Below are 288,358 nucleotides of genomic sequence, written 5' to 3' on the forward strand. Positions count from 1 at the left end.
GCGCCAATCAACAACAGAAAGAAACCTACACACTTAGCTCGATCTCCACCATACATCTTCAATACAGTGTGGATATAAATACGGAGGGATCAGTTTTAGTTTTCCCGGAATTGTTAATAAGCTCCTGTTGCAGATAACGTAATTATAGTCTTTAAGCTGGATTATTCAGAGAATTTGACATCACATGCACAAGAAATTGTAACACATTCGTCTAATTACCAAAAGGCCACTAATTACCTTTTAATTTATTACTTTACCGCACATATTGCAGTTTTCGAATTGTAGCCGGTGAGTTGCAAGGCGTATCCACATAGAATGAATTTACAGAATGACACCAGCTTCGAGATATGCGCCATCAAACTCGCCATAAGAATGCACTGCTTTACTGCTTACATTATTAAAAAAAACGCTCTTTTGTGCATTGATGCACGAGCGTGACTGGAACGCCCATGTATTTCGTCCCACACTTTGAGAAATAAAATCTTGAAACTGGTGTCATCCTAGAGATTCATTTCAAGTGGATACGTCTTGCAAGCTCACCGGCTACAATTCGTAAATTTCAATATAAATAATTAATGACCGATGAATTTCAATGAATAATTAATGAATATAATTAATTAATTAATTAACAAGTTATCTTCTTAATTAATAAATAATTAATTAATAAACAAGTTAACTTCTTAATTAAAAAATAATTAAGAAGTTAACTTGTGAATTTTATTTTATTAGTTAAATATGTGTTTCGATGTCAAGTGCTAGTAATTTTCAACTCTACGAGTCATCCAGCTCAACGGCAAAAATAATATTGTGAACTATCATAATTTCAACAAGGCTATTGTCTACGTTGCACTTCCAGCGTTACCAAATAGGCAGAGAATAGCTCCTTTCAATAGTCCTTACAAGCTGCTGTTAGCAATAAAGTGAGTGAGTGTGCCAAGGTCCGCCCATACACAGTGCTTCTTCTAGTGCTTATGATGCATGACAGTGCGTGCGTTAAGGGCTATTTGCTTGGCCCCCCGATGAGGCGCACAACGAATCGAGTAAGAGGCCCAGGCAAGCTCTGCGTAGCAAGCATACCTTAACGAGTCGAACGTCACACTGACAAATTCAGCGACTTCGATAAGGCATAGAATCAATTTCCCAGACGTTAAGAACAACGCACGATGTTCCTTAGATGGCAGCGGCTTAGTAAACATGGTTGTATTGCTCGTTATTTTGGCACTAGGAATATTGAACGCTTTAGTAAACTGTATCACGGCACGTAGGTAAAGGCGGCGACTTTGATAATCTCTGCAAAATTCATCGTCGATCATGTCTCTAGCAGCATGTATAGAGCACGTGCATTATGAATATTCATGACAGATACAAGTAGCAAGTGAAGAGTCCTCTTAAACGCAAAGATTCCTTCGCCTAAATAGTGAGCACATCCTTGCCCTTCAGTACAGGTGATTATGACTTAAGTGACTTTCAGCCAAACCTACATTGCTCTATTAACGCAGCGGATCATCAATGTACACGCAGGGGACAACAGTAAAATATTGCGCATTACGTTCACGGATGAACGTTAGGCAAAGCCACGGAAATAGGTTGCACTCTCATAGGGAGCCTACATGCAAGCGCTGTTTGTGCCAAGTATGGATCTGCGGACTTCTCTAGTAATCTCTTGATCGTTTGAACTGCACGTTCCACTGCTCCGTTGGACTGCGGATATAAACCTTGGGCTTGAAGTAACGTGTGCGAAGCCATAGGCTTGTGCGAAATCCTTGAATTCTGCAGACGCATATTGATAGCTGTTATCCGTCCCGAACGTTTCAGGTTTGCCATGCCTGGCGAAAAGAATTTTGAGCTGAACTCTAACAGCAGCAGAATTGGTTGATGATAACAACGTGACCTATGGAAAGCGCGAAAGCAGTCCACAACCGCAAGATAAAGCACCTTCTCTTCTTGTTTTTGCCAGGGCAAGGAAGGGAATCGAGATGGTACCATTGATTCTGCTGTTTTTACTCCCAACTTATTGCGCCCTAGTCAATTATTCAATACAGTAACCAACTCTTAACCACTACAGTAACCACCTAACAGATTCGTGAGCTTTAGCGCGACATATTACGACCCCTTGATGACCTGCATCCAATGCTGCCAACACTTACCTCTCATCTCAAGAGGAATGAGTAGGCGAGGTCAATACATAAGCACCCCTTCACATTCCTTAAGGTGTGCTCGGTGGGGCAAGAAGAACTCAGCCAACTCTTACTGTTTGCGAACCGCGACCAACCATTACGGCTGTAGAACAAAAGCTGCTGATAGGAGGCATCACCTTGTTGCGCCAACCGCACCTTGTCTAGACGCACTGAAGACAACTTCGCCGATGCAACCTGCCACAAAACTTGAAACTTCATCAGGCTACAACTGGCCCCGCAGCAGAATGATTTCCTTACAAGCTACCTGAGAAAGGGCATCAGCTGGGAGAATCTGCTTCCCCGTGTCATTGACGACAGTGAAGGAAAACCGCATAAGACTCATGCGGAACCTTTGAATTATGGGTGCATGGTAAGACGTCTATCGGAGTTTTCCAAGAAGCGTAACGAGCAGCCTGTGATCCGTCTCAAATTGGAAGTCTAGCCGTCTTACGTAACATTCCAGGCGTTCGGCCGCCCACATGAGAGCCAGGGCTTCTTTTTACATTTGCACGTATTTCTGCTCAGTAAAGCACGGGAGATAAAGGCAACAGCTCGCTTCTGCCCATCTGACTACACTTGGAGCAACACCGCCCGATGCCGAATGAAGATGCATCAGCTTTTAAGACCGTGGAAAGCGTGCGATCGAATTTTGCAACACATCTGGCTGATAACACCAGTTGTTTCAAAGAAGCTAACGCCCGTTCCTGTGGTTGGCCCCAATAGCACTCTTTGTCCTTCACGTCTGCGTGAGGTAATTGGTCGCAACTATGATCCACTTATTTCCGGTAGCAGATATTGGGAATTGGCACAATAAGTCAATCCCAATTTGTGCAAACGGCGTTCCTGGCACTGGGACGGGCTGGAATAGTCCGGCAGGTTTCGCAGGTGGCACTTTTCGTTGCTGGCATGTTCTGATGTAGTGCTTCACCTGTGCTGCGAGCCGTGGCCAGTAGTACTTCTCTTTGATCCGTGCTATTGTTCTTTTGTAGTCTAGGTTGCCTGAGTTGGCTTTATCGTGACAGGCTTGCAAGATTTCATTGCGGAGAATGTTAGGGACGACTAGTAGACATCTCTTCCTCATTGAAGAGAAGTTCTTCCTAAAAAGAACACTGTTGCTTATGCAGAATGATAAAAGGCCCCTTGAGAACACTCCAGGCATGTTTGTAGTGCGACCATCTAAGGAATCAATTATTGAAGCGTTCTCCTGGTCCTCTTGCTGTTGTGGTGAGATGGTGGCCACATCAGCAACTCCTAAAAAAACCTGCCGATTCATCATCATCTTCGCATGACGACTCGATCGGCGATCTGGAAAGGCAGTCAGCTACCTTCCCGATTTGAAGACCACTAATGTCGTACTCTTGGAGCCATAGGCTCCACTGTGCCAAACGTCCTGATGGATCTTTCATGTCGGTAAACCAACACAGAGAATGGTGGTCCTTTATGACTTGAAATGGGCAGCCGTATAGCTACGGGCGGAACTTGAAAACTGCCCATACCACAACCAAGCATTCCTTCTCTGTGGTGGAGTAGTTCGACTCGCGTAAGTAATGACTCTTTCAGCGCCATCTTGCCGCTGAACAAGAACGGCGCCTAGACCCACGTTGCTGGCATTAGTGTGGATTATTTTCGGCGCATACACGTCAAAGTTGGCAAGAACTGGCGGAGTTTGTAGACGGTGCAGCAACTTGTTAAATGTCGCCACCTTCTCCTCTCCCCACAGAAACATGACATCCTCTCTTCTTGGGCAGGTGAGCGGTGAAGCGATGCATAACGTGGCATCAAGGTAGGCTATCCCTGCAGAGTATAGCAGGTAAGAAGTAAAATAAAATTCCAATATATCTGCATGAGTAGAACGAAACGCAGTCCGACTGAATTTTCGCACCAAAAAAAAAAAACGCATTGTGTGGGTGTCCCGAGAGGTAGGAGGAGCCACATCAGACTACGTCTAAATTTAAAGCAAGAAAGCGCGCATAGGATATGCGACTTCCCGTTTCCGCTCCTGCGAACACCAAAGACTGGGAGACGAGGCAAATGTACGCTGTTTCTAAACATTCCAAGCAGAAAGGAAGGCTACAAATGTCGAGAAGTTTAAGAAGACGTGGATGGCTCCTGAAAGCATTGGTGGCGTCACAAGGCAAAGCGAAAAACATTGAGAGTGCTCGAAGACGTGACCCCTTCCTACCTCGCTCACCTTATATGGAAGCCGCACTGGGAAAAGGGCTCGCACTGCATTATATGGCATGAGTGCGAGGTAAAATCCAAATGTATTCGTTTGTATCTACCGTTCTTACTGTTTGTTTCTGCTACTGTTCTCATTTTCTTACTGTGTTTGTATTTTATTTTTTGATTTTTTGCAAACAAGGCACGCATGCTGTGCACAATGGCACGGGTTAGCCGCAGTGCTATCACATTCTTCCGCCTAGCAAAGTTAGCTGTTGAGTTCAACACGTTTCAGATATTCGTTCTATGCGGTGCTGCCGTTGCTCGCAGAAAGGGACTCATGCTGTTTCGAAAGAGCTAACCATGACGTTGCCTCTATAGCTACAGCTGTGAAAAAAATTTCCTATTTTATCGCCTGTGCATCGATGTCGCAAGCCATGTATGTAGGGGAATTTGGACGCAGGAGAAAGATGCAAGAATGTTCTTGCTCGCATCTGGCGTCACTCCTGCGTGATGCATGTTTCTTGCAACCTATTCTTATACCACGCCTATCCCAGCCGCGTGCAATCAGTGGTCACGAACGTTCCAAATGTCACGCATGCATGTTGTCATGCACCTCCCTTAGATTTAAAAAAGCTCTACCAACTATACTTTTACTGCACAAATCAGCTATGATCTACGTACTGGGTTATCTTTGTATCACCATGGCTCCTCGTAACACCATGGTACCTTGTAACATCAGGGCTGCTTGTAACATCACGGTGCATTACAAGCCTTGGAAACGCCAATAAAGATTGGGATCAATTTACCCGCTTGCAAGAACACAAAGAGACAATAATAGAAGTGGGAAACAATATTGCGCTTTGTATATGGTGTAACGAAGCAGGAGCATCAGCACCAATTCTTAAGGTTTTAATTACAGCAACTATTTTATTTTGTATATGATCGGTTTCTTTCACATCATTGATCTCTTTATGTTATTTGTTTATTCATATTGACACCCCGTGTCCTGTGCCCCACAGTGGGTTTGTGCCAATAAATCAATAAATCCGCAGCAGCACGTAAGGCAGGAGAGATTGGATGCGTTGGTGTACGTAGTTCAATCCAGTTCGAGGCAAGTTCGTACTTGCCTCGTGCAAAACGCTACCGATGCACCTGGCTGACTGGCGCTTCTTTTTCGTTACAATGGGAGTGTCTCGGGGCTTCTGCTTTTCCTTATATTTATTAACGATCTACCTTCAAACATTTACTCTAGCATACGAATGTTTGCCGACGATTGTGTTGTTTACCGAGCGATTAATTTCATTAACGATCATACCACCTTGCAACATGACCTTCACATTATTACCGATTGGTGTAACATATGGAAAGTGTCTCTTAACCCTTCCAAATGTAATATTATATCGTTCTCATGCAAGAGCACTAGTTCCATATTCACATACAGGTTAAATAACACGAATTTGTCACGTACCACTACCTACAAATATCTTGGTGTGAACCTCACTAGTAACCTTTCTTGGTCATCGCATATTACTACAATTGGCGCCACTGCATCTAAAACGCTTGGCTTTCTCAGGCGCAACTTGCAAAATTCAACTTCTGACGTGCGTAAATTAGCATACCTGACGTTTGTGCGCCCGCAATTAGAATTTTGCATACTATGGTCACCATACCAAGAATATTTAATAACCATGCTTGAACGCATACAGAACAGAGCTGCCCGATATATCACTCGGAGTTTTGATCGTAACTCCAGTATAACGCAGATTAAGCTCGATATTTCTTTACAGCCCCTAGACATCCGCCGCAAGGTTGCTTTGCTCTGTCTACTTCACAAATATGTTCATCCCGATAAGCCATGCATATTACCCCTCGGAATCCACGCCCGTACGTCCTCAAGACTACATAATCATCTTAGCTTCGAGCGCATTTTTGGTAAAACTGCTGCTTTTAATTTATCAGCTGTAGCTCGTGTCCATATCTCACTGGAATGGTCTTCCTGATGAAATCGTCTCAATAACCGATCGTAAAATATTCTGTGAACGTCTGTGCGCGCTTTTTGCTAAATCTCCTCCCTCTTATTATCTGTTATGCTTGGGCATTCTGTGCTTTGTTTTGTTTTTTAGTTCAGCCACTGTACAGTTGTGTTAGATTTATTTTTGAGTTGTTTCCATTGTACTCAACAGCTCATTGTTACATTGCCCCCTTACTCAATGCCCGATAGGGCCTGTAAGGTGTTTTCTAAATAAATAAATAAATAAATAAATAAATAAATAAATAAATAAATAAATAAATAAATAAATAAATAAATAAATAAATAAATAAATAAATAAATAAATGTGAACAACTGTGTAGCTTGGCTTGCTAGGTTATTTGAAGGGATACCTTGCAATGAAGCTGCGTAGCACCGCCATTTATGAGGCGCTGCTCATTCTGTACCTTTTTAATGTGATCACAAAGATTTTGGGCTGGTACGAAAACCTCGACAATATTTTATGATAACACAGATGGAGTCAGAGACTCCTGAGCATTGTAGGGTTCGTTGCTTCTAGAAAAGCCACGGCGATAGCAGATGGTCCCTACTTGTGTCACACTGTGTGAAAAATGGCTTCCGTCTTATCTTAGACATAAATAAAAATGTAATTTTTTGTGAAATCCCCAAGCGATAGTATCTAAAATGTATGCTGCCTTTCTGTTTGTGTCTTTTGTGGTCTCCAGAAAAGATGCAAGCAGAAACGCAGCTTTTATAAAGTAGGGACCAGAGAGATAGCCATTAAAAAGTGTTATCTCAAGTACCAACCAACTGTCCTAGCACTATGAAAAATTACCGTAACATAGACTAGATATTAGGGCCTGTGGATGCTCGTATTGCAAATTGATTCAGCAGATTCCTGAAAGAAAATGAAGGGATGGTTTAAGAAGGTGCCTATCGTCCTCCCATCTTCAATAAATACAAACAATAGAGAAATTTACAGGAAAATGGAGGCTTTAGCCAGATTAACAGTGATCAACAAAGAATGTCGTTGGGGCTCGAGCCACGTTTAAACAAGAAGCTTGTCGTTAGGGCAGCCACTGCGTTCCTCAGCAGTGTTTATAGAGTATACACGTAGCTCACTCTCCGCCCCTCTAAACGAGGGCGGAAGAGAATGAGTTGGGCCGGAGAGTAGGGTGATAGGGCGATGTTCTAAAATCAAAACAAATGGGGGTGTCAAAAACAGGCACCCCCGATTCTGAGAAGAACCAACAGCGGTACGCGTATACTGTTCCCTCCCGGTCACTCTACACCACCAACCAGCCCTCCCTTTCTCTATGCCTTTAACCCCCCTTACAGATACACACACGTACACGCACACGCACACGCACACGCACGCACGCACGCACGCACGCACGCACGCACGCACACACACACACACACACACACGCATATACGCACGCACGCACACATTTTTTTAACATGTTGACTTTCCTCACTTTCCTCTGTGCTCTATAGCTTAATGTCCATTTCCCCCTTTCAAGGTGAAAGACAGTGGTCTACGCCTACATAAATTCTGATTGTTTGATTTGTGATTGCTGATTGATAAATGAGTAGTTGCCCAGACGAAGACATGTCACCTTGTAAAAAAGTTGGCTCCAGCGACATTCTTTGTCCGATCACCTGTTAACTGCTTCAATACATGCAAAAGTTTTGATGACAAGTTGGATTTAATAGGTGCCGACCACGCGAATATCGAAATCCCTCTGAAACTATTGATAGCATGACTTTTTTCCGGCACTTTGTAATCCACTTGTTTGCATATATGTCGCCACATTTGTGACTAAAAGCAAAATAAGCTGAAACCCCAAAAAAGCACATCACAGGAAAGAAAAGAATGAATGAACTTGAGGTTAATATCGGGTCCCTAAAATTTTATCGCGGCGTTTACAACGCTTTATATTCGTAACGGTTGTGTTCCACTTACGAAACTATACGATCTGACATTTTTTTTAGTTCGTATTTATTCGAACTTTCCTATAATGTGATTTATTTTATTTTCTTTCTTTCTTTTTTTAAGTTCGAGAACTTTCTGGGCCTTCTTAGTTGTTGAGAAATAGACTTCTACTGCATCATGTCACACCTTAAAAAACAACTTTGTTGCCTCAAATTTGTAGGCTACGTGTGCTCGCTTAAGATAATTTAGCTGTTTTTCTACGGCGTTCATGTGTGTGTCGACAGTGCATAAAATTATTATTACCCCATTCAGAGAATGCAACATTTCAAAGGGTACATTTTCAAAATTGCGCTTCGGCAGGGAAGGGCGGTCCGCTCTTTTGTGCACAACAAATGACCCATGTTTTGTATTCATAACGCCTCTGTTATCCGCTATAGCCGCGCGTTTTTTTGGACGCTTGAAATATGCAAACGGAAGCATGCCCACATTGCTTCGAAGCCCGAATGGCGACCGTGTCGACAATGCAAAAAATAGGGCAGCAGTTTGCTGTAGCATCTTTTTAAAATTTATTTTAGCTTCAATATTTGGCGTTGGGACAGAAGAGAGAAAGAAAGAAGTAATTAAGGGCAGTGGGATTAACCAGATTAGCTACCAGACACGGGGGAGAGGTGATGAGAGATATAATGGACTGTTGTAGACGTAGGGTGTCTACAAGCGTCTTTTTAAGGCCATTGATAAAAAAAGGACGTAGTTTCGCCCGAAAGGCGAAGCATCGATTGCGATGGCAAATTAGTAGACATACCAAGCTGACATACGCAGACACACGAAATTAGTAGCATACGAAGTAAGGATAGTAGTTTTATCAGTCGCCTAAACTTGGAAATATTCGCTTAATAATTAAAATAACAAACATGGGGTCGGCGCGCACAGGCACACATGAACACATCACACTCGATTACCATGGACACTCGCTGTCGTTTTTTAACACGCCGGTGCGAGGAAGCTCAGCAGCAGCAGTGAGCGAAGTGACCTTCGTGCTGTCAATTGCTTCAACGCAAACTCAGCAAGGAGCCCACCGCAAGCCCAAAGGTATGAGCCGCTTGCGGGTCGCGTTAGAGATAAGGAGCGCGCGACTGCGCATCACCGCGCAAAGTACGCGTTTTGTGCAGAAGTAGAACGCCGCCACACCTCCCTCCTGCGCTGCCTCCCCGCTTCCTTCCCTGAGCGCGCAAGATTGAGCCGCAATCGTAGGTTCCCCAGGCGCGCAGTCGCAAAATTCACAGTTGCTGTCGGAGAACAACGCTGCCCGCCTCCCTCCCTTCCAACCCCCCACGGCCTTTCGCGCGACGAAGAGGCGCGTTTCCTGTCAGCTTCTCTCTCCTGCGCGCGCCAGATATAGCCGTGATTGTCGGCTCCCCTCGCATGCTTTCACTCGCACATAAAGAATACGTAGCATGGCGACGGTGTTACAGCCCTTGGACTTTATACGGAACATCACGGCGACAGCGATGTCGACGCCGACGCTGACGGCAAAAATGCGTGTAATGTGTCAATATAATTTCGCGATAAAAATAAACATGAGAGCACGCGTAGCTTTCTGGCTCGATGATGGACGACGCGAAGGGCCCAGAACTTTTGTCTCTGTAAAGCATCCACCGTCCAGTTGGCTAAGTGCGCTCCGAAGAGGCTTCCATTGGACGACAAAGCGGGTGCAATGGCGGTTGAGGTTCTCAATGTCCTCGTCTCTGTTAAGAGTGCTCGCACATACGTGACTCAGCCTTTTCAGTTGAAAGGATTATGAGCTTGTGAAACTACACCCTATCGTAGCTGGTGCAATAGTCAAGTGTCACACTGGGAGAGGTTTGCTGGCAATAGCGGCTGCAGTGATTGATCAAGCATGCACAAACGATGGTTACAATGCTCTGGTGTCTTCCGAAGAGGCAGTGGTATGGCGCAAACAATTCGCTAAGTGCCCTGCCTTCGCCTCTTTTTGATAATAGTATGATCATTCTTTAGGCGTTATCGTAGGCTGATCTAGCAGCTTTATCAGCAAGGTGGGTACCAAAAATGCCTTACTGAGAAGGTAGCCTTTGAAACATAGCATCATGCCCTTTACCAACGGTATGATGGTAGATTTTTATTATGTCTGAAATTATATCTTTATAATTTTTATGACACCATGCTACAGGCTTTCGAGGGTTGCTTTAGAATCACAGAACACTGCCCATTTTCATGGTGATTCTCCTTCAAGATCTTCAACAGCAGCCCGAAAAGTGGCAGTTTATGATTGTGGGGACACTGTTCCATGCGACGTTCGAGATTTACCTGTGTTCGGACGGCCCAAAACAACGGCCATGGCAGTTGAATTGGTAGACGTGACTGAGCCATCCATCTAAATGCCAATGCTGTCCGCATTCACTTAGTGTAACAGAGACAAGCCGCTTTAAGACTGTTGACGACATCAGCGCCCCCTTTGTAATTTCGGGTGTTTGTAGGCGTATTAGAGGCTTCTGCATAACACTACAAGGAAGATAGAGACTTGCAGCTGGTGCGAAGCTCTTTTGAAGGGATGGCTGGTGAATAAAAGTTGTTCTTGATAATGTAGCCTGAGGTCCGTCTACTGGCAAGCTACATAGGTGGCGGAAAGGCATCCTGGGCGAAGTGTCAAATGTACGCCATGTAAGTCGAGACTGAGTGTTCTCTGATAATGTTAATTCATGTAGCGGTTGAAATGCACAGAGACAGAAATAAACATGTCCGAAGATCTTGTCCTTGTACCATCTGAAGAGCACGAAGGTTCCTTTTTACGATGTTGGATTTAAAAGGCAGGTTTTACAGTAAGTGTACTAGAAATAGTGATCTGTATAGTTGAAGCATTCATCTCGCTGATATGTTCCACGTCTTCCCATCGAGAAATCTGAACGGATGTGTAAAAGAGCTTAGCCTCTTCATTAAGTGGACGTAGTGGGGGCTCCATCAAAAACCTCTGTCGTTGATGACTTTTGAAAATCGTTGAGCTTTTCTGTATGAAATGGATCGCCCGTTGATTGACACTAGGTACCATGCCATTGACATTCGAGTAAAAGCCACTAACACGTACTTTTCTGTAGAGATGGTCAGACTTTTAGGGGGGAGGAACGATGACGTCAGGGCTACTGCCCGTTGGAGCCTGCCACTGACCTAGGGAATCTCACCACAGATGCGCAGATACAGATGTCGTCAGCGAAGACAAAGAGGTTGACTGTCTTTGGTAGAGTTTTATTGCAAAGTTGAATAGAGTAGAGCTATGAACTTGCCCCTGTCGGACGCCACGGCAGAAGAGAGAAGTAAAGAGACTTAGTACTTATGTCCTGAAGCTATGGAGGAGAAGGAAGGCTCACACTCATTGACAGAAACATATGTTGTGATCTGGGAACCCAATGACGGCTGTGGTCACTCATGGTTTGATGCCGTCGAATGGACATCAAAGAGCTGTTACAACAGTACCGTAAATCTCAAAACTTAAGTAGTCCTCTCGTGCCCCATTAAGCACCACTCACTGCAATTTCTTTCTTAAGGCTTAAAATTATTTTTCTGGAATTCGGGCTCTTCGGGGGATGGCTATATAAGTGCAAAAGAACGACTCGACCTTCAATGTTGAACAGCTTTGTTCTTGTTCACTTTCTTCTTCTCACTCGTATTTGTAATGTAAGGCGCATATTGTTTTAATATTGTCAAGGCTCACTGGAGACAAGAGCAAAGAGAGGTATTTAATTCAGACAATTAGGACAAAGCGCTCAGTTCAGACTTCTTCTCTAGCACCTCGCTTGCACGCTCGAGGTCGTCGTCTTTGTCGTCAGCGTGGTTGGGCACAGATAGCGTCGCGGCAATATGGCGAAAGAAATCTGAGAAGGCCCCCAAATAAATTTCAGCATTTTATTCGTTCATTCTAAAGATTGTGCTAGCAAGCATCAGACTTAAAGAGGCACTTCGGGTAGTTTTGTCGTTAGCATGGAAACAGTACTTCTCCTACTGCACGAGTCGGATGTGTGCCGTGTTTCTGCATACAGGAGCAAGGTCTTCCAAAAGCAAGGCAGAGATTTGATCCATGTAGCTACCGCGGCTGTTGATAGCCTCCTATTAGCGAGGCATGTTGGTCGATAAGTTTCATATGACGGCGCTAAAAAGCCTCCAATGACTCTTGTCCCTTTATAAATGTAAAATCTTCCGGTGCATTTTTACACCAAGAATGTGCAATGCATACGAGATAGAACAGAAATCTTTCCTTACATCTGCATGTGCGTGCACGAAAAGCGGGTGGGGGGGGGGGGGGGGGGGTGGGGGGGGTTCGAGGCTAGAGGTGGCTAGATGCTGCAAATTTCAACAGCTTAGCTATAAAGATAACTTTAGTGGAATAGCAATTATTGGGGCATTCCAGGTGCCATCGGCGCCTCGAGAGGTATCGTTCTGTTATCTACGACATGCGCGCGGCCCACGCGTCGAGCTTTAGAAGGTCTCCAGAGATTCGCTGTGTGTTTGGCAGAAAAATCGATGACGTCAAGTGGACACGCCATCACCCTCCACTCAATCAGTTCGCCTGGAACCAGGGCAGCGATCTGGCTTCTGCTGCTGGCATGAGCGCTGTGTTCACGCACATTAGCGTTCTTGCTGAGCAGCTGTGTCCATGTCACACCATGGTGCATATACTGTTCTGAGCCGAGCAGCCACTAAACGCTAAGGGAAATATATCGCATTGGGCGTTGATAAACGCCAATGGTTTTCCGCCTGTTTTACCTCGTGGACCATTGATACGCTACGCCTGCAATGCCACTGTCGGCGTTGCTCATCGCACCAGCGTTGTAACACGCCTGGTTCCTGCCAGAGCACTGCTTCAGCTGTGCAGCGGAAGTGGTTTGACGTGCTGCGTCACTCCATGTAGCCTCCGCGCATTGTTATAAGACCGTATCAGGAGCTCAAGCGGAGCGCTAGACCTTGCTATAGTTTCCAATGCTTCACCTTCAGGCAAAACTTTTTTTTCCCTGTTACTTTGACGACTAGTTAAAGTACACCAGGACAGGAGAGTTACGTGTATTTAATTTACTTTAAAAAACTCTACACACGTCTATAGCACTAGTTAAAAAGAGTCGATAACTTTTCAAGCGCAGTAAGTTTCCAAGATCTGTCATTAACCGTATAACTGTTCGCTGGGACAGCATTTAGGAGGTTGAAGATAAACTTGTTTTGTCCACTCATCTGTTCTTTTCGCTGCGCCACCGATGACAGTAGCTGTTTGGTCGTAACCAGGTCCCTTCATCAATATCGTCTACAACATCATCATATACAACACCAGATAGGGAACAAAAATAAGTGAATAAATCAAATAACTTTTGCGACCACAGAAACTGCAGCATTCTCGATGCAGACAGTCCAAGTCCAAGATATCTGGCATGTGGGCCACTTCTACATATATATATAAAGGTTGACTAGTAAATGTCCGAATATGTGTGTCAGATGGGGTGTCCGAGGGGTGTTCTTGAAAAGATCAGCAAGATTACTGATTGGATATGCTGTGGATTTGTACCATAAAAAGCTTCGCGTGTAAAAGAATGAAAAGATATGTATGGACACCACAATCAGCAATAAAGTGTCCGCAGATAAGAAGTAATAGTGTTTCGTCACATATCGATCAGAAGTTTACACAGGATTACTGAATCCACGCTGGAATGACTCCAATCTGCTGAACGGTGTCAATAGGAAACGCCTGAGCACAAGGAATATAGAATCGAAATAAGACAGCTTATGGATCTATAATGATGTAGCACTGTTCAAACAATGTTTCTCTATTTTTGATACCGTGGTCTAATAATGCTCATGACACTCCTTGTGAATCATGTGTGCTTTTGGTGCCACCAACCTGCCCGTTGAAAGACGTGTTCAAATGAAGTAGGAAGTTTTACAAATGAGAACAAGTTGCTCCTCACGAGGGCGGCAGTATATTGTTATACCAGAGCTTGAAGGAACCGCTGTTGCTGCGCTACTGGCGATGCACATGAAGCGAAAATTGCATGTCCTAATACGTTCGTACTATTTTGGTCTACGAAGTTGTCGTGCTCTTATTTCACGGAACTGAAGGAGTTGAAGTTTCATTTTAAAATCGCTTATTAAGTAGGTGGTCTTTAGTCAAGCATGAATTTTGTCAAACTTGCCCAAATTTCAGTTCTTGTAGGTAGGTGGGCTGCTGTTTTATTCCCATTTTATGAAATTTTACACTTAACTGCCTTTGACTTTTACTAAATGTGAAGTGGGAACGAACATGTTGTCATTGCAAATGTAGTTTCTGGTTTTCTATTAGAAATGGGCGTCACTTCAATCGTATTTGACCAAAAACAGGTTAAAACTGGTAGGAAAAACGCAGCGACACGTCATCGTCAGGCGATGTCACACCGCACAAATATTTTATTGCGATAGCAATTATATGGACACTTCAACCGGGTTTCTGCCGTCGGCGTCGCCGTCGCCGTGAGGTTCAGTATAGATGAAATCTTCGCCGCGAGCCGTATGCCCAAGCGGAAGCGTGCGCGGACGCGCGCTATCATGGAGAGCGAACACACTCAATCTCCCACGCGCAAGCAAGGAAGCGGGAAGCCAGCGCCGGAGGGAGCGGGAGGGGGGGGGGGGGGGCGGCGGCGCTCTTCTACTCTGCCAACAACCGCGCTCGTCGCTCGCTCGCACCGTCGCTTATCTCCACACGGCTCTGACCTTTATGCGCCGTGCATTCGCCGCTCAGTTTCCGTTGCAGCGATAGACAGCACGTACCACCGCCCGTTGCTGCGGCGTATGCGCTTGCTGCCAGCGTTTTGACAGTCGTTGTCTGCAGTCATTCAGTGTGATCTATTCATGTTTGTTTGTGCGCGCTCACACCACGCTTGTTCAATCAGTTAGTAATAGTGCCTTCTCGTGGTCATCGAGTCTCTCTTCATGTCGGTCTACTTACGCCGCAGCACACCTGCCTACTTAATCAGCTCATGTTTACTACAATTCATATTCCTACCAAAGCCGCTCACCTATACTTCGTATGACATTGCTGTGTTGCTATCGCATTCATTGCTTCGCCCTTAGGGCGAAACTGTGACATTTTTTGTGAAACTGGGCTCGTATTCACTCATAATATAAAAGCATCTGTATTATTTTCTTTGACCAGGTTTTGTTCCTAACCTCTGAAAGAACGATAGCGTTCGCAATGTTCACCAAATAAAAGTTAATGTTGTTCGATTTCCTCTCCTCATCCCATTTTTTGTGGGCACTGACACACACATAGGATGAGAGCCAATGTTCGCACTGGTCATGCCAGTGCCATTGAAGATAGTATGGTCCGGCTGCCGGTGGACGGAACCGCATATGGTGGAGGACGGCGATATGGGCCTACACTTTGAAATATTATTGTCGATCGCCACTACAGAAAGCCGCATACTGCTCCCGTCAAACTGAATTTGCGTTTACTTGCAGCTATACTCTCAATGACTTCTACCTATCTAATATGGATTTACTGGAGTAAGTTGAAAAAAATCCAGCTGCCAATTTATGCAATCGGTAGTCAGACAAAGAATGAACAGCCAGAACATGCAAACGTAGTAGATAGTTTATTATGAAATTGCCAGTTTGGCTTCTTAGCAAACGATAAAGTGCATGTTGGTAGTGACCCATATGACACTGTATATCATTGCAATTCCATGACATGGTCCATATCATTGCTTGGGGGTTAATGCTCCGTCCCCAAGCGAAGTTGAGCATTAGTCTAACTCCACTGAAGTTTTTTTCATTAGCAGCGGTTCTACAGGCTCTGCTGAGGCATTTGCTTCCGAGCGACTGTGCTACAATGCAATGACTGGAACATGGGAATGCCAGAAAGCAATCGAAGTCAGTAAAGAGAATGGTTCCCGAAGCGGCAGTGAGATTCGCCGCGTAGAGGTAGGCGGAATGACGCATCCACTTTTGTTCACACAGCTTGGCGAAAAGCGGTGCTCTGTTTCTTATTATATGGACGATTGTCCTGGTTTTCTAGTGCTTTATGTTATAGTCACTGAGTGGTTAGATCTCATGGCATAGCTGTGACGTTGTGAAGTTACTAAAAGGATTCCGGGTCCCAGCAAAAAACATAGTAGAACTGGTTCTCACAGCAGTAATGGGGTTGAAGCGATATAGTTCAGGTGAAATGAACACTCCAAATATTTTAGGCATGTTTTGAGCTTCAGAATTGGTATAAAAAATTAGATGGAAAGATTTTCAGCCTACGTTTTCAGGTTAAGAAACACTGAAAAGTGAGTGACAATTTATAAATATTGCAAATAGGTCCTTGAGATTTTGAAACCGCAGAAGAACTATAAAAGAGGAAATAGACGAAGCTTTAGAAGACGCTTCTTATTTCGGTCGCGAGCCTAGGACAAATGCCAAAAAATGTGAAAAGTCTTCATGGACGAACCTAGGTGGGTTACCTGCCTACTTGCATCATTTCATGAAATAAAGGCGCTGCGCAACGTAAGTGCAATGAACTTTTAGATATTAAAATAAAGGCTTGGTGATAATTACATTTAATATGCGCGCGAGCTTCGCATTATTTCTTAATGAATGTACTTATCACAATGCATAAAAATTCGTTGCTTTCAGTTGCACATACGTGGTGAATGTTCCCGTAGCGCTGGGTAACACCTCCCGACTGGCATCAGGCGAACGGTACAGAAAGAAACATTCGAAATGTGCAAGGTCTGTTCGAGGCAGGACTGTCGCTATGCGGACCAAGCGTGTGGCTTCCTTGCGCAGTCGTTTATTTTTTTTTTTGGTGCCTTTGCAACGTGCAGTTACACCATCACCGGCCATTATAGGTTGCTTCGATTCTAAAACGTTTTACATCATCCTCAAACATTTCCTCACATCATCCTCCAACTGAAAACTGCGTACAATTATGCTCAATTTCATCTGTAGTAATCACACCAGCGCCTCTTATACGCTCCACGTGGATTAAAACTTTCGTTCCGGTTTTCGAGTCACGATTGCTATTTCATCAGTTGCTAGCTACAGTTACAGATCTTTGTTCAGTCTGTTCACGCTTTCGACACTTACGAGTGGAGAAATCAGCCGAACGTGTTAGTTCGTTCGTCAGTTCTAGTCCACGCAAGGCATGAGGTAATATGCGAGAAAAGGTATCACGGAATTCGACAAGCAAAACACTTCGGCTCCAGCTGAGCATTTTAACAACTGCGCAAATTGCGCTTTGCTCGCACAAGGGAGCACGTGATAATTGCTTTTGTAAACGATTCTCCCAGAATTAAAAAAATGCGTGGAATAAGCGAAATCGGCGGCTTTGTTCAAAGTGTGCTTCTGTACTTTTGTGAACAGAACCGTGTGTGGGGGATTGCCGCGAAGATACAACTGTTCCAGTGGAAAAATATACATTGAATTGGAAATATACATTGCAGGTTGGAAACGTCATCAGAAGATGAAGGAGAAAAGCACTCAGAAAGATTGTTTGAATAACTGGTGGGTATAATGGCGGGCTATGAAAATTTACGTCAAGCGTTCTGAGCTTGTCGAAGTGCGAAGATGAATGCTCATCGGTTTTGTTCGGAGTAACTTAGGTAAGAGAGTTCAACTAAGCGTGAAATGAAGCTTTCTTTACTGATTTTTGTACAAACATGTTGGTATTTTTCACTCATAATTATTCCGCAAAAGCTCTTCACCCTCACCTTCTCTTTTATCAGTTGTGGCCAAATGAATGCCCTGCTTTCTCTACATTCATGAATGAAGTCTAAAGACTTGCATACCGTGTTATTATTTCTAATAGTTTCCTGTGTTCTACCAATTGTTTTCTACTGATTTTGATTTTCAGATTCTGTTCTTGGTGTTTCATTCCTTAAGTCTTGGTTTAGGTATTTCCGCGTGTAGTTTTTATTTATTTTTCTCTATTTGATTGAAAAATTTGCTTTTCAGTAGCTTTTCAATTTCGTCGATTCCGAGCCAATTACATTGATTGGAATCTATTCATTATATCTAATTAGGTGCATATCTTCTTTTCTCGACTTTTTCAAATCAGATGAATAAATTATTGCTTTCAAGAGAACCGTCAAAATAATTGCAAACGTGGTGACTGGCTTTTCATTGATAGCCGTACACAGCCTCCCGAACGGTGGTGCATTGGTGATTTTTAAACAGCAAAGTCGGTAGACATACAAAGAAGGGTTACATTCAAGCTTGGCGAATTCTGCAACGCTGGACATAATTTGCGCAGTAATGAATGTTCATATCAAATAGTATTGGATGGATTGTTAAGACTACAAACTTTGCCATTTTTCGTGTTCCAGCTTGACCATTCGCATGTATTACACTCTTAAACAGCAATTCATAGATAGTCAAGATTGTCTACAATTACTTCTCAATAGGCAATTGTGCCAACAAAAGCTGCGTTGTACAATGAAATTTGAGTTCTTCAAACTGTTGTACACACTGCATCAGAAAACATTGAACTACAGCTTAACTATGGCGTTATTGCGTAGTTCTCATGCTGTAAGCTGTTAATGGCTCACTGCTTCATTTTGTGCGATATAATTTTGCCTTCGATGGCCCAGTGCGTTGTTTTATGATGTCCGAAGACAGTTCAATGAAATATAGATAAAATTCCAGCAGCCCTATTAGGAGCTCTCAGGTTTATCCACAAAAAAACTAAAAAAAAACATTCCAGCAAATTTTTATCGGTTTTAGTTTTGGAAAAATTTGAGCTGTGTTCTTCTACATCTATCCGCTGTAACGCAAGCGTGTAATTTAGCTCTGCCAATGTGTCCATTACTTAGCGTTGGCAGAAAGCATCGATTTCATTTTTTGATATAATGCTAAAGAGAGCGATAAATAACGTTAGAGCAGACAGAGAAAGAAAAAGAAGGGAACGCATGGAGCTAAACCAATTTTCATCTGGTTGGCACCTTACACTGTGGGAGCTATGGAGAAGAGGATAGGAAAGAAAAAAGAAAGGATAAAAAAAACAAGGGATAGGCGCACTCCCACGGGACAGCATTCACGTCAAAATCACAGGCTGTTGGAGAGCTCAGTCAGGTTCGATAACTGCAGCAGTACTCTTATGGCCCGCAGCGCGGATGACGATCGAGGCCGTGGTCCCAGTATTTTTTTTTTTCTTAGGTGAGCTCTCTCTTTTCCATTCGGCTTAAAGCAGCCCATGGCGTTTGTCTTTCATTGTCAAAAGAACGGCAGTAGATTAGGTAATGTTCTATGGTCTCGTCGCAATCCCAAATGCTGCACGAGGCACTTTCCATCATGTTGATACGGAAACAGCAGGTGTTCGTAAAAAATTGTCGCAGTTTCACCCGAAAGGCGAAGCATCAATTGCGATAGGAAATTAGTAGATAGTAGTTTAAGGATAGTAGAAGGATAGAAGGATTGGGATAGTAGTTTTATCAGCTGTATAAACTTGGACACGCAGCAGCACCAGCAACGCGCAGAACTGTTGTCGACGCCGTCTGCGTTTTCCCCGCGTTCGCACCGAACGCGCGCGGCGTTGGTGACTGTTGGGGGCGGCTCGGAGGTTTTCGACGAGATCAAAATGGTAGTAGTAGTAGTAAGTGGTTCGTGGGGAAAGGGAAAGGTTGACGCTATCTTCTGCAGCCCTTGAGGGAGCACGGCTCAGCGCCAACAGGGAGGGGTAAGTGGGAGAGAAAGGGGGATAGGATGGAGTCACCATGGCTGGGCGTAGCAAACCGGCAGGCTGTGGCGGCACGTATCGGCCGAGGTGGTAGGCCATAGAGTGCTGCAGAGACTGCAGGGGTGTTGTACCGGGCCTGTCAGGCCCGGGATGGGTTGGAAGGCCGTGAGGCCGTCCCGCTTGCAGAAATCATGTCTTAGAGGCGTGCGGAGAGCCCTGACGAGTCAAGGTACTCCACGACGCCTCGAAGTGCAGGAAGGTGGTGTCGGCCGGGGAAGAGAAGATCTTCCTCCTTGCCAGAGAGGAGGCCCAGGCGGCGGAACTCCGGCAGGAGTGGGCCCCGCTGCTGGAGGTACGCCGGGCAGGCCAGCAGGAGATGCTCGATGGTCTCCGGCTCCCCGCAGGAGGAACAGGCCGGGGACGTCGCTCGTCCTAGTCGGTGGCTGCGTGCTGCCGTCCAGCTGCAGCCGATGCGGAGCCGAAGAAGGAGCGAGGTCTCCCTGCGAGCCCCAGGCCTCGCTGGGGGAGTGGGCGTGGGGGGTCCAGAATGGGACACTCGTCGAGCAGCGTCAGAAATCTTACCCACCTTCTCGCCTCGCAACGTTTTAGGGGCGAAGCTCCTTATAGCGGCCCCCGTTCGTCCCCGTCGTCGTCGTAGTAGTAGTAGTGTGTAACCAGTCTGAGAAAAATGAGAAAAAAAAATCCGAAGTTGTGTCCGTAGCGCGGAATCGAACCAGGGACCCCTCGCTTCCGAGCGCGCGGCGTTAGCCCACTACGCCACGAACCGGACATGGACACACGCACCACGATGGCAATAAATACCCAACATTAACGAAAGGCCGCGTTTCTAGCGCGTTTCTAACGCGTTTGTGCTAGCGCGTTACGGCCCGTGTAAGAAGCTGGTGTAAGACGATGTGGTCTCTCCGCCTTACATTCAACGCGTTTCGCACGCGCTGCCCAAAGCGGTGGCAAGTCAAGTTCAAGTCGAGGAGCGTTTATGAATACGGGGGGTATACTCTCTCAGCAGTCATGTGATGGCGTCGGCAAACGCGGTGCACGTTCCGGCATGTGTAAATGGCTGCGTAAGACGCTGTGGCCGCTCCCCCTTACTAGAGAGTACTGCACGTTTCTAACGCGTTTGTGCTAGCGTCCCCTTAAGCGGGAGATCCGATGATTCCCTCCGGAGCTTCGCCCACTCATCATCATTCACCCCGTGGATATGCTGTGAATTTTTTTATTAAATACGCATTTAGTGCCGCAGCTAAACGTCGCCTCTCCTCCCTCCCTCCCGTCCCCCCACGGCCTTTCGCGCGATGGAAGAAGCCGCGTTTGCTCTCTATATATGGTGATTGTTAAGAAGGAAAGAGATTGTAAAGGTAATTCTGCAGCCCTTCAGGGAGCACGGCGCTGAACGCGCGTTTGCTCTCCGACGTGCGTTCGCTCCCCGTGAAAGCGTGCGTCGCTCGCGCCCTTTCCCTCGCAGATACAGCGTCCGGAGCGCGGCGACGATTTCATCGCCGTTAACGTCATACGCAACCTCACGGCGACAGCGACGACGACGGAAGAAATCCGCTTTGGAGTGTCCATATAACTGCTATCGCAAAAAAACAGTGCCCAGCCACAAGGCCCACAGTAAAGCTCCGTCGCATATAGGTTCACAAGAAAATAGTCGACGCGACAGTGAAGGGTCATTGGAGTGCAGTTGCGAGTTGTCACATTCCGGTGAGTTCTAATCTCCGACTCAGTTTCGACGATCAAGCATGCGAAGTTTCCACGCCGGATTAGGCCTTGAGAATGGCACAGACACACGCTGGAACTTTTTGTTGGCGGAGCGCGCTGCTTTGTCGGCGATTTCGTAGCCGATAACGATGCAATGACGTGCAAGCCATGTAAATTTGATTATGTACCTATTTTTACAGCGGATTGGTGAGATTCTCTTATTTGGAGGTACCAGCTGTCCATAAAGATAGTGAAGCATGATTAGAGTCTGGAGGACTACATTCGAGTCAGTGAATATGGTCCACTGGTTAGGACGGCTGCTGATATATGTAGTTAACAGCGCTCCTGATAGCCGCGAATTCCAATTCCGTTGATGTCATGGCACGCGATAACTTTAATTTGATCTACTCCGATCTTGATGAGATGACCACGGCGCGGACAAGCTGTTTACAGTAACTGAGCCATCTGTGCTGTACATTCATGCACATATTCAGATGTCTGACATAATTGCTGTAATGTGACTTGTTTGACAGCCACCAGCGGCAAGTCCACAATCTGTCGAATTAGAGGAACATCAACACTTATGGGGGAAGTGGGTAGTTGTCTGAGGCAGCAAACGGTAGTCGATCGCTGAGTAGCGGCCGTGAATCCTGACGTAATTGATGCACGTTGAGCAGCCACAATGATGTAAAATGTAGCGCGTCGTATATGCGTTGGCAGAGAAGCTAGACGGTAAGATTGAACGCGGGATCAGCGGTGCAGGTGAATTCTGAGTGTTTCAATGGCTGTGTGTGTGAACACCGCCTGGTTTTAGCCATTGTCAATCGTTAGGACTATGGAAGCTCATCGTGGAAAACCGAGACAAACCCAGAATATCCCATCATACAAGCGATGCAAGCATCGACACGCACCTTTCAGATATAAACCGGCCGTTCAGATATTTTTGTCGAACTTCGGGTCATTCGCTAGCGAACTTAAAGACGCAAAAGGCGTACAAAGTTGATATAAAAGGTGATATGGACGCGCTGTTTTCTATCGAGTAACTTCAAGCGGCTTTTGGTTCCTGCAAATGGTTGTCGGCTGCCAGTAACGACAGGGTAACGTATGCTTTCTTAGACCACCTCCGCCAGCAAGCACGCCAGTCATTCCTCAGTTTCTACGAGTCCTGGTGTATGGTACCGTTCCGCACGAGTGGAAATGTAGTCGCCTGATGAAGCCAGGGAAGTATCCGCTTGACCTGTTATCTTATCGACCTATCGCACATGCGAGCCGGGTCGGTGAGGTCGTGGAAAGGATGGGGCTTACACGGGTAGAATGATGCCTAGAACACCGCAGCATACGTCCTGATGACATGGCTGGTTTTAAATGTAGTCACTCATCAATCAATAACGGCATTGATCTGGCATCGCCTGTTCAGAAAACAAAACCGAAGAAGCCTCTCCTTGCGGCACTTGACGTAAAAGGCGCTTATGACAACTTTACTCATGACGCAATTCTTGATGTGCTAAAGGCCGCAGAATTTGGTCGCAGTGTTTTTCGATGGGAACGAAGCTACTTCAATAGACTTTCTTTCTTCGTTATCAGTGAAAATAACCCGAGCAACAAACATTATACTACTGGCGGTGTTTCACAGGGTGGGGTTTGCAGTACCGCTTTTTTCAATCTCGCCTTTGCAGGAATAGTACTATCACTGCCACAGACGGTTAGCGCCACAATTTACGTGCATAGTATCTACATTTGGGCATGAGGCTTGACACGTCTCCTACAGCGTGCAAGAAGGTGACATCTACTATCGACCAAAAGCGTTTACGGACCGAGGGATATGAAAAAAAGCTGAATATCTCCGCTGCCTCAAGACGCAGCCTGGTATATGACCATTTCCAGCCTCTCCTGGTGTATGCGAACAACGTTGTGATGTACGGTTTTACTGGCTACTTTTAAAGGCTGCTCGGATATTTAGCGTTTTCTGAGATCCCGTGATCCGTAAACTTTTTTGGTCGATAGAACATACATTGCAAGCCAAGGACAATATTTCTAAGCGCCTATGATTGGCTTTCTGATCACGTATAAGAAAACTTATCAATTTTTTAGTGTCAATGTAGATTGCGACCTGTACTGCAGCGCTTAGGTGAAAAGGACTTCACACGAAGAGAAAAATTATATACATTGTGAAATTTTGAGACTGTCAGTGACTGTCATGTTAGAGCTGTACGGAGCACTTTTGGGGGGCTTCCTCCGCTACAGACTCCCGTTGTTGTCAAACATATGCAACACTAACCTCTGTGGACTATACAAAGTGTACAATTCCAAGAAATCCTTAGACCAGTGTTGTGCATAGAACACATGTAAAAGTGTTCGAGATACAATGGGCGACATGATTTTTTAGAAACACCCTCTGGACACCGGTGTGTAGGTTTCGAAAGCGCCTGAGTCACTGCACCGTCATTATCCAATGGGACGCAATCAAAATCAGTATATCGAACCACGTCTAAGGCATCTGGTGAGAGCCTGAAAAGTGGTCAAATAGTACGCCTTTATAAAAACGCTGCGGTTGGAGAATTAACCTAAGAAAAAGTAAGCATCACAAGGAAATCGCAGTGCGGAAGCAATGACCCTTTAGAGCGTTAACGCAACGCCAAATAACGAACGAAATTCGAGGCAAGTCGCACTTATTATTCCATTGGCGCTTTATTTCCTTCTTTGATGTCCTAAATTTTTTAACCACATGGGGTAATAGAAACTGTTACAAAAATTTGCTGTAATTGCTTACAGTTATTTTATCTCAAAGTGTTGATAATACTATTAGCAGATGCTGCGTTACCGTTATCATAGCGGCTGTTACACAGTAGGAAATATAGCAACCCTTCGTACTAATGTTCAGTTATTGAATAAAAATATAATAATCATTACTAACAGAACTACATTATTGCTTAAAGTAGTCTAATGGAGGCTATTTGTCAGATAATCCCCATTTCAAAGTTTCCTCATTTTGTTGTTGCTATTCCAGAAAGTAATAAAAAGGAATCAGCACGTTATCACCCTTTCTCGACATACTTGTTACAGAATTAAATGCTGCACGTTATATTATTGTATTTCCGCAAACTTACACTACGCATTCCTGCAGTGCACATAAATCAAGTAACAAAGGACAACAGCTTACCGCTCAATGCAACGAACCAGCTACTCTTGCAAATGTTTTTAAGAAGGACCTTTTGAGAGCACAGTTTGGATCGATGAGCAGCTATGCATTTGAATTATTGAATAAAATCAATCTCCTAAATTTCTGTAGTGCAATGTTCGCAGATTTACAGGGTGTGTAAGCGAATACTTTCAAAAATTTTTAAAGGTTGCCCGTGGGAGATAGCACAATTCTAGTTCATGAGCGGGTCTACTTGAAGTCGCGGACATTACTTGCACAAAAAATGAAATGCATAATCGACTAATTAACAAAAAAATTATTAATTCAGCGTTTAGCCAATTACCTTATGGCCCATATTGCAATTTCCAAACTCTAACCGTGGAATTCGCAAGGCAGATCCCCTTAGAACAAATTCTCAGGATGACACTCGAGATATTATTTCTCAAACTTTGCGCAGAAGTTCACAGGTGTTCCAGTTACTTTCTTAACAAAACGTAGTTTTATGCATTGAAGCACAATGCATAAATGAATTTTTTCCCGCCGACGCCGATGGCGAAAACTCGCCTGGAGTGTCCATATAATTGCCATTGGAAAAAGGTACTGTGACGTTTCACTTCGGGAACGCGGGTGACGCGTAAGCGTATGGGTGCTATGGCGCACACGACCTTATCGGCCATCGGTGCGCCTAGACGTCTTCACTGTCCGCATCGCAGATCGTATTCCAGAGAAGGCTCGCGCGGCCGCGTCATACGCAGCAGCCGCCGGAGTAGAACACCCCCTTGTAAACATTCGCTTGCTTACTAAATTAACAGGCATGGTGTCAGCGTGCACAGGCAAACATGAACACATCACACTCGCTGAACGCGGACACTCGCTGTCAAAACGCTGGCATGGGGAATCGCGGCAGCTGCAGCGAACGAAGTGACCTGAGCGGCGAGAACACAGCGCACGTAAAGCTACGAACCGTCGGGCGCGTCTAGACTCTGCCCTCAAAGCATATCGCTTTCAAAATAAAGCACGCGCGACCGCGCGCAGTCGTACTATACAACGCCCCCCCTTCCTCCCCTCTCCCGGTGCCATGCGCGCGACGGGAGATTACGCGCTTCTTCCCCACTTTCCCCCTTGCGCACGCGAGATTAATCCGCCTTCGTCGGCTCACCGTCGCACTCTTTCACTCGCACACACAGCGCACGGCGCGCGAGGACGATATTATCACGAGGCGAACACGGGGCATCCGTATCGCAAACGAAACCTGTAGCAACTACCAGAGGAGGTGAACCCAGCGCGCCTCCACATTCCTTCCTCCTCCTCCTCCGCAACGGTTCGCCTCGTTTCTTCTTCCCCCCAATTCGCTCAACGTCACCAAGACTTTCCTCTATGTGGCGGTGCTTTGCCACGCGCTCAGCGCGCTCCTTCGTACTTTCCCCGGCGCGCGATTTTCTTCACCTCCACGCGCCTGCCTCCTCATCTTCCTTCGCTGCTTCGAACCGAGATTCGCCGATGTCGCTAGCTAGCCAGTTACGCTTACAGAAAATATTAGAATTTATATTGGATACCAAGAAATTACTGTTACATAAGTGAGATGGAACAAAATAATGATGGCTCACTCAGACAAACGCGGCAAAATCATGGATTGACGTTGTGTAGCTCGACAGTTCGCCGATCAGTGCAACCGTCGTTGGTCTAAAGAGCTTAAAATATCGTGGTTGGGCAAACGGCTAAATTACAGACATATATAGACAGGAGGTTGTCAAAGCAGTTTACATGCACAGATCAGGTTGTATGTGTGCTACAAAGCGATGGCGAACTGAAAATTGTGGATATTGGCGAAAAGCTGCTGTTTGTGATTCTTGTATACCTATCATGTACTCATATACACATGACTTCTTTTCAAATGTATTTAGAAGTAGGTGTCCTTTTTTTTTTCAATTTAACAGTGGAAGGCGACGCTCGTCCTCGTTTCCCGGGTCTATTCATGTGTTCGTGGCACTTTTTCACCTCTCCCTATTCTGAGAAAAATGGTCACCTGTCTGTTGAGCACATTTTAGTAATGAACAGATCCTACTAAACAGAGCAAGAGGGAACATTTATAATAAGCAATGTGTACATCCAATGGTGGAATATTCGTGAAGCGAAGCTCATGTGAAGCGGTTAATTACATGCTTGACAACTAACAGCGATATGTAAAATTTTAATTTATTTTGTAAAGGTCACAACTTTATTGCCAGGCAGTGTCTATGTTTATACATTACACCGCTCACAAGCTGTACTGAAATACATAAAACAAGTAACAAGGATGCACAATCTTAGATCATACATGACGCTGCGATGTCAGGAGGACAATAGCGATATATGATGCTTATGGGCGGAAGAATGGCGACTACAGGTGTATGCACCGAGAAGTGCGACAATTGTCTAGCTACACTTAGGAAGTCTGTTCGTCTTGTGTTCCAGTGGTAAATACCATTCTGGTGGATTCGCCAAAAATGAGCGTACACACAACGTCTTGTTCATCAAACTTTTTACTCAGACACCACAGAAACATCTCACTTTTGTCATTGCATGTTGTTTTATATTCTGTGAAGAGAATAAAAGAAGCAGAACTTAATGTTTGAATTTCAAGTGCAATGAAGTTAAAATTTAACAGAAGTCAGGGTGAAATGTCAGCTGCGTGACACGTTATGTTCAAACTTTGTGCATGAATAGCGCAAATGGTCCAAGAAGGAAGCGCTAACAGAAAGTAGCGGAAATTCTGGTTTTTAAGATCTCGCGAAAAGAGGACGTGAACAATGACTCACATTTGCTGACTTTCGACTGAACAACATTTTCAACCGAAATAGATTTCGTCGCCGGGATAGGCTACGGTTACAGTAGGTTCCACCCAGATGGCACAGGACTGAATTTTGTAGGATTTGAGGCAATCACATTGTGGAAATTACAAATTAATAATCACAAAGTAGCAGTGGTGGTGAAAATTACGTGAAATATGTGTAAAGGCCTAACCAATTCTTGAGAAACACGGATAGTTGTTGTAGTCCAAAGCCAAAAGTTGGTTGTAAAACAGGGAGCGCTTGTCACAATAGCAGATCACTGCTCTTCCGCCTTCGGTTTGTTGTGATTCAGCCCATTCTGGCTGCCTCAGTATTCGTTTTTCTTGTAGTCAAATTGAATGGTTCGGGTCGAAGCCAGTGCTTATTATGCCAGCCAGCATTGCCATCTCGGGCCTATAGAATTGCTCAAGGGGCTCTTTATTTGCTTACCGTAAACGTCATCCCTATCAAACGCTATGCAGCTCCGCTCAATCCACTGCACTAATTAGGGGTCAAGCCCGAATAATAGTGCTTGTCCAATAACTTTGTTCTTTCTTTTACACTGGAGAACAGTGCAGCGCAATACGTACCTTAGAGCAAGACAACTGAGGAGCAAGAGTCCTAAGCATCCAGGAGGGCTTGTTTTACTTCAGTTTTCAGTGTCATCAATACCTTTTGCTGCAACCTTTGTTAAGAAAATTGCGCATATCTTTGAAAGAACTCTGGCGAAACTCAATAGACTTCTGATTTCTTTCAAGAACGCGCTGACTTTCCTTGCGAATATTCCGGGCTTTGCAGACAACCGTGGTTGCTGAGTGCTGTCTTTGTCTTCCCAAAATAGCTCATACTTGTCACATTGCACATTGTCACATTGTCACATTGCAAAGTACGAGAGCGCATGCGTGCGCCAGTTTCATTGACGCCAAAGATGCAGGAATGAAATGGGCAAATTTGTAGCGTTTGATTCACAGCTTCACGAAAGCTTCGCTTCGCTTCACCTAGATTCCAAGATGGGCGTTGGATCTGCATGACAGTTGCCATGCGAAATCGAACAAATACCTAATCAGAAGGCATGGCATGCCACTAGACGGTGTACTATGTTTAAGCAGAGTGGTAAATACACAAGGACAATAATTTAACTGTCACACACAGCTTTACAGATTGCATGCGGCGTAGTGGTTAGCCTGTTGCGTAAAGTTTAACAATGGTGGTTCTCTTTTATGGATTACACAATGCTCGATCTGACAATATATTTTTGAGTAGGAAGGCACCGGACTGCCGCTTGTACTGATTTAATCCTTACTTGCGACTTCGCCTGCCACCTGAACTTTCAAGTCACGAAACCGCGTTATTGCGTCACATGTAGTGGTGGGTCGCTTTTAGGAATGCTTATTCATTACTCATCAAAATATATAACATAAATTTTTTGTCGTTTCGACCAGACAATAGGGCACATTATGGCCTCTGCTCATCTTGTGATACTCAACGATGTGCTTATCGAGCTATTCCTGGGACCAATCCTGGGACCTTTGCCTGAAGCACTGCTGCATGCACATGGAAGGACGCAGAAGCCATATTGAGCTTCTTGACGGCTACTGGACTTACGAACGCTTGTGGTTGTTGGCGAACAATTTTCTGTGAGTGCGTTAACAGCGATGGCCTTATTATTATTTTTCGCATCACTTTTTCATAGAAATGAAAATAAAAGAGATGTAGTCACCTATAATGGTGACTTCATCTGGACAGACCGGTCTGCGCATGTGACAAAACGTGACATGCGCAACTAATGTGGTTTACCAGATTCCTCTGTTTTGCAGCAGTAAATATGTTGGACAGATGGGCAAGTGCCTAAATAACCGCTTAAGAGAGCACTAAGAGAGTACAACAACGCTCATAACACTGTACTAGGCCACTTGGGCGTCCATTGCCGGGATTGCGGCCGCGTCGGCTGCGTGCCCCTCTTTGAACATACGGAAGTTTTAGCGAGACACATCTCACAGCTCACGCGGGAAATAATACAATCAGATTTCATCCGAAAACTGGCTAGTTTGTGCGTTAGAGCCCCCTCTATAGCACTGATACCTAGTGAAGTCATATTTCTGAACAGATAGTGATAGTAATGTGCGTATTTTTTACACGTGACCATCTACTTAGCACAAATGACTTGCTGTTAGAGCACCCTTTTTGTCCGCGTTTCATTTTCTGCCCATGCCCCCTCTTGTATATATGCACATAATGTGGAAACAGCAACAAATATTGTTGGAAGTTAGCGCAGTGTGTGCCGTCTCTCTCAGTCCCTGTCCTTCGCGCTGTACGTCATCTTTTTTTACTTTCGTCAGAGCTCTCACCATCTAATATAAAAAAGGAGCAATTCGCCGCCCCATCCATTCCCACGAGGCTATAACTTTTGTACGAGCCACCCCAAGTAACAGCAGAGGGCGTGGATGCCAAGATGAATTTGCCTACGCTGTAAGCTTCCGCAGCTACTTCGCCGTTATCGCTCTGCGTTTTCTGCATAACTTACTCTCGAGGTCGTGCCCTAACAGGTATAGCACGGCATTCAATTCGTTCCAACAAAATTGAAGCTTCAAAGCCCTCCGGAACACAAGTATTTCGTCACTGCAGCGGTTTTCCTGAAAGAATCATGCTACGTAAAAGGGATGTTCTGCCGCAGCAATTCTGCACCCTTGCCAGCTAATGAATTTCAAAGGCCCGTACAGCTGGTGCCATGAATGTTATAGGCACACAAGGTCTTTAATAGCATTGTGCTTTTTCTCTACCATTATACGTATTTTCTCAATGTCGGAATGGTTTGCGCCGAGGTCAAAGATTGTCGGAACAAAAAGATACATATAAAGATGCTTCATACAAACGATGTAAGTTACCGTCTCAGTATTTGACAATGACAGCCAATTTTGAGAGCTAAGCAGTGTTGAAAGCGCCAGTGTGTGGCTGTAGCCACAGATAAGAATACATTGCAGGGTTTCTTTGTTATTGTGTGCGGGGAATGAAAAGAATGAAAGAAGGTGTTTAGCCCGACCAAGCAGCGTTGATAAGATACAAAAATTCGGCAGCATGTTACACTCAGCATGGTAAAGCTAGTGTAACATGCATATGGCGCTGTAGGTCCACGTAATCAACACATGCGAGCACCTAATGCTCTACGTAAAGGTTATTTCGCTGTTTCTTTCGCTTTGTTTCTTAATTCATATTCAACCATTGCATCTTTTCTTGCCTACACGGGAGTGAGTCAATCCTGATGACGATATTTTTTGCATCATATTTTTTGCATCACTGGACAAGCCGCCTCCCTTTTTCGCATACGAGCTATTGCAACGAGACACTTAAGCCTTTCACCTTAAAAATTTGCCTCGCAATCTCTTCAACACTACATGTTCTTAGTCATATAGGCATGCAAGAAGCACACGGGTAACATACTACATAAAGCTGCTTCTTTTTATAGCGAAGCTGGATATGGTTAGGTTCTGGCGGATCGCGTCCACGGAGAAAACGACGCGTTGAACAACAAAGTGGGCCGATCCTGGTCATTGTGCAGAAATGGTCCAAACTCAATGGCACACACCCCTGTGGGCTCGGGGACCTGTAACGCGCCCTTCAACTACACTTGTCACACGTGGGACCCAAAGAAATAACAACAATGCGCCGGAGCTGTGAACGCTGTTGCCCAAACGCTAGTCTATGACGATGCGTATCGAAACGTCAGTGATAAAACGTAATAGCCTACCAACCAATCGCTGCGTCTCATTCTCTATTGACGTAGCCATTTCTCTAGCGACGTCATCAGTTGCCCCTTGGATTCGGTATGGGTACGACTCGTGTTGGTCGCTCCGAAGAGGAAGAGCGCGCCTTCAAGGTGCGTCGGCGCGCTCAACGGCGCGAATGGATGCGAAAGCGACGAGAAGCCGAACGCGCAGCGGCCCAATGTGCTGCGACCGATGGTGCAAGGTGGTGTGAATCTAGTCGCCTAAACTTGCTTTCACTCGCACGTACAGCATACGGCGCGCGGCCACGCAACGAAGTTATGTGCTGTGTCTTTTCAACCATTTAACATAAGTGCCACATTAAAACAATTAAAATATATTTAAACAAAATCAACAGCTTCGCTGGTCTTCCGTCTTCACATAGTGGAATGCCTTTGAATTTTTATCAGTACGCGAAATGAAAGAGAAGCAAGGCGTATATAGCTGCTCAATTTCAACAGCTAGTAGACAACCAAAGAAGAAACAATTTAGCCGTGGTGCGGGTTCCGTAAAGTTTGGCTCTGCTAATCCCGAGGGGGCCGGAACAAATCCCAGGCGCGGCTGTAGCATTTCGTTAGGGGCGAAATACAATAAGAACTGCGCACCGTGCATTGGGTGCAGGTTAAAGAACCCCAGGTGGTGAGAGTTAATCCACTACGGAGGGATTATCCAATCGACTACGGTTAATTAACTACGGCGTGCCTCATATGATATCGTGGTTTTGGCAAGTAAAACCAGAGAAGTGTTGGTTTTTAGGCTCCATAAAGTTCAGCTTTTATCAAGTCCAGGACTCCGTGAGAGTATTTGCTCATGAGTTTGTATCCATACTTTGTCTGCCATAGCATTATATTCAGTGCATAAATTCCAGAATGCGCTTTGCATCCGACGTCATTGTACCTAATAAAAAATATGCCGATACAACCGACCGGTATAAAATGGAAGAAACAAAGCCGAATCGTTCGTGAAGCGGTTAAATGAATGTCATGCAGCCGTTTATATTCTCCACAGCGTTTTGCACCATAGCGATTACCAGCCTGCCGAGGACGGGAAGACGTGGAGACCAGGTGACCCACGTAACCGCACATTACTGTGTTCGGGATTGGCCCCCTTTGCTATGACGCTCTATCCAGGGTCGGCACACCGATGCGGATTGGCCAATCCTGGAGATAGGGCAACAACAAACTGCACTTTACTCGGCGAAAGACGGACCAAGCAGGAGCACAAAACCCCGAACCCTAGGAAAGCAAGCATATAAAATTTGCTTTCTAAAAGAAATTTTGCTCTTGATGAAGTATATTTGTTGCAATGAGGATGTTTAGATATCAATTTTTTTCTTATTTAGTAATTATGTGGAAGACGAGGCCAGCAGCGAGGACACATGTAAGAGTAGTAAAGATGGGGGTGCTGTCGTACGTGTAAGCTATTCGGCATAGCAACAGCGTCTAGCCACCGACAGGAAGAACCGCAAGGCTTCGCAAAGGTTGGCTTTATTATCTACCTCTCAAACTTATAAACATGTTGTCGCATACTTTGATAATTAGCGGGAGTGAGTGAGTGAGTGAGTGAACTTTATTGGGTCCACAATAGACGCGAGTAAACTCGACGTCACCTGGCTTTTAGCGGGAGAAAATTTTCTGTACCTTGGACAATCTCGATCGTGAGGGACATGTAGCAGGAACGATACACCCTTCAAAAATACTGTAGCAGTCACACATTTTAGCTCGATGGTCGAGGTTCGTTTTGTGTCGTAATTTCTGAAACGGAGTCTATGCTTAAGAAACAGCCACTGTACCCAACTTAAAGCTCTACACGAGAAAGCCAGAACCGGCCCAGTGCGCAACTGGCACACTTCAATTTATTGTGTTTTCTTTCGGCATTGAAGCTTTTACTTAAGCTCTAACTCATTATACTTGATCAGTTTGCCCAGTTTTCTCAACTCTGTTTGGAGCTTATAGAATAACAAATTGAACAGTGGCATGCTTCAAATCCTCTTAGGATTATGCAAAATTTCACATAGGTAGAGAATGACAGCTAGACTTTCTCTCTCACGTGGACCAGATCCTCCTGGTCAGAAGAGCTAACAGGCTTGCGGAAGCCAGCGGAGCCCTGAAATAGGAGCCCCGACCATAGATAAGCCTCGCATGAGGCCAGCTGAATAATTTATTTTACAATAAAGTTTATTCACTCACTCACTCACTCACGTGGTTTCTCTTGTGAAATATCCACTCTGGTTTCGCTGAATTTTCTAACCAAGATTTCTGAAACACAAACTTTTAAGAATCGTATGGTGTAGCCTGCTCAAATCAATAGTTCCAATTCGCCGCACACGTTGTGAGTTTTGGGAGAGTCGAATTTGTTATTATCAGCTGGCTTGGCGTCCCGTGTATACATATGAGGAGTATTGACAAAAATGTGGCTTCTTTGAGGCTGTTATTCTATATTCTTAGTATTATTAATAAAACAGCTGTGTTGTAATCGGTAGTTTCAATATATGGTATTATGGTTAACTCTTCAAGGACCTGTACGGAAGGCGCATTCCGATTGATCGGTAGAATTATTATACAGTAAGTCTCCAAATTAAGCGATGACGTTAGAATTAAACAGGCTCTCAAAATAAGGCTTAGTTTAGCTGCAAATAGGCGATGGTTAGCTGCGGGACCAAATGCGTATTTATATAAAAACGTAGGGAGGTGAGAATGAAGACTTCAGGCGCTGCTCCACGAGTGCCCCATTCTGATTTCGTCGAAAACCTCCGAGCCGCCCCCAGAGGCACTCGCAACAGTCACCAACGCCGCGCGCGTTTGGTGGGAGCGCAGGCAAAACGCCGACGGCGTCGACAACAGTTCTGCGCGTTGCTGGTGCTATTGCATGTCCAAGTTTATACAGCTGATAAAACTACTATCCTTACTCCGTATAGCTCTCTACTAATTTTCTATCGCAATTGATGCTTCGCCTTTCGGGCGAAACTGCGACAATTTTTATTCGTCTTTTTCGCGTTCCAGGCAGGTGGTTAGCCTGAAGGAATACTTGCAGGAGCCATTTGAAGTACCATTAAATCAGTTGTATCTGTTTTAAGCTCATTAAATTTTTTGAGGATATGGCGCTGACTACACAATTCGGTGATTCTTAATATTCTATGTTTACGAAACAACCGTGATGTTTCTTCCACTAATATCAAGTTTTCAATAAATTTAACACACTGCTGTCTAGCTATAATAACGATTGCTGCATGAAATATTCTCGGCCGACATCTGTAAGGCTTACTGGAATGTGTAAGCCTCTTTCGAGTAAGGCTTACAATATGTTATAGCGCGAAATGAAAAGAGCAGTAGACAAGCTGAGAGGAAATATAGAAGCATCAGAGAAAAGTTTCTTTCGAAGAGCGGTGATTATGGGGGGAGGGGGGGGGGAGGGGGTTAGGCTGCGGTATCTGCTTGTTTTCATATAAAGCAGCTCGCAGAGTGGTCGGCATAGACATTTCCTGGGTTCATTTTATTCCCGTACATTTTTGATATCACCACTGACGACTGTTTAGTTTGAGAGTAGAATTTTTATTTATTTTTTTCATTTTGGAATATGGCCTCGCATGCATTCCTATATGGTCCGAGCTATATGCACGGCGGCGCACAAGCCTGCTCCTTCGCAGGCATCACCGATGTATTTTTATGTACTTTCTAATGCGCTCCACATTTCCCGCTAACCCTCAAAGTGGCGTCGCACAGCAGAATGCATGAGGCCACCTCATTTCCCGTGCGAGAAGAAATCACGATATGTTCGCTACATGTAAACGTCCTTTTCTCAATTTGCTTTATCTTGAGAAGAAACTCGCTGCGAGTAATTTAGAATGAAAGAAGTAATGCGTTCACCCCTCCGATATAAATGTACTGCTGCAGTGTATATATATAGATACTAGTAAACAACTTTACTTCGCTGCCGCTTAGGAAGTCGGTCTCCTCTTGAGTATTCTCTGCGGCCACCATGCGCCTAGACCCGCCGTGGTTGCTCAGTGGCTATGGTGTTGGGCTGCTGAGCACGAGGTCGCGGGATCGAATCCCGGCCACGGCGGCCGCATTTCGATGGGGGCGAAATGCGAAAACACTCGTGTACTTAGATTTATGTGCACGTTAAAGAACCCCAGGTGGTCCAAATTTCCGGAGTCCCCCACTACGGCGTGCCTCATAATCAGAACTGGTTTTGGCACGTAAAACCCCATAATTTAATTTTTTTCACCATGCGCCTAATGCGATAGCTATTAACTGGGTTCCTATTTTCAAGCCAAGTAAAGTTTCTATATATATATATATATATATATATATATATATATATACTTTGCAATATTCTCAATGTTCTATTTTGATAGTTATGCAAGGTGAAGCCGGTCTGGGCTGCAATACCGCAGTTAAAAGAGGGTTCTCCTATTTTGATTATTCAAGAATCCCGTTCCTGTTTCACTAAAGTAGTACCTCATAATTAAAATGTGGTGCATTTAAACATGAATCATGGATGGTACTACATCGGCTATGAAAAATTAGAACTGAAGCACCCATATGTATTGCGTTTTTCAAGTGAAGCTTTCTTTCATGGTATTCTTCGTATGATACCAAAAGCTTAAAATTGTGATTAACGGAAACGTACTTTTTCTGCTTTATATGTACAATTGCCGTCAATGACCTATCAATCATTTAGTAGAGCAACTGTCCCCCTCAGTGTTATCTGATGAAGCCTAATTCTCGTGTATGTCCAACGCTATTGGAGTGAAACGAAATGTTCCAAAATAAGTTCTCGAATTTTGCCCCGGGGTCTTTTCTTTGATTTATGATTACATCAAAACCTCAAGCCATAATTCCCAGTCATAAACCCTAGCCGTTAATCCTAAAGTCATACAAAACTTTAAATGCTTAATACTCATTTTAATTTTTGTTCTGTAGCTTAAGTTCCAAATGACTTTACATGCTAAAGCATTGGATTTCATGCAGTTTGTTCTTAATACCAATGGAAAGGCTCCTTTAACATACGTAAATACTTGCTCAAAGTTTTAGCCAGTGCACACTGCCAATAATGCGGTATGCTTCTACCATGCTGATGACGCTCTTGAGATACAATTACTAGCTAAAACACATTTCGCGTAAAGTAAACAGCTTTTTTCTCCTTTTGTAATGTGTAGTCTATTGCATGATAGCAAAGGCCAGTTGGCCTGTCTTAGCAGTAGGCTCCTTGACTCTACTTTTATGTGATATGTACGTCTTACAGCCACCTGTATCAAAGAGGATTACGCCCTTAATTGATGGCATCCCCTTTTTGAACCGGCTCACCGTCATTCTACTCAGATATATGTTAGAAGCCCTGTGTTCGTAGATTGAAAACTTTCAAAACAGTTTGGTCCTCTTTCCCAGATTGTCTTTACGTAGTTCCACATATCTCACCATATAAGCCTATCAAAAACTTCTTATGCTGCGATGTTGTGCACTGTTTTGATATTATACATTTACGATGTCCTTCCTAAATTTTTCATAAGAGAACTCGGTATTGAAAACGGTGGCGTGGCCGCGATTTGCGGCTTATCTCCGTCTCCTGCACTAAGACTTTCCTGATCTTTGCCACCACAACAAAGAACCGAGTCAAACTTGACTTCAAATGAAATTCTACGTTGCTCCCTCCCAGCCGTATTAGTAGTGTGCAGTACGAATCGTATGTTCATAATATAGGCCACAGCAGCTTCTTTAAAGTTCTCGGGGATAAAGGAGCTATAGTTGTGGTTTCAGCTACATCTGTAGGTACAGGATTGTTTATCTGGTGTATTGTGTATTCGATAAATGGATTAAATATGCTCTTAGAGAAACCACGTGTTCAACACACCCTGCTTTAATTTCAAAGCCTAAGGCTCATACTTTGACTGGTGGCGGATGTTTTGGGTGCGCCTATCTCGAAATAACAGATAAACTAACTGCGCCAAAAAAGATTTCTTTCCTTTACATGTGTGTAATCAGCATCCTTAACCAAACATTGTAATAATATCCCGTTTTCTGATAAACAAAAGCGTAGATCACTTCCTTTTTTAAGTTTTCAGCGCTTTTTAATGCAATTTGCCTTTGAAAGTGTTATCTATACTTGCAAAGAGAGAAATTGGGACCGTGTTGTTTCGTCGAGGCCAACATATTATCATAGAGAAATAGTAAATTACAGAAATAATCCTGCTGCACCGGCGCACATCGTAACTTTTCTTGTTTTTGTGTAAGACCTCGGGCCTAAGGCTCTTATCTATATTTGTTTGCACTTGGATTACGGAAGTACTGCTAACAGAACTTTCATGAACCACTATTTTATCGCAATTTGGGCTCCCATTGTTTAAGGGACGCGAACAATAGGAGCACATCATAACTTTATACAGTCCCCATTTCCAAAACATTTCTGGCTGTAATGATATGCTTTCAATGCATATATTGATATTCTTCGGTAACGACTACCTCGGACTACTTAAACTAGGTAATTCGAGTTAAAATAATAATTTTTTACTGACGAAGCTTTGTAGTAGTGATATATGTGTGCATTTCCGCAATAATCGCAAAAAACATTAGGCAGTAAAAAAAGGTCGCTACCAACCCAAAATTGATCGGCAATGATGTAATTGCAAAGTCAAAACCACAAAACCAGCAAGGGATCAAAGCGTGACCGTTTGCTAGAAACTTTCTGCCTAGCCCCTGCTTTCATATATATATTGCTTATAATGGTCACGTAGAATAGATTGCTGTTCGAGTTAACACTGTGCTGCAATAATGTTTCCCTTGCCACGGCAGCTAATTAACTCCAAAAGGCAGTACTCTCTCCTATACATTCCAGATGGTTATTTTTAAAACAATGTGGAGGACACATTCTCTAGAAAAAGTGCATTTTTTGTGTACCGGATGACTTGAAAGCTGCGTTGAAAGCGTGATCCCTCAATTTTAGTACTAAGTAATTGGACAGACAAGTAACGCGCAAATATTGATGTCCGTCGCTTCTGTGAAGCTTGTAAAGCAAGGAATATCATTTTGTCTGGAATAGCTCATTGTTACTAATGTGAAACAGTCTTTTCAGAAACACATGGTATACACAAAAATGCTCCTTACATGGGTGTGGTCTCTTCAGGTAACGTATTCTTTAGTGTTCCTGTAGTAGGTAGTGGCCGTCTTTCTATGTTTGAAAGCCACGGGCTCGCAATTCCAACTCGCCCAAACTACTACTATTTGTTGAGTAGTCCTCTGTGTGTTTCATCTTCGTCACGTTTTCTTTCCACCACTCGGAAAATGTTGCCAAGTTTATAACTGAACAGAAACTAAATAACTAAGCGCTAACAAAATGACCTTCATTGTTAGTTTCGTCTCCGCTGGAAGTTCTCGCAGCCTTTATTCTACAACACCGGCACGTGTGCGTTGAACCGCATACAGTTGTGGACTCTTGAATTAGAAGGAAAATTTATAGCGTCTAACGCAGATCATGTCCACACGTGTGCACCACGTCGTTCGTTTGCAATATCCAGGAGATGTTGCCATGCACATTAGGCTAATAGAGCCTATCATGACCTTCCATGGGCTTCTGCGAAAAGCGGTGCTTTCTTCCTCTGAACGTCTGTTCGGCCTAACGTCTCTGCCATTTGTGTTACTTACTGAGTCGTGATTTTTCCTTAATGAGGGAATGGTACGCGTTATAAATATTATCTAAAGGCTAGCTCTCTACAGGCTACCGAAAATATTATTGAAGTGCTTAAAGTCGACCCATGAGCCCACTTTAGTCAAAAGACGTTGTCTTGAATATTTGCTTGCATATTATTGCCATAAAAATAAAATAAAATGGCCTTATTGCAGAAGAGCAAGCAATGATCCTGCAATGCTATAAGTATAAGGCATCAAGGGTGCCACCTCTTTCGGTACACTGGGAATAGAAGCCGACACAATAAAATCGATTAGTGTGTCTTGTTATACAATATCCGTAAGCAATCAAATAGTTTTAAACATAGCTCTTTCGTGAATATATCGCATAGTTAATTCCTGTTTGGTGGTGTGCAAATGACTTCTGAGCCATTGTCACAGAAAACACTTAAATCGAAATATTCTTAGTAATTACGCTAATTTCTGAGGACTTTATGCTGCAACCCTTTAGAGCCAAAGAGGAGACGCGGCCCATCTATAGGAAAGGCTGGACAGTAAACAATAATGCAGAGAAGGTGAAGCAAACTCAGTTTGCACTTTCCCGACTCGAAGTCAGCGACGCGCATGCCCACGCGTAAGACGCGCCCGCATCCTTAGCGTGTCGTGTGCTTAATTCCACTCAACAGCACTGCTTGCACGCAGGAAATTTGTCCGGATAGTCGGTGTCTGAAACGAGCAAAGCTCCAGGGCAACGGGATGTCATACGTTATAACTGCTTTCCTTGGGTTTGGCTGATAGAACGCGGCATCAAAATGCGAGGCCGCGACTATTAAGGTCAGTACCAATTAGACCAAGTTTCCAAGTTGGCGTTGTCCATTTTCTTGTTATAGCTGCGCTGCTTCTTGCGAAAAAAACAACATTATTTTTGAGTATGAGCGGCTGTAATTTATATTCCGTCTTTGTACAGATCACTTTGTGAAGGCGGAAAGCAGGTGGCGCCATCAGTTGTGCAGTTTGTTGCTTTTTGACCACGAAGCAGACCTGATGACACTACCATTGCTACTAGTGTACGAAATAACGAGTAATTGTAGTGCCGTTCTACACCCCCCTATGTAAATATATGGGAAGCTGTATTTTCTTGCAACATGCGAATGTACAGCAATATGTTCATTTTTGTGGGCTTTCTGAGGCTTTTGCTTCGCCTATGTGGTGTTTGTTGGAACGATTATTTCGGTTATCATAGTACATATCTTCTGAAACTATAACACGAAGGCGGCTGTTTATATCGTGCGTGTCGGTATACGTAATTGTGATAGTTAATGACAGCTATAATAAAAATTCCAGCAGAAGCCATGAAGGCCGTGCGGGAGCAATAGCTCCCAATGACCCTCTAGGCGGCGCCAGGCCCGCGCCTCCCAATCGCCGGATTCCAAATAAAGTCATCTTACTCACTCACTCATCTGACGATAAATGTCGAGGTCAATGCGATTAGCATGGAAACAATGTAGTGACACACCGTATTTGCACCGCCGAAACGCGTCATGAACGAGGCGTGTCTTTAGCCGGACAAAACAATCTCCCTGTTCGACGTCCCGCTGCTGCTTGTGGCCGTGGCCAGCTTGGCCCATGTAGACGGAGCGGAATCTCGCAGATTACATGTGGCGCAAAGCAGATGAATGTGACGATGCCTATTGCTAATCGCATCAACGTCATGAACAACCACCTTCTCCTTCGACTCCCCCATCTGCTTGCGGATACAAGCAGAAGTGACCCAAATTGGCGTCAAAGAGGTTCTTTGAAGAGCGGCACGTACCGAGTGGGCCAAGTTTATGTCAAATAGGTTCATTCTATTAGCAATTTACCTTATGTTTGGTGGGTAATTGTTGACATGTTTTATAAATGATTATTATGAAAGGCGGCACATAGCCATAACACATAACCTGCAGTGACACAAGTTGACTTGAAAAAGGGGTTCATTGAAGAGCGGCACATATTCCGTGTGACATATCCAGCGACCAAAGTTGCTCCGATGGTTGGTTTGGAACCCGGCTCCCTCAGTACAGCGATTACCATTACCATTACTAATGGTACTCAGTACCATTAGACCATGGGATACCCAGTGACCCAAGTTGTCGGGAAAACGGTTAGACGCGGGCAAACGAGCAGACAGGCCGCAAACCGGATAAAGTTCCCAAAGAGTGTTAACCGCATTAAAGATTCGATAAAACGGCATGATACCACTAAATATTTGCTATTATGCTGCGAAAGAAAAAAAAGGAGGGCATTTTTTACAATTTTAATAAAGACCTTCAGGAATGTGGTACGTCCTAGACAGGTTCACCAGAGTCACGCGGTTAACAGTAGATTTTATCTACTGAAAATGTCTAGATTCTTTCAGTTTAAGGTAATGTTTGGTCAGGTACTCTCTACAGAACGATTATACTTATGTAATGGTCAGAGCTCCCAAAGTTCAAGAACTGTAGGGAAGACATCCTCACTCAGTGTAAGTGGTAATAAAGTTGAAAGTACAGAAAGGTATATGTGTTATACGTACGCTATACAGTAACTAAAAAACAGGCATCGAGCACAAATAAAACAATAAGGAAGTTATTGCAAAGTCATTAAACCAAGAGCAAGGAATATTACATTTTTACCGTAGGTATAGGACGTGTTAAAGTCAAGTGTTCACGATCAGGCAGACTCAAGAACCAAAAGTGCCAAATGAGTAAAAAAAAAACATACTCACAACAGTAAACTTGATGAGTTCATTAGTTCAGACTAATTCCAAAACGTGCAAATTTGCCTTTATGGGCAAAAGCTTTATTTATGCATTTTTGCCACGTGCACATATCCAGCAAATGTAGTTATTGACATGAAGGTATTTTCATATTATTCTTTGGGGGTTTAGAATTGTGCCCGAAAAGTGTGAAAATGGTCTCAAAACCGCTTGAAGCACGTTTCCAGCACAAGTACCACAATGAAGCGACCAGTCTCAGCATGCTGTGGTTAACTTGCGGAGAATATAAAAAAAAGCCCGCAGAACCCTTGTCGCGATCAATGTTGACTTTAACGCGATTAGCATTGAAACAGAGTATAGCGAAACACGGTATTGCCACCGCTAAAGCGCGTCATGAATAAGGCATGTATGCAGCCGCGCTCCTCTATCGCGTTTCTCACTGAACACGCTGCGCTATCTAGTGCCACCGCCACGGAGTTCGCCCGATACGGGTGTGTGAATAAATATTAAAAGTTGCAGTGGCTTAGCTCGGCTATGCCAGGATATACGTAGCGTTAGCAAAGGTTCAGCTGATTATTCTTAGCTTTCCTGGTTGTCTCCTACGCTCAACCGCTAATTGCCAGGCAACTACTTCGGGATCCGATGAGTCAAGCTTCTCCGTTCTTCGGCGCTGTTGAGCAGCATTTGCGCTCTCCTTCTCCGTGGCTATCTACACTGGCAAACGCCAGTCAGAAGCGCAGCGGCTCCAGCGCAGTGTCAGACGGCGACTCCACAGCGAGCGCGCGCCGGCGCCAGTGCGTCTACCACGGCTACGACGTCACTCCTCTGGAATGCGCAGACCGGCGGCGGTGAGTCGCGCGCGGCGGCGGCGGAGTGCGCGAGAGGTGCCGGCTCCGGTGGCTCCTGTGCGCAAGCCGTGTGACATCACTGATCCTTGCGCATGCGCAGCACGGCTCTTGATGTGCCGCGCGAAACGGGCTTTGCTAGGCCAGTGTAGCTAACGCTACAAAACAAGGTTGTGTGAATATATATGACGCGGTTCCACTTCGCCTAGCGCAAAAGAATTGTAAATGTTTTTCTTTGTAATTGAAGAGTGGCACTTACGTTACTAGACTAGCTTCAGTTGTAAAACTCTCCGCCCGTGCGCTAACCGTCGCTGTCGCCACTTCTTGGCCAGCCGCCAGATGGCGGTGCCGTTCATCGCGCTCCACTGCAGACGCCTCGCCGCAGCCTTGAGCTCGTGCGGACGGGAAGCTTGCGCGCGTTTCACGCTCGCTGGCGTTCTCCCTTAGTCCGAATTACTGATACCACGCGAAATCGGTATCCACCTAAAGCAATAAGATATATCGGGCTAGTTGGTTCATACTGAAAGAAGGGTAAACTGCACGATATGAAGAAACGCATACGACGAAGCGCAGAAGCTGCGTTTTTAAGTGTTGTGTGCTTCTTCCTGCCGCCTAAACCTTTCACGCAGTATGTATACTTTTCCCATACAGCAGCTTGGCACGTTTTCTCGCTGCTTTTACTTGCAGAACACTTTGGTCTGGGGCAGTTATATGCCAGCTAGCGAGACCAAATTTTTTATCCAGAAAAATAACAGCACAACTTTCCTGTGAACCAATGAATGCTATACAAAGCAAACGAAGTAAAAAACAACAACTGTATGCCTCTATATATAGGGACATAATCTAGGCAAATGATTTGGGCCTACGTGGACACCAACTCCACCTACAGCAGCTTGGCACGTTTCCTCGCTGCCTGTAGTTCAAGAATGGATCCTCGCCGCTGCTCCAGGAACCTTGCCGAAGAATGCATTTTTATGCAAGGTTCCTGCAAGGTATGCGTGTATGCCTGCGCGTGACTAAATAAAAATTAGCGTAGCTTGCACAAGTGGCGCAAGGGAAAAGAAACAGCGGATCTGATCGGCACCTAACCTGTCCTGGCGTTACGGGTTATGCTTTTCTGGAATTTATTTATTATTGATCGATTACCAATTACCTATTGATTGGCTATCGCAAGGTATTGACCACGTATTTGGACTAGACTAAGCACTACCAAGTCATCCCCACTATTATCCGGAATTTATTCTTTATTGATCGATTATCGATTAGCTATTGATTGGCTATCGTAAAGTGATGGGAAGGCGCAGCTGTGCGCAGTGACGTCATCGCTAGGCGAGTTTTTGCGAACACTACGCGGGGAAGCAGAGAGCTTAAACAGCTCCGCTGTTAAAAATTTAATAATGCGTGCACTCAGTTCCTGAAATCGCAAGGAAGGATCACCCAACACGACTCAGCATATTCTCTGACAGCTCTTCCAAGATTGCCCAGTACAGGTCACCAAACATCTCTCTTCGTTTGTGTTTTTTTCCCGGCAAGTTCGACAGATACGAGGGAATGTTCGGGAACACTTTCGGCACCGCACCCTCGGCAAGTTTCCGCTTGTCTCGTGGCGCCTCAACCGTGTCTATCCATTGAAAATATGCACAAACACTTTAAGATGTCCTGCTCATGATAGTGTAAATCACACACCACGGATTTCGCCAGAGAGTTCCCGGTCGCACGAGGAATCGCTCTGTTCAAGGCCGAGCGAAGTGTCGCATTGCTGGGAGCCCACAAGAAGTGGCGCGCCGAACTGTCGACATCGTTCGATAGCCGCTTGTTGCAGTGAGGAAGGCAGCTCGTCGGCATCGTCTGCTAATATCCTTAACAAACGCGGTGAAGGCTACAGTTTCGCGGATGACGTGCTTCCCGAAATCCGCCATCAACAACCAACCACAGAATACACCAACGCTGCACCGCGTGTTTCGTCCGGCCAGTTCGCGTAACCGGCTAGTGGGGAAGTGAAGCTGGGTGCGACGGCAGCGCCACGAACTTTTACAACGAAGTTGTAAACATGAAGTTTCAACATGAAGTTTTACAGCTAAAGCTAGTCTAGTAACGTTGAGCGGCACGTACCTATGGCCTATACCCAGTGACCCAAGTTGGTTTAAAAGAGGTTCATGGAAGAGCGACATGCACCAAGTTATATATAAATAATTTTTTTTCATAGCTGCCGCCGGAAAGCGAATGCAAAGATAAGCGCTTTTGTTGCGCTGGTCTTTGCGCGTGTCTTTTTTTTTTTTGTGCAATATTTTCTCTACAGCAATGCAACACCATCTAGCCCAACAAGTAATCCTTCTTTAAAATATTTCTTCTGGCTTTGAGCTGGATGGAGCACCCAGCGCGATGCGAGCGCGCGTGTTAATGTCAACCTACAGTCAGCCTCGGAGATCAGTTGTGTATTTCTCAAAATTTGTTTCCTGAATGAAACGTTATGCAGCATTCCCACTGTAACCCTGAGCTGTGGTTTAGCAGCAATGAGGAGTTACAAAACATCTTACCATCCTAACAACACTGATGTCAATCAGCTGCAGGATAAGTTGGGCTGTTTAGTTTGACAAGTGTTCGAACTGTTATCTGTAGATACATTGCGTGACTACTTCGTTTGTTGGTCGAGGTTTCTGCCCAGGAATAAAATTGTCTTGGTTTGTAAAAACAGCGTGCCATACAGTGGGAATAACTTGTCGAGTGGTCGAGCGACCGGCTGCTGATCGCGCGAGCGTCCGATGCAGAGGTAGATGGTGGTTTATAGATCTGTTTGTTCTACATAGCGCTTGGTACAAGCATGCGGCATGACCTTGTGAGGTCTTATTGTGGCGTCACTGGTGTTATTTTTTTTGTATGTTGGGGTCGCCTAACGTCAAACTATTCCAATGTTCTTTTTAACAGCGGAGCTCTTTAAGCCGAGCGTTAGTACGTAAGCTGCGAACAGAAAATGTGAGCCGATCCTGGCGGTAGCGTAGAGAGGCTCCAAGCGCAATGGCACATTCCCCCTGTGAACTAGCCAAGCTGAGCCTGGCTAAGTCTAGCTAAGCATGGTTGGGACTACGTAAGCTTAGGCAGTCATGACTTGGTGGTGCTTAGCGTAGCCCTAATCGTGGCCAATAGCTTGCGATAGCCAATCGATAGCTAATTGATAATTGATCAATTATCAATAAATTCCGGAAAATGCTGGGGATGACTTGGTAGTGCTTAGCCTAGCCCAAAAGCCAGGACTATCTAGGTGCCCATCAGCTGCACTGTCTCTTTAGCATTTCGCCTCCAGCGCAAGCTACGCTATTTTTTTTTCTAATATCCTAACGTCAGATTTACCGAAACACCGACGCAAACCCACCATGGTTATACTTAGTGGCTATGGTGTGGGGATGCTAAGCAGGAGGTCGCAGGATTGAATTCCGGCCACGGCGGCCGTATTTCGATGGGGGCGAAATGCGAAAACACCCATGTACTTAGATTTAGGTGCACGTTTAACAACCCCAGGTGGCCCAAATTTACTGGAGTAGCACACTACGGCGTACCTCATCATCAGATCATGGTATTGCCACGTAAAACCTCATTATTAAATTAAACACTGACGCAAGCATCAGGCAGTGCCCCAAAATGTTCTTTCAACTAGAGCACTGCACGGGCTCGGGCTTACCCGAAAGCCCGGGGCCGGGCCGGGCGGGTAGAGCAGTTTTTTCATAGGCTCGGGCCGAGCTCGGGCACGGCATGTGCTTTTGACCCGGGCCCGGGCCGGGCTCGGGTATTTTGACGCGGGCCCGGGCCGGGCTCGGCCTTTCTGGCGGTGTGCATGTAACCTGCAGCGAGTTATCCTCGCGCATCTCGACTCTGAAAATCCTGTTGCCCCGGCGCCGCTGGAAGCTAGCAGCGCTACTCCTGCGTACTTCCCTTTTCTTCTTCCGTCGTATATTGCGCTGTTTGAACAGAATGTAAAAGTCCAGAAAGACCGAAGTCACCTCAAACCAAAGGACGCCATTGTATTCCTTACCTAAATCAACGTAATTAATGCTTTCAGCGCGGTGCAAGCGCGTTCGCGACTTGCTGATTCTTCAAAGGCGAATTGGTAAAACTATGACTGGTTGGATAATTCGTCACGCGGCTGAAATATGGCACTGCGTCCATCCATGATTGCACGCATGTTCTCAACCGGCCGCCTCGGAGCAGCGCATTACGCTACACCATGGAGGAACAAGAAGCTTTCGTTCTCCATTTACTCCATCAAAGCGCTGCGCTCACGACCGGTCGTGGCTGCGCTTCGGCTATAGTGTACTAGAATACGGTTGAGTGGGGCGAGCGGTTGGGGCGGCGCATTCTTTGCAGTGAGGCGCCCGACGTGGAAAAATACTGTGGCGGCGCTGCGATAGAAGTGGATTGCGCCGCATCAAGGTCGGGCCGTTGGAAACTGCTGGCAATACTGCTCGGCAGGGTCAATCGTACGAATTCGCGCGCTGGTATTTGCGTCCAGACCGCTCAAATGGTGTTCATAGTTGCATATGGCATGTATTTATGCCTTAAGAATAAATTCCTTCAAATATCTTCTTTATTTTTTTAAATGCCGCTTGGTGATCTTTTTCGGTCACGGGCCGGGTTCGGGCCGATTTCGAGCCGGGCTCGGGCCGGGCTCGGGCCTAAGACAAAGGAGTGGCGGGCCGGGCCGTGCGGGTAACGTAGATTATTTTCGGGCCCGGGCCGGGCCCCGGTCTTGCCATAAAACGTTTGGTCGGGCTCGGGCGGGCTGCCCAACGTAAAAACGGGCCCGTGCAGTCCTCTAATTTGAACGTCCCAATAAAAAGCTCACCTCGTTTACATGCGGTCACTTTTGTTTGCTTTCAAAGCGAATAGCATTGCTTACATTGACAGGTCTTAAGTGCGAAGCACTTTAGGGGCCCGGGCTGTCGGCGTCTAATGTGATATCATGTCGTCGTGGTCACGCACAAAAACAAGATCAGCCGAAACCTCGCGTCTCGTTCATTTGGTATTTACCAAAATTGGAATGGAAGAATACGAATGTATGTCGAACATGAGTGATAGGTCATGATATCAATAACGTCACATGCTCGTCAGTTACGTCACGATTAACGATAATGAAATCACGTGTGGCACATACCCGCATGGATATGCGGGTATGGGCGAGGGATATGCGGGAATTAACAGAAACTCGTGAAAATCACTTCCGAAATGCCAGTCTGGTACCAGCGCAGCGAAACAGAGGGTGTCATCACCCTGCCAGCGCTCGATTCTTTCACACTTGTGCAAGAATAGCACAATAATAACATAAGGGAAACACCGGCGCATCACTGCTTCGCACTTTCCCAGGTTCCACGTCAGCTGGAGCTGCATTAGCGCTGGATTTGAACTACACAAACGCATAATTTGAATCCAGCTGTTTAATGTGGCTCCAATCCTGCTCAAATCCTGCGCTTGTGTAGTTCAAACCAACGGTGATTTAACATAAGGAAAACACCGGCGCATCACTGCTTCCCACTTCCCCAGGTTTCCGTTAGTGGATGTCCATTAGCGCTGGATTTGAACTACAGAAGCGCAGAATTTGAGCATGATTGGAGCTACATTAAGCGCAGGATTTGAGCAGGGCTTGAAGTACACAAGCGCAGGATTTTTTCTTATCTATTTGGCTGACAAGAGGCCAGGAGCACGCATAAGGGGACAGGGGTATACGGTGGGTCCGAGCCAGTGCATGTGAAAGACAACCGGATGGGGAGGGTGGGGCTGGAGTCTGTGATTGGCCTGCTTGCCCTTGAATAAATTGCGGTGGCTGGTCGAAAATAGCAGCGGCGTGCAACGGAAAGTTAAAATGCAGCTAAAGCCGATACTCAGCGAAGAAGAGTTGGCAGAGTGACGTGGCATACATCCAGAAAGGGCTCGATAACGTTATACTGGCATTCTATTTTTTGTTATATATACAAAATAAACCCATTATCTCCGGTGACTACAAGTAGATAGTGCCAGGGTGATCGGCATGCAGCCATATTTCATTCCTTTCGGAACAGGGCAGTGTTTGGCTATATCAAAAAATATTCAGTTTTATTCTGCCTATTAATACATCTTTAATGCGTAAACATCACTTTGACATGGTGAGTTGTGGCTTTGTGACGCCGTGTGACACACAGAAATGGTAGTGGCCCATAAAATGTCTGACCAATTATGAAGGGCTGATTGTAGTAATGGAATAGAAACAGTTTGGAATAGCTTAACGTTATAACACTCTGTTTTGTTTTTTTTTCGCAAAAGAAGAGGATGCAAACAATTTTGTTTCTTCCTCCCGTCCTGTACGTCGCAATCAACCGTTTTACAAAAATTGTGTCGTCACAAATAGCTGTGGGATTCTTTTTATGTGATCCCCTCTGAATATTACTGCTTTACAGGGCAAAAAGACAACGTCGATTCACGAGCCCTATATATATCATGCTGGTTGGTTGCCTAACTTCAGTGATCACTGTGTTATGCAACGATCACTGTGTTGTGCATACAGGAGGCTAACGTCGACATAGCATACTGATCGTAAATCTACTAGATTTGAAATGCGTGAGAATGATGCGGGTGGCTGACGCAAATATTTTATAACGATTGGTACTTAGATGTTTCCGGATGGAAGTGAGTGGGCCCTACACGAGTACTCTGATGCTTTAGTTTCCACGCCAAGTGATCAGACAGTGAGAATATTTTCCAATCCACGATGGAAATTCACAAACGCTGTTTCGCAGACGCTGGTGCTCATCTTCGAGTCAAAACAGATCCAGCCAGAATAGTTCACAACGCACACAGACATCGCTGCTGATGATGTGTGTCGCGCGTTTGCGCAGCCAAGAGAAATTTCGTTATGCTGTAGTTACTGCTACGTCGAAAGGCTACCCAGTGGTTCTTGGACAACGTTGTATGAACTGGCATCAGGTAAATTTCACGGAGAACGAGCTAAAAAATCTTCAAATTGTTCTGCAGCACGCGACGGCAACACATTCAAGCAGCACCGTACCGGCTCGCACAAGCCAGAGAGGAGGAAAGGCTCGTCGTGCGTACCCTTTCCTCTTCGTCCTATGAAAAAGGTTCGTACTAATGTCCAAAGACGGCGCAAAAGACGTTGATTGGTGAGTGGTACATACGCAGTGGCATGTACCTGGTGACCCAAGTTGGTATGCTAAAGAGCAGCACATACACAGTTGCGCATAAACAGTGGTCCAAATTGACATCGACGATCTTCGTGCAAGGGTTGCGCATACCTTGTTTCGCATACCCAGTGATCCAAGTTGGGGTGAAATAGGTTGAATAAACATCTGCACATAAGCAATGGCACATGCGCAGAAACACAATGTGGCCTGGAACAGGTTAAATAATGACAGCTACCTTCCCAAACTCATTTACTTGTGATCAAAGTTGACTCAACGAACAGCCTGATGCTGTAAACACTATACTATAGAGCGTACATACTATCCAATGACACACACACACATACACACACAAAGAGAGAGAGAGAGAGCAAACATTCAGTAAAATAAAGGGAACTGCAGGGCCCTTCCAAGGGCCCTGCGTCTGTCTGTCTGTCTGTCTGTCTGTCTGTCTGTCTGTCTGTCTGTCGGTCTGTCTGTCTGTCTGTCTGTCTGTCTGTCCGTCCGTCCGTCCGTCCGTCCGTCCGTCCGTCCGTCCGTCCGTCCGTCCGTCCGTCCGTCTGTCTGTCTGTCTGTCTGTCTGTCTGTCTGTCTGTCTGTCTGTCTGTCTGTCTGTCTGTCTGTCTGTCTGTCTGTCTGTCTGTCTGTCTGTCTGTCTGTCTGTCTGTCTGTCTGTCTGTCTGTCTGTCTGTCTGTCTGTCTGTCTGTCTGTCTGTCTGTCTGTCTGTCTGTCTGTCTGTCTGTCTGTCTGTCTGTCTGTCTGTCTGTCTGTCTGTCTGTCTGTCTGTCTGTCTGTCTGTCTGTCTGTCTGTCTGTCTGTCTGTCTGTCTGTCTGTCTGTCTGTCTGTCTGTCTGTCTGTCTGTCTGTCTGTCTGTCTGTCTGTCTGTCTGTCTGTCTGTCTGTCTGTCTGTCTGTCTGTCTGTCTGTCTGTCTGTCTGTCTGTCTGTCTGTCTGTCTGTCTGTCTGTCTGTCTGTCTGTCTGTCTGTCTGTCTGTCTGTCTGTCTGTCTGTCTGTCTGTCCGTCCGTCCGTCCGTCCGTCCGTCTGTCTGTCTGTCTGTCTGTCTGTCTGTCCGTCTGTCCGTCCGTCCGTCCGTCCGTCCGTCCGTCCGTCCGTCCGTCCGTCCGTCCGTCCGTCCGTCCGTCCGTCCGTCCGTCCGTCCGTCCGTCCGTCCGTCCGTCCGTCTGTCTGTCTGTCTGTCTGTCTGTCTGTCTGTCTGTCCGTCCGTCTGTCTGTCTGTCTGTCTGTCTGTCTGTCTGTCTGTCTGTCCGTCCGTCCGTCCGTCCGTCCGTCCGTCCGTCCGTCGCCGAGGGGCACATTGCAATGCGACATGACATTAAAGTGTCAGAACTTACGATGAAATGTATTGCATCGCGTTCTGCGTGCCATCGCGCGACCATTTCTAAGCGTACAAGAGGAGCAGGATAATGATGATGTTGTTTGCGGCAGGCAATTCAAGACTTGCAAAACATACAAGCCTTGATCGCTCGGTCTGTAGAACCCATCGCTTTACTTAACCTTCATTAACTGATTGTTATTATGTTCATGTCGATTGTCACAGTGTTAGATAAATTGAGGCCCAAATCGAGCCTAATTAATGTTACCCTTAAAATAGGCAGCCGAGTGTTTTACGACAGCCATAGAAAAACTATTATGTTGAGTGACTTTAGAACTCCATACTTCATGACAATTTGGTAATTTGTATTGGCAGACAGAGGTTCGACTTGGAACCGGGCCCGGGCACAAACGTAAGTACAGGCTTTCAAGAAAAAAAAAGAGGAGTTCGAGATTCCATGGAAACACAGAATTGTATAAATAATTGAAGAATGAAACTCGTTCGTTCAAATCAAGAGTCAGTATAAGCATTGGTAACAGAATAATTGATGCTCGAACTGATCCTGGGATCATGTGTTTCGATCAGTATTGTGGTAATCATTTTTAGGCCCAGACGTCGCTACAGTGAAAATAATTACCAGTGATTCGGGGTCAGCTAGCCTCAAACGAATGAGCTGCGCGGTCTTGCTCTGAGAGGATTACACCTTAAATCCTCGAATGACAGCGTCTACTTCTGATTTTTTATGTTATTTGATGCAATGAGAACACGATACTTTTCTTGCCTTTACAAGTACAGGTGCCCACAAAATAACTCGGAACGCCAGACCGGTGGCCGCTCGTCGGCGGAGCACATCTGCGGAAAAATACAGCCTTGGTCTGCGCGTGCGCGGCATCCCTAAGCAAACAAGCCTAGCTCGCTCCCTAGTGCATCTAGATAGGCGTTGCCTTGCGTCAAAAAACTTGTGGTTTGTCCCTCTTAGCGCTGCAACAACACATTCGGGGGGAGGGGGGGAGAGGGGAATGGAGGCTTGTAGGCGACAGCGTGCTCGAACGTTATGCAGCGTAATCTCTAAACGCACGCGTAATCCTTGTGGCATATTCTCGTCGGAATCTGCATACATTCTAAGAGACAGTCATGCTTTCTGGATAGCTTGCGTGGATGGAATCCATGAGCGTTTATAACTGAGTGGTGACCAGTGAGTTCACCATGCTGTACTTTTAATTATACCTAATGCGTTGCATATCTGAGTTAATTATTTCACCTAAAAAAACTATAAATTCATAGCTTATCTTTCATGTGCGTGAACGCCACGGCTCGCCTATAATAGCAGTGTAGTGCACTTTTCCACCGGATTATCGTGTTGCGCGATGCATTTTAGTCCTTAGGAAATTATATTGTAACTGCAACACGATGGCTCCTTTAACAATGATGACTGCGTGCAGCAATAAGAGATTGCAAAATGATATCACACGGCGTATTCCTACACGCCAATTTCATGCACAGGAAATAATTTTATGCATGCGGCACCATAATAAAGTTCTCTTCAACGCTTCGCAGGCACAATGAACATCGCATAGTGCGCCATAGGCGCCGACTACGGAGGGGTCTCCGGGGCACGAGCTCCCTCCGGAATTTTCCCCGGGGGGGGGGGGGGGGGGGCTGCCCCCCCCCGTAGATCCGTAGCCTACTTCGCCCCCCCCCCCCCTAAACTGTCATTACCGCGGTTCTGTTACCCAGATAATTTCAGGATTATCTCGCGTTGCCTCCACTTTTTCACTTGTGTTGTGGCTAAAAGCTTACGGAACCATTGTTGGTGCGGACGTGCACGGCTTTTAATTTATACTTTCGCTTAATTTCGGCAAATCCTGCCAATACGAGGACAAGCGCATGAGAGGCACCAGCGGCGGCTACCTCTTCCGTGTTTCCTCACTTTAACATTTTTTAAACATTTTCGCTGACAACACCACGCACAGACACAATATATTTAAATATATACAAAGGACAAAGCTTATTATATTTTTTAAAGAGAAGGAGGTAGCCAACTAAATGGATAGCCTATACCTAGAGAATGAATATGTTGATGTACGTTCACCTCACTTCAAATTACTTTGCGTGCTTTTTTGACCGTGAAAAAACCTGCAGACCTCAGTGACCCCTTCGGCAGAGTCTTCTATCAACGGCGCGTGAAAAGCACGTGAGTGATATGTGTCTCAATATTGATTCTCTTTCTGGTAGGCAATGCTAAGGACTGGCGACAAAATAAAATAAAGAAAGCTCTTCTAATTATTTACAACATCTACGCATTAGGGATAGAAACATCGCCTCTTGCATGCAGAGGCCATAAATACGAGTTGTTTCAGCAAACACTTTCAAAAAATTTTTAAAGGTTGCCTGTGGCAGATAGCACAATTGCAGTTCATGAGCTGGTCTACTCGAAGAGCTGGACATTACTTGCACAAAAAAATTGAAATGCATAATCGAGTATTTAAAAAAATCACCGATTAGGTTTTTTACATATTAACTTATGGCCCGCGTTGCAATTTACAAATCCTAGCCGTGGAATTCGCAAGGCAGATGCAATAGGAACTAATTCTCAGGATGGCACCAGTTTCGAGATATTAATTCCCGAACATTGCGGAGAAATGCATTGGCGTTCCAATTACTTTTGCGCTTACCCGCCGTGGTTGTTAAGTGGCTGTAGTGTTGAACTGCTAAGCATGAGGTCGCGGGATCAAATCACGGCCACGGCGGCTGCATTTCGATGGGGCGAAATGCTAGAACACCCGTATACTTAGATTTAGGTGCACGTTAAAGAACCCCAGGTGGTCTAAATTATTCCAGAGTCCTCCACTACGGCGTGCCTCATAATCAGATCGTGGTTTTGGCACCTAAAATCCTATAATTTGTTCTTTTCATACTTTTGTGCTTTGATGCATAAAGCGACGTTTTGTTGAGAAAGTGACTGGCACGCCAATGTATTTCTCAGCAAAGTTAGAGAAATAATATCTCGACACTGGTGTCAGCCTGAGATTTAGTTCAAAGTGGATCCGCGCTCCACGGCTAGAATTTGTTAATTGCAACATGAACCATACGGTAATTAGCTAAAAACTTAATTGTTTATTTTGGTAATTAGTCGATTATGCATTTCAATTTTTTGTGCAAGTAATGCCCGCCTATTCAAGTAGACGAGCTCATGAACTAGAATTGTACTATCTGCCACAGGCCACCTTTAAAAAATTTGGAAACTGTTCGCTGAAACACCTTCTAAATAGAATTCACTCAGTAACCGAAATGATGCCAAGCCGGATTCACTCAAAATCAGAGTAAATAGAAGTCTAGAAGTCATGCGCAGCAGCGCTCATACTCGGATTCAAAGTACTAAAAAAATAAAAAAGAGTGCAGTTTGGCCGGGAAGGCGAAGCAGTATTAGTGATAGCTAAGTAGAAGACAATTACACGAAAGAAGATTCTTACCGTGTAAGTCCGTGTAAGGATCGCACCCGTGTAAGGGCCGCACCCATAACTTGACAGACAATATTAAAAAAAAAGACATCCAACTGAGAAGCAATAGAGTTCCGTGCGCTGATACTGATCGGGCTCAACAGCGAATTGTCGCGCGCAGCGTACTTTCGCGCGTCGTTACTGGATGTCGAGAGGAGGCGATCGCGGAGGTTTACGGCGGATTTCATACTCGTAGTTGGAAAAATGAGGTCAAGTGGCCCGGTTCCATGAATGGCTCGTCAAAATCGCGACAGAAAAGTGTGGCCCTTACGCGAGTCTATACGTTAGTTATAGTGGCCGTATAAATTGTAGTAAACATTCACCTAAAATGAAAATAGTAAGCATAGTGGACATAGTGGACATAGTAAGCACGGACCATGTAAACCTGTAAATACCTCACTGGATGACCTCGAGCACTCGCTTTCACAACGCAAGCATTGTGAAGAACGCCGGCAGCGGAGGCTGAACGGTTCGTACAGCCGCGCGATTCACTGCAACTCTGAAAATTAGATTCATCATCATTATCTGGCTTTTTTTATGTCCACTACTGACGGTCTCTGTGAGTGATCTGCGATGACCTCTGTCTCTTAACTCTGCAACACTAGGGGCGCAGAAGGACAGCCCGGCAAGGAAGACAGCGCGCATGAAGTTAGCAGCCATCCCTGGTCGCCCTTTATCATTGCACCCACCAAATGATTACCAACAATTAGATATGGCACGCGGGCCCCATAAGCGTCAGCCGCGCACAGTCATTCACAGTTACGGCAGGGCTAGAGAAGAATACGCGTGCTCTCCTTCCCATTCGCGTTTGATTACGTGACCTACAACTAACCCGATTATTGAGCGCAGGGGAAATAATGCCCATCAAGCCGCCATCCTTTTCGGCTCAATTTTACCTGCTTTATCCCGCGCCCACAGGGTATGGGTCTCTCATGTATATGGCTTTTGGTTTTAATGCGGAACATCACGGCGACGACAACCGCGACAATTTGCCTGATATATCGATATAATTGCTTTCGTCATAAAGCTGGACGTAGAAAATTGTTAGCGGAGGGTATATATATATATATATATATATGGTATCCCAGCTATCACGCAGCACAATTTAAAAAAAGAGGAACGGCGTTACGCGAAGCAAATCTAGTGCGTATTGTTTCCAGTACAGTGTAGTAGCCGCCAGTAATTTTTTAGTTACTGAGATTTAATTAGCTAATTATAATTAATTATCTAACTCGAAATGTACTGTCCTAATTATCAAAGTGTCAATGAGAAAATTGTAGAGCAACATGAAAAACTCCCGATACAGCTTTCTGTTGCTCAATACGTGCTACATAAGTGTGTTTTTCCGAGTGTGAAAGGAGCCCGCGAATACACAGAGAATTGCCGCGCGACTGGTCGCTCGAGGCACTTAGCGCGTATTTGCGGGCTTCTTTCACGCTCGGGAAAACACTTCTATGTAGCGCGTACTGAGCAACAGAAAGCTGTATCGGGAGTTTTTCATGCTGCTCTACAATTTTCTCATTGACACTTTGGCAAGTAGGACAGTACTTCTCGAGTTAGATTATTAATTACAATTAGCTAATTAAATCTCAGTAGCGAAAAAAAAACTACTGGCGGCTACTACACTGCACTGGAAACAATACGCACTAGGTTTGCTTCGCGTAACGCCGTTCCTCTTTTTTTTTTTAATCGTGCGGCGTGACAGCTGCGACGCCCTGTATGTACATGTATACATATATGGTAGGTTTCGGAAAGCGGGTTGGGCCCCAGCCCCCCCACCCCTCCTCCCAGAAAAATGAAAACTTTCCGCCTATGTAGTGCGCTATTCATTTACGAAATCTGGCCGCTTCGCTGCAGTTTTAGTAAGGACTACTCTAACACTTTATCGCGTGTCTGCGTTGGTTGGCTCAAACATTCATTTTTTCGTTCAGTGTGGAGGGTTGAAGGGGGTGTTCAGCTGTGTGAGTAAAATGAGTATGAAAAAAAAAACATTCAGTGGGGTCCCATAGCGATTGCTAAGACGACTTCGACGGCGAAAGCTCTAGTGCATTGACGTCATTTCATTTTCGATTGTTGGTAATTATTTAAATACCTAATAATTGGTCGTAATCCGGTTTAATTGTTCTCTTACTTGCTCTTGCGGAGTCTTTAATTGATCCTTATTAGTATGTACTGCTCGTCGGAACTCTTAATTAGTCCTAATTTGGCGTGACCAGTCTAATCACGGGGTCTTCAATTGATGTTAAGTAGTCTCTATTACTGTTCGCAACCCTTAATTACTTGTAATTATTCGTAATTATTATTAGTTACTTAATAATTCAATTTAACACGCTTTAATAAAGGTGTATGATGTCCGTGCATTGTTCTTGTTAATTACCTTAATTACTTTTATTTAGTCTTTGAGACTCTTGAAGTACTCTGTAAATATTTAGCTACTTGGTGCTAACTTTACTTTTAGATGCTTTATTGAACGGCAGAGGTGTAGTATGCCGCTTTCTGATTTTTCCTGTCACAAGTGTTGTCGACGATGGTCACTATCCACGACTAATGAGCCAGTTAAGCATTTCGCTTGAAAAGGCGCCGATGCCCATTAACGCGCACGCACGAGCGCTTATGCTTCATCGCGTGCACATGCACGCACACACCGTTTTGGAGACCGCATCCGCACAGCCCCCTGTGACAACGCTAAAAGGCACCCAATGCTATTCTTTTGGAGCAAGGTAACACCTATTTAGGTGCACTGGGGAGCGAGGCGAGCTTGCTAGGGAGACCGTGCATGCGGAGACCCTGGCACTATTTTTAACCGGCGCGCTCCGCCGGCGAAAGGCCACCGGTCCGGCGTTCCGAGTTATTTTGTGGGCACCTGTACGTGCTGCTATACAATCGTTTTAAACAACGCAAGTTTCGAATAACGTACGATAGGATTTTTTTTTTGCTTTTCGCGTGATACATGACTTAAATACGCTTTCTTCTGCTTGAATATGTTGCCCAAATTACTATTTTCTGCCGACAAATTGTTCACGAAACCATGGTATTCTTCTGTGCCATTTTTATTGAACTGTTATGGCAAAGGAGAACGCCGCTCCTTTAGAGCGACGTCACCATTTAGGATAAACAAGATTGCGGGTTTATATGATACTTTGTGTGAGTGCGTGTGCACATGCGTGAGCGTGTGTGTGTGTTTCAGCGCGACTGGCACTGCGGTGTTGGTGGTTCGCGAGTAAAGCGTTTAACATCTTAGTCCGCAATACTGCCAGAAATTGGCAGTATTACCAACAGGAATAGAGGACCTGATCGGACTAGTGCAAGCTCTGATGGTGAGCCACATTGCGTACTCGGCACCATATTTAAACTTCAGCAATGCGGAAAGGAAGGTACTCGACCGGTTGATACGCAAGGCTTATAAGCAAGCGCTCGGACTCCCACCCGGAACGGCTAGTTGTCGCCTCGAGGAGACAAAGGTGTACAACAAAGCACGGGAAATCATATTGCCACGCGTTAGTAACGCTCGAGGACGAGGACGAAGAAGTGTTGTTGGCTGCTGCGGCCGAAATAGTAAACAGCGGTTCGCTCGGAACTGACTGCCTGCCTTTTCCTCTCGCGACAAACTGGTGAGGTGCTAGGTACACATACGCCCTATGCCTGCTGGTTCTGAACCAGAAGCTACCAACGCCAGTACCTCAGAGACTGCAGAAATCCATCGAAGCAGCCGTCGCCTCCAAGGTCTTCCACCGCAGTACAGTCCCCTGGCAAACTCTGCGAAGAAAATGGCAACAACAACCGCAAGTCAAACCGAGGAGATCCCAAATGCTGCTGTACCTTGCATTGTCAACGCGCCTCGCACGCCTAACCCATTCCACGGCGACGCCTTTGAGGACGTAGAGGACTGGTTAGACCATTTCGACCGGGTCGCCACCTTTAATGACTGGGATGCTCGCCGTAAGTTGAAGAACGTCTACTTTTCCCTTTTAGACGCGGCAAGGGTATGGTACGAGAACCACGAAGCTTCTTTTACCAGCTGGCAGGAGTTTTATCGCCTGCTTGGTGACGCCTTCAGTACCCCCGAAAGGAAAGAAAGAGCCGAACAGGCACTATCTTCCAGGTTCCAAATGCCGAACGAAACCGTCGCCATGGTCGTGGAAGACATGGCACGATTGTTCCGTCGGGCCGACCCACTAATGCCAGAAGACAAGAAGGTGCGCATGTTAATGCAAGGCGCGTAAAAGAACAGCTTTTCGCGGGCCTCGTACGCAATCCTCCTACAACGGTGTCTCAGTTCGTCCGTGAGGCAACTGTCATGGAGCGCATGCTTCGGCAGCGGCTATCGCAGTATGAACGCCAGACCACCATGACTGCGGCATGCTCGCTTGTACCTGCAAAGGATGACAGAGAGTCCCTTACCGAACAAATACGGCAGGTTGTTCGAGAAGAACTCCAGAAGTGTTATGGATCGGCACCTCCGAGTGCCGCGGCCCTTACGGACGTCATTCGCGAGGAAATCAGGCAGGTGGTTCATCCCTCGCCACCAACGCGAACCGAACCTCCCACGCTCTCGTACGCCGATGCTCTTCGGGTTTCTACGCCGTCGACGGCCCGTTTCCCGCATCCCCCTACAGAGCCTCCTCGACGCTTCCCAAGCCCAAGCCACCGCACGACTCTCCAATCAGACTTTCATCCTGGTCCGCGGAAGTCAACGGTATGGCACGCTCCCGACAACAGTCCGTTGTGTTATCACTGTGGGGAGGCTGGACACTTCTATCGCGACTGCCATTACCGACGGATTGGTTTGCGGGGATACCATCCGCACGCCCGTTGCTCGCGCTATGGCGAACGGCCCACACGAAATCGAGGAGTACTTGGAAAGCAACCGTCTTCCTCCTGTCCCTCAGCGAAGAGAGTCGCGGTCGCCGTCACCTCGTCGGCACACATCACCAAACCGCGCTCGACCCGCCTTTGATTCCACTGGAGTCACCGGCGGAAGCCCGCGCCGGGGAAACTGAAAACGACGACCTCTGGGGGTGAGGCCGCTGTCATGCGAACCGTCAAATATCCTCCGCCGACACCACCCCCTCACGACGTACCGCTGACGCCTTCCTTCGAAACCGCCAAAAGAGCTTCTGCTGCTATTACTGTTTCCGTCGACTGTTATCCGGTGACTGCACTCGTCGATACGGGAGCTGATTACTCGGTTATGTGTGCCTCACTGGCCAATCGGTTACGCAAAGTGCTGACAGCGTGGGACGGCCCACATCTGATCACGGCTGGAGGACACCTCGTGTCACCCATTGGACGATGCACCGCCAGACTTACAATTTATACTTCGACCTTCGTAGCGTCTTTCCTTGTGCTGCCCAAGTGTTCTCGACTGGTTATATTGGGCGTAGATTTTCTTCAGGAATATGGGGCGATCATTAATCTGCGTGACTTGTTCATGACTTTTTCGAACAATGTTTCTTCAGATTCTGATGTTAAGGATGAACATCATCGTGCGGCTTTATGCGTGGTCGATGACTGCGTAACGTTACCGCCACGAAGTAGCATCTTCGTTCTTGTTGAGTGCCGTCAAGACTACCTAGATATGGGCATCGCCGAAGGTAACCTCACCATTTTGCTGGATCGAGAAGTCGGCGTAGCACGAGGTCTCGTACAGCTCTAAAATAGGCAAACCACGATCCTAGTTAATAACTTCAGCGGCGAATACAAGCATTTTGCGAAGCATACCACCATTGCCTACTTTGAAACAGTGGACGAGTCCAACGCATGTGCTTCGGTAACGACAATCTCGATGCAGGAAAACAGCGATGTGGACTTGACCAGTCACATTAACGTCAATCCACAGCTGAAACAATCCCAACAGGAGAGGCTCCTCAGCCTACTATCATCATTTACTGACTGTTTTGCCACCACGTGGAAGGTCAAACAGACTCCTCTAACCAAGCACAGAATCATCACTGAACCGACCACCCAACGTATTCGCCAACAAGCTTACCGCGTGTCACAGAGAGAACAGGATGCTATTCGTCATCAAGTTAAGCAAATGCTGGATGATGATGTCACCTGTTGTACTATAGTTAAGAAGAAAGACGGTTCACTACGATTCTGTGTAGATTATCGCAAACTGAACAAGATCACAAAAAAGGACGTTTATCCACTTCCTCGGATTGACGACTCCTTGGATCGTCTGCGGGCATGCCCGTTACTTTTCTTCCATGGATCTACGTAGCGGGTACTGGCAGATTGAAGCTGACGAACGGGACCGGGAAAAAACGGCGTTTATAACAGCGCACGGCCTCTATGAATTTAAGGTCCTCCTTTTTGGACTGTGCTCCGCTCCGGCCACATTTCAACGCATGATGGACACAGTTTTATCTGACCTCAAGTGGCACTCGTGTTTAGTCTACTTAGACGATGTAGTTGTTTTTTCAACCACGTTTGAGCAACACATCGAGAGGCTTGAGGCTGTTCTTCAGGCCATCCGCACCGCCGGCCTGTCTCTGAAGCCCGAAAAATGTCACTTCGGATACGAGGAGCTTAAATTTCTGGGTCATATTGTCAGCAGCACGGGTATTCGCCCGACCCTGACAAAGCCACGGCAGTTGCTTTGTTCCCGATACCGAAGACAAAGCACGATGTACGCCGATTTCTTGGGCTTTGTGCGTATTACCGCCGTTTTGTGCCAAATTTTTCTGAGATTGCCGAACCTTTGCAACGACTCATCAAGAACAACGTGACATTTATTTGGGGCCCGGCTCAATCCGACGCTTTCCACGACCTTCAGCGACGTCTACAGACACCACCGATCCTTGGGCACTTTGACACAGAGGCCGACACAGAAGTGCATACTGATGCTAGCAACGTTGGTTTTGGAACCACACTCATACAATTTCAAGCTGGTGTTGAGCGCGTTATTGCCTATGCCAGCCGCCCGTTGTCTGCTGCTGAAAAAAAACTACTCAGCAACTGAAAAAGAATGTCTGGCGGTCCTGTGGGCTATCCAGAAGTTGCGGCCATACTTGTACGGACGCGCCTTCCGAGTCGTCAGCGATCACCACTCTCTCTGTTGACTGGCGAATCTCAAGGATCCTTCAGGGACGTCTCGCAAGATGGAGCCTTTGGCTACAGGAATTTGACATGATAATTGTCTATAAGTCTGGTCAGAAACACACCGACGCCGATCGTCTCTCCCGCGCCCCCGTCGAAACCGCACCAACAGATACTGACGAGGACTGCGGTTTTCTTTGTAGTCTTCCATCTCTAAACCTAGCTCAACAGCAACGCCAGGATTCAGAGCTGCAACCCCTGATTGCATACCTTGAACGACGCCGCCAACAACCCACGCGGCAGTTCGCCCGTCACGTGTCCTCTTTCTGCCTACGCAGCGACATCTTCTACAAGCGGAACTTTCATCCCACGGAAACCGTTTTTCTACTCGTTGTTCCCGCTTCTCTCCGCGACGACATTTTACGTGCATGCCACGACGAACCCACGTCCGGGCATCTTGGTTTCACGCGTACTCTGGCAAGGATCAAGAAGAAGTACTACTGGCGAAAGCTCACAAAAAGCGTGATGCAGTACGTCCGAACTTGTCGTGATTGCCAACGTCGCAAAGTTCCACCAATGAAACCAGTCGGTCTGCTTCAGCCTGTACGACCTCCTTGCTCACCTTTTGAACAGGTCGGGATGGATTTACTCAGCCCGTTTCCCAAGTCTTCAGCTGATAACCGCTGGATTGTTGTCGCCACCGACTACTTGACCAGATCTTGCGAAACTCAAGCCATTCATCGAGCTACTGCTTCAGATGTGGCCAACTTCTTCGTCAAAAATATCGTCCTGCGACATGGTGCTCCAGCTGTCGTCATCACAGACCGTGGTACGGCCTTCACCGAGCAGTTGGTCAGAGATATCCTGCAGCTGAGTGGTACAACGCACCGTACGGCAACTGCATATCACCCACAGAGCAGTGGATTAACTGAGCGTCTCAACAAAACGATTGCAGATATGCTTTCCATGTATGTCGCCACGGATCACAAGAATTGGGACGAACTGCTCCCGTATGTGACATTTGCGTATAACACTGCGCTTCAAGAAACCACCGGGTTTCCTCCTTTTCGTCTGGTCTACGGACGCGACGTCATCACTATGCTCGACGTGATGCTTCTACCAACTTCGTCTGATACAACCGCCCCAGATACAGACGCTTTTGTTCAGCGTGCCGAAGCAGTGCGGCAGCTTGCACGGCAACGAATTTTATCTCGGCAAAGTCAAGACGCTCGTCGATACAACATCCGCCACCGAGTAGTAACATACAAGCCAGGAGATCTCGTGCGGATTTGGACCCCTATACGTCTACGAGGCCGCTCGGAAAAATTATTGCGCCGTTACTTTGGGCCCTACATAGTTCTTCATCGCATAAATCAAGTCAACTACGAAGTTGTTCCAGCAGAATCATCGCACCAATCGCGTAGACCACGCTCCTCCGACATTGTTCACGTCTCCAGGATGAAGCCCTACCACTCGCGCTGACGCCAGTTCACAAACTTTGTGGTGCGGTGCCTGTCCTCACGTCCGTTGTCTTTTTCATTTCTTTTATTTTATCCCTGTGCTATTTAACCCGTCACCCACTTTCGTGGCTTAACTTTAATATATAGGCCCACCTGGTAAGCCAGTTGGAAAGGCTGCTGCGCACAATAGCGGCACGCTGCGTTTTGGAACGTCTTGGATATTTCGTACGGAAGACCAGCACACTGACAAAAATCCCAACACGAATACAAAAAAATATGCACGTCTGGCCGATTACCAGGAACATGCACCCAAATTTCCACATCGGACGGCGACAAGCCCGAGCGCAGACTGTATGGGAACCACTACAATGTCTTGTACGTAGACGCGGCCAGCACCGTAAGAAGCACCGCATTTGTCACCAGCGTAGTCGACAATCACGGGACCGAAATAAATGCGTCGTCGGTTTCCAGAGCGAGCGCTGCGGAGGCAGAGGAACTAGCGATAGCGTTAGCCATCACGACGAGACCGCACTGGGAGTGCGTCAATGTTATGACGGACTCTAAACGGCATGCAGAAATTTTTACAGGCCCAAAATTTCCAGGGCCACACATCGCATTCTGAGTGGAGTGCACCAGCTCCCACCATACATACAAATCGTGTGGACTCCGGGGCATGAGTCCTTACGCGGCAATCAGCAGGCACATGCCTACGCCCGAGCGCATGCGCACCGGCAGCCGCGAGAGGGCCGTTCCGAGCAGTTCGATCCCGAGCCTATACCATTAACCTAAACGCACATCCTACAGCCCTATCGCCTGTCACGAAGAACGCTACCGCCGCCTAATAATGCTCTGACGCGAGAAGAAGCTGTTATATGGCGAAAACTCCAAACACATAGTCTCACCACGCCATACACCCTGTGCTGTATTCCTATAAATTCCCACACTGTGATCAATACGCAACGCTTTACCACGTGATATGGGCTTGCGCAAGCACGCCACAGGTCGCAATCATAGCAGACCGCACCACACGGCAATGGGAGGCATCACTGTCCAGCTTCGACTCGACGGACCAGCTCAAACGAGCGAGAAGGGCAGCTAATTAAGGCCGCTGGACCCCTGGACTGAGGGGACCACCCACTGCAGAGCGGAGGAGCTACTTACGCTCGTGTGCTCATTTGCACAAAGTTTATTCTCTCTCTCGACATTAAATTCATGCAGAAAAAAAAAACTCACGTTACGTGAAACTGTGCACAAATACAGAATGCACAGCAAAAAAGAAAGCTACACTGGTAAAGAAATGTCAAAAACAATGATAAAACAGTGTCTAGTTTTTTAACTGAAAATTTATTTATGCACAAGGAAAAAAACAGACACTTTGATTTATAAAAAAAGTTTTTTTTTATTATGAGAAAGTCAAAAGTTTGTCGTAATTTCACCGAATCGGTTGCTATATACAGAAGGAGTAACACATTTGTGGTTATATTACTCTGCTCAAAATGAGATTTGTTCTCTTTACTATCTTCAAATAATAGTTGTGTCAGCTTCACAAGCAACATAAGTATAGTCAGATGGATCTCCTCTGCGCGCGTTAATTGGTCTTCATTTCGGAAAAAAATATACAGCTGCTCCCCGCGAGAGGGATTTCACAAAGTGCATGGCTATAAATACCGGTATAGTAGATGCTAGGATGTGTCGCATAGTGCCGGCTGCCTTATTTTAAGGTCGGCTGTCTACGCCTCTTATATGTAGCCTGCTTATCTGTGTACATGCAAGTACGATCTGTCACAACCGCATCCCACAATTTGATTTTCGTGTTCCATGAAAGCTACAGTCATGAGAGGAGTAAAGCTTACCATTAAACAACCACATAAAAATAAGCTCTATAAAATGACGAAAAAAGCCACCGACCGAAAATTTTACTGAAGTTACAGAAAACATGAGAAAAAAAAAACTGAGAACGCAGGAAAGGTATGTTAATAAAATTACCACACTCCCCGTTTTAAACCCAAGCTTTCTATGTCTCACTGATTCGTCCGGGAGCGCTGAAAACGCACTGCAGGAAAGCTAACAATTGTGTGCGCATCTGCGCACACAATCATAGAACACTACATTCGCAGTTGTACCGATAAGAACAATGGGAACTGCAATGCCACCCTACCAAGACGAACTGTGTATATCTGCATTGCATTACGTGCGTCACGCAATGCATTCGTGGCCGTTACCATGGGTAGGCCGCGGGTGCAGCGCACGACAGAAGAAGAGGCTGCCGTACGCGAACGTAAGCGCGATCGCTATCGTGCCCGTAAGGTCGATCCCGTGTATCGGCAACGGCATGCAGTCCGTGAAAGTGTGAGTGTGTGCGTCTAATCAACGGACTACATGATCAAAATAAAGGCTATGCGACTTAACGAAAATGAGTATTCATTCAACTTCAACATTCCAAAAATACAATCCTAAACAAGCAATTAAATCACATATGCATCGCATCTGGTCGCTCAGCATTACTTATGTTCGTTGCGTAGGTCGTTGCCTTCGGACTTTGATTCAGTTTGCATGGGCGAAAGCTTCGCGTTCAATCATCTTCATTTAGAAAACGGCTTTGCTTTTTCTTTCGCGAACTAGCTACGAGTGTATTCTGAGTTAATATTTATATCATAGCCATTTCGTCATGTATTGATACTAGGTTGAGCCATAAGAATGGGTTGGTAATGATCAAAACTATGAGTGATAGTCTATCGAACATGTGCACTTATGAACGCCATTGTATCTTCAGCACAGCATTGGGACCATTTGTGCCGATGAGCAAAATTAGCCCGGCTATGCGCACGTCCACGGCTACAGAACGAGACGAAGTAGAAGAAGGAAAGGCAGGAAATTTAACCAAGGTGGTGATCACCGTCCACATGGAGGAGAGAGAAGGGAGAAATATGAATGAGAAAAAGGAACGATAAGAAAAATAATCGCGGCAATCAGTGTGAGCACACTTGAAGAGTATTGTTCGCTTACAGTCAGAAGCATTCATACAATCCAGTCACTTTCAAGAAGCGCTATAGTGCTTTTGCGGCCTTCTGCATTCAAGAGTGCTTATGCGAAGGGTCCCAGAATATATTTTCTTCTGAGAGCGGTCTTTCATCCAAACTACTGAGTATTCGGCTATGCTGTTAGCAATATTTTAGGCGTAAACATTGCACCGCCAGTGGCTGAGCGGATGGACTTTTTGCGCACGCCCTTTGAAACGAAATGGTAGCCAGTTCCACCAAGTACGTTGTTTTTACATATATGATGCGTTTATGTCGGTCTTTACGATATATATTTCTTGTTAACAAATGGTCAAGCAAGTGAGAGAGAGAAAAAACCAAGCATAAAAACCCAGCAAGGTCCAATAGATGATAATCCGGTTTGTTGCTCTATACTAGGGGGTAAGCGAAAGGAGGAATAGGAAGAAGAAAAGCGGGAAAGAGTGAGCATTGCACACAATGATCAAATTTTACAAAAAATCATTTGACTTAAAATGCAATGCAAGTTGAGTCTGAGTTTTCCCCGTCTTTATGCCATCAGTAAGTCAGTGCTCTCTTACTGTCAATAATTGGCGCTATCAGGCAGACGCAAATAAAATCACGTTTACGGTAGGGGGGCTATGCTTAGTGGCACAGTACTGTTACAATAGATAACTTATTCAAAAGCAACAACAATACATTAACAAATATTTCTCATCGAAGCGTGATTAGCCTAAATGAAAGTCGACATCACACTTTATTTTTTTTTTTTGCTCACGCCCTAACGAACGAGTGGTAAGAGCTGTGATGAAACAGTTAAGTATCAAACGAATACTTCCGTAAGAGAATTTCTTTGTTGGCTTAGACGCTGTATTTTTGACATGAGTACTTTGCACTTTGGTCAGCTTACTCTGCTTATTGTCAAAGCGCATTTCAAATGTGCCTTTGCTATTTCGCCTGGACAGCGTCGGAAGCCACGGGAGGTCTGCATCGCAAAATGCAACATATTAAGAAAATTCGCGATGCGTTCTTTGCACGCATGCCATGGACGCTCTATATTGTAACGGACGCAGAAATTGTGTCGTGTTATAATAAAACTGCCTTATAAGCAGACAGTCTGAACACACTAGGTAAGCTTAGGAAGCACCTGGCCGCAAGAATTTTGGAGAGCTTGTGCATTGTAAGTCGCAACCAAGCAGAACCAATGGAGAAAAACTTATACTCCTGGTAAATCATAGTATGCACCGAGAACACTTTATATTACATAAGTGGGTCTCATGATTAAACTCGTAACATAAAACACTGCTATTTTCGAAAGTGTGTAGCAAAATGCCAAAAGCACGCTTGTACCCTACCGCAATGCTCAGTATGGTGGAGAAAATATCGTAGCATGTACACGTTACGTTTTCATAGGCCAAGTTTTCGGCGGCATCGACTGCTTCATAAACAAACTAATATTGGTCGGCACTCAACAAATTATTACGAAATGTGATATGCGTGGCTTCAGAACATCTGCAATCTCGACTACAATTTCTGCGTTACGCAACCTGTAAGTTGCCATGTAATTATGCATCGATGACTATGCGTTGTGAAAGACCTAAATGAGTGGACCTAACTTCATTCCTTAAATTAACAACGACTACTTCACAGTGCACGTATTTCGGTTTCCAGGCGAAGCGTTACCAGCCTCGTAAAGTAAGCTTCGCTGTGTTGCGTAACCTGGTGCGCGAAACCAAATTTTGGAGCGACAGATACTGTCCCAAAAGTAGATGAATGAGTGTGTACTTTGCATCCCCTTCTCATTATTTCCTTCTAGCAGTCTTCATTGAACGCGATAAACAACACGTTGTTATGGACATTGGATTCAGACAAGACGAAAAGAGAACCTCGTGCGGAATAAAACATGTACTTGAATATGGATCTGAATGTCTTGCACTTACTGGAAAAGGGACGTTAGCACTGAAAGCTTTCGGTTCAGTGACCAAGAAAATAAGTTTTTATTCATACATTCCTTCCATATAAATTGCCAAGGAAGAAGAATTGCATAATACACTACTTGGAAAACATTAACGTCTGAAGACCCAAGAAATATTTCAAATCTGATGTATTCACACAGCGGAGTACATGCAGGCGAGGAGAATGGTAAAGTGGGTGAGCAGCAATCTTCATCCGAAACAGGATGCAAAAGAATTCTTTCTTAGAGTTCTTTCTTGGTCGGGCGACATCCGGATAATAACCTGAAGAAATTTACATATTGATCCAGCAGGAACCTTGCCAGATTTCGAGAACGGCTCAAACGCTTCTGAAAAACAACAGCTGCCCACAGTGTACTGGCGCGCAACCTAGCCTCTTACTACTCATGACAGGAAATATTGCCTGTTTTTATTAGCCGCATGGTTACAAAAAAGAACAAGAAGGCTTTTAATTATTGCGACGTTTGTCCACATAGAAATTTCTCCAAGGGAAGTTACAGCAATACATTTATATTTTTGCATGAATATAGTGCAAATTTAATTGAACAGTAAGTGAAGTATGCGAAATAAAAATTGTCTATGCATAACATGTACGAACTTTCCGGGTCCTCAAGCCAAACGGGAGAGGCGAACGATCCCAGATAAATGTAATCTGCAAGGGCCTCAACCTCCCCCCCCCTCCTCTCTCTCTCTTCCATCTTCTTTCTGTACTGGTCCTGTTCCATTTTTATCAGAGTGTTGTTAATAAAGGATTTGCATTAGAAATATGGAACTTTCAGGCTCAGGATTGCATTCAACATTTCAATGTGTGCCTACTGGAACAAGTATAAAGTTTGGTTCTAGTATGACGCGAAAATTAAATTTGTTCATTGATTACATTCTCCTCACTTGAATATAGCGACCGCATGCTGTGCTTAGCAAATAATCCCACTCTTACTGAGTGTACATGCACGATAGCGTCCGTGCTATTGTATTAGCTGCAAGGAAACTCAACGTTCGAATTTGACAGAAAACACAAACACAGGCACACACACACGCAGGCACGCACGCACTAGACCACCCCCTCCATTAATTTATTTCGAGAAGCCGTATATTTCTTCTGGAATTTCATTCATGTCATTGCACCGAGGAATGCAGGGAGCGGGAAGCAGCTGAAAACAAGAATAACTTGCTACGTGAGAAATGAATTCACCGTAAAACAGCATTGGTGTAGATGCACGGTGAGTCGCAACACTGTCTAAAGGCAAAAAAAAAACCTTGTTCAGAATGATTTGCGACATTATGATTATATGTAGGCCACATTCGTTTGTGTATTTATGGTTCTCCAACTCGTTTGTACGCAAATACAGCAGTTTAAACGGCAACCAATGCTGGTGGAGCTGCTGTCAAGGAAATTCAATAGGGGGTGCGACTTCGTCAAGCTCTCCAGAACAGCTTTTTTGCAGCTCTCTTGTTGTGTCTTTGCGGAACAGATGAAAATAAATAATTTAGTTTCATTTGGTTTAACAGAAACCCAAGATCCTCTTTATTAATTTTAATAATAGCTTATCAACTAGTTGAGCTTCTTTGTCTTCAGCATTGGGCTTTAAAAATTTGCACTCAAGAAAAATTCTCGTGGAACCCGTCTCATGATGAATGTCCACGTTAATGCAATTAGCATTGAATTAGTGTATCGACACATGGCATTGCAGAATCCTTCACTTCCGTATACCCGACTTCTGCTACCGACATCCTCTTCACTTCACTGTAGGTAAATGCTCTTCGTTTAAGGCGCATGGTCTTGTCACATTCTGTTCGCTTCACTTCTTTTTTTCCACATTCGGCTGCTTTGGTGCCGACTTTTCCACTTCTTAGTCACTTCTTCAATTTTGTGTTGCCGACTTCTTCACGTCTTGCCTCTTGTTCTGCCTGTCTGTCTGGCAACATACTCAGGGGCACCTACCTATCCTAGACGATTGGCCAAGAATGTTCAGATACCTAATGTCACATGTCCTGTAGCACATACCTAATGGCTGAAGCTTTCTATTCGGGCGCATACCCAGCGACCCATGCCCAGTTTCCCAAGTTGGCGTGAAAGAGGTTCCACACGGACATGCCAAAAAGTGGGAGAACTTTCCAAAGAACGCTAATCACACTAAATATCGAAGGAAGCACAAATATACACTAGGGCAAACATCTACAGGACCTGTTTGGCATTCTGCGAGTGAGACTTCAGAACGAAAAATGCGTGCTGTATTTCTCTTTCTAATTTGAAACTATTACTCGTAGTGGCAGAGAGGTACACAAATTTCTAAAAACAATACAAGTGGTGCACTACTTCATGACAATCTTTTAACTAAAGTCTTGGAAAATCATGGGACCCACGTTTTGTCAAACTCTGACCTGTCAACTTGGTTTGAAAACAACAGACGCACCGTCGATATGCGCGTGCCTAATGTTTTGGAGTGCTGCCTGCTTCGTGGCTCTTTTTTTCTTCTCTAGGGATACGTTATAGTGCTGTCAGTATAACCTGTCTGTTTCCGTGTTTTAGAGGTCACAGAATACCCTTCGTCGTAATAGGACATGATATGTGCTAAAGATAAAGAAGAAATATCAAACTGCTAGTTGCACATCTGCAATATATCACACTTCTTGACAGGACGCTTTATATAACTAAGATAACCCAAGATGATTCGACAGACAATTTTATGAACAAATCATGTTTGGAACTGGTGCCAAGGCATATTGCTTCTCAAGCTGTTATCACAAACAATGCTTGCAGACATTGGAAAGTCCGCGTGGTTATAGTCGCATATGTCAAGACCTGCTTCAGACATGTTCATCCATATAATCGAACAAAGATATACCAATGCTATTCCATTACGGGCTTCGTCAGGGGTGTGACCGGCGCTCTGACCACGTTATCACAGCGACCAGCCAACCGCGAAAAGGGGATGATAAGAGAGGAATATAGCGGAGCGATAGAAATCCTTACAATGCAGGGGCCCTTGAATTAAACATTTAATTAAGGGCGGCAGCTATTCTTTTGTTCAATTTTACCCTTATGCTCGGCCTAAAGCATTGCCTAGCAGAGCGTCGGTTTTAGCGCACAAGGCACGCTGATTAGAAAGGTCCCAGCCAATTGGCGAGCGTACATCCTAAAAAGAAGGAGAGAAAGTCTTGCAGAAGAAGATGATGCAAATTCAGGCGATAGAACCAGAGGAAACATCATCGTCTGCACAACATTCAGCGCAGAACAATCACCGACACGGATAAATTCGCTTTGCGAATGCCCGAGCATAACAACCATACAAAATACATATCGTCGACACTTATCCACACTTGGAGAGTAGACGGCTTCTCCACAGGTCGACGCCAGACGAGTCCTTCAAGCCCTGTGATACTTCGTCCTAGAATCTGTACTCATTGGATGACTGTGAAAAGTCAAACGCCTTTTTTACCCTTACCTTACAATTCCTTATACTACATTTAGATCGAAGTGCCATCCTTTTAGTAATGAAAAAGTGCGTGATTATTCCTTTTTAGGTAGATCAGTAGGGTTAAATGGCACCTAACTCGAGAGGTTGGAAACAGTATTCGTCCGGCTACTCCATTTCACTTATGTGCAAAACGACATAAACATAAGAAGTTTCCTGGAAAAACGAATAAATAGTGATATTAAACGTCGCACTTTATACAGAAGATAAAGCAGTTAGAGCGCCGCACGTACGAAGCGCGGAAAGCAACCAAAAAATTACAATGGAGTCATTCTATTATCCCGGCCAAGGTGTAATTGTCACTTTGCTTCGTGCTATGACGAAACCAAGCTCCTCATAAACCAAATACAGCAAGTAGTAGGCGTTTTTATATATCTTGGGGCATGACACTGATTCGCATCGGCTACGCAACTTTGTTATCACGTTTCTACTGTCTCGTGCGAATGTGCTCGCAAAATCAGATAGAGCATGAATCTGTGCCTCTGAACCACTCTGACCTCAAAGGCAAGTGAGACCAGGACCGGTGCGTGGCGGCGTTCACTGGAGTCCTGGACTGTGGGCCCAACCTCTAACCCCCATAACCCTATTTTTCTCAGTAAAGTTATTCCTCCTCTCTCATCACTGCGAGAGCATGTCGGAGAATTTAATAACACATACGGGTATAAAAGCTCCCTTCATTCACTTCTACGACCATCGACCAGACGTGTTCTTTCGCTGCCGCCACAGTTTACAGTTTTTTTCAGTCTCAGTCTGCCTGCCTATCTCTCAGAGCCCTATTATACGTACTGTAAACAAAAACAAAATTTTACCTGTAATGCATTAGCAATGGTATGCAGGTCTATCTGGTCGCCTTCAGCAAGAAGAAACGTTTTTTTACGCACATAACATAATATATACCTGGCAGTAAAGGTGGTACCAGCCGTTCAAATTAAAGAAGTTTTCTATTTACGCAATATGAAGACACACTGTGCCTATTTATTTCTGTAAAGAATAGTTCACAACCTGCCATGAAATTTCTTTCAGTAACAAAAAAAACACACTTTTATCAATGTAGTCTCCGTAATTGTGAACCAGCAATGTGTGAACGTAAAAGACGGAAAGAAAGTGGACTGTATTCCCATTATTATTTCCAAGAGCGATTCCAAAGTGTAAATTTTCACTTCTCGAATGCAAGTTTTTCGAGTGATTCACGGGCAACCACCACGCACGGCCACCGAAAACATGCGTTGGAAACCCTTTGCTCACATCCCACCCCGCCCCTCTTTACCATTCCGCGCACAAAACTAATCTCACCGGCTCATGTCATGCATCTGTGTATGCTAGTCGCGACTAGTTTTATCTTGCGGACGAAATGGCGAGAAATCTAGTAGTGAAGTCACGTATCCAGCATATCTCGATGCCTTCGTTTCTCACAGCACGAGAAACTCCGCGTCCTTGGCGTGTGGTTCATAACAGCGCACTTATCTATGGCAACCCGGAAGGCCGGGTTAAAATATTGGAGGTGAGAGATGAGGTATGGAAGCAACGAAAATGACCTAGGTCCAATGTCTTTGTTTTTTCTGAGTTCAAGTTCCTAGTTTACAGACGTATATATATATATATATATATATATATATATATATATATATATATATAAAGTGACGTGCGCCGTGTTTTATTAATTGCCTGTTCAAGCAGGTGGCATCGATGACACCTCGAATGTCCTGTTGGGAATTTTAATGTAGCAGATGGTATTTGCTACAGTAAAGGCATTAATCTGATGGTCTTTTTTTCCCTTTCCTACTTTCATGAACCACGTGCTTCCTGTTTTACGATATTGCAGTTATGGGATAATACTTTGATAGTGGCTTGTATCTTGATCATCTGTTTTTCTTTGTTGCTTTTCCTATCTAGGGTTTTGCGAGAGGTTGCTCTATCTGCGGCTGAACTTTCCATATTTTGCCTGTAATAAAGAAGGTGGCCGATGTGAAAAGGGCGAAAAAGGAAAACAGTTATAGGATTATAACTATATTCGTATATAACGTATATAACGTATAACGTATATAACGAATACAAGGTTGTGAGCAGTTTGGCTTCGTACAGCACATCAACAAGAAGTCGTAAGAAAAAAGAAACAGGCGTTTTTTTTTCTTTTCTTTTTCTTAAAGAATGGGAAATAATAGGTCTTCGCGACATACAGGGTAAGTTGGTGCTTCGAGACTATAGTTTTAATCATTATAGATTTAAATGAAATATTTCTGCTAAAAAATTAATGCGCGTACTGCACTCCGCTCAGAACGCATGGAGTGGGATGTATTGGGGTTACACTTTCTTCTCCTTTTGTGTGCTTTCAGAAATTGCCCTGACTTCATAATACACAAAATTGACAGAAACACGTGGGATTGCCCGATATTGTTAAGTGCTTCCTGAATAAGTAAATAAATAAATAAATAAATAAATAAATAAATAAATAAATAAATAAATAAATAAGAATTATTTAGTAATTATTTATATAATTTATTAAATAATATTAATTACTTATTTATTTATTTAAAAGAAGTGCAGGCGCGCGTAGAAAAGTAAAAATATTTAATTTCGACGTTTCGGACGGGGTCCGGCCTTCAACAAGAGTTCGATTGCAAGCGCATAGAGCTCAATTTATACAATTTCTCTGTAACGAAGGAAAAAAAAAAACATGGTACCTGGTCTATGACCACAAGCACGTGTACATCTAGTGACATCATGCATACCAACATGTACATTGACTCATGTCAAACTCAAAGGAAAAAGGAGAGAGAGAGAGAGAAATAAACGTGACTACAAACTTGCGCGTGCATACAGCGGCGTAAAAAAAAAGGGAAGATAGGTCATTTGTAAGTAACCCACACGCGAACAGGTGCATTCAGTCGTGTCCAGAAGGGAGGAATGACAGCCAATGGAATGTAGGGGAGAGGGTCACATGGTAACAAAGGGTATGCGAGGGGCAGCAGCTGCCACGAGTGTGTTTCGCTTGTTTTTTTTTTTTTTAATTGAACTTGCTGCAACTTTTGTATTGACTACGCAGATGGTCAGTGGACCCCCGCCACTTAAGTGACCCCTGAACTTTGACCTCACCCGCCGTGGTTGCTCAGTGGCTATGATGTTGGGCTGCTGAGCACGAGGTCGTGGGATCGAATCCCGGCCACGGCGGCCGCATTTTGGTGGGGCCGAAATGCGAAAGCACCCGTGTACTTAGACTTAGGTGCACGTTAAAGAACCCCAGGTGGTCCAAATTTCCGGAGTCCCCCACTACGGCGTGAGGGACTCCGGAAACTCCTAAGGATGGCCTAGTGTGTTCACATGTTTGGAGAGGGAAAGCTGTGGTATAAATTTTACATGTGATTTGCGATTATTAAAGTGTAGCCTAAAAGAGGTTTTCGTTTGTCCGATGTATTGTGCGCGACAAATGGTGCAATCGAGGAGATATACAACGTTGCAAGTGTTGCAGTTGTAATCCCCTTGGAATGAAAATGAATACGCGGTGCGCTTGGCCACATTAGCGGTATCCACTATGGGGCAAAGCCTGCGTCGAGGTTTTCCGCATGGTGCGCAGCCATTGAAATTAGCGGAGTGAACTTTGGAGGCAGTAACTGGCATCAAATACTAACAATCACCGTTATCCTCCGGAAACATCATACCATACTATTAGAGAGCGAGAAAGTGCGCCGAATTGTTCGCGAACCTCCGCGGGTGGTGTACAGACGGGCCACCAAACTCATAGACGTTGTCACGTCCTGCATATATATCACGCCCTATATATATATATATATATATATATATATATATATCATAAGAAGCGAACAAACAAATACATCAAGGACAACATAGGGGAAATAACTTGTACTTACTAATTGAAGTGAAGACATGATAAATTACTAGAAATGAAAATGAATGAAAAAACAACTTGCCGCAGGTGGGGAAAGATCCCACGTCTTCCGCCGCTTTACTCCCCGCGCTCTCTTCGCTATCACCGTCTTTCATCCCCCGCAGCGCTCGGCGTTCGCTCTTTCGTCCTTCGCTGTGCTTGTTCGTTCGGTTACGCCGACGGACGCCAAGGCACGCCGATGCTCAACGCAGGAACGAGCGCCCAAGAGCTGCTCTCTAAAATGGCGTCGATGGAATGATCAAAGCAGTATGACGACGATGACACGTCAACAATTGTGTGATCACTCTGAAATGATGATGATGGTATAACGACGACAGCGTGACGTCGACGGCATGAGGGATGAGCACGAGTGTACGTCGACAATGGCATGACGCCAACTGTATCACGAAGACTGTATGAGGACGATGGCGTGACGACCATGCTACGACAACCCGATGACGAATCTGTTATGATAACGATGGAATGATAACGATCGCGTGACTACGACGGCACGACGTGGAACGCATGAGGACAGCGGCATGGTCACGATTGAATTACGACAGCATGTGACGATAGAATGACAGAGTAATGACGTAGATGGAACGAGGAAAGCGGTGTGACGAAAATGGGGGAATGTTTCTGACGTGTTGACGGTGGTAGGACGACAGCGTGATGACGATTGCATGACGAGAGTCTTATGACGAAACAATCACCACGATATCACGACAACGATATGAGAACGAATGCATGACTACAAGGGCGCGAGGACGATTGTAACACAACGCCTTTAAGGCGACAATCGCGTAACGGTGACACCCTGACGGCGATGGCCTGACGATAATCAGATGACGAAGCTGCACTGACGGCGACAGAATAACCACCATGGCATCACAATGACGGCATGACTACAGTAAACAATACAAGCCACTATGCCTTTTTGCTTGAATTTCTGTGCTTGTAATCCTACCTCCCATGAGTCCTACCAATTTGCCTACTGAAAACACAGGCAGCCATACAAGGAGTCCTTAGTTTTGTAGTACATTTGAATGTATACATCACCTATAAACGCTTTTAAAACGAAAGATAAGCAGTAATGTCAATTAGTTGCCCCTTATCTTCAAGCTACGTAAAACGGAGCCATATCGCAGTGGTTTAGTGATAATCTTGCCATCAGGTTCTGAATAAGTTGACAATTTCATTGCGCGCATTGTGCCACTAAGACGACGAATAACACCACTGGAGTACGTTTCTAATTCATCAAGAGAACATGACAGCAGAGGATGTAGCGTACACATGCTAAACCACAAGAGAATTTTACTTTTTTTAATCTGTTTTAATCTGTTTGGAGTGAAAACTGCGTGTTCGAGTTTCTTGGGCTGAAAACTGCGTTTTCACCCCAAGAAACTCGAGGAGATGATTACTTTGATAGTTTGCACAAATATCGCACATTCTGGATATAACTGTGGAATTCCCACAGAAAAAAAAAAAGGAAGAAGGAGGCTTTTCAGGCTGGTCGGTAAAAAGAACTGACCATGGAGGGCCCGTTATATTTCTAAGCCTCCTTCCAGTTTGAAGGGGGCAAAACCTTTCTCTTTGCATCGTTCAACTGCTCTTTCCTTGTAGTCAAATGGCACTAGAATGTAGAGTGTAATATTAAATCAGATTTAATGCATTCGTGGCGTGCTGATGCACGCTTACAATTTTCACTTAAAAAGCCAATATAGCTTAGGATGGAGCTGTTAGCTCAGCACCGGCATATTTCTACATGCTATTATAGTTTTTCATGCGTCGATGTGTGAATATGGCCGGAAATTTGTGTACCGAAAAGACGCGAGTAGATCATCACACAAATAAAAATAGTTCCCGTGCCGATATTGACGGCGAGAAAAATCAATAAGCGCATGGCTCGGATTTCAGCGCATACGATAAGATGGCGCCACGTGTCCCACTTGTGCGTTTAAGCGCCGCGTTCTTTTCGAGCAGCGTCACCTTTTATACACCCGCCCGCGTAGTCACTGCCTACTCTGTCTTTGTTTAACATTATAAAGCAGTTCCTCCAAGCCCTGTTGTTATTTGTGAACATCATTGATAGAGGACAAGGCTGTGTGGACACTGTGTACTTCTAAAATAAAAAAAAAGAAAAGAAGACATGATTAGAAAAAGAAAGCACGGGTTCCAGTCATAACTGCCAAAAATTGTGGTGGTGAATTAATAACCTCGTAAAGCTTTGTACCGCATGGTATGTTGCTAACAATTCAAACTTACAGAAAACCCTTTACTGGAAGGACCTGGAGTACACTGGAATATGCTGGTTTTCGCAGTAGGGAACTAAAGAAGTGCTCACTTTGAGTCGGCAAGAATGACAACATTCTGGGCAATATACCTCTTCAGTTTCCTAAGTGATGATGATAGTGATTGATTGAAACGGTGTGGTGACAAATGGCGACCTAGCCTACTTGAATTAATCAGATATGCTATACATGTTTTTTTTATTCTAGCATTTTCTATACACCTTTTTCTCTTCCTGAAAACTTCTATATCTCCCTTTGTTATTTTCGCTAGGGCTACCGAAGGGAGATATAGAAGTTTTCAGGAAGATAAAAAGGTTACAGAAAATGCTAGAATAAAAAAAAAACATGTATAGCATATCTGATTAACTCAAGTAGGCTAGGTCGCCATTTTTCACCACACCGTTTCAATCAATCACTATCATCATCACTTAGAAAACTGAACAGGTATTTTGCCCAGAATGTTGTCATTATTGCCGACTCAAAGTGAGCACTTCTTTAGTTCCCTACTGCGAAAACCAGCATATTCCAGTGTACTTAAAGAGCCTGCGAGAAGACGATACCCTAAGGCTCGTACAGGCCCTAAAGGTTCTTAAAGGTTTTTAAATGTTTTTCTCGCCGTCAATATCGGCACGGGAACTATTTTTATTTGTGTGATGATCTACTCGCGTCTTTTCGGTACACAAATTTCCGGCCATATTCACACATCGACGCATGAAACCTGCGAGAAGACGATACCCTAAGGCTCGTACAGGCCTTAGTGGTTAGTCGAATCACGTATGGCTTACCGTACCAAATCCTGAACAGGGACGAGGAAAGGCAGGCCAACACAATAATCCGAACCGCCTTCAAAGCTGCTCTGGGCCTGCCTAAATGTACTTCCACGGAGCGCATGTTAGCTTTGGGAGTGCACAATACTTTCGACGAAATGAGGCAGGCCACTCTGATGCGACAGAGGGAACGCCTCAGCTTCACAAAAACTGGTAGATCAATATTGGCTAGACTCAATATCCCAGCATACCCCATGTATCCCACCGAACAGGCTGTACCTCTCCATCCTTCGGTGAGATCCAAAATTACAGTAGCCCCAATTCCGAAGAATATGCATCCCGAGTACAACAAAGAAAGGCGCAAAGCACGCGCACAACACCTTCAATCAACGCACCATAGGTACAACACGTACTACACGGACGCAGCGGTGTATGTAGAGGCGAGCGGCCAGCACTATCAAAGGAGGTACGCACTGGCAGTCGTGAACGTGATCTGCCAGCAGCAAATAACCGCATCGGCCACGGCGGGATCCCCCACCTCGGCCGAAATATTAGCAGTGGCGATCGCACTCGCTCATGCGGAGCGTTCGCAAAGGGACTCGGTCGTTGCTACGGACTCGCAGGAGACGTGTCGCATGTTTCTTAAGGGGCACGTGACTGCGGCTAGCCTCGCGATAATCCCCAAATCCTTCAACCACCGTCATCGCCTACTCTGGTGCCCGGGCCACGCGGGGGTACAGGGGAACGAAAAGGCTAACGCGCTAGCTCGAGGGTTTACTAACCGAGCGACGGCGTCCTCTTCTAACCCCAACAACTAGCACTATCCCTCACAAAATCCTACCAATTTAAATGCCAAAGACATGCTTGCTCATCAGCGCGGAGTCCGCAGAAAATACCCGCCGCCTCACCCACAACTTAGCGGGGAAGAGGCCACCGATTGGCGTAAAATACAGACTGGGGTATTCCCCCATTTAAAATTCCTAAATGCCATGTATCCCAATCGTTATAGGGCCAACTGTCCTTGGTGCGGTGGCATACCTACCCTAATTCACGTAACTTGGGAGTGCGCTAAGCACCGTCATAGACCAAATACCAGTGACACAATGGAGCAGTGGGAGGCACAGCTCGCCCGCTCCGATGTGGCAAGACAAAAGTCTTTAATTAGCCAGGTCAGGCAGGCGGCAGAGGCCAGTGGGGCCCTGGACTGAGAGGCTCCGACCACCCCTCCTTAATATCTTTTCCATTACAATTAAGTTTTTATTAAAGTTTCTATATCTCCCTTGTAGCGCTACCTATGTCTGATAACTGATGCGCTCAGATCAATCTCTTCTCTGCTATTTCTCCACCAATACGCTAAGCGTCTCTTGCTTATCTTGAGTGCTGGCAGATTGATGCTTTTATCCACTTTAAATCCAAGCACTTCTGGAAGGCGTACGTTACCAATGAGTCTCACTGGGTGAATACCTTCCCATTCCATTAGGATGCGCTGTGTGGTGTCCGGAAATTTGGTGCAGCAGACACATGTCACATCTTGTTACGAATATTTGTTCGGGCGTCGTTTTTTTTTTAGGCAACCAGCTTGAGCTTCAAATATTAAGACACTTCCCTTTGTGTTATTGTACAAATTTTGCCTTCTAATTTATTTCAGTGCAGTAGTTATAGCGGCTCCTACTGTGGCCATCAATGGAACCAAGCTGTCTAGCCATACCGCCCAGCTAAAGCCGTGGGTAGAAATCTAAAATGCAGCAGCATAACTATCTGCATCGTTGTTCCCTGGCACGGGTAGTGAGCAATGGGGCAGTTCCTTATTGATATTGTGGTAGTGGGTATAATGGGCTTTTGTTCACACGCCAAGACAGCAGCTAGCGCACACAATGTGTGTATAGAGGCGAATAAAATGTCGATTGGAAATAATCTCGGCTTATCTAAGTGCTGCTGGACCTTCTGTTCTTGCATGCCGTCGGTATCCGGCAACATTGAAGAATGAGGACTGCGAATTGGCGCAGAATCGTGCAAATATCTCGATCTAGGCAAGGTATAGGAAGCGCGCTGCGTCATGTGCAAGACTACGCATTTCTTTTCCTTGGCGAGTCCATTCTGCTAAAGGGCGGGGCCTGCACCATACTTACTGATTATTCAGGGACAATGTCAGGCCACCGACACAGAAGCACGTGACATGTGGCGTTGAAGGTTCACTGTGGTCTCTCATTTCGTGAAACGAACTAGCCTACTACATTTTCTTTTGTAATCAAAGCTTTACTTGGCCACTGCACCGGGTTCGCGTTCTTTCGTACTGAGTAGGAAGCAGCAAACCGGATCGTACAGCAAAGAATTTACCTACAAAATAGTGTCAGTAAGCGCACCTGTGTTCTGCATAAAATCTGTACAATTAGTGGCGACTCACAGTAAGCTCTACAATTTCGATGCCCTAATGAGACAGTACATGATATTCGGCAGCTTCGTTGCTTTTCTCAAATTTCTTAATTTCTGGCATTCGCCATTTGTGGCAGCTGGGAATGCGCCACTGCATGCTCTCTGGCTGAAATAGCACGGAATTTTGACCAACAGTGCCAGTGATTACACCTCTGTTCAGCGTAATAAAAAATTAATCACGACATAAAACGTCTACATATACAACGTCGGCTCATAAGTTTACTAAAGCCCACCAACACATTTATGAGATTTCGCATGATATTCAACGGCATTTTTGTTTTCATTTCAAATGTTTGTTTTTTTATACTTGGGCTACTCAAATATGGACCTTTGACTATTCCTATTCCTCTCCCATTCTCTACTATGGCTATTGTAGTGTGACACAAGAGGTACGAAATTCTGAAATGTAATTTCGTACATGTCTTTCATCTTTGTGCACGCACCTCTTTTCTCTACTCTTCCCTCGACAAATATAAAACATCACCTTATTCCTAGTTTCATCTCTATGTCGACGTCCGACACTGCATCCGCCAGATGTGGTGTTTGCATTTCAGCATAGCTTGGCAACAGCGTAACGCATAAATGGGATGAAGCGTAACATTGAATGTAGATATAGTTTTGGATTAAACTCAACAAGAGAAGTAAACAAAGGTTTGACAAAATAGAATGACGCACTTAGCTGAAGCTTCAATTTACCTTGAGTCCAATATATGCGTTGAAACTGCCTAATTTTGTTTAGCCTTATCTACATTCTACGAGCATTAACAAAATTTTGCCAGCGCACTTCTTTCGCAATATTCAACAGGAAGAAACACGAACCTCGAGACCAGCCTGCCACATAGATGTCACTGCAGCATGAAGCCTCTAGCGCACCAATGAATTTGAAGTAAGATCGGACGTGTGATTCCACAGCATTTTTTTTTTTGCGCATTTGCCTCGCGAATCTGCTAATTTCAAAGGGAGCATGCTCAGCGCAAATCGAACGCACATGGAGCAGAGGAGTCATGCATTAGTGCACGTGCCACGTTCGTACCCTTGCAACGTACCACCTTGAGACGTGGGCTAATTTTGACAGCGCCGCGTCTCGTCCAATGCTGTGGTGTAACGCACGGGACGAAGCGGACGGCAAAAGAGCGGTGTTCGTTAGCGCTCAATCGAGGTTTGTTCGGTTATATATATCGGAGGTTGTGGGTTCGGCTAGCACCGGCGGCAAGTTATTGTTTTGTTCACTTTCATTTACATTTTTTTATATTTTCTTAATTGCCAGTTCAATCACAGCTAATTTCTCCGACGCTTTTCGTGGTTTCATGGTCGGTTGGCTTTATAGTCACGATTAACAAAAATCGAGCTCTTCCTCTCTATTCTTCGCTCTCGTCGCTCTCTCTCTCTCTTTATATATATATATATATATATATATATATATATATGGGCTGGCGGCAGCCGTCGCCTCCAAAGGAAGAAAGACTTCGCCCGCATATGCATATATATATATATATATATATATATTAAACGTACGAATTCGAGGCCGTTTCCTATTGCACAGTGCCGCTTGTTTTGACTGCGCAAACAAAGTCGCGGGGTATCGTTACCTAAAACTTCTCTTTAAAACGCCAAGTACAAATACCGAACCTATCGTCCATGCTGAAAATAATCTGTACTATTGATTTTCATTGCCAGTCATAGTTTCTTTGCCCCCTTATTTCTTTACGGTGAAAAGCACCATAAAAGAAGAGGAATTATTTATCGTAGTTTAAAGTGACATCGGAAGAACAAACTGTTTCATGCACCACTTACCTCTGTCATTGATGAATGCAGGTTGCAGCTATCTGAAAATGCTGACTGCGACACGTTGAAATGCAGCTCGCAGCCGACAGTTCTTCCACATTGACTTTTATACTCACCAAAAATATGAACAGATATAAATGTAAAGTACTTTATTTCATAATTCCCATCCAAATAATGCAGAGATAATTGATTTCGGCGAACAGTCAACGCAGCATTACCAAGTTATCCCATTGGGAAACAGGTGTGATGTTGCTTAGACAATAACTTTCTTCAGAACCTTCTAACACAGCATTCACTCGAGTGAGCAAAGGCAATGCAATATTGAATCTGTTCACTATACAAAATAACAATTTCATTGCTTCAACCAACAAACATTTATTCATGAAAGAAGCCGGCAATGTCTAAGACTATATAAACAGCGCATCGAAGCAGTAAGATGTAATTGCTGCTTTTATTAGTTCTATTTTCTTTTTCCTTACGCGAATAAATTTTTTTCCATACTTTTGCTCGCCAACATATATGCTGTTTCGTATTCGGATTATATGCTTTCAGTGAATGATATTGTTAAGCAACAAAGATAAATTCCAATGTGCCGCGTCTTATTGCATTAATCACATCTTTCTCTCCGATTGTACTTATGTAGTAAAAACGTGAATGACAGAAATTAATCATTAGTGGCATGGCTCGATGCAAGATACAACCACGAATGCGAATGACTATATAACTTTCTCATAACTTGACACTATTCAGATATGGTAGGTAATGGAACATTTACGCATGATGCATGAGCAAAATCACTAACGAATGATATATTTTCAGAGGCACATTTGTCAGTAGCGCAGCTTTGTGAGTTGCCTTAGCAGAATAGATCTCTTGCGTCATATTTCTAAATATAACAGTGAATTCACACGGACTACAATGAAACAATTATCAGATAAAACTATTTACACAAGTTGTATATGTACACCAGTCGCTTTTTACATGCTCTTGAGTTCATCAGAAACGTGCAAACCTCTCCTTTTATGCAGAAGAAAGACAAAAAAATAACAATCAACGAAAACCTTGTATCAATGAACAACTATACACATTTTACAAAAAAAAAACAATTCTGACGGTAAAATAAGAATCTGCTTTCGATTCGAAACGAAAAAGAAGAACGAAATATTCAATGGAATTATTGGGTTAAGCGTGCTTCCTTGGCCTTCCAAGATTATTCTCTTTCAGGTCGCAGTATTTCTGCAATTTTATTACATGGTATTGTCATATCAGAAGCACGCTCCTAAATGATAAGATTTCAAGATTTTCGATACCATGCTGAACACGAAATACATTCCGGCTGCATTATGGACTTCGGCTAAAGATTTTAATTTCCTACCAACTTGTAACAATATTAACTTGTCGCCATGGGCAATATTCAAAACTAAAGTAATACTTTTTCGCTAACATTAACCTTCGTTTTATATTTCAGTGAGCCAGTGTATGCTTCTTGCTTTTCCTTCGCAAACTATTAGCACTAAAGATGAGGTTTGACAGAAGAGCTTTAAATAAAATGAAAGAAATCAAATTATTTATTTTTAGTCGAGGTTGTCTTTTTAATAAAGATTGCATCAAAATAACGTGATAAAAAACAAAACAAAGTGCTAAGCTTTAGTGGTTGCAAGCCTGCAACTTGTCTGTAATTGCTGCTATTGTACCCATCAGCAGTGCTAGACAAAAGCAAAATACTGAGCACTAAGAATAAAAAAAACTTTTTAAAAGCTACAGTAAATGAATGCTCAGCCCAGTTCACTTTCTGTCACGAGAAAGATAAAGGTGTGCATTGTCGTGATTTCTCCAGCGCACAAACAAATTCGAATACTTTGTCGTCCGTTTGGGAGGAACAAGTCTATAAAACATGCATATGATGGCCAAAGAAATAAATGCGCTATGTATGTGTAGCACCTTTTCATAATTTTTTTCCTTATATCTCTCAGGCCACGGGTAGCAACCACTCATTGTCATTCGTAAATTCACTTTGACCTCAGTAGAAACCCACATTTCAGTGCGCCTTCATTGCCAGATGAAAAGCTGCAGGCGGTTGCGATATGAACGTGCTATGAATATTTCTCAAGATTTTTTGCAGCAGTGTGTACGAGCGCGTCCTTGCTCGAAAGAAATGCGTATTATTCCCAATAGGCGCAGCTCAAATTTATACTTTCAATCCTTTGAAACGACTTATGTTATCATGCGAAGAGCAATGTTGATTAGCCTGGCGAAAACTACAAATCGATCTCAAAACAGTTGCGTTGCTTTGGATAAAAACGACGGTCATGGGTGACATCATAATTTCCTACGCATATAGCCTGTTGCCTGAAGAGCCAATTATTAAGGCCTGCACAATGACAATAAAAGTAGTTTTTGTGCGTTACTGCTAAAAGGGGAATAAGCTGCTTGCAATTCGCAATCTTAGGTGACTAGCATTCTGTTTGTCTTGGTGTCGAAATTCAGCCTGCTGGTGACGCTACTCTGTGCAAATTTCAGCTAGTCTAATTTGCTGGCGTTAAAGAACCCCAGGTGATCAGAATCCGGAGTCTTCAATTACGGCGTACCTCATAATCAGAACTGGTTTTGGCACGCAAAACCCCTGAAAGAAGAACACGTAACCAAAGCAACATGCTACTGACTTTTCAACTGTCTAAAAAATACAGTTTATGTAGTACGAAATATTTTAACATTGAAACTTCGCGTAATTCACTTTCCTTGGGGTGCCTCACCGGTAAAATGATGTATAATATAAATTATTGTAGCGGTGAAGATGACAAGCATTTACTAGTATTTGCTTTGAGCACAAGTCCCGAATCCAAAATCACGACTGGAAAAAATATCTACGATTGGCTTTGAACTCTATTGCCAGTCATAATTTATCTGCCTCCTTAAGTCTATCACGCGAAAAGCATAAAATAGATGAGGAATGTTATAGCGACGACGTTTTAACCGATGCATAAATGATGACTCTCTGGCCCATAATATTTACTGACAAGAGTTCATTGAAATGGTCTCATTCAACTGTCCCCCAAAGATGATGAGTAGGCTTGGATGTGAACGTGAGTGATCTCACGTGGTAGTGTAGAAGTGAAAATGTTCCGGTGCCACGAAGGAGCATGCTGTATACAACGACTCAAATGGACAGGTAAACATTACCGCAAGAAGAGTGAATGCACTGTTGTATTCAATTATTCAACTAACAGTTAATATAAGGATGTCATCATCAACAAAACTGATAAGCCCTACTCTGTGCTGGTCCATTGTGCATCAGTCTGGATAGTAATTTACCTGTGAAACATACACAAACATGATTACGTGTCGGTACGGAAATGAAGACGAGAAGTCATTAGGCGCTGCATGTATAGCTTAGACGTCTAATCAATAAAGTTAAATAGTTTACATAACCAATGTCCATGACAAACTCCACCACAACGATGAAGTGCCTGAGCATCTGTGGGCAGGGAAACCTATGTTCATTGCCTTTCAATAGTCCTTCAATGCTGTGTATAGATTACGCGCTAATATGCGGAATATTGCACGCGGCAGCACAAACGCTTCGACCAAAACGCCAACAACGTCTCAGTGCGGCAACAGGCAATCAGTCTTCAGTCTGAAAGAACTCAGAATGAGGACTGTCGGGAAAGCAATGCATCTCGAGTGGTCAGTACTTGTCATTTGCTGCTGTAGGATATATTGTTTCTTTGAGTAAACGAGTGAATGAAGTACCAGACGCCCTATAAATTATTGAATGCCTCACAGAAGAAAGCCGTCAGGTAAATGATTATGGTTGACGTTACAGTGGTGACGTTACAAGCATGATGGAGCGCCCTATCAGCACTGTTGTTATTGTAAGTACGTCGTCTGTATGCATTAGGTTCGTTTGGTCGATTCTGTTTTCACTTACGCGGATACATAATGTTTAGCGTCGTCTGTATATACAATATTCACCCGCGTGTATTATCACACCACAAACGCTAAGTGAAAAAGACTAGTTGAGTACTAAATAAAAATTGAGTGAAGTGCTCTTGGGTTGTTCTTCACTTAGAGATCAATAAGAAATATTCTCAAGAACAATGCTTGATACACAGTACAACATAAGTGAACACTGTATAAGGACTACACGCATTCACCTTTTCGAATGCAATGCTACCATATAAGTCTCAAATAGCTGAACTGTCGTGTATCAATAAAAGCAAAAATCACTTATCATGAAATCATAAAAATATATTTGGCTGCTATCAGTCAATTAATCTATAGTCTCCTCCTATCGCGAGCTGTAATGCATCAACACCGAAGAAGAGTCAGAATTCATTGCTGCTAACTGCTTCCAAAAACACACAATAGAAGTATTTACCCCTCCCTTGTTCCGTTCCTAACTTTCTTATCGGTTGGTCGCACAGTTGTGCAGCAATGAATAAACACAAACGCGCGCATCTGTCTAGTTTATTATGGTGAAAGTTGAGTTGTCCTAGGTCGATTAGTCAAACAACGGCAAAAATATTTTTGGTCATGCGTAAGTACAACCATGTTTCTGATGTGTAAATTAATTCTTATTTACAAATATGCGTATAGACAGTTTTCATCATGATATTCTTTGCGATTATGACCGCAACAGCCATGCAACGAGGATGGCTATAGTCTCAAGCGATGGTCAATGTGTCAGCACCCGTTTGAGAGTGGGACGCCCTGTAGACAGCACATCGGCTGCACACAAGATAAACAAATACCATCATGGTCGGAAAAGAATGAATACGGCCGAACAAAGAGTGTAGCCTTCTTTTCCACCAGAGCGTGCGTTGGTGATGGCAGTCCTTTTCAGTCCAGCAGTCGTCCGTTTCCCGGGGGGACGCGGCCACCCGTTTCCCGGCGTACGGCTGCACTCTGGGAGCAGCAGCAGTAGGCACTGAGACCACGGCCAGCTAGATCATGTAATAGGGCCAGTAGAGTGCGTTGAAGAGAAAAAAGCCGATTGGGAAAGCGACCCGGCTCACTTGGTCGATCTGCTTGGCACGGTGTCTGTAAGCCAAGATCACGTGGGTGGACGTTGGGATGGACGGTGACGTGGATCGAGTTTTGTCGTTGTTTCCCTGGGGAATGAAGCAGACAAAGCCCCGATGAATTGGTTAGCGACCCGTTACACCACGTATTTCTATTAGCCACGCTTTGAGCAAGACGATCGGGACTTGCTCGAAAGTTGACTTCTATGGCTGAAAGCAGTAACTGAACTACAAGAAACAAATTAGTATAAGTGTAATCAAAGCTCAGATTACACGCATTCTCTTTTGATTATGACCGGTATACTACCCAAACTCCTACTGCCGAAATGTTAGCTTTGGAGCATCCTGCATTTGACGTAGGACGTGCCAGTGGCCTGTGTGAAAATAAAATGCCAACGACACTCACTTCATTTCGTTGCATGCTGCAGCCAGGCCGTTTTTGTGTGACGTTGCTCGTTATTAAATGCCAACTCAGCATCACTCGACAATACTTTTGTACTCGCGTGGTCTTCAGTGTTGGGCGCTTCAAAATTTGCCTCAAGACTTTCCGGATAAACGCGGCTCCTGAAGAATTAGTAGAAGAAATTCTTTGAATATGAATGTTATCTTCATAACATTTATGCCTAGAACAATAATGTTTCCTGTTGTTGATCTGATGAGGGGAGCTGAGATTAAAAAGTATGTGAGACTCCAAGAGAGCATCATTTTCCATTCTTTGTGCGAATATTGAGAATACCGTAGAAGAGCCTTGTGGAGGGTGAGCATTGTGTTAAGAGCTCACAATCATGAAGGAGCTTTTCACAAAATGTGGTTGATCCCTCTTATATAGGAATCGGTATAGAACACGAAAGTGAAACGTGTCTTCACAGAAGTAGTGTAATGTTTATTGCACATTGATATATAATGTCTATTGGTGTTTTGTGGCTAAAGCGCCCTTAGGCGTTGATGCACCCACGCTGACGCCTGGTGGCACGTCTCCTCCATCACGACTACCAACGTCGATGACCATGAGCAACCGTCGTGCATATGGAAGCTGCACTACGCTGCACACGCTAGCACAACGCGAAAGACGAAGCACGTAACTGACACACTAATACAACGCGCAAGACAAAGCACGTAACTGAATCGTCACCGAGTCAAATCAGCGCGTACAGCGCGTCGTAATTGCAGCCTCCGCGATCAACTTCAGAAACATTTTCAGAGCTAATTGCGGAGGCGACGCTCCGCTGTGCTGAGTACGGTGAACGCCACCTAAGTGGCGTTGGTAGTGCTTCTTGATGCCAGCGTCCCTTCGAATGCTGGCATCGAGGCGTCGTAGTGCTGAGACCACCGAAGCGTTCACTGTCGGTGCGCGTTAGTGTCATAATGCAGTACTTCTCTTTTCTGCTCGCAGGCGGCGGCACCGCCCCGAGCAAGAGCGCGGGTACACGGAGGAGTGTTAGATATATAAGGCGCGTCTGTGTAGCTCTCAGCAAATGCGTTTGTGGCGCAATGGGTTAAACGCTCGGCGATCTATCGTCGCGGACCGAGAGGTCGTGGGTTCGATTTCCAAATTTTGCATGTTTGTGGAACTTTTTCTTCTGGTTTCTTTCTTTGTATTATGTTCTATGACGTATTTCCGTGACGGAAATACGTCAGTGAAGTCTTGGTGGACCCCGGCATAAAACACTTTCGTGTTAAAAAAAAATGCTATATCATTCCAATAAAGAGTCACCCATGCTAAGAAGACTTCAGCTTCGAGTTTTAGGAAGCATTTGTCAATGTTTCATTGATGGGGTTAAACGTCCCAAAGTCACAAGGGATTAAAAAAGCAAAGGGCCCGCATTTATTTTGACCCCTTATTTTAGTTAACGTGTAGTTATTGTTCGGCACGCAGGCATTCTCGAATTTCGACTCCCTACGAATGCTGCGATCCCTGCTGAGAATCAGCGGTCAAATTCACAAAGGTGTTTGTTCAACAGTGCTCTTTCATCATTGGTTAGCCGGCTTCGCTAATGATATGACTTGCATCTGGATTGGCTGAAATTTCGTCTTACAAACAATTCAATCGTAAGAGCTTTTTGTGAATACGGGCACAGAACCATGTCATCCCGTGCTCAGTAAAAAGCACTATACCCACTGAGCGGGTGGGATACTGACTTTTTGGCTGTTCCTTTCAGATTTCTGAAAGGAACAGCCACAAGGCGTTATCAGTACTAGTTTTGTTAACACATTTTTCTAACAAAATGTGATCGTTAACTGCTAATGCTGCTCAGGAACATCGCTGATTAGAACACTGCAGTGAAGTTCAATTTTCTTTCGAGAACCAAAAACACTTATAGCTGAAGCTACAACCAAACACATTTTACCGCGATAATGCATTTCTTTGACAACGAGCTCCATGCGGCCTTGAATGATTCTTATTCCTCATTGGGAAAAAAAAACACATCTGAGGCTATTACGTGAGATCATGGTATGCAGTGAAAGAATACCGGCAGCAGCTCGTGACAAGGTAAAATAAGTATTTTTAGGCAATACTCCTTGGATAAGGAGACCTCCGGCATGCTAGGTTTTTATCACATCATTTTAGCACATTGCATCTATCAAGATCCACCACCAGTCACAATGAGCTGAGCATCGTTTAAACACTGTCAGTGTAAATCTGTCTGTGTGTCCCGGCATTCCGTAAAAATAACTCTTTGTCTGTCAATTTCGGGCAAGGTTATTTCACAGGACTTGATCCAATGCTGTCGCATTGAAGAGCTACTGACTTTGTCTCAAGTTATTAAGCTCATAAGCATTGGTTGTAGGTAGGTGCATCAACTCATTTTATGAGAGCGTTTAACACTGATCCAACACTGGTGTAAAAATGTCAGCAGAAATGCAAGGATGTGAGTAGAAGCTGTGAAAAGTTAGAGTCCAAATTCCTTGGCATACTGAATAAAGTATAACAATTAGCCTTGGCAGTGAGGTGGTCGTCAAGATTATCAAAAAAACGTCCCCATCTAGCCTGTCACATTCTGCGCAACATTTCTCACACGTAACGCAAGCAGGCGTTTAACTATTTACAATACCACCTATTTCGCGTTGAAACCTCGCTCCTGCCTCTATACCAGCAGCTTCCGGTTTCCTTACCACGACAAGAACGAGATCTTGGGAAGCCTCGACGTCCCCCATAGAAGCGGGCACGATGAGCTTTCTGCGAGCGAGGTAGGAGACGAAAGTGAACTCGAGCACCGCGGCGAACACGAACATGGTGCACGTGCCCATCCATACGTCAAGCGCCTTCACGTACGACACCGGCGCTAGGTTGGCCTGATGGTCAGAACTCTCAGATGAAATGGTGAGCAGCGTGGTGACACCCAGCGTGATGCGCGCCGGTATGGCGTCCACGTCGAGCCAGAAGGACACCCATGACACGACCACGATGAGCGTGGACGGCAGGTAAGACTGCACCAGGTGGTGACCGATGGAGCGCTTCAAGTCGAGCTCCGCGCGCAGGCAGCTGTACTCGCCTGCCAGTAAGAACAGAGCAAATTGAGGACTAGCAAGAACTGAGCGGCAAGCTAGTTGGCTTCACAGAAAAGCAGCGACGAAGACGGGACAAGATAGATAGATAGATAGATAGATAGATAGATAGATAGATTAGATAGATAGATAGATAGATAGATAGATAGATAGATAGATAGATAGATAGATAGATAGATAGATAGATAGATAGATAGATAGATAGATAGATAGATAGATAGATAGATAGATAGATAGATAGATAGATAGATAGATAGATAGATAGATAGATAGATAGATAGATAGATAGATAGATTCTGTGTGCTCCTTCCTGTCTTGCCCCGCCTTCTAGTGCTGCTTTTCTGGGAAGTGAGGACGACGCATGAGAACACTTTAATTTATGTTCTGATATGAAATCTAGGAAACTGCTACGGTCACCACACACGGAAAAACACACAACGCGGCATCTTCGAATTGTGAAATTTTAACTTTACGCGTTAACAGTGCTAACTAGGAGCTGTTAGAGCAGTGAGCCTGCAGATACCACGTTTGTAATGGTTAATAATCGGCACCCAGAGTAACTCGTTGTTTGAGTAGAATAAATACCACCAGACGGCTACAGCCACCAGACTTATTTAGCTGCTGCTCTAGTCACAGCTGAAGCGGCCACAGAGTGAACAAAACCTGCATATATCGAAACATATGAATAATAGGTTAAACATAAGATCAGTTTATTAACACTCGCATTCACTGCATCGTCATTGTATGTTTATGCGTGCCTCCCTTCAGCCGCACTACCACTCTGCAATGGTTTGAGATTGTCTATTTGACCATAGTTAGACGCCAGATATTAGACTTTTTTAATTAAAATACCTCTAATTGCTTTTTATAAGGTGCATCTTTTGTTCATAAATATAGCATTGCATTGCGGTTTACGTTAAAAACGTAAAGCGTGTATTATTCTTTAAAAAGTTAATGCTTTCAAATGGCACAGACAAATCCATCTTGGCTCTGGGGCACATTCTAGCCATGATAGCTCGACAAACGTTTATATTGCATGCTTAAGCACGCAACTTAGGCCTGAACAAACAAGGCAGCAAAGAGAAGAAAACTAATAAATATTTTGAGTTAAAGTAAAGGAAAGTATAAATAAACGCACGAAACTGCCTTAGACGTAGAGAACCAGGAAGAATGATGTAACCAGTAATCAAAAAATACCGAATGCTAGCTCACGCTAAGCAGAGCATTTGATATTTTATGTTATTTATGTTATTATGAGGGCCGCTGAAGCAAAGCGAGGATTTATCTTACTGTGTACACACAAATACACACTAGTGCTATGTGTTAGGCATGCTTTGAGGAGGCACTTGTCGGATCACGCCAGTGTTCGCTGATGTCGTTTCGCACCGGAAGTGACGTGTTAAACAAGAAAGCAGCAGAGCCTGTGAACGCAATTTTGGGTCAGCTGATCGTAGTGTAGTTTCTCAGAAAGAAAGGCCCAAAACCAACTGAAATTCACGCAAGGCTTCAAGATGAACATGGCGACGAGACGTCAAATTGCAAGCAGCAGCGCAATACCTGATTATAGCAAACGGTTTCGAGACGGCCTGATGTAAGTGGGAAACGATGCAAGTTGAGGCAGCTCGTCGGTAGTGAAACAATTGGTTTTTATTGAATGTGGCCTATTTAATGTTAATTTTCTCATCAGTATAGACTCTATCAACAAGAAGTACTACCTTGAGGCTCTCCAACGTGCCCCCAGGGCACTAAGCAAGAATCGGTTTAGCTCAACATGCGTTATTTTCACACAGGTCAATGCACGCCAAAATAACGTGCACTGCACTATGGGTTCCTTGCAGTACCTCGGTTGGAAGGTACTGCTGCATCCGCTATCATGCCTGTAATCGTTCAGAGGCATTACATTTTGTTTGGACCACTGAAAAAGTTTCGGAGATGGCAACACTTCTGCACTGATGATGCGGTTTTCCATTAATGGCTTTGACGCAAAAAAAAAGGAAAAAAACTTTTATGATGCTGCCACTTATTCGCGGCTAAATAGCTTGTACAAATGCGTTAGCTTCCGGAGGAATTACCTGGAGAAGTGACACCACTCCCACGCGTGTAAACATCACTGGCAATTTTAAAAAATAAGAAGCCCGGGTTTACCATCAGCACCGTGTAAATGAGCAAACATGACTAGTATTGAGTTCTTCTGGGTCACATTTCGCAAAGCGACTACACGCTCTTTTCGAGACAAAGATTCTCGAGACAAAGACAAGTCAAATTATTGACTTGTCGAAATTTATACAGATGTTCGTGTCGTTTGGTTTTAATGGGAAAGCATTATATGCCCCATTACGCGAAAATCCGTCGTTGTCGGCGTGACCGCAATATAGTACGAAAAATGGCCGACGGCGCAAAGAATAAAAACACGTCAAAAGATGCTCGGATTGAAGTGAAATTTATCAGGCAGGTCCCTGTAAACAGATTAAATTAATGACATTGAAAAGCAAATTTGGTACATCTTGGTCTGGGTGGGAATCAAGCCCGGGCCTCCGTTGTGCGAGAGAAGCACGCCTCCCCAATGCCACGGCGACTCCATGGTTCTGGCTCACAAAACGTGTGCCTAGTGTGTGCGTCATTGCGCACGTCACGTCGCAGCCCTATGGCTTACTAAAGGTGTGGCCTAGAGTATGCGTCATTGGGCACGGTACGGTGCAGCCAATGGGGAAGAAGTGGCGCCACGTCATGACTGTATAAAGTGAGCGCGTTCATGACGTTCCCAGGGATACAAACAGTATAATGCTTTCGTATTCCGACGCGTAAACAGTCTTAAGTGCCTGTGCGGAATTTTTATTCGCATGGCAATATCTGAGCATACCTACTCTAAGAGACTGTTCCTTATGTGGCGAACATGTCTTGTTAGTCTCATTAAAACGTTAATTTTCTCATTAAATTTTCTTTTTTCGCAGTCGAATAAAATATATCCGTACTGTTCATTGACGACCAGGTAGCCAGCGTCTTCCTTTTCTTTTTTTTTTTGTGCCCGTATTGCCTCAGTTGGAGCGCTGTGTTAGTTACATATATTTCCGTGTGCACCAGATGCGCAGATAATGCACGTGCTATAACGTTGACACACCGAAGGCTGCCACGTGTTCCGCTCAGTTACCTTTTTTCGCGAACATGACCTGCACAGCTCTTCCCCAGCGAGCCATAATACTGAGTCATCGAAAAAAGCAGCCCTTGAAACAACATAATTCCGTAATCGAGAAAAAGCTCACAAAGCCCTTTTATAGGCATCGAACAAAGCAGCCCTTGAAAACATAATTTTATTCAAGCCGTGCAAATAAAAATATGCGCTTTGCCGAATTGGGCGATGCTCTTCGGGTGCTTTTAGTTATAGGGGCAATAATCAGAAGACCAAGAATTTTTGGCATTAGGTGGAGAAGCTGCCTCGGAATACGAGGCTAAATAAGTGACGGAAAACAGGGTGGGTTCGCGTAGCAATGCGTGGTGTGTTGTCCTGAATGTGGATTGAAATGTTTAGTTCAGAAATATGCAGAACTAGCCCATACACATGTGCACAGATCTTTCTCAAAGAAGAGCAGAAAAATCTGCCTGTACTACCGCCTTAAAAAGAAACCAGAAAAAGTCGAAAGGTGCGCGTGTGGGAGGTTGAGCGGGGACCTGAAACAACTACTTCAAGGCCTTTTATTTATTTATTAAACTGTGCGTGGCCCTGCATGCTTGAAGATGTTTGAGTGTTCCTGTGCTATCTTTTATGCCTTCCTTCCTGGACTATGGTGTGTAGAAGCATGCCTCTGCTCATGTTGTTGATTTTATTGTATGTTTTTGTATCATTCTTAGGATTTCATTTTGATTGCTGTGCGGCGAGTAGTAGCCGGTGCCACCTAAAGGCGCCAACCTCTCCTATATTGTTATGGTATTTAGAAAAAAGTAGAACCTCCACCAGAAAGAGCGGCAATCAACAGCAGAGAGTTTTGACGTTAACACTAATGATTAAAGTCTGAGAAGGTTGTTTGAGCTTTCAGCTTCATATTCGCAAATATGCAACAACATTTGCAGGTTTTTCAAAGGCTTGTGATGCTCGCAGGTGAGTGAGTGAGTGAACTTTATTGGGTCCACAATAGACGCGAGTAAACTCGACGTCACCTGGTTAGGCCCACTCCGGGACCATCAGGTCAAACCTGATGGCCCTCTCGCGGGCCCTCTGGACTGCCAGGATTTGAGAGGTCTGATCCTGCGCCTTAATAAGCATCATCATTTCCTCTTGGGTGAAAGGGGGACCGGCAGATGCGCAGCCCCACAGGACATGCTCGAAGTCCGCATAACCACCACACAGGGGGCAGTCCGGGCTTGGGAACCGTTTGGGGTACATTGTGTGCAGTGCTGCAGGGCTTGGGTAAGTGCTGGTTTGTAGAAGTCTGAGAGTCACTGCCTGGGCCCTGCACAGTGAGGAGTGTGGTAGAGGCAGAAGTCTTCTTGATAGGTAATTGTGTTTGCATATCTCGTTGTACGAGCAGAGAGGCTCGGGTCACCCTAGAGAGGACGCATTACCCGGCGCACGGTCAGTCAAACCTCGTGCAGCCGAGTGTTCCTCCTCGTTGGGGTTGAGCGAGGGACCTTCAATGTTTCCAAGGTGCGCAGGGAACCAGGCCAATGAGTGATCTTTGAGGTCTTTGGCGTTTTGCATGATACGTAGGGCCTGGGGAGCCACCATTCCCATCTGAAAGGCCCTGATAGCGGTCTTGGAGTCTGAATAAATTGTGTCATGTATATCGTCCGTCAATGCAAGAGCGAGGCAACCTGTTCTGCAACGCTGGAACTAGAAGTGCGGATGGTAGCACAGCTGATGATTTTCGAATCACAGTTGATGACCACTGAGGAGAAGGCTTGTTCTTGAGCGTACGAAGCAGCGTCTACGAAGCATGTTCGATCCTTGTCCAAGCGGGCACTGGCGAGCAGAGCTTTACCCCTGGCTCGTCTTCGTCCTTCGTTGTAGGTCGGATGCATATTGCGTGGCATCCGGTGTATGGAAATCTTGGATCTTATGTCCTTGGGCAGCTTCACACCGTCGGGACCAACGACCGTGGGGTTACGTTCCAGCATGCCAAGTATGGCTCGGCCCGCTGGGGTGCCGGACAGTCTGACAAACTGAGAAAACTCTTGGGCTTCAACAATTTCTTCGAACGTGTTGTAGATGCCCAAGTTGAGGAGGTCTTCTGTGTGCGTTCGGACGGGAAGGCCAAGGGCAAGCTTGGCCTTCCCGTCCGCCGCCGAATAAGCGAGGTGACATAGCACAAATGCGTGGATAATCCGGATCAGATTGTCCTCCCTGATTCCGCGGTACCTGTTGGCGATTCTTCGGATCAGTCCGAGGGCGCTTTCGGTATTGGAACAAATGCGCTTGACAGCGGCTCCATTGGCGCCGTTAGACTCGATAAACATTCCTAGGATCCTGATAGTGTCCACCCGCGGAACTGGGGAGCCGTTACCAGTGAATAACGTAATGTGGCTCTCCGTTGCTGGCTTTCAGGACCTGTGAGAACCGCCTCTGGGCCTCTTCTTGTAGAGTAAGAGCTCGGATTTGGTGGGCGAGCACCTTAGCCCAGTGGGGATGAGATACCGCTCCGTCACATCGATGGCCTCTTGCAAAGCACTCTCGATCTGACCCTCACATCCGCTGGGGCACCAGAGGGTGATGTCGTCCGCGTAGATCGTGTGGTTAATGTTAGGGATCTTGTTCAAGGCCTTCGACAGTTGATCATGGAGATGTTGAACAGCGTCGGGGAGATCACCGCTACTTGAGGTGTTCCCTTTGGCGCAAGCTGAATTTCGTGGTTCAAAAACTCGTCAATCCTGAGTCTAGTGGACCTCGAGGAAAGGAAGGAGCGCACGAAATTGTACGCCCGCTTGCCGACGTCAAGCTCTGTCAGGCTCTTGAGAATAAATGATGCTCGCAGGTAAAATAATAATGCTCCAAGGCATGTATTTTCTCTTTTTTAATACGGAAAAGAAGAAATACACTTAGTCGCCTTAGAATGGTGATGGCTACACGTTTTGACATATTAGTGGTTGCATTATTAAAAATAACATTTGAAAAATAAGGAGGAATGTTTGTAAATATTCTTATTATGCTTTCAAACACAAAACTAATTACTATATCTTTATCCCGTGCGAAGGCCGGAAATGATTCGAAATGGAACGTTAAAATGCAAGCGTTGACACGAGTTGATTAGCAGGACACTCACCTATCTGAAAAGCGCCACTGCACTTCGTGAGGCTGATTTGTTGAAGCTCGAACTGTGCCATCTTGAGACCACTGTACATGGTGACGGCCTCAGCGTTTCCCCATTGGAGCTCAACCTCCTTTGTCGTCTTAGAAACTGAAAGATTTATGAGCGCACAATATATCACACAGATAAAAGAGCGACATAAATAATGCGAATATTACAGGCGTTTGCACTTCCACTTGAATATGTAAAAATCGTGAACTTTTGAAGAACATTTGTTTTTATGTATGTACGGTATTTTTGTGTGTACAAACTTTGAAATTGGAATCCCTCTATTATTTTCTCTATTCTTTAAATGTTTCACATCCTTTGCGGCACACCTCTGAATTGAGAGAAGAAAAGCATCCAGCACTGCTTAGAAAGACCAACGCCTCCGTGAGCCCATATATATATATATATATATATATATATATATATATATATATATATATATATATATATATATATATAACACACGGACATTTACCTCAAATTTTACAATTGCTCCACTTGTGTGAGCCACAAACAGATACAGAACACCTTTCGCTACCAGATTTTTGTTTTCTTCTTGCTCCTTGTCCATCTGACAAAGCGCGTAAATCTCCTCCAAGGTTGTCTCGCCTAAAGAACTTTCGTGTCAGTCCTTCGAACGCAGTTTCCATCTGGTGGCACTTCTCCCTTAACAACTGCGCGCAGATTGTCCTATTGCACATCGCTCCTTTCAACGTTTCTTTTTATTTGTTTCGTTTTTTTTTTTTTGTTTTTTTTGCTGCCTGTGGTTGTCGGTGCTGATATGTCGTAATTTACTGCGGGCTCTGGGCACACCGGCTCCGGACACAGAAGAGTTCTCGCATACAGGAAGTAAGCTGACTGAAAGTGAAACGAACAGCAAAAAGAAAAAGAAATCAGCTCGCGAAATAGGGCATGCGGAGCATGAAAACTTGTCTGATTTGGAAGTAGGAGCGAACGGAAGTAGAGGCAAATATGCAAATGTTCATTTACAGTAGCACACCTAAAGACAGGCAAAGCTCTTGCCGCGTACAAATGGTGCGAAGTCGAAGGAAATCTCTAATGACGGCGAGTTAGGAATGTAGTTGCCAGGGCACTCGATAGCCGGGAAGATTGATTCTCGCCGTAACGGGCGCAGCTTGGCAGCGAGGCTACAGTACGGAAGTTCAACTTCATTAACTCCATGGTGTAAAAGATAAGTACCCCAAGCGTTGATGAGAAAAAAGTGAAAACTGATACAGTCCGGGCCTCACAAGAATGGCGAAACGAGACGGCCATGAAGAAGATTGACAACCTGGGGCGCGATCGGATATCTTTGTTCGTTTCGCGTTCTGTTAAGTTGCTGCGACGTCACAAAGTGGCAGTATGCAAATTTTTTTTGAGAACGGGAGGGAGAGAGCAGCCGATCGGCAAGCGATAAACCGTTCCATAGCCGCAGCCGCCGTTTGAATCCAATCCAATTCACGAGACGTGTCATGCGAAGCCGGTCTCGTAGCGAGCGGATGATCGTTCGTACTTTACATCTCCTAGCAGAGGACGCGCTCGTAATCAAAATGTTTGACGGGAGCGTGCCATAATTTGACGTCACAAAAACGACGAAACGTCCGGGAGTTTGCCGCTTACCGATTGGCTGCTCTCTCCCTCCCGTTGTCACAAATTTTGAAACTGCCACTTTGTGACGTTGCAGCAACTGAACAGAACGCAAAACGAACAAAGATCTCCGATCACGCCCCGGCTTAGTTAGGCCTCTTCCCAACCTAAAGATTACGCTGTGGATGGTTGATATTTTTTATTTGATAGAAGCCTGGTAGGGAACACATTTGTGTATTGGCCATGTGAGATATCGATGGTAATAATTGCTATGCGAATGCTAAAAAACTTTTTGCATTGACATGATAGAATTCACTTCGAGATTCTTGCTGTGCATCGAAGTTCTGTCAAAATTTAAACGACTACAAAAATGTCCGGAACCCGTGATTTCTTTTTTGCAGAATACAGACTTCGCAGTCAGAAAATTTTCAGTGATAATGACTTTCGTGCTGCGCTACGATCTGTTTTTGCGCGAGATCTGTAGACATAAGCAAAATAGAAAATTCATTTGTTGCGAGAAACACCATTTACTATGGAGCCTGCGAATGCCGCTAAAAACGATGTCCTGCATTATCTGCACACGACACTACAACAAGACCAAATATTTAACATGTTTTAATGACCTTTAAGCGATTCGACGTTTACCAGGAACCCGGAAATGTAAGGAATATCCTTGTAAGACTAGGTTTTAATCCAAATACTTGCATCATGTAAAATTTATGCTGTAGCGTAGTTTAATATGCCTTTACCATATAGCAGTGGCAGTATTGCTAATCAGAGATGCTAGACAAGTGCTACTTATCGAAATTATAACACATCCTTTATTCTAATCTTCATACTACATTATAATGTTTACTAAAGTAAAAAGGTGCCTCATCTATCTATAAATGAAAAGAAAGAATGCGCAATTCAACCGAAGGGAAATACCATCCCAAAAGAGGCTCAGGTTGCACGTTTTAATCATCATTGTGAGAAAAAGCACACACACATATATTCACTGACTCTAAAACAAGGCACTATGAAGCAAAGAGTCGGTTCATTCCTGTCTTTGTGTGCCTTCGGTAAGCTTTTGCCGAACAAGAGAGAAAATGTTTCGTTTGGAAGTCATTTGGTGTCATCTGTAAGTCATTTAGCTTTGTTACACGTGTAGGAGTCACTGAAATATATTCCCTCTTTCCCCGGTATCATAGCGTTAAAGACAGGAAAATAACTTAAAATGTCGCTAATATCTCATTTGGTTATCTGCACGGCCAATCCGGCTATCCCCAAAGTAATAATGATTCCTTTGCTTTATGCCTGGATTTGCGGATGAAGGTCCGGTGGCAGGATAGAACCAAACATGATGTTGTTTTTATCAGGTGCGTTTATTTGTTTACCTCCGTACGTTGAATTATTTCTGGTGAAGCATTCTAAACCGGGATAGGTAGCTGCCGTGCCTGTCGTGAACATAAGTGTTGTCAAATGCTATTTAGGCGCCTAAAGAGAAAATATACATGGTGATGCTGAGTGATTCCCGCTTCGGTGATTTTAATGTCCACGCATGCAGTATATACAAAGCTAATGTAAACCACATATAAATATATAAAACGATGTAATTACCAGACGTTAGTATATTATGTTACGATAGTCAGTGTTCTTCAACTGCAATCGCATAATACGCTAAACAATATTCCTTCTATTTCTTTAATCTAATTTTTTTGTATATATCAGGGAACTTCCAAGTACATATTCTTATTTTGCTGTTAACAATGCCGCTGCCACGCCTTCGATACCATTTTCACTCTGAGATTCATGGTCCTTCAATTGTTCAACTCTCTTAAGCATGTCCTTCTATGTCATCGTGAATTTTCACATAACTTGGAATGCAGTTAGAATTAGGATTTTTTTCAAGCGATATGAGCGCTAAGGGCAATGACGAAGTGAAGGCTTACTATAAAAAAATACTACACGTTGTTCTCTGCTTTCGTGTGGCCTTCGCTTTGTTCTTGTCCCTCGAGCTGTTCAAACCTGAAAGGCAACAGTAAAATAGCTAATTTTTCACGTTAGTAGAACGATGTATCCGTGGTTAACAAAAAATAAACGGTGGAGCTTCACACACGCTTATTTCATTAGGTATATGTATAAACGGAAAACGCTATACTAAAAAAGCTCTAGAGAATCAGACTCCACATATTCCACATATTAACTTGGCTATCTTTGTATGGGCCTGTTATCTTTGCGTCACAAAGTAAGCAAGCGAGGACAGGCCTAAATTTTGGCATTGTGCTCCACGATAAGAGCATTGCGCCTCCATGGCCGAAGGTAAAGGCAATAGCTTGAAACATGGAATTCCAAGTTCTTTGTCAGTGCCAGGCGCGTCAGTTATCGATGCCGCCATTCATCATTCCCCCGAGGGAGATGTCCTGTCCTCCTAGCTGCAAAACGGTATCCGCAACAAAAGCTTTCAACACCATCCCATGCACTGCAATACCTTTTGTTACGACCTGCGCCCCTAAAGGACAGAGGCCAATGCTCGGCGCTTGCCGCTCGATACAGGTCCAAGGTCTACGCTGTTGTCGTGAGGCATATCAGCCGCCAGAGCTTCAACAAGAGCCACGCCCCGTCATTTTTTTCTTCCTACGCCATCCCTTTTCCTCTTTAGAATACTTACTCGTCTGACGCCCCTGCTATACAGGGCAGCCCATGGTGCAGGAAATTTGCACGAATCCAGGCGTTAGAAGACGAGGCACTTTGTACCGTGAAACAACTTTATTGCGACGGTCGAGTTTTACGGTTGGCGCACATTGTCCAGCGCTGGAGACTTAAGTACGTAATTTTGCTCCTAAGCTCGACGACGCTGCAACGCGTTTAGCGGCAACCTTTATAAGGCGGGGGAAAGAGGAAGGGCTGTGAAGAGTAAAAAGTGGCTGGTCACGCATTTTACGAGTCTTCGAAACCGTGAGTTAAAAGGATTGAGCGGTGACCTTTTGGTAGATGTCGCTCAGGGGATCCAGTGTGTAGGTGGAGATTTTGTACTTGGTGAGCCTGACTTTGAAAACTCACTTTCAAGGCGCTTGTGGCAGGAAAGCTTCACAACAACGACATAAGTGCGAGTTTTACGGTAATGCGTCGACAATAGAATAAGTAGTCGGTAATTGCGAGTTCTAATAAAACAAGGAGGATGAGAACTTACATCTAGCTCTCAGCGTTTCATATTTGTGGCAGTATGTGTGGGTTTAACTGCAGACCTTCCCGGGTTTCGTAAATAGTTATGACATTCATTCATTCATTGTTACAATCGAAAGGCTCGCGTAGCCTTCACCCTGATCAGTAACACTTTGCAGAAAATAATTGCGGTAAAACTACTTTTGGAATAAATGTAATTATTAAGATACTTCCTCTCATCATCAGCTGCGTAAAACTGGAGCAGTGAGTTGAAAAAGTAGCTGTCAAATACATCTGCAAATGACAGTAGTAGAGCAATAAATAGAATAGGGCAATCAAAATATGGGAAGTGGGCCAGCAGGTCTACTTAAACAAGATGATTTATTTATTTAGCTTAAATTTGCGTAGCTATCTATAATCTTCCCTGAAAAACAAATGTAACAAAAGAAATCTGTGCAGGTGTAAACGCAGATGTTCCTTTAAGGGGCTGTTCGCATACGATTAGTGATAACAAAATAAGCTCAAATTGACAAAAGTGCTTTACCATCACGTCATTTCCACATTAAGGTGCGTTAAGCATTATGTAGATTTGGAAATAATAGTTGATTGCTCATGACCAACTAAAGGGTATATTAGCTGCACGCAAACATTACTCTATAAGTAACTGTGCGCAAAGATTATTTTAAGAGGTTACAAGAGCACACTTTCTTTTAGGCTAATTTATTTTTTATTTATTATTTACTTCTTTACCTTAAATTTAAGGTAAATAAATAAATAAATGATTCTTGCCTCAAAGTAATTCCGTAATACAAATATTTCCCGTCAGTGATATAGAAAAAAAGAAGTCACCCGTAAATTTAACCCAAGGGTATGAATACATTGCATTCTATCTACATTCAACAAATAAAGCTGGATGCTACAACAAATATCTACAAGGATTGAGGTTCATGGAAAAAATGATCGGCGCTTGTCTCCTAGCGGATTTTTTGTAGGCGTCGTCTACTGTGTACCCCGCCAAAATTTGGGTGGCAAGAAATAGAAGTATTACACTTGCAATCTACCTACAAGTAATTCAGCTCTGTTCTCTTATTGCGGTCACTCTCAGAAACTTGAGCGTCATCCTTAAATTTGGGAAGATTCCATTGCTCCGGCTTCGAAAATATAACTCCTGAACATTATTTATATTTTGTTGAAGGTTTTCTATTATCCAGAGCATTTCTGTTTTTTTTTTTTCTTTTAAAGCTTCTCTATCAACTACGCACCCTCCTATATTTCTACAAACTATTGATTGATTTATATCTTCAAATAATATTCACATCTTATACCACTCCTAGTTTACCCGAGTTTAAGTCAATCCACGGTAGTGAGTGAAAGCTCTGGAATTATCATCAAACAAGAGAGACTTATTAGCATAAACTTCATGTTTTGCTGAAGCATCCCACCGGAAGTCCAGCTTTTGCGTCTTAAAACATAAAAGAAAGTGTGCTCGTGTAACCTCTTAAAATTATCTTAGCGCACAGTTATCTTTGCGCATAGAGTAATGTTTGCGTGCAGCTAATATACCATTTAGTTGATCATGAGCAAACAACTAATGTTTCCTAATCTACATATTGCTAAACGCAGCTTAATGTGGAAATGGCGTGTTGGTAAAGCACTTTTGTCAGTTTGTGCTTATTTTTTTATCACTAATTGTATGCGAACAGCGCCCTAACTGAACATCTGCGTTTACGCCTGCACAGCTTTCTTTTGTTACATTTGTTTTTCAGGGAAGATTATAGGTAGCTACGTTGTATTATCCTGCTCTCCAGCACGTCTGTTTCGCGTGATCTCATGAACACGATTACAATGGCTCGTTCGGTTGTTTCTGAGAGCACAAAATAATGATGATATTATTTCCAAGCGCGAAGTAACCAATGTCGCTCGTTACGTCTGGCTTATTGCGCTGGTTTCTTAAGAATAAATATTATAGCTGTAATATATATTTTTTTATCATCGAGACGCTAACCCTGGCGGTACAGATCACGACAGAAGCTTTTATATGTTCCAGTGAAAAGCCCTCAATTAGAGTGGCTGAGCGTTAACTGATTTTCTTGGTACAACTGCAGCTCGCTTCCGGTAATCTTTGACGACCAGCGCAAAATAGACACATCCTGGCATGGTCACGCTAATCACCGTCCGTCCTCATCCTGTCTTGTCGTTAAATCCACTTCCTAGCAAAAGCGTGCGAAGCTGAAAGCTTGCCCGCGCCTTCATTCGCACTGTGCCGAACAACATTAAAACAAAAGGGCCAAAACAAAACCTGAAGCCATGTACACAAGGGTGTGCCAATTTTCCGCGCAGTCAAACAGGCGATTGGTTCGCAGAAGAAGTATTGTTTCGGGAAAAAGAAGTAGCGAGCATTGTCAGGGCGCTAGCGTTATTAGTGGTGGTGGCGGTGAAGATCGATGCAGGCTCGTAGAATAGCGTGGTCGTTACTAGCCCAATACGTTCGAGGTCTGTGATTGTGGCCGCCGATATACAGCCTTATATTTCTTCCTCTCGCTTATTGCTTTCTCCTGGCCTTGACCAGCCGAAGTCACATTTCCGAGCTTTTCGCGCCTAACGGGACGCGCCCCCTAACAATGAGCAGTGAGCTAGGTAGAGATGAAATAAATGAATGTCGTACCACCATTTCAAGCATTGGACAATATCGGTAACAAGGATGCTTGAATGACACTACATGGCATTTCCGCTCGCGATTACGTATGTGGAAATCGACTTGCGCGGTGGGGGGGGGGGGGGGGAGCTACTTTTCGTTCTTTATAGTGGAGCTTCATACTGATCGGGATGCTCGTAGCTTCAAGTATTTCCTGTTTGAGTGTAAGGAAATGTGCTAGCTCCGTAATAATGGCGGGAATTTGAGCAAGGAGCCCATAACTTGATACGCAAACAGGATTTTTGAGCCTTTTCGTTTTGCTTATTTCGTCGCAGTCGGAGATTCCAGGAACAAATCTAAAAAAATGGAATGCTAGCTGTAATGAGATTTTCTGAAATGACGTTGGCCACGCAGTAATTAGGCCGGCGTGTACGCAATATTTAACTATGAATTTCAGAGATTACGCCCTTTCAGTAAGGGTGAACAGAGTAAAACGTCCCTCTCGATCGGGCAATTAAAAGCGGTTAATGAAGTCCCTAATAATGAGATGAAAATAGAATTACGTTGCCCCTGCTTCGACAACAAATTTGGCACTCTTGAAGCTAACGGAACAAAATGCAATGCCTGGTAGAGCAACTCCTAGTTTATTACACTCTACCATTCACAAAATAAAAATATTATACAAGTACATCTCTTTAGCTTCATCTGATGTTCGTTCCGCAGCACCTTATATAAAGCAGCTCAGGAGAATTAAACTCAGTCGAACCACACACTGTGTGAGTTATGTTCGTACAAGGTGCCAATTTACATAGGGGTACTGCCTAGCTAGGATAATCAGGTAAAGTTGAAAGCAAAACAACAACAACAAACATATGTCCGTATTATTGTAGTTACTCCACAGAAGCAGCTGAATGACTCTGTCTAGAGATAATAATGCAATGAAGCTCGCAACTCACACACGACATCTGCCATGGCACTGCTCCAGGCTACAATTTTGAAATTCAAAAGAAATGGGTGCTTTTGGGGCCATAAAGTGTTGTAAAACATATCAACAGTGCAAATTAAGCAGGACAGTGCACAATACGCGCTGTGTACGTAACGGCCGCCTCGTATGTCACGTCTCGCCCTGCTCATTGGTGTTAAAATATTTAGCAATGCCCATAATCAGCTCCGACAGTCTTCAGCAATAGACAGCGTTAGTAAAAAACGGTATTCTAGCCATTAGCAATTAGTCAATAAGTCTCGGGTGTAATGAATATTGTTTTCTTAAAGAATTTGCTTGACAGAATGCCTGAAGATTATTTTTATGCGTAAGAGGTGCGTGTCCAGGATATTGTGTTTCTTGAGTCTGCCAGTCAGATATTGTTTGGGGGCTAACGCAGCGATATACTAACCGTAAAGCAAAGAAATACGCATTTGAGACAACGAGGAATGCCCCTAATATAGGAGGGATTTCTTTTCATGGTTAAAGAGTTACGAAAGAAATGTGGTATAAGCTTACTAGAGTCTCGGAATTGGTGTTTCTCGTTGGCTTTGAAGTCTCGGCTACAAAAGGCTACTCAAGGCCATTTATTATGAGCTATACACACAAAACCATACACAAAACTGTCATATCTCTGACAGTGACGGCTTTCAAGCCGCGTTTTCCCGTACTCCCTCCACCTCTCACTGCTTCTGTCGCTTTCGCGGAAGGTGGCAGTTACCCTAGTCACGTTCGGGTGGAACCATCAAGGGCGGCTTAATCAAGAAAGACCTCGAAGCGTGAGGCCCGGCAACGGGACACGTGGCGAATGCAGAAATATATAGGAGGCTGGCCTAATCTCAAATATACTTACACGAGGCAAGCTCGATGCTGCAGACCTGTCGGTCCAGGGGGTACCGCTCCATGTTCATCATGCAGGAGAACGTCAGCTTTAGCCTAAGAATGAAAAAAAAGAGACCGTTATGATGACAGAACAAAGTTGAAATGTATTGACATAATTCATGGTCTGGAATAAACAAAGTTGAAATGTATTGACATATTTCATGGTCTAGAATTAAGGATTGTTTTCTTTTTATAAAACAACTTTTTAGCTGACAAAAAAGTACCTTTCTAAAAGTGAAGCTTTCTATCGAACAGGCTATATATAGAATGTCAGGAAGTCTAGACATACACACATAAAAATAATCATTTCAGTGTATTGTATAGTAGGAATATTATAGCGTAGGAAAATAAAGATACGTAACCTAATTAGCTAAGATCATGTCGTGTTCGCAAAATTGTGATACGTATACTCGTAGTAAACGATCAAACGCCGTGAAAATAAAAACAGCTGGGTGGGAGGAAGGGCGAAGGAGATGGGCGGGAGGGTTGCTTGGACGACGTTTTGCGCACTATGGCATCTTGCTTGTGATATTAAAGCACGTGGGGTTGCTTGTTAATCTCCACAACATGACATTAATGACGTGCCTCTCCTTAGTGCAGCTTTAAGGCAGTTTATCGAAAGGCCGTGGCCGTTTCTGAAAGCGATGCCTGCAAGAAGTAAAAAAAAAGAAAGCATCAAGCTGGCGTTACTTTGCTCCGCGTATAAAAAAACAAAGCACCGCCCACGCGGAAGTTCCTGTTTTCACAGGGATCAATATCAGGAGTAAGGTGCCTGGCACCGCAATTCGCGTAAATCCTTTGCAGAAGTGACATCTGTCTTATTATTATTATTATTTTGCTGCGTTCAAAGCGGGTACGTTATTTGAGAGGCCGTAAGGTATTTTCTAAAAGAAGACAGTGAAAGTTACGGTCACGAAAGCTGACACAGCAGAAGCGCCTAGTGCCGCACCCTCTGTTACCGCGCGGATTTTATGGAGCTATTTAAAGCATGCGTATCAATATAGCGAACAACTTGAGAATAATCATCCAAAACTAAGCTTTAAAAGAACTCTTTCTTGTTGTGCGCAGAAAGTGTATGCGGATCATAGAATGGCGGTCTGCTGCCCACGACGTTTAAGAGGGAGGATAGTAAACCGGCAGATAAATGAGATAATATTTCTTCATATGGTCAGCGGTTTGCACGATTTAAGATTCTGCCAGCGGAAGCACAGCTTCCATGCGTGCACTTTCGTCGTAAGCGACGACGGTTTTAGATTTGCTGATATTTATGGTGCCCATGACCCTTCTTTACAGCAATATATATTCATTGTGGTTGCACACCGCCGTAAACTATTTTTAATTGAGATACACTGCTACAGAGGTAAAATAGACATTCAACTAGAACACGAACATGGTCGAGAACACGTGTTGTAGTTCTTTGTCTACTTTATCTCTGACGCACTGTATCTCAATTATGCCAATCCAACTAGCCACAATGCAGCCCTTAAATGCTGCTGTCACGTGCAAACTTTATATACTCCATGGGAATTAGCAGATATGTGTACTAGTACAGGACACCGCGCTAGTCTATATACGAACTGTAAATTGTTTTTAAAAATGAAAACATAGACTGACAACCATTGAATACAATAAGTAGTAGTCAATTTACATTTTGTATGTCTCCCTTATTTCGTTTTTTTTGCACTATCGATTAGGTATCACGCACACGTCACAACTTTCATCGAGGAGAAAGACTTGCAAGATTTACCTAGCTCTGATACCGGTACTCTTCTGAGGAAAACGGGTGCACTAGAAACCCTGGATGGCGTTCACACCACCTGTAGCAAAATTTAACATTACCAAGATGCATTCTTTAAAGTGATGCGTTGTGCTGCCATGACGCGATCATGCGTTAACGGCATGAGTCCTATCGAAATTGTATGACATTTTTGTGGAATACGTACAACTTCCGTAAGAATTATAGGAAAGCATATGGAAATATTGGAATGGCATACGGTACGTTTCCGTAATGAGCCAAATATAGGTCAAGTAGGCAAATGCCAGATGGCCGAACTCGAGAACACGTCATATCGCCTGAAAGCAGAGTGTCATGCTTGTCATCTACCCTTGGGCTGCAAGTAGTGTGAATGCACTTCGCACTCTGACTGTACTTGTTTTCTTCGCAGGAACATCGATAAAAAGGCTCGCGACATCTTGGAACCCTTTGACATCGTTGAAAAGGTGGACATGTATGTGCTTTGTCATTGGTGCTCACAAAAAAAAAGAAAACGAGAGAAAAGGGCAATAACTATCCTTGCGTAAATATGTTGTGCAATATAGGCTTCACAATGAGCAAATAGTTTTTGTCCACATTGCTCTTTGTTTTCTTCGAATCAGTGTATGTGCAAAATCGTCATGTTCTCAAATTCACTATAGTAGGGGGTTTAGGAACTCTTCACAAATAGCTCAAGTTCACTGCTAATTCATGCGAACTATGAGTAGGTAGGATGCCTGGCTCGGCTGAGCGAAGTGCTTGGTTCAGATCCCAACCGCCGGACACCCACCGCTTTTTAATACAGGTACAAGCAGTCCTCCGACCCGGTGCCAGGCGTCCCAGGGGTGCGTTGCATGGGAGAGGTTCACACAGACCGCTTTGCTTGCTGTGCAAGAACCATGAGAAACAAAACACCACCCAAATCTAAAAAAGGAGTCTTGGTGTCCCATGATGCCATGCTGCCTTCAAAGCGTCTGGTACTTCCGTAGTTGCCGAGCATCTTGCCGGGAGCGTACGCCGGTACCTACCTGATTGTAGAACTTGTCTGCCTCCCACAGCAGCGGCAGATGCTTGACTATATCACCAAACCTATGAGGGGACAAGGGGCGCCCACGGACTTCCGCAAATCTTTATAGAGCCCCCTTTGGAGATGAGAACGTATTAAACAACGAAGCGCCAGGTTGTGGTACATCTCTACCCAATAAAACATAAAACGGTTGGTTTCCCACGGCAACAGGACTTCAACCTAGTACCTACCGCATACAAGGTTGACGCTCAACCATTTCACCAGCGCTGCGTTTCCTTTTCTCGGAACTTTGTGTAGCGTGTAAGAGCCATCCGTTACCCTACATTGGCTGTGATGTAAGTCCGAACATCCTCTTCCACATGAAGGAAAAGTGTAACAACTCGTTCAGCTTTATTTCTGGCCACAGAGACCGCCTTTGTTCAAGAAAACATTGAAGCGATTTTAGTAAAAATATTTAGTATTTTGAATAATTATTTAGTAATCGGTGTTTTGAGCTATACAGAATTGAAAACGTGCTCTAGCATATCGAAAGAAACGCTACTATGTGCATTGCGTGAACATTGCAGCGCATAACTCAAAGGTTACAGGTGTCAAATTGACTGTCCCAAAAATGATTCTTTGGGCAATGAGAGGTTAGTTTGCCATATTTAGGTATACCAGAAACAGGTTGTGGTTAACTTTACCTCAACATGTAGAGGATATCGCCTGTAGGGTATATCCTCAAGAGAACGTTGGGAACAGTGACGAACTGGAACTCCCCGTGCTTGGCATTGGGAAAGTAGACGTCAGGTTTCCACACTTTCTTGAGGAGGTTCGGGTCGTTTAAGTCTAGGGACCGAGTCAAGTTGGCGTTCTTCATCCGCAAGTCCGTCCACGTCTGACGCAGGTAGAGGTCTACGTCGTAGTCCTACAATGCAAACAAAGTAGGGAGTGGACAAAGGATTTCAAAAGGGTTTATAGGGTTTGAAAAAAATTGAAGTTTACCTTACTCCAGAAATCTAAGTTTACGCACTTCATCGCTTGAGAAGATCATTTTTTTCCCAAAGACCCTTGACATGAACGTGAATCCACCCTTCAGAGTCTGCTTAAGTTTTTTGGCTCCGCTCAATTCTCTTAATGGTTCTGAACATCTATTCAAGGTCATGATGCGTCCGACTACGATGACTTGAATTCTCTGCGATCTCCTTCCTCGCTGCCCCTCTTTATTATTCCTTTTCCCCACAGTTCGTCTCTGTTGAGTTATCCTGTGCAGTGAGAGGCCGTTGCTAGTGCTGCACCAAAATATCTTTTCCGAAAACAAGAATCATGATGAATGCATATGAGGAGAATTGTGAAATTGCAGATGCGAGTGGTCTGGGGAAGTGGCAAAAGTTTATAGTCTCCGAAAATAACAGCCTAAAATAGCAACAGAATTTTAGGCAAAAAGGGGAACAAGAAATCAAGTTTCTGCATAAGAATTCTCCAAGCGAAAGCTGGGATAACGACCCTGAAAATGCAGTGCGGTAGTTTTATTTTGTTTGCCTGTGCTTGGAAACTGTAACACTGTGCTTGTAGATGTTTTTAAACTGAATGGAATTGAATTTTTATTTGCTTTTCTTGTAAAGAAAGAGAGCCAAGCCTAAAGGCAGATTAACCTGACGAAGTCACAGCTCCCTTACAAAACAGCTGATCTATCATGACGTCCCATTATTTTACAGCAGATTCACTTCATTTCGTAATTGTACTTATGAGAATAAAGTTTATTACCATTTGGTTCGTATTTTTACTTCTATATCTTACAGAATAATCCTGCTACAAATATTTGCAGTCGACAGCGTGAAGCATAGCCTATTAATAATTTTTCTTCGAAATGACGAAAGAAAACAGTTGTTTGAGCTTTCATAATTCCTGGAAGTTTGTGTCTCTTAGCTAAGTGTACGTATTTTAATCCTTACTTGCATTCTAAACAAGGCAGAAGTTCACAGGAAGATGCAAGCTTGAAGTAAATAACAGCGGTAGAACAAGTGATGTCACTGAGAACAACGGTTAGACGAAGGGACATTATTTCTTATGATTAGGAATCCCTTTATCGAATCCTCGGCTTCAGTGACATTCATTGTTCGACCATTGTTGTTCATTGTCATTCTAGTTCTTCGAAGAGCTCGTTACATTGACGTTACGATAGAAACAAGTACTGTTGGCAACTTTAGACTAACTACCACTATCCAACATTAAGACAAGTGTGATCTGTTTTCCGTCATTTGCGTTTAGCATTTGGTTTAGTTTATGGGCTTTAACTGACTGCCCCACCTTAACGATTTCCGGCTTTTGAATGAAGGTAAGACATTTTAAAAATACATTTCAAGAAGTTAGGTGTGCGAAAAGAAAAAGACTTAGTTTGTTAAGTATGGGAAAATATCCTGTATGACAACAAAGCATGGTTAGCGAATAATTTTTCAGTTGTTCACTATATTAAAATTTTCGGTAAGCAAACTACACGTTTAACACAAGCAGCTGGCTGGCTAACAGGCTAGCGGAATTCACGTAAGGACGCTAGCATTCTGGCAAGGTTATAATAGCACACGATTATTGTATGGTAAACTTATGTTGCTGCAGAAATAAAAGGTTACTTCGGGTACGCCGCTTACCGCGCTGCGAACAGCCGATACATATTTGCTGTTTTCTCATTGTTACTGCAAAATTTTATGCGAATAGCATTCTCGGCATTGTGAGAGCAGTTTTTTTTTCCGCTATCTACCTATCTAGCTGTACAGCTATCCCACGATAGGTATGGGCTGATCTTGACGATAGTGCCGTTTAAAATTTTGGGCCTATCCCCAACGTAGCGTAGGCTGGAAATGTGGTTCGTTCGCTTTGGTATGTGCTCCTCCATGGGTGTGTGCCAATCTTCAATGATCCTCGTTGACGCCAATTTGGGTATGTGCCGCTGGGCATGTGTTACTGGGTATCTTCCACTGCGTATGCGCCTCTTTTCAATGAACCTATGACACCAACATTGGCCTGCTCGGACTCCGCGGCAGCGCCGCCAGAAGGCGCAGCATGTCCGGAGGGGAGCGCGAGAGGGGAATATGGAGCCTCATACATGATGCGTTTCTGTTATTCGCAAAACTGGATGGCCATTATGGATGAGTTCTCGACTGAGTATCTCGTTTATCTGCTAAATTAGTTTGTTTCAATATTTCTTCTTCATATTTAGGGATACTGAATGCTATGCTCTAGGGCGTTGAACCTAGCGAAGTCTTATTATTGCGGCTGCAATTATATGCATGGACACTCCAGGTAGCATTTCTGCCGTCGTTGTCGACGACGGTGTCGCAGTCGCCCGTGATGTTTCGTATAAAGTTCAAGCGGGATAACACCGTCGCCGCGCGACGAATGCCGCATGTGCGAGTGAAAGCTTGCGAGGGTCAGCCGACGATCGCGGCTCAATCTCGCGCGCGCCAGGGAGGAAAGCGGGGAGGAAGCGCGCCATCTTCCGTCGCACGCGAGGCACTAGGGGAAAGTGAGGAAGGAGGGGGGGTGCTCTACTCCGGCGGCTGCTGCGTATGGCACCTGCCGCGCGCGGCCGCGAGGTCCCTATCTTGAAAGCGATCTGCTACGGCGCGAGTCCGCCGAGTGCTGATAGCTTCGTGTGCGGTGTGTTTTCGCCAGTTAGTTCGCGTTGAAGCGAGAGGCAGCACGAAGGTCAATTCGCTCGCTGCTGCTGTCTAATAATTTGCTATCGCAATCAATGATCCACTTTCCGGGCGAAACTGCGACTTTTCTAAAGAATATTACGTTATTCTGTAAGTAATGCGCTGCTGGGCCTGTGTGTTTAATTTTCGTGCCCACTTCGTCAGCACGTGCTGAAGTATGTGTCGATGCGCGGCTATAAAAGAGAAATAACTAAGGTGCTATTGCCGCCCACGTGTGGAAGCGCAATATTGGGATACGAAACAGCTTTCATTATCAGACATGCTATTACCAAATTTTAAAAAGTTATGTTCAGTGTTTAGCTTCTGACCTAACCTAGCCCAACACGCCGTAACCTAACTTTACTTATCGAACGAAAAGGAGTGGGAAATAGGATAATTCCAATGAAAGTGAAGACCGAGACCTTGCGATATCTCTTCAGGCCTGTACCCACGTATGCATTAAAACGAAAGAATGCTATCAGAGCACTTCTCTGCGTATATACACTATGCAAAAGATGCGCAGTTGCCTTCCAGAACAGAGGAATGTTTTCGTTAAAGTCCAAATGATTTCAAGAGGTGATTCCTCTGAATCCAATAAAAGTAGGTTTATTACGATCGTGACTTTAAAAACCCATCTGACAAGCGGCCCAAATATATTGCCGTTTCATAAGGCTAAACGTGAGGATAAACGTGTCGCTTACGATTCTAGGTGTTGTAGAAAAAAAAACTATCTAATCAAAAAAGGAGGCACGTATTCTTCAATAAAGCGAAATCAATTGCTCTAACGTAACCATGTACAATCGGTAAAAAAATTTACTAATAGAAAGACCTTAGCAAGAAGTTGATAATGCAGGGACTTTGATACTTTGGCCCTTTGAAATATTTAATTTGGTCATATCGGCACTGCGGGCATTTCATATATGAAAGAAAAAAAGAAAACCTCATGTGCGTGATAGAGTTAGACTAATAGATAACGCGTGAAGAACGCTGCTTAATACACCGGATCTGGGCGAGATGTAGGGCGAATTTTTTTTATTTATTTTTTCTAAAATGCCATTTCTTTAGCACTTGTCCTGTTGCAACATCATCGCGCTAAAATATAACGACCCGATAGCATCACTGCAGTGCCGCAGCTTTTTAACCAGATGTACATCGACTAGGAACAATGAGAGATTGGCAAGAAGCACTATCAAAATATATTCGTTTTTGTTTGTCTGTATCGAAAAATGCCTATGGAATCATGGTATGAAACCTCATTATTGCTAAAGCGAGACAAATAATTACACGTTTCTTTACTTGAGGCAGTTCAGTGCTATGACTTCCAACCATACTGACCACTGAATATTTATGATAATCGGTAATCGTGGACAGTTTCAATTAAATGACAATGACGAAGTGAGGTTAAAACACCTTTACTTGGGGTTTAGGAACATTCTGGAACCAAAGTTCGTTGGCCAGTATGTCGTTACCTATAAAGGGAGGCCTGTAACATAGGCGACCTGTTTTATTGTGTTTAGCAAGCGATGTTATTGGCACCAGTAGAAATCTCCTGTTATCAACGAGTAGAAGTGGCTTAGCTATACGTTATCTTTTGTAGCAAGTGATATTCATATGAGGACATTACATATACTGTTTCTGGCAATTGTGAATATTCTTGAGCAGGTATAAAAGGCGGCGACCAGAGGTTTCGAGCTTCGTCAAAAGAATATATTTGTTTTTGTTCCAAGTTACCTACCGTAAGTAGTTAGGACTTTGAGGAAGACAAGGAATGCTGTCATGGCTGGCACTTCTTTCAGTGGCAGTAGCTCCTTGCCGAAGACATCTTCCTGTGGGTAACTGCTTGCAACAATGCTAGTCAAGTGCTACTTGTATGTTCTCGATTTTACTCAAATATGGCTATATCTTCTTGAATTTCTTGAATCAGCGCAGAATTTGCAACGCAATGACGTGATTGCCACTTGAAGTAGAGTTTGGTTTACCTTTTGTTAACATGGGCACAGCAATAAAGCTGCAGTCCGTATAGCGCGTTACAATCGTTGTGTTTCTAGAAAGAACATTCATTTCTCTTAGTTGCACAAGACTAAGACGCTTAGAGTCCGGTACTTACCATTGTTGCGGGGTTCACAGCTCCAAAACTCCTCAGATATATCTCGCACTTTACAACTGTAGGGACGTCTGTTGAAATAAACAAAACACGAAGAAACGGCGAATGAAAACAATGTCTCTAGAGACGGCACTACATTCACTTATGTAAATTGCTTTTCATACCCAAAAAGCACCCGAGGGAGACATCAAATAATGCATTACACATTTTTTTTCAAGTTCTCGCCTGCTGTTCACAAAGCGGTTGTTCTGTACTTTGAACTACTATAAAATTTTGTGAAGCTGCTCAGCTGCAAAGTTGTGTTCAGGTTATGAAAATTATTCAATAAAAATTATTTCGTATACAAGTGTACTTATCTGACGCTATTGAACACGATTAAAGAGCGGTTTAATGAAATGTATTTCGCCAGATCATAGCTCTGCGAATATTTGTGCATTACAGAGTACATTAGGATGATGGCTACGTAGATGGCTTGCTTGCACGTTACAAATATGCTACAAGACGATAATTTGTACTTTATCAGTCTACATATTAGAGGTCCTCTTTGTATATTTAAATTATTATATATTTATAGATTTCTACTATTGGGACCTACAATTTAAGCCGGACTGTTCCTTATGATCATTAATTGACTTTCATTTATTCTCACACAAGAGGCTTCCTTTCTGCCGATCTCTTATGGTGCGTTTTATTATCCACATATTGAATATTGTACAAAGATTCGCTATAGTCGTTACTGATTTTACCCTTGCGCGTGGCATATGATACACATAAAACAACCGCTTCAAGGCTAACAGAATAAAAAAATAAGGAACTTTCACACATTTACCAGGAATGTGTGTAATGGCTAGCAATCATAAGCATACCAACCAAAACTCTGAAATATATTTCAGTAATTTTTTATGCAAATTTTATGACGACAGCTCGCCACACAACAGGCAAAGCATTCCTAATTAAACAGACTATTTTGACAATTTTAACTGTTAAAATCAGCCCCAAAAATTCCAGAGTGTTTTTTGTCCTTTATCTACTCACTGTTGTTTTCAAATAGAAATATATTTTAGTTGTTCTGCGAGGCAAGCAATATTTGCTCTATCAAATATGTGGGCTACCAATTAGTCAATGGAAGGATTACATCATCAACTTTGATATAAATTTGCACTAGATTGAATTGCGACGAGTTCACTTCATTTTCTACAGCAATGTTGCATGTTTTTGAACTAGTTAAAATATTTTTGTATGTTTTCTGCAATTCAAATGTCCTTCTGTAAGGTCACAACAAACAGTCATAACTGCATGGCATATCGTACATGATACGCGGCAAATCTTGCTTCTAAAATTGTCGCTATACATTTCCCCCAAACATTTTAGGTTTGTTTGTACATACCTGGCCTAAACAAAACCTTTTTTTTCCCAGGAAAATAAACATTCGCGAAGTAAGGGGTTCAACAGGACAGCGCTTAAAACGCGTACGTAGCAAATGGATTGTGAAGATGCTAGGCGACGCACTGAACATGCAGGTACTAAGCTGCGCAATATTCAATATATATAACACTTATGTCATGGCTTTGCTTTTTCTTTCTTTTCAAACAGCTACGCAGTGAAATAAGAATTTATATCAGGCGTTGCGTCTCAGATAGGAAAAGCCTTACAATATACTGGACCAAATTGTGCATATTGTGGTTCGATTGGCAGGTCAAAAGAGAATGATATGCTAATGTAGATGGTAGACATGCGGGTAGACTGCTAACTCTTCAGCAGCCTACCCGAGAAATCTCAGTTTTATGTACTAAATTTCTGACCGTGGGCTTCAAGGACGTTTCGTACTAGCAGATCACACATCTATTTCAGGCACAGGAGAGCATCTGTGTAGCACGGAAGTGTTTCCACCGAAAAGCGCGCGTCCCTCGCGCGCTGTTCAATCGCACATGAAGCATACGGCGCGCGGCGACAATTTCGTCGCCGTTGGAAGTGCTACGGAACCTCACGGCGACGGCGACGGTGACGACAACGCCGACGGCAGAAATCCGCTTGGAGTGTCCAGATAATTACTATCGGAATAAAACGCAAAGCGTGAAACGAAATCCCTCATCGAAGGCAACCCGCTCAGACGCTATGACTACACAAGGCATCTCAGGTCCGACATCGCTTCTCGCGAATTCTTTAGTGCCACACTTCACCGGAATTTCGCGCCGTGTTTTCTGTTTGGCATGCCACAGCGCAAATGTATAATGAGTGAGCGTGACGCTCCGAAGACGCAGTCGGGAGATACTGAACGAGAGACACATTAGACAACCCAGAACGGTGAGCGAGTAGTAAAGGCAACTTGTGCCTTTCGAGGGCGATGGGTAGCCAGATTAACTTTACTTTAAGGGATCCAGGTATTAGTGACGCTTTCGCTGCTAACGTCTCTAGCACTGGTTAATTAAAAAATGCGTAGCAAATCTTTTACTTCTACATTTATGATTAAAATTAGTACTGGAGGCATTTCATGCTGGCGACTTGCCCTTATATAGGCACGACTGGTCTTGAACCCAGCGATAACTTTGTAACAGTAGTTACTCAGTGGACAATGGTCTACGGAAATAGATAAACAATTTACGTGTGTCAATCTGCGCCACAAGTCTCAGCGCATATATTTCTATGCAGCATATTTCTCTCTCTCTCTCTCTCTCTCTCTCTCTACACATATATATATATATATATATATATATACCGCGAAGTTGTGCTTCTGATTTTCTTCATATATATATATATATATATATATATATATATATACACTCATTTATCCTGCTCCTATTATATATTGTCCTCTCATGCGCCATGAGAGGACCAGGCTTATCGATCTTCTAAGGCAACAACGACATATTTAAAACGCGAAAAATAGCCGATGCCGTGAGGCATGTCCAGCTTTCGGCTATACGTTCATGGTGCAGGTGGCCGTCAGAGCACTAGGCTGAGTAACATGCCGTCAGCGATTTGTAATTCCACCGGATTACCATTCACCTCAACTTTCTTTGGTGTCACAAGGAAGCCTGCTTCAAGCCCGAAACCACTCTGTGCTATCTACGCTTTGTGAGAGAGTCGCAACAAAGCACGAGTTATTCACGTATTTTGTGCACACACGAACAACTCAGGTGTCAAACCATGATTACGTTCTTGGGAGCTATGTAATAAAATGAAAAGACACCATGATGTTTAGAATTATTTGGCTAGTTTAATAATAAATAACACTCACATGGCATGTTGCATCCGCTAAGTTTGTGTCGTAACGCTCCACATGCATTCCTCTTAAAATACCAGAACATCCTGATGTGTTGTTGAGCTTTTTTTTATCATCTAGACACATGCCACCGGCTAAGACGATAAGTATGTCACTATGGAAGAAATTTAAAAGAATTAGTCTCAATGAATCTTGCATCTTTCGCTTTTCTCTTTAGTACAACGACATAAACAGTGATAGGCATATTCCCAACCGCCATGTCTGAAGAGAAAAATGGGGCTCAAGATATTCGAAGCCTCATTTCCTGAATAAGTTTCCTTTCTTGAAATAGTCTTTCCATTTATAACACATTATGAAGAGAGGGACAACTCTTCTTTCCTTGAAAAAAAAATACTGTTTCTCGTTTTAGCGACTACAATAGCATTTATTAAGATTCGCGCGAAGAAAATAAATGGTTATGTCTGTTTTAAATGCATGTCGTCTGAACGTGTGTAGGCAGTTCCTCGAGAGGTATCAAACGTCTGTATCCGATTTATAGCCCCAAGGGTTTGGTAAGAAATTTTGGAGTGTAAAAAAAATAAGATTAACACCATACACACAGTGATTATGGACAACATAGTTCAATTGTGCATTTGTTCGTACGGCTATACTTGTTTTACCGCTCACGAAAACATGTTAAGACAATTTCCTAAAGATCGACTTAAAAACCCGTTTTATGCTTACAATAAATTTTCTGGTTGATGCCTACTTACAGATACGGCAAAGCCCTGTGTTGATTTTCAGTGATTGACAGACAGAAATAATAATGAACAGCTTCCTTTTGTAGGTGGTGGCCATTCGGCAGCAGAAATTGCTTTTGTGGAGCCGATTACTGGGCCAAAGTAGAAAACCAGCAATGTGATCGAGGGTCTCGCGTGTCTATATAAATCGTTGGTTGTTCAGTTAGCCTAGATATTGAAAGCAACAATGAAGCTGAAACATAACGAGTGGCCCATTGTGCACGTTTCGGAGATCCATGCTGACAAGGTCAGCGCAAGTTGAAAAGCAAGAAACTGTCTCCTCTGCTAAATAGAACTCCGTTTCAGTGTTTCCTTTTCTAAGAAGGAAATGTACATGCTTCATAATCTAACCGCATGCACACCTTTTATTGGCAAACCAGAGCAGATACAGATAACGCTGTAGATTTGAAACATATTAGAGGAACGCCAAAGTAAAGGTGGCATAGAAAGGTGGCATAGATGCAGATAGAGAGATAGAAATCGATTGTGTCATTGAATATCAAGCAGTACAGTTCATTTTCAAGCGATGTGCTATTGGTATACTACTTGATTTGAGAACTGTCTCAAATGTGCGCACAATTTCTTGACGCACCTTTGGCTGAAGATACGACTGTGAGGTGTAAATGACGGGTGAACCAAGGGTTATAGTGTAGGCCTCTAAATACATGGACAGCTTTGGCTGAAGATACGACTGTGAATTGCAAATGACGGGCGAACCAGCGGTAATGTGTAGGCCTCTAAATACATGGATAGTTACTGGATATGTCGGATATTACCGAAGTTCTGTTTGTTATTCCTTGGTGCTGTCAACAAGTTTGAGTGCAGAGTTATCAGTTTTCATCAAAATGTAACGTAGTAAAAATAAAATGGCGTTCAGAACAAAAAAGGCTGCAGAACTTTTATAGTTGTAAAAGAATGCACAGAGTTTTATTTTTTATTATTATTCCATGATCAGTGGTCACCTCTCTTCTATAGGAGCTCTTATACAGAAAAAAAAGTTATGACATTAAAAAAACTGCAGTGTCATCTGTCATCAGTTACATAAGAATAAAATTTACAAAGGCATTCATTGCTATTAGACAGCAAAAAAGAAACGTTTGTACAAGTTGTACAGTGTTGAAATAGTATGCTTTAACACAAAGGTAAGCATAAATTGAGTAACCAGAGGATATGAGGAAGAAATAAGGCGAAAGTAGGAATAAACTGTTCGGGAATTTGCAATGCAAGATCGGAGTGAACGCTGGTATGGTGATAATGCTCGTACAGATTTTACATGGTCCGGTAGGTTATTCCAAATTTTCACATCAGCAATGCTAACAGTTTTGTTTGCCGTAATGACAGCGCGATTTTGGAAGTAAAACATTATTCTCGTAATACGATACTGTAGTGCTAGAAGTGGGAAGAGGCTACTTCAACCCATGTCATAATTGAAGTGTGGTATATACCATAGTTGTACCAGGTAATTTTGTTTAGTGAGACGAATTTAAATTACAGAAGATGACGGTAAGATGAGCGCTATAAGAGGCTGACGAAATAACATGAGCAATGGTATTTTGGATGAGCTGCTGCAACATGTTGTAGTGGTATGCCGCTGCTCTATGGCAGCGGCATCTAAGATGCCATGTGCTGTAACTAAAGGCATAATACAATATCATGAGAGTATCCAGTTGAAAGCGATGGATAGCATTTAAATGCCCTATGATGCCGCAGGTAGTCTTCTTTTTAAAAGGTTAGTGTGCACAATAAATTTTATGAAGTATTGTAGTTGAACATCGAAAGACAAGGACTCACTTAGATGACAATGCTAAATGGGACGCTTTGTAGATTGGAAGAACGATACAGCGAGATTCGCTCGTTGAACTGACAACCATAAACTTGTTTTGTGAGGGTTAATAAGCAATTTATTTCTGACACCCACTGCTGATATATAAATAATATGGTAACATGTATATATATATATATATATATATATATATATATATATAGTGATGGTATACTATTTTATATTATTATCAGGTATTATATACATGCGCACTGAGTGCGCAGATGCGATCATACGTTTAAACAGTGTCCCGACGAAGAGTGACTAGCTGTAAAGGCTGTACGAGATTTTCTCGTAGAAAGTAATTTTTTGAAACTGCAATTTGTGTTGCATTTTATTTCTTCTGGCATCACAACACAGGTCCACGCTTATGTTGTTCAAGTAGTCTTAACCGCTCTTTTTTTCTCTCCTCTGTGAGACGTGGATTTGTTCTATTAGTGCTTTGCCATTCGTTCATACACTTATGACAGTGTTTTTTATTTTTGTTATTTTCTTTTTCTTTGGTGTTTCTTGCATCTATCTTTCTGGTACAGCGGTCCCTATTTGTGGCCAAATTTCTCATATATTTTATTTAATAAAGCAGTGGAAACAGACGATAAAGAAGAAGAAACTTACGAAAGACATTCCGTAGAAGTAAGACAGCTTGTAAAATTATTATTGCACATAAGGAAAAAGAGGAGCCCCTGAGTGTACCGCCGTGGTACCACAGTGTTATTTGTGCTTGTGTCAGGCAGGACTGTTGAAAAGAAAAGCTGCTGTTCTGCTGTCTGTCTGCAAGTAACTGCTGATTAGTTATGAAGATTGTCGGTGTTATGCCGGAGGCGCTGAGTTTCGTAAATAGAATGCTCTCATTAATTTATGAAATTGCTTTCGTGAATGAATAAAAACGGATCCTGCGATTCTGATAAACCAAATTATAGCGCAAAAAACACCCGCATACAAGAACCAATTATTATTTCATGCATTCAGGTGCATTCTTAGCACTCTAATTTGTTTTACCAGAATGTAGCCCACATGAATGTAGCCCAACATGAAGTTCTGAGATCATACGAATGCGCCCTTATTAATTTCTGTCTCGATCACGTCCGTGAGAGTGGTTAAGACAAGGTTAGTAGAATAGCGCTGACGAAAACCAAACTGTCTTTGTGTTAATAACTTTTCTAGTTAGAAAAGTGCTCTTTTTTTCACAGCAGCTTCACTGAAACACTACAAGATACAGGTAGACCATAAGGAATTTTTCTGAATAGATGTTCTCAATATTTGCGGGGGCCGGGAAGATTGGGAGGCAGCTACTTCACGAAAAAGGCGGTGGAAAACGGGAGAAAAAGGAAAAACACGAACGCCGCGCTGATTACACTGCGTCCGAAGCTTCTTTCATATCCCGTTGCTACACTGCTTTTTTCCGTGGTGGACTCTGGCCGATCAGCTCGTCTTTGTGACTATACTTGCGAAATATTGCTCGGCTTGTCTAAACAAAACGTCGCATAAACAAGCTGTTGTGGAGCAGGCAAAAGATAAGGCCACATTGAAATTGAAGTAGCAACTATTTTGTTTTTCCAACGCCCAAGCGCTCGCTCGGCTAGCGCCTTCGTGGACTTCGTCGTCGTCGGTGCGGCGGCGTTGCAACAGCCCCTCCTCCCCCCCCCCCCCCTCCCCCCACACATAGACGGGGTTCTGATTAGAAGACCAGTCTTTGATTAGAAGACGGTTTCTTTTTGCTATGGACGGCTTCGTAAAGACTGCGGGATGGATGGTGAAAACAAGAATGATGGTACCATCTACGCGGGTCCAGACAAACGCAGCGTTGAGCTTGTCTGTTGCCACTTTCTCTTCCCTGGCATGTACGCGAATTGTTGCAGTGTTTACCTTGTCGCTCGATCACCAAGTGTGGGATGGTGTATGGCGGTCGCAGAGACTTGCGAACGGCGTCTGTCCGAAGAAAAACCTGAGTGGCGGTTTGTGATTCCTTGAAGAGGAACGGCTTGTGCGTTGATTTGTGCGGCTGCGCCACTGAACCGATTGCCTTGAAAACGTCTAGTAAGCAGATGGAGTATCAAGCTTGGTTTCTTCGTTAGGCCTTTGGCAGATGAACTAAGCAGGCGGTCTTATTGAAGTTGCATAAACTAGCTATGCTCAAACACACTGAAGGTCTTCACAGACACTTCGTATACCCAGGAGTACTGGAGCTAAGGCGTGAATCCAGTGTTCGATGTTAGCATGGGTAATTACCGCTGCTTTCACTTGCCTGTGAAAACGCTCCTCCAGACCTTTTGCTTATGGATGGTAGACTGTTGTGCGCCGATGTTGGATTTATAATAGACGTAAAAGATGACGAAAGAATGGAGATTCAAATTGGCCGCGTCAGTCAGTAACTACTTCCTGGGGAACTCCAAATCAGGACAACCAGGCGTTAACAAAAGCTTTAGCGATGGTTTCAGCTGTTATATCGCTGATTCGTGCTGCTTGTGGCCAGCTGGTGAACCGGTCAACGATTGTGCGAAGGTAGCGGTATCCTTTAGAAAGAGGAAGTGGTAGGACGGTATTCATGTGCACTTTGAGGAAACAGTAGCTTGGCAGTAGGAGTTTCTGAAGCGGGCTTCTCATGATGACGTTGGATTTTGCTTCTATGGCAAGGCCAACAGCCGGTGCCAAATTTCACAAGTAAATGATAATGTCAGGCCACACGTAGCGTTCGGCGACGAATTTCTTCGATGCTTTGATATCCAGATCAAAAGGTGGGAAAAGAATGAAAGTATTCAAATATGCGTCGTCGGAGCGACAGCGGTACAAAAGGTTTTGGTGAGCCGGTCGACATGTCGCACGTCATGGTTATGGTAGTGCCGGGTAGGGGGAGATCTTCAAGCTGCAAACTCGTGGAGTTCGTACGCAAGCGCTATAATTATTGGTCGCCGATCTGTGCTGATGCAAGGTGTTCTTGCGTTACCGATATAGCGTTCCCTCCTTCGACGCGACTCAATGCATCTACCGTGAATATTCATCGCGCCCTTGACGTGCTCAACTTTTGTGGAAAACGCAGCAAGGTACGCCAACAGTGTGGACTCCCTTGGCAAGTACTTCATTCCTCCAGAGCTCAGCGCAAAGGTTAGTGGTTTATGGTCGGGGAACAGCCTGAAACGACGCCCCTATAGAAAATATCAAGAGTTTTTTATGGTGAGCTAACATGCAAGAAGTTCTGGACCAACAACACTGTAGCGCTTCTCAGGGCCAGATAGCTGCTTCGAAAATATACCGGGAGGTTTCCAGTCACAATCACTGAACAACGTAAGACCAGTCTGCGCGAGCCACACCAAAATAAGGGGGGGGGGGGGGGGGGTCGTGGTTCCGATGGGTCACTTTGGCTAGTTTGACCTTTATATCTACGAAAGCTTTGTTTGTCACGCCTGTCCAGGCTGGAGTTGATGCCGCTGATTTCGTGCGATCCAGTAGATCTTCCAGTAGTTTAAGCATTGTGGCACACGAAGGGATGAAACACCTCTAGAAATTTACTACACCGAGAAAACGTCGGAGTTGTCGGATTGAGTTTTGACGACGGTAAATTATAATGGCTTCAACCTTGAAAAAGAGAGGTTGGATGCCGTCGCTGTTTACAATATGACCAAGAAACTTCAGGAATAGTACACCAAAGTGCACTTGGCCGAGTTATTAACTAGACCGTGTTCTTGAACTCGAATGAAGACCCACTGAAGGTTTTCACGATGAGCTTCTTGTGATGAGCTGGCAACCAGAATGTCGTCGATGTAAGCAAATACAAATCCTAACCCATGGACGACAATGTCAATAAATCATTGGAATGTCTGCGCAGCCTTCTTGAGGCCAAAAGGCATTCGGAGAAATTCAAACAAACCAAAATGGCTTGTAATGGCGCTTTTGGCAACATCTTCCTTAGCCATTGGAATCTGATGATATGCCTTTTCTAGATCGATAGTTTAAAAGATTTTAGTCCGTGGGGACTGGCAGTAAAATCCTGAATGTTTGGCAGTTGGTACCTATCAGGGGCTATTGCTACGTTAAGGACACGATAATCTCCGCATGGAGGCCAATCTCCGGTTTTCTTTGGATACCATATGAAGAGTTGACGACCATACAATACATGATGGACGAGCAACATTATCTCCAGCTATGTTCGAACTCATTTTTTGCCATGGTTAACTTCTCTGGTGCCAGGCGACGGGGTGATAGAAATGGTGACACATGACACGGCGACGGGTTGATGCATGACACCGCGGGCCTCGAGGTATGGCGTGATGTTCGATGTTATCGCATACTGGTTTCGTCAAGTCAGGTGAAGCAGAAACGGGTGAAAATTTGCCAAGTAATGTGGCGTATGGCTCTGGAACAGCGTTCCGCACCGTGAACGCAAGTGGTCATGTAGTGGAAACCTTATCAACCACTTCTAATCCAGTTTGTGGAATCTAGTATATCTTTCCTTGCCATTTCGACAAGGAGGTCGTATTTTGCAAGGAAGTCGGCACCTAGTATAAGTGTGACTGACAGAAGAATCCACGTGAATGCCCTTCTAAGTCTATTATCAAGCGTGACGGACCTGTGGCAGTAGACGTCAATTTTTCGGCCAGCCACGGCTTGCAGTTGCATGACTGGCCTACAGTTTCTGTCTACGCCACGGGTGGGCAGCACGCTCACTTCTGCTGCTGTGTCTATGAGGAACTGCAGTCCGCCGATGGAGTTTCGAATGAAGCACAGGTGACTGGTAGACAGGCGGGAGTCACTTGTTGCTGTTAGTGGCTCCTATGTCATTTCCCAGCCAACCACATGGTCGTGAGCAACGCCGCGCGGACTGTACAAAACGTCGGGGATACCAGAAACGCGGCGATGACTCCGAAGGGTATCTAGTTGGAGGAGGACGGTGAGAGGGTCTCGGTGCATGATGTGGAAATCACCCAAAGCGTCTGTCTCCGAAGTGTCTCGCTGAGGTGTCGTCGTCCCTTGTGGTGAGTTTGCTTGCCACAAGATCTCTGAGCCGCGGAATGTCGGCGTGGATCTCGGCAATGTCATCTTGCTCTGGCGAGGTCGGTTCCGGAGTGGGAAATTGATTGGTGGGCAATGCCGCTGCAAAGCGGGAAGATGTGTGCACCTCAGAACTTGCAGCAGCTACGGAGAGCTGGGAAGGCTCTAGTTCGCATACCTTGTCGGCGAGGACGGCCAGCGCGGTTAGGTTCAGCTCCGATGTTGATGGCAAAGCTATCTGAACCGCGTGTGGTAGGCGCTGTTTGAATAACTCTTTTAGTAGACTGCCGTTGAAACATGAGACTCGAGTGCCAATAAGTGCTTGCATCTGACTGGGGAGTTCCGATGGACGGTGATCCCCAAGCTCGGTTGACGATAGCAGCACTTGCAGTCGCTTGCGTTCGGAAATCGCCGCGCGCTCAAGGATGGCCTTCTTAAGCGTGTCGTACGGTGTCTGGTTTGGTGGCGAAGTTAGGATGTTGCACACTTCGGTGGCAATGTCATTGGGCAGGGCGCCGAGTAGGTAACTGTACCTTGCTTGCTGTGAAGTGGCGTTAGAGACTAGAAAACGGGCCTCTACTCGAATAAACGAAATGTCCGGATGGTCAGGCCCGAACGGAGGTAGTCGTACTGCGTAGTGATTCATCACCGGGGTCGGGGACTCGGTTGAGTCGGTGATTGGTATCGGCCCGGTGGAAACTTCTGGAACGTTGCGTTCCATCGTTCGGAGTAATCACTGTAGCGGAGCAGGAAAAAGATGCTGCCGCCCTGAAATGCAACAACCAACTAATAAATTTTTTTGAACGCCCAAGCGCTAGTTCCCCTCGCGCCTTCACAGAATTCGTCGTCCTCGGCGCATCGGCACATCGGCACTGCGACAAGGCCTCTGATCGTATAGACGGAGCCTTGATTAGAAGACCAGTGTACACGCTTTCTTTTTGCTCTAGTTGGCTTCGTACAGGCTGCGGTGTGGATGGGGAAAACAGGAATGATGGTACCATCTACGGAGGTTTCGTATTTCCAGAAACATGATAAAGAAGCTTGAATTCGGTGTGTAAATAAGGGCTCCTGTAGGAAATTCTAGATTTCCGTCGCAGCCCTTTGTACGCTCACTTGAGCAGAGAATTGAAATTAAGCAAGCGGGTAATTTTTTTTATCTGCACGCGTATGCGGAAAACGGTCTCTGCACTGACCCCTTCTATTACTTAGAAATATTAATTTAAGAATGCTAACAGCACATAATCGCTCTTCAACACCACCAGCGGAACAACCATGGCTCAGCGCAGAGGTCGAGAGGAGTGTTAATGTGCACGGCCTAACGCAAAAACCCACGCTTTGCGTGTATTCATCAATCGGTCGTGTCATGAGCAGAGCAAAAATATTTCGCAGGAAACAAAAACCAGAAAGCGTCCCAAATCTGTACCGAAACGACAACGCTGGACACCGTGTCTTCGTTGTTTCAAAATTTGCCGTCTAGAATTAGGACTGGGACTAAACATGGTCACACAAATGCGATTACTTTCTTTCTTTTTTCTGGCACGGAATGCGAAAGATTGCTCCTTGCAGTTGTATAAGCAACACCATGCAATTGAAAGCAAAGTGTGTCGCTGGAGAAGTACCTGCCAGTGCTTGTTAAAATCCTAAAAGCCGTAAAAAGCTGAAGGTTCTTTATTGACGGTCACAATAATTTATTTTTAACAGAATCTTGACATCATATTCATAAGAATGTTTTCTAATGAATTGAAAAGAATGACAAAGTAAATATACCTGTTCGTGTCATGTCGCGCTTTGAATAATTAAGAACATGCAAACTTAGAACATGTGCAAGAACATTTTACATGTGTGCACTAAATGTGCTTTAGGAGCTTAGGATGGAGAAGCAGCTAGACGGGATATTTCCTTGGCCCCGAAATAATAGGAAAAGCTGTTTAAGAGAAACGCGCCAAAGGCTTTTCTCGAGGGACATGTGGATTACAAAAAGAACAAGCTTCATGTTGAATGAATATGCTCGTCTGTGAGCTTGCTGGTTTAGCAGCGGGTTGCTCAATGTTCTATTTCGGGCCACAACCGAAGCCACAGCGAATACCCCAGCTGAAGCCACAGCCGAAGCCACAGCCATGGCCACAGCTGACGCCACCACCGACGCCACAGCCGACGCCACATCCGACGCCACAGTTGAAGCTACAGTTGAAGCCACGGCCGAGGCCACAGCTGGAGCCACAACCGATGCCACAGCCGGCACCACAGTCACGTCAAAGGATACAGTGCACCACGGTAGAGTCCACAATGCCGACTCCCAATAAATTGCCCGAAGAAGACCGGCATGTGGTTGTGATGCTTCGGTCCCTTATAAATACCCGTCGTATACTCTTAAGCAAGCTGCATACTCCGTCAGCGCGAAGTGCAGTGCAAGTACTGGATGCTCTTAATCCATTGCTTGCAATTCTCGAGTAAACCCCATGGCTCACCCGCAGTCTCCTATTCACGCAACGACCACTGGCCCTTGGTTCATGTCAAATGTCTTGAACGCACATCACCAGCTATAGGACTTGACTTTGGTGTCATGGTGCTTCGCTGCACACACAATGCTCACTCTCTTCCTCTTTTCCTCTTTTTATTCCCCCTTTCCCTTACCCCTTGTGTAGGGTAGCAAACCAGACGTTCATCTGGTTGACCTCCCTGCCTTTCGTCTCTTCGCTTTCTCTCTCTCTTAAAGATTTAATAGTGTGTCAATATAACCCGCATATACGACATGGATAAACATATCACATATATATGCCTAAATATATGTATACGGAGCCACACAGTGACGCTGACGGTGACGACGGCGAAACTTCCCCTGGAGTGTCTATATGCTAATTTCTCACGCAGTAAAATAATTACTTCGCGGCACAGCGATCTTATCGAATGTTAATGCTATGGTTATGAGAACACAGCGCGTTTATGGAACAGCCAGATAGTCTTCTAAGACCCGCCACCATAGAGCAATTAATATCGCGTTCCGAATTTGGATTCGAGGTGGGCGATTAAGTCCCGGCCGGGGCGGCCGCATTCCCTGGGGTGATAAGCAAAAATGCTCGTCTACACTTATATGTACATACGTGGACGTTACAGAACACCTGGTGGTCAAAATTATTCAGTAGTTCCCTTCTGCTAGTGGTCTGATAATCAGCTCGTGTGTCTGGCCCGGAGAAACCAAAAAAAATTAATTTCAAGGGTGTGCTAGGCAGAGCAAATAAAAAGAAGGAAATTGCACCTCATTACTCGCAGTAACATGCCCTCCAGGTGCTCTCTAAATTTATTTTAGGTAGGGAGCCTACATGCAACGCCGATTTTGCATGTAGGCTCCCTAATTTTAGGCAGTTTACATTCAAACTTCCAAAGTAGGTCGTCCTAGTAGAGCTTCATCATAATAAGTTTATGAATTCCTTGAAGCTTAAAGCATTCGTTGATGAATAGGAGAATGGAGGGCCGTTCTGTTGTCATCTTGTGAAAAGTTCACCTATGCACGGCCGGTGCTCTTTCGCCTAAGACAAGGTTAGTGGGTGTTCATTAAATTCAAAGAATGGTCAAAATTTGCTTTTTTCTATTTTCTATTTCCCGCAAGACAGTACCATTATTCTAGTAATAAGTTTGGTTTCTCTTACCTGCATACAAAACTTCAAGGAGACCTTCAAACTGCAGAACGTGCCCTGCTTGCACTAATAAAGTTATCCGTGTGAAAATAAATGTTCACTGGCTCCTGCTATGAGTGGCTATCCACGGTATGCCTCAAGCAAAGTAAGGATGACAATGTTGTCGAAGCCTGCATTATAATAGACTTAGCCGCAATCTTTCAACATTGGTGGATCGTTCGTAAATACACTAAGAGGCATCTGCGGTTCAGAGCTATGGTATGATTTGAATGAATTCTGCACTTCCCATTGCTTAAGGAAATAAAACAGGCGTATATCACACAATACTCATTATAAGTACCTGTTGTTTTCAGTCATGCTGCTATACTTTAATGACTATAATGCACAAACTATGCTTTGAGGAATATAATAGGCGTACATGACAACGGTACTTAATATCTTCATATTCTACTATTCTATTATTTGAATGACTTGTGCAGTACCTATTGCTTCAGAAGATATAATATGAATATATCAAACCATACATATAATAAATTCTTGCGGTGTTTTTTTTATTGCTTTTCCCATTGTATGCCAGGGCACACCACCAGAATGCTCCATTTTATTTCGGCATTTTCCTGTTATTGTGATAGCAATTATATGGACACTGAAAGCGGATTTATGCCGTCGCCGTCGTCGTCGCCGTGAGGTTCCGTATAACGTCAATGGCGATTAAATCGTGAAAGTGGGCGAGGGACGCACACTTTCACGGGGAGCGAACGCACGGCGGAGAGCAAACGCGCGTTCTGGGCCATGCTCCCTGAAGGGCTGCAGAATTACGCGTCTCTTTCCTCCTTTACAATCACCATATACATATAGAGAGCAAACACGACTTCTTCCGTCGCGAGAAAGGCCGTGGGGGGATGGCAGAGAGAGAGGGGAGGCGATGTTTAGCTGCGGCACCAAATGCGTAATTATATAAAAACGTCGCGAGGTGAGAAGGTGGTAAATACTTCCGACACTGCTCCACGAGTGTCTCGTTCTGATCTCGTCGAAAACATCCGAGCCGCCTCCAGAGGCACCAGCAACAGTCACCAACGCCGCGCGCGTTCGGTGGGAACGCGGGCAAAACGCCGACCGCGTCGAGAACGGTTCTGCGCGTTGCTGGTGCTGCTGCATGTCCAAGTTTATACAGTTGATAAAACTACTATCCTTACTCCGTATAACTCTCACTGATTTGCTATCCCAAGTGATGCTTTGCCTTTCGAACCCTTGTGAAACTGCGACATTTTTTATCACTTATTTTCATGAAACATTTTATTCCTTTCCTTTTTCCCATTATCAATATTTAAACAAATAGGAAAATAAATGCTGAAGCATCAACAAAATTTTTGATACAGAGCTAGTGGAAACCATTTCATATGATCTATCGGTGGCGCTGTCAAGGCCCTGTCACAGGTGAACGTGCAAATTCCCGCGAGTGAAAGATCACCTTGCGGCCTATCCGTACACTTTGGCCAATCAATCTCAATAACGCAATCTAGTAAACAGCTATACAAGTAATGTGTGGAATTGCTTACGTATTCGACGATTGTAGACAAAAACAGCTTAAAGGGATACCAAACAAAACTTTTGCTGCCGAGATTTTTAGGCCAAAATGAAAGCTTGGGTGCTGAAATTGGTTGACACAACCTTGTTTTCCGACAGAAACTAGCATTATATTTGCAATTTATTGCATTTTTCGCAGAATACCGCGTCTGGTGGCCACGCCGTTAACTAGAGGAAGTGACGTTTCTGTTACGTTATCTGTACTGTACACCGACGCGGGAGCCATTGCCCATAGTTAATACGTTTCTCTATGCATTGCCCGCGTCTACCCACCCGCATCGACGGCGCCGACCGGCAGTGAACGACGTCTCAAATGCGCCGTTGCTCGCGGCCGCATACTTGTTTTCGCAAGCGGAGCTTGTGCCCAAGTCTTCTATATCGCCATTTGTGTTGTGTGCTACTTTTTAATGTGATCAGTGAAGCACCTGACACAGCGCAGGAGAATGCCTCTATGCTGCTGCACGCAAGAGTGTGAGAAAAGTATTGTCGGGCGAGACAAGCCGTGTCATGCCTTTCTCCGTATCCTTCCAAGCAGAGTCAAAGCTTGGAAGGATATGGATTCATAAGCGCCCATTGCAGCCAACATGGGTACCGTCAAAGCGTGACATTCTGTGCACCGAACACTTCGATGGCGGTGACTATCAGACGAGCCCTGCTTTGCTGCAGAGCTGCGGCATTTCAGCGAAAGGATGCTGTGGCATCGTAGTAGCAGGGTTCTTCAGTATATTTCATCTGGTCATGAAACTTCCGCGTAACGCTATAGGGGAGCTTCACATAGCGCCCGGAGTGAACGCACCACAGCACTGGCGCAAGTACAAGGGGGACTGGAGCAGACGCCGAACGGACGCCACAGGCGTTCTTTGCGTACGCTCGCTATTGCTCAAGGGTAAACTGCCTGTTTCGGCGTGTGTATATTGTCGACAAAACGTGCAAATCGCCGCCCTGTTTCTGTACCGTGTTGAGAAACCTAAACGCGAACAATTTTGAAACAACTTCAACACATTGTTCCAACAACGCCTGCTACAGCTGCTGCAAGCGAGTACACATGACGTCACGACGGTCGGCGCGCAGCCCCGCGCTTGCCGGTGTGCAGCTGTCGCGTGCTCACAATCCACCAAAAATACAGCCATCCGTTAAAATATGTGACCCACCAACCGCAGATATTCTACTATAGTAGAACATCTGCATTGACGGCGGCTCCTGCGGGGTTCTGATAGCTATATGAAATTAATAGCATGCTGCTAGTTTTATAGTGGTTGGAATAGCATACTTGCCGAGGTAAGTAAACTGTTCAAGATCATTTTAAAGGGACACTAGACTGGAACAATAAATCAGTTTAGACAGATAAAGTAGTATTCGAAAACTATGTTGCGGATAATTTTGGCGGTAAGAGGTTCATTATTAGAAGAGTAAATGAAGGCCAAAGTCTCTTTTTAATGTTGCACCAAGAAACACGTTGGTGCGACGTCATAGATTTCGATGTATTTTTTCCGTATTTGGGCGGCGTTAACTCAGTGTATATTCCCGAATTACCATATTCAGTCTTTGGTTTCTTTAAAAAACAATGTAGTCCATTTTTTTACCCATAACGAATTACTAGGCTCCAGCAGAAGCCATGTCAAAATTTATGACGTCGCAGCGTGACGGTGCGGGAATTTGAAGGTGGCGTCGCCACCAATCTTTTTTTTTTTGCCTTTTCTGGCTTACCAAGCGCCTTCTCGCGATAAGACTGATGTTTTGGTATCGTATAGGGCTACTTTACTGATACAGCACAAATTCTATTTCTCTTCAGAGCTCCTTTAAGGATGGTAATCTTTGATGGCTGCGAATGCCGCATGCACTTGTCATTTGAAGAGCACCAAAAGCGCGTGAGTATTATTTAATGGACCCTGCAATTCTTTATAATTATGAGCGTGTGTATGTCTACTGTTTCTACTGTTAGCTGCTGGTATTTTTTGAAAACCAATAACTGTCTTCGCTCTTGTTTTTTCTACAACTGAAAATGTGTGGCGTGTCTATTTTTTCAGCTTATCACGTAACTAACTTTCTAAATACTTGTCCACTGGGAATATGGATATGAGAAAGGCCATGCTGAGATGGTTCCAATGGTGTATGGCGGCAGTAATAAATTTTCTGGAACTGTAAACAGGGTGCCTTTCGTGTCTACAGGCACTTGCTTGGTAAAAGGACCTCTTGCGTTAGGTTTAATGTCGTAAGAAGCAGTAGCTTTCTCGGAGCCACACTAAAGAACACGAATATATTCTTATACTTTGAAAGTATATTTAGGCAGTGCGATGAGACGGGTACGAAAAATATACAAAACAGGACTGGAGCTACTCCTCTTTTGTAAAGTTTTTTTCTTGTCGTTCTCCCATCACGCTGTTTCCCTATGCCTTCAAGATAAACCAACTCGCTGAAATCAACTTGTTGCTCTTGTAGCCCGTCTTGGATAAAGTGAGTAGAGCGAAGGCTCATCTAAAAACGGAGATCCAGCCTCAGTGTCACCGTCGCTCAGGGAATACTCACGACCACACTTTGGGAGCTAAAGAAGGAAATGTTGAGCTAGATCAAGAAGCGCTCAACGAGAGTGGACAGAGGTCTTCAGTATAGCCAAAGAAAACGAGAAATTTTGTTAAGCCGAAACGAAAACTTGTTAGGACGTTCTCAGGAAAAGCTGCTTGGGATTACGCTGGCCCGCTGCCACAGTCGTAGATTGTAAATTTCGGCTTACTTTCAGTTGCTAGTTTAAAGTGCACACAGTGTGAGTACCAGATGAGAAAAAAAAACAACATCGTAACAAGTTAGGGCGTATGTGCCCTTCTATACAACAATATAACAAAGTTGCAATAAATTTCTTCGTAGGCTCGACTCGACCATGGTAAGACGTTCAAAAAACAATCTTGGTTTTGAGTACCCACCAACCTACATTGGAAATATAATTTCACGTCGTTATGCAATATTATCTTCTGAGAGTATTTAAGCACTAAGGTAAGAAGTAGCTCCTAAATCATGCCTGTCTCTAAAATGTTGCGGCTATTCCTGGAAGACAATGTATTAGAGTGTATAATAGAAGGAAATGCTAGTAAATAAAAAGGAAATATCGTATGACTATCATTACCACAAGGACGTACGTATTATACTAGCCATGAAAGAATTGGGAAGAGAATGATATCATATAAAAATGCGTAGGTATTTTTCTCTGTGCAACTTCACAGGCGGGTGCCGACTGCCTGAATATGACAATAAACTTATGCGTGCTTCTTCTTAAAACGCATTTGAAGGTAAAAGCTGAGGATGCAGCGTTTGCAGGTAGTGAATGCCTGCAAGAGAACCTTTCGCATATATACAGAATTTTGGATGCTGCTATCACCTGAAATGTAAACGCAATATATATGTCTATCTTGCAAATCATATAGAAAGTTATGATATGGAAACTTTGCTCACTTAAATGGTGACCAGGTGTGATGCGTCGGTCGTAGCTCCATAGGATGTTGTCCAATATTTGAAGATCGACATCATCGAAGAGTCCTGGTGCTGGGTAGCCTCTGAAAAAGTAGGACAGGATTTCGATTTTGCCACTCTTTGTCGCATTCGCAATTAATTTGCAACTCTGATTTCCGGCAAGAGACAATAATTTCGTCAATATAAAGGGCAATAATTACTTAACTTTGTAACCTCCCACAGCCTAGCTAAAATCTGCGATTTCATTCCTCTGGTACTGTATAGAAACGATTGACAAGCAACGCATATGTCCAAATGCAGGAGTTCTCAAAATTTTACCAGCTACATGCTGCATGATGCGCTCTTATGTTATTAAGGAGTGGATTCGAGCACGTGCTCTGTTTAATTATTATTGCAAACACACACCTAGAAAGTAACCGCTCAGCGCTGAGGATAATAACCACAGCACAGTATATTTGCAGCAGTCAGATTTATGTTTAGGGTGTCGAAAATGCCAGTCACAGTCTAGGATAGATGAAGAAGGCAATAGTGATTCTGAATGTAGACAACGGATGGCAACCGTTTTATTGCGATAGCAATTATATGGACACTTCAAAGCGGATTTCTGCCGTCGGCGTCATCGTCGCAGTCGCCGTGAGTATCCGTATGACGTAAACGGCGATGAAATTGTCGGCGCGCTGCGGACGCTGTGTGTGCGAGTGAAAGGCCGCGAGGGACGCGTGCTTTCACGAGAAGCGAACTCACGTCGGAGACCAAACGCGCGTTCGGCGCCGTGCTCCCTGAAGGGCTTTCGGGTCGCGATGATGCCGCCGCCCCGTAGCCGCTATCGCATGCAAAAAAGGTACCCGCTCTCCGCCGGGATCGAACCTAGGCCCGCTGCTTGGGAGGCGCATACTCTACCATTTAGGCACGCAAGCGCTTGCTTGCCTGGGCCGAACGGCGCTAGTCATCGGCGATGGAATGCGTCGGCTTGCACGCGCGACGGCGTCCCAAGCAGGCCGCGTCGGGCGCGGTGCAATGGGAGCGAATGTGACAGCCGTAGTTGCATTGTCGTCCGCTTGGCTGGGCCGAACGGCGCTAGCCATCAGCGATGGAACGCGTCGGCTTGCACGCGCGATGGCGTCTCAAGCGCGTTCCTGACGCATTCACTCAAAATTACTAGTAGTACTGTCGAAACGCTCGTTTAGCTTACGCTGACACTGTGCTGCGTGTGCCACGCAGGCCTGGCTTTCTTTTTTTACGTAGCTCTTATTACCCGTGTGCAGCTTATAGTTATCACTGAGAAATTTCTTTATTCTTTACGAGAACCCTCTGACTTTTGCTACACAGAGTTCTTCTTTGAGAACCACCATTTCCTATTACGGTACATTCAACAATGCTAGTTTTTCTTTGGTTAATTTAGTTTCAGTAGGATGCCGGAGGTACGGAAGAACACGAGAGCTGTGTAAGGCCACACAAAAACAAGCACGGGAGCGCTGTATGTGTCCTGCTGTGCTTCACTCTGTCCTCATCTAGCGCACCATGGACCCCGGCCACGGAATCTAGTATGCACAAGGCCATGAAAACATTAATAAGCTTTTTCAAGACTATATAAGCGATTGCGAGTGAACATTCATCTGCGAGTGCACGCACAATGACTCTCCTTCTCTTTCCTTCTTAGCGCTCTTTTCACCTGTTCTCTTCCCCACGCGTAGGGTACCCGAACGGCCGAAACCTTCGTTAACCTCCCTGCCTTTCCCTCTTCTTCTCTCTCTCTCTCTCTCTTTGTACATATTAATTTACAATTTGCCTCAGAAGCAGCACTCTTTTAATCTGGGTTGTGCCCATTTCTGAAATACCTTTGTATACTCTCGCGTAACCTGATCATCTGAAAGAGCGCTTGTCACTGCAGCAGCGCGTAAAGATAATGATGCACATAACGAATTAATTCTAGATGAAGTGACAATATGCCAGCATCCACACTGGTCTAAAAGTGTTGTGCTTGTATTCGCACGCAGTATCTCCTACCTTGCTACTTTTCTCCAGTTTGTAACGAATAGGACTGCATATTTGACTGCGTTATACCGTGAACGGTGGACTGATAGGTAATCCGGATGATAGGTAATCCCGAGCTGAATGGTTCCGATCTGTAGTTTCGACCAGTGCCTCCTTACTGTTCGGTTCACTCTTAAATGTTGGTGTTAATTATTCTTCTGCAGGATTAACTGCCACGTGTCGGATGTGTTCTAGTGGTTTTTGTTGCCATACTAGTCTTAATGCTATTTGCTGCAATAGTCTGAATATCTTCACGAGCTCTAGTCTTCCACTTGAGCTTAGGAAGAATTCCTTAACTAACCTAATTATTGTGAAAACACTTGTGTTTCAGTGCTCAGCTTTGTAAGTCTGCCGAGAGGATTAGTACTCGGTTAAGCAAACGGGATAGATTTTCACATTCTTTCACAAGTCAACCAGGGTGCCATGCAAGATCTTCGTTCGGTTTTATTTTCTAAAAGGCCTTGTTGCGACACATGCCGTAACATTAGAGATAAGACAAAAAAAGTTTCGATTCTTATGACTGCCTTTGATATGAAGAAGACAACAAGCCTTAATATGCTGAACAAAAGTAAAGAGTGTAAAACACATTACATTAGCTAACTCTCCCTGCCTCTCCTCTATCGTTCTCGCTCTCTCTCTCTCTCTCTCTCTCTCCGGATTTGCCAATTAGCATGCCCTTTACTAACACGGCTACAATATTACTTGGCATAGCAGTGATTAAAAGGTTTGGAATGTAGAAATTACAATGTCACAGCCTTCATATAATATAAGGCATTATTGACATTCTTGAGCTGTTTTCTATTGAATTACGACTCCTAATTTTAATTAGGAGTGCAATAAAAGAATCTTCCCTTTGCAGCAGAACACTTTGACACTAGACAGAAGAGGGAAATGCACATGGCACGCTGGTGGACTAGCAACTGGGCAGTTCAATAATCGTTTTGTCAGATTTATATAGCCAGAAAACCATTGCAATACATTTTTCTTGTCCCGCCGATAGTACATTTTTTAGGCCGATAAACTGGTTTTGCACACGTGCTAATTATTTTTTTATATCACGGATTGATATTGCACTGATGCATGATTGGCCACTCCACCAAAGGCCATAGCTTCTAAACTATCGTTCGTCAGCTTGTCTTAACTTTCACTACCACAGCAGTTGAGTGCTCGAATGTGGCTTTGCTTTGTGCGTACGTACATACGTTCTTTGCGTTACACTTGCGTTCATTGCGTTACACTGTCTAGTCGTCAATGACGTTCTACTTCGCCGTCAGGCAGCTTTGTCCTCTCCTAGCTACACCAACGCTACTGGGTGGAGAGAAAAAAAGACGTTGCCCACTGCCGCTACTAACGGCTTTTGAACCCATTTCTCCGGTGCAATGCACATTTGGGAATCGGGCGCGCTAACCACTGTGCTAAAGCACTGTTTCTCTTTATTGCCAAAGTTTTGCTAGTGAGAAAGTGAATAACATATACAAAAGTGTTTGCAAATGAATACTAATAAGCATCCTAGACAGGCAGCGCCTAAAGCCCCGTGACATCACAAACTGCATCGTCAATTAAAATTATTTTATTATCAAATATCAAGTCAAATCAGATTTTATTTCAAATACATTTTCACAGATAATGTTTGCTGGTCAATCTAAGCACATCGTGCTTGTTAGAAGACCAGGCAGCAGGTGGTACATCTTTTAATAGAGATATGAAGCATTATAGAATTACAGTTCAAAATTATACAACTTCAAAGAAAATATTCTAACACACAAAGAACAAATACTACGTTATCCAGTCACATAAGCCTACAAATAGAAAATCACATATTACAATAAACAGTTGAATACCACTTCCTCACTTGTTTCATTATTTTACATTTTGAATTTATATCGTACAGTGTTGCATCAAGTTCAATAAACATATCCCGCACATAATAATTTCTTGTTTCCTTTCCATAGTTTGTTAACACTCTTGGCTTAACATACCTTTCTGTTTTTCGTAACGCGACATCTTTTTTTACCAATACTTTGAAAGAATTACAATAATATTATCGTGTTACAACCACATACTTAAATAGCTCCTGTACTGGAAGTATTCCTAGAATATTATACTTTTCTTCTCTGTCCGATTGTTTTTGTCCAGTTCCATAAGTTATGCTATTGACAATTATTTTACCTACGCGATTAATAGCTTGCTTTTTATAGTGAGAACATGTACCCTATAACGTCATATCTAATGTAATTACTGATATTCCTGCCAGGGAATTTCACCCTGCTCAGCCATATCAGAGGACAACCTTGCGTTTTCATTACATACCTGAAACGACTAGTGGGCTCTAGAATATACATACAAGCTGGTATTCTATCTGGATCGTAATAGAAGCCAACCATACTGGAGTGTCATACACAACAGATGCCAGCGAGCATTATAAGTTCAAAGGGGGTTGGGTCTTCATTATATTTTGCTAAATTCCTGGTACCCTGAGGATGTAAGTGAAATTATTGCGTTATTGTGAGCGGTAATAAGTCCCATAAGTAAACTCCTTCGCAGCAATGAAGAAAAATTCAGAGTTCTTCCCCTGCCGAGAAAATGGAGGTAAGTGAAGCTTGTGGTAAGACGACGCTATCGCAGACGACGCTATCGCAACGCTATCGCTTTGTTTGCCCTGAACTCCCGGTCGGCGGCTCTTGGCTCACCTTTGACCTCAACATCGCGCTCCCGCAACTCGAGGTTCGTGGCTCTTCGCTAACGTAACGCGTGGGCTTCGGAAGCCCTCACGAAAGAATCGGCACGTCGACAACGTGCCCTTGCCTTGAGCACATTTACGGCGCCGCTGCTCAAACGCAACCTGCTCTTTGGCGGAATGCACCACGCGGCGCCTTCCCATCCAGTCGCCGAAACTGATTTGAGGCGAGGGAAGACCGGCCCTCCCCGCGACACATCAAACGACCCTGATTGGTCGCGCGCGTCACGTGATCCGGCGCCGGCGCAGCTTTCTCTGCAAATGCTCTACTCTTTGAGCAGCCAGGTTCTCTCTCTTTCGTTCTTTCTTTCTTCTTTCTTCTTTCTTTCTTCTTTCTTTCTTTCTTTCTTTCTTCTTCCTTGTCCCTGGCCACGGTGTAAGATATATATCTTACACCGTGTCCCTGGCTCATATCCGCTTTATCCAGTGCGGGTATGCGCCACACGTGATTGTATTATCGTAAAACGTGACGTAACTCAAGAGCATGTGCTTTTATTGATGTCATGGACCTATCACTCTTGTTAGTCATACATTTGTACCCTTGCATACCAATTTTGGTATGTACCAAGTGAAAGAGACGCGAGTTTTCGACAGGTTCACTTGATAGGGTCGCTCTTACTGCTTCTGGTTGCTTGCAAACGATTCCACGCTGAGATATAAAAACCCCTTTATTCTAAGAAACTTATGACAGAATGCATTCCTGTGTTAAAATTAAATCAGAAAGTCTTCTCACCTGGAGGCACATGAATTCTTTTGACCCGTTTTAGCACGTTCTGACCGTTAATAGGTTCGTTTATTTCTCGATAGCAGTGACTCTTCCCGGTCACACACGTCATCGCATCTCACTGCGACATCGAAGGGAAAGCCGGCAGGCTGGAGGGCCGTGCGCACGGGAGCACAACGAAGACGGCGATTACAAAAACGAAATAATCTGTTTCTTTCTTTTTTTTCTTCGTCTGTGCTACGCTTTAATTTTGCCTTTTAACGCCTTTTTGCCAACAAATTTCCTGGAGTGGCCGACATAAATAAGAACCCCTTCCAGTAGAGCGAACCGATACTAGCAACTCACCGGCTTTCGTCCCAACTGCGCCCTTGGTTGAGAAATGGCAAGGCGGCATCTGAGCGCCTGTTTGGAAGTCATAAGGCGATGGTGCGCGCACGTGCGTGCGACAGTCAACGGCTTTCGGCTACGGAAATTGAGATCGATATCGCGAAAAATGGCCGTATGAAAGTGAAACTTTCAAACAGTGACAATAGTAGCAAAAAATATACCAGCGAAGAATCGGAGGTAAGGAACAAGAGGGGCCGGGCGAAGCTCTGAAACTCTCTCTGCGAACCTCTTTTGCCCATAGGAGGGTGCTCTGTGCCATTCGAACCAACGTATTCATGCCCGCCGGGAGCGCCATATATCACAGAGCAACAATAAAGCTTGAAAAACATAAAATGAACGAGATACATAAGGAGAGAGGAAGCTTCGAGGAAGGAATCGTTTGTCTCCGCCTGACACGTGACTCGCAGCGCGAAGGTTGGAAACTTTGAGAAAGCACAGCGCCTTAGGGCAAGTATTTTTTGGCCATCTGTTTTGACGTCCGAACAATGCCCCGGTTGTTCCTGCTTCAATTAGTCCACCACTATTAACAGCGCAGTAAAATTATGTGAAAGATGCACTCCTTCTTATTGAAGAAGAGCCATCTGTTCAGTTTCTTTGTGTTTTTGCCCCACTTAAAAAAAACTATAGGACAAGCTTCTTGTTTTTCGCGGAGCAGGCTGATCATTGGTTCTGGCTAATATATTGTAGAAATAAAACAACACATGCATATAAGACGGTAAATATATAAATGTGATATACAAGGTGTGCCAGCTAAGGCGGGCCAAGCTAGAAAAAAAAAGGGGGGGGGGGGGCACGAGATAGCAGCATTAGACGAACTGTGTTTTGCATACAGTCGCCTTGCGCAAGCTGTAGAATTTTTGCTGTTATCACTCATCATCCAATATTGCAAAATCATTCACCTAAATTATTAAATATGTGTAAAATTTCGTAAGGTTACATGACAAGTTTTACATCGCATTCAAGAGCAGTATGTTCATCAGTTTCCAACTCACCGCATTATTCCTAGTTACTTTTCTTTGCGTTTGGAAGTCGTCCAGCAAAACGGGAACAAATATCATTGATCGTGTGTGTCGTGTTCTATGTGTGGTGTCTGTTTTTCGCGCCGTTAAAGAAAGCGTATACTGAACGGGCCCCAACATTCCCATGGAGGAACAAGCCCTTTAGATGGATGCGAAGTAAGGGCGTGTGCAACAGCAAAGACCTTGAAAAGGGTTTCAAGCAATGGGCTCTACTCAACGACTGACTTGGCGACCGTGGAAAAGTTATATAGGGGTGACGTACTTCTTGACTGCGGCTACACGTAAGCGACCGGGTGACAACGCTGCGTGCCAGAGCAGTGCGCACAGGCTGAGAGCGGTGATAAGGAGCACAACTGATGCTGAGCAAAACACGAAAATGGCCTTTTCCTTAATGCTGTTGTTACACCGCCGCCTTCTCACTTTTATGAGGCCCTCAAGTCAGTCAGTGTGCCAGCGTTAGTTCTATAAATATTTGTTTACAGCGCTGTGGTTGCGACCACGAGGTGCGGGGGACCATGCTCACTTCGAACTGTTTTTCGCGTTTGGCGCCGCAACATTAAAACGAAAAAAAAAGATAACTAGGCAAATAGTAGTTGCCTGGTTAACTCACGAATATAATGTTTTCGAATGCGGCACACTGTTTGACATTCGCGCCTATGCAAATACACAAGTGTTTATTCATTCAGGTAATTAAGTCATCTTTTTACAAACTAATCAATAAAAAATTAAATAATGAAAGATTTAGCCAGGTACAGCAAAGAAACTGATTAAAACATCGATGATTCCATCCTCAGATATTGCCGCCCCTTTTCATATATAGCTTGATTCGCGTTAGCTAGGACGCCCTGCTTATGCGTTCTTACATTAACGGAAACAAGGACACATCAAATATTTCTAGCCTTTTTTTCCCATAGGTTTTTTCTCTGATTTACATTCTATGAAACCTAGAAAACTAAGGCTTCTGAAATCAGGCGTGAAATTACCTACTTGACTAAAACAATTATGAAAATAGGAATGAAGGCCAAGCATGCCGAAGTATAGAAAGTGTGCACGTCGATTTCATGAATTTTTATTTCAGAAAGGGCGCTTGAAGGACATACACGCGCCGAACACGCCCTTGTGCTCTTCCTTACGCAATTCTCTGCATTGCTGGCGCTGCCCTTTATTGTCCCTTATGGCACACGTTTAATTGGTTGTCGTGAATAATGAAATGAGTTCTCAGAATCATGACGGACAAAAGTTAACCAACGTAATGAAATATTTACATAGGTATACCTCACGTTAGGCAATAATTCGAGCTGGAGTCATTTATTTTCTTTTAAGCGTGTTTGCGAGTTCCCTCAACGGGATGTTCGGTGATGTTTGCATAGTTCTTTCTAATCCACCCTAATTATTTTAAATCTCCCGCACTCAAGGATCTTCTGCGACAGCAATTCTCTTCATTCCGCACTGCTGTGTCTGATTTCGCGTTTTCCAGCTTTCTTGTGTAATTGCATACGTTGTGCAAGCACTATTGAGTGAAGTCTTTTTCATAACATATCCAGATTATACTATTTTGTCTGTGTTTACCGTTGCGGCAATATCTAATTCGCGCAATATATTACAGAAGCCGTACGAAGCAAAGCAGTTTTTTAATTACTGTGAAGATATTTTTTTCCGTAGTTCATAAAATCAATTCAAACCAAAGATACACTCGAAAGAACATGTTCGGTGCTGGTCAAAGTAGTTCGGATTGCAAATCTAATACTTATAGCGGTGAGCCGAGTGACATGTTCTCACGTACTCCTCTAAGAAAAAGTATCCAGACCAAAGTTCCGTAACGAAGCCGATATTCTTCCCAAACTGTGAAAATAACCCTAAATTGAGGACTGCAGTGCAAACTTCACTTTCCGAACTTTCTAGTCCACTCATCAATTTCCTTTTCTCCTTCTAAATTACAAATAAATTCAGTTTTTTTCGGCGACTGTGTGGCCCGTATACTTTTGCTCATTGGGGTTCAATATTTTCCTGTTTTTCACTGTCCAACTTTTACCGCGTTATTACTGCTATACAACTACAGCTTGGCGCAAGAATCGTCTACTATGTACTAAATATTTTTTTAGTTGCAAAAGTCTTATTTGTTTAATCAGACTGCGCGCGTGAGGCTAACAGAGTTGTACAATCGTAATTACCCGAAATCAGCATCGATTGCTCCGGAGTGTACCGGGATACATCTACAAAGAGCGGAATTACTTGATCCGGAAGTCAGATGCGACGAGCGACGACTGTATAGTTACCCCTATTATTGAGATTTGAGTTGCTTATTTTTATAGGCACGACATCGCTTTCACCCATAAAAAACGATACATTCTTAACTATAGCTTGCAAACCTGAAAGCTATAGAAATATCAGTGTTTTCATATCCTCAAACAAGACAGACACGCTGAATGCCAGAGTGTCATGCCTCTATTTGCAGTGATAAATTTCTTTTTAACTCTTTTTGGAACAGTCATTGGTTTTCAAGCACCTCAGGAGTACGAAAGCGAACATGAATACAAGTGCTAATGGTACCTGACTGGTCCTTGATCCGTCTACTGCGTGTCCCAGCTAACGTTAGCCAAGCTGTTAAAAAAAACATGTGGTTGATCCCTCTTGTATAGGAATCGGTATAGAACACGAAAGTGAAACGTGTCTTCACAGAAGTAGTGTAATGTTTATTGCACATTGATATATAATGTCTATTGGTGTTTTGTGGCTAAAGCGCCCTTAGGCGTTGATGCACCCACGCTGACGCCTGGTGGCACGTCTCCTCCATCACGACTACCAACGTCGATGACCATGAGCAACCGTCGTGCATATGGAAGCTGCACTACGCTGCACACGCTAGCACAACGCGAAAGACGAAGCACGTAACTGACACACTAATACAACGCGCAAGACAAAGCACGTAACTGAATCGTCACCGAGTCAAATCAGCGCGTACAGCGCGTCGTAATTGCAGCCTCCGCGATCAACTTCAGAAACATTTTCAGAGCTAATTGCGGAGGCTACGCTCCGCTGTGCTGAGTACGGTGAACGCCACCTAGGTGGCGTTGGTAGTGCTTCTTGATGCCTTGATGGCTAGGTGGCGTATGCCACCGCCCGATTTAAAGGGTTCAGCCTCATCCATCCATCCATCCATCCATCCATCCATCGATGCCAGCGTCCCTTCGAATGCTGGCATCGCGGCGTCGTAGTGCTGAGACCACCGAAGCGTTCACTGTCGGTGCGCGTTAGTGTCATAATGCAGTACTTCTCTTTTCTGCTCGTAGGCGGCGGCACCGCCCCGAGCAAGAGCGCGGGTACACGGAGGAGTGTTAAGCCCAGACCACACGTACGCTTGCGGACGCGCGTAAGCTCGCGTCTACGCACCTTGCGGTTGCCGCGCCTAGCGAGGAATGGCGGTTTGCATCCACAAATACGCGCGACAGCGCGCGCTCACTGGCCTCACTTGTTTACACCTTGGCAGACGCCACTTCGTATTCCGTTGTTGGCAGTGCTTCAAAATGCTTCGATATCTATAAACGTAATTGTTATCTTAACACGAAAGTGTTTTATGCCGGGGTCCACCAAGACTTCACTGACGTATTTCCGTCCGTCACGGAAATACGTCATAGAACATAATACAAAGAAAGAAACCAGAAGAAAAAGTTCCACAAACATGCAAAATTTGGAAATCGAACCCACGACCTCTCGGTCCGCGACGATAGATCGCCGAGCGTTTAACCCATTGCGCCACAAACGCATTTGCAGAGAGCTACACAGACGCGCCTTATATATCTAACACTCCTCCGTGTACCCGCGCTCTTGCTCGGGGCGGTGCCGCCGCCTACGAGCAGAAAAGAGAAGTAGTGCATTATGACACTAACGCGCACCGACAGTGAACGCTTCGGTGGTCTCAGCACTACGACGCCTCGATGCCAGCATTCGAAGGGACGCTGGCATCAAGAAGCACTACCAACGCCACCTAGGTGGCGTTCACCGTACTCAGCACAGCGGAGCGTAGGCCTCCGCAATTAGCTCTGAAAATGTTTCTGAAGTTGATCGCGGAGGCTGCAATTACGACGCGCTGTACGCGCTGATTTGACTCGGTGACGATTCAGTTACGTGCTTTGTCTTGCGCGTTGTATTAGTGTGTCAGTTACGTGCTTCGTCTTTCGCGTTGTGCTAGCGTGTGCAGCGTAGTGCAGCTTCCATATGCACGACGGTTGCTCATGGTCATCGACGTTGGTAGTCGTGATGGAGGAGACGTGCCACCAGGCGTCAGCGTGGGTGCATCAACGCCTAAGGGCGCTTTAGCCACAAAACACCAATAGACATTATATATCAATGTGCAATAAACATTACACTACTTCTGTGAAGACACGTTTCACTTTCGTGTTCTATACCGATTCCTATACAAGAGGGATCAACCACATGTTTTTTTTGGAGCTGTTATATCAGCACAAATAGTGAAGAAGAAGCACTTTCTTGCATGATATAATTCTGCTTAACTGAGAGTTGAATGTACCGCGCCGTCGCAGCGTAGCCAGGCGCGCCGACGCGAGGCAGCCCAGGCGCGCGATAACTGAGAGGAGCTGATCACCGAGATCGCGCCGCATTTCGACGCGTACGAGCCGTGCCGCACCATCTGCGCATGCGTGGGCGCGCGGACGCGAGCTTGCGCGCGTTTGCAAGCGTACGTGTGGTCTGGGCTTTAGATATATAAGGCGCGTCTGTGTAGCTCTCTGCAAATGCGTTTGTGGCGCAATGGGTTAAACGCTCGGCGATCTATCGTCACGGACCGAGCGAGAGGTCGTGGGTTCGATTCCCAAATTTTGCATGTTTGTGGAACTTTTTCTTCTGGTTTCTTTCTTTGTATTATGTTCTATGACGTATTTCCGTGACGGAAATACGTCAGTGAAGTCTTGGTGGACCCCGGCATAAAACACTTTCGTGTTAAAAAAAAGTTGTCGCAGTTTCACCTGAAAGGCGAAGCATCAATTGCGATAGCAAATTTGTAGAGAGCTATACGGAGTAATGATAGTAGCTTTATCAGCTGTATAAACTTGGACATGCAGCAGCACCGGCAACACGCGCAACTGTTGTCGACGCCGTCGGCGTTTTGCCCGCGTTCGCACAAAATGCGTGCGGCGTTGGTGACTGTTGCCGGAGCTTCTGATATAAATAGGCACTTGGTGCTGCAGCTAAACGTCGCTTCTCTTCCCTCCCCCTCCCCCCCACGGCTTTTCGTGCGTCCGAAGAATGCGCGTTTGCTCTACATATATGGTGATTGTAAAGGAGGAAAGAGACGCCTACTTCTGCAGCCCTTAACGCACGGCGCAGAACGCGCGTTTGTTCTCCGCCGTGGGTTCACTCCCCGTGAAAGCGCGCGTCCCTCGCGCCCTTTCACTCGCACATACAGCGTTCGGCGGCGCGCGGCGACGATTTCATCTCCATTGACGTCATACGGAACCTCACGGCGACGGCGACGGCGACGGCAACGGCGATGGCGACGCCGACGGCAGAAATCTGCTTTGGAGTGTCCATATAATTGCTATCGCAATAAAATGTCACAGTTTCGCCCTAAGGGCGAAGCAATGAATGCGATAGCAACACAGCAATGTCATACGAAGTAAGGTGAGCGGTTTTGGTAGCAACAACACGCAGAACTGTTGTCGACGCCATCGGCGTTTGCCCGCGTTAGCTCAAAATGCGTGCGGCGTTGGTGACTGTTGCTGGAGCCTCTGATATAAATAGGCACTTGGTGCCGCAGCTAAACGTCGCCTCCCTTCCCTCCCCCTCCCCCACGGCCTCTCACGCGTCTGAAGAAGGCGCGTTTGCTCTACATATATGGTGATTGTAAAGGAGAAAAGAGACGCCTACTTCTGCAGCCCTTAAGCGAGCACGGCGCAGAACGCGCGTTTGTTCTCCGCCGTGCGTTCACTCCCCGTGAAAGACGCGCCCCTCGCGCCCTTTCACTCGCACATACAGCGTTCGGCGCGCGGCGACGATTTCTTCTCCAAATGACGTCATACGGAACCTCACGGCGACGGCGACGGCGACGGCGACGCCGACGGCAGAAATCTGCTTTTGATTGTCCATATAATTGCTATCGCAATAAAACAAAATGCGTGCGGCGTTGGTGACTGTTGCCGGAGCCTGTGATATAAATAGGCACTTGGTGCCGCCGCTAAACGTCGCCTCCCTTCCCTCCCCCTCCCCCACGGCTTCTCGCGCGTCGGAAGAAGGTGCGTTTGCTCTACATATATGGTGATTGTAAAGGAGAAAAGAGACGCCTACTTCTGCAGCCCTTAAGCGAGCACGGCACGGAACGCGCGTTTGTTCTCCGCCGTGCGTTCACTCCCCGTGAAAGACGCGCCCCTCGCGCCCTTTCACTCGCACATACAGCGTTCGGCGCGCGGCGACGATTTCTTCTCCAAATGACGTCATACGGAACCTCACGGTGACGGCGACGGCGACGGCGATGGCGACGGCTACGGCGACGGCGACGCCGACGGCAGAAATCTGCTTTTGAGTGTCCATATAATTGCTATCGCAATAAAAAGGTGAAATGAACACGGTCCAAAATATAATTTCGAGACCTATTGTATTCGGTTGTCAGACCACTGACGACCCAAAATCGTAGTCATTAAAATCGCATCTTGCTCCGTGTTTATGAAATTTTTTTGAACAGCTAGGATAATGTTAGCTGAAACACCCTGCATAACGCACCGCAGTGGCTTAGCGGTATGGGCGTTGCGCTGGTAAGCTCGAAGTCGCTGGATCAAATCCCGGTCGCAGAGATCGCATTTGCATGAAGGCGGTATTCAAAAAAATGTCACAGTTTCGCCCTAAGGGCGAAGCAATGAATGCGATAGCAACACAGCAATGTCATACGAAGTAAGGTGAGCGGCTTTGGTAGCAACAACACGCAGAACTGTTGTCGACGCCATCGGAGTTTTGCCCGCGTTAGCTCAAAATGCGTGCGGCGTTGGTGACTGTTGCTGGAGCCTCTGATATAAATAGGCACTTGGTGCCGCAGCTAAACGTCGCCTCCCTTCCCTCCCCCTCCCCCACGGCCTCTCGCGCGTCCAAAGAAGGCGCGTTTGCTCTACATATATGGTGATTGTAAAGGAGAAAAGAGACGCCTACTTCTGCAGCCCTTAAGCGAGCACGGCGCAGAACGCGCGTTTGTTCTCCGCCGTGCGTTCACTCCCCGTGAAAGACGCGCCCCTCGCGCCCTTTCACTCGCACATACAGCGTTCGGCGCGCGGCGACGATTTCATCTCCAAATGACGTCATACGGAACCTCACGGCGACGGCGACGGCGACGGCGACGCCGACGGCAGAAATCTGCTTTTGAGTGTCCATATAATTGCTATCGCAATAAAACGCCCGTGCACCGTCCAGTGGGCTCAGGTTAGAGAAACCCAGGTGGCCAAATTTATACTGGAGTTCCCCACTACATGGCGTGCCTTATAATATTATAGGGGTTTTGGCACGTAAAACCCCACAATTTATTTCAATTTACCCAGATATATACTAACCGTTCCGCGCTCGGCAGCAGAGACAGAATGGAAGCTGAGTAGATCACCAAGAATAGGCTACGGTCATGTAGTACACTTCAGAAATCAGATAACAAAGCGAATATCGCTTAAACAAACAATTATATGTCAACAAAGAATATAACACTTTATACATAAGTCAAACGAAATGAACAAGGTTCATGTTCATCCTATGCGAAGTAATCTTCATAAGAGTTTTTAACTGCAGTCAGGATGATTTCTTCAATATGATTTATTATATTCCTATAGCTTTTAAAGAGTTGTGAAATTTGGAGCTTTAGACAATTGGTACCTTTGATACTTCTTTCTTCTTCGGCTTCGAAGCTTTCTTTCTACGAGACCCGTATGGGCTTTCGTTTAGAGCGTCGTGCTACAGTCCAGATGAATGCCAATTTCCCCCTCTCTTGGTGGCTTAGGCTTCCAAGGCCATTGACCATGTAAACCAACATGTCCAAAAGGCAACCTTAATGCCTTTTGACTAAAATAAAATAAATAACTAATAATAAATAAATAAATAATTTAATTAATTAACTAAAATAACTAATTAGTTATTTTTCATAGTGACAGATTTATAACTGATATGTTTTCATTAATTCAGGCATGCCATCAGACGTGCCAAAACGGTACTTGGGCACGTACAGCGTTAACAATAATATTTTAAACACTCGTTAACGTAGTGTAGTGAGATGACGTGGCGTAATTACGCTCTGCCATGTCGCCTCCAAGACAGCTTGCATGTGCCTGGGAGAAACTGTAGCTGTCAAAGAGCATCAAATGTTTCATTCGCGACATGTTAACGTGACTCACAAACGCGTTCGATATTCACGAAGAAAATGGTCTGTGTGAACGGCCTGCTTTTACTCAAGCACTTGATCTAGGTCCGTGAGCACGAATATATATATATATATATATATATATATATATATATATATATATATATATATATAATTAAATCCTCGTTGAATTGACTCAACGTGGCTTTTTCACAAATTTAGCAAGTGGCTGGAACACATTTGTTTAATATATAGTTTCTTTCACAACATTCCGGTTCAATTGTTTCAAGCGCGTCTACTCAATTATATGTGAACACAATTAAACTAGCCACGACGACTCAGAAGTATTGGCATTGTGCTTCTGAGCCCGACGTTAAGATTTGATTCCCGGCCGTGGCGCTTGTATTTCTATTGAGGCTTAATGCGCCCGCCTCTTAAATCGTGCTTTTGGTTCACGCTGTACAAACCTAGGGAGTCCATAATATGCTGCAGCCCTCCACTTCGGTTTCTTTAAACCTGTGTGGGCCCTTGTGATACTGTGTGAATTATCCAACGCAGATTGCTACATCATCTACTATTTCATTTTACTTCGACTATCTTCTACAAGCAAAATTGCGCCACACGTATACGCAAGGTGAGGAATAGTTTTGCCATAGCGATGCCAGCGATGCTGACGATGCCACCAATGGCGATTGCGATTGCATTTTAGTCAGCATAATAGCTTCGGCGAACTCCTTGTCGGTTTGACGCAGTTCGATGGAAACGGCGTCCTAACGCCGATTCCACGAAAGAGTACTTCGGGAACGCGCGGTCGTGGAAAGGTTGCAGGCATATTGCCAGTTTTCCGGCGACGCTCGGTATTCTATACAGCAAGAACGAAGGAAATGATTATTACGCAATCGCGATAATATAGTTGTACTGTTTTGTGCGGTATCCGTAGGAGTAAAGCCGCGCGGGAGCAATCGCCATTTAAATAAAAGGAAGACGGATTTTTTCACAGATGAATCTTGCCGGAGTCATCTGTATTTGTGTAGATGGTGCTGGGGGCCCGCAGTGGTAGGGAAGCAAATATGTGGGACTCTTCCTTTTTCCTCTTTCTTAGCCTACCTGTCGCTTCCTGCCACATTTTTTTGTATTGTCCAACCTGGGCACTGATTCATAAATCAGCAGCAGAGCATGGCGTCCTCCAATCACGTTTAAGAAGCGTTCGAGAGGCCAAGCAGAGTTTAGTCCTGGCGCATTTGCCACGGCTTCGGTGTACTGGTCCAAGTCCTTCCCATGTGTTTGCTTTCATCTGTATTTGGACAGCTTCGGGTCATCGAGTAAGGATTGTTGTTCAAGAACTGCGAGGCAGGAGCTCCTAGGCATCATAGATAAACTTTTCACTAAATTCCACCAAAATGGGATAGGGCAGTGCGCCACATGCCAAACCTACGTCCAAAACTGGTACGACTGCGTCAGCCGGGCGAGAGCACATGCCCGAGGTGCCGTCGCGGTCAGTCCCGTGCGCAGGCGCTCTCCTGTCGCCCGCCCCACTCGTTTTCGTGTTTCCACGTCTCGGACACCGCTCTCTGCTCGGCTACCCCGCAATGAGAAAGACCCAACAGTAGCAGAAATAAAAAATGGGCCCACTGCATACTTTCTTCGCAACGCTATGCTTGTTAATTTAGTTAGTAAGCGAATGTTTACGATTTTGTACGGCTGATAAAACTACTATCCTCACTTCGTATAACTAGCTACTTATTAAATTCGAAGCATTTCTTCGCCAACATTTACCACTTTGACAGTATCTATCTATCTATCTATCTATATATCTATCTATCTATCTATCTATCTATCTATCTATCTATCTATCTATCTATCTATCTATCTATCTATCTATCTATCTAGCCCCCTACGTCTTGGTGCAGCATGGTAGTATCGTTAATTTGGTATTTACCAAATTTGGCATACTATGACAAGAGTGTATGTCGAACATGAATGATAGGTCATGACATGCATGTCATCTAGCTCCTAAAACAACCGCCTAAAATAATAATGACCCTGCAAAAAAACATTGGCACTCAAAAACCACTGAAATGGGTTCGAATGTGGGTACTAAGTGAAGGCAACACTAAAGGATGGTGGTAGAAGTCATAGTCATAAGCATGACTCATCAAAAATGACAGTGCCTCAGCAAAAAAGAATTAACGCTCAAGAACCACTGAAATGAGTTCTGACGTGGTATTAAGTGAAGGAAACACTACAGGATAATGGTAGAAGTCATATTCGTGAGCATGACACAGCAAAAATGACAATGACTCAGCGAAAAAAGATTAACACTCAGAAACCACTGAAATGGGTTCTGACAAGAGTATTAAGTGAAGGAAACACTAAAGAATGGTGGTAGAAGTCATAGTCATGAGCATGACTTAGCAAAAATTACAATGACACAGCTAAGTGAAGTAATGACAGTATTAAGTGAAGAAAAGGCTAAAGGTCAATGATTGAAGTCATAGTCATGAGCATGGCTAAGGTCTCCTTAAGGTCTCCTAGGTGTTGCTAAAGGGACTCCTGAGGACTCATGACATGAATGCCATGACATGCATGTCATGTTGGTCATGAAAAAGCCGCCTACGTCTTGGGGCTCTCACGGTCGTTTCGTTAACTTGATAGGCTCCCTGCACACTGCTTCGCATAACATTGATTCCCACAGGGCGTGGGATCTGCCGGCTTTTTGCTATCGCCATCGATGCTTCGCCTTTTGGGCAAGACTGACTTTTTAATGATTAACTGGTTTTAGTTCCTGTTGTCGGCGACCTTCAAGTGATGTTGAGCCATAAGCCAGAGCCGTTATCCGGGAACTCAAACGAGAACTTCCTGGCATCGTTGCAAGAACAAAACGAGATCATCCGGGAAACCAGTCAAATGTTCAGAAAATGCGGTCTCTGGCCCCTAACCATTTGTACCACACCGCATTACCTAGACTAGCTACTGCGCAAACAAGTTACAAAAAAAAATATTGCTTCCGACTTCTTCCTAATGTTTGTTCCCAATATCACTCAAGCTGTAACTTCTAGTACGCTGAAGTTTTATTTGTCATTTCCAATAGCTATGCTAAAAAGGCAGATCGAGGGCACCATACATTTCATTGTCATCTTTTGGCGCTGAGACTGGGTTGCCTGTGCTCTTTTCACCGCTAGCGGTCGGTAAGTTCCGCGGCGCGTGTTTTGCGGTGCTTCGAGAGATGACGCCACGCCGCATGACAAAGCCGGCAGCGTCCGGCGCACCGTGGACACCTACCTAAGCCCGCATATTTGCAGCCGACCACTGCGAGGTAACAAGAAGAAAAAGTAGCCACAGACGCTGACCGTGCTGCACTGTTGGAAGAAGAAAAGCGGTTCAAGGCCGCAGCCACACATGCAGCAAAATATGATATGTGGTAGTCATTTCATGCTTACATCTACTCTAGATTACCGGAGAGCCAGTTATATTTTTTTCTGGCAACTTTCTCTCCCCTACTGTTCTTCCGTAATGAACTTTCTTCTGGTGGGGCACGTTGCCGCTTCGTCTTGTCCACCATTCTATCAGTGAAACTAAAGGCCTGGTGGGGGCATTACGTCGTGGGGAAACAATTATAAAAGAAAAATACATGGTAGCTTGGTGAAAATAACTACGTAACGGCAAATAATAAAGGAAGAAGCGCAACACAGGCCAATAAATCTAGTAAGCACTGTAGTTCCCAATAAAATAGGTGGTGATAACAGAAGAATGAAACATAGCAATATGAACTCTCTTACAAGGTGCAGATAGCGCAAAACAGTGGACCCGCCGTGGGTGCTCAGTGGCTATGGTGTTGGGCTGCTGAGCACGAGGTCGCGGGAACAAATCCCGGCCATGGTGGGCGCATTTCGATGGGGGCGAAATGCGCCCGTGTACTTAGATTCAGGTGCACGTTAAAGAACCCCAGGTGGTCCAAATTTCCGGAGTCACCCACTACGGCGTGCCTGATAATCAGATCGTCTTTTTGGCACGTAAAACACCATAATTATTTTAAAACAGTAGACCTAGAAAAACCGTGCCCAAATAACGCATTAAAATGCGCTGTAGTTTGCAGGTACAAGACACTAAATGCACTAAAGCAATGAGCGGCTCTGCGCTTTAAAACTACATGAAAGAGAAGTGCATAACATGGAGCAATTGCATTGAATTATAGAAGCATTAGAATCACAATCTTTTGCCTTGTTGCGCGGGGCAGACACCTCTTGGAATTTTCTCAAATGGGTCGTTGAGATATTACTTTTCCCAAAAGTTCATTCGAGCATGGAGCATACATGTCTAATATTTCTCAAAATGCACTGTCCGTCGCACTTGTAGCTTGTCGCTGTTCCCTCTTTACCGGGTCACACTGGAAATGTGGACACCACATTTCGTCCACAGAATGTGGCACCCGCCTTTAAACCATTTTGTCTTGTGAACTGTACTCAGCAGCCATGCCATTTAGGACGTGGTTGTAAGCGAGAGGTTACGGGTCATGGTCAACGATGTGCCGCTTATATCCACGGGAAGATTATATATAACATGCCTTTATAAATTGCATGGACGCTATCTTTCCTGGGATATCCACCAAGCTACCATCAAAAATGATGCCAATACAACGCCCTCCTCAATTTGGTCGTCATCTTTTGAAAATTCTGAAGATCCTTCATATTGACACGCATATTTGTTGATCGTTTTCCGGTGGCCGCTTTTCGCTGGTGTACAACTGTTAAAACCTCATCGCTTAGCTCAGGACGCCGCCTTCATGTATTGAGAATCACTAATATGTAGTCACCGACTCGACAGGGAGAGGGCATTTTCTAATCAGATTGCATGCGTGACGCATATAGTGGTGTACATTCAAGAACGTACGCGTGCTTCAGCGATTGCGCTAGAATGTACTATGAGTATAAATACCCTACGCGTTTGACCCGAAGGTCAGGTTTCGATGATCGAAGACTGTGCTCGCCGCTTTGGTTGTGCTTGAGGGTTACTTGCTTTTCTGGCTGCAAGTTCGCCCAATAAAGAGTTAGTTTACGTGAATCGCAGTTGTGCCACTGTCTGGTTCTTCCCCGTCATTACAACGTGACAATGTGATGTGTTTGTAGTAACTGCATGGTCTCAATAGCATCTCGAAAAGTAAAATGTATAGGCATTCTAAAACGTCATAAGTACATGTTGCGTACATGGTTTAGCAGCCGCAGCCCGAATGAAAGTTTTTCTAGAAGCATTTGTCGGCTTGCCTGTAGTGTGTTGTAAATTATAGTTTGCTGAGACATAAGCACTTGTAAAGAGGAGCTGTTTTGTTTTCCATGCGGTAAAGAGTTACAAAAAAAGGCGTTCTGGCTAAGAAGTAGAATCTTGGACCTGTAATCTCTGCAGGATCGGGATTTCGAATCCTCGCGGGCCAATACGACCTTTTTTTTCTTCTCAATAATTTTGGCAAATATTTCCGGAAGTTCATCGACGGACACCCCAGGCATTAAAATGAGTAGGGGAGTGATGCCATAAAAGCCATTGCTGTAAAACCTGTGCGTCGTTAAGAAGCCAATTATCTCGTAGAAACTGTCGGTACACGTGCCCTGAGGCCCCCTTTTTTGCAAAGAGCTTTTTGACTTACTTCTGCCGAACAGCACATTTGGGACAAGGCACTTCCCGCTCTATCGTGAAAAAGCAAATCCATTATTGCAATTGAAGAACCTGAGCAACAGTCGAACTCGAATATAACGAATGCGAAATATTCTCCATATAATAAATGGGACTCACTCCGACTTACTCACATAGTATATTATATGGTGAAAATTCACTCGCATTGCGACTCGCCACCAGTAAGAAACAAAAGTGGTGGAACAACAAAGCTATAAAAAAATTGGCAAATGCCAGATTATCAGCATTACATTCCCCCGAAATCGCGCAGCCTGTTCAACTTGACAGAATACTCAGGAAATTCTTGCTTGGAAAGTTCTGCAACGTTCTCGTCGTTTTAGGCATTGTGTTACCGAGGACGATTGATTAACTTAGGGTCGCATAAAAATATTTGTACAGTAAAGAACTCCCGGCGGAAGGTACGGCATCGGCACGCGGAATTTACGGCCTCAGGGCACCATTATCGCAGAGCACAGGCGACAAATTGAGCACGTGGAACTGCTCTAATTATTCATTCAGTAGTCAAAGCGAGCGTTTAGCGCACACATTCTCGCAGCAGCTGGCGCGAGGATTTTCGTTCCGCTAATGGGAACACTTACAATAGCTCAATTAGCAAACCGGCATTCTCAGGCCAGTTGTTGCGCTAAGAGGACAGGGTGAAAAAGTTCGCGAAGCTTTACTCGCAACGCCAAGATCGATTTAAAGATCCTCTGAAAACAGACTGACAGAGATTGCGAAAGCGGAAACTGGTTAAGAAAGAGAAGTTTACTGGCAGTTACCTATTTTGAGAGTTACTTTCGCACGCTTCATAAGCTCCCCGTAATGTCGTTATTAAGTGATTCATATCACGAATGAACCAATTTTCGTATTTGTTGCTGTGTTGGAATATCTATGCCGTAACTGACCTGCAAGAAAGGAAGACAAAAAATTTGTTTGGTGCTCAATATAGACTTTAGGAAACTTGCGAAGCCTGCGAATATTATTATGAATCTTCTCGTGTGCACACAGAGTTCACTCTATCTCTCTCTCTCGCCATCTAAGCTATTTCCTCTTTTTGTTATAACCGGACGCTCGTCTGGTTGACCTCCCTGTCATTTCTCTCCTTGCTTTCTCCATCTCTTTCTCTCTAACGGCCTTCCCACGCTTTCTGTTATACTTTTCCGCATTTTTATTCCCAGGCGCACACAAATCTACACCTCAAAAGACATGTTTATGTGCAGCTAATGAGGAGCGATGACAATCAGTGACTGTCAGGTAGTACGACCAAGAACTTCATTTAGCATTATTGCTCGGCAAAGTCAGTCTGAACGACTTCGTTGAAACGTATCGCGCTTTTTTTTTATCTCGAAGTGCCGGCCCGTGCCTGTGCGCCTCTATGGTGCTGGTGCTGCGGTCACACGCAGATTTTTTTTTTTTTTATGCCTCGGTCAGCTCCTCTAAGAAGGCGCACTTGTTCCTATTGGGATTGCAAAATCTAAACGTAAACACTGTTGCGAAAAAGCCACAGCGAGCCGTTGTCCTGGAAGTTAGTTGTCAAAGTTATGTCGAGGTGCCCGTTTGTGTTCTTCAATAGGTGCTTCGGCAGGTACTGTAGCTGTATACAACGTCAGTCAGCACCTTCTTTGTGGTTTTCTCTTTTCTCTATTCTTCAAGAACCCCACAGAAGGATACAAATGAAAACTGGTCATTTTCACTTAACAGAGAATGCACTGCGCATATATCTACGAAACCAAATAGCTCCTATGAATGACAGTTGAGATCTCGTCATAATCCACTACACGCTATAGAACTAGACAACGTTCGCTCTAAAAAAAGACAAAAAAAAAAACAGCAACATCCTACCCCCCCCCCCCCTCTTCTCCCTGCCTTCAGCGCTAACTTATAGTAAATGCGTTTCGCTGGTAATAGCCATCAGGAGGCACTATACGTTTCTTGCTATCTACAATACTGCAACGAGTGTTACCGATTCCTTAGCAGTGTTTTGAAATTGCCAGAAATGCTTCTTGCTACAACAGGATACCCGCGTCACCTTGCGATATCCTTTCAGTAAATAGCAATTGAGGGAGCAATCCTATTATTTCGGTTTAAGCTATATTAGATTTTACGTACCCCAGGACATCCGGCTCATTGTCCTCCGTGAATAAAGCTTGTTTCCGATATCCGCTTGTCAAAAAGATAGATTTTGCACTTGTGTGTGCAGTCTATGTCAACACACGAGGATCGGATATGTTGGCACGAGGGATTGCAGGACTCTGCCAGTTGAGGCTTCTCCATAACGCTCAGCGCTCACAAAAATTTGGACTGTAAACAAAACACTCGTTTCCAGGAAGATATGTTTATACTGCCGGCAATTGAGTTGGAACCAGAAAACAATGCTCATAAGCAGCAAAGGTCACACGCGCAGGGTTCAGTAAGTTCTCGCGTCGTAAAATTTCACGCCGGTGTCTTTTCCCGCGCTTACGTGAAACGATTTGCTGGGCTTATGTAAAGCAGTACTTTTTACAGCAAGTCGAGCTTTGCGTGGTGTATTTCATTTTTTAACCGTCTAAAGATCACGTCGTTCGGCAAACTTTCTTCATTAATTTCTTTCAATTGCCAGTTATCAGTGGAATAAATTCGGTAAATTGTTCATAACTCTTCAAATTTCCAAGAAGCATTGTCAAAACATATATGCAATAAACCACACACCATCGGTGGATGTTCTTTTGAAGCTGAATTCACACGAAGGGGCAGATCGCATATTCGATCCGCAGACGAGTGGGAAGTGGCTGAGCTGCAATGAACCCTGCCGCAACCAGCTCGTCAGCGGCTTACCTTTTTGCGACGCAATGGAGCTTTCCAGAAATGCCCACCGTCGCGCCATTGCGCATAAGCCCCGCTGGCGGTTATGTCTTGACGTCCTGACGATGTTCTATTGTATAAATTAGCATTGTTTATTAATGATGATTGCCCCCTCCGCCCTCCCCAATTTAGTATATAATGCCTCACTAAAGGGCATTATATAAACAAATGATGAACAAATGATGATGAAATGGCAAACAAATGATGATGAACGCTGAAACACTGTATACCGATCCCCGATTCCCTCGTCATTCCTCTCTTTACACACTCTTTAAAAACGTCGAGAGCAAGGATTTGTCAGCGTGTGTGCACATTTAGGAGCTAAGCAAGAAGGCGGCATTTTATTCCGTTAGGAAAGACATAGTGTGAATCTAAGAAAACAGAAAAATTATGAGATAACGCCTAGACAGATAGCAAACGATGTAACGGATAACACTTTATTTTAAAGTTCACCAATGCTACTTCTCTGCTAGTAAGCTAGCCCACGTCATTCATTTTTGAAACGATAACTTTCTTTGGCTCTTCCGTGCATATCTGCCGTGCCGCAAGCCACACATGCGACCCAAATTGAGGCACACCATCTCACTTTTAAAAGAACTTGCTCCACTAGGCGGCCCTGCTGGGCTTCTTGCTCCAAGTTCTCATCTTTATATAGATGATGGTGTAAAAATATCAGGTGTTCATTAACGTAGCTCAGCGTGCTGAGTACTTCTACACACGACCGTTTTAGTAAAGGCCCGACCACGTTTGGAGGGAACCTACAGAGCCTTGGCATAAATGTTTAAAACTTTGACACACACACAAAAAAAACGAACACAAAGGAGATCCGATTGCTCGTTTAAGCAATACCAACGACCACACTAAACACAATCATCATAAAAAGAGCAACAAGGCGTATGGGGCAGGGGATGTGAGTTGCGCAAGAACGGCATGTTAGACCGGATATTCAGGGAAATTCGAAGATAACGAACCTGCGCCCTCATTTTACCGACGTCGGCAAAGACATATATAGGCAGCTACGTATAGCTTCAGACTGAGAGAGAGAGAGAAACGTGGTGGGAAATGCAGGGAGGTTAACCCGAAAAGATTCTGGCTTGCTGCCCTGCACTGGGAGAAGGGGAAGGGGAAATGACAGGCGGAAAGAATAGGGAAGATAATAAGCAGTCACGAAAAAAATTCAAGGAATAAAAAAAAGAGGAGTTGGAAACGTCTGTGAGAACTATAGTCTGTCCGAAAGTTCACTCGATCGCAAGAACTTCAAGAGTGCCTTGACTGAATTGTTGTGTGACGACTGTATAGACCGGCGTTCCAGGACTGTCTGCTCCGAAAGCGGCCGGTCGTCAAGACGTGCCAGCACGGTCGCGAGTGACTGCCTATGTGCGATGTATTGGGGACAGTGACAAACAACGTGCTCGATTGTTTCCTCGTCGCCGCAGTGGTCACACGCGGCACTATCCTCCCATCCGATGCGGAAAGCAAATTAATTTGTAAATGCGACACCAAGCCACAATCGGCAAAGTACCGTTGTTGCGGGTCGGGATAGTCCAGGTGGAGGTCGAAGTCGAAGACAGGGGTCCAGTCGATGCAGACGTGTGGGTTGCAAACTAGGTGTGTTCCACAACGATTGTGTGGCATCACTTGCAAGCATTGGAAGTTTCGCTGCTACATCTGTTCTTGACAGCGGCATTGGTTCCGGTGCGCCGTCTTCATGAGCAGATCTGGCAGCTGCATCGGCATATTCGTTACCCATTACGCCACAGTGGCTAGGAAGCCACTGAAATGTGACGTCGTGTCCTTGCTCGACGAGGCGATGAAGGAGCACTCGGATTTCGAGGACCAGTTGTTCGTAGGGTCCACGGAGTAAGGCGGAAAGCAAGCAATGTAGAGCTGCCTTGGAGTCACTGAAAACACAAACGCTACTATGGTATAAATAATACCGCAGACATCTTCTCGATTGCGCAAACCAGGGTGGATGCATCGATTTGTTTTAGGGAGTGCAACGTTCTTTTAAGCAGTAAACACAGTTCTGCGACCTAATGAATGTAAAGAAATAATGTAATTTTATGTAGAAAGGATGGCGTTCAAAAGACACAATAATATATCCTTTTCAGTGGCGATGTGCACGTTTGTGCGTGTGACTTATTTTTGTCAGGTATGTCCAGTAGTGCCAAGAAAAAGACCCTTCGACATTGTGATGCAATTTATGAAACTTTGAGACCTCTACTACTGTAATCGTAATTAGTGACTAAAGGGGATATTTGTACTTTGTCCACAGCATGAATGTTGCCACATTCTGCTAATAAGTCCGCTGCTTTTTCACTTTATGATGTAATAAATGATCACTTTTAAAAGCCAAAACAATAAATGCGTTCTAATGTACAATGTATGCGTTATTTCCAACGTAAATGAAAAAGAAACTGAAGTGAGTGGACCCGCAAAGAAGCGATGTTGTTTTTACAGTTGCAAAGAAAACTACTCTCAGTTGATGTTAAGAGAAGGAAAAATCCTTTTTACTGTGTGAAATGATTTTTCGTTGTCTATACAACGTTTCATCTACCAGCTCAAGCAGCCAGCCTTTTATTGCCACTTAACGCAACAAGGACGTAAGCTGTTTATTGTAGAAGTTAGTCGTGTATCGCAACAACCTTAGTATAGATAGCATATCTAGCTTTCGCACGCTTTTCTTCCTTTAGGAACGCGGCACGCTTATAAGCCACACAATTGCGCTGCAATTTTCGCACTGCAATATGCTTTCGGTATTATTCTATCGTGAAGCGATCCCGTAACATGAAGGACGGTGATCTTTGTCGAGGAATGCAACAACTTGCTCGGACGGAAGCTGTTCCTCTCTGCGTACCTGCCATAATTCAGCTAGAGTTCTTACCATTTCGGTGTATTCTTCTCCGCTGTAGGAAGCTCTGTTTCGTTTTGTTTTTCTCTGGGCAAACAATTCTCAAAGCTCTCTTATTCACTCTTCCACATGGTGTAGCCAACGAGCCTGTTGTGTAGAGCGCAATCAGAAAGAAAGAGGCCGTGTGCTAGCTCCGTGGGTTGAACTGAGTGCAGTAAAGATGTTTCGACATGACTTCCCTGATTGGCATGCTCACGGGACAAAAGTGTGGCTCGATTTTTAATGTCTTACACAACAGGCATGACAAGACGAGCAGTCAGTAGTGCAGCAAAAATTGGCTGTGGCTTAACTCAGTTATGCGTGGGTGTGCGTAGCGAGAGGTACGGTTAATCTTATTGTTTGGCTTGGTTCTCTCTACGGTTACATCTTTATCGTTTAGCTTCGTACGTCTGAGTGTTTAGGTTTGGTTGTTACCTCTCGTTAAGTTAAGGTTACATTAAAGATTTTTAAAGTGTAACGCATTTATTTTGAAAATGTTCATCTCTTTGTTTCTCAATAGCCGCAAAGACGTCCGGATGGTCGGTGAGGCGGGAGGTTAAGGGGTTGTCGTCCAGTGACTTGAACACGTTTCGGGTCCTATTCATCTGAATCCACTCGCCTGGCCGCTTCGTACTTACGACGCTTCTCAAGGTGTGCGGCTCATTCTTCCTCCATGTCCTTGGCTAGCTGCCTCCCCTTGGTTTCGTTCCGACGACGAAGCCTGTTTCTTTCAGTCTCTCCGACTCACTTTCCATATCTGCCGAAGAATCCCACCAAGCCACCCCTTCTATATTCACGATGCAACGCCGGCTCCTCCTCTGTTTCAACGCGGTTTCACCGGTTCCTCCTCTGACGTCATTCCAGCTTGCAAGACAACGCTTGCAACACAACTGCGGCGGCGTCGGGGCGTGGCGAGGTAACTCGAGCAGACGACGCCAGATGGCGCGGCGAGCGGTGCTGCCAGCTGCGGTGGTTGCCAGGCAACGGCTCAGCTCACGGTGCGGCCACCGGCCACAGCGAAACGGCGAGAATGCGGCCAGTGTAGCTCTCGCTACAAAACAGGTTGTTGACCACGCTGTCTTATAATAATGAAGCTTAATCGTTGTCATTACTCAAGAAGCGAGTTAATAGGGAACTACCAAGGAAATGAAGGACATGAAGAAAACATGACGAGGCAGTGTACCACGCCAACATTCCACCGCTCGTTGATGCGAGAAGCAAGTTATGTTACGTCGTCAATGGCTCCACTCTTAAAGCAACGAGGCATTTTCACATATATTGTGTGCAGCGCATGAGTATAGTCTGTTTGGGGAAGCCGAATGTCGAATCATGTGCATATGATGAAAAAATATTTGTCATGATATAAAATCACGTATATCTATAGACAGCTGATCGTTGTTGTGCAGTCAAAATAATTTAGGGTCGCGCCCTCACCTCTGTCTTTATGCCACAAACAGGCCAAACATGATCAGGTCATGTTTAGCGTCACGTCAACTTCACAACGTTAGTGCTGTGGTCAGGCATGAAAAGCAGGTTGTCCTCATCATCAGAAAGGTATCCTGGATAAACACTATCCTCACTGCCCTCGCAATTTTTATACAAGCTCTAATAATCAAACGATCGAACCTGCGTACTATAACAGTACATCGGTTGCCGGGCCCAAGCTTTACATACGTAGCGCCCAACTTAGTAATGATGTATGATAGTACTCAAGTTTACTAATATATTTGATGAAGTTAGGCATATGTGCTTATTGTGCCAGACGTTTAACTAGTTGTAATTTACACCCGTGAATAAAAGAAGCATCAGACCCTTCCTGACATTCACGCGCAACCGTAAGCGTACAAATGATTTTAAAAGCACGGAAGCTTGAGCGAGTTTGAAAGACAGTATGAAATAACTGTACAGCGCCGATGAACTGAGGAAAGACGAAAAGAACAGACAGGACGAACACTGGCTTCCAACCGAAATTTATTATGAAACAGCGAAAAAATTAAAACCATCGCTAGTTTAGCGCACTTGCCCAGACGCTTGAAATTCATCGGGGCATGACACCAGATTTTTGAAACAGGTTATATTCACTATGTAGCAGACCCAACGATGGTTGGCTGACACGGGTGTCGTCTTTTGTCTTTATTAAGAACGCTTTCATGTTCTCCCGCGTTAGCTTGTTATCGTACCTGAAAACAACTGAGGCGTCCCAAAGAACTGGTTCACACCTGCTTTAACGGCATTATAGTGCAAGGTGACAATACGCGGTTCCCTTCAGCGAGCTATGGTGCCCTTGAGGCGAATGTTTAAACACTGGCTCGTTTACCTAATGTAATATCTTCTACAGACGAAAAGAATGTTTATTAAATTATGGGGTTTTACGTGCCAAAACCACGATTTGATTACGAAGCACGCTGTAGTGGGGGATCGACTCCGGAACAATTTGGTCCACCTTGGACCAATGTGGAGCACACGGGTGTTTTCGCATTTCGCCCCCATTGAAATGCGGCCGCCATGGCCGGGATTTGATGTCGCGACCTCGTGCTTAGCAGCCCAACACCACAGCCACTGAGGAACCGCGGCGGGTGAAAAGAATGTTGTACACAGCCCCCCGTTTACACGGAACAATCTGTATCCCGTGTTTCGCTGCGCATCGAGGGCGTCTTGAGCATCCAAGAAACCCCCCAAAAAATCTACCCAGCCATGTTAGACATTCGAGCCATATATAACCGTTGCGCGAAATACATCACATGTATATTGCGCTGAGCCATTTCGCCACACGCGCTAACGAACAAAGAGATGGTTTCCTCTCAGCGGGGACCACCTTACCGCAGCACGGACGACAAAGCGGGTCGGTGCGTTTCTTCACGAATGCTTGATTAGGCGGCACAACTTTCCTTTGTTACGTATAATTATGCGCAACCCCAGGATATTAATGACTTAATCACAAGAGGCCGCATTTATTATTCAGTGAAACTGCGTCTGCTATGAACTCCGCGTTACACGAATCACAGGAATAGAGTGCTAACGAACTCCACTAATCAATAGTGCTTTCAAATCGCCGTGTATATTCGTCGTGCGAAGTTTTATGCCGAAGCGCCCTTCTTTAGATGACTTGTTGCGGCGGCGCACTGTCAAGCGGATTCTCAGAGCCCGGTCGCTGCCGTGCTAGTTTTACATTGCCAAGAGATGCTATAAGGTATCCTTTGCAGGCATGCATTACCATAGTATACTAGCATTACTCTTGGAAAAACGGTCAAATTGGTTACTAATCAAACGCTAGTAACTTCTTTTCACAAAGCTATCTAAGATTCTAATGAGTGCTGTTAGTAAGGGCACTGGTAGTTGCATTTACTACCCAAACGAGAGGCTGCATACGACTAGCACAGGTAGTTAGTTTAAGAGTCTTAGATAGTAATGACACCAGTATAGTGGCATTTGCTACTTAATGAAGCTAGTAGGGCCATTTTTGTTTGCAAGCGGCACTTCCATTGTAAAGGAATAATTATGTGACTTCTGTTCTAAAACTGTACTTTACGCACGTATGCAGGAAAACATAAAGGCAGCACTGTATTGCCCGACATCTTAGCGATATTATAACACCATCAAATAATTTCACGTATGGTCATGCGTGACAGGAACACGTACTTAGTTGCGCGTAATTAACTGTACTGTACAAAAAAGGAACAAACCACAAAGTAAAACAACCCTCACACGATACAATGATCGGGATAGTATAAACGACATGTTTCTGAGAACGACCTTATGAGTATATATAGCCATAACATTTAGAAGAAAAGGTTATACGAGTAGGCCCAGGGTATTTCAATAAATAAACGAAGTTATGAACCTATATTTGTATATCGTACAGTATGCACATATGTGCACCATGACGCAGATCATAATTATTCGACAGTTTTAGCAGAGCGTTGCTTACGCTCCACTCCGCTAACATTTCACGCACACCGCTGGCTGCATGAACTGCGTTGATTTCGCTTGTTTGATAAGCGCGTCTTTCAGAGACACCGGTCACGCGCGCTCAGCGTGGCTGTAAAACGGCAAAGCAGCCTGTAGACGCATCCTATATACAACGCTCCACTCACAGGGCTTTGTAGCGGAGCGTGGACAGCGTTCTTCGTTCCGCTGCTGATGTGAGCGTTGTGCGCACGCGCATTAGCGTTCCCGCTAGCGTTTCGCTGAGCGGCTGTGCGCCAATCGTTTGGATACGATGGTCTGAGCTGAGCAGACCATGAACGCTCCGCTGAAACTGTCTACTAATCCATCATGACAATACTATACTTTATCTGAACATTGCATCAGGAGCACCACTACACAGCATAACGAACCACGGGTGAGACGAGGTAGTAGTTTTTGCTAACTGGTCTGTGATATCTAGTAACGACTTAGTAAAGTCGGCACTTCCTAAGTTTAAATTATCGACGTAATGGCTGTTAAGTTAGTAACTGCATCCGTTACTACCTTTCTATGAATTTTTTTTTCAAAGAATGTACAACTCTTTCGGTTTTCTTGCCTGCAGACCGTAAGTTTGCGTAATGAACGGGCTGAATGCGCTGCAGCTTAATACCCCTGAGATCGACAACCGCAATAGTGGTTTTTACCTCTGGGGTAACTTTAACTCTGTCGACCTTTTATGGAGGTGTGAAAACCCTTGCACACGAGAATTTTTAAAGACGATAGTCTTTCTTGGGGAACTTAAACGCTGAAAATTTGGTCTGTCTGTCTGTCTGTCTGTCTGTCTGTCTGTCTGTCTGTCTGTCTGTTTGTTTGTCTGTCTGTCACCCGATTCAGCCACCCGGCCAAAGTTGGACCACTTGCTTACCGGCCACACTACTTAAACTGGTACGGCTGTTCATACTTGTGAACGTTATCGATCACAAAGTAAATATTACGCATATCTGAGGCGCAACATCACTATAGGTAAGTATTAGGAGGTGTGTTCCTTTAATAGAAAATACATAGATACGTAACTCTAAAGACCCTAGTTTCTTAAGCTGCGCTGAAAATGCCATGCTATGCGCGCCGACGAACGACGTTCCCCGACTGCGCGCCGACGAGCGCCCTCTGCCATGGAGGAAGGAAACCCTCTGCACAAGCTCATGTTTCCCGATGTATTGCCAGATGGCGCCCATGTCTCACGCACCGCCTCCTCAATTTTATCAATGCCAGCCAGATGCGGCCGATTCTACATAAAGGAAGCACTGTCTGAGGCAGGGCAAAACATAAATGGCCGCTTGATGAAATAATGCGGTAAAATGAAATCTGTTCAAACAAACCTTCATGCCAGGACGGAAATGGTACGAGAACAGCATCACGGGTGGCCGCGGATCAGACCAGCGCTCATGTAGTACGGCCGGCAGAAGACTATCGTCTTTCGACGACATTTGCAGCGAAGCACGCAGATACGCGGCAAATTTTTTCACTCCGTTTTCACTCCGTACTGTGTGCCAGATGAAACGCGGCGTACTGCTTGGCAGTAGAAGGCACTTAACCATTGTCTCGCAGTGCGCGCATGCTGTTGACCTGGCCAGCACCCCGTTGAAACTCATGAACGAAGGACGTATACATACATCAACGAACTAAGTTGATGCGGCAGGTGGATGCCGGACATATAGAGTAGACGCAACGCCAAGGAAGTTCACATAAATAATAGCCACGAAAGCTCACGTGATGAATGTGATTATACAGGGTGTTTCAGCGAACACTTTCAAAAATTCTTAAAGGTTGCCTGTGGCAGATAGCACAATTCTAGTTTATGAGCTGGTCTACTCGAAGAGGCGAACATTACTTGCAGAAGAAATTGAAATGCATAATCTACTAATTTAAAAAATTCACTAATTAAGTTTTTAACTAATTACCTGATGGCCCATATTGCAATTTACAAATTGTAGCCGGGGAATTCGCAAGGGGGATCCACTTGGAACGAATTCTCGGGATGACACCACTTTCGAGATATTTATTCCCGAACTTTGCGGAGAAATGCATGCGGAGAAATGCCGTCGCAGTGTGTCATAGTGTGAACGTGTAGTTCGCGTTTCATATGAATATTTACTCTAATTATTGAGAACTTTGGGTAACATCACTCTCGTTGCGTGTCTTTTGAATAATTCTGTCAATAGTTGGATAAGCGCGTAAAAATGTTTTTTATTGCACCTGTCGGCTGAAAAAGAGTGAAATGATTCCCGGCTCAGCAATAGAGGACGATACCGATACGTTCCTTGGGAATTCAAGGATGTGGTTTTGTAAGTGTATTCCATAGCTACATCATTGCGCCTGCACTGTGAAGTATACCTAGGTTCCATGACAGTTTTCCAATTCCGAGAAGTTTTGAGAGCAAGCTGACGGTCTCTAAGGCTTTGTGATAAGTGCTTATCAGAACACGAATAGTAATTCATTGGCATGCATAAAAAAACATATTACTTTCCTGAGCATGTCGTAGATGTAGGAAAACTGTTACCAAGAATATTATTTCCGAGTGTTTTTGCCTTACACGCAGCATGCTCGAGCATGCTTGAGACAGAACGGAACGCGAGTGGAGATCCGGGCATCTCAGCAGCAGCGCAGCTGGTGGTATAACCGCCATTCGTTCTATCAGTGATTTAATAAAGGGACACTGTTCGCCCTCACGCCTTTTCACAATTTCACTTCGCCATATCCATCTCGAGTATAATGTTATAGGCTGGGCACAAGGAAACCCTCTCCAGTATTCATTAAATAGCTACCCTTTCTCTCTCTCTCTCTCTCTCAAAGGGTAGTTTCCACAATGAGCACTTGTTTTTGTCGAAGTACATGAATCCATAGCCACCAGGATAGCTGAAGTTTTCTGATCTTGTTTATACTTCAGGCTTCATTATTATAGTATATTTATGACCTTCATAAGGCTAGGGGACGAGGGGAAGTGGCAGCGAGCGTTGTCAAACCGTTCAACGCTCGTCATGGAAGCAACGCGCTAGCGACGGCTGTACGCGACGTGGCGCGCGGTCGATGCGCCTTTCTGTGCTGTTGGTTAACGTAAACAACTCTTTTCTGGGTCGGCAGCTTCGATTTGGTTGCCAGTGAGCAAGCTATTGATCTGCTCGAAGCTACTGCTCACGCGGAGCGGCATCAGGAATTCAGTAGCCCTGCTGTGCAGTATAAAAGCCGAGCGCCTTGTACCGCATTGCACCGCATTACCACTGCCCGCCTAAGACATGAGAGATGTAATCGCAAGCCGTCGTGACATGGCGGGAGGGAGCCGTGATCGCTTTTATCGAACTCCTTTAGTACACGGTGACGTCATGAACATATGACGGTGCTGACTATAGCGGGATGAGTAGCAGTGCCCATTGTGGCTTATTGCATGTAACTTAGCGTATTTAAACAAGTTAAACTTTCCTTCGCAGCGAGTATTTTTTTTTCTTCTATTAATGACTGTATGCAAGATGATGTTGGTGCTTGTAAGATGGCGCCGGCTACTCGTATTCTCTTATTTATAAATGAGTTCGAAAATACAGTCAAACAAAGAATCGATACATAATTAAAGTGACAACAGTTCTCAAGTTCTTATACACAACAACCAGTGCTGCCATGTGGCACGTAACATGTATGCTCGAACGCTTGAGAACTGCTCATAAATCATTGTTTTTGTTGCGTGTAACACTTTATTGCTTGTTTTAGTTGCAACAACACGCTCCAATAACCGATGTAGCAATAATAGAAAATGTTAACGTACCGATACTGCGGTGTGGCATCTATGGCGCCTACACCGCTAAACGCATAACCATGTTCTCTCTGCCAACACAGTAGTGCATGGGTACGCAGTAGTGCGTGCTAACGGGCGTGCAAGTGGTAGGTTGGCCCGCCCAATGCATTCGCACCTCATGAAGGAAACGTCTAAGTGCCTGCATCATCCATAACACTGGATTCGCTGGAAGACCGAAGGGAAAGTGTGGCGTGAGGAACGTAATATATAGTGTATATGATGACGGTTACGGCCTCCTTGTGGCCGAGAAACTTCGGCATCTCCGTGTAATGCGCCAGTACTGTTCGCTGGGGAATTAGCCACTTCGCCGGTGACGATGTTTTCTGCTCGCTCGTAATATATAATCATTACTGCTGCGTGTACGCATGATGGGGTATGGTTGTTTCGATACAAGACGTGATGGTGCCGCGTATAGAACCAACTATATACAATGTCTGCGGGTTCACAAATAAACACATCGCAAGGAAGTGCGGCATACAGTGCAACAGGTTTTCTGCGGTGTCATGCCGAAGCAGCGCTTACCAGGAATTCACCTGTTTGATCTTTAAAGCGCTCTGGAAGTCGTAGAACCGGCAGTATTGCGGTATATCCAGCGAAATTGTGTCTGTTACACACCTCAGCATAGCTGAAGCGCTAATGCGCATGCCGCTGTAAGTGGCTGTGTATGTGTTTGTCCCACATGAACGGAAATAACTGGGTGTCGTGTGCCACGATATTTAGCTCACTTGACCAGCCAGCATTTCTTTAGCTGATAGCCTTCCCTAACTTTAGCACCAGGGTAACATTCTACCGAATTTTCCCTCCAGCAAAGGAAGAGATAAAGTTTCACATAGTACAGGTCGTAAGAACTCGGCTGATTATTCGTCCACTTCGCTTCTTCCATGCACTGTAAAAGTGGTCAAACGACAGATAGAGAGATAGAGAGAAAGCGTTTTATTCAACTAGAGAGAATTCTGCCGAATGCTTTCACACAAACACTGTACTGAATCTCAACTACATTTGCAGTGGCTTCTTAATCACGCATGTAGTAGGTTTGTGAATATTTTTAAGCTTCACTAAGTGAATATCAGCCCTGAATTCAATACGCATGTAAACTTCAATCAATGAATATCAATAAATCCCGTAGATATAGACAAGCGCATTATATAGAGGGTGTTTTCATGCAAAAGCGTCAAATGACTCATTGAGCGGAAAAGCCAACATTTGTCATCTGTATCAGCGAAACAGCAGGAAATTCCCATTGGCTGCGACGCCACGTCATAAGCGAGCTTCGACGAAGTTCCCGTTGGCTGTGAGGCCAAGGTATGAGCGCGCCTCGACGCAGCAGAGCGGGCGAAAGGGAACACCTGCTCACGTGAGAGAGCGTGGTTTTGAGGGAGAGACGCTATTTTCTGCAGCCTTTTAGGGAACACAACTCAGCCCTGTGGGGAAGGGGAGGGAGATATAAGGAAGAAAGAAAAGAGAGAGACGGTCGAGGCGATAACACAGCCCTTGACTGTCAGCGGTAGCCAGGCGCAACGTGCTAGGCATTGCCTGAGGGGAGCGGACATCGCCGCGACGGCAGGTCACCCTCACTATACGGCTCTCAAAAGTCTGTGTTATCCGCGCGTTCCTTTTCCGCGCTTGCTCTCGTTGCTTATATACCGCAACAGTTGTTTACATACCGCAATACCGTTATATACCGCAATATCGAAAGTTCATGTTCCTTTGACGATAATTAATGCAGCAGGCAATTTGCCCGATATATGAATCCATCTGCTTCCTGTGCTGTGCTCTGTGCATTGGCTCGGGCCGCATTTCGATGGAGCAGAAATGCAAAAACCCCCGTGCACCATGCACCAGGTGCACGTGAATGAACCCCAGGAGGTCAAAATTATTCTACTGAGGCATGCCTCAAATCACATCCTGGGTTTGGCACGTAAAACCCCAGAATGTAAGTTTGTATTGGCTTTTGAAAAGTCATTAAGCTTAACAAGTCGTACCAGAAATGCAACAAAATAATCAAGGGTTCGTTATTTGGTTATTACGATAGCAATGTTGTCCTTAGAAAGCCAACTTTGTATCCCATGTTGGCAAGGCCATAGGAATGTCGGTTCAATAATTCCCGCCTTGTTGCGCGGCAGTGCTAATATTATTTGCTACATGTGTAATCCGGGACAGCGTTGGATCTCTATCAGAATGCCACAGCCGGTATTCTAGAAACGCTGTTAACCTTAGGCCATCAGTGGGCCACGAATCAGATGGTACAGCCTATATTGGAACCACGCTGTTAACTTTAGGCATTCATTTGGCGAGGAATCTATCAATACGTATCGAACGTTAGCCCGAGCTGACTATTCTGCTTTGCTGTATATACCGCCGTGTTTAGCGAGACCAGACTAATAAAGCAGACCATACTTCGCATGAACCATGGAAGCACCATCGCGTGTTTGAGTTGCTACTCGCTGAAGTGCAGTCTCTCTAACAAATCTGGAGGACGCTCAAGCTTCGCCTTGAGTGAAACGCGATAGCATTCAAAGATCCCTGCCTACTAATCAGGCTTGTTTCTCGTATATTCAAATTACAATTCGACGCTATCACGTCTGTAGGTTGTTGTTAGGCCGTAATTTACGATTTTTTTTTACAGATTTTACTTTGAGAAATTCAATTTTGGTTCACAAACGCCTTGCACAACGCGAAGGGCCTGGCCGGTCGGGGTAGTTCAGGATGATTATTTCCGCCAACGACGCCGGCGTGCCTACGGTGACACCGACGCGGACGCCGGATTTTCTGCGACACGGGGCCGTTAACGCTGTCGCGTTAAAAGTTCAATTCTGAGGTTTCACGTGCCAGATCCATAACATGATTATGAGGTAAGCCATAGTTGGAGACTGCGGAGTAATTTTGACCACTTGGGGTTCTTTGGCGTGCACGCAATGCATGATACACGGGCATTCTATTATTTTTCATTTCGCCCTATTGAAATGCGGTGGCCGTGACGGAATTTAATCCCGCGCTCTCGAACTAAGAAGCGCAATGCCCCAACCACTACACCGACACGGCGGGTAGAGCCTGCCGCGTCAACCTCGATAAGGGCACATGGCATGTAGCGTCGCTGCATGCACCCACTTGCGAGCTCAAGGCCTCGAGACGAGTGTGAAGGACTTGGATTGCGATAGTCGGGAACACAGGCAGAACACTAAAGCATAAGCAATCCTCGTATGTACAAACATGTACGTTGACAGAACTTTCGCAAAGGAAGAGGCATTTCGTAATGTGGAAACACACAAAAGGGCATGTCGCACGCAGACGTCTGCTGTCAGTTCGGCAGACGTGTCGCAGCAGTGGGCAAGCGCGAAAGCGTTCAGTAGTGGTACATGAGATGGGAAATGTCTCGTGGTGTCAGCACACTGCAGTGGTAATCATGCCGTTCTCGTCTGTCACCTGGAAAACCCCCGCAACTCTTTTCCTACTTCTTTCTTGGTATTATTCTTGCAGGAGAGCATACATTGAGAGCGCCTGTCACTGCTCTCAAAGAGATGAATGAACAAGGATGGCTCGTTACCTAAATTGGCAAGGGAGTGGAAGAAGTTCGATTACATCAGAAATGGAGGAACAATCTCGTAATGTAATATTGAGGACTCCTTCTTCTGTGCAAGGATGATAATTCCCGTATGTAACATAGTCTTTGTTGGCTGGCTTTTCCGAAAACGGTTGAACCTCAATTCCCCCCTGTAAAGCTTGGTTGGCTGTGTTGCAGCTAAGCTCAGAGGCATAGCCACCACTATTCTACCAAATTCACCGTAGCAGGCAGCCAGTGACGGATTCGCATATTCGCATATTCTTTATTTGAAGTGAATACACTCCAGGAAGGAGGCCAAAAGGCACAATGCCTGACGAGGGCCTTCTCCCCATTGTAGGCATGTTGCACTCGGAGGGGTTACAAACAAAACGACAAGTAAATCAATACATTAGCAACGTAGCATGTGCGTCAACACTTGTTGGCATAATAACAAAACAAATACAAAAATCAATCTATGGTCATGAAGAAAAGCAAAGCTGAAAGCAAAGCTCAGAGTCACTCCCATGTCAGGTGCCTGAGGGAGTACAATGGCGCCTGACATAGGAGAGGGAAAAAAAAACTGAATTACATAACACAGGCATTAGCTAACACTTTGTGTGGAAAAGCACAGGGTATAACAACATAAGGTAGGCATAAACAAAAATAAGCAGCCTCCTTGACACAGCACATGTCCAAGGGACAAAACCAATTAAGTCATTAATAGTTCTGTCATTTTTCTCTTGTAGGCTGTCGAATTTTTAGTCGTAGATAAGGTGCTGAAAAATATTATTTTCATTCAAAAAGGCAACGATCTGGTGTTTAAGGGTTTTGAAGCCATATTATTATCCTTACTTTTCGTGCTCTTATTGCGATATGTCGAAGGTTGTATGGGTTTCGGGAAGTTTCTGTGGGAATAAAATTAGGGTCATTATGAATTGCATGATATCTCTCGAGCGCTAGCCGCAAAGTCTTTAACTGAAATATAGATAACATCCTGAAATCATTCCAATGCTGGCCTGTATTTTCTAAGTAACCCCCTGACTGTCATCCTGATCCTTCTGAAGTCTTAGTGGATTTCTGCGCGATGGGGAGGTAGATTCATATTTATAAGATTTTTTTTCCTGTGAATTAGGGCAGCCCACAAAAAAATAAACAGTATCATAGAATCCTGCATGTCTAATTTCTCGTTGTGAAAAGGCGTGCACACGATGATTCACATAAAACCCTTTGCCCGAATGGTCAATATGCAACTTGGATATCGTTGCCTTTATCCATACTATTTGCGTCTAAGCATTGAAAAAAATGTAGCAAGGAACCTGGGCAAACTTTTGCATATTCTTTACGTACTGACAGCGTGTAAAAATGACTTTCAGCCATGTAGTCGTAGGTGATAGACGAACGTGCATGGTTATTCAAGCTTAAAAATTAAAGTTTTTTCCAACTTCCTAAAGAATGCGCCCGTATCAATGGCAGATTTAAGGAATGCAGCCATCTGTGATTTCGATTTTCACTGCAACTTTCAATATCAATGAGGACCTACTTGAAAAGCTTTCCATTCCTACAGTTAAAATTGTCATAACGCATTTACTTCCGCGAAGCCTCATTCAAAATGACTTTAATATTCTTTTTTTTTCGTAGAACCTCGGATTTTAAAATGATTACTTTTTTTAAGACATGAATGTGATCGCCACATTCAGAGTAGCCATTCTAGCATAAGCGCACTTGCTCATTATGTGGGTGCGATATGAATATGCCCAAAAATAAGAAAAGGAAATGGTGATAGAATTGCGACAGAAAAGGAAGCGCTGATAATTAATCCAATTTCTCACTCCCAGTTTTAACATATATTTAAACTTTGTTTTCTCTAGCTGCTGTTATTTGGAGGGTATTATCGCACTCTCGAATTCATATGTTTTACGAAAGTAAAGTAAAGTACATGGGAGGTTGTGAGAGCAGTGGAAAGGTATCGACGACGTGCCAGTGTCGAGAATTGATGGCGCCGTGAACAAGTGAATTGAAAAGATCTCAGCTCATCTGAAGCCCAAAGGAACGGAGCAGTTCTTCCTTTGCGGCGCTACATACATACTTACCTTGTTGAAAGTGAGCCTTGCAGCATGACATCGATTTGTCTCCCAGCCTCATTGCCTTCCCTGCTCACTGCGAGATCCGGCATATTGCCCGAGACGAAGAGCTTTCCCAAGTACTCACGGGTGCTCTCTGCACCAAGTTCGATCTGAAATCCCTATCAGCTCGTTTTCTTCGAGTCGATATGAAAGCAGCGCTGTATAACATAGCTTTCATTTCGAACTCAGTGGATCGCGAAATCCCGAATGATCTGCGAATGTAACTTGTAGGGCTAGGTGAACACCTAAAAGTGGTATCGAGCTCTCTACCATGCATTTACTCCCTGCAGTCAGACCATGACCTTCTGGTTCAGTTTGTCTACGAGGGAGCCTTTGTCTGGTAGAGACAATTTCAAAATCAGAACTGTTTCCTATTTCTTTTGTCTTCTTAGGTAGAATTTTCTCCGCGTCGCTGAAGCTACAACACCAGAAAAGGAAATCTTCATGACTCCATGCGGAGGGCTGCTATTTGATGTGGCCTTAGAGCTTTCTTCTGGACCTCATAGAGGGTCATATCATGGAGCAAGGCAAGCCGACAAATGGTAGAAAGGAAAAAAGTAAAGACGTCGCTGTTTCGGCTCATGCAGAAGCACAGAGTTAACCGGCCCTGCTCGGCTCGAGAAAATCGAAAGCACCGGAGAATAAAGGGCTGCCATGGTTACCGCCTCGCAGGGGACCGCGGGGACGCTGCCCGGTTTATTTAATAAGTGACGCGCCATGACAGGCCGTTTGCGGCACGCGCCCAATGTAATGTCCACAGTACGCGCTTGGAACAGCCGCCACTGGCTGCGTACCGCCATTCACCTCGTGCTGCAGCTGTTATCTCTTGTCGGTTTTTGACACTTTCGAGTCTTGCGTGTGTTTTCTTAGTTGCTTTATTCATCTGAAATTACCTTGCGTCGACCATATTGCCACAAGGTTGCGGACTATGCTATCGACCTCAATGCCCACAGAGCTTAAATTGAAACTGCGCTTGTAACATTGAGCCTGAACGTGATTTGTGGACCACGCGTATTGCATTGTAAGCGCAGTTGCAGAAGCGTGTGAGGCTTCTGAGGTCCATCGCGGGGTTGCGACAGAGATTTTGATACTTTGGTGTGGCCTAGAGCGACGAAACGAGTGATCTTATGAAGCAATCGTGGAGCTGAACGTTCGAGTACGAAAATAACGAAACTAAGACACGTCGCATATATACTAAATGTTATGCTCGCACTCTAAGTGAAAAAAAAATAGCCCCCCAAATTATTCTTATGCAACGTAGTCACAAACATATCGTACAGAATGTCTTCTTGCTTTTAATTGCATACTAGGTTGCCACATAGCGAAACAACAAAATTTCTCATGGGGGAGCATTGTCTTTGAAATTGTGTTCACTCCAGTGGGCAAAGAAGGAGAGAAACACCTTTTTTTTATTTTGTCAGAATATTGAAGCAGCTATGAACGCATAGACTGTTGATTATTACACTGCTTCACAGGAGTGAGCAGATTATAATCTTATTTGTCGTTACAGTCATTCGTGACGGCTGCGCCATACGTCATGAAAGGATAAGGTTCGACAACTATTGCAAAAAGAAGTATGTTTCTATATTGAAACAGTAAATACGCACAGCATTTTACATACATAACGTTTCCTCTGTGGCAACATCGCATAACACCAACGTCAACGACATGCATTTCAATGAAGTCTTTGAGGCTTGAATGCATGGCCTTTACCTCTTTTAGATGTGCAATCGGTATACAGTGCATTTGGGTGACAGAAATCATGCCATACACAATCGCAGTAGGATACTAAAATCTATATATCCCTGGTATTGAAGCGTTAATACAGAACATGCACTTTACAGGATCAAAAAGTATCTAAATGTCATCGAAAGTAATTTCCGAATTCAGGCACGCTTCTCCTTGTTCCTTGGCCGCCTCTCATCAGCGCCGTCGTGCATCTTGTCTTTTGCGTGACTCATCACAGATAGGTTTCATTTGATCCCACCTCTGTAACCTTATGCAACGTGAAACCAGATAGCCGGGTAGTATACACGGGACTGAGGCGCATTTCTTTTGTTGTGAACGAGCGCAGCTTTGTATCCGCCACGGTGATGACGACGTCATCAGTGAAAGCACCAATCAATCAGCACCGCGCCCTACAAACCTTCCTTCCAATATGCGGCTGGAGAGTGAACAAGAGCAGCCCTACGCGGTGCTGCAAAAGCTCTGCTTATGCTTCTAATGACCTGTCAATTCGTAGTCCCCTTTAAAAAGTTACAGGCCTGCGTGGTAGACGCAGCACAGTCACAGCGTAAGCTGGTGGAGTGGCTCAAGAGTAGCTCCAATTTGGGCACCACGCACAACAGGGTCTTCGCGGCAGTCTGTTCGCCTCGTTTTGACGAGAACAATCTGAACTGTCCACCCGGCGCCGACGGCGAGCTGGGGCTTGTAATGTTCTCTGCACAGCAGTCCGCTGAGCACGGTCAAGCCTTACAACTGCAACTGCAACAGGAACGTTTGCAGGCACCTTAACTAGATGGCGCCACCATACTGGCGGAGGCTGTGCAGCTCGGGATCGCGTTGATAGCGCGCCTTTTCTGAATCGCATATCCTCGTCGGCGCCTGCGGACGTTGCGTTTGCAGGCACGTTACCTAGATGGCGCCACCATACTAGCGCAGGCTCGAGCGGTCTCCCCCTGTGCGCTTGCCTTATAGGGTACTTTCCGCGGCCCGACAGCAAGCGCTTGCGTGGCTCAGTGGTAGAGTAACCGGCTCCTACGCAGCAGGCGCGGGTTCGATCCCGGCGGGAATCAGGTACTTTTTTCGCGTTTCCGGCGATAGAGGTTACGCGGCGGACCCCGCCGGCGGCGGCATCATCGCGACCCGAAACGGCTATAGGAATGAGCCCATAACAGCTTACGCTGTAGAAGGGGACTACGTAACTTGGGATGCTGTGCAGGAAGGCCGGAGTTTAGCAAAGCTCGAGATTTCCGCGAGCTCCAGCGACCTCCTCAGATCAATTAGCTAATGGCATCAAGACATAAAACCGAACCGTCCGCACGCCTCCAGTTTCATTCGCTTATACATATTCCCTCTTCGATTATAAACCCTTGAACGTTTCCTCATGGGTGGCCGAAAAAGAAGGAGTCACGTGGTAAAACCGTTGGCGCCGTCTTTCATTTGTTTGACATTCCTGTGCGAATAAGTAATAAAAATATTATCTTTTAACGTATTCGAAAGAAAGGAAAGGATTGTCCTTAGAATGCGCACGCCTGCACTGTTCACATTCGACGGTAGATAGACAGTCAATGGCCGAAATAAGACACATGCCCGTGAGGCGCCCAGGAAAACGTGACAAGCGGCGTGCGCAGAGTGTGTAGATATATAGCAGGTATAGTCACGGTACTTCGATACTGCGATATTCCCTTGATAACAATAAGCTGCCCAGATAACAATAACAATGCCCAGTCTTATGTGTGGAAGGAGAAAGCAGCGTGTGCAGGGTGCGCTCGTGTTGATTTACGTGGCTTTATCTCGACAATTTATTGTTGGCTGCTTTCGCGCGGTCTGCGCTGTCTTTCTTCACTGACGGTCATCGGGCAAACCCAGGAGAGCGATAAACTCGGGGCATCCTGCATAGCGCCACTGGTACAGTAAAACATGCAAGCTGCCCAACAGCCATACATATGTCCTTGATGCCCATTTGGTCCACTAAAACGTATCACTGCAGCACTAGGTTTATAACGAACCGTTTTCACTTCAGACAAATATGAAACATTTAATTAAACATTTCGACATTGGTAGGTATGAATGCGTAAGTTCGATATAATATTTATTCCATGCTCTCTATATGCCTTCACTAGATCATAAAGTTATTTCTATATCGAATAAAGCACAGTTACTATCAAGCAACAAATGGGTTATGCCTAATTTTGAATAATCTCGTAGAAATAGTGCGTGTTCTTACATGCTGTAGTCATTTCAATGTGAGAATATTAAGTACGAGTGCGTGCACTACCAATGTGGCTAAGTGCTGTTTATTGTTTTTCAAGGCTTTATCATGTTATATTAGTCCTGAAAAACGCACACCGCCATTCTTACCAGAAACCCCTTTCGCCCACTTCGTTCTCCATAATGTTCCCCGTAAAGCTGATGGTTGCTGACTCATACGCAAGGACAAGCGCAGATAGACGATTCAGAAACGTGCAACTCTAACTAGGCCAGCACAGCCATACATTCAGCTGTGGCATTTATTAGGTGCTCAGGCGTAGCCAAGTACACCGCCAAAGGGCTGATGCTGATTTGGCCCTACTAGACGACGTCTCCAATTCCTAGTAATCTGTGCCCTGGAGAGCAAAGCAAACCTGCGAAGGGAGCGGCGAGGCCACTCCATGTAATAATGACGTTCCTATTTCACGAGTCTGTGATGAGTTGCATAGACTGCTGCAATTGGTATTACCATGGTTGCACAATTCTGAACGGCTTGTGCTGCCATCCTTGAAGAGCAAACAAAGCATATGCTGAAGTAGAGTGCGCCCAGGAAAAATGACGCTGGTATCTTAATTTTATGACACTGGGGTTTGGGAGCGCTGTTTCCTTTAGGTGGACACAATGATGGTTTGCATGCATGATGTCTTTCGTAGTTTGTTATTCGTGAGTGAATCAGTTCGAGAGAAATTCACTCGCTTTCTCTGTCACGGAAAGAGCTACAGGATGAAAGTGTTCTGCAGTGCACCTCGTCCAGTAGTTTCTTCTAAGCAAGCTACACGCTGGAAACGAGCACATCGCAATGGTAAAAATCAATGCATTTGGGAAATAAAAGTTAACAAAATATCACCTTTTGCACGACGATTCGTACATAGCGGACTTGCCTTGAACACTCGCTTGCTATAGTTTCTGCATCGCAGTTTGTAACATAACCGAAATAATAAAGAAAGACTATTGATCAATAATTCGATTGTCGCGGCTTTATCGCTTTTTATATGCAATTGTCGACATCGGCTGGCATTATTGTGGCACTGACAAAAAACTTCGTTATCTCTAGCGTAGCATCCAAAGCGTTTGCTAAACTGGTAGAACAAGTATAGGAACAACTGTATTCGCACTTTTCAGTAAGCTGTAACACGAGAGGTTTAAATTGTTTTTTGATTCGCTTTGTTATTAATTTACGTCTTAATAGCAGCTAACGCAACAAGGCGTATCAAACACTGCATCAGAGACGGTATGTATCACAAGTTAAAAGACGTTCAACTGCATATCAAGCCTAGTTTGGACATGAGATTCACATAGCGCCTTAGATGTCTACCTAATTACTTTCCAAACGTTGATATTTATTTAGAACCATGCTTAAACCAAAGAGTGCACCTGTTGATTAATAAGATGCTGGCCATGGCTACAATATGTTTCTCCCTTAAAAGACAATCTGCCTAAGGCGCAATATATCTAGCTAACCTTTTTTTAACCTCTAGGTGCCATCTCGCTGGTCTCCAGCAAACATTTATATAACATTTTTCTATTCTTGCGCATTGCACAGTCCTCTAGACTTATTCTTTTCTGTATACGAAGACAGGAAGAAAGAATATATTTTAGATAGTCAGTGCCACGTATTATAGAGGCTAAGAGTATCTGTTGCACTGCCATAGACGTTGTTACCCGCGACAACCACACGGAAAACTCCTCTAAGAAGTGCAGAGATAGGTGGTCCAGCCATCATTCTTTTTAACAGAAAGCTTACTTTTAACAGACTATTCCACTGTACTCCCCGAGCAAGAAATAATTGTCATTCACCCGACTGTAGCAAGAAGGCATGAAGTCGGGTAGGATGAATCTTCAATCTATCTCAAACAAAATCGAATGTCGACGTAGTATTCCAACAAAGTACCTCCATAAATCAAAAAGGACTTATCACACGGAAGAGTTCAGTGGAAGGTATCAGATAATAGCAATAGAACATGTGTTGATTGTAGCACACATAGTGCGTGCTAGTCTTTCGACAGCTGTGCTTTCAGAAGAGGCCTTTGCGGCTCTTCTAATGCAGCTGGGAATGCGGCTGGGAATTCTTCTGTTCATCTAATCCATTACACGCATTGTATATACAGGCGGCTTTGGTTATATTGAGTCTAATTGAAATTTGTGATCACCAATGATGCTTCAGACACGTTGAAGATTACCTGTTTCGTTGGATTTAAACAAGTACATACCATCAGGGCCCAACGAAGGTATCGTTACCAATAATCCGGTTTTTTCGGATGTTGCGGGACGGACTAGCTGCAAGGTTATTTGCTGTGAACAAACTAGCGTGTGCTAAAATCGGAGAATGGTTTCTGAAACATTACATCTCTCTACACCGTAATCTAAGCATTCTATGCAAGGAAAGTCCACAGAGAACTGTTTGCAACCTTCGTTGTTCGGATCTTTAGCATTGGCGTAGAGAGTTTTAAAAAGTACTTTTGTGCGGACAGTGCTGTGAATAAGTCACAAGTTTACAAGTTCGTTATTGTACGAAGGAATACACATTGGATATTGTATAAAGGTGGGAACCCATAACCCTCTCAGGAATAAGGAGCTTCTGAGAAAACTTTGTTGCCCAATTGAAGCTTTAGTTTAGATGCAATAAAAAAACGTGGGTAGCTTGCACTAGTGGTGCAAGGCTGGAGTAAACAGCGGAGCTGGTGATCGACCTAGCTTCTTCCAGGTTTTACTAGGCTTGGCTAAGTTTTGCTAGAAATACTAAGTGCTGCTAGGCACGGTATTCCGAATCGGCTAGCCGCTGACGCGCAGATGCGTCTCTTTCCTCCTTTACAATCACCATATATGTAGAGCAAACGCGCCTTCTTCCGACGCGCGAGAGGCCGTGGGGGAGGGGGAGGGGGAGGGGGAGGGAAGGGAGGCGACGTTTAGCTGCGGCACCAAGTGCCTATTTATATCAGAGGCTCCGTCAACAGTCACCAACGCCGCACGCATTTTGAGCGAACGCGGGCAAAACGCCGACGGCGTCGACAATAGTTCTGCGTGTTGCCGGTGCTGCTGCATGTCCAAGTTTATACAGCTGATAAAGTTAATATCATTACTCCGTATAGCTCTCTACAAATTTGCTGTCGCAATTGATGCTTCGCCTTTCAGGTGAAACTGCGACAACCTTTTCTGTCTCCCGAGCATAGCGCACGCCACGCGCATGCTCTCCTTCCCTGTCCTTAACGTCCCATGTCGAGGCAGCATGTGCACGGCACGGAGCGGAGGCGAAGCACACGCCGCTCCGCGAGGTGGTTGCTGGGCAACGCTCTCGCTCAGCGAGAGGTTTTTTTATTGCGATAGCAATTATATGGACACTCCAAAGCAGATTTCTGCCGTCGGCGTCGCCGTCACCGTCGCCGTCGCCGTGAGGTTCCGTATGACGTCAATGGAGATGAAATAGTCGCCGCCAAACGCTGTATGTGCGAGTGAAAGGGCGCGAGGGACGCGTGCTTTCACGGGGAGTGAACGAACGGCGGAGAACAAACGCGCGTTCTGTGCCGTGCTCCCTTAAGGGCTGCAGAAGTAGGCGTCTCTTTCCTCCTTTACAATCACCATATATGTAGAGCAAACGCGCCTTCTTCTGACGCACGAAAGGCCGTAGGGGGGAGGGGGAGGGAAGGGAGGCGACGTGTAGCTGCGGCACCAGGTGCCTATTTATATCAGAGGCTCCGGCAACAGTCACCAACGCCGCACGCATTTTGTGCGAACGCTGGCAAAACGCCGACGGCGTCGACAACAGTTCTGCGTGTAGCCGGTGCTGCTGCATGTCCAAATTTATACAGCTGATAAAGCTACTATCATTACTCCGTATAGCTCTCTACAAGTTTGCTATCGCAATTGATGCTTCGCCTTTCAGGTGAAACTGCGACAATTTTTTGATCCAGCAGACACATTACGCCCGGCTCAAATAGCTCCGCCGTTAAATAAAATAGAGGCAGCTTCACACTAGTGGTGCGAAGACTGAGCAAACCGCGAAGCTGGCGACCATACCTAGCTTTATCTCGGTTCGGCCACGTTATTGTGAGGTTATGCTTTGAGACTCGGCCACATTTTGCGCAAGATCACCCCGGAATCATCGACAGCCCAAGGAGCAACGAACACTCGGTCATTAAGCTTGGACGCTCAAACGCTTTTGCTTGTTTTCGCGGGCACTTAACTCCGGATCTTCCGCGAATCGCCGACGTCCCGCCGCCGCTTCGGCGACACGATACTCGGGATCGGACCGAAGTCGGCTCACTGGCTGTCGAGTAGCGGCGCGGCGGATTTCGCGCCGCGATTCCTCTTCGGGAGTGACGCTCTTCTGCGGCCGCCCCATCTTCGCGGCGATGTGTTCGGCGCGGAGACGGTGGTGCTTTTACAGCGTAAGCTGTTATGGGTTCATTCCGATAGCCGTTTCTGGTCGCGACGATGCCGCCGCCGCCTCCGCTATCGCCGGAAATGCGAAACAAAGTACCCGCTCTCCGCTGGGATCGAGCCCAGGCCCACTGCGTGGGAGTCAGATACTTTACCACTGAGCCACGCAAGCGCTTGCTATCAGGCAGAAGGAATATTCCCTTTATACGCGTCCTGCGCCTCTGCGCCTGCGCACCTAGGCAGGCGCTAGCAGGCGCAGACGACCCGAGCCTCCGACATTGTGGTGGCGCCATCGAGTTAACGTGCCTGCAACAGCCGTGTGCGACGAGATGCGATTCAGACGCGATGTGCTTCAGACGAGGCGCGCAATCAAGACTATCCCGATGTTAGATGTGCGCCACGTATTCTGGGTACCTCTTCGGTACACGTTATGGCGTCTCCTCGCAAAGTACGAACCGCTGCTCAAGAAGCGAATCGTAAAGCTACGTGCGCGGCTACAACCAGGCATCATCGGGCTCAGCAGACTGCTGTGCAGAGAGCATTACAATCGCAGCTCGCCGTCGCAGGGCGGACAGTTCAGATCGTTCTTGGGAAAATCTAGGCGAAGACCCTTTGCTGCGAAGACCTTGTTGTGCGTGGTGCCGAAATTGGAGCTACTCTTGCGCCGCTCAACCAGCTTACGCTGTGACTGTGCTGCGTGTGTCGCGGTGGCCTGTTACTTTTTGTGTCACCACGGTGGCGACGCGGTGCTATACATCCCGTGGGTTGACGCAGTGCCGTCGCGGCCTATAGCTCCGCCTCTGTGCAGCCACGGCAACCACTCCGCACGGCACGATGACATCATGGCTCGGCAAACCTAAGGCGAAGCGATGCGGATCGTGCGATGACGTCACGGCTTACGCAGCTGTGCGAGGCTCGGCGTGGTTGGCGCAGCTGGGGCGAAGCGTTGCTAGGCGATGCATGGTGACGTCATCAGCAGGCGGAGGATTTGCGGCGTACACTCGATGGATCATCCTGGAGCTTAAACAGCTTCGCTAGTTTACAAGGGTAAGTGCCATTGCGTTTGTACCCTTTCTGTACAACCACCAGGATCGGCCCACATTTCGGCGTTACACCTAACGGCAAACGCCCAGGATAAACACCTTCACTGATAAAAATGAGCAACATCTCAAAGTCGATGAGACGTTTTGAGCTGGTGACCTCAAATACGCGCTTGAAGCTTCCCGTGGAGTGCTCGTGAAAAAAAAAAAAACCTGGCAGCACCAACCAATCTGTATCTTTGTAAGCGATAACTTGATTTGTTGTAGCGCTCGTAACTGCGCATGACCATATATCATTTTATACTCCATCTATCATTTTATACAGTTACGCATACATACACATACACACTTTCTACATATTCTTGCATGTGTACAGTCTGTTTCACACTTAGGGGAAATCTCGGAGCGCATCGCGATGCAATGCGCTCCGAGATTTCCCCTAAGTGTGAAACAGACTGTACATATATACATGTATACATATGCAAATTTCAGTGACCAACACGCACCTAAGCGAACATGGTGGACCTTGCAGAGAAAGGGGAAGTTTTATTCATCATTAAAACATGTGGAATTATGAGCCATAACATGCCTGACTTTGTAGAAACGCGCCACGCCGCCACGGTATGATGACACGCATAGTGAATGTCCGCGAAGAAGCTGATGATGGTGATGATAACGATGATTCTTTGTAAAATGGCACACTGAACGCGTCAGGTAACCTCAACTTTCATCGTCAGCTGCAAGATGTGCTTGCTCGCTTTTAATGCGATGCGTCTGCATTAAAATTGAGTGCGCGCATCAATTGAATATTCTAATGCATGTAATGGAAAACTCAATATTTGTGTTTCAGCCAAGGTACATGGCTTGTACTGTTTAGTATTGTACTGCGCGTATCGAGACAACCGCAACATTTATTCTCCTTTTCTCTACGGCGAGACGTCCATGAAATAAAAAAAAGTGCTCGGGGAGGCAGTGAAATAGCGTTTTCGTAAACCTAAGAACGGTATCTCCGGCCATCCTCAAAGGCCTACTACCTGGGGTTAACAAAGATATACGCGCGAAGAAATGCCCTCGGCGTCCCTTTGCGGGGCAGCCACGCGTCGACCGAAACAAAGGCCGGAAATTGCCGTTAGTGACTTGATGCAGAATAAACATGTTCCTGCGTCGTCCGATTCTTTGATCTTGCTTACTGAGTCCCTAGGCACGCTCGAGATGTTAAGAATACTTCCCTTAACACTGAACGAGGAACCTTACAAGGATATCTAGCTCAAATGAAGAAAAATAGTAGTGCGACAGAAGTTCCAACATATACGCAGCACTTAAATAATTCTAAAACACATGTGGGGCCCAGAGTATCCGCAAAACAATTACAAGTGCCGGGTCAGCAAAGGTATTTACACCGCAAGAGATGTGTACTTATACACGAGGACGCCCAGAGTAGTTGACGCCTGTATGAAGGGAGGGGGAGGCGAGGGAACCACACAAGCAATAATAATGCACTCAACGTCATCATCCGCAGCGCCACCACCACTAGAGCCGTCTGTAGCTTATACGACGCGCAGCGGTTTCATGGATGCTATATATATATCATATCATAAGAAGTCAACAAACAATGACGCCAAGGACAACATATGGGAAATTACTTGTGCTTATTATTTGCATTAAAATATAATAAAAAATGGAAATGAAAATGGATGAAAAAACAACTGTCCGCAGGTGAGGAACGATTCTACGTCATTGCATTACGCGTGCGATGCTCTTACCATTGAGCTTCCACGGAGCCGGTATCCCGTTCACTTTCTGGGGTATTTTATGTTATTCAACTAGAAGTAACCCTGGGAGTGTTAGCCAGCGCCACCACTCACAAACCATGGCGGCGGATGTGGAACATCCTTTCTGCCGCAGGCGTCACGAGCATATGATCTTTTTGGGTGATGGCAACTGGTCAATAAACCCACATATGCTACCTGAAGGCATCAATGTTGCCGGATTCAAGCCCTCGTTATGTAATGAACGAGAAGAAAGGGAACCGAGGGGCCCGAATATCATTAATCATATCATAAGAAGTCAACAAACAATGACACCAAGGACCACATAGGTGAAAGTACTGGTGCTTACTAATTGAATTAAAGAAATGATAAATTAGTGGAAATGAAAATGGATGAAAAAACAACTGTCAACTGGCGGGGAACGATCAAAGGTCTTCGCATTACGCGTGCGATGCTCTTACCATTGAGCTACCGCGGAGCCGTTTTCCCATCCACTTTCTGGGGTAATTATGTTTTACAACTAGAAGTAACCCTGGGAGTGTTAGCCAGTCTCCACCACTCACAAAGAAGTTTTGTGAGTGGTGGCGGTGGCTAACACTCCATTCATTTGCAACAAATATAAACGCACTAACAGTGTGACAGAAATGATTGATTATCTTGGTTTTGATACACTTAAAGCGAGACGTGCCGAATGCAGATTAAAATAATTTTACCTAATATATAACAACCTAATACAAATTAACAATCACAATTTCATTACTCGCCACACTCTGCGTACAAGCTCTGTGCACGAGCACATACCAGTGCTCAATGGCATGTTACGAAATTGAAAATCCGAAAAAAAAATACCGGCGTAAATCATATCACGATGACTGTCAATGCTAACGCGATTTACGTTCAAACAATGTAGCGATATGCTGTATTGATGAATGCAGCTTTAGTTACAATCTGCCGTGATAATTCTGTGATTTTTATTGCTTCGGGTTCTTTACCAATCGCACATATGACAGGTTCGTTCATTTAGTACAGCAGCTGATAGGCCCTCTTCTGTGACATGTCTTAACTGCAAAGGAGGCTCTGTAACGACTTTTATACAATTTTCTACAATCTACAATTTACCCATTGAGACATTTGCTCTGAATTTAACATTTGAGAAGTGGAATATTTATAATAATTCAATTTATGTTTTAGGCGAAATACAAAAAAAAATGATCCGACTTGCTCCAAGCGACGTCAAAGAGCATTGCCTTGGTTCTGAGCAGCTGCGTGGCGCGCACATATTGTAAAAAAATTTGGCACACATTACGTGGGACACTTGATGTATAGCCGTGATGGACGTAGAAGTTGGGCAAAGTGCAGCTGTTGTGTTTTATATTGGTTGAGCTAGTGCACCTCCGGACGCCACAAATAAAGTTTTACTAAAGTTTAGTGCCTTCATGTGCTTGAAGTTGATGTAAATGTCCATGCCGCCGGATACGTTGCATTGTAGTGACTTAACCATGTGCTTGATCTCCACGGTTATGTTTACAATTTGGCCCACTATACCAAAGTGGCGAGCGCGCATCAGGTGTTTTATGCGAAGTGTGAAGAAAATCCGCTGCGAGACGATCACAGATTTAGTTTAGTGTTGGTAAATGAGAAGATTTTGCAATGTACCTGAAACCATTGCGTTTGAAGCGTCGTGGAACCTTACAAAAATGTCGCAGTTTCACCCGAAAGGCGAAGTATCAATTGCGATAGCAAATTAGTAGAGAGCTATACGGAGTAGGGATAGTAGTTTTATCAGCTGTATTAACTTGGACAAGTAGCCGAGGAGGTGGTCCGCCACCTCCTCCGTCGATGCGGATCCTGTAGCCGCTGCGTACGACCGTACGCACTCCGCATCACCATGGCCGAACCGTATACATTTTCAACACCGTGGTATCTTGCACTCTCGGCGTACGTGGCCCGTGACGCTGCAGCGTAGGCACTGCATCGGCCGTCCAGGCGCCACTAGCAGGGCCAACTCTCCTGCAACACTTATCTGGTGTGGCAGGTCCTCTACCTTCATCCCAGGCTTCATCTTTAGGAGCACGGTCCTGGTCGTTGAACCCTTTTCCTGTACACCTTAAACACGCCACCGCTCACGGGTCACTTGGGTTACTTTTCCAAACGCCACTAGCGCCGTCCTAATATCCTCATCGGTCACGCCGTGAAGCATCCAGTGGAGCCGCAGCTTCACCTGTTGGTCCTCCGGGTCCAGGATGAGGCATCGGCGTCCCTTCACTTTTAGCTCCTTGAAGGCGAGAAGCCGCTTTGTTGCTTCCGCGCTGCTCAAAGTCACAGCCAAGACGTGGTTGATTTGGTACGCCCCCAAAGCCACCACTTGAGGGAGCGTAGCGGTCTTGGTCAGCGCGTCTCGAAAATCTTTGACTCTAAACGGTCGCACTCGTACGTCTCCGTGCAAAAAAACCGTGTTCAAAACAACACGTCCGGTGGGCAGAGTCGGCAAAATAACCTGATACTCGCTATCTTCCACTTCGTCAAGCCTGTTTCCGCAACCGCCCAAGGCGAAGAAGAAGAAGAACGCTATCGCGAAGCGCTTGTCCGCGCGAGAACGCATAAACTAGCCATGGGGGAGACGCCCACAAAGCGGGTGCTAGGGATGGAAAAAGCGCGCGCAAGGCGGAATCACGTAACTGAGATAGAATTGGTGGGTCACAGTGCGACAGATTATAAAGAAATTGCGCAAGCTTTCTTTGAGTATTATCAGGCAATGTTTGATCTGCAAAATGTTGACCTGGGGCGCTATAACGCAAAATGATTCCAAACTGTTTTGATTCCAATTCCTGCAATCAGCCTCCTCGATTGGTCCAAACATTTTCGGGCCACTCCCAACTTTGCCTGTCTGTCACGCGACGTCACGAAAACCGTGATAGCTCCCCATCTTATATATACCGTGTACACACTGATTATCCATGATTAAACTGCCCAAATAAAAAAATAAGTATTCCTGATTCAACGCCTTTTCATCATTAGCCCTCTGCTATTGGTCCAATATTTTCTGGCAACGCCCACTTCGCCTGTCTGTCACGCGACCTCACAACACCGCGAAAAAATCACCACGTCAAAGTGACGTGTACGCGAAAAAAATGCATTGATATGCTGAACAAAACTGAAAATTTTTCTGAATAACCACAGACTGCCCCGTTCCGAAAGGAATAGAAGATGGCAACCCGCCGATCGCGCAGGCCCTTGCTACTCGCACCTGCCGGTGAGCATGTATTTATTTGCGCATGTTAAACCTTTTTGCGTGGCAGTAAAACGTTATCGAGCCCTTTCGGCATGCATACGACATTGCTCTGCTAACTATTTCTTGCTGAAGATCTGTTTTAGCGGCATTCTTAACCTCCCGCTGCACGCCGCCATGATTTTCGACCAGCCACCGCAAGCTAAGTAAGGCGAAGCGGACCAATCGGAAAAGCCGGCACCACCCTCTTCATGCGGTTATCTATTTTCGCTGTGCTGGCCCGGCCCCATCGAAATCCTCTCTACTAGAGCGTGCTCCTCGCCTCTTGCCAGCGAATTAGATAAGAAACACCGCTGAGTGTAGACATTGTTATTGGTTTTGAAAGCGAACAAAGGTGACCTACTCTAAACGAGGAGAGTGTTTGATTGGGTTGTTCAGACAACGCTGCTGGTCACCGCCCGATGCTTGAGTCAGTGGTTACGTAAATTTGACGTCGGGAGTTTGGAATCAAAACAGTTTGTAATCATTTTACGTTATAGCGCCCCTGGACCGGTTTAAATTTTTTTTCTGAAGGCGAGGCCCCGACTAGACGAGGAACGAAATCTAAGACTGGAAACGGCCATTAGCGAGCAAGAAGTACAGCGTGCAATAGATGGTTACAGCGTGTAATTTAAACCCTGGGAAGTCACTAGGGCCCAATGGCTTGAGTGCAGCCTTCTATAAAGCATTCAAGAGACAACTAGCTCCATTGCTGACTGCAGTATCTGATGAGGCATATGAATTAAATGCATTGCCTATGTCGTTTGGGTCGTCACACACTACTTATTCATAAAACTGATAAAGCAGATAAGCGGAAGCAGGTATCGGCGTACAGACCTATCGCCTTGACAAACGTGGACTATAAAACTTACATGATGGTTCTTGCTGGGAGACCATTGTAAAACAAAGGAGTTTTCGCAGTAGAAAAGGAGTCTTCGAGCGCGCTAGTCGCTGTCGTTGTCCTTTTCCTCTAATATTTAACAACCACAGACTGTTATAGGCGAAATAGTCGGCCGTCACCAAACGTGTGGGATCAAAGGTCGTTCCATCGTTTACAACATTCACAAGGCACGATGTGTACTCGAATGCTGTGATGCCACATATGCACGTGTGGCGTTACTGCAGTTAGACTTGGAAAAGGCTTTTGATTGTGTGCCACATTTTATTTTGTTTTGCATACTGGACTACATCAATATCAGTTCGGTCATCCGGGAGGGAGTGGCTTTGGCGTACCGCAGCTGCACTACGAGGCTAATTGTTAACAAATTGGCCCCCATAAACGTACGACGTTCTATGCACCAGGGTTGCCCCCTCATACCTCTATTGTTTGACCTCTATATAGAAGCGCTTTGTCTGAATATGATACGGAACGATGCAATCCATGGATTTAATCTACAGGCGACCGTGGTTAAATTGCTCTCCTATGCAGATGATGTCCCGGTTCGTTGCAGAGACAAGGAAAGTATTAGCAGAACAGTCGAGGGAGTGAAGCGCTTCAGTGAGGTAACCGGAAGTGGGGTGAACTGGGGTAAGTGCCTGGGATTTTGGCACGGAGAATACCCTTCGACCCCAGACACATTCGCCAACGTGGTTTGGGTTACGACGCCTCCAAGGTACTTGGGGGTGCCGCTGGAATTTCACAAAGACACTGAATTGTACTGGCGAGTGCAGGCGGAAGAGACGCGAGAAAAAGCGGACAGATGGAAAAGTTCTCCTCTATCAGTCTTCGCAAGAGCTACGGTGTGCAATCTTTTTTTGATCAGCAAGTTGTGGTACGTAATGCAAGTACTGCATTGTTCCCGAGTAAACGTGCAGAAGCTGCACAGTGTTTTTGCTGTCTTTGTTTGGGCGTCCAGTTGGGTGAGGGGCAGCCGCACGCACAAGTTCATGCGGCTGCACCTCACCCAACTTAAGGACTGGCTGCATTTTAGGACTTTAGGCTGCCCCTCACCCAAGGTTTAGGACGGGGACACTTGTTTGTGCGACAGATTGTAAAAAGGTTTTTATTTTTCCGAGATGTTAGAGGCCCATTCCGGCGTACGGTGTGTCAACAAAGACTCGGGGAAGCATTGCCTGATTTTGTGGTGGCGACGATATATATTTCAGGCAGCGTTCGTGGTTTCTTCAGAGGAATTGTTGCAAGTCTCAAATTTCTAAGCACACGTTTTTCGATGGAGTATTTGGGTAGCCCTAAAAGGAAAAAAAAGTGTACAAGGATGTTTGTGACGCGGTGTTTCCCGTGCCCTTGTCCAGGCCCTTCCAGGCGCTACTGAACTTTTTAAAAAGAACGGGCCTGGACTGTAGTCTTTGAGCATGCCAAATTGCTTGCCATATGTTTTACATCCTCCTTCTCTCGTCATCGTCACCCATCATGTGCCTCTTTCTTTCCATCTTCCCCTTCCCCCAACGCCGAGTAGCTGGCTAGAGGAATTTACCTCAGGCCGACCTCTCTGTATTTCCCATCATTAAACTTCTCTCTCTCTCTCTGGAGGCCCAGCTAGGAATGTTTTAAAAAGAATTAAGAAAATGCATGTGTCGCCAGGAACCAAAACATTTTTTTATGTTGCCCACTGGAACTATAACTGTTAAGTCTTTTATAGAGGAAAGGGGTTTCTTTCTACCTTGGGGTTCCCACTGCCTCATATACAAGCAGCTCTAGACAATAGACCATGTTTTTCTTTATTGATTAAAAGGGGCATATTTTTGGAAGGTGCTACAAAGAACCATTAAAAAATTACCGCTCGACTCTTACGGGATCAGGTACCTGCCAACAGATAATGAGGATGGTTTTCCGTTTGACCAGATTATACTGATGGGCCTCCACAGTATATGATGGCGCTCCCGAATGGCTGGCTATTTTTGCGACGAAGACGCAACACCAGCACGCATGTATTTCCGCGAAAGCGTGCACAGGTTTCGGGAATCATTGAAAGCGCGAACAGATAGATGTTCCTGAGTGGCTGTCAAGGCTGGAGCCTTTGGTGGTGCTCAGGGGATGTTAAAATGACAACGCCTGGCCGCAGCGGCAATTTGGCCACTTGAGCGATCTGGCGCACTGTCTATTGTTGTGTGTTCATTTGCTGTACTGTGTCGAAGCGCGGCAATAAAGAGAAAAAAAGGCTGAATAGCCTAGTGGTTACGACGCTCGCCTTGGGAGTGTAGGTACGGGGGTTCGAATGCCACCTCGGCGAGAAAGTTTTTATTTCTTTCTTCATTGCTGATGATGATAATTTCTTGGTACGAACCACAAATTAAGGCTGGCTTAAACAGCTTCGCTGTTAAAAGGGTGTGACACTGAGCAATTTGGTATTGCATTTTGCAGTGCAAACAATGCGAGAAACCAGGACTGAGACAGGTACCACGCAAGCGGTGTCTATCATGTGGAACTTTTTTTATTTTGCGAGGCTCCTCCTGCAGGTCATGCTGCAGGTAGAGAACACGACGAATTGGGTGACGTCCTCGGAAGGAACCTCTTCCACGAATGTGTAGTTATGAACATATCTTGGATCTTGGAGACGTCTGATGCATACCATAGATTGTCGCGGCCACTACACGAAGCACTCAATTCATCGTCCAGAAAAGGCTTGTTGAAGTGCTTGTCCGTCACTGTGAAGCGTTGGGGTTCGTGGGTTGCGATGCATCGTTCATTACATGGCAGTAGAGCTTCACGGTTTTTAGTGGCATGTCGACGCTTTGTTTTCCTCTTGTGCTGGAGGATGGTTTCGTGGTTTCAAGTAACCCACTGAAGTTCGGCATTTGATCTTCTCCTGTCTCCCTCGCATTCCCCTCTTTCCATCTTCTTTGTTTCTTAAGCCGGGCTTATTTTGCTGGGGTAAAACTTAATTTCCATTGTCATCTAGAGCAAAGCGCGTTCTGGCTTTTATTATTAAATTGTTGTCATGCGACGCGACTCACGTACCAAGCTTCTCAAAGCGCTGGATTGCATGATTGAACGTGGTGAGCGTGTAATGTGGGATTTGTAACCGTGGGTTCATGGCCAAATCTGCAGTTTGCAAAAATAGCAATAAGTAAAAAAATAGGCGTCAATGGTCTGAAGGGCAGATTATCGGGCTTCTGTGCTGACGGAACCGGGTTTGAAACCAACCTTCTGACATCTTTTTTTTTAGCTGCTGAGCACGAGGTCAGGGGATCGAATCCCGGCCACGGCGGCCGCGTTTCGATGGGGGCGAAATGCGAAAACACCCGTCTACTTAGATTTAGGTGCACGTTAAAGAACCCCTGGTGGTAGAAATTATTCTCCCCCACTACGGCGTGCCTCATAACCAGATCGTGGTTTCGGCACATAAAGCCCCATAATTAACTTGTTTTTAAATATATTTATTTAGAGGGTCATGCGATAGCGATTGCACACAAGCACAACAAAATCAAGTTAGTTGGCTAAGATTGCTAATCAAATTGAAGCGTATTTTTTACTCACATAACACGCTTAGATGTCAACAGCAGCATATTCATGTACGTTGAGAAATTCAGCGCCTCGTCAGATTTGTTGTAGTAAAAAATACTTTTTTTTGCCTAACCACAAAGATGAGCATGCGTGTAGCATTGAGTGCGGGTTTTCCATGTTGATGGGGCTGCATGCTGAATTTTCATGTAATCTCTCAGTGTTCGAAACGAACTTCATGGCTACTTCATGTCATCTGTGATGACAGAACAGTCTAGATGAAAATAGACTAGATGAAATCGAAATCTGACAGCAAGAATAGGATTAAACCCCTTCTAGTTATTCTGTATGCATTTGACTTCTTATCAGGGATGAATGGTATATTACGTAGTATCTTCCCAGATAACACTCTGAAAGATATTAATCAATGTACAATGTGGGACCAGGGTGCTCGAATCCTGGTTTCCGTGCGGGGATGGTTCTATAACATTGTTGTGCCTGTTTTAGTGCAGAAAAAAAGTGCTTGAACCACGCTGAACAAGCTACTTCCGCATAACGCACCTAAACTATAACCGAAAAAAGAATTTTGAAAACTCGTAATGACAATATTTATTACGCCTTAGCTCGATGTAGCTTAATTATCGCAGATTAAGATGTTTACTCTCTCTGAGTAACGTTACTCTCTCAGAGTAGTCGACTTATAGACTATTTGTGGCGATCGGAAGAACTTTCTTTAGCTTTGCGCAATATAAATACCATTTATTTCGGTATATCTTCCGGCATGTTCCTTGTAGGGCTCGGGATTGTGTCAGCAAAAACTTTAAGTAAAATTTCTGTCATATTATAATGTAGAATTTACCGGTTTTGAGCTATTATAATGAAACCTACAATGAGCGATATAACTTAACAATTCAACAAAGTCATGATAATGTCAAACATATACCAACGGAGAGGGCTAAGTGATTACTGTTTACTTCTGATACTTGCGCTGAGTATTACAAAGACACAAGAAACACACAAGCGCACAACAAGAGCGCGAACAAACTGAGTATTTTGACAAGACGCATGTATTTATTTACTTACGCGTGTATTAGATAGAAATGGTTCTAGGAAGCAAGAAACTGACATTCCGCTCCCCCCAAGCACACACAAAAAAGTAACACAGATTATGACGAGCACGAGATGTGCGTCAGCAATGTGGCAGTTTCTCGATTGCAAAAGCATTTTCTTTTCATATTTACTTATTTTCCCTCACGCTTGCATAAATAGTGATTTATTTGTGTTCCAGTGGTGTGTCTATGCATTTCTCATATCCGGGAAGTACTGAGCGCAACCCCTAGAATTGAAGGCAAAAACGTCCTTTACATATAAGCCGTCAAGTGCAATAAACTAACCAATCATGTGCGTCCTAAAAAGGACAACGCTTCTCGTGCCATTGCTATGGCTCATCTTACACGCTGTGCAGCTTATAATTGACACTTCGGTAATAATTGTTTTTCATTTTTACTTTAAAAAAGGAGCGCTCCGGCAGCACAAGGGGAATCTGATCTCTGGGTTTGCCTCTGAGCTATCTTTGTTCTGAGATTTTCCGTGGCGATAAATCTAACAAAGCCAGAATTTCCTTTTAGATATTATGCGTAAAACGCCAAAGTATGCAGTGTCTTTATAGGGCGACTGTGTCACATTATTGAAAATAAGGAATGCGAGACAAATTTAGACTTTTCAACAACAAATAATTATTCCAGCGACGGATATCTGAATTTTCGCAACAGCCTCCAATACGACTATAAATAATATTTCACTAAATATTTGTATTTAATTATTTTATAGGGAATATTGTAATTGCGGAATCGTAGTGACCCAGCAATCGAATCATAACTTCTTGCTATAGAAACAAAGTGAATAGCACATCATTCGTGAAATAATTACTTAGAATCGGCAGCAAAGTCCATTGTTGTTGCACTTCCAAAAACTATTTAGCTAGAACAACAATGCATTTCACGGCGCATATATGGAATCTGTATTTTTCAAAGGTGGTGCTAGAGACAATGTTCCTATAGGCTTTGCTTGGGAAGCTCACTTGGGAAGCATTTCCTTACTACTTTATTTGCCTTGAGTGGGGGTAAGGCATTATGTTTGGTGAAAATAGCTTGAAATAAGCTGAAAAATGTTATCCTAGAAAACAACAAAAAGTAAATAAAATAGGAATCAAGCAGATGTGGCCTCAATGTCACACTTAAGCGCTATATTTTAAAAAAAGGTTTCTTGCAAAAGGTTAAGCCCACGTATTATAAAACGAGTTTTGAATTGTATATAGCATTTAGGAGACAAACCTTGAATGGAGGCGTTGAGAATAAGCCTTAAAGAGGATCTTTGTTGTCCTGAGTGTTGACCCTCTTGCTAAGACTTGCTAAAACTCAGTTAAATGTTTTGTACGATATTTTAAAACTTCTCAGCATCCTGAGTTATGTTGACACTCTACGGCCACCTGAAAGGCGATTAGTAAAAAAAAAATAGCACAGACAGTCATGGATGACTGCGAATGTAAAGGCATAGCAAACGCATATGGAAATATATTCATTTTATAAAGGAATGCTACGCTTGACGACGTATCTTTCTTTTAGTGAGGTCATTTAAGTAGCGTTTGTTGTTTCATTGCGTAATATCATATACACCTGTAGATCAGAGCCGCTATCCAGTACTTCTGTATCTGTAGCATAGATGGACAGCACTTCTGTCTCCAAAAGCTGTAATAGTTGGCGTTCGGCGATGAATACGCCCCGCCACTCGATTGCGTGAGAGCACGTGCCCTTTGCAATGGCGCCCTTGTCTTCACGGTGAAATTCCTACCGTTGAACGCGAAGATGGGGGAGAATGCCAAGTAGAACTATTTACGCATGAAAAAGAAGAATTTTTTAAATAGAATCTCAAGAAGCTTGCCCTCAACATAGGAAGCGATTCGTTGTAGTGATCCCCGTTTCCTTGTTCTTTATGAAAGCTGCTCCAAATGACGGAAATAAATTAGTGGCCGCCATGACGTCGGCACCAAAGGGGTGCCCCGATTTATTTATCTCTGCACGTGTCCTTCCGAAGCAGTACATTTTCTCCAGACTATGGCGCTCGCCAAGATAACACATGAATATCACAGGCAAGCTCTCAAAGCTGCCATTTAAGTCTTGGCAAAGAGCCCTAAGCATAGTACTATTAATGGTGCAATCAAGCTTTCATAACAAGGTTGAATGCAGAGCAGCATTATACTAGAAAATGTTGGCGTTTCAAAGGACGTGCTAGAAGAAAACAACCACAAAAATCTAAATCACATTGCCTTGCTCTAGCTCCGACTTGTTTGTAACTGTCTGTTGAGGAAGACAGTTCTGGAGAAAAATAAAGTTCATTAGCCTGAACACTGTGACGAAGGCACTTGAAAGGATCATTCAGATCTGTGGATTTATACGTAGCTTTTGCAGCTAAACATAGTAGGAATGTAGCAGCGAGCTTTGATCTTATTAAACCACGGATACTTCAAAAGGCTTCCAAGCCATCATCTTCAGTGTCCACGAAAGGAAATTGTACTGTAGCTGCAATGGTAAGGTAGGGGACTGGCAGAAATGATAAACTAGTTTTCTTATAAGTTTCATCAAGATAGATCCCTTGCTTTACTTAGTGAATGCTTTATAAAGCCATAATGCATTCCACTCTGACACTTACAATGTTTTCAGTAGGGCTTATTGCGGTAGCTTTCGGCTACCTCCGTTCTTTAAACTTTGAATGAACATCGGAACAGTTACTTAAATAAAATGTGAATGGATAACTAATTGTATATCCGTGCTTCGCCAACCTTAAAATCACCTGAAGGAGGACTTCTTCGCAGAGTGTGAGTGCTACACACAATACAGTGGTACACTACTTGAAACCACTCTATTCGTATTTATATCGGTGGGCATTTGAGCACAAATATAGGGTAAAAGCAAATGCCAGTGACACGTACACAAGCGTAAACTTCAAAGTATTTTTGATTTGTGCGGCGAGGTAAATTTTATTGCTTTATTTGGCTTCTCACAGCCCTGCTTGGTGTTAACTCTTCAAAATGTAGAAATTTTGTGGCAACTTAAAGGAGCATGTTTGGCCCTATCGCAGTTCTGTTTCAGCCCAATTTCTTTGTAGCGCCATAAAGTGATTCGTGTCCTTGTGTTATATGTGTACAAACCAAATAATAATAACGATAATAATAATAATAATAATAATAATAATAATAATAATAATAATAATAATAATAATAATAATAATAATAATAATAATAATAATAATAATAATAATAATGTTAATTGAGCGTCCAGTTAAATTTCAGGGGCAGCTTCGCGGTCGCTTGTCTGCTGTGATCAATAGACAGGGGCTTACAGGCAGACGGAGATTTGAAGGCTCACGTTTGTGGCAACTTGTCGAAACACTGGCTCCTGTATGAGGCATTCCTTGTTTGTTCAGTGTTTATCGCTAGCTGTCATCTCCGGTACTTTGAACACCTGCTAGCTGGCGTCAAGTGTTACTTTACCCAGCGTGCAAGACCTTTAATTTGCACTGTACGTCAGAAATGAACTGAATCTTCTCTAGGCAAGGAACTCGAGAAAAAAATACGCCAGCATTTTCGCGCCGGTTGCCAACACTCCTATTTTACAATGCACGTCAAAAATGTACGGCCATACGGTGCACGACATTATGTCGCATTCTGAATCTTCTCTAGGCAATCAGCACAATATTTTACAATGTATATACGTCAGAAGTATACCGTCATGCAGTGCACCGTTTTTTATCGTATTCCTAACGTTCTTGAGGTAAACAGCCTGAAAAAACTAATGGCGTAATTCTCGCACTGCTTAACTGAGGAATGGAATACCAGCTCGCACAGCAATCGCTCATCTAAAGTATTATTTCTAACTGCTGATTAGACTTGTTCACGTTACAGAAAAAAAGGTAATCGATTAAATTACAATTACTGACTTCAAAATTTTATTTGATTCCAGTTACCAATTACTGCCCAGTGAAAGTGATCGAGGAATTACTCAAAAGTTGTTGATTGCTTCTGTGTTCCTTTCCTGCGAAACATTTATTGAAGTTGCATAGATAAAGTAAACGCAATGAGCTGACCTGGTATTTTCAGTACTTCCTCTGAAGCCCTCCAACATTGCTTATTTATGTGCACTAACAATTTATTTACCAAATTTTGTTGGTCGTTCCCCTTCGTTCTTGTGTTGAATACATCAGCAGCCACATTAAAAACTTGCTCCAGGAGAAAATAAAGGGAAACACAGAGAGGTAAGAGAGTTCGTTCAATGTGCGCGCTTGGTGGTAGGGTGATGCAACATACAGATCTTGAGCACAAGAAAGCGAATACTCAGCATATGGGTTCTCTGTGATGCGCAGCGCGTCATTATTGCTAGGACTTGGAGAAGGAACTCCCGAATGGGGCACTGAAAAGCTGAAAAAGCTATCCGTGGTTTATTACCTGGCATTAACGTCTTCAGCAGCCTTCGCTATCGATAAATGCCAGCACAAGTTCGATGAGGAAACAAATACTGAGCCCGCACATTCGCCCGCATGATCATAGGCACTCGCGGGGCGTCCGCGTGACACAACCTCGGGCGTTCTACTGTAGTTTTCACCAAATTCGGGTTCTGCAAGCTGTGTCACCTGGTACAGCTTCTCTGTGAATGTAGTAATTGGTCACATGTAATTGATTACTGAAAAGAGTAATTAAATTACACTGAGCGCTACCGAGTGAACAAGGTAATCGTTATATTACAAGATTACCAGAAAATGTAATTGAATAAGAGTAATTATTTAAATCTAATTCGCTACGTACTAGTCTGCTGGTGGCACAGTGCTAAACCTATTCAACCGGGTCGGTAAGCACGCACAAACCTTCATACGTTGCTTTAATTCTTCCCCCGGTTTAGGTTAGCAAAACGGACGTTATTCTGGTTAGCCTCCCTACCTTCTCCTTTTCTCTTTTACCCGCCGTGGTTGCTCAGTGGCTATGGTGTTGGGCTGCTGAGCACGAGGTCGTGGAATCGAATCCCGGCAACGGCGGCTGCATTTCGATGGGGGCGAAATGCGAAAACACCCGTGTACTTAAATATAGGTGCACGTCAAAGAACCCCAGGTGGTCCAAGTTTCCGGAGTCCCCCCTACGGCGTGCCTCATAATCATATCGTTGTTTTGTCACGTAAAAATCTATAATTTAATATAATTTAATTTTTTTCCTTTTCTCTTTTCTCCTCAAGCGATACAAGCGAAGGAACTCGACGAGATGTTTGCTTTCAAGGTTCAGTCCGTCCATTCGATTGCAGCATCCTATACCAGAACGTAGAAGAAATTTACTGAGGGTAACAAGAATAGAAAGAACACCACTCCCCGACAGAGAGAGAAAGAGAGAGATTGAAGAGAGAGAGGTAGAGTTGATATTTTCTGCAAGGCATTGGGGTGTACGGCTCAGCGTTAGGGTTAAACGCCTATTTAAGAAACGCTTGAAACAGCAAAGCTGGGTGATCGTAGCCCAGCATTTTCCGGAAGTGCGCGCGAACTTTTGATCATATTACTCATGATGGTGATAATTTCTTTTCGCGCGTCTCGGACCAATAGTTTTTTTTTTTTTTTAGGAGGCGTTGCTCAGACCAAGAAAAAAAAACTATGCCAGGGACGTTGCTTGCTTTGCCATTGCAGGTACGCTGCCGCGCGTTGCGAGCGGGCGCCGCGTGTTGGCGCTAGCGACTGTACCGTCGGAGTGACGCTGTCGGCAACGCTGTGTCGGCGCAGCTGACTACGCGTTGTGCAGGCGGTTGCTTGCGCGCTCGTGGCGTGCATTGGAGGTACGACGTAGAGCGCGCGCCTGCTGCGTGACAAAATTTTTCTTCGAAGGAAGACCAGCTCTGGGCCGTCCGGCCGAAGATGCCGCTCGGGTCAAAGTCCTAGCTTTTTTATAAGCGCTCGGCCATCTTTCGACAATGCCGTGAAACGAGTTTTGAAGTTTTGAGCATCACAGTCACTTGGCGTATTTTCGAAGAAGAGTTAGAATTTTGTCAGTATTAGTTTGTGGTAAAAAAATGCATGGCGAAGAGAGCTACGCTCAAAATTCCAACCGGTTCTTTTTTTGCGATCAGCTTTAGAGTTGTCGAGGTAGTGGTTGCCGCAAACACGGTGGCCGCAGCTAAGGGCGGGCAGGCACCTAAGTTCACCGTTGCCGCCGCCGTCTCGTGTACAGCGTCGCGTCGCTAGCGCGTTGGAGATGCGTTTGAAGAACGCTGGTATTCTTTCTGCGACGATCAACTGCGATCAGCTTTAGAGTTGTCGAGGTAGTGGTTGCCGCAAACACGGTGGCCGCAGCTAAGGGCGGGCAGGCACCTAAGTTCACCGTTGCCGCCGCCGTCTCGTGTACAGCGTCGCGTCGCTAGCGCGTTGGAGATGCGTTTGAAGAACGCTGGTATTCTTTCTGCGGACGATCAACCGCGCATGCTGTTTTCTCCGCTGCCGAATAGTTCCGCAAGAAGCTTGCTTATGGGCACAAGTTCGTCCAAATAAAGGCTACTGTTTTCCCAAGTCACCTTCTCTCTTTGCCTACTGACAAAGACCGTCACTTCAAAGCTACAATATTGCCACGCCTGTACTCCGATGAAGAGGAAGGAGGACTATACAAGCAGGCATGCGCGTTTCTATCAAGGCGCGGCGAAGAAGAAGAAGTCGCAGTAGCGCGCTGTATTAAAAAGATACGAGCCATGTTTTGAGGCAACAACAACAACAACAAAAAGGCGACCTGCTGCTATCCTCTCTTGATCAGGGCTGTGCGACCTCTGTTTTTGACGTTGCGACAATATGTAGCATGAATGTTGTCTGGTGAAGCAAAGGTCACGGCAGGTAAGGGCGGGCGTGCGTCGTCTGCTCGAGTTACCATGGCGCGGCGACGCGCCGCCGCCGCCACCGCATGTGTGTTGCAAGCGTTCGCCACGAGAGGCTCTAGTGACTTTACCAAGTGGAGAGGAGGAAAACGGAAAGGGTAGGGCAGTGCTTTTGCGGCTCACGTCCCAGGCATAGTTTCTTTAGGAGGCGTGCTCGGACATAGGGCCATCACTGCGTGTTGCATAGCGACACCGCGTTCCAATGCCGACTCCGCGTTCCACGATCCGTGAATGCGTCTCTCTCTCTCTCTCTCGCTCTCATAGCGCGCAAAACCTCTTCACCTCGCCTGCGACCTCTTTCCCTTCTCTTATCTTTCAGTCCCCATCCCCCTGTGCAGCGCGGTTGAGGTGTCCTCTATTGAGAGACAGTTATCGCGCTGCACTTTAACCCAATCTTTCACCCTTTCCAACTATAATGTCTCTCTCTCTCTCTTCACCTCGCGGAGCATGAGCGTACGAACGCTCCAGCTGTGGACGAAGACGACGACGCTCGAACGCAATCATATGGTTCGTGTTCCGCAAGCGTGGCTGTATAGCCTATAGATGGCTTGCACTGACGGCATTGTAGCCGCCATGTTGGTGCACCGACACGATGATAAGCTGAGTCCGTAACGTCACGTGAAAGCTTTCAATAGTGGTTACGACGGTCGCTTTGGGACCGGGGGTGCGCGGGCTCTAATCCCGCCTCGTCAAGAAAGTTTACTTTCTTTTCTTTCTTTGTAGTTTCTTGATAAGCACCATGAATTACGGCTGGCTTAAACAGCCGTAATTCGTAGTTAAAAGAGAGTGCGATGTCTGTGCATGATGAGGGCTGGCACAATAGTTCCCACCGTAATTCACAGTGACGGCCTCAAACAACAAGTTTCAGCACAACTTTTTATAGCGCTCGAAAGCTCAAGCCACCAACCACATCGCGAATATAATTTCTCGATCGGCGAACCGTGCCAAAACTCCTTTTGACAATTATATGCTCTCTCATCCTCTAGTTTTCGTAGTTCATTATTTTCAACAACACACAAAATAAGTCCACTATTGAGATGCCCATCATCTAAGCGGGCATAGAGTTTGGTGAAGTGAGCGGAGTGAATGCGGCGAAATGGAAAACAGCGAACGAGATAGATGACGAGTTTGCGCCGGTCTCGGAGTTTGCGCCCGGCACTTCTCCGTGTGATTCAGGGCTTCTGTCATGCAGAAGCTGTTGTTGAGGTGGCAGCACTTAGCTGAGCTCTCCTACTACGCCTCTGCTCTTCTGTCGGGAGATTGCTTCAATACAGTTTGACGTCATCGAGGCCTCTGTATTATTGCACCGCCAGCATGGTGAAAGGGTGCGCGTTATCTCGTTTCGCTTATATCTAGCAGCATACTAGTAGTCACTCGATATCATTCAGGAATAGTAGTATTCACGTGACTTCCTATTCACGTGATATCACATTCGCCATAACGTTGTTCTATTCAGTGCTTCCATTAACATGACATCATCCAGCAATAATTGTGTTCAGCGTGTTACTGGAGGGACAGAGGTAATCGAAATAAGAACTATATCGGAAAGTTCGGCAGTAGAGTAATCGAGTGTTGATAATGTTTTTTTTTTCGAAATCACGCCTTGACATAGGTATGGTCCCTTATAGGGCAGTAAAGTACGCAATGGCAAGCGCTAAGTGAGATCGATGAGCGGGAAAGCCGGCGGGAAGCCCAAACTCAGCATATAAAGTATTTCATATCTGTTTTGCAAGTAAAGCTGTGTCGCTTGAGTTTCGCATTCCAGGTCCCGCAAAATTCTAGACATTTTTTTGTCTTTTGGAGCTTACTGTCATAGTATGCACGTACACATTTTATACGTCCCCCTTCTTCCACATCTGTTTCTTTCTGTTTTGTGCTGGACAGGCTACGACTGCCGAGAGTGTGAAAAGGCACCACATGTGTCAAAGCGCTCGTTGGAATAAACAGCCGTAAAAATTGCAGCAATATATATATATATATATATATATATATATATATCGCAATTTACAAAAGCCATATGCATTTGTGGCAGTTTCGCAAGGCTTTGAAATGCAGCATTTACAAAATCATGTCTTCGCCTTAGGCTTTGGCGCGGTAAAGAAAATAGGACACGGCAAGCTGCGTCTGAAAACTTTAATGGTGAAACTGTCCATTTTCGAGCTCTTTCGGCTAAAGAAAGAACAATTTAAGCGGCGATTAAGAAATCCCGAGAAAACAGCCGGTGCTGAAACACGCCCTATGGAAACGTATGCTTGACAAAGCGAGGACTCACTGTCTGCAGTGTTTTGCCCTTGACGTTTTCTCGCAGCTTGGCTATCGCATTACGCAGGCCCCGTTTTCTTCAAGTGGACACGAATTTATTTGTGCTTTAAAAGGTGTTGCAGAACGCATTTGCAAATGCAGTGTTTCTGACACCGAAACAAATATTTTGGAATTAGGATCTGTTTTCCTTTACTCGTCAAATACTCAAGGCTCTCATGGTCCCTAGAATGTCTGAGAATGCTATTTCGTTCATCTTGTGCAGGGTGGGAATACATGCAAGAAACATTTTGCTAGGCAAAGAATACGTTTCTTTTACAGCTTATGGCTTGTCTGTTGTCCGATCGAGCCGAAAAAATCACCCGACACTGAAAGACCAGGCTTGTGCCCTCGGCAAATCTCTGGCGCCATAATGAAGCTGGCGGAGAAAACGTCAGAGGGGCGGCGTTTTGTTGATTTTTCTGGCGCATGGCACCTTCTGTTCAAGTTGTGCCGAATTGAAATTTTTTCTACATGCTTAATATTAACTTGGCCTGAACATCTGAATACGCCTGCATTTTCGATTATATTTTTTAAGTCTGCCCATGCAATTACTCTGGCGCAAATCGCTTAAATTACGAATGCTTTCTCTCCTTTTCTTTCGTCTGAACACTGATAATTAAACTGTTCCGGCATAGTCCAAAGTGACACCATGGAGAGACTTTCAAATAAATTTTAACCTTTACATTATGACTATTCATAATTCTATTAGGAATATTTATGCACCAGAAAAAGTTAATTATCAACCAGAAAATCAAGGCGAAACATTTCGCGAGGACATTTTAATGCTAAGTGTAAGTGTAACGTGAACAATGAAGCACCACTTCTGTTCATTTTGGCTGTAACAGTAAAATAAAAAAAAAACACAAGAGTACTGTTGTTCCTGCTGTGTTTTCTTTTTCGGCGAAGGTAAACACAGTAGTATTTTACTGACATTGTTTATGCCATTGCGCAGCTCCATTAGCAAGCAAAAAAAGCAGCACATTTTGGCATAAATTAGGAAATGAGTTTTGGAGATTAGTACAAAAACGGAACATTGAACAAACTTTTTTATTATCTCGTTTCTCCTTTAGAAGTGTCACAAGCAAATATATCAGGAAAAGCACTGTTATGACTCCGCAGCTTTAATGATGTCTGAGCAATTATTTCAGTCTTTTGGGGGTATCGAAGCTGTTGCACTGCAAATGATTATTCAAACCAACTGTTTGAAACAAAGCATGTGTCAACAAAATCATCTCACCCCTACTTTCATCAATATAATTTGTTTTAGGGGCGAAGCTCCTTATAGCGGCACCCGTTCGTCCCCGTCGTAGTAGTAGTAGTGTGTAACCAGTCTGAGAAAAATGAGAAAAAAAATTCCAAAGTTGTGTCCGTGGCGCGGAATCGAACCAGGGACCCCTCGCTTCCGAGCGCGCGGCGTTAGCCCACTACGCCACGAAGCGGACATGGACACACGCACCACGATGGCAATAAATACCCAACATTAACGAAAGGCCGCGTTTCTAGCGCGTTACGGCCCGTGTAAGAAGCTGGTGTAAGACGCTGTGGCCTCTCCGCCTTACCTTCAACGCGTTTCGAACGCGCTGCCCAAAGCGGTGGCAAGTCAAGTTCAAGTCGAGGAGCGCTTATGAATACGGGGGGTATACTCTCTCAGCAGTCATGTGATGGCGTCGGCAAACGCGGTGCACGTTCCGGCATGTGTAAATGGCTGCGTAAGACGCTGTGGCCGCTCCCCCTTACTAGAGAGTACTGCACGTTTCTAACGCGTTTGTGCTAGCGTCCCCTTAAGCGGGAGATCCGATGATTCCCTTAGGAGCTTCGCCCACTCATCATCATTCACCCCGTGGATATGCTGTGATTTTTTACTTTCGAGTAATAGAATAGGCATCGCACTGATCAGATGAACTTATGGAACAGTGGGGAAAAAAAAGACGCCCACTGTTTTTGGACAGGTTGTCAAAACTTTAAAGTGCACTTAAAAATGCTCCAAATGCTGATATCACTTCCTTCAAACAGGAAGAAAAGTTGCTAAACACCGTCCAAATGAGATAATGTCTCTTCTTCGCCGGCGTTCTTGTATATAGCGTAGAAAAGCAGTGTACGTGTGATAATCATTTATTAACAATAAATTTGGTAATATTCAGGCATTTAAATTTATAATTATTTCTTACGACACATGCTGCAATTTTGGAATTGAAGCCGCTAAGTAGCGTGTTTACTCGAAAATAGGCCGGGCACCAATATAGGTCAACCCATATATATGAAACTCGCCGAATAACAAGAAAAAAATGTCACTCGAATGTAGGTCGACCTACACCTTCCTAAAAAATAAAGAACTGAACATGACTCAACTTTATTTACCATAACCTCAGCTACTGTATCTTGCTAGTCGATACAACAAACTGCATCCTCGTCAGACATGCCAGAGAAGTTGTCCTTGTCGGATGCTTCGAAGCCATCCTCGACACCGGAAACAATCCAGTCTTGGTGCCTTCGAGCGCATTGGATATGGAGCATTTCTTGAAGCCAGTCTAAATAATCTCCAGACAAGCTTTATGGCGAGCGCCCACGGCGGAATTCCGTTTGTTCGGCGCTTTTGCTAAATTTGTTCACGACTAAGATATGCGCGTCTAAGAATGAGTTAACTCATTTTTGGTAATATTTTAGAGGAATAAAGCTTGACCTATATGCAAGTAAATACGATACTTTATGCATCTACAATCAGGAAGAATTCATGCATCCTCAAAATATCTTACACAATGCAGTGCTGCACCACTTTAGCTTCACTTCGTAACACATTGCGCGAGGTCGACTTTTTTTTGCAACGTGATAACTTCAACTCTACGTTTTATTGCAGCTATATATTTTGTGCAGCATTCTGTAGGATTATTGGTGATTTTGGCATCCATATATTGCGTGCTGTCTACCATGCAAAGATGCCTTGGAAGGTTTCGTTCAGGGAGCATGTAATTTTCGTTTTACTATGCGAAGCACAATCGAGCAGACTTTCAATTTCTGACTTTCAGATAACAAGATATTTATTCTTAGGTCTGAACATCACGCTTTTTGATTTGATTATCTGCTGCATGCACAACACAACTAAAAAAAAACCCATCATTCTTCAAGGGAAAAAATGGACAGTTGGGCGCAGACAGCCTTGCAACCCGCCAGAATTATAAATTTTTGGATGTTTTCTTTTCTAACCGCACGAAGAAAACTGAAGGGAATTTAAATAAGGAAATGTGTAAGGCGAGACGTCATCATTCGCAAGAACTTGAAGCTGACTGCATTTTAAACGTTCCCACAAATAAGCGCAACGCTTTCCGCTGTATGCAAGTTGGCTTCCTTCGCTGACAACTTCTAAATGGTAAGAAATTTGCATATGAAGAGCGTTTGCATGCAGGCGGACTTCACACAATGACTGAATAATACGCAGAAAAGGCACTAGACATGTAATCATGTTCGTCTTCCAGCGAAAAGTTCGGCATCTGTAGGCGCAGAGTTCGCAAAAAGCATTAAAATTTCAATATCCAAACATTGACGTCAGACCGAAGAACTGCTACAGTGGAGACGTTCTTTCGTGAGGTTTTTCTAGAAGCTTTCAAACCTGCCATGATACTAGACGCGGTACCCATATTTGCTGCCATGAGACGTCGAAATGTTGCCCAGATCATACGTTGAAATGGCGGTCAGATCATGCATTATATAAAGCGTCCGGATATCTTTACAAAGCACGAAAAATATTCGCGATTCTTTGTTGGCAGACGTGAACCTATGTTATGATTTTATGTAGCCGTAGAAATAAGACGCCACGGTATGAATAAAACACTTTTCTGTAGCACACAGCAGAAGAGGCCTCGCTGTGGTAACAAACACAAGGAAAAATGAAGTAATGCATTGTTTAAATAAGAACAGACGAGTGGCACGAGGTCAACAATGTGTGCAGAGAAGAACTCTGTTTAACCTGGCGAATATATTAAAAAAGAACTGGTGTGATAAACAAGCTACTCGTGCATCTAACAGCGGAAATTCATCCGCCGTTGTAGCCAACACACGAACGTCGAAAAGCGCGAACTGGACACGAAGCAACAGTGGCAACAGGACCGCAAGAAATGAATGTTGGAAGTGGAGACTTTGTGTGTGTGTATTCGATGTACAGCTCTCCAACGTGCCCAAACCGCCACTCTGATGAGCTAACAAACAAACACGCCTTGCAGCCGTAGCAGCGAAGAAATAAAAATTATCGGTGAAAGCCCTGTGAACGTGTCCCACGCACTGTTAGCATGTTCACCTCTGCGGATAGGATTCCTCGATTCAAAAAAAAAAAAAATTAGGGGCAGCTTCACACTAGTGGTGCGAAGACTGGGCAAACAGCGAAGCTGGCGACCCCACCTAGCTTTGTCTGGTTTCGGTCAAGTTTTTACGAGGTTATGCTTAGAGACTCGGCCACGTTTTGCGCAAGATCACCCCGGAATCATCGACAGCCCAAGGAGTAACGAACACTCGGTCATTAAAGTATCTGGACCCTTCTGGACGCTCGAACGCTTTTGATCGGTTTCGGGGGCTCGTAACTCCCAATCTTCTGCCAATCGCCGACGTTTCGCCGCCGCTTCGGTGGCGCGATACTCGGGATCGGATCGAAGTCGGCTCACTCGAGTAGCGACACGGCGGCTTTCGCGTTGCGCTTTCTCTTCTTCGGGAGTGACGCTCTTCTTCGGCCGCCCCATCTTCGCGGCGGTGTGCTCGGCGCAGAGACGGCGGGGCTTTTCTATCACCGCGGTGGCGACGCGGAGATTGATATCCTGTGGGTCGGCGCAGTGACGTTACGGCTTAGCTCCGCCTCTGCGCAGCAGCAGCAACCACTCCGCACGGCGCGGTGACGTCATGGCTCGGCAAAGCTAAGGCAAAGCCATGCGGCGCGCACGATGACGTCATGGTTCGCGCAACTGTGGCGATGCTCGGCGCAGTCGTCGCAGCGGGGGCGAAGCGTTGCTAGGCGACGCATGGTGACGTCATCACCATGCGGAGGTGTTGCGGCGTACACTCAACGGACCGTCCTCGAGCTTAAACACATTCGCTAGTTCATAGGGGTATATGCCATTGCGCTTGGACCCTTTCTGCACTATCACCAGGATCGGCCCACATTTCGGCTTTACACCTGACGGCAAACGCCCAGGTTAAACGGCTTCGCTGTTAAAAATCTTGCAATCTTGGCTTTCATACATAAGCCCATTGGCTGAGGCATAAAGGTTATTGTAGAAAAAACGTGAAGTTAAATAAACGCGGCCAGCAAGTTTAGGCAGAAAAGAAAGAATACGGTGGAATACGTAGGTGCCCCGCCATGGCTCCCGTCTGAGTTTTGCTAACCCGTTGCCGTCTAAGGACGGCAACGAGGATAATGAGTACCAATCTTCGATGAAGATAGCTCCTCCTGCCATAACGTTGGCCACTCTTTTTTCTGGGGCACCTTATCACTGTTCATAACCTTTATGCCAAACTGTGCTACTCCATCTGTCAGCCCCCTTGAATTTGGTACCCACTGGCTAGGGTTTCTTCCAAGACTTCTGAGCAGTGTCAGCTATGGTGAAACATCCGGTTTCAGTTTCCACGAATTATTTATGGCCCCACACATGATTGTAACAGGCGGTGCCTGAATGAGAAAAGTGTCTGATTAAGAATACCAGCGGCATCGAGCTTGTTACGCTTGCAATTTCGCATGTCATAGCTCCCAGTTAGACCTCGTACCAACGTAAACAAGCTGAGGTATGCTGCAAAAGCATCCCGTTCCTGTAGGGCTACACAGTTTTCTTCGCGCTGTGAATAAATGCAACAAAAATATAAATCAACAACACCGAGATGTAAACCGTCCCATGAAAGCCTACCAGAAAATTAACTTTATTTAGTTTTATTTTTGCAACCGGTGTGCGGGGTGAGTGCTTCGACGAACAAAGATGAGTGGAGTTCTAGCTCCAACGCTAAAAAAATCTGCAACAATGTTTTCTAACCTGCCGACCACTGCCGGAGAAAACAACGGTTAGCGTGATTGCTGCATTTATAGAAAAGTCACGGAATGAACAAAAGAATGTAATACGTCCACAGTGAAACCATTATTTCCTTAGTGCTGCAAGATGTCGCGTATACAACGCGCCGGTAACAAAACCAGAATAGGAGCGCTAGAATAGAAAGAGAAACTAATTGTATCAGTACAAGACGTAAAGGTATAAAGTCAGGAACTCACAGCCAATGAAACAACGTTTCGTCTTACTGGTAGCGATGCAGACCATAATAATTTACGCTTTACTTGCATTATAACGCTTCAGTTTCACGGAAACCCATACAGCGATGGCTGTTACGGGCCTGCTTCAGCCAGATTCTATATGACCCATTTGACCAGTTTGGTACATCTAGTTTCTCATAAAATGGTTAATTTAAGTACGAAAAAATAGCTACAATGCTCATTTATTTACGCAGAATCGAACCCATGTTTTCGACATTGAGTCACCGTACGTCGTTGCGATGCGTTTGCCGGTGTTCTCGTAATCATTTCTGTCACCTGGTCAGTAACTATGCTTGACGTGTCAATTATACTTTGCTTGCTTGGTAATCTTATAGATTTTATATCGAGACGATAAAGCTCGACACTGAGCTTTATCGCAATGTCTTTGCTACGAAACAGTAAAGTAAGAAAGAAATTTAAACACCTATGCGCAAATGTGTCGTAAGTAATTCAGTTGATCCATGCCTAAAAGCAGGTTCCTGTCCTTTTTTTTTAACAAACTGCGCGGTGGGTTTGCGTGATGGGTTAAAACCGCGCAGTTTGTTAAAAAAGATCAATCCGTACCAACTCGCCCAGATGTCGACTATCCTGTCCTTTCTTGTATAAACAAAGAACTGCATCTGTTATTTCATATTCGGTAGGCTCACGGCTTGTTAGTTTCTATGAAGAAGTGGTGAATACTTGCGGAAACATATTCTCACCGTATGAAGTCGGCATCGACCTAACACCGGCTGCGTCTTGACGTGCTCGGCATTCCGCGGATGAAGTATGAAAAATGCAGGCCACTGGCACTCTCATAAGTGCCCGTGGAGTATACTCATAATTCATGGCGAAGGAGGCACTGTCGGCGTGCCATGCTCCCTGTCCCCCTGGTGCGAATCCCGGAAGCAATATAAAACCGACACGTGGGCATACTGGACATCTCGTAATCAGATCTGCGGTGGACGCTGCGAAGTCTGGAGAATCCGTTACCCAAGCAGTTTCTTTAATTTCTCTCACTCAGAAGCCGCATCAACACGAAATTTCACAAACAAAACAATACCATGCCTTAATATTTTGCAAAATACTTCAAAAAAAAAAAAGAAGAAAGCTTCACCAAGAAACTCATTCACAAGTTCTGTTTTAATGTTTTCCGAGTACATCTTTTTTTTTTTTTGGTGGACCATTTGATCTGTTTTCGTTTCCATTGAAGGCTCTGCAATGCGGCGATGACAAGTTTCTTGATATTGACAAAAGACAAATCTTTTTCATATTATTGTCAAAATCCCACTGTGCGCAAGTCGATTATTGTATTCCACATGAACGGATATAATGAAGACGTAGTGATCGTCCGCGAAGCGGAGTTTCGTTTGAATTCAGGTAAAAATTATTCTACTTCTACTTAAAAAAAAATCTACTTTCAATGTGAGCCGATAAGGCACGGGCCCCTTCGCTACAAAATAAAAAAATTGTTTCTGTCTACGGACGATTTATTACATAAAAAATTCCTTTCTGTTACAAAAATATTAAGACAGCAAAAGGAAGCGATATATATTCACTACGGAGATTGGTAAAGGCAACGTTCAAAACATTTATTGTGTTCACGGAGGTAATACGAATTATAAATTATTCGTAGATATCTCTCCCACCGTTAAATATTTCGACGTCAAATATATGCGCCCGAACTCTAGCGATATGGCAAGGCAAGCAGATGTGTCGCTCTTTACTTCTCGACGTAATCATTCCCAGGGGGTCACCAGGGAAAAACTGGGATCTTTCTAAACGTATCTTTATGCTTCTTGCTTACCATTTATATAGAAATAGACATACGTAAGCTCATAGTAAATGAATAACTGGTTGTGCTCTGAAATAATACAAGTGTTCCAAAAAATATATCTGTGCGAAAACGCTATCTTTTTCTTTCAATGTTAATATTTTATATAAGCTAGCGTAAGACATGGTCCCCACAGGATCCACTGAGAGCTATGCATAAAATTTCGGGCTTACGCGGCGCGGCCTCTTACAATATTCATAGGCATAGTAGCAACTCGCGTCACACTCTTATTATTGGTCTCCTTACGTGTCTCTGTGTCTTGCATTTATACGATCTGTGTTGACCTAATGTATTTTATTACCATGGAAAGCAAACTCATGCGGGGAATATTTGGGTAGGCACACCAAAAAACGTTTTTAAAATACTAGAAATTGCATGGTGGAAATTTAAGTCAGTAGCTCTATCAATGCGAATTAAATGTTCGTCGTCTGTGCAGTGGATAATATAGTTTCGCGGGGTAATATACTTACAGATAATTATCTTACGGTATATGCACACGCCAATCAGAACAAAAAAATGACATCGGTGTCGAAGGCACGTATTTGGATTTCTTAGTATGGTTAGAAGGTAAAGCAAAATATGATGCCACTACAGTAGTAGTACTGAGCCCCATGCGGTCGGTTCATCGGTTTCACGAACATGTTTTTCACTTTCTTCTTGTCATGGCTCAAAAATCTATTTCGAAAGGTCTGACACAGTATTCAATTAAGAAAGGAGACACTTCGAAGCATCTGGCTTGTGACATTAGTGAATCAAGATAATTTAATTTCCGAAACATTATCTCATTTTTTCTTCATTTCACGGCTGTTTTTCGAACATAGCATGCCAACGAACATTCCGCTTTGCTATTGCATCGCACCCAAATTAGCTAACAAAAATAAGCACTACTACAGCTTTTCGACTCATATATCCTACACGTCAATTCAATAATTGCACGGTTCTTCCACCCTGCAAGGCTAACGTAGTTATATCATCAAGAGTTACTGCGTCTGGCTTGTTAGCACCTACTTTCTCTCAAAGCAGATTTCAACCTTGTGCAGACGCGCAAATTAGGCTTAATGTCAGCCTTTTAAGGCATGACTTTATTCCTACAGAACTAAATATAAGCCTATTTGTGCTCCATCAAGATTATATTAGATTTACCTTGGCGAAGAGGCGGATAAGTTGTAAGGACGTGCGTCTTTCTATTTTACTTCTATATAAGCTAGGGGGCTGCTAATGATGAAAATTTCTTGAAAAGAAATAGTGATAAAAATAAAAATGTAAAAATAGCAAAGGACGCGACGTCACAGTTAATCACTAGGTCTAAAAACAGCAAACCGTTCTAACGCATGCAAGCCGTCAGTACTTTGACATTAAGTTGCACGTAGGGCAAAAAACATTCTGCACTTTATATTCGCAATGTTCTCGTTGTAATGTCTGGATAATAACATGATAGATGTCCTTAAACAGAACGCATGTTTCCCCGCTGCTGCTCGCGCAAGAGTATGGTATGGCCCATTTACATTCGGTAATACAATGTTCACTTAAGAATACTCAAATTGCATTGTTCGATCAGCAGCGTTCGCAAATAAGTTATTTTGTTTGAACGAATACTGATTATGCTCTAATTTCAAACTCAGATTCTGTGCGAAAACGCAAAACATTGTTTTGATATTTGATAAACATTCGAGGGGGCTTCAAAGTAAACACGGCACAGAAGGTACGGCTTGCTAGTGGAGCTCATACCCATGCAGTGATAAAATATGTGTGCACTCCATTTCCAGCATCGTTGGGACAACACATCAGGGCATGCATACGTCGACACATAATGTGGACAAACTGAAAACTACTGCCACTTGCACAACTCGGAATGCGAGGGCACACTTCCTCACTACATACATATATTTGCGTTTGCTCTAAGGAGTTACGCTAAGGCAGGAGCATTGGATTCCGCAGAGGAAAACTGTTGACATGTCCACCAGCGTCCACTCTTCTTCCGTCATCGACGTTCGTCCTGTTGCTACCCGCGAACGCAAGTCACCCTCCGGGCGGAAAGGAAGCCATTCCAATCCATTAGCCGCACCCGTATAAAACCCCTAGGGAGCCTACATGCAACGCCGTTTAGAACGGCGTTGCATGTAGACTCACTAAAATCCCCTCGTTCACAGCGACACCCCCATCGTGGCCGAACTGCGCTGCTGGCAGCACCAAGCCTCAATGCTCCCCCTGAATGTGACCTTGGAGCCAGGGGTTGGCCGCATCAACAGTGTGGTGCCATAAGCTCGTGGCCTGCTCATCTGGCACAGAGCCCGCCACGTGAACTCTAGAAGAAAGAAAACCGCATCGCAGCGTTGATCCTTGGGAGGAAAAGTTGCTTGGACGCGAAAAAAAATATATAATTTCACGTTTTTTCATAAGCCTAATGCAGCATAGAAAAACCACCGAGGATCATATAGCACGCTAAAAAAAAACATCAACTGAAAAAAAGGAAGCAACAGATGACCGTTGACATGCGCGTGTCCTTCAAATATGTGATTTCTCGTCACTGTAAGGATGTTACATGATGCGTCTTGCATAATTTATCATGGAGGCCTGTTGATCAGGCTTTTTCTTTACGAATTGTGTCGCTTATACTGAAAATTCATTGACGTACCAAGAAGACATAGAAGGCAAAAGGTTTCGTTGCGTTACTTTTTATTGCGATAGCAATTATATGGACACTTCAACCGAATTTCTGCCGTCGGCGTCGCCGTCGCCGTCGTGAGGTTCCGTATAAAGTCCAAGGGCGATAAAATCGTCGCCGCGCGCCGTATGCGCGAGTGAAAGCGCGCGGGGGACGCGCGCTATCACGGAGAGCGAACACATGGTGGAAAGCAAGCGCGACCGTCGCACGAAAGGCCGTGGAGATATGGGAGGGAGGGAAGGAGGGAGGTGGGGCGACGCTGTGCTGCTTCACCAAATGCTTATCTTACAACCGGGTGCAAGGGGAACTGGCCACTCAATCTCCCACGCGAAAGCAAGAAAGCAGGAAGGCAGCGCGGGATGGAGGGAGGGGATCTCCACACGGCTCTGACCTTTGTATACGCTGTGCATTCGCCGCTCAGTTTCCGTTGAAGCGATAGACCGCGCGAGCCTTCGCCCGCTGCGGCAGCTGCGCTTGCTGCCAGCGTTTTGACAGTCGTTGTCTGCGGTCATTCAGTGTGATCTATTCATGTTTGCTTGTGCGCGCGGACACTACGATTGTTAATTCAGTTAGTAAGTGAATGTGTCCAAGTTTACGCAGCCGATAAAACCACTATCCCTACTCCGAATAGCTCTCTACTAATTTGATATCGCAATCGATGCTTTGCCTTTTGGGCGAAACTGCGAAATTTTTGCAACATATAAGCGGTTCTCCCTAGGCCCCACTGTGATTTGCAACGTCTCATTTGGTGGCTCCTGTTTGATGTCGCAGCAATGAAAATCTTTCAGGATTTACCTGACCCTCTGACTTACTAAGAAAGTTGAATATTATTCAGATTTAGCACCTAAACTAATATATATTACTTCAGAAAGAGTGGAATTGTTGCGGTACGCGGGTTTAGAACATGATCATTTCCTATCCCACGTATTGTTTTCTTTCTTCTTTCTTACTGCAGATTCGTTGATAAATCGAAGGATTATGATACTATCTTCATTAATCCCTTCGCTGCACCTGCGCAATCGAAAATTAACATAAAAAGGAGTAAAGAACACCCAATACGTACTTGAGCGTTACTAGCCGCATGAGCAAGTTAAGTAATCTTGCAGCGATGAAGCAGAATTCACGCAGAAATGAAGCAGATAAAGTAATCAAAGGACTCTGGATAAACGCAAACGATAGTTGTGTTCATACTTGACACAGCCCCCAATGTTGGAGGGTACCTTAAATCTTGTTGATGGCCACGCAGCTGGGCAGACACAACAAGCGTTCTTACAGCGCCCCCAGAAACACCAGCGCGAAGTGGACGTGTGTTCACGGGGGTAAGTAGTTTGTTTTTAATGACGCATAACGGGGATTTTGTGCGTATGACATAAAACAGGTGAGTTGACCAAACGCGTCGTGTAGCACAATATATATAAAGGGACACTTCATTGATTCTTTGTTGATTAAACTTAAGCACGTGTAGTTCTTATGTAAAAATGTAACGCTCACTCACAAGGTGCTCCTTGTATATATACCGATGTTAACTTGTGCAAGCAATGTGTGAACCTCCAGCGCAACCACTGAGGTATTATATAGAGACAATTAACATGATATGTTGTGGCAGACGCATAATAAATTAGAATTCATAGAAAGTTTTTGCCCTAATAGCGTAATATATGGCAATATTACAGTAGTTTTATTACGGTGATAGCTGCTATGCGGTCATTACTTTCTCGAATTTGTTCAATGTTATCGACGTTGGTTTATTCCCGGTTTTCATGTTTAAGGATTCCGAGCCATCGGCAGGGCCTAGGAGTGACTTCTCCCTACCCCCGACTGCCCTCGAAGGCATGGCGCAGCTCCTGTGGTATTACCACGTACCGGTCTGTTTCATGGGCCACTACCTGTCCAAAGTTGGGCTACACCCATGCAATCAATCCATCAGATATTGCACCCATCATAGATAACTGCGAAAATTTCTTGGCAGATGTCGCCTTTTAGGTATATACCGGCTGTTTCTGTGAAGAGTGTTGAAAGTTCCTTCAAAGGAAGCACTCAAGATGAAAATGCGAATTTGCACAAATCAGATTGTCGGGAACGACGGTCATCTGGAAATAGGTTAACTGTTCTCATTTCCTCACTATTTAGTGAAGTGCACTAAAAATTCAAATAAATTAGCGTAGTTACGCGGTTACTAACAATGTAAAATTTGTAGCTACTGACGAAGGGATCCCATACTAGTTTTCAAATTGCAGAAAAATTGGCGGTGCATCCATCATCCATTAGCATTATTTCTCTTATGATGCATGTGCAATCTGGCATTATATGTTTTGTATGGCAGGATGAATATTATGATCATTGTTATGACCGTTGTTATGATGATGATGAGACAGACAGAATTGTGCCATGTACAAGTGGAGAGTGTTTGTTAAAGTGCTTTATGTGCTATCTTTAGTCGCTGTGCATGCGTTCTCCCTCTATATTAAGCTTATACATATACATTTTTCTAAACACACATATCCACACACACTAAGAATGTACATTGGTTCACCACCACCAGCGATGGTCGGAGTTGCGGCATCGTCACGGGCCGCAGCAGGTTCTCCTCCCTCAGTGATGGAGGCGAGGAGAGGGCGACGTACACGCTACTGCCACCATGAAGTCCGTGCGTGGACTCCAATATGCGCGGCGCGCTGGTGCGTTAGAACATTGAGAATTCTTCCTACGCTTCGTGGTCACATTTGTGGCACAGCCTCCTAAAGCGTGTAGCTGCTGTACTTGAGTAAACCATGTGACGCCGGTTCGATTGCGCCCATAACCGAAACAAAAATTTAAAAAATTTGTTAAAACAATGTCTTCTTGGCGAGTTACTCCCCCCGCCCCCGCTTTTTTTTCCACCCCGTTACGGGGATGTGTGTCGCTAGCATCTTTCGTAGGGTCGATCTCGGTGGTAATGCAATGTATATATGCAGGCCGATTCCGTAAGTAGATCAGTCTAAATATGTGTGTCGTACCCGGGGGTATATGTAGCCTACAAATCTGGGCTGGTCTTGAAGGTAGTGCCGTCTACAAACGTGGCGTGTACCCGTGGGTATGCGGAATCCAGAAATGTGGACTGATCCCGAAGATAAAGATTTGAGCAGTCTGACACTCCACCTATTCCCCTCACGCGAGAGGGGACACGATAGAGTGCTGTGTGCAGAGACTTCCTCCCGTTGTCACCACCAGCTCACACGTTAACTTTCATCGCTGTCATCGGCGTCAACTGGAGGCTGAACCCCTTTCACACTTTTTTAAGTGCGCGACACGTTCCCATTCTGGGAGATATACCAAGAATGGGCTCATACCCAGTGGTAGAAACCCAGCCTAACTATTCGGGCACAGAGCCAGTGGCGTCCAAGTTATGGCATGAAAGAAGTTAGATACGTACGCAAAGGGGGCTAAAGTTTCCAAAGAATACTTACCGCATTAAAAGCCGAGACCCACAACAAGCATGCAATTGCAGGCCGACAGAGTTTTGTAACTATCAATGTCACTGCTCCAAACTTTCGGCGAACTCGCAAAATTTACTTCACAAAACCACCATGCCTTAAAAAAAAACGACTTGTATCTTCCGCAACCACACATCTAATTCTTAATTTCAGTTATTTTCATCAACATGCTAAAAAATTTGCGGTGCAAAAGATCTGTCCTAGAGAAATTCTAAAATCAAAAGATTAGGCCTGCTAAACTTCAAAGTAGTGAAATAATCTGCGTATTCATAACTATTTGCTAAATTTATGCATGTGTAGTGTCATAGTGAGGTATAACGTTCAAAATGTGCCTATTTCAAATATTGTTATTAGAAAGCCCAACGAGATACAGAAATAAGATTTCGCACACGAAAAGTAGATGGGCTACAAATCACCAGCGCAAAATTTACTATTTCCATGCATGCACAATCAAAATGAAGCATACTCGGTTTCAGTATCTATAAACAAAGTGCTTTAAACGCGAAATCGCCATTGCAGTTCAATACTATTAACTTCAAACGCAAAAGAAAAATTCTTTAGTTCTACGAATGTGTAGGCTCTTCACAGTAGGCTCATGTGGAATAAACTTTTGATGATATACCAACAAGTAGGTGCACTTCTCATAATTATATCCCGTCAAAAAACATAGAGTCAGCACTCCATGAAAATGCCTCGTGAAAAGGCATCAAAAGACAGGTGGTCAAAAGGATAACATAACACAGCAAAAATTATGTAAAAGGAAAATTACACTATAAAACGCTAAAAACGCTTCCCCGGGGAATAAAAAGTTAAAACAGGTAGCAAAAGGGGGGTAAGAAACCCAGGCACCGAAAAGGTAGCTCGTGTGTAAAAACTCTAGGAAGAGAAAGAAAGAGACACGAGAAAACCAAGAAGAGAATAAAGAGAGAAGCTGGTGCACTGCATCACTTAGTGTTGCAGATAATCGAGCTCTTTCCTCGAAAGCGACAAGAATACACGTAGCTTCAAAATTTCCTTGGAATGTCTGATCCCTCTAACTTGAAAGAGTCTGGCTGGCTTGAAAGAGGCTTGAAAGAGTCTGGTCTAGAAAAGGCAAAGACCCACACGTGGCTCAGTGTAAAGCCACATTGCTGCCTGACTTTAACTTCGAGATGTTTGCATGTTCTCGCCGGGGATAACTTATACATCGGCCTGTTTGACCGATGTAAACACGCCCACAAGAAAGCGGCACTTTGTAAAGGATGCCGCATTTGCAGGACACAAAATGCTTGGCGTGTCCCTTGCTGCAGGCGTGTCTCTTGCTGCGAGTAGAAGACGGCCTAATGCCTGCAGCAAAAGACACGTTAACCATCTTGTCCAGCAGGCCGATGTATCAGTGATCGCCGGCGAGAACACACAAACAACTTGAAGTTAAAGTCATGCAGCAATGTGGCTTTGCACTGTGCCACGTGTGGGTGTTCGCCTTTTCCATGCCAGACTGTTATAATCAGGAGTTACAGGGATCAAACCTTACCAGAAATATAGTTGAAGCATCGCGTATTGAACGGCTTGGCACTCGCTGCGTCAACTCCCCTTCCGTGTCGCTTCCGAGAGAAGAGCTCGAATACCTGCAACACTAAGCGATGCGGCGCACCAGCTTCTCTGAATATTCTCTTTTTTGTTTTCTCCTCTCTCTTTCTTTCCTCTTCCTGGAGTTTTGAGGCATGCGCTACCTTTATTGCGCTTCGGTTTTTTACCCCACTTTTAACACCTGTTTTAACTTTTTTTCCCCTGGGGACGCATTTTTAGTGTTTCATGGCACTGATTTCCTTTGAAACAATTTTTTTAATTGTTATTTTATCCTTTTCACGATCTCCCCCTTTATTTTGAGCTGCATTCTCTTTTTGCTGTCGTTTTTTTATTTTGTTGTCACAGCATTGTTTCCTATTTGGGCGTGTTCTTTTATCTGAGTGTGCGGCTCGGGCGTCGACTCGATGTTCAATGGTGTTGGTCAGCTATCTAGATATGGAATGTTTTCTGATGCATGCGCTGTGGCTATGAATGATGAATGCTCATATACGGGTTTTCTTGCGCAATAAATTCAGTTGGAAAATGTGGTCTGTATATCCTCCTTCTTTCCACTGTCCGTGCTTTTAGCGCTTTACCTGCCTTAAAATTTCAGTCTTGATTGTTCCATCCGAGTGGGCACGCGTATATTGAACGTCCGTAGATGCACCAATCTGGGACCAGTAAGAAAGCAGGGATACTATGCAGGATGCCTCAAGTTTCTCGCTCGCCTGAGCTTGCTCGACGGCAGTTATAGTAAACAAAGATTGTGCGGAACGCGCGAAAGCAGCAGACAATAAAATATCGAGATGAAGTTACGTAAGTCTAGACGAGTACACCCTGCGTACGCCGTTTCCTCGTTTCAAACACAGCAGACTATAGGCAAGATTACGCGCCAGCCCCGCTTATTGTTATGAACACAATATCGCAATACCGTGACTGCCCCACTATACCGGTTGTTCGAAATTAAGTATTACAGAATTGTTAAAAATCACCTGTGGCACGTAGCATAATTCTTATCATTGAACTGGTTTATTCGAAGAGGCGGACATTAGTAGCACGAGAAACCGAACCACATATTCTACTAATTAACAAAAATTGACTAATGAACATCCTTGTTAATTACTTTCCGACACATATTACAATTTACGAATTGTAGCAGGTGAGTTTGCAAGATGCATCCACTTGAAATGAACTTCCAGGATGACACCAGTTTCGAGATATTTCCCAAAGTGTGGGACGAAATACAAGGGCGTTCCAGTTACTTTTTTGCTTCAATGTAGAAAACAGTATTTTGATAAAAAAGTAATGGAACAACAGTGCATTTTTACGGCGAGTTTGATGGCGCATATCTTCAAACTTGTGTCATTCTGGAAATTCATTCCAAGTGGATATCGCCTCACAAGCTCACCTGATATACAATTCGTAAATTGCAATATGTGTCGTAAAGTACTTAACTAAGAAGTTAATTAGCGACCTTTTGTTGATTAGTTAAATGTGTTTCGATTTCTCGTGCTACTAATGTCCGCCTCATCAAATAACCCAGCTCAATGATAAGAATTTTGCTACCCGCCAAAGGCGATTTATAAAAATTCCGTAAAACTTAAAAATGAAAACCATGTATATCTACACACTCGGTGCAAGCCGCTTCTCATGCCTTTCTAGGGCGCATCACGGGCGTTTATCCTCTTTATGACATTAGCGGTCTCGCAGTGCAACGCAAAATGTAATAAACTGGTAATTATTTCAAAACAAATTCAGTGCGCATCTTCCACATTTACAAATGCTTATAAACTCCCATAAAGTGCGTAATAAAGATACATCACACAATAATTTTTTTCTATGACTTACTTGCACAGGAAATTCACTGGTTGAATTAATAAGACACCGGCGGTTTGACCACGTGACTCCTTGTTTTTGGGCCGTGCATGAGGTAATGCCAAAGTGATGATAACCCAAGGGTGAATCTAGATGAGCCAATGAAACTGGAGGCATACCGAGCGTTGAACTTTATGTCATGATGACATTAGCTCATCCACCATAGGGCGTCACCAGTGCTCGCAGAGATCCCGATGTTTGCCTAACTCAGGTCTTCCTGCATGGCACGTGAGCTGCGAGCACGTGCCATTCGAGATGTGTACTTTTGCCTAGAGACGCCTGGAGGCAACTACAGACCAACATCTATCTTCACCTCACGCTGCCCTACGCGATGTACCCGACTCATTATCAACCCGTTTGTCCTTTCTGTATAGAGCGAGTTAACCTGTACCCCACCATATGGGCATGCCGAAAAATCCGTAAGACCCCCCGACCCCCACAGAAGCGCAACGTACGAGCAGTAGGAGATGGTGCTCACCAGCTCGGCATTGGAAGATAAGCGAAGGCTGATCGCCAGAGCCAAAAGTATTGCCACCGCAGCTCGGGATCTGGACTAAGGACTACACCCACCACTTGGATCCACCCCTCCCCATGGTCGATCCACATAAAGTCTTTCTCTCTATCTCAGTCAAAACAGGAAATAAAACCGAAAGAATTAAGCTACTGTACCTTTGATGCTTTAGGCACCAATGGAATTTCATGATTCAGGCCTCATTGAATGCGAGTGAAACGACTAAAATTCTTAATTTCATTTAAACAATGGGAAACCCTGCCAGTGTGTACACTGACGCACTACTCACACCACAAATTCTTGCAAATAGCTGGACCTTTAGTGCGAGATGAAAGTGTAGATGTTGGTAGAAGCAAGTCTCAAGCTGAAAGAGAGTTGGTAGTGGTCGGGAAGTGAAGGCAACGCAGTCGGTGAATTTCACGAATTGAGTGCCTTAGAAGTAAGCTCTACAATGGCCTTAAATGTTCGTTGGTTTGCTAAAACATATATAATAAATTTGGAGTATTATGCTAAATGTACGCACTACGAATACTTCTTTCCCACTCCTACGATACAGCCATAGTCATTCTCTGTTATTCACTGAATTTGCGGGAGCCTTATGCAGGCGTCCTATAGCTTATCTCTGCATATATATGGCGGTCTTGAGCGCCACTTGCTTCAAAAGCTGTAAGTTCGATGTAAGACATGTAATGAATATGGCGCGGCATATGCAATGTACGTGACAAAAGTTACACACATGGTGGTGAGAAAGGATATATTGGCAACCTTGCGGTCTCCTCCAAGGCTCAATTCAAGTATCGGTAAGCGGTTAATACAAGAATTCTCGAACTATTTATTTCTAAATTAGCAGTCGCGCAAAGTAAAAAAATAAATACATGCGCTGGCTGCGCCTTTGGTAATGTTGAAAGACTAGCTTTTACATATAAATACACCAGTACTTTATTTTATATAGACATACCGCGCTTATACAGAGATGCTACAGAAGACAATATTCCTATTATTATAAATCTGCTTTTCATCGCTTCCTCCATGATGTCAAAGGGTTCTGACTTGTATTTATTCAGAATTCTCAAGCACCATGTGCGTTGAATGAAAAACGTCGCAGTTTCACCCCGAAAGGTGCAAGCATCAATTGCGATAGCAAATTAGTAGACAGCTATGCGAAGTAAGAATAGTTGTTTTATCGGCGGTATAAACTTGTAAATATTCGTTTACTAACTAAATTAACAAGCATGGTGTCACGCACGCACAAGCAAACATGAACACATCTCACTCGATGACAGCGGAAACTTGCTGACCGCAGATCGCAGATAGCTTTCAAGACAGGGCCCGTGCGGCCACGCCATACGCAGTAGCAGCGGGAGTAGAATGCCTCCCACCCTTCCCCCTCCTCTATCCCCTTGCGTGCGCGAGATTGAGCTCCTTGTCAGTTCTCCCCCGCATGCTTTCAATGGCACAAACAGCATACGGCGTGCCACAACGATGTTATCGTCCTTGTACTTTATACTGAACATCACGGCGATGGCGACGACGACGGTAGAAATGCGCCTGGAGTGTCCATATAGTTTCTAACGCAATGAAAGCAATGACAAAGTGGGAGCCCATTTCACAACTTGAAGCTTTACTATAAAGGCCTGTCCGCGAATTTTCGTTTCGAATAGAAAATACTGATTCACCTTTCTGATTCACGTTACTTGCTGGAAATTGCTAACACGTGTAGGCAATAACAAAGTTGCTGAAGCTTTACGTGAAGTTGAGCATTGAGTTCCGGATCAACTTATTTGAAGAAAAAGTCTCAACACAGTAACAGGGAGGAAGCGTAAGCCGCTCGATCTCTTTCTGCAAGCGCTGGGTGAGTACCGCCCCTTGAGGCCTTCGCTGATGCAAAAGGGTTGCCATCAGTGCAGGCCTGCTTGATTTCAGACATTCTGTATAGCTGAAAACACAGGCGCCTCGTGGCTGCATATTCTCGCCTGTATATTGTTATCCTTGCCGAAATTGCTCTAGCCACAAGAGCAACGTAAACAAGCTGCATGTTCCTGTTCACAGAAAGCTTGACTGACGAACACATTGCCCCGTGCATTTGGTTGTTTTGTTCCGGAATTTAGCTTGTGCTTTCCTTCTTGCAAGGAAAGAAGCTATATAGCTTCTGGGGACATATTTCATGCCGCTTACTTCACAACTTTCACATTTAGACTTATTTATTTTTCCAGACTTTGATATATAAGAAACAGGACAAGCCAGTTTTTTTTTTCATCATACCAGCACCGACATCATGGTGTTCCTTGTGATGCGATATCCACCATTGCCGTCCAGTGGCTAAGGCGTTCCGATGCTGGCCGTTGGTTCGATTCTTGGCAGCAAGAATCGCATTGCTAAGAAGTTGAAATTAAAAACAAAAACAAAAAGCTCGTGTGCTTAGATTCAGATGACGTTAAATAAATGCAAGGGGCCAAAACTCATGCGGAGGCCTCCACTCCTCACTGAATAAGCCACTGTGCTGTTTTGAGATGATAAACCCTAGAAACTATTTTTTCCTATTTTATACCATGCGGTAAACAATTTAGAATTTAGCACGAAGAATATGAGCATGTGAAAATGTAGAAAACGCATCGTTCTCTCTTACTACACAAATCAAGCAACGAAAATAGAATTATACATTAACAACCAGCAACAACAACAAAATCTACTCACACCTACTGATAGTCACTCCTACAAGCACTGCGCGAAAGAGTTGAAGGCTTACTGCGCATTATATTACGCCAACTATTGCAACAGTGCTTTGCATTATGGGCGAAACTAATCTTTGCAGCGAAGCTATTCATGCGAATAGAGAATCTGAAAACGATTATAGGTTTTTTTTTATCGTTTTCGTTAAAAAAAAGCCGGCAGATCCCACGCCCTGTGGGAGTCGATGTTACGCGAAGCAGAGGGCGGATAGCCTACCAAGTTAACGAAACGACCTTGAGAGCAAGAAGACGTAGGCGGCTCTTTCATGATCTACATGACACGCATGTCATGACATTCATGTCTTGAGTCCTCAGGAGTCTCTTTAGCTACACCTAAGAAACCTTAAGGTGAAAGCGTTAGTCATGCTCATGACTATGACTTCTACCAGTATCCTTTAGTGTTTTCTTCCTTTAGTACCCACGTCCGAACCCATTTCAGTGGTTTTTGAGTGTTAATCTTTTTCGCTGAGTCATTGTCATTTATGCTGAGTCATGTTTATGACTATAATTTCTACCATCGTCCTTTAGTGTTACCTTCACTTAGTGCCCACGTCCGAACCCATTCCAGTGGTTTTTGAGGGTTATATTTTTTTCGCTCAGTCATTGCCATTTATTCTCAGTCATGCTCATGACTATGACTGCTACCAGCCTCCTGTAGTGTTTCCGTTGCTAAGTACCCACGTCCGAACCCATTTCAGGGGCTTTTGAGTGTTTAAACTTTTTCGCTGGGTCATTTTCATGACCTACATGACACGCACGTCATGATATTCATGTCATGACATCTCGATTTATGTTCGTCATATACTCTTGTCATAGTATGTCAATTTTGGTACATACCAAGTTAACGAAACGACCATGAGAGCACGAAGTCGTAGGCGGCTAGATAGATAGATATGGTCAAAGTAACAAATGTTCGCCAAGAAATGCTTCGCATGTGAAAACACTAGGATAGGTCTCGAAGGAATTGAGGAATTGAATTCTGGTGTGTGACGTGCCAAAGTCACGATATGATTATGAGGCACGCGCCCCCAATGCACAGGACACGGGCATTTTTGCATTTCACTCCCATCGATTACATTTTGCAGAAATGTGCAGAATGTTAGCGCAGATTTGCAAACAAATTTGGAAGTGTGTGTCAATTCAAGGTTAAACAAACATTGCTAAACACGCGTTTCTGGCCCATTTTGACGCGTTATTCGGAACGCTTACATATCTTCCTCGTTTAGGGGGGGCCATGAACAGCGGGAAATTCATATTTGAGAAAATAGGGGCTACTATATGCGTGAAGTGTACGGAATGCTTTAAGCTGAAGTAAATGCTTTGAAAATCTTGACTGAATACGCCTCTTCAGATTTTTATGCATTATATGAAGCATGTAATTACTTTTTCCTTCACTGCACGGTGAACTAAGCGAGACACGGTGTTTATACTCCGTTGAAGTAGAAAGCATATTAGGAGTCCCTACATAATGATAATGCTTAATTTGTCCTATGGCAATGGCAGCTTTTATAAAAAATTACTTATTCAACAGTTCCATAGGTTATATTGCCGCTGTACGCAATGGTTTCCCAAAGTCCTAACATAACTGTACAGCACAAGTTCAAATTCACTTGCCCTAACACTGAGATCACCGGCACACCCGACAACCCAAGTATGCATGTGCTCACTCGCCTTTTCTTATTTATCACCTCTACTTTTTGCATTTTCTTTATATTCTCGAGCAAGGAATAAACTTGAGTCTTCTGATAGTACCACTGTCTCGTTACTACTGTTGCGGTGTTGCCGCCGCCCAGTCCAAAGATGTAACATAAGTACAAATGAAGGGAATATTAAGCGTAGTTTTTTGCGAAGCTTTTCTGTTATACGACATTTTTAGTTTACTTTTTCGGTGCCCTCGGTGAACTAAACGAAGCACCTTGTTTATGTTTTGCGAAAGAATGAGGCATGTCATGAGTAACGCGTCGGCATAGTTCAGTGGGTGTGGGCCTAAAACAGACCCTTGCGGAGCACCGGAAGTTGATCCACAAGGCAAAGAGTACTCAGCACCAACGCGAACGTAATTTAACCGAGGGGACAGGTAGTCTTTAATGAGCGTGCATAGACTGGAACAAATGCCGTAACTCAAGAGTTTATTGATAACGAGGTGACGAGGAACAACATCAAATGTTTTTGACTGGTCGAAGTATACTGTGTCTCATTATCACCGGTTAACAACAGCGAGTCCCGCAGCATCAAGGAAAGAAACAAGGTTCTTTTCCACAGACCTACCGTGAACACAAATATGTTGGCATGTACTAGTCTTATGCTTAAATGAAAACTACAGATGTAAAACTTTGCAATTTCAAACACTTTTGCAAAGGGGGAGATGTGCGACGCGGGGCGATAATTTTTGATGTCGCTCATGCTGCCACTTGTATGAACTGGCTAAACTATTGTATTCTTCCAACAAGAAGGAAAGGCACTCGTACGCAAATTAACATTAAAAATGTGCGAAAGGAGAGGAACAAGAATAGAAGAACAGTCTTTGACAAAAAAAAAACTTGGTATTCGGTCGCAAGCAAGACAACGCTTGGGTTTCAACTTAGTTAGGCAGCCACGATATCGTGTTCTGAAAAACACGGAAAGTTAAAATGGTCACTGAAACTATACTGACAGTCACCAGAGCTAGGAGCATGCGCTGTATTCAAGAAAACCGGGGAGAAATGTTGAGCGAATGCATTGGCGATGTTGTCGCGCCTTATAAGAATGCCTCGAGAAGGATGATTTATGACATTATTCTAAGCCCGCTCAGAAATGTAACCTTGCACATAGATTAAGAAGCGTTTGGGATCGCATTTTGCGCGCTCTTCGACAAACGTAGTGTACGCATCACTGTCTCTACGAATTACGCGTTTCACCTGGCTTCACAAGACAGTAAATGTTTCGTACCGCTTCGATGATTTTGTTTTCTTGAACTTGCTATCGTACTTCAGCTTTTTACGAAGTAAACTGCGTAATTCCTTACAAAACCGCACAGGATATCATGGAGGACAAACCTCATTGCAGAGAATGAAGGCTTCCGAAGCACATTTTGCCCACCATGGTTGCTTAGTGGCTATGGTGTGGGGCTGCTAAGCACGAGGTCGCGGGATCGAATGTCGGCCAGGGCGGCCGGATTTCGAGGGAGGCGGAATGCGAAGACACCCGCGTACTTAGACTTAGGTGCACCCTTTTTAAAGAACCCCAGGTGGTCCAAGTTTTTCCGGAGTCTCCCACTACGGCGTATCCTCATAATCAAATCGTGGTTTTGGCACGTAAGGCCAAATTATTGTATTTTAATTTCTATAAAGCACATTTATAGTATCAGTAAGCATGCTAGCTGCTTTGTCGGTATGATGCAAATGAGGAAAGTTTATCACGTAGCCCTGGCTTAACTACAAGCACCAGAATGATCAAACGTTTAAATATAGGAAGAAAACCGTATGAAATCATTATGCGAAGGTACATGCGTCTGATTTAAATACAGCTTTTTTTTTAATTCACTTCCTTGAAAGCGATATACGACCATTTTGCATTATGGTTTCCCGTGGCCACAGGGACCTCTATCTTATACCAAACATATATTAGGTGAAACTAAGGAGCACGGTATACGTTATATGTAGGCAAAGTTCAAATTTGGTGGGTTAATCGCGGCATTTGCAATATATTAGGCACGCGTGTTCTCCGAAGCATTAGGAGTGAGTTTTATGAGCGGCGCATGATTTAACCCGTTGCACTGGAAGAAGTACAAATGCCTCAAAAATCAAATGCAGTGAAATTGTGGGAAACGCTATGGCAAATCTATGTGCGACGTTAAATCTTTGTAGATAACATACAGCATTTGCGAAAATTGCTTAAGCAAGCGTCGGTAGTGTAAGATGGCCGCTATAAGCTATGCTTCCCAATGTCCCGATATACCTCTACTTTACACGAACTGTATATTTCGAGCAAATATGTGGACATACAGGCGTTTCATCTCTTTTTGTACCACAACGCTTAAACCACTGGAAGACCTGCCTGCTCACATGAAATCAGCGGCATCAACTCCAGCCTGGACAGACGCGGCAGAAAAAGCTCTAGTAGCAGTAAAGGTAAAACTGGCCGAAGTAACTCTTCTAATGCATCCGAAGCACGATGCTCCCACCAGTATTAGGGTGGACGCTTCTGATGTGTACTGCTGGAACAGTTCTTCAGCAGTTCAGTGATGACCATTGGAAACCCCTCATATTTTTTTCGAAGAGCTGTCTAGCCCTGTGACCCGCTACAATGTTTTCGGGCGATAGTTTCTTGCATTTTAGCCCGCCGTAAAACACTTTCGCTATTTTCTAGAGGGACGTTGTTTCCCACTGTTCCCCGACCATTAACCACTAACCTTTGCGCTGAGCAATGGAGGAATGAACAACTCGCCAAGGGAGACTAGGCAGTTCGCGTACTTTGCTGAGCTTTCCGTACAGGCTGAGCACGTCAAGGGTGCGATGAATATTCCGGCATATGCATTGAGTCACGTCGAAGGAGTGAAGACTGCACCGGTGATGCAAGAACAGCTTGCATCAGCACAGATCAGCGACGAAGAATTACAGTGCTTACGTACGAATTTGACGAGTTTGTATCTTGAAGACCTCTCCCTACCTGGCACTACCGTAACCATGACGTGCGACATGTGGACCGGCTCACTAAGACCTTTTGTACCGCTCTCACTCCAACGACTGATATTCGAACATTTTATTATTTTTCCCACACCAATTTCAAAGCAATGCAGATCACTTGTCGCCGAACGCTACGTGTGACCTGGCATGAATGTTAACCGGCGAAATTTGGCATGGGCATGTTTGCCTTGCCAGAAGAGCAATATTCAACGTCATACGAGAAGCCCGCTTCAAAAACTCCTACGGCCAAGCTACCGTTTTTTTTTTCAAAGTTCACATAAATATCATCCTACCGGCGTCCTCCCTCTAGAGCATACCGCTACCTTCGCACAATCGTTAACAGGTTCACCAGTCGACCAGAAGCTGCATGAATCAGCTATATCACAGCTGAAACCATCGCTAAAGCTTTTGTTAACACCTGGGTGTCGCGATTTGGAGTTCCCGAGGAAGTGGTTGTTGACCGAGGCAGACAATTTAAATCTGCACTGTTCCATCATCTTTCACGTCTATTAGGAATCCACCATCAGCGCACAACAGCATACCATCCACAAGAAAATGGTCTGGTGGAGCGTTTTTACAGGCAATTAAAAGCGGCGCTAATTGCCGTTGGTGGCATCGAGCACTGGATTGACACCTTACGTCTAGTACTCGTGGGCATACGAATTGTCTTTCAAGAAGACCCTCAGTGTGCTGCAGCAGAGTTATTTCATGGAATTTCAATACGACTGCCTGCTGAGTTCATCTGCCAAAAGCCTAACCAGGAAACCAAGCTCGATACTGCATCTTTTCAGAAACGCTTACAAGACGTTTTCAAGGCAATCCGTCCAGTGGCACTGCGGCACAAATCAATGCACAAGCCGTTCTTCTTCAAGGACTTACAAGCTACCACTCACGTTTTCTTCGGGCAGACGCAGTTCACCATTCTCTGTGGCCACCATACACCATCCCACACTTGGTGATCGAGCGACAAGGTAAACACTTCACATTTCGCGTGGGTGCCAGAGAAGAGAAAGTGCTAATAGACAGAATCAAGCCCGCTTTTGTCCAGACCTCCGCAGACGGTACCATCATTCCTGTTTTCACCATCCACTCCGCAGCCTGTCCGATGTGATCTAGAGCAAAAAGAAAGTGTGTACACTGGTCTTCTAATCAAGACTCCCTCTTTATATGGCGGGGGGCCTTGTCGCATGTCGCAGTGCCGATGTGCCGACGCACCGACGACGACGAAGTCCGCGAAGATTGGGCGTTTAAAAAACAAATTGACAGTGACTTCAGCATATCCCAAAGAGGACGAAGGCGAAGGCCCGCGCGCTCACGAGACATTCATTAAATTACTTGACATGCTCATTCGAATGCTTTTTTTACGTCTTATTACTTGTCTTCTCCCATCAAAGTTTGTGGATTCAAGTGCCTTAATTGACGCTACCTTAATTAACTGCAGCTTAACAGCATTAACTCACCAATAAAATAACTTCACCCTAATTAGCACCTAAGGTGTGTTCACAACCACCAAAGGTTGAGGGTGCGATTGCCTTAATTAACCCTAGATTCATAAACTCTGTCTTCATTAACTTTGCCTTAAAACATCAAAGAGTGAGGGTTCGATTGCCACTTAAGCTCGAGGGTCCGAATCCCACCGAAGGTCGTGGGTTAGAGTGCCTGAATTACCTCTACCTTAATTAACTTTGCCTTTTTTGGCATGACGAGTGGCATCACAGCCAGCTGTGGAAGAAGGCGATGACGAACGCGCGAGCCGTGGCACGAGCACGTCTCTGTGACCACGATATTTTTTGTGCCTTTCGCGTGGTCGCCGCGTTTTCGCTCTAAGACTTTGAAGTTGCATTGAACGATGAGACATATAAGGATTTCGCCTTAATAAAATAGTTGGTTGTTGCATTTCAACGTGGCAGCATCTTTATCCTGCTGCGCCACAGTGTCAAACGGTTTGGTCCTATTTGGGCAACGTCCTAAAGTATGGGATTTAATTACAAGCAACTGAAACTCTTATCGCAACTGCTTGAAAGAGACAGCTTTGCTGTATATTAGGTTCTGATTCAGTAAGGTCGAACAAGTCTGGTGTCTTTTCCTTTGTTTATCTCTGTGGTTGTTTGCTTGTCTCTTTATTTGTTTACGCTTGTGAATGAAGGGCCGGCCAATGACAAAGACCACTTGCAAACGAAACGCTTTATGGGATCGGCTTTTGATTTTCTTCAATAATATTCGCGTACGAGTTTTACCAGGCGAATTGGGCTTGCTTATTCCAATCTTATATGTAAAAAATTGAGACAAAAAATATTACGAGATGCTTCTGAAAAAGCATCAGACGGAGATGTAGGGAAGGAAACACCACAACTTGGCAATAACTGAGTTCTTGTTCAAGATGTCACTGCGGACGCTAGAAGCACTTTAGGGCCAATATTCACAAAAAGGGAATCCGCAATACTTGTTCGTAATAGGAAATTCTAGCTAATACTGACCGTGGTCATATAATTAGCGAATGTAGCTGATCATTGGGAAACAGCACTTACGAGCGCAAAATATTGTGAATAGGGACTCTGAATTGCTGTATGTTGTAGACTAAACTAGCATCTAAAACGAAGAAACGTGCTAATTTTATATGAGGAATTATTCATCATATTTCCACGAATACGTGAAACTGTGTACGTATCGGGATTTCTATGTATCTTTTTCAATCTCTAGCACCATTTCGTAGGCCATTTCAGAAGAAATTGCTAACGTTTCGCTCGCAAAAGCAACACTGATTTTAAATTGGTTCTTTTTAAGCTACAGTGGTGCCAATATTGGTTACTCGGTTTGTGAAACGATTCATTTCGTGTTTTTACTCTTATCAGCCTTCGTCATTGGCCTTTATGCCACCATGCCTCCATTATCACTGACACAGGTCACTCTACGCAATAAATAATAAAAAACAAGACTCTAAAATGAAGTAAATCATACTGAAACACGACCCTGAGCAGCAGAATTACACAGACGTTCTGCAAGTTTAATTAAGTTGATTTGATTATTACCAAACATAATTTTCAGACGAACATCTCGCCTTAATAACTTGGCCGTGTCGTGTCCCTGGCAGTTCATTGTATTTATAAGAGACATGATCTTTTCTGCTCGTAATATTAAAAGGAAAGTTATGTCACACATTTAATACCGCGGACAATAATAGCTCAAAACCGCATTCGCCAGTGCATGAGCTAGTGATCAAGTTTTAATAGCCAAAAAGACTTCCTTTTGATACTCGAATTTGAGTAGTTTTTTCTTTTATGGCACATTTTATTAGGCAAAAGTGGCAGACTTAGAAATTACTTCAACTAAACATCGCTGGTTTCTCAGCTCTTTTCTCACAAACGACATTCTCTATACTAATTTTGAGTAGGCACTTTGAGATCAAATTGATATTTGATGGTATTTGACCAGATATTATCTGATATAACAACAATGATTCAGTGCGCTGAAAAAGTCATGAATATCACGACCGTGTCGGTGTCACAGAGCACGAAGATGAGACTGTCACGCGAGTGGAATATGTTTTCACGTGTTTGACGCCTGCAGAAATGCAGCACTAGAAAAGACTTCTTTTACACAAATATGCAAACAAACAAAGTCGAGAAGGAGAAACGAAGAAGAGAAGGCAGGGAGGTTAATCACGGCTGTGTCCTATGACTACCGTCCAAGCGAGGAAAGAGAAAGTGGAAAGATAGATAGAGAGTATACCACACGAATTCACGCAGAAACTCCTCAAGGAGTATTCAATGTATGCGTAAGCATTGTTCCACTTGCCATTTGTGCCATGCAGCCTGGTGTCATTATAAATGTTATGAAACTTGATCCGACCAGTATAAATGGCAGCGCTGCGGCGACACGAACTGCTGCGGACGGCGGCGCGAGGTGAATTGATGACGCAAACAAACTACTGCAGATGGCGGCACCAGGTGCGCTGATGACGATCCGATCACTAAAAGCCGTTATCGCTCTTTGGCGCCTTACCAATCCGCGCGGAACCATTATGAGCCGTGATCAACAGTACGCCGGCGGCGGCTGCATATGACGCGGCCGCGCGGGCCCTATCCTGAAAGCTATCTGTGATGGGTGCGGACAGAGGGCGCCGACAGCTGACAGCTTCTTGTGCGCTGTGGTTTCACCGCTTAGCTCGCGTTCAAGCGAGAGGCAGCACAAAAGTCAATTTGCTCGCTGCTGCTGACCCTATCTTGACAGCGATCATCTTACGCGACGGAGGGACTGTCGGACTGACGGACGGACGGACGGATGGATGGGTTTCATTGTTGGGTAGGCATAGAAATGCACATTAAAGAGACAATGAGGTGGTTCACTCTTGTGCGAGTGTGTTCACAACCGTACAGCACTAGGCCTCCTTATTGTATTTTTATCGCATATAATGTACGCCAACTTTCATAAGCGTTCGTTTGGTCTAGTCGCGTTCATGAAACGCTACTGGCTCTTGCGGTTTTCTTCATGGAAGAGTTCTTAGGCAAATATCCCAGGATCCTTTCCTCGTACAGGGGTCTATCATTGAAGCCACTGAGACCATCTCGAAGAGCACATTGCTGCTGTGCGCGGAATGATGGGGACCAATACGGCAGGTGCTTCATTGTCTTGTCCCACGCGTAAAAATTGCATGCGGCACTGTTGGTCATTGCAATGAGGAATCAATAAGGATTCGTAAATGCGATGCCCAGCAACATGCCACACAATAAAGTTGTCTTGCGATGGGAGAGTTTGTGGCTGGTGAAGTCGCAAGTGAGGGTCGACCGAATAAAATCGGCAGTTGTTGAACCACGGTAAATTCCATGTCGAACAGTGATGTGGCGAATAAGTGACTGAAGTTGCCGGGCAGCATCCGTTTTCGTAAGTGCTATAGGCACAGCCAGATCTTGTTGATGAGCTGAGCGTGCAGCTTCATCTGCGCTATCGTTGCCGACAATTCCGCTCCGGCTCGGCAGCCATTGAAATAGCATGTCGTGTCTGTTCTCGAGTGTGTGGTGGTACTGAACGTAATAAATCACGGAGCAGCTAGTGTATGCAATAAGGTTTGACACCATCAAACTAAGTCGAGCACCCTGGGAACATTGCACACCTCAATATTTCTAATAATCTGCATCTTGCAACGTCAGAAGATACCTCAAAAACATCTGGCAGCGTTTTCTAAACAAGCAACAAATATCAGTCTTAAATCAATCAAGGTAAATAACTAAAGCGGAATAAAAACACTAGGTCCACATTGCCGCTTTTCAATGTATCTGATGGAATCCAGCATTCAGGCGGCCTTGTTAGTCCTGACTAGATATACAGCGTGTCATTCTTAAAATTTCGCAACATGGCGTGCATCGTCATACCACATACGCGGCCACCGCTCTGCAAAACGTAGGAAGCAGGTGAAAATGAAAAAGAAGTCATTTTTCTCACACACTAAAGGATAATATCGCTATTGATTATGGATGTTTTCATTTATATCCTCCTGTGTTTTTCTCTTCTCTATCCCGGCATCAGCATGAAAGAACTTTTCGTTCAAAACATTTCAGATTGCTTCGTCTACAATTAGAACAGTTATGAAACAAAAGTGGCCAAAACCCACTAAAAGCAAATCGAATAAGATGTCGAAATGACACTGAGAAGTAGTTGTCACCACTCTATTTTTTTTTGTCCTATGCACGCAGAGAAATGATTGGTAACAAAGGCGCTTTCTCAAAAGAGCTATATAATATACTGGTACTTTATGGTTATTCTCAGCTAGTTCGTGCGTGAGTTTATACGTAATCCTAAATAGAACTTGAGAATCGAATCAGCGTCAGAACGAGCATGTGGAAAAGGCGAAAGAGTCGGCTATAATTGCTATCGACAAAAATTGTCTTGCAACCCAAGAATCAGTTGGCAGGAACTATACTACACGTCGCAACTCCTTTGTTGCCCGTGTTTCCTTCTTCTACGAATTGATCCACTGGTGACTTTCAGCTACACAACAGATAAAAATAATCAAAAAAGGTGGCACTCCGCCTACTCCTACTACTTTTTTATTCAGGTAATACGTTACCAGCCTTCGAAGCGTTCACATTTCCTCCAGTGTGGAGTTACAACCTCCACTCTAGTGGCCTCGGACCCCAGTGCAAACAGCGTTTTCGAGCGCGAAAACGGCACAGAATCTCCAACGGTCACAACTCACTTGTCGATGTGGTCGACAGCCTGAGCGATCCAGGCGCTAGTCGTGGCGAATCCGACAGCGAGCAGGAGAGAGCACATCCTTCGGCCGGGAGCCACGGACGCTGAGATCATATCAGCCGCCGCGCTGGAGCCCTTGCTGTGTGCGCGCGAGACCGAGTCGGTGGAGCACTAGTTTCCCGTTGGGGCGCCGCGCGCAGGCGTCTCGTACGACCCGCGGCTCCGACTACGCGCCCCAAACACCGGCTGCGCGCTCTTCCCCGTGCAACGGAGGGAGCGTGGGTGCGGAGTGGGAGGGTAACGGAGGAAACGCCTGCGAAGAGGGTGAAAAAAAAGGGCGAAAAGCGACGGACTGTGCGCGACTAAAGCGCCGCTCTGATGCGCCGACGGTTGGAGCCACCTTGGCCGGCTGTTTACTGAGCAGCAGGCGCTTTTCGGTTATAGTCCAATTGCCACCCTTTTCCTTCTGGCTCTTCTTGTGTCTTCAAGATTTTTTTCACAAGAACCATTCAGCATGGTGGTCGCTTCGACATTAACGAAGGAGAAATCACGGTTTCCCGCCAAGTTGAAATCAATCTCAGCAAATGGCAAGCGTTAAACTTGCCCGTCCGTTCGAATCTTATTTTAATTGGAATCAACCTCCAAAAACGAAGGCCCGAACGCTTTTTTCTTTGGTTGGAAAGTCAGTCGGTGGAATAGGCGCACAAAATATTTATGCCGTTCAAGATCTTGCTCTTAATCGCAGTCTTCTCTTCTGTTTCACATACCCGACAACAAATCTTAAAATGAGACACGCGTTCCCGGAACGGCTCTGTCTCGTTAATTCTGTGCGGATTACGGCCGCTCCGATCTTCGTAAAAGAATTGGCGCTTGAAGTGTACCCTGGCGCAAAATAAACGGCTGTTACTACGCAGGGAGATAACTGAAAGAAAACTGAAAATAAGGGGCACTGAGAGACATCATAAAGGCCAGGTTCATTCCCGTTAAGCGGATCTCGAAGGTCCAATTTTCTCTCGTTCGTTGTGTTTCCCTCCTCTGTGCCGTTATTATCGTGATAACATCCCAACTGCAAGCGCAGTTTTTCCCCTTAACGGAATGAGCGTCGTAATCTGCTGATCAATAAACGAGAAAACTGGGGCGGGCTTCTAAGTGGAGAATAACTGAAGTGGACAGCTGCCACTGAAATTATGGTCTAATAGAATGGTAATTGTTACATATTACCCAAGACGTTACTTTCTAACACCGCCTAAACACCGCCTAAACACCTGTAACCACGACAATCCACTATAGTGCAAGCACGGCCGTCTATTATATATAGCTGTTTTGGTAACAACTTTGCTCAGTCCTATGGGCTTTGTCTTGTGAAAGGCTCTTGCGAAAGGCTGAAAGCACTGTTGTTGTAAGCATATACTGTTTTTTTTTGTACTTATTGTGCTCTCGAACCTATAAATTCTAATCATAAGCGCCTACAGTAGACACGTTTTCTGGCGGTTATCTTACGCGTTATAACAAAGGTTATATAATCAAATTTATTTGCTATACTGTGATGCTGCAGCCCTCCATGCTCATCTAAAAAGTTATGCGCACCAGCTGTACAGCACCGACCTTTTAGTACATGGAAAGGAAAAGCGAATCTAGCGGAGCAGTTTTCTACAACGATATTGCTGGAAATCACGCTTTCAGTCGCTCTTTAGTAAGTCATAGTGAGCTTTATTGTGTCCCATTTCAGCAAATAATTTGCTCTGTTCCAAGTTCTTCCCACTATGGTCTTGTCCTACAGGTTTATTACAGATAATGCTGTTATTAGCTTCCTCCAATAGGTGCTCGATGTCTCCCTATGGTGTCAGTGACCGCCGGTGTCCATTACAGGAATCCCAAAGAGCTGTCCTTGTAGTTTATAGAGAAACAAAAATAGGCAGTGCCCCGAGTGAACTTGAACTTCGGTTCCCAAGTGTGGCAGTCAGAGGTTTCACCTCTCAGCCGCTCTACAGATGATAGCGAAAGAAAAAAAAATACTAGGCCTGAAGAGTGCAGTCACGTTTCCAGCTGCTATGAATGGCTGACGCCATGCTCTGCAACTTACTTAAGTAGCAGCACCGAGGTGAAAGAATTTACCGAAAGCAAAGCTGAAATGCGAAGTGAAACAGGAGGAAGAAAGAACCGTGTCTCCCCAGATTACCACTGGGCAGAGCCACCTGCCTAATGAATGCAGTTTGCTTCATCTCGACATGACATTGCTCCGTGCGCATCTGCGAATATTTATTCCAACAGATACAGCGTGAAATTATGCTAGACTTACCGGGCATAATACTTCGCTAAAAAGAATAATGCATTTGGAGAGGTATACAAGTGGCTGGTGCCAAGCATTGCAGTTGATGTATGAAATAGCCCCAGGCTGAAAGAATAAAAAGGAAGACAGCAGTAAGAAGCAAAAGGCGGGGTGAGAAAAAGGAGGCGGTAGAAGCTGCGTACCTCCACTCCTCCACCAGCACGGGGAGCCACCTCCATAAACGAAGACAACGTGAACTATAGAGTCGACATCGAAGAAAGATTTATCTCAGGAAAGCAGATTGCTCACGCACATCCGCAAATGCTTTGTCGAACCGATACCAGACGAAACAATGCAGAATTTTTTGCGTGTAATATTGCGCCAGCTATTACTTCATTGATTGGCATTTTACGCGGAACTGGACTTTTTTATTGGCGATACACCTGGACCAAGAACTGAGATTGCACATTTTATGCGTACGCATCGAAATATTGCTTCACCCACAAATGTTAAGACTGCGTGCTAAAAAGCAGGAAACATTGTATGTTCGTAAATTATTTACATACAACGGTGAATTAGTACTACACGCAAAGGGCTGAAAAATAAATCTTGGATTTTCTTGAATACTAACGGCAAATATCTACAGTGAATATTTTTTAAAGTAGACAATTTTAATATTAGGTTGGTAATGACACTCAGTATTATTGATTTGTCTGTTACGTGTTTCTTTTTATCTTTTGCATGGACCTCGACGAAATTCGTATCGCGTCCTGCAGTTTTTCTAGTCGTGCGGCTCATCACCAGTCACTGTGTCCGTATGCGCGTTTGTTAATTTGTACTCCTACTGGGACACAAATGGTGACATAAATGTTCCTTTTTTTAAGTTACTGCTTATTTAATGCACCAACGGGCTTATAGAGCACTCAAGTAAAAAATAGCCATGAGCTTGTTGCGTTAACGTTGTAACAAAATACTCCCTCGGGGAGATAATTGGTTGTCCCAAGAAACAGGATTCTAAAGAATCAAGTTGTACCACTCTCTCACGTGACTGCTTTCCAGGCGCGAAATGTTCGTGTTACACAACAGCGCTTGCGCAGGTTTTCTGCTGTGAGCTCTCTCAATGAGTGCTGATGGAAAGTTTATTAGCAAATAAAGCATCGGAGCTTTGTGTAATTTGGATTTTCAGAAAAAGTACTGGAAAAGCCTTCGTGATGATTGGTTGCTCTTATTAAATTTTTGTTGTTATCCAAAATTTTTTTCTATCTCCAAAGTGAAAAAAGAAGGACATGTATTTTCACGCCTTCCCTACGAAAACCATTTCCAATGCGAAATCAGGTTTACAATGCGAAAATCATTTCCTTTGGGAGTAACAATGCTATATAAATATAAATCGGAATATAGGTCGCGATGGTTTTTTTGTTTTTTTGAACCAGGATAAAGTCAGCGCTCTTCTTATATAGTGGTCTGAGCAGAACATGAGTAGTCCCCTCTAGCAACGTATGCCGTGCATGTTGGTGAACACATAGCCGAAGCCACATCCAAATGTGACTGCTGGCCTTTTTTTATTTATTTATTTTTACAGTGAAGCTGGTAAGGGCTCAGTCTCCGATGGTCATGTCCGCGTGTAGAAAAAAAAACTCTAATTGGCGGTGTGCTGTATGTGCGAGGGAAAGCTCGCGTCCCTTGTGCGCTTTCACGGGGAGCGAACGCACGGCGGAGAGCAAACGCTGTTAAGGGCTCAGTCTCTGATGGTCGTGTCCGCGTGTAGAAAAAAGTTGTCGCAGTTTCACCTGAAAGGCGAAGCATCAATTGCGATAGCAAATTTGAAGACAGCTATACGGAGTAATGATAGCAGCTTTATCAGCTGTATAAACTTGGGCATGCAGCAGCACCGGCAACACGCAGAACTGTTGTCGACGCCGTCGGCGTTTTGCCCGCGTTCGCTCAAAATGCGTGCGGCGTTGGTGACTGTTGCCGGAGCCTCTGATATAAATAGGCACTTGGTGCCGCAGCTAAACGTCGCCTCCTTTCCCTCCCCCTCCCTCCCCTCCCCCACGGCCTCTCGCGCGTCGGAAGAAGGTACGTTTACTCTACATATATGGTGATTGTAGAGGAGGAAAGAGACGCCTACTTCTGCAGCCCTTAAGGGAGCACAGCGCAGAACGCGCGTTTGTTCTCCGCCGTGCGTTCACTCCCCGTGAAAGCGCGCGTCCCTCGCGCCCTTTCACTCGCACATACAGCGTTCGGCGCGCGGCGACGCTGAGCCGTGCTCCCTCAAGGGCTGCAGAAGATAGCGCCAACCTTTCCCTTTCCCTCAAGAACCACTTACCACCTACCACCGGCGACGATTTCATCTCCATTGACGTCATACGGAACCTCACGGCGACGGCGACGCCGACGGCAGAAATCTGCTTTTGAGTGTCCATATAATTGCTATCGCAATAAAAAACTCTCATTGGCCGTATGCTGCATGTACGAGTGAAAGCGCGCGAGGGACGCGCGCTTTCACGGGGAGCGAACGCACGGCGGAGAACAGACGCGAGTTCTTCCATCGCGCGAAAGGCCATGGGAGGACGGGAGGGAGGGGAGCAGCACCAGCAACGCGCATAACTGTTGTCGACGGCGGCGTTTTGCCCGCGTTCGCACCGAACGCGCGCGGCGTTGGTGACGTGTTTATGAAGAACGTGCCAACCTTTGCCGTACACCCTATGATGGTGTGCCGTAGCGACCATAAGGCCATGGTCCCTGTGGTCACTAAATAAATGAAAACCACCGGATCAAATATATTTTCCATTCTTTAACAGTTCAAATAACCAATTACACCATCACATACTAATAGTCATCATTGAAAATACATAATTCCCACCATAGTACAGCTTCGCTGGCCCTCCATCTCCACCCCAGTGGAAGGGCCAAGTTTTATTTTTTTTTTCTTGTCGTCCCACTCTTCTTGTGGGCGCTTTTACGATCGACCTCCTGATTAGTTTTTTTTTTTTTTTGCCTGGGGAGCGAGAGGCAGCGGAATGCACAGAGTCTTCAGAGGCGTCCAAGATAAAAGTTTGCCGAAGCAAACGGCAACATGGCCCTTCAGTGCCAGTTTGGCGTTCCTGAACAAAAAGTCGCGCGGTATCGAGAGACACAAAAAGGCAAATTGTCGGCATGCAACCCACACGAAAGGTCCTTTCGTGGGTGTCGTGCAGTCCATCCACAGCTTGAGGAGGCACTTGAGCACTCTGTGCCGGATGTCTTTGGGGGCTCGCTACCGGTGACAGTGCGGTCAATTCGCTTCCAATGCGACACTGCGGTAAACATGAACGTGTTTCTGCTATTTTGTTCTCTTTCTTCAATTTTTTTCGCCGTTCTTTTTTTTCTTTTATTTACTTTAAGGTAAGCAGTTAATGTATAATCCAACCCGACCTATATTCTAGTTTACACGGTAGTTCCAGAGAGAGGCGACATACTGTGAACAAAAATAACGAGTGCCTTCCCCTGTTTCATTACGTTCAGAATTTCATGGTGCATATGATTTCTTAGGAACGTCTCCGTGCGTAATAATTGGAGTTTCTGAGGGAGACAGTGGTAACGTTGACACTATAACGATGGCGACTATAAGAAAAAACGGCATGCTCACGTCTTTTTCTTTTTTTTTACAAGAAGAATGCAGAGCCATTGGGTAACGGCTGACAGATTGCAGTGCTTGATTGCAGACTTGTGTATGTTCAATGGAAACAAATTGTTACTAGAATATTTTCGCTTTCTGCACGCTCATGTTTTCGTATTTTTTACGGTTCTGCCACATATGTTTTATAATAATTTCTTCAATTTCCAGACTATAATTTTATAAAATACGCAGGTGAGCCTTGTTTTGCACTTTACTGCATGATTTGCTTCGCGAATAAACTTTCCAAGCATGAAAATTTGTCTCTCACTTTAAAAAGGTGCTCAAGCTGCACCTCTTAATTGTTAATCCTTGCGTGAAAATATTGCTTATTGGCAGCTCCATGTCATGATTATTATGAGTGGGGCACCTGTCATTTGCATATATTGAATGTGGATGCGCTACCTTGACAAAGAAATGTTGTACTCTAGCAAGAAGACCAACTCTAAGATTGATCGTTAGTAGGACCAAGCTGAATTAAGAAATATGCAAGAACAGGTTGTAAAATGTAGTAAAAAATGTATATTTATATACAAGGTCTTCAAAGTTAAACTAACAGTTATTTTATTTAAAAAATATATGCTAGATATGCAAAATAGGCTTACACAAGCGGATGTTTATATTCGTAATGTTAAGACAATTGTACTTGTTGACAACGTCACTTTGCTTGATTGTCCTGGAGCGCGCTTCTGTTCCGAGATATTCGTCCTCGGTGTTCTGTTTATGTTTGATATATTTGTTTTGTTTTTTTATTTTAAGCTAAACTTATTTTTGGCATATAAGTCAAACGTAAATCACCTAGCATAAGGGTAATTGTCGATTGCTGGGAAAGGCCAAGCTTCGTCCTGCGGCAGAACATAAAAATTGGCTGCTGCTGCCGATGATGATGATGATGAAATGGAGTAAGTGGAGGCATACTCTTTTCAACCTCTCCTGGTAAACCCCCTTTAACCCTAACTACCTATATTCATCATGAAAATTGACCCTCAGTAAGTAATTTCGCATTCAGGCAAATGCATCTCGAGACAATGTCAAGTATGATGATTCCATTGCAGCCCGTGTGAAGCAGAGGGGTAAAACGACAGTCGTAGCTTTTTTTTTAGCCAAGTGATAGAAAGATCCCTGCTCATATCAGTTTCGCCCAGCTTGCAAACGATGTGCCGCACGCGGCACGCTATGTCACAATGGGCATATCACAATGGGCTTGACGTTCCGCCGAGATAAATATTTTTTTTATTCTGTGGTTTTACGTGCCAGAACCACGATCTGATTACGAGGAACGCTGTAGTGGAGGACTCCGGAATAATTTTGACCACCTGGAGACCTTTAACGCGCACCCAATGCAAGGTCCACGTGGGTTTCTGCATTTCGCTCTCACCGAAATACGGCCGCCGCGGCCGGGATGTTCCGCCGATATTCACAGCTCTGATGGCGAAATTAGCGGACAGAGTGTCATATTTGGTTATGAATATCGGGGAACAGAAGCTCGCGAGGAGAATGAAATACAATGAAGTTTTCTTCACGTGCAATTGCCTTAACCTTTCTTATATAGACATATACTATTACTGCGATTGCAAAAAAAAATACTTATGTAGTTTTCGTTCAATGTGTGTTTGTTCACTCTAATTTATCACGAAAACTTTTTCCGCCAAAGCGCGTAAACCGTCTGTGCAAGCATATTTGTCGCCGCTAGAATTGCGTTTTTAATAAACCCTCGTTCATTTACTTGGAAGACTGCATATATATATATATATATATATATATATATATATATATATATATATTGCCAAGGAACAGAGAGTGAGTGAGTGAGTGAGTGAAATAACTTTTATTACAGGTCCGGCGAGGACGCGAACTCGTCGCGCACCCGGCTAGTCCCACGTCGGGACCGGCAGGTCTAGCCCACCAGCCCGGTCGCGGGCACACCGGACAGCCAGGATTTGCTTGTCTAGAGCGGGGCTACGCAGAAGCGAGTCCCACTCGTCCTTGCTGAACTTGGTGTATCTCGACCCGCACTCCCAGAGCATGTGTGCTAGAGTGAAGGTCTGCCCACAGGATGGGCAGGCGTCGTCGCGATATACGTCAGGGTAAACTTCGTGCAGAACGGCCAGACACGGATATGTGCCGGTCTGCAAAAGTCTAAGCGAAACAGCTTGCGCCCTATTCAATTTGGGGTGAGGGGGTGGAAAGACCCTTCTGGACATGTAGAAAAATTTTGTCACCTCGTTGTGAGTAGCGGGAGCATCCCTGTGGCCGTAGGGGGGAGGGGTTTCGGCTCTCCTTACAGAGGAAGCGCGGTCGGTGAGGTCGCGCGCAGCCTCGTGAGCAGACTCATTGAGGTTCGGGGGAGCACCCTCGACCGACCCTACGTGAGCGGGAAACCAGTGAATCGAATGATGCGTGAGAGCATCCGGATTGAAGACGCTAAGAAGACGAGCAGCCTGCTCGGCGATGCGACCCTTCTGAAAAGCCCTAACTGCCGTTTTGGAATCGCTGTAGATCTCAGACCCACGACCGTCTAGCAGGGCGAGGGCGATGGCGGCTTGCTCGGCGACTTCGGGGTCTGAAGTGCGAATTGAAGCGCTATTGGAAAGCTTGCCGCTGGAGTCGACCACGACGACGGCAAAGGTCTTTCCATCGCTGTACTCCGCGGCGTCGACGAAGCGTGCTCTGATGCCTTGTTGATAGATCTGTTTCAGAATTGCTACTGCTCTCGCCTTGCGTCTGCCCTCGTTGTGGACGGGATGGACGTTTCGAGGCACGGGGGCCACTTCGAACTTGTCTCGAATGCACCTAGGGATCGGGGTACTGACCCTCGAAGATACCACAGGAGGGTAACCCAGCTCTTCGAGGATGCGTTTACCTGCCGCTGTGGTGGTCAGGCGAGCGAGTTGCGCGCGTTCTTGGGCTTCGGCAATCTCCTCGGCGGTGTTGTGTACCCCCAGCTTGAGGAGATCTTCGGTATGGGTCCTAATTGGTAGCCCGAGAGCCCGTTTGACTACTTTGCGGATGAGAGCATTGAGCTTGTCTCGCTCCGCTCTAAGCCAGTTGTGCATAGAAATCGTGTACGTGAAGTGGCATAATACGAAGGCGTTGATAAGGGTGAGGAGATTGGCTTCCTTCATGCCTCTGTGTCTGTTTGCGATTCTGCGAACGAGGCGGAAGGCGTTGTCCGTCTTTGCGATGATCTTGCGGAGAGCCGTTCCGTTCCCGCCGTTGAATTCGACAAACATGCCCAGGACCCGAATGACGTCGACCCTGGGTATCACCCCTCCATCACAAGTGTGAAGACAGATGTTGCTTTCGGAGACTGGCTTCCAATCGTTCGGTCTTCTTCCCTTCTCTTTTCTGTAAAGCAGAAGCTCCGACTTGGCGGGGGAGCACCGAAGTCCGGTGGGGCGGAGATACTCCTCGATCACGTCGATCGCCTCCTGCATGGCTTCTTCGACTCTGCCCTCGCATCCCCCGGCGCACCAGATGGTAATGTCGTCGGCGTAGATGGTGTGCTTGACGTCCTCAACGCATGCCAAGAGAGTCGGCCATCCACCCAGAACAACTGCTTACTCATAACTTCTTCCTCGGCTGCCCTCCTTCAGCTTCACCAAACTCGGCCACATTGCGTTCGCTCAGCTGAAGTGAAGGAAGCACAGAGATGTTAATTTTGACGCGGAACCCTTTTATTGCGATTAGCCTTCTTTGCCTACTTCAGGCGTTTAAAGACTAGATATCTATCTATCTATCTATCTATCTATCTACCTGTCTATCTATCTATCTATATATCCATCCTCTTACGGTAGTCCAGTGACCCAAGTTGTCAAGCAGCTTGGGCCACTCGGTACGTGCTCGTGGTCTTTATGTCGTCGTGGTTGTTTCATTGTGGTGATATTCCAGCAACGTGATATACATTCGTCATACCGTCGTCGTGGCGCTACCATCGTGATATCGGCTTCGTGATACATGCTCAAGATGTTTTCCAAGCTAGTTGGTTCATGCTGAAATTCCTAACGTACTGCACGAAACAATCACTCTTAGGTGAAGGAAAGAAGCCACATGATCAGAAAGAGCACAGACTACAAACCGTTTGTTTTTAACACGAAAGTGCTTTATGCCGGGGTTCACCAAGACTTCCCTGACGTATTTCCGTCACGGAAATACGTCATAGAACATAATACAAAGAAAGAAACCAGAAGAAAAAATTCCACAAACATGCAACATTTGGAAATCGAACCCACGACCTCTCGGTCCGCGACGATAGATCGCCGAGCGTTTAACCCATTGCGCCACAAACGCATTTGCAGAATGCTACACAGACGCACCTTATATATCTAACACTCCTCCGTGTACCCGCGCTCTTGCTCGGGGCGGTGCCGCCGCCTACGAGCAGAAAAGAGAAGTACTGCATTATGACACTAACGCGCACCGACAGTGAACGCTTCGGTGGTCTCAGCACTACGACGCCTCGATGCCAGCATTCGAAGGGACGCTGGCATCAAGAAGCACTACCAACGCCACCTAGGTGGCGTTCACCGTACTCAGCACAGCGGAGCGTGCCCTCCGCAATTAGCTCTGAAAATGTTTCTGAAGTTGATCGCGGAGGCTGCAATTACGACGCGCTGTACGCGCTGATTTGACTCGGTGACGATTCAGTTACGTGCTTTGTCTTGCGCGTTGTATTAGTGTGTCAGTTACGTGCTTCGTCTTTCGCATTGTGCTAGCGTGTGCAGCGTAGTGCAGCTTCCATATGCACGACGGTTGCTCATGGTCATCGACGTTGGTAGTCGTGATGGAGGAGACGTGCCACCAGGCGTCAGCGTGGGTGCATCAACGCCTAAGGGCGCTTTAGCCACAAAACACCAATAGACATTATATATCAATGTGCAATAAACATTACACTACTTCTGTGAAGACACGTTTCACTTTCGTGTTCTATACCGATTCCTATATAAGAGGGATCAACCACATTTTTTTTTTTGGAGAACCAGCAAGCCATTATATAATGACATGACGCCATGGAGCCACCTGGGAGGAGTCCTTTTTTATTTTTGCTTTTTTTTATTTCTTCATGGTAACACACATATCTTGTCTGCCTACGTGCACACAGAGGTAATTTGATACAAGCAGCCCACACGTGTTTGCAATGCTGATAAGAATTTTGCTTGCGACATCAAGAGCAAATGGTGGAATCAGGAAATGCGACCCCTATGACACATGACCCGAATGTGGTTACAAAACCATTGAAGCATAATAAAAATGATCTTCTTCGAAACCAAGGCCTAAATTATACAAAAAGAAACAACGATTCAAAAGAAAACTAACACACCAGAGCGTGTTCATAGCAAAACCTTGAGTGTGATCAGATCCAACGTAGCCGTCCTGGAAGCCTACCTCACTGTCACTTATTGAAACTGATGGCGTGCTTACATACTTGTCACCACACTGCCTTATGAAAAGGCTTCAAAGATTTCACGTTTTGCAATGTCTTGCACCAGGCTCTTGCATGACAGCGATATTTTCAAACTGCAGCATGCACCCGCAGCTTCTGCAGTGGAAGTCAAGATGGCCACCTGCCTTGTTACGCTCCGCTAATTTATGCTCACGTATGTCCATCGTTAATGCAACGTCCTGTTTGCCCTATATACAAACGTCCACATTGCAGTGGTGGTCCGTACACAACACGCAACACATAATTTGCAAACCCATTCACATGTTTCTTTGTACACTGTTGTACACTGCGCCTTCTTTTCTTTGCTGATCATAGAACAAATTTGCCTCAACTTGAGAGGGGCGGAAAACGCCACATTCACTACATATCTACTTGCGACCTTCTTGATGGTGCTTGAAATTTTGCGCCGGGACGGTATTACCTGTACCGGCTCCTTCTCCTTGTCTTTTTCTCCGGTATGGTTTTTCTTACAGTTCTGCAGCAAGCTCTCACAAGCGCTCGTCACTAATTGTTGTGGGTAACCTAGTTCCATCAGCTGTTCAATTTGTGTCCTAAAGCATTCCTTCACCTGGCGCGGGCATGATTTTTCAAGGGATGAAGAACAAGCAGTCAGCACAACACTCCGTTTGATGAGCTTGAAATGCGCGCTTTCGTATGTGAGCAAACATTTCCTGCTTCTTAGATTATACTTCCAGCAAATGTGCTTCTCTCTGAATTGCAGCTTCGGATCCAGAAACGGTATTTTGTTATTCGTGGGCAGCTAGTGCGTGAAATGTATACTCTTTTGAAAGGCACCCAGAACCTCATTCACATCATCCTGCAAGCTATTCAATGACATATCATCGACGTCTCTGAAAGCACGCATGACGTACAGATTCGCCTGGTCATCTTGCATGCACCTGTCAAAGGCAGCCAAAAATTTATTAAGAGGCAGCTTTAGCTCGGGCCCGACTCCGACGTGGCCTATTCAAATACATGTAAAACGCAGAAGTGCTTTTCTGAGATAACCCCTGGGCCAATTTTAATGAAATGCATTGCATTTGAACAATAAAGTTAAATTCTAGTGACTCTGGGAAGCGGAATTTTGATTTAGCTCCTGAGGAGCTTAAAATTTTTTTAATTCAATATTTCGAAACAAAATAGAAGCGCGAAGTTTGCAACTTAATTGCTCTGCATCAACCACCGTTATAGCAGTTCTGTAAACAGCACCTATTAGATCATTCAAGGCGGACAAATTCGATATGTCAATTTATATCTTACGCGAATTTGTTACGTTGTGTACAAGGGTTTTACAAAAGCTGTATTTCCATATTACAAATTTTTTTTTAGATTCACGCCATATATACTAACTTTGTCCGCTTTAGATGTGCTATTACACGCATATAACAGAATTGTGATTTCATTTTTTATTTCAGAGTTGTAAACTTGATAGCATCGTTATCGGGAAATTGGCGATTTTTGCCAATTTTTAATAAAAACACGACGACGTAAATAAAAATCCGAGACAAACAGTCACTAGAGCTTAAGTTTTTCTTTTAAATGCAACAAATCTCGTGAAATTTGGTGCAGTGGTTGCCGAGAAAATGAATTCTCCTTTTACATACATGTATTTTGATAGCAACACCCGAGATAAAGTTTAGGTGCCACGGAAGACACGATACGAGAAATGCCGGCATTTTGCGCGTATACTTTGCCATAGTAGAAAATCCGGCGTCGGTGTCGGCGTGGATGTCGGCGTTCGTGGTGGAGAAAATCATGCCGAACCACCCCGACCGCACAGGCCCTCCATGTAGCACAAGGTAATAGTGCAGGCGAAAATCATTCCGCATCCCCCCCCCCCCCCCCCCCGACCGCGCAGGCCCTCCGCGTGGTGCATGGTGTTCGTCAACAAAAAAATTAATTTCTCCCAGTGAAATCCGTCAGAAAAATGGTAAAGTACGACTTAACCACAACATACCGACATGGTGGCGTCGGATTGTTTTTTGAATGTACCAGAAAACATAATTCTGTTACGAGGAAACTCAAACACAAACCCCTTTTGCCAGTATTTCTGCCATAGCAACGGGGGCGCGCTCTAGTATACTACTTGCGAAAACCTTATCCAGATGGCGCTCGCATCCTCGACAGGTCAAATTGGGACTTGACCTGCCTAATGCGTTCTGGACACGCGCAAATATAAAATAATACAACAATTCTTATATTACTAAAAATGTCCTAGGGCCTTCACATTTTATTATACGACGACTTATATTGGCCCCAGAATAACATCTTCCCAGCAATGCATTTCTGTTGAAGAGTGAAGCCAACTTTAAGGAGATCAGTGTAAGCTTGGTCTTTGTATGCTGGCTTTCCCACGTCAGTGTTGCAGTGAAACCGACTCAAAGAAAAAATGTCGCAGTTTCGCCCGAAAGGCGAAGCATCGATTGCGACAGCAAATTAGTAGAGAGCTATTCGGAGTAGGGATAGTGGTTTTATCGGCTGCATAAACTTGGACACATTCGCTTACTAACTAAATTAACAATCTTGGTGTCAGCGCGCACAAGCAATCATGAATAGACCACACTGAATAACCGCAGACAACGACTGTCAAAACGCTGGCAGCAAGCGCAGTTTCGCGCGGTCTATCGCTTCAACGGAAACTGAGCGGCGAATGCACAGCGCATACAAAGGTCAGATCCGTGTGGAGATAAGAGACGGTGCGGGCGACCATCACCGCCGGGCAAAGTGCATAGGAGAAGTTGTTGGCAGAAGAGTAGCTGCCCCCCCTCCCTCCCACGCTGCTTGCCCGCTTTCATGCTTTCGCGTGGGAGATTGAGTGGCAAGATACGCCTTTAGTGCCGGAGCACAGCGCCGCTCCGCCTCCCTCCCTCCCATACCCCCACGCCTTTCGCGCGACGGTCGCGTTTGCTTTCCGCCGTGCGTTCGCTCTCCGTGATAGCGAGCGGGGGATTCGCCCTCCTTGATGGCGCGCGTCCCCCGCGCGCTTTCGCTCGCGCATACGCCACGCGGCGACAATTTTATCGCCCTTGGAATCTATACGGAACCTCACGGCGACGGCGACGACGACGGCAGAAATCCAGTTGAAGTGTCCATATAATTGCTATCGCAATAAAATGCGATGCGAATGGGTCCCGATAACGCTATCGCGTTCCACTCTTAAAGGCGAAGCTTATGCATCCTCCAATTTTTTAATGTGTCAACAATATAGCGTAAAGGGAGCGTTTGGGGTTGTTTGCTACTCATATTTCATGTCAAGCAATCCACTCCTTCACCTATGAGACCTGGCTGGCCCTGTTCTGGCACAAGTGGCCCCGGGCACTTGTCGGACTTCAAACTAAAGCCCCGGACGTGTGATGATTGGCTGGTAGCTGCACCTGGGGCATTTCTGCGGGACGTTTTTAACCCCCGTAGGGAGCTTTGCACTACCTAGTATGGTCACCGTGCTTTCTGCAGGTGCTGTTCTAGGCCTTGGTGTGAAGGAAGCCCTGGCTTTCAACGATGTGCATACTGCCGAATCTGTCGCCAGCTTGTATTTCGAAAGCACAAAGCGCCCTGTATTTTGGTTACAATCCTCTTGTGACAAAATTCTCGGGCAGTCCAAATATTAGTGAACTTGCCTCCATGATTCAGTCTTCAGTAGCTTGCATGCACGTTTAGCGTTGCTACCCGATGGTTCAAAGCGAAAAAGAGCTTTTAATTTGGGAGGAATGACTTTTTTGTTTATGCAGTTGGACAGAATTCTGGATTTGCAGACGGCTTGGGCAATAAAGTTAACGCAGGTCACAGCTACCTGCGGCTTCGTCTGGCAGAAAAGGAAAGCGCATGTGGAACTAGAGATATTTTTAAGAAGTACTTAATTGCAAGCTAGTCGATTCATACTAAAATTCTTAACGTATTGCGCGAAACAATCCCCGTTATGTGCGGAAAGAAGAGACAGGATAGGAAAGAGCGCATACTACTAACTGTTTATATTTATGAGAACCAGCAAGTCGATATGAAGGCATGATACAATTGCGCCAACTGGAGAGAGCCCTTAATTAAAAAAAGTCTTCATTGACACAATCATATATTGTCTGCTTGCGAGTACATAAAGGTGATTTGATACAAGCAATCCACACATAAGAGCTTTGCTTGCGACATCAAACGAAAATGGTGGAATCGGAAAATGCGACCTCTATGATACATCACCCGAATGTCATTACAAAACCCATGAAGCATAATTTTTTTTTGAAACCCGGGACTAAAAGTATCACATGACCTAGCGCGAGAAGAGAGCAAAAGAAGAGCTCAACAGGGGAAAGAAGTTGGAGTGACCCTTTTCCCTTTGTGGCGATGAAAAGGAGACAATGAAAAGGAGAACGGGGAGGGGGGTTGATGTACGTCGCGCCGTCCGATACTCGGGTTGGAGGGGGAGAGGGTGAGGCGCGCTCGATGTGCGTGTGGATTAGGCTCTATGTGCATGGCGGTTTCCCGCCAGTTGTGCCGTAGCACAACTGGCGGGAAACCGCCATGCCAACTGGCGGGAAACCGCCAACTGGCGGGAAACCGCTAGTTGTGATACCGTCATCAACCGTCGAAACGGATGATGGATGGCCCACTGTTATACTCCTCACCACCGCCGATGCCTCTTTCCCAAGTGTCGAGATACTCGGCGGCGGCACGTCCAACCAATCGTTGTGCCCGTTTGTCTCGTGACGTAGAGATCGCGCACGCGCTCTTATCAGCAGTTGCCCTTTGGACTCGCTCTGGGACGGACTCTCGTTTACCACATCTTCCAGGATCCTAAAGCCAGGATACTGACGATGCCGTGCAATGTGCCACGGCTATGAACGCTGTGCCTCCCACGGTAGTCTATGACGATGGGGCGGACTTGGCGCAGCAATCGCACTACTTGGCGATCACGCCGGGCGAAAACAAAGCGCCGGTGTCTTTGCTCATTGGCGAATATGCCAAAGATGCTCAATATATTCAATAGCGGTAATATGTAAATTTACTATAGCAATAATCACTATAGCGGAACCACCATAGTCCCAGCTTCGCTGGCTTCCAGCTTTACAGTAGTGAAGGAGGAGGAATAAACTTTTATTGCAGAACCGGCACTTTTAGATGGCCGGGCCTAAGCCTCCCATGAGGGGACGTCGAGGGCTTGCCTCACCGCCGCCTCACGGGCGTGCTGGGTCGCCCATTTTTGGTCGTCGAGGGCGGAGCTCCGCAGAGCCTCACGCAACTTCGACGAAAGGGTCGTGGTGTTAATGAGTGTGTACTGTGCTGAGCACTCCCACAGCATATGCGGAAGCGTAGCCGGGTGAGTGCCACAGCACCGGCAGTTGGGGGTATTGTAAACTTCAGGGAATATAAGGTGGAGACGGGCGGGTGACGGGTACGTATTTGTGTGTAGCAGACTCAGGGTGGTAGCCTGCGCCCGGCTGAACTTGGGGTGAGGGGGGGGGGGGAAGGTTCGGCGGCTAAGGTAAAATGCCTTAACGAGATCGTTATAAGTAGTCAGATTGTCCCTGGTGTCCAACGCGTCTCCAGTGTCTCCGGCGCGGTTGACTAGTCCTCGCGCAATGGAGTGGGTGACCTAGTTGAGGTTGGGGAGGTGTGGGTGGACAGTGCCCGCGTGGGCCGGGATCCATGTCAGGGAGACCATGCTTTCTTTAGAGTGTGGTGCCTGGCGGAGGATACTAAGAGCTTGAGGAGAAATACGGTCTTTGCTGAAGTTAGAAACAGCGAGAGTCACACACGATGGTGTGACAAGTGAGATCTAGAGTGGCCAGGGTGATGGCCACTTCTTCAGCCATTTCGGCAGTCGGGGTAGTGACGCTGGAGGCGTGGTGTAGGACTCCATCGCGTGTAGCGACGGCCACAAATCGTGTGCCATGGGAATATTGGGCTGCATCAACAAATGTAACGCCAGGTACATGAGCAAGGGCTTTTATGATTGCTCCGGCCCGAGCTTGGCGCCGGGCCCTGTTATATTCAGGGTGCATATTTCTAGGAATAGGGTCTGTGGGGATCCAGGTACGGATGTCAGTCGGGATCGATTGTTTGGGGCCCTGTTGCTGATGGTAAGTAAAGCCAAGCGTAGATATAATAAAGCGTCCCGTTTCAGTAAGGGTGAGCCGTTCAAGCTGAGAGCGTTGATGTGCTTCAATGAGTTCGGCAAGGGTGCTGTGAACTCCTAGTTGGTTGAAGAGTTCAGTACTGGTGTAATGCGGGAGACCAAGTGCTTGCTTGTAGACCCCTCGTATGAGGGTGTCGAGCTTGTTTTGTTCAGCCCGGTACCAGTTGAGGTACGCAGCAACGTAGGTGATGTGGCATATTACAAAGGACTGCACGAGGCCGACAAGGCTTTCTTCTTTGAGTCCCCCTCGTCGGTTGGAGATGCGTTTAAGAAGGCGTAGGGTGTTTTGAGATTGGGCGCAGATTTTGTTGAGAGCCAAGGCATTGGAGCCGTTGATAGAGATGGTGAGACCGAGGACCCGGATACTACGGACGTGTGGTATAGGACTACCATCTTGAAGGCGTAAGATGATAGAGTCACAGGGTCGGTGCTCAGATTGGTGTTTTGGAGGGCGTCCCCGCTGAATGGGCTTGTAGAGAAGAAGCTCCGATTTAGCCGGCGAACAGCGCAGTCCGCCAGTACAGTACAGTACAGTACTGAAAGAGCTCTAAATTTTTTGTAGAAGTTTAGTCTCTGATATCAAAGTGAGTGAGTGAATAAAGTTTATTGCAGCGATCAAGCTAACAATGCCCGAAGTTGGGTGACCACCCTATTCCAGGTGCCCGTGACCCTGTGCTGATAGCCTAGGCCTGTTCACCAGCCGTAGCTGGACCTCAGGTCTTGGGGTTGTCGGCTCCGCATCCCACAGGTCTTCTGTTGGTGCTTGGATGGGCATTGTCCGCGGCTTGTTTTCGCATTACGAGACAATGTGGTAAAGGGTGTTTGGTGTATTGCATATTTAACAGTCTCTTGTATATGTTGAGGGATACATCGCGTGTAGTATAGTGCCGTGGATCGATGGATGGATGGATGGATGGATGGATGGATGGATGGATGGATGGATGGATGGATGGATGGATGAAAAGCTTCATTGGATCCTGCAAGGCTATGGGGTGACCCATATAAGGGCTAATCCCACGTCGGTACCGGAAGATGGAGCTTCGCGGTCGCGTCGTGGGCTCGATGGACGGTAGGTAATTGCGCATCTGAAGTCGGCGTATTATGACGGCTTATTCTCAGTCAAGCTTGCAGTGATGGGGCGGATATTTTCGCCTGTTCTTGTAATGTTCCAGAATGTTGTGATATTTGCTCTGTATAATTTTGTCTTGGTCTGACGGTAGACGAAACCCTGGGGGGGTTGCCCGGCGTACATGTTCTCGAGCAGTGGCGTTAGCCGCTTGGTTTCCTATCAAGGATTCGTGTCTCCTGGTTTTAAAGAAAAAATATTTATGCTTCATGGGTTTTGTAACCGCATTCGGGTCCTTTATTACAGGGGTCCGATTTTCTGATCTATTTATTTATTTATTTATTTATTTATTTATTTATTTATTTATTTATTTATTTATTTATTTATTTATTTATTTATTTATTTGAGCACACTGTTGGCCCAGAGGCCGTTACAGGGGTGGGGTGCAGCTCAGAAAATGAAAATACCATAATGTACATTATACACAATGCACGCAAATTATACATCAAATACTGTATTTTTGAGCATATATTCATAAAAGATCGGGCAACTATTAGCGGTACAAATACAACAGGAATATGCAGAGACAATAAACACAGCCTTTTTATATCTAACATAATGCACAAATTTTGTTTAGGACATGATTTGCTTCAGCTTGTTTTCAAATTGTGTTACGGTATAACTATGAATAATGGTTGTTGGTAGTCTCTTGCATTCATTTATTGTTCTGGGGAAAAAAGAATTGGCGTATGCATCAATGTGCACTTCAGATACTTACGTTTGATGTTGAAAGCAAAGTTCTCATCAGCATTGCAAACAAGTGTGGGCTTTTTTATTCAAATGACCTTTATGTACACGCAGGCAGACAGGATATGTCTGCCTACGTGTACCATGAGGAACATTGTACTCAAGGAAGAACATTAAAAAACAAAAACGAGGCTTTCTTTCCAGGTGGCGCAGTTGTATCATGCATTTATATTGGTTTGCCTGCTCTCCTAAAATATAAAAAGTTGGTAGTCTGCGCTCTTTCCTATCGTGTCTCTCCTTCCGCACCTGAAGGTGATTGCTTCGCGCAGTGCGTTAAGAATTTCGTGATAAAGTCGCCGCCACGCCACTGTCTTCAAACACTCGTCGTCATCAGGCATTCTTTGTCATACCACCGTCGGGATGACATCGCCCACGTTACATCCTCGTCATTCTAACTTCAGCATCCGTCTTTCGACTTGCCGTGATGGTCACGCCCTCATTGTCGCACAGTCCTCGTCATACCATTCATAATACCATCATCATACCATAATAAAGTATTATTATTATTATTATTATTATTATTATTATTATTATTATTATTATTATTATTATTATTATTATTATTCCGTCAGCGTCACGCTGTCGATTTACCATCGTGTTCAATTCAGTAACGCCATCCCGTTGTCGTCATGCCGAAGTCATCATTCCGGCTTCGTCGTTCCATCGACATCCTTCTTCGCCGTTCTATCGTAAATATGCTCTCGTCGTTCAGTCATGGTTATGCCGCCGTTGTCATGAAATCTCCGTTATTACGTCGTCGTCAGACGGTCTCTATCACGGTGTAAGAATATACAGGTGCTGCGACGGAAGCGCACGGCGCGTCTCACTAATGTTGGGCCGCTGCTAGGGGGCGCACGCAACTAGGAGGCTGTAAAGTCCCTAAAAAAACTAAAGTAGCGCCATTCGTGTCGCCCATGCAGGCTCCTCCTCTCCCGCGTGTCTTGCAGATTGTAAATGGAGCCAGTTGAGGGGTGGCATGGCTGTTGGCCGAAAAGATGGGCTTGTTCAAATCTTTCCGCTCAACGGACTAAAGCGCTGCGGTCTATAGCGATTCATTGGAAGAGTGTTCGAGAGATAAGTACGGCAAGTATCATGCTTTGTAGACCAGTGAAATAATAAAAACGCTTGCACTGCAAAAAACATCACCTCAAGCAAGCAATACTCGATGCGAGAGCCGACCGTTTGCTTGCGGACGCGCTCGGCGCTGACGCTCTCGATGGCAGCGCCACTATCGCCGTGTAAACTCGGTGGCGCTAAGAATCTGCAAGCTTTTCAAGCATGACGCACTAGCTTTTCTGAAGGTAGTGAAGGCGCCATTTTGTCTGTCCACTGCGTTGTTTATTTTTGGCACGGCGTGCGAGTGTTTTGTGGCGGGCGTTCCACCGCGCTCGAGTCTGGTGCGTTGGCCCTGCACGTGTCGCGATGCCGACCTGCTGTGCCCGCAGTTGCAAAAACAGGTACGAGAATGGAAAGAAGCTGTTTTTCCTTCCGCCAGGAAAAGAAAATGCCGTTCGGCGAGTATTGTGGCTACAGCGTATTGGGCGGACTGACTTGAACTCTGCGTCGTCGCGGCTTTGTGAGGTGAGTACGGGTGATCTGCCTTATCTTTTTGCTTGTATTCGTGCATCCAGTGTTGCAGTACATTCAAGCTTGAGTCTCACGCATGGAGCGTGTATCCACGTCGATGGTAAATGTGCATGCCAGTTGCAACATGTGCCGTGTATACGCTGCCTATGGCTTCATCCAGAACTCATCCTCGAGTATGTTCTAAGCACATGTAATGCATACATAAAAGTGTGCATCAAGTTTTGTTTATTCGCCTTCGTATACTTGAATTTTGACCACTGTGTAACACCTTCGTGTGTGTGCAGCGAAGTCAATGGCGCATTATTGCGCTTAAGCATGTGCTCCAGCTCGGTGAGTATTCAGAAGCTGTGTGGTTGCATTAGCGATACGCAAAGTTAAATGGTGCGCATTTCTGCATCGTGTTCTAGTCTGGTCGGAAGAGAATGTGCCCAACAGTGCGTCGTCGTCGCTAAAGTCACTTTTTTTAGGCGTGCTGTTTTATTGCCGTGTAACAGTAGCTGCGAATATTCCCTTGCCCAGGACCACTTCTCTGCAAACCAATTTGAGCCGATACTGCTGAGGAAGTTTGGTGCTAAGAAGTTGAAGAGAGACGCGACGCCTACGATCTTTAGTCAACAGCATTTGCGAACGTCAGGTAAGCCAACCACGTTAGGAATTGCACAATGTTTGTTCAGTTGAGGAAAAGGTAAGGACGCAAGCCACTTAGAAGAAAAAAAAACAAGACGATGGGGTCTTCTACGCTTTACTTTTACGTGGGTTGCGTCCTAGCCTTTCCCTCAGCGTGAAGCAACTAGCTCAACAACCGCGCCGAAGACCCGCGAAACCAGCGCGCGTTCCACAGACGACACCGGCGTACCGTTCGCCGAGCGCCGCTTTCGCTTTCGCGTCTGTAGTTTCCTCCTGGACACTGTAGGGGCGCTGCTGCAGCTGCTGAGAGAGGAGGCAGAGGCGAAGGGGTGCGGTTGGCGCTACTTTATTTTTTTTAGGGACTTTTGGGAGGCTGGGGAGCCGTCCGCGGGGCCAGACATTCCCTGGCCACCGTGCGGGGAGGGCGCTTTGCAGCATGCGTTTTTTACAGTGCCTGCTACTGGTTTTAGCGACAAACCTGAAGCCAATGTCTCTACGTTGCTAAATCTTAAAATGGGATTTTTAATTCCTGAAGTGTAATGCTGCATTTTCGAAACAAAAGCGTATGTCTCTCAGTGCCGCGCTGAAGTTAATAAACATTCACGACGGAAAAGAGACTAGAGGTAAATGCAACTTCTAAACCAAAAAAAAAAAAGATGTCAAGCGATGCGCAGAAAGCACGTACCTACCCATGTGGCCTATCTCGTAGCTTAGTTTTACATGATCGTAGCCAAATTTATCAAATTTGCTTTTTTGAACGTGCTGACGAGAACAAATTTATTCTGCACTGCTGTCCAGGAACTTGTGACGTCCGCCGGGTCACGTAATTCATTTCCCAGGGCAGCTGGGCCCTCGGACTCTGGCGCCACGGCACGGGAGAACGTGAACCACGGCGGCGCCTCGGATCTGTTTGTGCCCCGGCGGCTGCGGTGCCGGGCGCCGACGCGAAGCAGCGGTCGTTGGGGTGTTGCGGAGCGCAGCGTAGCAACACCCCAAAGAAAAGAAATATGCTCCAATCAGGTAGACTGGTCCTTCCCTGATAGTGAGATTATATTTGGATCATCAAAACAGTGATGCGTTTATTTAGGAATAGCATCGATCCCTTAACAGCAGCCACAGTTGTGCCTACAAGTCTGGCAGGTGACAGTGGTCTGCCTTTTCCCGTCCATCGACTATTCCTTAATAAACGCATCACTGTTTTGATGATCCAAATATAATCTCACTATCAGGGAGGGAGCAGTCTACCTGACTCGAGCAGTATTTCTTTTATTTGGGGTGTTGCTACGCGGCGCTCCGCAACACCCCAACGACCGCCGCTTCGCGTCGGCGCCCGGCACAGCGGCTTCCGCCGCGGCACCGGGCCACCATGGTTCACGTTCTCCCGTGCGGCCGCGCCACAGTCCAAGGGCCCAGCTGCCCTGGAAAATGAATTGCGCCGCCGGGTCAAAGTGCTTCTCGCACCCGTACCCTCCTCGTCGCAGGACTTGGTCTCCACGTTCGAGAGCATTCTGCGAACCATGCAGTAGGCCCTTTTCACTGAACATGGAAACTCCGTCTTTGCACATGGAAGACCCCCTGATGCAGTTTGCTGCGAATCGCTTCTTGCCTACAATCCGGCTCCACCAGGCAACGTCGCAATGTCGAGATGCAGACTTCCCTTCCCTCTCTTGAGATTCAGACTCATTGTCTGAATTTTTAGGCGCTTACCAAGAATGACAATGAATAATTGCTCAATTTTGATCTAAGCATTGCTTAACTAAGAGCTTATATCGTCTGCCCGCGCCGCTTGTCGGCGACCGCTTCCAAGCATCGAAAGACGCCGTCGCGCTGTCATGCACTGTCGCAGTAATTATCGTCTGTCTCTGCGCCTGCGGGATTTTAATGATTATACTGGAAGGCATAGAGATTAAAAAAATTGTTTTAATTTTTTCGAAACGCTTTGCGGGCAGTTACAATTTAGGGTCTGTGGGGATCCAGGTATGGATGTCAGTCGGGATCGAATTACAATTACAAACGAAGTGAGCGTTTGATTCGGCTTTTCATGAACCGTTGCGGGTTCCCGTCCACGCTTGTGTGGGCGGTAACGTGAATTTAACTGCAGCAGATTGGAATAAAATCACAACAGAATAGTTTTACGTTATAGCGCCCCTATCCCAGTAATACTCCTCACAGTGAGAAACAAAGGGGAAACAAGGATCAGATCTAACAAGTTGGAATCTACATAAAGCGGAGCTTTGTGTGAGTGCATAAAGAGTCGAATCATGCGCTTTTGTTTTTCTTGTTCGTTTTTATGTGTTCGTGCCTTTGTGCCAATCTTCCGGTACGCTGTGCCTCACGTTTTGCTGCTGCAGTGTGGCCTCATGCTGATCGGCGTCCTGTACAAACCGTCTGGTGCGGTTGACTGCACGTTTTGCTGCGAATCTTTGTATCCTGCACGGCCGCTGCCACGGGAATGATGATGATAATGATGATTTATTGTCAACTCCTTTGAAACGGGGCGTTGACAAATCGTCAACTAGCCTGCTTGATTCAAGCAGGTGTACTGTACATGACTTTCATCCACAATTCTTGTATATATCTCCATATTCTTTTTTTTTCCTCAAATATTCTCTATCTACCTTGTATCGCTACCTATGCCAGTAACGGATCCAGTCATATCAATTTCTTGCCGCTTTGTTTACACCAATACTCTACAGTCTCTTGCTTATTTCGTCTGCTGACCCGTTGATGATTCCAACCACTTTAAATCCATGCGCTTCTGGAAGGTGTACGTTGCCTCCAGATCCCGCTGGGTGAATCCCTTCGCATTCCATCAGGATGTGCTCCGGGTTCTCGCTGCAGCATACACATGCCTCATCTTGTTACGAATATTTGCTCCGGGATGTTTCTGTCCTTAGGCAACCAGCTCGTGCTTTAAATAGCAAGGCACTTTGTGTTATCGCAGAAATTTTTCCTTCTCATTTCTTCCCATTCTTGTAAATTGTCATGTTGTTCTTTCTTTCCGTTCTTCGCATCCAATACGCTGTCCCTCTCTCTCACTTTCTTTCTGTTGATTAATGATTGTATATTTGCAGTTTAAATTTCCCTGTAATTGGTTGCCAACTTTCTTGACCTCTTCCTCCTTTCTGTGTCAACGCTTTACCGGTACACATACTTGTGCACGTTAGCCACCCATTTATTTTGATCTATGTCCCTGAGTCTTTCTTCAAAACAAATTTTTCTCTGCGCTTCTCTGACTTCAAATGAGGCCCAACATATGTCATCCTGCCCTTTCTCATTATTGTTTTTACCGTGGGCTCCCAAAGCTAACCAGCCTACCGATATTTGGTTAACTTCAAACCCCGACAAGATATCCGATTTGAAGCACAGAATGGCATTTGCGAACGATAGCGCTGGCACCATTACTCCTTTACAGATTCCACGCACCATCTCTTATTTATGAGTTTGTGGACCTTTGTGGCCCTAAAGTGCTCTATGTTTCATTGTTTTTACATTATGTTTCCCCTTTATTTTTAGACTATCTTGGTGGGAGCTTGAGTATGTCCTTCGTTTATCTATGCTCCGAGTTAATTATATTGCTTGGCTATGGGTATGATTTGCGGTGGTATTGGCACCCCGCAATTACTCATCTCTTCATGAAAAACAATAATTCTTGATTTCTCAGCGCTAAAGTTAAAGTCTCGATTTGTCGCTGCGTTGCCAAAGATATTCGCAAATGACTATAAATATCTTGCATTGTCCGCTAGTAGAACTATCTCGTCCGCATACATCAGTCGGGGTATCTTGTGTTGCACCATTCGTCAATTGCGCATCTGGGATATATCAAACCCTAATTCACTGTTTTCCAATCGTCTTTCTATATTCTTAACATAAAGCGGCAACAACAATGGAGACAGACGACATCATTGCTTCAGTCCTTGGTGAATTTCCACCGTTTTATTACATTTCCGGCATTTCCACACAATTTGTACTCGGTTGTTTATATATATATATTCTCAGCAGATCGACAAAATCGTCGTTTATGCCTTCGTGCTTGAGAATACTACAACAATGACAACAATGCCCTGTTTACGTTGTCGTAGGCTCCCTTAATATCTAGAAATACTATTCATAATGGTCTATTCTGAGCTACTGAAATTCCTATGCGCTGAGTTTATATAAATATATTATTCTCGAAGCGTTTTCCTGGTCTGAATCCATTCTGCAGCTACGCCAGTACATAATTTTTTTCACCCACTTCGACAGTTCTAATTTCACGGCTTGCATTGCCATTCTACCAGTATACCTCACCGACGTACCGTACCTGGCCTGTACGAGCTCGTTTTATTCTTATCTCCTTTGTCTCTGTAGATGAGGTTCATCTTGCTTTCACGCCATCCGACCGGAATTTTCTTTGTTCTAATCACTTGCTCTATGGCATAAGTCAACAGTGCCTTGCTCTTAGGACCAAGGCGCTTTATTAACTGTATTGCAATTTCATCAGGTCCTGCGACTGTGTTATTAGCGACATTTCTGCTTTTTTTTCAGCAATAGTGTGGTCTCTCAGGCTTCTCTGTTGCTGCTGGATCTGGTTGAACTACCCTTTCTTTCGAGCCGTAGTGATCCTTAATAACGTCTCTGATGTATTGCAGGGTATTGCCATTCTACGAGTATATATCACCGACGTACCTTACCTGGCCTGTACAAGCTCGTCTTATCCTTATCTCCTTTCCCTTTATAAATGACGTTCATCTTGCTTTTACGTTATCCAACCGGAATTTTCTTTGTTCTAATCACTTGCTCTATGGCATTAGTCAGCAGCGCCTTGCTCTTTGGACCAAGGTTTTTTCATTAACTGTATTGTAATTTCATCGGGTCCTGCGGCTGTGTTAATAGGGATATTTCTGCCTTTTTTCCAGCAATAGTTTCATCTCTCAGGCTTCGTTGTTGCTGTTGGATCTGTTTGAACTAACCTTTCTTTCGAGCTGCAGTGATCCCTAATTATGACTCTGATGTATTGGAGCGCATCGTCTCCTTCGAAGACGTTACCATTTTCATCTCTCCACCCACTCACTTCGACAGTTTTAATTTTACGGCTTGCATTGCAATTCTACGAGTATATATCACCGACGTACCATACCTAGCGTGCACGAGCTCATCTTATACTAGTCTCCTTTGTCTTTGTAGAGGAGGTTCATCTTGCTTTCATGCCATCCGAGCAATTTTCTTCATTCTAATGATTTGCTCTGTGGCAATAGTCAGCAGGGCCTTGCTCTTTGGAGAAAGGTCTTTTATTTACTGTATTGCACTTTCATCGTGTCCTGCGGTTGTGTGATTAGGGACATTTCTGCTTTTTTTCAGCAATACTTTGATCTCTCAGGCTTCTCTGTTGCTGCTGGATCTCTTTCAACTACCTTTTATTTTAAGCCATAACTACTGTAAGGTTCTGTTCATCGCACAGAACCGTTGTAATCTATATATCCGTCTAAGTCTCCTTCCTATGTGCGCACTCATTTATCCTAGTAAAACCACCTGGCCACATTTTATTGCGAAAGCAATTATATGGACACTCCAAAGCGGATTTCCGCTGTCGGCGTCGTCGTCGCCGTAGCCGTGAGGTTCCGTATGACGTCAACGGCAATGAAATCGTCGCCGTGCTCCGGACGCTGTATGTGCGAGTGAAAGGGCGCGAGGGACGCGCGCTTTCACCGGGAGCGAACGCACGTCGGAGAGCAAACGCGCGTTCTGCGCCGTCCTCCCTGACGGGCTGCAGATTTCCTCCTTTACAATCACCACATATATATATATATATATATATATATATATATATATATATATATATATATATATATATAGAAAACGCGACTTCATCCGTCGTGCGAAAGGCCATGGGGCGACGGGAGAGAGGGGAGGCGACGTTTAGCTGCGGCACCAAATGTGCATTTGTATACAAGTGTTGTGAGCCGAGAAGGTGGTAAAGACTTCGGACGCTGTTCGATGAGTGTCCTGTTCTGAACTCGTCGAAAACCTCCGAGCTGCCCCCAGAGGCACCGGCAACAGTCACCAACGCCGCGCGCGTTCGGTGCGAACGCGGGCAAAACGCGGACGACGTCGACAACAGTTCTGCGCGTTGCTGGTGCTGCTTTTACAGATGATATAATTAATAAATTAAAATAAATAATAATTAATTATGGGGTTTTACGTGCCAAAACCACGATCTTATTATGGGGCACGCCGTAGTGGGGGGACTCCGGAAATTTATACCACCTGGGGTTCTTTAACGTGCACCTAAATCTAAGTACACGGGTGTTCTCGCATTTCGCCCATCGAAATGCGGCCGCCGTGGCCGGGATTCGATCCCGCAACCTTGTGCTCAGCAGCCCAACCCCATAGCCACAAAGCAACCACGGCGGGTTCATAAAATTACTATACTTACTCCGCATACCTCTCTACTAATTTGCTACCGCAAAGGATGATTCGCCTTTCGGGTGAAACTGCGACAATTTTTTTTGAAATCAATAATATGGCTTCTAATGCAAACAATTATTATTTATTTTTATCTCTGCTATCACTACATGCCTATAGGTAAGCTACTCCAATCGACGCCTTTATGCCTTCCCATGTGCCACTAATCCATAAATAATCCTTATATGTCTTGTTTACCCTTTGCCAGTTCATACTTCACCTAATTACCATGCCTACGCCTCCTTCTTTCCTTGACCCAGTCATCCTGTTTCACTCCTCCCATCACGTAGATCACGTAGATCACGCAGATCACGTAGATGCGTTTTGGTCAAGGCGTACACGCAAATAGCTTCGTCATTCCCCTGCGTTTCAATATCCAGCCGTTTTTCCTACTTGTGACCGCCCTGCATGCTAATGTAAGAAATTTATGATTATCTTTTGTGCGTATTTTTTAACTCTGTCTGATATAATTCTGCTCCTTGCAAGTGTGTCGCTACAATCAATACTTAGCCTTCTTTCCTGATTTCATGGCGCCGGCATAAAGAATCTACTGCTCGTGCCGCGAATCGACGTCCTACCGGTGTTGCTACACCATCGCTAAAATGTATCCCACAAACGCGCCTTATCCCACAAAAGCACTCCCAAAAGCGCCTTCGTGGCCTGCTCGGTGCACTTCTCGGTTGATGCCAATGACCGTACAATTTATTGCCTTAGCTAGTGTCAAAATTTCCCTGTGTACTATAAGCACTGCCCTTTCAATTTGTGGCCAATTGTGCCTGCTCATCATGAAGAGTTTTTTAAGGTTAATTAATGACTTGTGAATGTACAGTTCTTTCAAAACCAGCTCTTGAACAATTGTTTGTGGTGCTACTGTTCTTTCAAACCAGTTACTATAGATTGAATGTATTCTTGTGCATACCTATTGTTTACTTATCTGACTTACTAGTCTTGATACACGGCTGCCTTGTCCTCCGTCCTTGTGATGTTGTGTTACTACCCGTCCCTTTATTGTTGTACCCACTCCCCTGCTATAATGCTTTGGCGCCGCAGGGTGCACTGTAAATAAATAAAATAAATTGCATACCTCTGCCTTTCAAACAGTGGCGCAATGCACACTGCGATTTCCACTGCCTCTACAACATTCCGCAGATCGGTAACCCCTTAGGCTATTTGCTTCGCGATCACTGTCCCCCGTCCTTGCAGGGCGTCAACACTCCGTCCATTACCACCACTAGGTGCCCCTCCTCCACAGTGTTCCACAGCACCGACATGCACCTGCGATACCGTAGCGGTGCAGGCTGAGGCATCTCTCCTTTATGCCTCTCTCCCTTTCTGTACCCCACCTGTGTTCCTTGGCTTTCACTATCACTTCCCTAATCGGTTTTCCTGGAAGCGCGCTAATCTGCAGTTACTCGCCTTCACCGACCCTCTCTATTATCATAGGTTCTGTTTTACGCATGTTGGAATGCCCAACAAAGATAACTCGACGCCTTTCTTGCTCCTTGCCGCCAAAAGCTGCACCTGAGGCCGCGATGTCCTCCTCTCCTTTGTTATCGTCACCCTTCGCCTTGTCTTCTTTCACGTCCGGCAACGCAAGTGGTAGTCCGCTTGCCACCACGCGGATGCGTAGAGGCGAGCGCCGTCTGGTGGTGGTGCAAAGGAGCCCGCGGCTTTGACGTTGCGCGGGTTCTTCACTGGGATTGGTTAGCTTATTCGACAAGAGAACAGACACGCAGCATCCACGTTTACGAAAACCCGGCGAGCGTCGCTTTTAAAAAAGGAGGTGGGGCTAGCGACGCAAATTTGCCGTGGACCTTCACAGCAAGAAATAAATGCTAAAATCAGCCATCGCTTAATCGTACCTCACGCTGAGCACAAAGCATTAGGTGCGTTTTTTCATTATATAGAGATCGGCTGTTTGCTAGACCTACAAACGCGGTGCCGAGTCGCAAACGTGGTTTGATTTTTTACTTAGCAGATGGTGCTACAGCATTAACACTGGCGATGCGCTGACGATTCAGAACGCTTCAAAAGCATCACTGCATATATATATATATATATATATATATATATATATATATATATATATATATTGATGCATCACTGCATCACTGCAATGTTTATATTCTGGCCAGCTGCAGTCTTGAAACATGCGTTTAAATGTCATTTGTGGCATTGTTGGCATTTTGTGGCCGTGCTGTGTGCATTAGTAGAAAAAAAAACAAGAAATGATTTACAGTTACAACTTAATTACCCTAAAATTAATTAATTATCAAATGATTTTGTTACCCTGTCCACTGCTGAAACTTCACTCCAGTATAATAAAAACACCACTATGAGATTTGTATTAGGCTTCCCCCACTTCAATCAGCATTTCGAGGCATCAAACTCAGCGTAGCATATATGATACGTTGGGCATTACAGGTAATGTCGGCGTTGGGTCCGTGACGCGTAAACAGAAAAAGTGTGCCGATCCTGGCAGTACTGAAGAAAGGGTCCAAGCGCAATGGCACGTACCCCTGTGAACTAGCGAAGCTGAGCCTGGATAAGTCTAGCTAAGCATGGTTAGTACTACTTAATCTTAGTCCGTCATTGATAGCCAATCGATAGCTAATCGATAATCGATGAATAATCCATAAATTCTGGAAAATGCTGGGGATGACTTGGTAGTGCTTAGCCTAGCCCAAATACGTGGCCAACACCTCAAAATAGCCAATCAATAGCTAATAAATAATCGATCAATGCTCAATTAACTACGGAAAATGCTGGGGATGACTTGGTAGTGCTTAGCCTAGCCCAAAAGCTAGGACTAGCTAGGTTCCCATCAGCTCCGCTGTCTCTTTAGCATTGCGCCTCCCGTGCAAGCTACGCAAATTTTTTTGATCCCTCGCTGCTCTCCGCGTTCGTTTTCATCTTTCACTGAGCTCGTTCGCTCGATTACGCGATAGGAAGCCGACGGTCGCCGCAGGCGCTTAAGAGCTGAGCTCCAAAATACGCCTATAAGCCTTCGTCGCCCAGAATAGCCGTTGCCGCTAAATGCACTGCCTGTGCCTTGTGTCGTACGCCCGTAGATAGCCTTTTTGTGTTGCCGAAGAGGGCGAAAAGAAGATAAAAAAAATTCGTCCTTCATCGCTCCTTCTTGCCACCGGGTCAGATTTAATTTATTTATTTCGGATATCCGACTCAGCATCGCGCGATAAGTGCCTTATGTTGTTCAGTCACTGCAAATGCTATAACAGCGGCGATATTCGTAACAACGTTCTGTATGTGGACTCTTCACGGGGTCCAGGATGTCGCCACCCACCCGAGCGTCCTGGGGTGCATCAAAGCGCGCTCTATGAATAGAAGCGGTGCGCTATGAGCGAAAGCTTTGCGTATAACCAAGCGCTTTAGCAGGCCTTCCTAAGAGTATCCGGAATCCTCCTCCCTGTAATGCCAATCCGGAATCTGTGCCCGTATTCAGAAAAAGCTCTTGCCCTAGGAGTATTTCTATGGTCGAAATCCTGCCAATCCTACGGCCGGGAATGTTTTAGGAAAGGCAGCCAGCAAATCGCGAAGGGCAATATTTAATACATAAGATACCTGATATGCCGTTTTATGTAGTCCGTATTCAGTCCGTATTTTGGGAGTGCCGTCGTTTTGGAAATATTAGACAATAGCTAGGAATTATTTCATCTTTTGTGTACAGTTTATTATTAGTATTAATTGCGATACCTTGAAGTAATATAACTAGTCTACCCGCACAGTATATCCATGTTTTATAAATAAAGGAGCCGTTCCTAAATCTCGCACTTTACCATAATAATTTTCGATAGACCACAGAATATTCTTTTAAAGTGTGACAAACTTGTTTCAATTTGTTTGTGTAGTGGTACGCCACAGGCTATTAACCTGTATAAGTTTTGAATAGAAAACGGAATAATAAAGAGTTCGCTTTAGCTTTAGTGGTATTAGGGGGGGGGGGGTTTTCCTGCACAAACATCCAACGGTAGACGTGCGAAGTCTCAAGGGAGGTGCTTTATATGTGCAGTTCAATGTAATGCGTCTCGAAGACATACCCCGAGAAATTTTTACAGTGGCGCTGTTAAAGCCTCGCTAGGTTGGTCTCAGTTGTCGTGGGCAGCATCGCCGAGCTGGGAGAGAGAGAAAGCAGATCATAGGAGGAGAGGAGGGGCAGAGAGAAAGAAAGAGAGACGAAGAGCGATAGAAATAAAACAAAATGAACTTTCTTGGCGAGGCGGGATTCGAGTCCGGGTACCCACAGGTCCGAAGGCGAGCGTCGTAACCACTGCGCTATACACTTTTTCTTTTTACCATGACATTTATTACAATTATTGAACTGATGTATGTACAGGAACTATTTACAATAATATGAGCACCAGGCAGACATAAGTAATCACACGTCAGCAAGCAGTCCATATCAAGAAAACGTCACACAGAACAACACCTTTCATCACCACAAGAACTTGAAAGATGAAGTTGAACACCTGATAAAAAGTGGGTACCAATCCGGCTGACATTATTCTTGGTCGTAAATGTCCTTTAAGTGCGTACTCATTTGAGCGAATGTGATCTTGATGAAATTGTTCTTTCTGCATTTCGTTCTTGCATACGAGTTTTCCATAGGCTATGCAGGCCTATCAGTAAAAACATATTGAATGGTACATCATCACATGAAGCAACAAGATATCGCCTACTGTGAGAATTTAGATCAAAACATTTTTGCAAATTTCTATTGATAACATCTCAAAAGTGCCATCTTTAAAATCAATAAAACAGTGTTCAATGATTTCAGGCATGTCACAAAGACGATAGTTAATTGACGAAGCGAAAATATTCTTTTTCTGACACGCTTGCAGAGCACGCTTTTAAGGGAGCCATGTAGTTTCATTGTACCGCCGATTTTCACACAACTTGCTATGGGCGAGCGAAAGAGAAAATGTGAGTGAGAGAGAAAGATAGAGAGACAAAGAGAAATAAGGAGAGATAGATAAAGAAAACAATATAAACTTCCTTAACGAGGCGGGATTCGAACCTGGATACTCACAGTTTGAAGGCGAGCGTCATACCCACAACGCCATACACCCACGCGTGCAGGGTTCCGCTGTTTCTTCAGATTCCACAAGCGTGGAACTGGCTTAATTTTGTTCTTCAACATGTTATTTAGGCTTTCTTCAAATTTTACCATGAAGTCTTTGTATAATGGGTTGTTTGCTGAACGAAATATCATGTACGTATGTGGTTCGAGAGGCATTTAATGTCACCTTGTTCCGTTTTACCCATCTGGAAAGATGAATAAGATGTGCGTTGGCGTCGCGTTCAAGTGTTGCAAGGCTATGTGATGTGTGGAAAAACTATGTTTGTCTTCTGCACACATGATGACTTCAGGGGTACCAGGGATAGAAAAAATGTCATTTATAAAGATGATAAGTGATAATGGCTCAAGTAGGGAGCCCCTGAGGGACTCCTTGTTTTACTTTCCTTTCTGTTGAAAATGCTTCGTTATTCTTTACAAGTTGAAAACAATCATATAAGCAGCTTCTGAGAAGCTCAAGATCAACACCTTGGACTCCATACCTGGATAACTTGTTTAGTAATAAATTGAATTGTATAGAATCAAAAGCTTCCTGAGGTCTAAAAACAAACCAAGCGCATATTCTCTAATCTTCGTATTTTCGATTATGTTGTTTTTCATATTTACTAGAGCCTGCTCAGTTGACTTGTGCTTTCGAAAACGATATTAATTTTCGGCTATCAGTCGATGTTTTTTCAAAGAATACCAGTAGGTCTTTCGTAAATAACGGCTTCAAAAATTTTAGATATTGTGGAAAGTACAGATATGGGACGATAGTTCGACAAGTTGTTTTGACCACCACCTTTATATATCGCAGTTACTTTCGCCATATCTAAGTAGCTCGGAAAAACTTCTTTTTCCCGGAAAAAACTAACGATGTGACAAGTACCGCACAAATTAACGGCGCAACTAATTTTATTTCAGCTGGGCATAGTTCACCGATCCCTGGCGCTATATTACTCTCTAATTGTTTTGTTACATTCGATATTTCTACCGGGTTCGTAGGTTGCAATGTAGATAGATTAGAGACTATTTGCATCAGGAACGCTATCATTGCATTCTGTTTCACAAGAAGAAACATAAGAACCAGCTTTAATAAAATGAGTATTCATACCATCAGCCAATCTTTCCTCGCGCCGCGTTTCTCCATTTATGGTAAGCTCCTGAAGGACATTAGTACCTTTTTTCCTCGAAGTCAGTTCCCCACGGCCCATATTTTTCTTTAGTCATTGTACATTTTTTCAAAAGTTTTCTCGTAATACTGATGGTTTGCTTTTTTTTAGATCGGACGTTAGGGCGTTTCAGTATTTTTTATATAGTTAGAATGTATTAGGAACCCGCGTGGTCACAAAGTCATAATAGAACTTGTTCTTTATTTTGATACGATAATATCGATCTGAGGAAACCCACGGCTTCCTTTGTTTTTTTTTTTTAATTTCCGGAAGATACTTTTACTGGAATCGCAGCGTCATAGCTAGCGTGAAGCAGCTTTATGAATGTATCAACCTAATGTGTTAAAATTACACGCTATACATACAGCGCTTTACCCGCTAAATGTCCTTGGTGCGGAGGTAGGCCGACACTCTACGTACCATGTTTCGTGGGAATGCGCGCTGAAGCCCAGAGACGTGAACTCTAGTTTAGGCAACGATAAAATACTTAGTACGGGGCAGTGGGAGGCACAGCTTGCCAGTTCGGACCTATGAGTGCAACTAGCACTTCTGAATCAAGTCCAGCGGGCAGCGGAGGCCAGTACGGAGGGCCCCACCCATAAGACTCTATAACCCATTCCCCTTTTCCTTTTGAATAAAGTCAGTCAATCATTCTTTCATTCATCATGCGCATCATTTATATTTACTTTGCAATAGACGCCTTGCCTATGAATTTTTTTTTCAAATATACCAAAAAACTTTTCGCTCGTTTCATCATTTATTAGACTTTCAGTTCTTAGCTTATTTTTTTTGGTTGGCTGTTTCTTTCTGGAAAAAAATGAATAAAAAATACCGGGAGGTCACCGCTTAAGTCATAGGAAAGAATCCCAGTTTTTTATTCGAATGGGTGTACGTTCGATTCACAAATATCTAATTCTACTGCGCTCTACGTATAGTAATCCTGGTTGGTTCAGTTATGTAGTTTGTTAAATCGTAAGTGTAAAAAACAACTTCTAACTTTTTTCCGTAGGGATCACCTGAAATGAAATCTATGTTGGTGTCGGCCATAACGACGCAAGGAGTATTAGGAGAACTATTACAAGTATTGTGTCGAGAAAATCTATAAATTTTTATGCCCCTGGGGTGGACGGTAAACCATAATTATTAAAAATTTCCTAATGCGCCTACTTAAACACTCGGTGTCTGCGGTCATAACTGAGACGTTTTCAACGATCTCATGACACTGGGTAACCTTGAAATAAAAGGCTATTCCACCACCTTTTTTTCCCTCACTACAGCGGTATTTTGAACTGTAACCTGAAAAGTTGGTGCGTGGGCTTTATCTGTTATCCCAGTTTCCGTAAATATTAAAATGTCAATGTCGAAAGACATGAATGAGAGCAAAACTGCATCATCATCTGCCTTTCCGGTTATGATTCTGACTTATATGTGTAATATTGAAAACGCTTGTTGGGGTACCTCGCAGTTATAAATTCATTGACAGTATAATATCGGCAGTTGTCTATCAGTTCAGCCATACATAAGACGTGTAGCACAAACGGACAAAAAAAAGATAAAAAAATAAATATTCCTACTAGCTGTGAATTTGCGCCAAATCTGGCGTATAAGCAATGTGGATAACAGGGTAATCCTCATTTATTCGGGCAAGTAGCCTGCCTCCTGACATCCATAAAAATTTCCAGTGCGATTCCTTCTTTTTGTGAATTGCAGCCGCAAGTAAGTTTACGTTTTTAGGCGTCAAGTGCTCATGGACCTTTATAACAAAATAAAGCACGCCGGAGGTGCACCGCTTCAAAATTTCTTGACGAAGACTTCGCATATTCTGATATCAAGCTATAAGTGTGACACTGGCAAATTTTCACCACATCTGTTATAGGCAAAATGATATTGGAAACACTGACATTGCTTGCTTCAACGAATAGTAAACATCGTTGCTGTGACCAGGGTATAAGTAATTTGTTGAGGCACCAAGGCGGCAGTTAAAGAAAAATGCTGGCTCTCCCGTAATCACGAGTAGATGTAAGCATGAAATAGCTACCATATGGCGTCTTTTGCTGCCTGTGGTGATTTTACCCGTTTTTATTCTTCCAACAGTGCAGCGCGCTCAGCGTCTGTCGCTACATTTACAGCAAAGCTGTAACACTGGGCGAAACACTCCTGGTCCAACCACAGAAACCCTCCGGCAGAAATAAACCTATCGAAAACCGATCGAAAACTCGCGTCTCGTTCACTTGGTATATACCAAAATTGGCACTAAAGGGTACGTATGCATGACTAACATGACTGAGAGGTCATGACATCAATAACATCACGTGCTCATCAGTTACGTCACAATTAACCATATTAAAATCAGGTGTGGCGCATATCCGCAAGGGATAAGCGAGTATGAGTCAGGGACGAGAAAAAAGAAAGAAAGAAATTAAAAAATGTCACAGTTTCGCCCTAAGGGCGAAGCAATGAATGCGATAGCAACACAGCAATGTCATACGAAGTAAGGTGAGCGGCTTTGGTAGCAACAACACGCAGAACTGTTGTCGACGCCATCGGCGTTTTGCCCGCGTTAGCTCAAAATGCGTGCGGCGTTGGTGACTGTTGCTGGAGCCTCTCATATAAATAGGCACTTGGTGCCGCAGCTAAACGTCGCCTCCCTTCCTTCCCCCTCCCCCATGGCCTCTCGCGCGTCTGAAGAAGGCGCGTTTGCTCTACATATATGGTGATTGTAAAGGAGAAACGAGACGCCTAATTCTGCAGCCCTTAAGCGAGCACGGCGCAGAACGCGCGTTTGTTCTCCGCCGTGCGTTCACTCCCCGTGAAAGACGCGCCCCTCGCGCCCTTTCACTCGCACATACAGCGTTCGGCGCGCGGCGACGATTTCATCTCCAAATGACGTCATACGGAACCTCACGGCGACGGCGACGTCGACGCCGATGGGAGAAATCTGCTTTTGAGTGTCCATATAATTGCTATCGCAATAAAAAAATCGTGTCACTCATACCCGCAATAGATATGTGGTCTAGAGCAGGAGCGGGAGATATCTCGTCGGCGTCGCGCCAACGCCTCGACAGAAGATCGGGCCCGCGATGCGGGGCGTAAGTGGCAATGTCGGGCCGATCCGGCGGGTCGTGCGGCCGGGTTAGACAAATACGTAACCAAAAGTTGTCGCAGTTTCACCTGAAAGGCGAAGCATCAATTGCGATAGCAAATTTGTAGAGAGCTATACGGAGTAATGATAGTAGCTTTCACAGCTGTATAAATTTGGACATGCAGCAGCACCGGCAACGCGCAGAACTGTTGTCGACGCCGTCGGCGTTTTCCCGCGTTCGCTCAAAATGCCTGCGGCGTTGGTGACTGTTGCCGGAGCCTCTGATATAAATAGGCATTTGGTGCCGCAGCTAAACGTCGTCTCCCTTCCCTCCCCCTCCCCCCCTCCCCCACGACCTCTCGCGCGTCGAAAGAAGGCGCGTTTGCTCTACATATATGATGATTGTAAAGGAGGAAAGAGACGCCTACTTCTGCAGCCCTTAAGGAAGCACGGCGCAGAACGCGCGTTTGTTCTCCGCCGTGCGTTCACTCGCCGTGAAAGAGCGCGTCCCTCGCGCCCTTTCACTCGCACATACAGCGTTCGGCGGCGCGCGGCGACGATTTCATCTCGATTGACGTCATACGGAACCTCACGGCGACGGCGACGGCAACGGCGACGGCAACGGCGACGGCGACGCCGACGGCAGAAATCTGCTTTTGAGTGTCCATATAATTGCTATCGCAATAATAATTGAGAGAGAAAGACTTTACTGAACCGTCGGAATTAACCCAGTGATAAACACCGGGACCGCCCAATACAGCTTCGCTGGTTTACCATCTGTGCGGGGTGCATGGGAGGTGTAATTTTCTTCTGTTAGCTGTTTTGTTTCCTTTTTTTTTCTTTTTCTTGTGGCGTCGAAGTGGTCGGCTGAAAATGTGCGGCCAACTCGCGGACCGCTGGCATTGAAAAGAGCACACGCCACCCTATCACAGCGCTAAAAGATGAAAATCAAGTAAGTGTATGGTGCCGCGTATAGTTGTCTTTTGAACGTCGCTATTCGAAATGACAAAAAAGTTGTCGCTCTTTCACCTGAAAGGCGAAGCATCAATTGCGATAGTAAATTTGTAGAGAGCTATACGGAGTAATGATATTAGCTTTATCAGCTGTATAAACTTGGGCATGCAGCAGCACCGGCAACACGCAGAACTGTTGTCGACGCCGTCGGCGTTTTGCCCGCGTTCGCTCAAAATGCGTGCGGCGTTGGTGACTGTTGCCGGAGCCTCTGATATAAATAGGCACTGGGTGCCGCAGCTAAACGTCGCCTCCCTTCTCTCCCCTCCCCTTCCCCCCCTCCCTACCCCACGGCCTCTCGCGCGTCGGAAGAAGCCGCGTTTGCTCTACATATATGGTGATTGTAAAGGAGGAAAGAGACGCCTATTTCTGCAGCCCTTAAGGGAGCACGGCGCAGAACGCGCGTTTGTTCGCCGCCGTGCGTTCACTCCCCGTGAAAGCGCGCGCCCCTCGTGCGCTTTCACCCGCACATACAGCGTTCGGCGGCGCGCGGCGACGATTTCATCTCCATTGACGTCATACGGAACCTCACGGCGACGGCGACGATGACGGCAGAAATCTGCTTTTGAGTGTCCATATAATTGCTATCGCAATAATAAAATTTCAGCGTACAAGAAGTTCCAGCATGAGTTATATTGTCGATAAACATTAGGAAGAAATCGGAAGCAATATTTTATTGCGATAACAATTATATGGACACTCAAAAGCAGATTTCTGCCGTCGCCGTCGCCGTGAGGTTCCGTATGACGTCATTTGGAGATGAAATCAGTCGCCGCGCGCCGAACGCTGTATGTGCGAGTGAAAGGGCGCGAGGGGCGCGTCTTTCACGGGGAGTGAACGCACGGCGGAGAACAAACGCGCGTTCTGCGCCGTGCTCGCTTAAGGGCTGCAGAAGTAGGCGTCTCTTTTCTCCTTTACAATCACCATATATGTAGAGCAAACGCGCCTTCTTCAGACGCGCGAGAGGCCGTGGGGGAGGGGGAGGGAAGGGAGGCGACGTTTAGCTGCGGCACCAAGTGCCTATTTATATCAGAGGCTCCAGCAACAGTCACCAACGCCGCACGCATTTTGAGCTAACGCGGGCAAAACGCCGATGGCGTCGGCAACAGTTCTGCGTGTTGTTGCTACCAAAGCCGCTCACCTTACTTCGTATGACATTGCTGTGTTGCTATCGCATTCATTGCTTCGCCCTTAGGGCGAAACTGTGACATTTTTTTGTAACGTCTTTGGCCAGTAGCTAGAGTATATGTAATACGGTCCTGACAAAGGGTTTGGGGCCAGACATCGCATTTTTAAAGTTTTGACTGGTTGCCTGGAAAATTATGTTTTGAAGCGAAACCTTCATTACGCTACCTAGGGCAGCCGTCGGCGACTCAACAGTTCTCACATAGTGCGACGTTATCGCAAGCGGGCCAGCGTCATCAGACGCCGGGCGCGTCGCAGCGCATTGGCCACGCATCCGGTTACGTTGGCGGCGCCAGTACGTCGAACTATAGCCGCTGTTCTCGCCAACGTGACATAACGTGTGCACGCGTTCACGCTGGGTCGGACTATATTTAGGCCTTTACGGAGCCCTCAAAGGAGACATTGCCGCTGTTGCCCGAGTAGAGTTAGGCCCGGCTGCGAGCTGCAACCAAGTCTCAGTACTTTACTGATCACCGCAGTGTCTGCATAGGCATACAAATGATGAATAAACGCTGTATTCATTGCAAACATGTCTGCATATCATTGCGAAACCACACCTCGGCCACAGCTCGACAATGGGTGTAGGCAGGGCAGTGAAGCTTTCGCTATCAACCAGGGTTAAGCAAAGCTAAACCACACTAATTTTTGTTCTCGCAACGATGCCCGGATGTTCTCGCTTGACTGCTGGGATAACAGCTCTGGCTTTTGGCTCAAGGTCTCTTAAAGGTTGCGGACAACGGGAGCTAAAATCATTTCATGTTTAACAAGGTATGCATATCCTACGTCCTGTGGGAATCGATGTTATGCGAAGGATTCTGAAGGCAGATGGTTATCCAGCATTATTTTCGGCTGTGCAAACCGTTTTAGATGAACCAATATATTTGTGTAGGGCGAGTAAATTGTGTGTGTGTCACGTGAGCATTTATTGGACAGCAGCTAGTTGACAATTGTATTATGGCGTGTGGGGAGCACACGCTGCCACCTTTTCCCGCGGGCGCTCGCCGTCGCTTGCGCACGTAGCGCACTCGGCGGGAGCCGGGCGGACATCTTCTCGTGCGCGCGCAGCGCGCGCAGTGGGAACCGGGCGGACACGGGAGAGATGCACTTTGTCCTCTCCCGGTTCTCGCTCGCCCCTCGCGACGCGCGTGCCCGCGCGGGAAGAGGGAAAGTATCCGACGGGCGAGAGGGACATTCTTCTCGCGAAAAGGTAAAACGGTATAAAAGAGCGCCACCGACAGACCTCCGGGCCTCTCTGACCTCGCTACACCTACCTGCCCATACGGATATACACGCTGCAACCCGTGAGTGACTTCGTTTGCGTGACTACCACACGCGACCAGGTAAGCCTATTTTATTACTTATTGTACAGAGCGGACTTCCCTCTGCAAGTGTGTTTTATTGCCCACAGCAATAAACGCTGTTGAGGTGACTCGCTTGTTGCCTTATTCGCCCGAACCCTACGTAGCTGCGATTATACGCGCTAGAGCACTGCACGGGCTCGGGCTTACCCGAAAGCCCGGACCCGGCCCGGCCCGTGGGCCGGGCCGGGCCGGGTAGAGGAGTTTTTTCACGGGCTCGGGCCGGGCTCGGGCACGGCGTGTGCTTTTTGACCCGGGCCCGGGCCGGGCTCCGGTTTTTTGACGTGGGCCCGGGCCGGGCTCCGGCTTTCTGCGAGTTATTCTCGGGCTTCTCAACTCTGAAAAACATGTATTTTTCGGTCTCGGGCCGGGTTGGGGCCGGTTTCTCGTTGGGCTCGGGCCGGGCTCGGGCCGGGCTTGGGCTTAAGGTAAAGGGGTGTCGGGCCGGGCCGGGCGGGTAATGTAGATTATTTCCGGGCCCGGGCCGGGCCCGGGTCTCGCCATAAAAGTTTTGATCGGGCTCGGGCGGGCCGCCCAATGTAAAAACGGGCCCGGGCCGGGCCCGGGCCGCAACAATTGGCCCGTGCAGTGCTCTAATACGCGCTATGGGTTGGGGAAGACCCCCAGAGGCGACAGCGATTACACACGCACAGGTTTATTGTACTCGGCTGAAAAAGTGTTGCAACAACTTCAATATTATGGCCAGAGCTGATCTCAAATGGGGTGCAATACGGGGAAACTGGCGCGCTCTCGCTTCTATAAGCACAGAACGAAAACGCGATGCGCCGCACACGAAAGGCAGCGGTAAGCTTGACAATATTTCGCGCATCCCATTCGGGCCTATGTGGCTCGCGCTCAAGTGCAATTCCTTTTTTTTAATGCTTTGCTATGTCACCTGACGCGAGCAACAATAGTTTAAAAGTGCTGGTTTCCATTCGCAACAGAGAAGTATCCATGCATATGTGGCCTAATAGCTAGAACCGTGAGCTATTCAGTTGAAATACCCTGTTTTATGCCATCATGCAGCACGTTTTCTTCATTTTTTTAGGAGGCCCGCAATGAGGCGATGCAGGAATCTACATACTGCAAAATGCCTGCTACGAAATAAAGCATGATTCGGAATAAAAACGTACATATGGAAACGCTATACAGCAAAAGCACTGCACACAGCTTTGAGCCACATTCCAGCTATCGTTTCCTCCAAGGTGGGCAAAATTAACCATAGAATAGATTTCTATGCAAAGCATAGCAGAGAAATTTTGTTAACTGGATCCCAAAACTTACCTTTTCACATAATTATCTATCTACCTGAAGGATAGCTTGCACTTTATAATTGATAAAAACAATTCTCATTCAACATGCAACAAAGCAGCTGCGCCAGCAGCGATTCCTATGTAATGCTTTATAAAGTGATAGTTGATTTCGCAACCTCTTTTTCGTATAAAATTGTTGTGTAATTGGACTGTTTTGCTGGATTGAATATAGGGTTGGGTGTTTCTAGCACCTCCCACTTGTATAGTTACGCTGGAAAGAAGTGGACATTGTACATTTTTAGCAAACAATATTTTCTTCTTACGCCATATCGTAACAGCAGCAACGTTAGTGCTAAATGTTATGAATCGAGATGAATCGAGATGAAGCAGTGATAGTAATTTGGTCCTTGATGAAATGCCAACAATGAGGCGAATTGTACGTGGGGTAAAACGTGTAAATGGAAAGCATGGCGTTATATTCTATGTGTAAAAGAGTTTTCTTTGGATACAAGGTGCCTACATGGATGCCGACATTAATGTTTTGTGGCTTCAGGTGGGACTGAAAGCTTGTGCAAAGCATAAAAATGCAACGATGAATCATAATTCCGAGCTAGTATTACAAGAGTGAGGCTGTGAAAGGCGCTTGCCTAAATTGTGCGTAAAGAGACTTATAACAACATATCAGTGCACTTACGTCTCAAAATTTTTACGGAACTAAGATCATAATAGACTAATTTGCGAAGGCTATATTTTGAGCTGTCACTCTCGCTTCATGCAAGGAACTGTCACTATAAACCCTCGTGATGGATGGTTGGGATTTAGGGTCATGCTTCATCAAGCGAGAAGGGTAAATCCTTTGTGTTAATTTTGGTGGTTCTAAAGGAACAATGATTACGTATCTCTTCAGCAAGCATATAAGCAAGACGGTGTTGCAAGAAGCTACCGCAGAGATACTAAACGTGTTCTTTCATAATAATAAAGAGATATAAAGGACGAAGAAAACCGAGCAAGCGCTTTAGGCGTAGCAGTTTAAGTAATATGTTGGAGAATACTCGGGTACGCAGTATAAGTGAAAATAATGACGGCCATGTCTAGAAAGTGTGAGAGAGGTTTAACTTTCCGTTGAGGAACCATGTTTTACCTTAAAACGTTTTCTTTTTATTTATTGATGGCATCCAGGATGATTGATTACTTGTCGCCACCGGTTGTTGATGAAAATTAATTTTTGGAGCACTTTTTTAATCTTTCATGATGACAGAGAGACATAGAAGTCTTAAGCGAAAATCAGGGAGGTTAACCAGCTGAGCCTGGTAGGCTACTCTACCACTGGGAAAAGGGGGGAGGGGATCGAAAAAGGAGACGGCAGAATGAAGTTCACGCTTTGCACTGCTGCACACACAGTTAAGCGTTCATCGCTGAGTCAGTCATAGTGGTCATATAGGCTGGTGCATGTCAAAAAACACAGCAGCCCTTCGGTGGCTTTGTACATAGCCGACGCACGACGCCACGGCCCCAAGGGCAATTATCTCATCTTCGCATGTTCATCAGTCACACATGAGATGTTTCATCGCTTCTTTAACACCACCTGTGCTGCAATTGGCACTGTCCGCCATTCCAATTAGAAATGAGAAGGCGTTTGTGGAAGAAACTTCTTGTCGCAGGCGGCACAATAACGTTTCTTCCTATCGTGTAAAACCGGGTAAAAGTTGTAATCGTATACGGTGGTCCATACCATATAGGCGCCGGTTTGTGAACTCTGGTGTATTCCATTTTCTCAGAGTAAAAATATGGGCAAGACCGCTGAGGTGCCGTGCGGCATCCGTTCTCGACAATGGTACCGAGGTGCTTTCACATCACTATGGCTAATCACACTATTTGCTCCACTGAGATGTTCGCGTACGGGACGGCTCGACAAGCGCGTGGAGTAGTAAACTCTGCCAGAGATGTTCCGTACTTCAGAAAAGAATTCCCATTACTAGACATCCAAATTCCCCTTTTTTTCAGCACATTTCCCCGCATGACTCTAAAAAAATCCCACCAAGTTTACCTGTACACACATAGTCATCCAGATATAATTCTTCGAAAAAGTATAACCCGTCGCAGTGGCTCAGTTAGCTAAGGCGTTGCGCTGCTGAGCACGAGGTCGCGGGAACGAATCCCGGCCGCGGCGGCCCGATTTCGATGCAGGCGAAATGCAAAAACGTCCGTGTGCTTGCGTTGCATGTAGTGCACGTTAAAGAACCCCAGGTGGTCAAAATTAACCCGGAGCCCTCCACTACAGCGTGCCTCTTAAACAGAACTGGTTTTGGCACGTAAAACCCCAGAAAGAAAAAGAAGAAAAAGTATCTTGCCAACCACGGATATTAGATGAAGAAACTCACGTTGCGAAACATCACATGATTTACTCTACATTTTTGTCAGACAGTATAATGAGAACTCTGTTTCTAATGTGGCGTCCTGTTCGGTTCCGGATATCCCTTTCACGTATTCGGAGCTAATCGATTACACCGACGCCCTGAAGCTTTTTGATTCATAGTTGTTTAACTTATCAATTACTGACGCAACAGTTTGAATTTCATGTTTAATTGTATGAAACGTAAATACGTTAAGCCCGTGCGCGGACAGATATATGCTGTAGATCCAAGATACCATCTTTTCTTCCCTGGCCTAATTTTATTATTCTCTCCATGAATCTAAAATTCCGTGTTAAATCATGAAGATTCCTTTTACAGGGCAGCTGTCTATCACGAGGGTTCTATGCATTTTTCGTGTCCGCAAACAGCTTTACGTGTGCAATAACTCAGCTCTCAAATTTGATGCAAAATCGCTTCTTTCTAAGCAAAAACTTATACGTATCATCACTTGGATATGCATTTTGAGTAAATTAGTTATCAATAGGCACAATTTTCAATATTACTAGACTCTCTGGTAGGTAATAAGCGTTTCTCAAACATTTACGGCTGTACGGCCCACGTCGGCGATGTCTACGTTCACGCTGCCCTCTCTTTTCGTCGTTCCAAGCTCGTACGTGCCTAGTTTCATTCCGCTCTCCCGGGTGGCGGCACCGTCGGGTGTTGTCAGCATGGAGGAAGGAAAACAAGCTGCCATTCTCCATTTTTAATTTCACTTCTCTCGTCGTAATGGGGAGGCCGCGTATAGAGCTCACTCCCGAGGAGCAGCACGCCTACGAATAGCGACGGCGAGAACAGATACCAGAATGTAATCCGCGGCGGAGGGCGGCGAACACCGATGAAGATCGTTCCCGAGAGGCCATCCGAAGACGACGCAACTCGTGTGCTCTCCGTCGTGTGCAAACAGCTTCGCTGGTCATCCACCTTCACAGAGTGGTATGGCTCATGACTTTTTTCTCTTTGGTCAAAATGTATGGCTGAAAATTCCCCGAAAAAGGGAAAATTCCCTGCGCGGAACATCATTGCACTCTACATCTAGCCACGTCACTAACAGAAATCAATCAGAGCCAGGGGTTGTCCTCAGTGAACCGCAGCTAGCTAAAGTCACTGGAACCTGGAAAGTACCGCAACAGCCGGAGCGCGCGCAGGGAACACTGCTGTGTTGTTGCCAGATTTGGTGCAACGCGTCTCTCGGGCGGTAGCAGCTGAGCTATGTCGCTTCGCATTCAGCGGTTTATATTATCGAAAATCGACACATTTCTTCGTCCTTTAGATAAAAGATGAGATGGTGCATGTGTTATGCGTGCCAAGCAGTAGAGGTAAGAATAATCGGAAGAGTTTTACAGGCGCCTAATTGCATATAGCGAGACCAGCGACAGGACGGGAGCTCGAGCGGCCGTCCTTTCGTTTGTTTTCCTTCCCGAAAGGTTTTGTGCTCGTTGGGAAGCTATCCTAGGAGTATACTAAATTGCTTAACAACGTGCATAGCAACGTTACTCGTATTTTAAGCATTTTATACGTCGCAGGCTTACGTGAATCTCGGGTTTGTTTACATTAACTCCTTTACCCTCGTAGCCAACTCGTAACTAACTGGTAGCTATTCAACGCGTTGCTAAAAACGCGAGCAGCTCTTCCTCAGTCTTTCTAGGCTTGCTACAGTTAATAACAGCCCGATGGCTGCATGAGTGGGCCCTGTGAAATCCACAAGCAAAACCGTATTTTGCTTTGCTAGATACGATATAAATTACATGTACTCGGAAAGTGAAGCATTTAACTGTGCGCCACCACTTCTAAATGTCACACAGTATTTTTAGGCTGACTAGGTATCAAGCGCTGCCACGTATTGTTTTTAAGCGTGGATGCCATCGCTTTCTAACGTGGCTACTGATTTACCTGCGCTCGAAACGATTGATACAGATCAACTCTGACGACGATAAACGCTCCCTGATGGCAGTTCAAGGGAACGGATTCTAAAACGGAGTTATCCACGACACTATCACGTTGCTTTAAGCTGTAATAAACAGCAGACGAGAAAGTGTATATTTCATTATTCAGCACTGACAGGTAAATAGATCTTGCAGTGGTTTTCTCACTACATCATGTTATTTTTGACACAGTCACCCGCATTCCGACGCTCTTCGAGCCACATTTCGCTCGGTTCTGTATAACTCTAAGCATCTCCTCGCTTTTCTTGCGCAAAGCAAACTGCATTCCGCTAAAAAAAAAGAACTCGTGAAGAAACTTTACATTTCTATTATGGCATTTAGTCAGTTTGATGATACAGCAAAGCTTCCCATCTTTGCGATATTATAAAATTCACATGGTGGGAGTGACTACGTCGTTTTTTTTTTGTCCGGTGCAGCCAGACATCACGGCACTTGCTCTCGCTCTTCCCGCTTGGTATCGCGAAAAGCTCTTTCCCGGACTCCCGGTGGTTGCTACACCGAAAAGCGCCACTCCCGGGAATTTTCTTTCGTTTTGTTTAAGTCTACGAACGTAACATATTGCCTAAATTACCCAAAATGCAAAATACGACCTCGTCAATCGCTTATACGCATGGCGTGTGCGAGCGATGCCTTTGGCTGCGTGTCCGCTCTGGCATGGCGGGGACCATCTATGGCGGAAAGTGATCCCGTGACGGGAACTCAACAATCGGTGGCGTGGCGGCGAAGAGAAAAGGGCTGCGGTACTTTCAAAGTTCCAGTGACTTTACAGCTAGCAGCCTCGTGGCGACGCACAGTGGTGGCCGCGGTAGCTACGCTACGCAGCTGTCTCCGCTTCCTGCAACGGCAGTGGCTAACTGTAGTGCGAATGATGGGGCCGGAGTGCGTGCTCTGACCATGCTATGTGGTACGTACCAGCTTTTTCCCTGCATCACCTTGACCGAAGCATAGTAGCCACATCCAAATTATTCTTTTCAAGCGCTTTTGATAGCTCACTACAAAGCGATGTTTGCAAAGGCGTCTAGGCAAGAGCGTCCAGGAGTGAGCGCACGTGCTGGCAAGTGAACATGTGGTCTGACATCACGTTTAGCGTGATAAGAGGCCAGTTGAGCGTTCAAAACAGAAATAAATAGCGAGGCCCGACGGCTACGACACAGCTAAGCATTGTAGCCGAAATTTTATTACTACGTGGGCTGGCGCGGCTGAGCGTGAGCACACAATAGTTGGCTTCATCCGGGAGTAGGTAATTGTTATCGAAAGTCGAAACGTAGATTTTCACCTAATTCAGCATGTTTAGTAAACTACGTCAGTAATTAGACGCAGTAACACCTGGAACTTGTGCACTGATCCGAACACGCTTCTTGATTGATGTCAACTGTCGGCTTGTCGGAAACCATATCTGGCCAATGGCAGGGCTCTGTGGTAATCTTCCCGCTGTAATTTAAAACGAATATTTATTGTTCCGGACTCTACTGCTATTTTTTTATTTACTCTTCTCGCAAATGTCAATGTTTTTCGTACTTTCGAGAGCTTAGTTAAGCGGTCGTCTAGGCTGTTTTAGCCTCTCAACCCCCCATTCTGTTTGGAAAACAAAGTTTGATATGATTTGATATGAATGTCAAGGGGCACCCGCCGACAACTCCCAAGTGTGTGAGGTGAAGGCCTCTGTTGAAAGGAGCGTGACTTAGAAAATGGTGAATTCACGCTCCAGTTGTGAGCGCCGCTCGAATTCGACTGAGATGTTTACAACAGGGTGTGCCATCCGCGGACTGCGTTTTTGCACCGAAGCTGAGGGGTGGTTCAGGGCCCCTTAAGGATACCTCCTAGGCATGAAATAGCGCTACTGCAATCTTTCCAGAATGTTATAGTTGTTTGGTTTCCCTAGGGTTCAAGGATTCTACAAGTTGCAAAATTTCCAATGTTATTCCCTTGAGAAAAATGAAAGCAGGGGGCTGTAATAAATTTTGATTGCAATGGTTAGAAAGAAAACGGTGTTTCCATTGAGCGACTAATACAGTCTAAAGCTGTGAGAGCATTTGAACGTTTTGAAAGGGACATTGCTAACGCTAAGAGTGTTTATCAGAAAAACTCACTTTCCCCACAAAAGCTTGTACGAAACTCTTCCGCTGTCTTTATTCGTTAGAAAACAAGTTGTTCTCTTAGTTAAGAATTCCACTCCATTGCGCGAGGCCTAGTCAACCGCCACGGAGAAACTGGAGACGAGTTGGACACCAGGGACAATCTGACTACTTATAACGAACGATCTCGTTAAGACATTTTACCTTAGTGGCCGAACCTTCCCCCCACCTCACCCCAAGTTCAGCCGGGCGCAGGCTACCACCCTGCGTCTGCTACAAACAAATACGTACCCTTCACCCGCCCGCTTCCACCTTATATTTCCTGAAGTTTACAGTACCCCCAACTGCCGGTGCTGTGGCACTCACCTGACTACGCTTCCGCATATGCTGTGGGAGTGCTCCGCACAGTACACACAAATTAACACCACGGCCCTCTCGTCGAGGTTGCGTGCGGCTCTGCGGAGCTCCTCCCTCGACGACCAAACCTGGGCGACCCAGCACGCCCGTGAGGCGGCAGCGAGGCAAGCCCTCGACGTCCCCTCATGAGAGGCTTAGGCCCGGCCATCATAAAGTGCTGGTTCCACAATAAAAGCTTATTCCTCCTCCTCCTTAGTTATGAACCATCTTATTAAGGTTAGTCTGGTATCGATTTCGAATCCTTAGTTTGCAGCTGTGTACGCTGCAAACGTCAAAATACGCTTGACGTTTCAGAGAAGTACGTGCAAAAAAACTTTCAAGTTTGAAATTGATGTCTGGGAAAGCCCGATGTGAAACGTGAACCCCGAAGCTGTGCTTGAAACATTCAGCCTTTTTATTCTCAAAATTAGCGATATAAGTTACAAATCCTTCTTCATATCTTGTTGACTCCTAGCTTTTCAGTTTTGAAAGTCCTGAGTACCGTCTGCATTGTCTGCTGGGAGCTTTGAACAGTGTTTCTCTTCTTCTATTTGTGAACCTAACCCTCCCAGCATTTTCTTTTCTTGAACGCGCGCACAATTTTCTCATAATATTTTTTTTCATAATCCAATTACGTCTTCTTTCACAATACCGTAAAATTCTTGTGTTTTACGTGCTGGACCCACAATATGATATCAGTATATAGGACGCAGTAGTCGGGAACCACGAATTAATTTTGACCACCGGGGCTCTTCAACGTGGAGCTAACTCTTAGTACAAGAATGTTATTACGACCTCAAGAATGTTACACTTACGACCTCAAGGTCAGCACCGCAATGTGAGGGACACTTAGCTACCGCGGTTGGTGTGGCAACATCGTGAGCGAGCGTGTTTGCACTGATCTTCCCTACACGTGCAGAAAATTTTTGACGGTAAATAATTGTTACGAATGACCATTTATGGTCGTCTTTCATAAAGTGCATTTATATGAGCACCCATAACATCATTGGCCAGAATTACCACCAGATGGAACTTGAGCTAAAGGATAAACGTTTCTTATAAAGTGATTGTCAATCCCTAAAGAAATTTTGAGACGTTAATCATGCATGGGGTGTAGTTCTTCAGCCACATGAACTAAAAAAGCACCCCAAAAGTTTCCTGCCGAGTATTCTTTAAGACGTGACTTTTATTAACTGACGAAAGACAAGGAAACACTTTGCAATTTTCGTTCCAGAGCTGGGCGCGAACTAAAAGGTGGTAAAAATGTTACCACAACTACTATTAATATCAGCGGGAAAGAAAATGGAGCACGGATCTTCCAAGGGCATTGAAAGATCGCAGGGAGATTTCTCCACTCTGATTCGCCATAGTTCCTTGGTCGCATACAATAATAAACACATGAAAGAAGACATAAAAAAGACGAAACAGTACCCGAAATACTGCCGATGTGATGACCGACATTTTCAAGACAAAACACACGAGTAGACCGGCGTGTTACAGACGCCGTCTGTCCCCACAATCTCTCCTCGAAAAAGAGTGATAAATAAAAATTGCTGTATGCGAACGTTAAACATACACTACGCAGCAAGCAGCAGTGTTTTAACATTTGAAATTATAATACCTGAAAGAAAAAAACACCTCCGAAAGAATATGCAGTGACTCAGTGGAATAGCTGTAATCACTTTAAGATTTATGGAGATATTACTTTAGTTGAACTTTACCACCATTCAGATCTTGCTTTCTTTTTTTTTTCACTCTCACTGGGTAACATGATCACACTGATGGTGCAAACTGACTTGAGCGATAGAGTTTTTGCCATAGAAAAATATTTAAGGAGGAAGAATAGTTGAGAACAGCGACGCTATTCAAAGTGCGCAAGGGTTAAGTTTAGTGTGGACTTCAAAGCCAATATGTTGGAAAGAAGAGCACGCTTCGTTAAATTTCATGCTCTTGTGCCGCGTTTTAGGATTACCACAAGATCCCAATTTTTCTGTTTTGTTCGCGTTCAACGCTGATGGCGTGATCAGCAGCGTCTTATAGCCTTCAGAAGCTTTCATCAACAAATATGATCAATGCACGTTAAGGTTCTTTCTTTTATTTAAAAAATATGAGATACCATGTAAAGCAGAGAGAACGATTGTCAACAGGCTTGAAAAGTAATGCGAAGCCACCCACGTGCCATATGAAAATATACGCATTAAGTGAGCATCTGTATACGGGCTCGTGCTCGCTGCTTCATTAGGGAAGCTCTAATTTCAAACAAGCACCCATCAAGCTCTGTAGTCAGCGTTGATGGACGCACCATGTAAAGCAGCCTTAGAGTTAGGCGTGCTGCGAGATATCATTGGAGGGAAGCCTTTCCTTTGAAAGACTTTGGTGACATGAAACCTTACACACAACGCTCACGTCAACGAAGGAGCAATTACTTTCCGAGAGGGTTCCCGCAAGCAGCATGTTTTGCGAGGTCGGGGAGCAGACCATGTATGCTCCTTATTTAGTCATTGGTCCACAACCTTATCTATGTTAGTAAGCAGGTTGTGATGAACTGGTCTTTCATGCGTTACTGGATATTTGATACCGCGGTATTTAACTACACCATTAAGGGCGGAAGTCACTTGTTTTTGCATACAATTCCGGGCAGTATCAAAACAGCTGCAGAATAAAGCTAAGCTGATTTCATAACAGCCGCTATCCCGCACATGGTGTGCCAGCAGACGAAAGTAAAAACAAAAAAAAAGCCCCCGAGACATTACTTGTAAACAAACAAAAATAAACTACATTTCTCCTACTTATTAATATGAAAGTAGGAGAAATGCCATACGAGAAGCCCACAGGACACGACGATACTGTCCTGTGTGCTTCTGGATTTTGTGCCGCGTCTTTTTTGATCTTGCGAATTATGCGTGAAGTCTGACATACACACGATCTAAACCAAATATCTCAAAACCTGGAGAGCTGTAGTGTGTCTTCGGAAACTCGGATATATCAGCTTATCAGAAAATCGATCATTTACGTTTACGATACCTACTAAGTTGGTTTTACCTGCAGTAGCAAGGTATATACGTAGTGTTTACGCTGGTTCGTGAAGCCTCTTATATGGACCAACTTGTGTGTCAAAGGTGTCTCCGAGATATTTATTAACTCGAGTTACTTTGAATGCAATTAAATGCTTAACGCTAGGTTTGCTAGTGCATCCGTCTATTCATGTCATTACAGCGTCGTCAACCATTGTCGTCGTCCATGTGTCTTTGTCCTCGTCAGGCCTCCTTGTAATCCCCAGCTTCACCATCGTCTATAGGACAAATAAACATAAAACTTTGCCCCATACACTATACTGGAATTCGAATCAATGTCATTGCATGAATATCCATTTGGTCGTAGGGTGAGATAACCACACAGTTATGGTGAAACAAAAGTGCTGGGAAAAAACTGCAACATCTTGGCTTCCACACAACTCTGAAAGTGGCGGTGACTGTGCATGAATTTACGGGGCCAAATCAAACAGCACTGTGTCGATACAAGCAGTACTGTAAGAGGATGACATTATGTATTTTGTATAGCAATTTTTCTTGACGAGATGGCACTATATTGGCGTTCGTTTCGTCGTTGTCATTCTTGCGAAAGCAGCGTCAAGGGGAAAATGGACGTACTTGACAATGATGATGGTCAATCTCAAAAATTTCACACTGTAATTCAAAATAGATGATGCACCCAGAATCAGGTGGT

The 288,358-nt window shown here is 44.9% G+C and overlaps 1 protein-coding gene across 1 annotated transcript; it reads right to left on the reverse strand.

Annotated features, from left to right (window-relative positions):
* Positions 1-83,835: 83,835 nt before the first annotated feature.
* On the reverse strand, positions 83,836-235,837 carry LOC119456073 (glycine receptor subunit alphaZ1). The gene is made up of 8 exons (XM_037717673.2): positions 235,649-235,837; positions 134,763-134,863; positions 115,290-115,357; positions 110,192-110,415; positions 106,700-106,782; positions 97,466-97,600; positions 90,822-91,201; positions 83,836-87,797 (listed from the first exon to the last, which is right to left on the reverse strand). Exons 1-8 carry the CDS (start codon positions 235,756-235,758, stop codon positions 87,630-87,632), a joined length of 1,269 nt encoding a protein of 422 aa, XP_037573601.1. The 5' UTR covers positions 235,759-235,837; the 3' UTR covers positions 83,836-87,629.
* Positions 235,838-288,358: the final 52,521 nt, after the last annotated feature.

This window comes from Dermacentor silvarum, chromosome 6 (genome assembly GCF_013339745.2).
Source record: "Dermacentor silvarum isolate Dsil-2018 chromosome 6, BIME_Dsil_1.4, whole genome shotgun sequence".
In the NCBI taxonomy this organism is placed as follows: Eukaryota; Metazoa; Arthropoda; class Arachnida; order Ixodida; family Ixodidae; genus Dermacentor; species Dermacentor silvarum.

Coding starts and splice junctions, on each gene's coding strand:
- LOC119456073 (XM_037717673.2), bottom strand. CDS start 235,758: ATGATCTCAGCGTCCGTGGCTCCCGGCCGAAGGATGTGCTCTCTCCTG. Junction 115,358..134,762: donor CACACCTGGTCACCATTTAA/GTGAGCAAAGTT, acceptor TTATTTCAACAG/ACGTCCCTACAGTTGTAAAG. Junction 91,202..97,465: donor CAGTGGCGCTTTTCAGATAG/GTGAGTGTCCTG, acceptor TCTTACTGGCAG/GCGAGTACAGCTGCCTGCGC.